At 43.7% G+C, this 250,211-nt stretch overlaps 12 protein-coding genes, 1 non-coding gene and 1 pseudogene across 20 annotated transcripts; 7 read left to right on the top strand and 7 right to left on the bottom strand.

The window, feature by feature from the left end:
* Nucleotides 1-19,103: 19,103 nt before the first annotated feature.
* On the top strand, nt 19,104-21,088 carry LOC106602530 (GTPase IMAP family member 9-like; annotated as a pseudogene).
* Nucleotides 21,089-35,085: 13,997 nt separating this feature from the next.
* LOC106602576 (GTPase IMAP family member 4) lies at nt 35,086-41,092 on the bottom strand. 2 transcript variants are annotated; one of them, XM_014195275.3, is made up of 3 exons: nt 40,937-41,092; nt 37,746-37,805; nt 35,086-36,695 (listed from the first exon to the last, which is right to left on the bottom strand). In XM_014195275.3, exons 2-3 carry the CDS (start codon nt 37,753-37,755, stop codon nt 35,854-35,856), a joined length of 852 nt encoding a protein of 283 aa, XP_014050750.1. In that variant the 5' UTR covers nt 37,756-37,805; nt 40,937-41,092; the 3' UTR covers nt 35,086-35,853. The 2 variants fall into 2 exon arrangements, with proteins under 2 accessions (XP_014050750.1, XP_045572605.1); XM_045716649.2 differs by having other exon boundaries at nt 37,746-37,935; nt 40,937-41,090.
* Nucleotides 41,093-51,006: 9,914 nt separating this feature from the next.
* Nucleotides 51,007-95,314, bottom strand: LOC123742427 (large neutral amino acids transporter small subunit 3). Of its 2 annotated transcripts, none has more exons than XM_045716647.2 (15): nt 95,135-95,314; nt 78,136-78,296; nt 77,503-77,686; nt 77,180-77,235; nt 76,932-77,008; nt 63,411-63,503; nt 63,064-63,197; nt 62,725-62,879; nt 60,806-60,952; nt 60,438-60,473; nt 60,153-60,264; nt 59,432-59,561; nt 55,395-55,468; nt 54,913-55,036; nt 51,007-54,662 (listed from the first exon to the last, which is right to left on the bottom strand). In XM_045716647.2, the coding sequence occupies exons 2-15, from the start codon at nt 78,287-78,289 to the stop codon at nt 54,459-54,461; spliced, it is 1,680 nt and encodes a 559-aa protein (XP_045572603.1). In that variant the 5' UTR covers nt 78,290-78,296; nt 95,135-95,314; the 3' UTR covers nt 51,007-54,458. The 2 variants fall into 2 exon arrangements, with proteins under 2 accessions (XP_045572603.1, XP_045572604.1); XM_045716648.2 differs by having other exon boundaries at nt 78,136-78,291; nt 95,135-95,306.
* Nucleotides 95,315-95,777: 463 nt separating this feature from the next.
* Nucleotides 95,778-112,722, bottom strand: LOC123742426 (sarcoplasmic/endoplasmic reticulum calcium ATPase 2). 2 transcript variants are annotated; one of them, XM_045716646.2, is made up of 23 exons: nt 112,587-112,722; nt 111,396-111,515; nt 111,029-111,046; nt 110,863-110,945; nt 110,469-110,573; nt 110,224-110,362; nt 107,068-107,234; nt 106,112-106,267; nt 105,845-105,986; nt 105,230-105,396; nt 105,009-105,097; nt 104,123-104,225; nt 103,542-103,673; nt 103,289-103,414; nt 102,890-103,111; nt 102,581-102,692; nt 101,849-102,090; nt 101,378-101,598; nt 100,814-101,016; nt 100,476-100,561; nt 100,248-100,381; nt 99,738-99,855; nt 95,778-98,383 (listed from the first exon to the last, which is right to left on the bottom strand). In XM_045716646.2, exons 2-23 carry the CDS (start codon nt 111,511-111,513, stop codon nt 98,075-98,077), a joined length of 3,192 nt encoding a protein of 1,063 aa, XP_045572602.1. In that variant the 5' UTR covers nt 111,514-111,515; nt 112,587-112,722; the 3' UTR covers nt 95,778-98,074. The 2 variants fall into 2 exon arrangements, with proteins under 2 accessions (XP_045572602.1, XP_045572601.1); XM_045716645.2 differs by having other exon boundaries at nt 112,299-112,711.
* Nucleotides 112,723-116,552: 3,830 nt separating this feature from the next.
* Nucleotides 116,553-139,317, top strand: ssrp1b (structure specific recognition protein 1b). 3 transcript variants are annotated; one of them, XM_082974219.1, is made up of 19 exons: nt 116,553-116,818; nt 117,620-117,711; nt 117,953-118,138; nt 118,558-118,663; nt 118,754-118,956; nt 119,836-119,936; nt 122,032-122,161; nt 122,326-122,429; nt 122,877-123,005; nt 123,350-123,467; nt 123,624-123,727; nt 123,949-124,021; nt 124,545-124,677; nt 125,264-125,309; nt 125,534-125,651; nt 125,853-126,020; nt 126,279-126,376; nt 138,519-138,705; nt 138,850-139,317. In XM_082974219.1, the coding sequence occupies exons 2-19, from the start codon at nt 117,658-117,660 to the stop codon at nt 138,907-138,909; spliced, it is 2,118 nt and encodes a 705-aa protein (XP_082830345.1). In that variant the 5' UTR covers nt 116,553-116,818; nt 117,620-117,657; the 3' UTR covers nt 138,910-139,317. The 3 variants fall into 3 exon arrangements, with proteins under 3 accessions (XP_082830345.1, XP_045572600.2, XP_014050752.3); XM_045716644.2 differs by having other exon boundaries at nt 116,809-116,864; nt 125,856-126,020; XM_014195277.3 differs by having other exon boundaries at nt 116,809-116,864.
* Nucleotides 139,318-149,146: 9,829 nt separating this feature from the next.
* LOC106602642 (P2X purinoceptor 3) lies at nt 149,147-157,644 on the top strand. Its single transcript, XM_045716641.2, has 12 exons — nt 149,147-149,607; nt 150,095-150,230; nt 150,796-150,867; nt 151,085-151,154; nt 151,373-151,466; nt 151,680-151,757; nt 152,269-152,410; nt 154,593-154,729; nt 155,814-155,907; nt 156,250-156,315; nt 156,637-156,714; nt 157,134-157,644. The coding sequence occupies exons 1-12, from the start codon at nt 149,486-149,488 to the stop codon at nt 157,254-157,256; spliced, it is 1,212 nt and encodes a 403-aa protein (XP_045572597.2). The 5' UTR covers nt 149,147-149,485; the 3' UTR covers nt 157,257-157,644.
* Nucleotides 157,645-157,725: 81 nt separating this feature from the next.
* leca (Lectin) lies at nt 157,726-169,120 on the bottom strand. Of its 2 annotated transcripts, none has more exons than XM_082973765.1 (6): nt 169,067-169,094; nt 168,452-168,553; nt 167,322-167,473; nt 160,202-160,342; nt 158,363-158,477; nt 157,726-158,114 (listed from the first exon to the last, which is right to left on the bottom strand). In XM_082973765.1, the coding sequence occupies exons 2-6, from the start codon at nt 168,525-168,527 to the stop codon at nt 158,041-158,043; spliced, it is 558 nt and encodes a 185-aa protein (XP_082829891.1). In that variant the 5' UTR covers nt 168,528-168,553; nt 169,067-169,094; the 3' UTR covers nt 157,726-158,040.
* Nucleotides 169,121-177,057: 7,937 nt separating this feature from the next.
* Nucleotides 177,058-185,410, top strand: LOC106591826 (FACT complex subunit SSRP1-like). Its single transcript, XM_082973787.1, is given in 12 exon segments — nt 177,058-177,110; nt 181,039-181,168; nt 181,335-181,438; nt 181,906-182,034; nt 182,379-182,496; nt 182,650-182,753; nt 182,928-183,000; nt 183,524-183,656; nt 184,243-184,288; nt 184,496-184,613; nt 184,816-184,980; nt 185,257-185,410. Coding segments are annotated over 12 exon segments (1,308 nt in total). The 3' UTR covers nt 185,392-185,410.
* Nucleotides 185,411-198,908: 13,498 nt separating this feature from the next.
* LOC106602645 (uncharacterized) lies at nt 198,909-200,327 on the top strand. Its single transcript, XR_014391986.1, has 3 exons — nt 198,909-199,002; nt 199,320-199,397; nt 199,817-200,327. It is a non-coding gene; the product is annotated as an uncharacterized LOC106602645 (transcript).
* Nucleotides 200,328-200,411: 84 nt separating this feature from the next.
* LOC106602581 (lectin) lies at nt 200,412-209,000 on the bottom strand. Its single transcript, XM_014195290.3, has 6 exons — nt 208,882-209,000; nt 208,238-208,339; nt 207,118-207,269; nt 202,945-203,085; nt 201,130-201,244; nt 200,412-200,868 (listed from the first exon to the last, which is right to left on the bottom strand). The coding sequence occupies exons 2-6, from the start codon at nt 208,311-208,313 to the stop codon at nt 200,795-200,797; spliced, it is 558 nt and encodes a 185-aa protein (XP_014050765.1). The 5' UTR covers nt 208,314-208,339; nt 208,882-209,000; the 3' UTR covers nt 200,412-200,794.
* Nucleotides 209,001-216,165: 7,165 nt separating this feature from the next.
* On the bottom strand, nt 216,166-225,280 carry si:dkey-9i23.6 (uncharacterized). The gene is made up of 7 exons (XM_014195280.3): nt 225,079-225,280; nt 222,868-224,337; nt 222,452-222,627; nt 219,530-220,031; nt 219,045-219,135; nt 218,694-218,914; nt 216,166-217,404 (listed from the first exon to the last, which is right to left on the bottom strand). The coding sequence occupies exons 2-7, from the start codon at nt 224,335-224,337 to the stop codon at nt 217,306-217,308; spliced, it is 2,559 nt and encodes an 852-aa protein (XP_014050755.1). The 5' UTR covers nt 225,079-225,280; the 3' UTR covers nt 216,166-217,305.
* A 13,213-nt stretch (nt 225,281-238,493) lies between these two features.
* On the top strand, nt 238,494-239,783 carry tmem187 (transmembrane protein 187). The gene is given in 1 exon segment (NM_001146585.1): nt 238,494-239,783. A coding segment is annotated over 1 exon segment (765 nt). The 5' UTR covers nt 238,494-238,553; the 3' UTR covers nt 239,319-239,783.
* Nucleotides 239,617-241,231, bottom strand: si:dkey-9i23.8 (pinopsin). Its single transcript, XM_082973786.1, has 5 exons — nt 241,213-241,231; nt 241,029-241,167; nt 240,547-240,711; nt 240,154-240,235; nt 239,617-240,048 (listed from the first exon to the last, which is right to left on the bottom strand). Exons 1-5 carry the CDS (start codon nt 241,229-241,231, stop codon nt 239,836-239,838), a joined length of 618 nt encoding a protein of 205 aa, XP_082829912.1. The 3' UTR covers nt 239,617-239,835.
* A 1,755-nt stretch (nt 241,232-242,986) lies between these two features.
* Nucleotides 242,987-249,731, top strand: LOC106602580 (NADH dehydrogenase [ubiquinone] iron-sulfur protein 8, mitochondrial-like). Of its 2 annotated transcripts, none has more exons than XM_014195286.3 (7): nt 242,987-243,060; nt 243,988-244,032; nt 244,408-244,473; nt 244,782-244,871; nt 245,208-245,380; nt 248,829-248,957; nt 249,206-249,731. In XM_014195286.3, exons 2-7 carry the CDS (start codon nt 243,990-243,992, stop codon nt 249,335-249,337), a joined length of 633 nt encoding a protein of 210 aa, XP_014050761.1. In that variant the 5' UTR covers nt 242,987-243,060; nt 243,988-243,989; the 3' UTR covers nt 249,338-249,731. The 2 variants fall into 2 exon arrangements, with proteins under 2 accessions (XP_014050761.1, XP_014050762.1); XM_014195287.3 differs by having other exon boundaries at nt 242,993-243,056.
* Nucleotides 249,732-250,211: the final 480 nt, after the last annotated feature.

The raw sequence follows: 250,211 nt of genomic DNA, 5'->3' as shown, positions 1-250,211 counted from the left end.
TGTAAACCATACCAAAACATATTTGGTCATGTTTGGTAAAGTGTCGCGAGTGGTGACCCGTCACTCGCGATGCCCCAAATACCCTGAGCCCACCTGTTTAGCTAAAAATATATTTACAGTAGCAGTCAAAAGTTTGGACACACCTACTCATTCAAGGATTGTTATTTATTTGTACTATTTTCTACATTGTAGAATAATAGTGAAGACATCAAAACTATGAAATAACACATATGGAATCATGTAGTAACGAAAAAAGTGTTACACAAATCAATATATATTTTTTATTTGTGATTCTTCAAAGTAGCCACCCTTTGCGTTGATGGCTGTTTTGCACACTCTTGGCATTCTTGGATCACTCCAATATGGTATCACAATACCAGATTAATCGGTGAACTAGGTAAGGTCCAAACAGAGAGCAAAGTCATGTAGGACTGAGCTCGGGGCAGTCATAGTTGCTATGTCCATCCTTCCCCTCTCAGGGAAGCGGAGGCAACACCCGCCTCATCGGCGGGGGCAACAAGTTGCTAGACGATACCCAACTGGCCGAGGTGCAAATGTTATTGAGGGGAGCTTCTCGGAGCAGTGCCCATGATGTAGCAACTCCTGTAGTAGAATGTGCCACTACAGCAGAGGTCAGAGGCCGGCTGGCCAGCCGATATTCTGTAGTAATAGTGTCCACAATCCAATGTGATAGTCTTTGTTTCGATAGGCTATGGCCCAGAAACTTTTGTCATCAAACATCTGGCATTATGTGGATTTATGGTGCTTTCAAGACAACTGAGAACTCTTTAAAAAAACAAGGTCGAATCATGACATCAGTGATCTTCAGGTCGGAGTTCCCGACTTGGAATTCCGAATTGGATGACTGTTCAAAACGTATTTTCCCAGTCGGAGCTTGTTTTTTTGCAAGTTCACAGTTCTTTTGAACTCACTGAAGTCTTATATTTCCCAGTTCAGAGTTTTCAGTGGTTTTGAATGCGGCAGAAGTCATGCTGGATTGACAGCATGGCCAATGTATTCAACCTTTTCTGGCCCATGGTGTTGATTGTGAATGTTTATTCTTTTAAACTTGGAAAAGAGACCCTTAAACCCGGACTTGGACCACACACCCTCACCACGAATAGCAGGCTAGTGATTGCTTTGCAATGCTTGCAGTAAGACACTGATTCCTTCCAAACCACTCACTTTTGAATTTGCAATTTCCAACTTTTTGTGTAATGTTTATGTCCAATGGCCAATGAGCACCGATGCGTTTTATCTATAATGTCTCTTCATATGACAAGGATTGAAAAGGATTTGCCAGTAGATTGTTGACTTGATTCATGATGATGACTGCTAGTCTAGCTTGGCCTAGCCATTCAACGTGGGAATGATTCAAGTGCAATGGTCAAGTGCGGCCGTTTCCCATGACCGAATGGCGCTCTCTGGTTGAATTTTATTTTTTAAATTTCAATCATTTAATTTAGATTAAGGTTAACCACATTACAGTGATTTTGAGATACAAAGACGATAATATAATATATATATTTTTGTACAGATATGTAGTATTTGTTTTTCAGGATTTTGCAAATTCTCCTGCAACCCTATTTCCATATCAGGCTACTCCACATGTGGTCGCGACCCTTAGTTTGGGAACCGCTGAGCTAACTACTGGAACTACAGCAGTGGCGGTCAGTGCCGTTTATGATGAGGGAGGATTCTTTCTTTTTATGAGCATGACCTTATTTCTATTACAGCATGTTGGATGACTGTCATTCATATTCCATTCTACAATCATGCAGTAATGTTACAGTGTATAGGCAGTAAGCAGTTACACCGGCGGCCCTCAGTGGCAATAAATTAATAAAACCAAAAGCTTACCTTGACTTGAAGAGTTCCAGCGTTGCGCTGGATAGTCATAGCCAGCTAGCTAAAATAGCATTCCTCTGTTTGAGCAACTAAACTAAATCAGCTGCATTTGCTAGCTAAGTAAGTGAAAATGAAAGTGATAAAAATGATAATCTCTCTCTCTCTAGCTTCTCCTTCGTTTTTTAAGAAATTAATTTGTTTAAAACTGTTCCAACTATTGTCTTTCTTTCTCTTTGAGTCAACTACTCACTACATGTTATGCACTGCAGTGCTAGCTAGCTGTAGCTTATGCTTTCAGCACAAGATTTATTCTCTGATCCTTTGATTGGGTGGACAACATGTCAATTCATGCTGCAAGAGCTCTGATATGTTGGAGGACATCCTCCGGAAGTTGTCATAATTACTGTGTATGTCTATGGAAGGGGGTGAGAACCAAGAGCTTCCTAGGTTTTGTTTTGAAGACAATGTACCAAGAGGAGGACTGCAGCTAGCTGTCCTCCGGCTACACCATGGTGCTACCCTAGAGATTGCTGTTGAGGCTACTGTAGTCCTTCATTGCAAAACAGTGTGTTTTAATCAATTATTTGGTGACAAATGAATATATTTAGTATAGTTTTATGTAACAAGGATAACTTTTTCAATGTTAAAAAAAATATATATATTTATGAAATTCACTGACGAGGATGGTCCTCCCCTTCCTCCTCTATGGAGCCTCCACTGAACTACGTACTACTTTTTTTTGCAAAAATAAAATCAAGTATGGGTGTAGAAGACAATCATTTCCTTTCAGCATTTTTAATTCTATGACTGATCAAAACTATTTATCTCATTGCTCTCTCTTGAAGATATATGGTGAGCAATATGTTGGAACATCAAATCGCAATAAAATCACAGTATCGAATTGCAATACATATAGAACTGGATATCTAAGACTTGTGGTGCAAGACTCAGGAACAGTCACACCCTGATCTGTTTCACCTGTGTTTGTGCTTGTCTCCAACCCCTCCAGGTGTCGCCCATCTTCCCCATTATCCCCTGTGTATTCATACCTGTGTTCTCTGTGTTTGTCAGTTGCCAGTGTTTATGAACCTCTGCCTGCCCTGACCCCGAGCCTGCCTGCGGTCCTGTACCTGCCTGACTCTGACCTGATCACAAAACTCTGCCTGTCCTCGACCTGCCCTTTGCCTGCCCCATGTTTACAATAAATAATCTGAGAACTGTACTATCCGCCTCCAGTGGCTGCACAGAGAAAACAACGCTCGTAAATAACAACCTTTGCTGGCTTAAAGTAATGTTCAAGAGCATCAAGAATAGCTGTCGCGTTACCTTGCTGAGCTGCTTTTAGGTTCAGGTTGTGTTTGTATACGTGTCGGCATTCAGCTCCCATTATAGTCCTCAAAGGGGCAGCTACAGTACTACATCATGATCCTTTTCCGGAAGTCTCGTGGCCAGTGACAATTTTAGCATGTAATTCTTGGTGGGGGGAAAAAAGTGGGATGCATGCCAGAAAAGCCACTACACAACACTAAACAATACATTAATTGCACTATAACAGTTACAAATGGTGCCCACAAACTGTTAGGGCCTACATAAAGCTGTCCCAACAGCAGTCCCAACACCTTACCACTGCTACACCTGGCTATCAGCAGAGACTTGTCTGGCAGAGAAACAGTTCATTCAGCCTCATTTACTGACTTTTAAAGAAACATAGCTTATATGGTTGACTTGCTTAAACAAATGTGGTTTCTAATGACAATTGAGATGTACAAAAAAAAATATGGAATAAGGGGAAGACAAGCAGATAAGAGGCAATCCGTAATTTCGATTAAGACATAGTCAGTATATGTCACGGGTACTTAGGGCAGGAGGAAGGAGTAGAGTCAAATGCAGGAGATATCGTCCAGTAGCTCGAAGTTCATTCACACCCAAACACTAGGTGATCAAAAGGCACTGGGAGTGCACAATACCCAAAAGGGAAACAGGTAATCCACAAAGGGAAAATCACGCACGGGGCGCAGCCCGGCGAGAAAATAAATCCTCCAATATAAAAACGATAGAGAAGACACGGCCACAGCGTAAACCCGCTGACAAACAAACAATCCCGCACAACACACAACCCCAAAGGAACAAACTAAATACCCCCCCACTAATGACTGAAATGACAACAGGTGCGGACCTAGACAGACAAAACACAATGAACACAGAAACACAGATCGGCGGTAGCTAGTAGACCGGCGACGACGACCGCCGAGCGCCGCCCGGCCGAGGAGGGGCATCATTTTCTGTGGATACTGTGACAGTATAACTATTTGTTTAGCACTTTTGAAATGTACAGCGACAGAATTCAGAACACGGGCCGTTCTTACAGTGTTCTCTCTGTACACCAAGTCAGAACTGTAAGATAAATAAAGGGGGCATATAAGCAGACAATGAAAGCTCTTAAAATATTTAAAGATTACATTTCTCTAAAAGGTTATAGGCTACATGTGCACCACCAAGTCAAAACAGTAGGTGAAATTAAGAGGGGTAAATAGACCAAATTAGGCACATGGGCTACTAACATCTTACTTACTACACAACATAGACTGAGTTTTACTTTTTTAGCTACAGTATACATATCTCCCTGGCATATTACATCATTTATGCAGCAGCATACAATACATCTTTGGACTCACCTTGTTGTGCTGTGCTCACTTGAACAGGAAGGTGGCGTGGCGGTCATTCGTGGGAAAATTTGTTCATCAAAGTCTGGAATCTCTGGATTTATGGTGCTTTTAAAACAACTGGGAAGGTTGAATCATGATGACGTCATTGATCTTCAGGTCATAGCTCTAGAAAGAGGCGGATTTACAATTCCGAGTTGGATGACCGTTCAAAGCGTATTTTCCCAGTCGGAGCTAGTTTATTCCCGACTTCCCAGTTGTCTTGAACTCACAACGTCAAGTTTTCGCAGTTCCGAGTTGACGCAACACAAATCATGCTTCATTGACAGCATGGCCAATGTTGAATGTTTATAATTTTAAACTTGGAAAAAAGCCCCTTAAAACCTGTTGGGGCTCGGGGGCAGTATTGAGACATTTTGAAAAAAATATGTGCCCATTTTTAACTGCCTCCTACACCAACTCAGAAGCTAGGATATGCATATTATTAACACATTCGGATAGAAAACACTCTGAATTTTCTAAAACAGTTTGAATGGTGTCTGTAAGTATAACAAAACTCATATTGCAGGCAAAAACCTGTGAAAAATAGATTAAAAAAAAAATGTGAATTTTGTGACTGTACTATTTAGTGTCATTGTTTTATAGATACCATAGTGAGAAAGGATTAATTTCGCAACACCTACGGCTTCCACTAGATGTCAACGATCTTTATAAAGTTGTTTGAAGCGTCTATGATAAACAGAGAGCAAATTAGAATGCAAGGAAGTTGACATGTCATCACTTCATTTTTTTGCGCCTGCGCATAAATCTGAGACGCGTGAGTTTGTCATCATTGTTTATCTAGACATAGGATAGGTTGTGTGAAAATATTACTGATGTTTAACGTTAAAAATGGACCAAAAGATTAATGCTAAACAACGTTTGACATGTTTGGACGAACGTAAATAGATTATTTACTAGGTTTTTTTAGCTTTTCGGCGTGATTTTACACCCCCCCACCACGTTTTGTGGGAGCATAATGAACGCTAAGTACTTGGTGTTATTTGGACATAAATTATGAACTTTGTCAAAAGAAACCACATTTGTTCCGGACCTGGGATTTCTGGCAGTGCCTTCTGATGGAGATAATCAAAGGTAAGGGGATATTTACAATGTTATTATCGATATTAGATGATGCTAACTGTATAGCATAGCTTATTGTTCTTAGCATAGCACCCCGTTTATTGCAAAATGTGATTTCCCAGTAAAGTTATTTTGAGATCTGGTCATTCGGTAGCAATTACGAGATGATAATATATTATTCTTTGAATGACAATATTATAATTTACCAATGTTTTCGAATAGTAATTTTGTTATGTTCACCGGAAGCATTTCAGAGAAGAAAAAAATCTGAATTTCACGCTACTGTAAAATGCTGTTTTTGGATATAAATATGAACTTGATGGAACAAAAAATGCATGTATTGTATAACATAATGTCCTAGGAGTGTCATCTGATGGAGATTGACAAAGGTTAGTGCATAATTCTAGCTGGTTTCTGCTTTTGGTGACGCCTGACCTTGAATTGAAAATGGATGTTTGTACTTTTGTGGCTATGTACTGTCCTAACATAATCTAACTTTATGCTTTTGCCGTAAAGCCTCTTTGAAAATCGAACAATGTGGTTAGATTAAGGAGATGTTTATCTTTTAAATTGTGTAAAATAGTTGATTGTTTGAGAAATTGAAATTATTAGATTTTTGATGTTTTGAATTTCCAGCCTTGTTAGCAATCCCGACTCGGGGTTCATTGCTAACCTGTAGCCCCAACAGGTTATCCCAGATTTGGGACCACACAGCCACTCCACTGAATAGCAGGCTAGTGATTGCTTTGCAATGCTTGTAGTTACCCACTGTCACTGATTCCTTCCAAACCACTCAATGTTGAATTTACGATTTCCAACTTGTTGTGTAATGTTTATGTCCAATGGCCGATGAGAACTGATTTTATCTGTAATTTCTATCTTCATAAAAAAAAGGATTAAAAAGGATTTGCCAGTAGATTGTCGACTTGATTTATGATGATAACTACTAACTAAGATTATGAAAGTATGATGTTGACATGATCAGTCCAATCAAAGCTACTGTACATATAACGTGATTTGACGTCATTTTATCTGTGGCCAATGACCTTGAGCCTTCTTGGATGGGCACTTCTAATGTAACTCTATGGCAGCACCCAAGGGCCTAGAATTTTATAGCTCTACCCTTACACTTGGAGGTGACGTAGTGTCCGTATTTTCCACTGTCTTGCCCCACCACCACAGAAAGCTCTGAGCTGGGCTGAAACACCTGCATTTTGGAGCTGCCTTTCTCAAGAAATCAAAAAAGAGACCATGTTTTTTATGCGGTTTTATTAACTCAATGATATATATTTTTTACATTGTCTGCAAACTGATATGTGATACGTATTAATGACAAAATAACATGCAAAACAGGCAAGCCCCCCCACTCCACAATTGTTTATTATTATTATTATTAAATGTGGGGCTCAAAACAGGTGGGGCTGCCCCAACTGCCTTGAATGACGGGTCGCCACTGCTCATGGCTAGTGCATAGTCCTCCCATTCACCTCTGAACGTATCCCAGTTCGTGCTCAAATCTCCTGAGATTCATAGCGGTGGGAGGGGAAATGTTCGCTGCCATGTCTATCCGATGTTAACAACACTGAAGCTAAATGCTAACTAGCAAACTCACTGTAGCTAAGGTGAATTACAGAGTGTAATGGCTGTGATAGAAGGAAACTGAGGATAGATCAACAACATTGTAAACTGAACAAAAATATATACGCAACATGTAAAGTGTTGGCCCTATGTTTCACCAGCTGAAATAAAAATCCCAGAAATGTTCCATGCCCCCTCAAATTTTGTGCACACATTTTTTTACATCCCTGTTAGTGAGCATTTCTCCTTTGCAAAGATAATCCGTCTATCTGACAGGTGTGACATATCAAGAAGATGATTAAACAGCACGATCATTAAACATGTGCACCTTGTGCTGGGGACAACAAAAGGCCACTTTAAAATGTGCAGTTCTGTCATACAACACAATACCACAGATGTCTCAAGTTTTGAGGGAGTGTGCAATTGACATGCTGACTGAAGGAATGTCCACCAGAGTTGTTGCCAGAGGATTTTATGTTAATTTCTCTACCATAAGCTGCCTCCAACTACGTTTTGGAGAATTTGGCAGTATGTCCAACCGGCCTCACAACCGCGTTAACCATGCCAGCCTAGGACCTCCACATCCGGCTTCTTCAAATGCAGGATCATCTGAGGGGGGGTGGGGTCGGTGCTGAGGAGTATTTCTGTCTGTAATAAAGTCCTCATTCTGATTGGCTGGGCATGACTCCCCAGGCTGTACCACTGCCCAGTCATGTGAAATCCATAGATTAGGGCTTATTGAATTTATTGCAATTGATTTACAGTTTACATACACTTAGGTTGGAGTCATTAAAACTCGTTTTTCAACCACTCCACAAATTTCTTGTAACAAACTACAGTTTTGGCAAGTCGGTTAGGACATCTACTTTGTGCATGACACAAGTCATTTTTCCAACAATTGTTTACAGACAGATTATTTCACTTATAATTCACTGTATCACAATTCCAGTGGGTCAGAAGTTTACATACACCACGTTGACTGTGCCTTTAAACAGCTTGGAAAATTCCTGAAAATTATGTCATGGCTTTAGAAGCTTCTGATGGGCTAATTGACATCATTTGAGTCAATTGGAGGTGTGCCTGTGGATGTATTTCAGGGCCTACCGTCAAACTCAGTGCCTCTTTACTTGACATCATGGGAAAATCAAAAGAAATCAGCCAAGACCTCTGAAAAAATATTGCAGACCTCCACAAGTCTGGTTCATCCTTGGGAGCAATTTCCAAACGCCTGAAGGTACCACGTTCATCTGTACAAACAATAGTACGCAAGTATAAACACCATGGGACCACGCAGCCGCCATACCGCTCAGGAAGGAGACGCATTCTCTCTCCTAGAGATGAACGTACATTGGTGCGAAAAGGGCAAATCAATCCCAGAACAACAGCAAAGGACCTTGTGATGATGCTGGAGGAAACAGGTACAAAAGTATCTATATCCACAGTAAACGAGTCCTATATCGACATAACCTGAAAGGACACTCAGCAAGGAAGAAGCCACTGCTCCAAAACCACCATAAAAATATACGGTTTGCAACTGCACATGGGGACAAAGATCGTACTTTTTGGAGAAATGTCCTCTGGTCTGATGAAACAAACATAGAACTGTTTGGCAATAATGACCATCGTTATGTTTGGAGAAAAAAGGGGGAGGCTTGCAAGCCGAGAACACCATCCCAACCGTGAAGCACGGGGTGGCAGCATCATGTTGTTGGGGTGCTTTGCTGCAGGAGGGACTGGTGCACTTCACAAAGTAGATGGCATCATGAGGACGGAAAATTATGTGGATATATTGAAGCAACATCTTAAGACAACAGTCAGGAAGTTAAAGCTTGGTCCCAAATGGGTCTTCCAAATGGACAATGACCCAAAGCATACTTCCAAAGTTGTGGCAAAATGGCTTAAGGACAACAAAGTCAAGGTATTGGAGTGGCCATCACAAAGCCCTGACCTCAATCCTATAGAAAATTTGTGGGCAGAACTGAAAAAGCGTGTGCGAGCAAGCAGGTCTACAAACCTGATCCAGTTACACCAGCTCTGTCAGAAGGAATGGGCCAAAATTCACCCAACTTATTGTGGGAAGCTTGTGGAAGGCTAAGCGAAACGTTTGACCCATGTTAAACAATTTAAAGGCAATGCTACCAAATACTAATTGAGTGTATGTAAACTTCTGACCCACTGGGAATGTGATGAAAGAAATAAAAGCTGAAATAAATCATTCTCTCTACTATTATTCTGACATTTCACATTCTTAAAATAAAGTGGTGATCCTAACTGACTTAAGACAGCAAATCTTTACTAGGATTAAATGTCAGGAATTGTGAAAAACTGAGTTTAAATGTATTTGGCTAAGGTGTATGTAAACTTCCGACTTCAACTGTAAATGTAGATCGCAAAATCCATTTAAAACTAACATTTTATTTTTCACTGTTTGTAAATGCTGACCAAGAAGGGTTTATTCAACAGAGAAAAGGACCCGAAAATAAATCTCAACTATTTCATAATTGACGCATCTAAGAAAGAAAACTCACCCGTTTTTTTTTTTTATGTAGTTCTAGTATATCATGGATAAATTGAATTTTCAGTTTTTACATCAGAAACAGACTGATAGATTTGCAGATAAACTTGTGGTATAATTACTTTTTCAAAATTAATACTACCATTCTGTTTTTGGTTGTATTGTTTATGACAATGATATTACTAGAATGATTACTCAGATTTTCCCTCCATTTTATTAGTTCCAATAAAGGCTGAAGCTGATTACACACGTTTGTCTGCACTGTTAGATAATAATAAACGCATCATTTAAATAAGTGACACATTTGACTTGACCTGGTCAGGAATAACTCTATCCATAACACATTCCACACAGCACAACATATCTTCAATCATAATACATTGTGGTTGTGTTATGTATTCCTCAAAGATTAAAATGATATTTAATTGAATTAATCAGATCTGATGATTTACAACTAATAGTGCCACTAGTACTACTATAATATGGGAAGAGGCTACAACTAACAAAGACTGAGCAAATGTCAGAGGACACTTAATTCATCTTCGAATACACATTTTGGTCTCTTTAGAATTCTGTATCTACAAATTCTGTATCCTTGTATACAACTTGATAAATAACTTGTATTTCTTCTAGCATGTCAAGAACATAATATATTAGTTTTGGCTAGCATGTAGTATCACCAACCAACTCTGTGGTTAACAAGTAGGCCTACAGTAGCAACACCAGCACATCATCAGTCACATGTAGGATATCTTCATGGCATGTGGTCCTTGGGTGTAGCTACAGAGCTTTGCAATGTGATATGCCACACAGGTGTGTTGGCAGGTATTTGATGTAGCCTATAGATGTACCTAGCACAGTTCTAAGAGAGACACAATTAAACCTCATCCTGAGTCTATCTACCAATGGCTACATCCTGTGGCTGATACTGACCGGAGCCGGAGGGACGATGGCCTCAGAGTTCTTCGCTCTCAACTTAGCTGTATCTGAGATCCTCTACTGCCTGTCTTCATCTTTGTCTACATACACCTCCCTATTCTCCTTCTCCTAGCAGAATTCTTTGATGGTTTTATTAACCCAGGCCGCCCCCTGTTCCAGTGCTGTATATGTTTTGAGCTCTACCTGGCAGTGGTCCACCATGTGTTCTTTTTGAAGTACAGATCCCTGAGACAAAATGTGGGGTTTTCTGTATTGGTTTGGCTGGTTGTGATTTTGTTTTACTATTAAGCTTGCAAAGCACCAAAATGTTTTATATTGTGTCTTTGGGTGAAATTCTGGTCTTCAATTCATGTATGTTATTCTGCTGCCTCAGTTCTCAGGCATCTGAAACAGACTGGACCAGGGGAAGGGGAGAGAGAGAGGGAGGGGACAAATAACATGAAGATGAGGGTGTTAAAGATCATTTTGATTATTCTGGTGTCTATGATGGCGAACTACCCCCTATGGTCTCTGAGGGAGAGTTGATACCCCCAGTTTCACCTGATAGAGGGCCAATTGTAACCTGTTTGTTTATAACTGTTAGGAGATAGCTTGCAACTGTTAGGGGATAGCTTGTAAAGAGGATGGTAGTTGTAGATGTGCTGGCAAAAATATGTATGTGTTTTGATATGGGTTGGAATATTCCAGTAACTTGACCAAAACGATTCTCCATAAATCCTGGTGAGAAGATTTCTGCAATCAGGAGGGAATAACAAGGAAATCCAGAATTTTGCAACACTAGGTTTGATTAATTCCCTCTTATCCTGGAAGATTCTTGCTTGTGCTTCACATTGCATCTTTTTGTTTGTATTTAACAGTGAGATAACACCCAAATGTTTATTTTATGTTGTTTTTTATGGCGACATCTATATGAACACAGTTGCCACTTCATTAAAGCCGTTAAATGCAGTTTATCATTGCGCACTGTGCTTTATTACGGGTGACAGTTTTAGTACTCATCACTGCATTCTCTACCAGAAAGTTGGTTGGACCTCTTTGACATTGCGCAAGTTGATACATTGCTAGGTTCATTTATAAAGCTATTTTACAAAAAGTCCCACTGTATCTAACATCTTTACTAAACTTTAGACATAGGAGTTACCACACCCAGTCTCAGGGATGGTTAACTCTGGAAATTCCTTTGGTCTTTACTGAGTTCGTGAAAGAATCTTATTCATGAAAGAATCTCCCAAATGTTCTTAAATGTGATGTCTTGGTGCCTCTAGTGCAATTCAGAAAGCTCTTTGAGGACCTTATTACTGATAGTTTTTTACCGTGCTGTTAGGGTTGAACTGGCTATTTGTATGCATAACCTTTATAATATTCCGGGGAAGCTATGCTACAATATTAAGTACATAAACTATGGGTGAATCAACTGTTGAAGACAAGAAGAACTACAACCGGCAACAGGAAGTGCGTCACGACGCTGGGATCAGCCTGCACGCCGACGACAGGAGGAGCAAGTTTAAACCACGCTCCTCCTCCCTCGGACAGGCCAGCATTGAGCGGGAACTATCTCTGTTAGAGTATAAAAGAGAGAACAATAGAATGTGACGCCCTCTTCTCTGTTTTGCCCTGCGAGGTAAAACAGCGAGACCATATATATACGAACCACACATATACCACGCACGTGTTTGCATTAATTAAAGTACAGCTAAATCAGAAGTTACTATGTGCTGACTATTTTGTTCTGTTACCAGAAACGAACTGTCGCAACATTAACAGTGGTTTTCTTTCTGTTTGTATTTATATTTTCATATGTGTATAAAACATTTAAATGTAATAGTGAGATGGGATGATAAGACGCCCATTTTTTTCTTTTTAATCCTTCAAATCCAGTAAATGCTTGTGCTGAACTACTCACTGTTACAGCATGCCAGTGGCCATTGAAGGTGAGCATTTTCCCACTGAAGTCAGTTACGACGCAGAACTGCAGTCAGGTCAAGACCCTGTTGAGGACGACGAGCACGCAGATGAGCTTGCTCGTCGTGGCTGGTATCAGACAATCCTGCAGGTGAAGAAGCTGGATGTGGAGGTCCGGCAGTTATGAGGCCAGATGGACGTACTGACAAATTCTCTAAAACAACTTGAGGCTGCTTATGGTAGAGAAATGAACATTCAATTATCTGGCAACAGCTCTGGACATTCCTGCAGTCAGCAATTAAATTGCACAAAACCTGAGACATTGACGGCATTGTGTGACAAAACTGCACATTTTAGAGTGGCCTTTTATTGTCCCCAGCACAAGGTTCACCTGTGTAATAATCATGCTGGATAATCACCTTCTTGATATGCCACCCCTGTCAGGTGTATGGATTATCTTGGCAAAGGAGAAATGCTCACTAACAGGGTGAAAACACTTTAGAGAAATAAACTAGAAATTAGCATTTTGTGAGTACGGAACATTTCTGGGATCTTTTATTTCAGCTCATGAAACATGGGACCAATACTTTACATGTTGTGTTCATATTTTTGTTTAGTATACAACTGTACAAGTAAAATTGGTTTCCATCGCATTTTCAACTTTACTGATGGTTGACACAAATGTTACGTTATATAGCGAATGTTCCCACTCTGGTCATGACATGTGTCCTCTAGCCCACATCATACAGTGCAGGTATAGCCTACATGAGATTATTGATTAGAGGGAAATTATTATTTGTCAAACAGCCAAGAATCGATCATCATGTCACCAGAATAAGACCCTCTATATTTATTGGAAAGGAGCATCAAGCTCATCACAGTTCAATTTCACCACCCTGTGAAGTTCATCATTTATTTAAATTGTAGCCTAAACTGCATGCTTTCCTGAGTCGTAGTGGGAGGACATGTCATTGCGTGACTCCAAGTTTACTTCGATATGATGGTTATTATATTAATATTTGCTCATAAAGCCATTTCTCGCATAATTAATTTTAGACACAGAAAGATCCCACCTTGTCTAGCGTATATTGTTTTGTTGACATTTGGAAAGTTTCTAAATGTTTCCAGCAGCCCTGTCGCGATTTTTTTTATCCAACCTAGTTAATGAGTCCAAGTAGGACCCCTCCAGTTGGCCTGTCCAATTCACTGCTAGGATTGCATCATTCAGGTTTGAAAGGTGATGGTTTGATCTGTCATCTCTATCTCCCAATATCATAGACCACTTCAGCCATTGTCCCATATAATTACATCTAGAATTTATAGGAGCTCTGTGCATTCCCCTCTCTAGGATTATGGTGGAAAATTTCAAGATTATGTTATAATACTTTTATTGCATCAAATGGTTGTTTTATGCAACAGAATAGAGTATCCTGTTAACTAGTGTGTGTTCTACTGAGGATGGGCCTCTGGGAGATAACACTGACAGAGGAGATTTACCATGTCTTTCGGGTGGTAAAACCTAAAGAGCATTCCAGAGCATGAGTTAATGTTTCTGTTCTATACCTTAAACTATCAAAATAAAGAAAGTCGCACACTGCATGTATAATCTCCCAACAATTTAATGGGTATTTACCAACGTTTCAGCATCACTGTGCCTTCCTCAGGGTAATGTCATGAATACTTGAACAAGGTTATGTTGACACACAGTGCAATTAGTGTAATCAATGACAGTGGTGAGGGGTGTGTCGTAATGATTAAGTGAATTAAAATGTATTAGTTAAACTGTTTAAAAAATAGTATATCACATATTAAATATATTATGCTATTGTTATCATATAGAAACATAATGGTATATTGTACATCATATTAGCGTCAACATACATTATTGTTTCATTCATTTTCACATAATTTCGAATTTCATTTTTGTTACATGTAATATTGGTTCAACCTTAATATATAATGAACATCATCAACAGGGGGAACATATTAGGTGTACGCTAATAAGATGTACAAATCATTTTTCAATTTATAAGACTTGTTCATAAAGGAAAATGTGCTCATAAGAAGGGCCTGAGATCAAAGTCAATATTCAGACCACTAGGGGTCAATGTTTTTAGGTAGGATATCCAGTAAGCCTCCCTTTGTAGTAGTAGGATCTCAAAGTTACCTCCTCTCCTTGGTAGAGCAACATGCTCAATGCCTGTGTATTTGAGGGAGGAGATGGGATGGTTAGCTTCAACAAAGTGAGCTGCTACTGGATAGTCAATGTTCTTACACCTGATTGAGCTGTGGTGTTCAGCTATGCGTTGTTTTAATTGTCTTTTTATTTGTCCTACATAGGCTTTTCCACATGAACAGGTGATAAGATAGATTACTCCCTTGGTCTTGCATGAGATGATACCCCTAACAGGGATTTTTCGACCTTGCTTCTACACCTGCATTGCTTGCTATTTGGGGTTTTAGGCTGGTTTTCTGTACAGCACTTTGAGATATCAGCTGATGTAAGAAGGGCTTTATAAATACATTTGATTTGGGCCTGTATGTGGGTGTCTGAAGAAAGACGTTTTTATAGTGTGTCACATCCTGACCAGTAAAGGGGCTGTTTGTTATTGTAGTTTGGTCAGGGCGTGGTAGGGGGTGTTTGTTTAGTGTGGTTCGGGGTTGTTTGGGTTATGTTCTATGTTAGTGTATTTCTATGTTATTTCTAGTTGGTCTATTTCTATGTGGTGTTTATTGGGTTGACCTTCAATTGGAGGCAGCTGCTTCTCGTTGCCTCTGATTGAAGGTCCTATTTATAGGGGTTTTTGTTCTATGGGGGTTGGTGGGTAGTTATTTCCTGGTTTAGTGTTTGTTGCACCTGACGGGACTGTTTGGAGTCGTTTGTTTTGTATACGTGTTTATTTTGTTTTTCCTTCTTGCCGATTGGCAAGTGTGAGAGGCAGCCCCAAGAAATGTTTTGGGGGGGGCACACGGGGAGAGTGGTTAGGTCAGGTAATAGACCTAAGCCAACTCCCCGTGCTTATTATGGGGAGCAACGGATCATGAGAGCACCGGTGTATGCAGAAAGTGCGCACGATCTCACCCATGCGCACGCACAGTCCGGTGCGAGCCATCCCAGCCCCTCGCAAGTGCCGTGCTAGAGTGGGCATCCAGCCAGGTAGGAGTATGCCTGCACAGCACATCTGGCCACCAGTGCACCTCCTAGGCCCAGGCTACCCTACGCCTGCTCTACGCACGGCAGCCATCAGGCCTCTGCACAGCCCAGTTCGCCCTGTGCCAGCACTCCGTTCGTGCAGGGCTAGTGTTACCATCCAGCCAGGACGGGTTGTGCAGGTGGTGCGCTCCAGACCGCCGGTGCCTACTCATGACCCAGTGTATCCAGTTCCCGCTCCTCGCACTAGCCTTGAGGTGCGTGTTTCCAGTCTGGCGCCTCCAAAGCCACCACCAAGCACCAGGCCTCCAGTGCGTCAGCCCAGTCCAGTACGTCCTGTTCCCGCTCCTCGCACTAGCCTTGGGGTGCGTGTCTCCAGTCTGGTACCTCCAGTACCAGCCCCACGCACCAGGCCTCCAGTGCGTCAGCCCAGTCCAGTTCGTCCTGCTCCTGCACCCTCACACTAGCCCTGTGGTGCGTGTCCCTAGTCTGGCGCCTCCAAAGCCAGCCCTACGCATCAGGCCTTCAGTGCGCAGTCCCCGTCCAGAGCTTCCGACGACAGTTCCCCATCCAGAGCTTCCGACGACAGTTCCCTGTCCAGAGCTTCCGGCGACAGTACCCCGTCTAGAGATGGCCCACAGTCCGGAGCCTGCAGAGACGGCCCACAGTCCGGAGCCTGCAGAGACGGCCCACAGTCCGGAGCCAGCAGAGACGGCCCACAGTCCGGAGCCAGCAGAGACGGCCCACAGTCCGGAGCCAGCAGAGACGGCCCACAGTCCGGAGCCGGCGCAGCCAGAGTCGGCGCAGCTAGAGTCGCCCTCCAGTCCGGAGCTCCCCAGAGTCGCCCTCCAGTCCGGAGCTCCCCAGAGTCGCCCTCCAGTCCGGAGCTCCCCAGAGTCGCCCTCCAGTCCGGGGTCTTCAGCGATGCGCCTTAGTCCAGAGACTTCGGGAGGGGTAAATAATAATAAGCAGTTAGCGGGGGTGGACAGGTTAGGTTGGGGAGTAAGGCCGGAGCCTGAGCCACCTCCGTAGTAGGAGGTTGGGGAGGGGGGGGTGTAGCACAAGAACCGTCAGTGACGGTGGCCACCGTCCCTTCCCTCCCTTTAGTTAGGGGATTATTTTTGTGTTGGGGTTTATTTTTGTTTATTTATTTTTTGTTTAAGGTGCAGCCGGGGTCTGCACCTTTGGGGGGGGTAACTGTCACGTCCTGACCAGTAAAGGGGCTGTTTGTTATTGTAGTTTGGTCAGGGTGTGGCAGGGGGTGTTTGTTTAGTGTGGTTCGGGGTTATTGCACCTGACGGGACTGTTTGGAGTCGTTTGTTTTGTATACGTGTTTATTTTGTTTTTCCTTCTTCAAATAAAAAAGAAGATGAGTATACATTTTCCCGCTGCGTTTTGGTCCACTCCTTACGACAATCGTGACATAGTGCTATTGCACTGTGCGCATGAGCCACATTTGTAGTTCCCATTTGGGATGGGTGTTAAGATTGTCTGAGTGGGCTCAGGGGGCATGTCAGATCTCATCAAACTATCTCCAATATTGCGACCACACTTATAGACCACCAGTGGGGGTTCCTTGAAGAGGTGTGCAATTTTTTTGTCTGATTGCAGAATATGCCAGTGCTTTTTCAGAATTGCTTTCATTTTCTCCGAACCCTTGGGGTACTTATGGTTGCGTTGTTTTTCTTCTTTGGTTGAGTTTTTAGTAATTAATCTCTTGGTTTTTGAGATATTTTCCTCTTTGCCACATCAAGAGTTTGATCCTTGTAGCCTCTCATTTAGAATTTACAGTGGGGCAAAAAAGTATTTAGTCAGCCACCAATTGTGCAAGTTCTCCCACTTAAAAAGATGAGAGAGGCCTGTAATTTTCAGTATTTGGTCAATAACAAAAGTTTATCTCAATACTTTGTTATATACCCTTTGTTGGCAATGACACAGGTCAAATGTTTTCTGTAAGTCTTCACAAGGTTTTCACACACTGTTGCTGGTATTTTGGCCCATTCCTCGATGGAGATCTACTCTAAAGCAGTGATGTTTTGGGGCTGTCGCTGGGCAACACGGACTTTCAACTCCCTCCAAAGATTTTCTATGGGGTTGAGATCTGGAGACTGGCTAGGCCACTCCAGGACCTTGAAATGCTTCTTACAAAGCCACTCCTTCGTTGCCCGGGCGGTGTGTTTGGGATCATTGTCATGCTGAAAGACCCAGCCACGTTTCATCTTCAATGCCCTTGCTGATGGAAGGAGGTTTTCACTCAAAATCTCACGATACATGGCCCCATTCATTCTTTCCTTTACACGGATCAATCGTCCTGGTCCCTTTGCAGAAAAACAGCCCCAAAGCATGATGTTTCCACCCCCATGCTTCACAGTAGGTATGGTGTTCTTTGGATGCAACTCAGCATTCTTTGTCCTCCAAACATGACGAGTTGAGTTTTTACCAAAAAGTTATATTTTGGTTTCATCTGACCATATGACATTCTCCCAATCCTCTTCTGGATCATCCAAATGCTCTCTAGCAAACTTCAGACGAGCCTGGACATGTACTGGCTTAAGCAGGGGGACACATCTGGAACTGCAGGATTTGAGTCCCTGGCGGCGTAGTGTGTTACTGATGGTAGGCTTTGTTACTTTGGTCCCAACTCTCTGCAGGTCATTCACTAGGTCCCCCCGTGTGGTTCTGGGATTTTTGCTCACCGTTCTTGTGATCATTTTGACCCCACGGGGTGAGATCATGCGTGGAGCCCCAGATCGAGGGAGATTATCAGTGGTCTTGTATGTCTTCCATTTCCTAATAATTGCTCCCACAGTTGATTTCTTCAAACCAAGCTGCTTACCTATTGCAGATTCAGTCTTCCCAGCCTGGTGCAGGTCTACAATTTTGTTTCTGGTGTCCTTTGACAGCTCTTTGGTCTTGGCCATAGTGGAGTTTGGAGTGTGACTGTTTGAGGTTGTGGACAGGTGTCTTTTATACTGATAACAAGTTCAGTGGGAGAACTTGCACAATTGGTGGCTGACTAAATACTTTTTTGCCCCAATGTATATTAATTTGGGGACAGGTCGAAAAGCATTAAATATTTATGGCAATTTTGCTAGCTAGCTTGCACTTGCTAGATAATTTGTCCTTTTTAGCTAGCTTGCTGTTGCTAACTAATTTGTCCTTGGACATTGAGTTGTTATTTTACCTGAAATGCACATGGTCCTCTACTCCGCCAATTAATCCATACATAAAACGGTAAACCGAATTGTTTCTAGTCATCTCTCCTCCTTCCAGGCTTTTTCTTCTCTTGCCTTTATATTCTCTTCTCTTGCCTTTATACTCTATTCTCTCGATAGATCCATTCTCTCTCATAGGACCTGACGGATTGACTCTACAAGACCCGAACATGGCTAGTGGTGAGTAAACAACCTACACGGTAATAAGACGTATGGGAACTCATGTCTAGTGTTTGTTTTTCGTGTTCTTCAAAATCAACTGCTCATAAAATGATCTCACTGCTGAGCTTTTTAACAATATTTTTTATTCAACCATAACTGTAAAAACCTATTGAACTCTTTATGCCTTGGATGAAGTGAGGGAGTAACTCTTTATAAACTGATTACTTTATTAGTAAACTGGAGCATGGTGTTACAGGCATGCAGTTGCATCCACTGTTGCCCATTAAGTTTCAGTGAGACTCGCTATTGGCTCCTTGATTAGTCGCTAGACGACTTCACAGGACCAATTTTCCCTTGCTGCGGCATAACTGCGGTCCCCGCTGTACTGCCGCACCCCCAGACCACTTCTCCCACTGTCGTTTGTGGCAGAATTGAGTGGGAGAAGTCTTGAAATGCTATCAAAACCATAGAAACTCTCTGTGGCAAAATCCCCCAAAGGCAGCCTGAAAAGTAGCTGAATTTGTAACTAACTATTCGCTTGCCTCTTTTACCAATAAAAGTCGTTGGAGGGGTACGAAAACTCACTAAATATAGCGCCTAAATTGGCAACACTGGTCGCAGCTACATTCAACGGTTGTGTTCGAGAGCATCAAAAGCGTGGTGTATCATAGGTCAATTGTGATCTACTACTAATAATAATTTGTTGTTATTTATGATTCAAGCAAGGTGATCTGTAGACCAGTCAGTCGGCAGTCGCCTGCATTGTCGAACAAGCCCAACGTGTGTGTTGGGTGCGTCCCAATACTCTAACAATGATACCAATATGTACTCAAATTCAGTACTGGACCACCTGGTGGCGTGTGTAATGCTGTGTTAATACCAGCTACCACAATAACGTATTACTGTAGCATAGTCAGTTTTGATAGATTAATTGTTTATGTAATTTTATATTTCATTGCAGAATGCGCAGTATCATTGTAGTTCTGTTAATGTCTTTGTCTCTTTGAGCAAAAATTAGTTTATAATTTCATGTTGTAGTTGCATTCACATGGTTCAATTGATAGACAGCCGTTGCTAATTTGCTCAGAGTTTAGATTCTACAGACCTAACATGCTTGATTCTGATTTCAAGATGAAAAGTAACAAATGTCTGTCAACCAACAGTGCAGCAGAAGAAGGTGCTGAGGATTGTTCTGGTTGGGAAGACTGGTGTTGGGAAGAGTGCAACAGCAGATACCATCCTGGGGAGAAAAGCTTTTGAATCTCATTTTTCCCCTGCTTCTTTGACAATAGTGTGTGACAAGGCTAGAGGGGAGATGGATGGGAGAGAAGTTGCTATTGTTGACACTCCAGGATTGTTTGACACCAAGATAACACAAAGGGAGACCCTGATGAAGACTGTGAAGTGCATCTCCTTCTCTGCTCCTGGGCCCCATGTGTTCCTTGTGGTGATGGCGCTGGGTAGATACACACAGGAGGAGAGAGACACAGTGGAGATGATTCAGAAGTTCTTTGGAAAAGATGCAGGAAAATACATCATGGTCCTCTTCACAAATGCAGACCAGCTTGAAGAAGAACAAACAATTGAAGACTTTTTGCGTGCCTGTCCAGATCTTCAGGATGTCATTGCCAACTGCGGTGGGCGGTATCATGACTTCAACAACAGAGATAAGTAGAATCGCTCCCAGGTCACTGAGCTGGTTGAGAAGATTAACAAGATGGTCACGATGAATGGAGGAAGCCACTACACCTCTGAGATGTTCCAAAAGGCTGAGAGGGCGATTGAAGAGGAGAAGGAGAGGATCCTGAAAGAGCAGGAAGAGGAGACACTCAGAGCGGAGGAGGAACTAAAGGCAAAATATGAAGGAGAGCTCCCAAAGAAAGAACAAGAGATGCTAAGGAAAATCAAGGAAGGAGAAGCCAGAAGAGAAGCCGAAAGGAAAAATGAATACACAAAAAATCCTCCAAAAAGTGGTTGGTGTAGTATCTTATGAGATGGTGTCGTTAGAATAACAATTAATCGTGAGATGGCATTGCATTACGTATGTGACAATGGAACAAAACTATAACTGCAAACTTAATTAACCTGTCTAGGATAGGGGGCAGTATTTTCACGGCCGGATGAAAAACTTACCCGATTTAAACTGGTTACTACTCTTGCCCAGAAACGGGAATATGCAGATTATTAGTAGCTTTGGATAGAAAACACTCCGAAGTTTCTAAACCTGTTTGAATGGTGTCTGTGAGTATAACAGAACTCATATGGCAGGCAAAAACCTGAGAAAATTCCAAGCAGGAAGTGGCCTGTCTGAGAACTGTAGTTCTACTTTTGAATCCCCAGAGAAACTACAAATACTTATGAGTTACGTTGCACTTCCTAAGTCTTCCATTGGCTCTCTAAAGCCTTCAGAACGTGGATTGAGCCGTCTCCTGTCTCTGGGCAGATAATAGGAGCACAGTTTGTCAGAGGACTGCCTGGTGACTAAGAGATTGGAAATGCGCGTTCCCGCGAGCACGGTGTTTTTTCTTTTCCTCTTTGAATGAAAACACGATTGTCCGGTTGGAATATTATCGCTACTTTACGAGAAAAATAGCATAAAATTGTATTTTAAACAGCGTTTGACATGCTTCTAAGTACGGTAAAGGAACATTTGGAATTTGTTTGGTCTCGAAATGCGCCCGTGCTTTACCCTTTGGATAGTGACCTGAACGCACGAACAAAACGGAGGTATTGGACATAACTATGGATTATTTGGAACAAAAACAACATTTGATGTGGAAGTAGCAGTCCTGGGAGTGCATTCTGATGAAGATCAGCAAAGGTAATACAATTTTTCTAATACTAATTCTGAGTTTAGTTTGCCCCGACTTGGCGGGTGTCAAAATGGCTAGCCGTGATGGCTGAGCTATGTACTCAGAATATTGCAAAATGTGCTTTCACCGAAAAGCTATTTTAAAATCTGACATAGCGATTGCATAAAGGAGTTGTGTATCTATAATTCTTAAAATAATTGTTATGTATTTTGTTAACGTTTATAAAGAGTATTTTTGTAAATTCACAGGAAGTTTGTGGTGGAAAATACATTTTCTGAACATCACGCAAATATGTAAAATGCTGTTTTTGGATATAAATATGAACTTGATTGAACAAAACATACATGTATTGTATAACATAATGTCCTAGGAGTGTCATCTGATGAAGATCGTCAACAGTTAGTGCATAATTTAGCTGTGTTTTCGGTTTCTGTGACATATTTCCCTGCTTGAAAAATGGCTGTGTGATTATTTTTGTCTATGTACTCTCCTAACATAATCTAATGTTTTGCTTTCGCTGTAAAGCCTTTTTGAAATCGGACAATGTGGTTAGATTAACGAGAGTCTTATCTTTAAAATGGTGTAAAATAGTTGATTGTTTGAGAAAATTGAATTGTGGTATTTTAGTATTTTTTGTATTTCGCGCCATGTCTTCCCATTGGCTGTTAGCTAGGTGTCCCGCTGGCGGAACGGGGTTCCGCTAGCGGAACATCTAGATGTAACAGGTTAAATTCACGGCAATATTAGAACTATCCATTTTAATGCAGTCATTTATTATTAGGATAGAGCTTGATTTGCCCTTTGAGTGAAGCCCAGCTTGGGCGCCACGTAAACTCATGTCCTTTGTTTACAGTTGTACCATTGAGTGACCTGTTTTTTAAATGCTGACTCTGGTAACTTAAAATGTCTGAAGTGTAACAGATGAAACATGGACACATTTGAATGCGACTGCATGTACCCAGAATTCTGTATTAAAGCTATTGCTTCAACTGCACCTCAGTCTTTCACACGTTTGTGTTTATAGAGTAATTGTAGTAGTGCGTTCACCTATACAATCCCTATTAGATCAGTGATTACTACAAGGAAGGAATGCATTTTATTGTTTAGAAGGAAGAACCCAGGTCTACTTGTAGAGTTTAACTCCAACCCAAAATTAGCACTAACTTCCCATCACTAGAGGGCCATAACCTGGACTAGACGGAGTACAAACATAATTCACTTTTTCGTAACAGGTTAGGAGAATTTATGCAGAAGATTAGGAGAATTAACATGATGGGTTAGGAGACATAGGTTTAGGTTAGCTAAAATGCTCTCCTAACCTGCTATGAAAAGTCACTTCTGGTCGTAGCTGTACTGCTTCTAGTCACAACCATCAAAGATTGGCATCCTGTGGTTAATTTTCTTTACTATTAAATGAGGAGAGAAACTTATCACACAAGTCAGAGTTATACTTAAACTAAATCTTTAATCACTTATAAGGGAGCAGGTCAATAAAACGCATACATATAAAGTGAATCGATTGAGTGCACTACGGTAATGATGGCTGGTCATGGATGGTTGACAATTCACGCTCCGATGATTCGTTGAGACAAAGGTCTTTTATAGCCAAGATACACCCCTTTCAACCTACATGACGAACAACAGATATATAGAATGAGTCACACGGTTATGATTTGTATGAAAGATACTTATAATACATAGCAGACAGTATCTGCCGTGTCAACAGTTTTCATTGTATAGACCAGTGTCTGTCAATCCGACTCCAAACTGGAACCATCTCTCCCTGGTACGGTATAGGATAGAGCTAAATGTCTTCAACTTATCAAGTAAGACCCTGACATCCGCTCACCTCAGTGTTCTCAATAAGGGACTAACATTTGTACCCACTGCATACATTAATGACTTTGATGTCCAGATAGATCTATTCAAGTTTTTTTGTTCTTTGATAAGAGTGATACTTACATGACTCCACTTGAAGTGTCATCCTCAGTGAGATGTATACATAGGTCTACCACGCTAATCAATAGACTTACCTGTCCTACCGTGAGTCAAGGAGGAGATGGAGCCATTAAACCAGCTGAGGTACCTGAGAACTCTGAGAGAACTACATTTAGAGCAAAAAGTTCATTTGTACCTCCCCCCAAACGCAATGCCTCCATAGAAACCTTCTGTAGGATTGTTGAAAATGATGTAGGTGACTTACTGAAAGACAAACAAACACAAATCCTATGATAACCTGAGTAGAGACGAGAGAGTGGCTCTTAAGGACTTAAAGTCAGATCCTTCGATTATCATAAAAAAATGTGATGGAGGAGGAATTTGTATACAAAACAAATGTGACTATGTGAATGAATGTCGCCGACAACTATCTAAAGGTGACTTCTATCACAAACTGAATTGTGACCCTACCCTGGAATTCCAGCATAATATTTCATCCACAGTGGAAAGCTGTTTGGAATCAGGACAAATCACTAAACAAGAAGTTGAATTTCTATGTGTGAAATTTCCCACGACACCAACTTTCTATACAGTCGCTAAATTACCCAAACAAGTATCTCCTCCAGGTCGACCCATTGTAGTAGCAATCAACTCTGTGATATTTCTACATTTTTGGATTACCACATTAAACCGATGGTTGAGAATCTCCCATCTTATGTCAAAGACACTAGTCACATGATCTTATTGATTGAGGGCTTAGGAAGGATACCAGAGGGCACCCTGCTGGCCACTTCTGATCTCATTGATAGAGGGCTTAGGAAGGATACCAGAGGGCACCCTGCTGGCCACTTCTGATCTCATTGATAGAGGGCTTAGGAAGGATACCAGAGGGCACCCTGCTGGCCACTTTTGATGTGGAGAGCTTGTACACTAACATCGCACACACTGGAGGCTTGCAGGCGCTGCAACACTTCCTTCAGCAGAGAGACTCTACCCTTGCTCCATCCAATGATTGCATCTTACAACTTTACTGAACTGGTATTATCCCATAACTACTTTGTCTTTGAGTCAGACTTTTTCCTTCAAATTCGGGGTGTAGCCATGGGCTCCCCTTTTCCCCCAACTATGCAAACCTGTATGTGGGACAATTTGAAGAAGCATTCCTTTTTAAAACAGACACACACCCCTTACTTTCTAAAATACTTCTATGGAAGAGATACATAGATGATATATTTTGTGCTCTGGGAAGGAAGTCAGCAGGAACTAAATGAATTCCAAACTCTACTAAATGAGAGCTCTGAATACCTCAAATTCACCATGCAGACAGATGAGAGAAAAATAAACTACCTGGATTTATGGATTATCAAAGAATGATGCATTACACACAGACTTATACACAAAGCCCACAGATCGCAATACCTTGCTATGTGCGGATAGTATGCATCCCCTTCCCCTCAAGAATGGTCTACCATATAGCCAGTTATGCAGGGTTAAACGAATCTGTGGCCACCAGTCAGATTTTGACAGCGATGCTAAAAAAACGACAGATACAGTGGGGCAAAAAAGTATTTAGTCAGCCACCATTTGTGCAAGTTCTCCCACTTAAAAAGATGAGAGAGGCCTGTAATTTTCATCATAGGTACACGTCAACTATGACAGACAAAATTGCAAATTATGGTGCAAAATAAGTATTTGGTCACCTACAAACAAGCAAGATTTATGGCTCTCACAGACCTGTAACTTCTTCTTTAAGAGGCTCCTCTGTCCTCCACTCATTACCTGTATTAATGGCACCTGTTTGAACTTGTTATCAGTATAAAAGACACCTGTCCACAACCTCAAACAGTCACACTCCAAACTCCACTATGGCCAAGACCAAAGAGCTGTCAAAGGACACCAGAAACAAAATTGTAGACCTGCACCAGGCTGGGAAGACTGAATCTGCAATAGGTAAGCAGCTTGGTTTGAAGAAATCAACTGTGGGAGCAATTATTAGGAAATGGAAGACATACAAGACCACTGATAATCTCCCTCGATCTGGGGCTCCACGCAAGATCTCACCCCGTGGGGTCAAAATGATCACAAGAACGGTGAGCAAAAATCCCAGAACCACACGGGGGGACCTAGTGAATGACCTGCAGAGAGCTGGGACCAAAGTAACAAAGCCTACCATCAGTAACACACTACGCCGCCAGGGACTCAAATCCTGCAGTTCCAGATGTGTCCCCCTGCTTAAGCCAGTACATGTCCAGGCTCGTCTGAAGTTTGCTAGAGAGCATTTGGATGATCCAGAAGAGGATTGGGAGAATGTCATATGGTCAGATGAAACCAAAATAGAACTTTTTGGTAAAAACTCAACTCGCCGTGTTTGGAGGACAAAGAATGCTGAGTTGCATCCAAAGAACACCATACCTACTGTTTGAGTTTGAGTTTATTTTATTTTTACAGGGACAGTGCACATTAATCAACGTTTCAGTAAAAGTGCCGGTTTTAGCCAGCCGGCTAATTTTCAACCGCAGTCCCTGGGCAGGTTATTAAAAACAATTACAATATAGACAATCATTGAACAGTGAGCACACGCAGAGTAACATAGGACAAGCAAGACATAGCATACAGACAGAGCAACATAGGACAAGCAAGATGTAGCATACAGACAGAGCAACATAGAACAAAAAGCAACAAGACAAAATCCATAAAAACAACAGTGTTTCCACACCTCACAAGCTACAGACAACAGACAACATGGAAAGCGGAAATACACAGCTAGGGATTATGTTCACAAGTCTGATTGACCTTTAGCCATGTCTTCATGCATTTTGTGAAAGTGTGATATGTGGTGCAGTTATGTGTGTCTGATGGCAGTGTATTCCAGACATGGGAAGCTCTCACAGAGAAAGCAGATTTACTAAAGGTGCTTTTCCTTAAGGGAACTATACAGTCACCTCTCATGGCAGACCTTGTGGATCTGCTGCCATATGTTTGGGTTTTCTGTTTTACAAAAATACTGAGTGGAGGGGGAGCTAGGCCATTTAGGATCTTGAATACAAGACATGCGTCGGTGTATTGCACAAGATTTTCCCAACTCAGGAGCTCATGCTTTCTGAGGATGTAACAGTGATGATGGCTATTGGGCTTTCTATCGAGCACTTTGAGAGCCTGTTTGTAGACAGACTGAATAGGTTGTAATGTTGTATAGCAAGCTTGGGTCCAACTAGTCAAGCAGTATGTTAAGTGGGGGAGTATCATCGATTTGAAATATAGTTTTGCTACCTCTGTGGTCAAACAATTTCGTATAAATCGGAAATTAGCTAGGTTGAATTTGGTTATTTGAATTACCTTTTTCACATGCTTTTTAAAAGAGAGGTTGGAATCAAGTATGATTCCAAGGTACTTAAAATCAGATACCACCTGGAGCTTCTCCCCTGACACATAGACATCTGGCTCAGTAGCATCTGTTGCCCTCTTTGTGAAGAACATGCAAACTGTTTTTTTCACATTGAGATGCAAACACGAGTCACTGAGCCACTTTGTAACCTGGACCATTACAGTAGTGAGTTCTTGTGCAGCTTGTTGTTTGCTCTTTGCATGCACATATATCACTGTATCATCTGCATACATTTGAACTTCAGACCCAGTGCAGACGGAAGGCAGATCCTTAATGTACAGGCTGAACAGGAGGGGCCCCACTATTGACCCTTGGGGCACGCCCACATCATAGCTAAGAGTGGGCGACAGCTCATTGCTCACTCTGACACACTGAGTTCTGCCTTCAAGGTATGATTTCATCCATCTCAAGGCATCGGGGGAAAAGTTGAACTTGGACAATTTTGTGATGAGAATCTCATGGTTAACAGTATCGAAAGCCTTCCTTAGGTCCAGAAACACAGCCCCAACAACGCCCCCTTTGTCCATCTTGGACTTCACATTTTCCAGAAGAAAGCAGTTGGCCGTTTCTGTGGAGTGTTTCGCTCTGAAGCCAAACTGCACGGAGTGTAATGTGAAGGGGCTGTTGTTGAGGTGGGAAATCAGTTGTTCTGCTACACACTTTTCAACAACCTTCGACACTACAGGTAGTATACTAATGGGCCTGTAGTTACTCACATCAGCAGGGTCGCCCGATTTAAAGATGGCCGTTATTATGGCTGACTTCCATACCCTTGGAAACACCCCCAGACCAATAGATGTGTTGGTGACCTTAGTAATGGGGCCAATGAGTGACTCTTTGTAGTTTTTAAGAAAGGTAGAGTCCAGCCCAAACACATCTTTGGATTTAGAGTTCTTTAGTGAGCTAATCACCTTGTTCACCTTTGACTCAGAAACCTCCCTTATGATGAAGACAGGTTGAGCGTCATTCACTAGCACTGAGCCCAATAAACCAGTGGAGGGGTTCTGTGTCAGTACCTTGACAGAGTCAATAAAGTAGGAATTGAAGGCTATTGCTATTTCAACTGTATCCTGTGTTAGATTGTTATTCACCATGATTTCTGTGAAGCATGGGGGTGGAAACATCATGCTTTGGGGCTGTTTTTCTGCAAAGGGACCAGGACGACTGATCCGTGTAAAGGAAAGAATGAATGGGGCCATGTATCGTGAGATTTTGAGTGAAAACCTCCTTCCATCAGCAAGGGCATTGAAGATGAAACGTGGCTGGGTCTTTCAGCATGACAATGATCCCAAACACACCGCCCGGGCAACGAAGGAGTGGCTTCGTAAAAAGCATTTCAAGGTCCTGGAGTGGCCTAGCCAGTCTCCAGATCTCAACCCCATAGAAAATCTTTGGAGGGAGTTGAAAGTCCGTGTTGCCCAGTGACAGCCCCAAAACATCACTGCTCTAGAGGAGATCTGCATGGAGGAATGGGCCAAAATACCAGCAACAGTGTGTGAAAACCTTGTGAAGACTTACAGAAAACGTTTGACCTGTGTCATTGCCAACAAAGGGTATATAACAAAGTATTGAGATAAACTTTTGTTATTGACCAAATACTTATTATCCACCATAATTTGCAAATAAATTCATAAAAAATCCTACAATGTGATTTTCTGGAAAAAAAAATCTAATTTTGTCTGTCATAGTTGAAGTGTACCTGTGATTTTCTGGATTTTTATACCTATGATGAAAATTAGAGGCCTCTCTCATCTTTTTAAGTGGGAGAACTTGCACAATTGGTGGCTGACTAAATACCTTTTTGCCCCACTGTAAATGGTTCAGAGTTTGTTTTGATATTTTAACCTGCGTGTCGTGATCGAATTTGGTGTGGGGGTACAAAATACATTTATGCACGATGGCGCTCGCGCGCAGCCGGTTTGAGTTCTGTGTTAGCCTGCCTAGCTGGAATTCGGAAGAAGGAAAATATTTTATTTCTACAATTTCAAAAGATAACCAAACAAAAACATATTTATTTTTTACGAGACGTGTTTGTGCCATCAATTTCTAACTTAATTGCATTTGTTTTTACGTACACTTGTATGTTGACTTCTCCATTGATGTTGTTTTCGCAGACTTTTCTTAGCGTATGTACAATCGTCGCAAATTGAATTATGGGGAGTTTCAGGCCCCGGTGTGAACATAATTGTACACTCGCAAAGCCGACTTAAAACGAGGGCTGAGGGGCTTACGTTGCAAACTTCCCTTGCTTGGCTAATCACAAGATGAGGAAGGGGATTCTCCCAAGGGCATAAGGCGAGGGAGGGTAAGTGTGTCTTTTAAGTGTTTGAACCGTAAGCCAGTGTCGATCCCAGTACGCAAAACAATTCCTCCCCCTTGCTATTTCCCACGTTCCCTACGTCCAATGCTTTAAATATGGAGGAAGAATAATTACATACAATCTTTTAAAGTATGATTTGCATATGTAAAATATGAGCGGCACCTGTATACTGAGTTTTGTAGTTGCAAAAAATATTTGCAAACATGTAACTTATTTTGAGAACAAATTAAACAACACTTGCAAGCGCATAACGTTATGTGTGAATAAATACAACACTTGCAAACATGTAAGTTGATATGTGGATAAATTCAATAAGATATGCAAGCATGCAACTACATTTGAGAATGAATGCAACTCATTTACTAAACTTGCGACTGGTGAATCTTCTTCTGTGTATCAAAACTACATTTGCTGATGTCGAATCTGTGCGCTCAGAGTTTTGGCAGTAATTTTGTGACTAAAATCTGCAAGCAAGTGACATAGAAAAACAGGAGCTCTGGTGGACAAGGCTTTTTCTTCTGACCAATCAAGTGAGGTGTTGTCATTTTTTAATGTGCTTTCACATTTTACATGGTTCCGGTCTGGAAACACGCTTTCTACTGTGCTAAATATGGATGTACTGTAACGGCGCCTTCAGGGACATATTTCAGAAATGCATTTCATTGCTCAGCTTGCAACGCCATGATACTGGGTTAGATTCCTGGGACCACTCATATGTAAAAAATGTATGCAAGTGTTACTGTAAGTCGCATTGGATAAAAGTGTCAGCTAAATGGCATATAAACTCAGCATAAAAAGAAACGTCCTCTCACTGTCAACTGCGCTTATTTTCAGCAAACTTAACATGTATAATTATTTATATGAACATAACAAGATTCAACAACTGAGACATAAACTGAACAAGTTCCACAGACATGTGACTAACATAAATGGAATAAAGTGTACATGAACAAAAGGGGGGTCAAAAGTAACAGTCAGTATCTGGTCTGACCACCAGCTGCATTAAGTACTGCAGTGCATCTCCTCCTCATGGACTGCACCAGATTTGCCAGTTCTTTCTGTGAGATGTTACCCCACTCTTCCACCAAGGCACCTGCAAGTTCCTGGACTTTTCTGGGGGGAATGGCCCTAGGCCTCACCCTCCGATCCAACAGGTCCCAGACGTGCTCAATGGGATTGAGATCCGGGCTCTTCGCTGGCCATGGTAGAACACTGACATTCCTGTCTTGCAGGAAATCACGCACAGAACGAGCTGTATGGCTGGTGGCATTGTCATGCTGGAGGGTCATATCAGGATGAGCTTGCAGGAAGGGTACCACATGAGGGAGGAGGATGTCTTCCATGTAACGCACAGCTTTGAGATTGCCTGCAATGACAAGCTCAGTCCGATGATGTTGTGACACACCGCCCCAGACCATGACGGACCCTCCACCTCCAAATCGATCCCGCTCCAGAGTACAGGCCTCGTTGTAACGCTCATTCCTTTGACGATAAACGCGAATCCGACAATCACCCCTGGTGAGACAAAATTGCGACTCGTCAGTGAGGGGCAATTTTTGCCAGTCCTGTCTGGTCCAGCGACGGTGTTTGTGCCCATAGGCGACGTTGCCTTACAACAGGCCTACAAGCCCTCAGTCCAGCCTCTCTCAGCCTATTGCGGACGACCGTTCCACAGGTGCATGTTCATTATTAATTGTTTATGGTTCATTGAACAAGGATGGGAAACAGTGTTCAAACCCTTTACAATGAAGATCTGTGAAGTCATTTGGATTTTTATTAATTATCTTTGAAAGACTGGGTCCTGAAAAAGGGCCATTTCTTTTTTTGCTGAGTTTATTATATATTAGATGTTTGCTAATAACCTTTGCGCATAGAGTCACCCTGTGAGAGACTTTGTTACATTAACAATGTCCCTTGCTGCAGCAAAGGTACTTTGAAAAAGGAAAAAATGTTATGCCCCATATGTACTACTGAAGGTCAAATTTTTCAGGGACGTGAATCTACTCTTCAGAGCCCAATTTGAATGGTTGTAGCTCTTACTGCTCATGATAATGTATTTGTTACATCCTTGGTAGTTATTGCCATGTATTGGAGGACACTATTACGTTACACAACAAGACTAAAGTAATTGCTAGGGTCAATTCATGTATGGAATTTGGCAGTTTATTCAATAAATTGACAGAATAAGATTTGGAGGGTGAGGGGCCAGAACACACAGCGAGGCATTAGCCTTCAGGAGAGTTTATGGGCAGAGGTGGAGATAGCAAAGCCTGAATCAAATATTAAAGAGCATCTCTGAAGATAAACAGTTAAATAAAAACCCCCAGTGTTACTGTTTATGACCAACGCCTTATCCCACCTCTCTGAGTGTAAGTCACGTGATTTCATAGAAAATGTGTGTTAAGTCCTGCCTCTCCCATCTCCTCATTGGTTTATAGAAGCAGATACTCAGTACCACCTCCTCATTGGTTCTACCCACGTGGCTGACTGAGACTAACAACGTGTTAGTCACATGATTGCAAAGAAAAGGTATCTACAGTCCCACTCCAGGCAGACTACAAAGTTGGCCTTAGACACAGATCTAGGCTCAGTTTACGCAACACCAATACCTACCTACAAACCATTTGGGGAGGGAACACAACTGATCTTAGGTCAGTTTCTACTGCAAGACTCCTTGTGTCATTGCCACCACGGGACTTCTTATTAACTAAAAGACACTTTACTTTGCCCTGTTGTTGTAGCCTTACGTTACACCCTTATCTTTACAGGTAGAAAAATTAAGTTCCCATTTCTGTCTTAATACAGAAGGTTACTCACTATCCATGTTCAGGTGACATCATCTATATGAACACAGTTGCCACTTCATTAAAGCCGTTAAATGCAGTTTATCATAGCGCACTGTGCTTTATGGCAGGTGACAGTTTTAGTATTCATCATTGCATTCTCTACCAGAAAGTTGGTTGGCCCTCTTTGATGTCACGTAAGTTGATAAATTGCTAGGTTTTCATTTATAAAGCTCTTTTACAAAAAGTCCCACTGGATCTAACATCTTTACCACACCCGGTCTCAGGGATGGCTGACTCTGGAAATTCCTGCAGTCAGCAATTAAATTACACAAAACTTGAGACATCGATGGCGTTGTGTGACAAAACCGCACATTTTAGAGTGGCCTTTTATTGTCCCAAACATAAGGTGCACCTGTGTAATAATCATGCTGGATAATCAACTTCTTGATATGCCACCCCTGTTAGGTGGATGGATTATCTTGGCAAAGGACAAACGCTCACTAACAGGGATGAAACCAACATTTTAGAGAAATAAGCTTTTTGGGAGTATGGAACATTTCTGGGATCTTTTATTTCAGCTCATGAAACAGGGGACCAACACTTTACATGTTGTGTTCATATTTTTGTTCTGTACAAGTAAAACTGGTTTCCATTGCATTTTCAACTTTACTGATGGTTTTGACAAAACAAATGTTACGTTATATAGCGAATGTGCCCACTCTGGTCGTGGCACGTGCACTCTAGCCCACATCATACAGTGCAGGTATAGCCTACATGATGAGATTATTATGGATAAGAACTAAATTATTTTGATTTGTCAAACAGCCAAGCATCGATCATCACATTACCAGAATAAGACCCTCTATATTTATTGGAAAGGAGCATCAAGCTCATCACAATGCACTTTCACCACCCTGTGAAGTTCATCATTTATTTAAATTGTAGGTAGCCTAATAAACTGCATGCTTTCCCAAGTCGTAGTTGGAGGACCATACAACATATCATTGCGTGACTCCGAGTTTACTTCGATATGATGGTTATTATACTAATATTTGCACATAAAGACATTTCCACTGGCATTTCTCACATAATACATTTTGCAGACACAAAAAGATCACACCTTGTCTAGCGTATATTGTTTTGTTGATATTTGGAAAGTTTATCAACATATTTGTTGTTTCCATCAGGCCTGTCCTGACTTTTTATCTAACATGTACTTTACACACATAAAAAGGTTGGATGGAAACCTTGTTAATGAGTCCAAGTATAATTCCCCCAGTTGGCCAGTCCACTGCTAGCGTTGCATCGTTCAGGTTTGATGTAAAAGGTGATGGTTTGACCTCAGCCGTCATCTCTATCTCCCAAAACCATAGACCACGTCAGCCATTATCCCATATAATTACATCTAGAACATATACAGGATCTCTGTGCATTCCCCTCTAGGATGCCAATATTTGATGGTTGTGACTAGAAGTACCGTAATTTCCGGACTATAAGCCGCTACTTTTTTCCCAACTTTGAACCTCGCGGCTTAAACAATGACGCGGCTAATATATGGATTTTTCCCGCTTTCAAATGTTTTGTTACAAGCCGTGTTTCTTTAAAGCCTGTGTAAAGTTAATTTGTTTCAATGTACCGGTAGGCACCTGCGGCTTATAGACATGTGTGGCTTATTTATGTTCAAAATAAATAAAACATTTAAATTCAGTGGGTGCGGCTTATATTCAGGTGCGCTCAATTGTCCGGAAATTACGGTAGTACAGCTACGACCAAAAGTGACTTTTCGTAGCAGGTTAGGAGAGCATTTTAGCTAACCATAGCCCCATTCCAAACCTAAGTCTCCTAACCTGTCCCATTAATTCTCCTAACCTCTACATAAATTCTCCTCACCTGCTACAAAAAAGTCACTTGTGGTTGTTGCTGTACTCCCTCTAGTCCAGGGATGGGCAACTCCAGTCCTCTGGGGCATGAAAAGTATGATATTTTCAACCCAGCTAACACACCTGACTCCAATAATTAACTAAACATTATCTTCAGTTTAGAATGCAATTAGTTGAGTCAGCTGTGTTTGCTAGGGATGGGGAAAAAGTGTGACACCACTCTGGCCAGCGAGGACTGAAGTTGCCCATCCCTGCTCTAATCAAAACCATCTTTGATCTCTGCCAAAAAGGCCTGCATTACCAGTCTGGTGACGGCCTAATGACCCACACCTGTTAGCCTCATTTCCTGATCTTAAAGTGGTACTCCAGTCTCCTTTTCACCTGATTTACTTAAAAGGCACACCTCAATAGGTGGTTGAGGCATGTCATGACATTGCACAAGTGGGGGGGGGCTTTCCTATTTTGTTCCTCAAGTAAGGGTGGAGGCCGACGACATCACGGATTCCCATCAGACCAACTCCTTGAAGTTGTGTCTAATAAAAACTTTGTGTTAGTACTTTACTGTATTTATACTTGGGATATCGATTATCACCAATAAAATATAAAAAAATCACTGGAGGACGTTTTTAATTCAGCAGTACGCCCCGGGTAAACCAAGTTATGGCCCTCTAGTGATGGGAAGTTAGTGCTAATTTTGGGTTGGAGTTAAACTCTACAAGTAGACCTGGGTTCTTCCTTCTAAACAATAAAATGCATTCCTTCCTTGTAGTAATCACTGATCTAATAGGGATTGTATCGGTGAACGCAGTAGTACAATTATTCTATAAACACAAACGTGTCGTGTGAAAGACTTCAGTCTGAGGTGGAGTTGAAGCAATAGCTTTAATACCGAATTCTAGGTACATGCAGTCACATTCAAATATGCCAGATGCAGGAGTAAGTCAGCCTCTGTGATTGCCAACAAGGGTTTTGCCACCAAGTACTAAGTCATGTGTGCAGAGGGGACAAATACTTATTTCCCTCATTAAAATGCAAATCAATGTATAACATTTTTGACATGCGTTTTTCTGGATTTTTTTGTTGTTATTCTGTGTCTCACTGTTCAAATAAACCTACCATTAAAATTATAGACTGATCATTTCTTTGTCAGTGGGCAAACCATACAAAATCAGCAGGGGATCAAATACTTTTTTCCCTCACTGTATATAAAATACACCTCCTCAAAGTATGCATGTATCATTACACTCATGATTATTCAGGTTCTTTCTCTCTGTTATTACGTCTGTGTGTTATCTGTTACACAGGATGATGGAAAACAATGATATACTTCAGATATTTTAAGTTAGGTTAGCAGATTCCGTTAGGTTCAGCATTTAAAGCAGGTCACTCAATGGTATGATTGTAATGAAATTATATGAGTTCACTTGGCATCCGGGCCGTCACCTGTCATCAAGGGCAAATCAAGTCCTATCCTAATATTATTTTCCATGCCACTTTATCATTAATGAAAAGTCATATGATTTGCAGTATAGTATTGTGGTGCTCTTTCCCTATTCTTCAGTACTTCATGTCTTGTTCCATTGTCACATGCCTAATGCCATGCCACAGTTATTTGTTTTTTTCTGATGACACCACCTCAGAGGATACTACATGAAGAGCTCAAATAGCGCCAATAATTGTTTGTGAAGTCGTTTTGTCCTTCAGCTAAACATCTGGCTGACGCAAAGGTGGCTGCACCTAGGATGGCTTGGTGTTTCTTTAGGAACTCTCCTTCATATTTTGCCTTTAGTTTCTCCTCCTCCCTGTGCACCTCCTCTTCCTTCTCTTTCAAGATCCTCTTCGTCTCTTCTTCAATCGCCCTCTCAGCCTTTTGGAACATCTCAGTGGTGTAGTGGCTTCCTCCATTCATCGTGACCATCTTGTTAATCTTCTCAAGCAGCTCAGTGACCTGGGAGCGGTTCTTTTTATCTCTGTTGTTGAAGTCATGATACCGCCCACCGCAGTTGGCAATGACATCCTGAAGATCTGGACAGGCACGCAAAAAGTCTTCAATTGTTTGTTCTTCGTCAAGCTGGTCTGCATTTGTGAAGAGGACCATGATGTATTTTGCTGCATCTTTTCCAAAGAATTTCTGAATCATGTCCACTGCGTCTTTCTCTTCCTTTGTGAATCTAACCAACGCAACTACTACAAGGAACACATGGGGCCCAGGAGCAGAGAAGGAGATGCACTTCGCAATCTTCATCAGGGTCTCCTCTTGTGATAAGTTAGTGTCAAACAAGCCTGGAGTGTCAACAATAGCAACTTCTCTCCCATCCACCTCCCCTCTAGCCTTGTCACACTCTTTTGTCAGAGAAACAGGGGAACGGTAAGACTCAAAAACTTTTTTCCCCAGGATGGTGTTTGCTGTTGCACTCTTCCCAACTCCAGTCTTCCCAACCAGAACAATCCTCAGCACCTCATTTTGGTTTTTCTGCACTGTTGGATGACAGAGAGACATTGTTGTTACTTTTCTTCTTGACATCAGAGTCAAACATGTTTGGTCTGTAGAACCTAAACTGTGCACAAATTAGCAATGGCTTTCTATCAATTGAACTGTGTAAATGCAACTGCAACACGAAATGACAATAATCCTGTGCATTCTGCAATGAAATATAAAATATCACAAACAATGAATCTATCAAAACTGACTAAGCGTTATTGTTGAATGCGGTATTAACACGTCATTACACATACGCACCACCAGGTGGTGCAGTACTGAATATGAGTTAGTGGTGCTGTTTGTGTCACCCGCACCCGGCCGCAGATATCAATTCTGCCTTCTAACGAGAGTGGGAGAAGCTGTCTGTACAACAGAATTCACAGCAACGGCGCGGGAGAGGGGGTGAAAACGCTACATCGTGGACCGCATCTGTGTCGTGGCATCGACAAAGCGTAATCTACAGTAGCGACAAATTTACATTTAAATTTAAGTCATTTAGCAGACGCTCTTATCCAGAGCGACTTACAAATTGGTGCATTCACCTTATGATATCCAGTGGAACAACCACTTTACAATAGTGCATCTAAATCTTCTAAGGGGGGGGGGGGGGGGGGGGGGTTAGAAGGATTACTTTATCCTATCCTAGGTATTCCTTAAAGAGGTGGGGTTTCAGGTGTCTCCGGAAGGTGGTGATTGACTCCGCTGTCCTGGCGTCGTGTGGGAGCTTGTTCCACCATTGGCAAATCAAGGCCCTAACAGAGATTCTCACTAAAAAAATAGTTGGCAACACTGGCTGCTACTGCATGTCTGTTACACCATGCTCCGGTTGAGTAATAAAGCAATCAGTTTATAAAGAGTTACTCCCTCACTTCTTCCAAGGCATATAGAGTTCCATGGGATATTACAGTTATGGTTGAATCAAAAAGATTGTTAAAAAGCAAAGCAATGACAGCATTTCATGCGTAGTTGATTTTTGAAGAACATGAAAAACAAATACTAGACATGAGTTTCCATATGTCGTATTACCATGTAGGTAGGTTACTCACCACCAGCCATATTTGGGTGTTGTAGAGTCGATCCGTCAGGTCCTGTGATAGAGAATGGATCTGTCCAGATAACAGAACAACTGCTCTTATAGTATCACTCATGCGGTCCGCCCCATAGACACACCCACAGTATTCTCATGGCAACTGCTCATTTTAGAAAGATGTTTCCACAACGGTGGCGGTCCAAACACTTAAAAGACACACCCAATTACTAAAAAATCAAAAGGTACTCGAGGATATTAGAAATTAAACAACACACTTCTTAAAGATACTACTCTCATTGAAAACATAAAATTGTTAGCTAAAGATATTTTTTGCAAGAAAGACGGGTCAGGGAAGTAGATGGGAATTTTTCAAATATAAAGTCAGAGTGATAGCCATTAAACGTCCCAAAGAGCTGACGCAATTAAAGAACCTCAGAGAAAAAAAGATGATGAGCAAGCTTGACAGTTATCTGAAGAAAGATAATCTATCTAAAGAAGAGGAGTCTGTATTCAAGTCTTTACAACTAGAATTAGAACAGCTTTACACGGATCTGGCAAAGGGTGCCTTTGTAGGTCAAGAGCAAAATGGATTGAAGCGGGGGAAAGAAACACTAGTTACTTTTTTGCACTTGAAAATAGAAACTACAAAAGATAATCTATAACTGCACTCAAAATTAATGATGTTTTATGCAAAGATCCCATTACAATATCATCATTTGTCAATTCCTTTTATGAAAACCTTTACAGCTCTCAATTTCAGGAAGATGGTTGTGAAAGCTACATTTGCCACATTCAGAATTATGTCCCTGTAATTGAGGATGATTTCCACTCAGTTTGCGATTCACCTGTGTCAATTGAAGAAATTAGAGAGGCTCTGAATTCAATGAAAAAAGGGAAATCACCTGGCCCTGATGGACTGTCAGTTGAATTCTATAGACAGTTTTGGGAGTTACTTGAAGACCTGATTTTTATAATGTTTCAAGATTGCATTAAACTTGGGGAAATGGTCTCCACTATGAAACAGGGCCTTATTTCATTGATTCCGAAGCCCGATAAAGACCCTTCTCTCATTGACAATTGGAGACCAATTACTTTATTAAATATTGATTACAAATTGATTGCTCTGGTTTATGCCTAAAGATTAAAGAAAGAAATAGATACCATTATAAATGAGACTCAAACAGGATTTATGAAGGGCCATCACATAAACTCTAACATTCGTTTAATCTTGGACCTTATAGATTATTCAGATGCAATTGACTCAGATGCGGTTGTCTTTTTTTATTTTTACTTCTGTAAAGCCTTTGACAGAATTGAACATGAATTTCTCTTTAGGTCTCTGTAACCTTCTGCATCACTTTCAAAGAGCTACCTCTATTTTGAAGGCAAACCGCAAATTCCACTATTGTGCCTAATACTTATTGTGGCTAGCTTCACAACACATAACCTGGTCCGGTCGAGCCACACTAGCCAGATGAAGCAAGCTGGCTTCTTATAACGTTAGCTTTGGGCAACAGGGTTACGTTGCTGGCTAGCTAGTTCAATTTCAATAGGCGAACAACTAGTGGCTACCTAGCTAATACTTCCTCACAAGGATTCCTAAAAATAATGAAAATGACTGCAGTTTCTACTGGTCATTGTTTTCAGGCTGGTTGTATTGGTGCTAGCTAGGTACCAAGCTAAAGCTAGCTACCCCAGAAGTTGCGGTCGAACAAATAATGCCTTATTACACTTGTATGCTGACTTCTCCATTGATGTTGTTTTTAAGTTTTTGCTGACTTTTCTTAGCGGATGTACAATCGTCGCAAATTGAATTATGGGGGGATTCAGGCCCCGGAGTGAACATAATTGTACACTCGCAAACTCTACTAAAACGAGGGCTGAGGAAACTTCCCTTGCTTGGCTAATCATTTGAACCGAAGGGGATTCCCCCAAGGGCATAAGGCAAGGGTGTGTCTTTTAAGTGTTTGGATCGCTATCAACGTCTCCCCTTAAGTTTGTAGTCAGACTAACTGCAGTTGGCTCCAAAATCTTTCGATTTTGAGCTCCTCAAGGGCTTGCTGTCCTTGTGACCATACTGCTCTGCATATGAATGGTGTGTTGGAGAAATAATGACTTTTGAGTTGTCTTAGGTACAGCTATCTTTTCTATTTATTCATGTTTATAATTATTTATACCCAACAAGCGGCACCATATATGGTAAATATATTGACTACTACAATCATAATAAAAATTATACTTCAGGCCACCGCAACAAACACCTACCAATCGCTGAAGTTAGAGACATATCTCCCTCACTAACTTTAAGCATCAGCTATCTGAGCAGCTTACCGATCGCTGCAGCTGTACACAGCCCATTTGTAAATAGCCCGTCCAACTACCTACCTCATCCATCATATTGTTTTTGACTTTTTTTGCACACCAGTATTTCTACTTGCACATCCTCATCTGCACATCTATCACTCGTGTTAATTTGCTAAATTGTAATTACTTCGCTACTATGGCCTATTTATTGCCTTACCTCCTTACTCCATTTGCACACACTGTATATAGATCTTTCTATTGTGTTATTGACTATGTTTGTTTATCCCACGTGTAACTGTGTTGTTTTTTGTCACACTGCTTTGCTTTATCTTGGCCATGTCGCAGTTGTAAATGAGAAGTTGTTCTCGACTGGCCTACCTGGTTAAATAAAGGTGAAATAAATAAAATAAAAAGCACTAAAATCATCTTTAGACTCATGAAACATAGTGAAGCTGGATGTGGGAATAAAATAAATGTTTTAAATAATGTTAAGAAATCCTAGAGGTGGTTAACCCAGATGTTTAAAATAAATGATGTGGCTCGACAATGTAGCCTATCACGCACCACCAGACACTTCCTCCCCAAGTGCACAGTTAAGGAAGGTGGCTACCCAAAACAAGTGCAAACTGATTTACAAGAAATCACATGATACAAAATAAAATTGTTCTCCAATTTCACCAGTGCACAGGAAACATGAACGTATCATTGTAAACGTACATTTGTTATAAATATATTGATTTGATCTAAATCCAGTTCTAATACTCACAACATAAACATGTATTAACATTTTTTTTAAATCTAAAGTTAGAAAACCAATGCATGTAGGCTGGCAAACAGTGAGGCTTACATTTAGAGTGTTGGAATAGACTACGAAAATACATATGAAGATCAGTACAAGCCTACCAGAACTATTTCTGAATCCAACTGGACTTTTGGTATTTTGTAGAAAATTCAATGTATATTCAATAAATAAGTTGCCTTGTCATCGTTCCTGTTCTTTCAACACAATGTAGCTGGTTTACATTCATTTCTGGGGTTGGGGCTGGGTAAGATGATCTGTGTAGTGACAACTTCTGCCTAAAGAGAGTAGTGCCTCCATGTGGATGGACTGGGAACTTCAGCTACAAACCATAAGACTGCTTGATCTTTGTTTTGTGAATCGCTTTGGTGCGCTTTTTCACAAGTAGCCTATGTGGTACATTTTCACAATGCTTAATACAAATCTCAAAACAGATCATCAAAAAGGCAGTTTCAAACTCTAAGCACAGTTTTAATTAATTAAGGCTGCTTTTACACAGGCAGGCCAATTCTGACATTTTATTCCACTAATTGGTCTTTTGACCAATCACACCAAATATTTTCACATCAGATCTTTTTCAGAGATGATATGATTGGTGAAACGACCAATTAGTGAACAAAATATCGTAATTGGGCTGCCTGTGTAAACGCAGCTAATGTACAACTCAATCATAAAGTAACTTTTCACCTAACTTAATCATTGTTTCATCTAGAAATACATGTTTCGCATTGCAATACATAAACTATTTTTCAAAATGAAATGCTCACATTACTTCCTCTTCTCATTTGTTAAAATACATTTCACTATTACTTAATCCGGCTGCTCCTAATTGATAATAACTTAACTGTTTGGTAACTGGTTTGGGTACTACAGATTTTGAGAACTACATAATGAAAATGTATGCTTGTAAAGTATAAACATATAAAGTATGATACAGTGCCTTCAGAAAGTATTCACACCCCTTGATTTATTTCACATTTTGTTGTGTTACAGCCTGAATTCAAAATGGTTTAAATATAATTTTCTCCTAACATATTCCACATGGCACAGCATATTTTCTTCAATCAAAACAAACTTTATCTACCTGTCAGGTATATGTCTGTCAAGGACAGCATCAGTTTACAGACGGGAGGAACACAGGTGTGTGGGTGAGGGTGAGTTAGGAAGTGAGTGAGTTAGGGAGTGAGGGTGTGTTGTCTGCAGTTTGTCTTCAGCTTGTCAACCTGACATCGCCTCTATACCTTCCAGACGAAAGGATATTTACTTTTTTCAAGTTTGTTAATTTTTTTTTATCTGTCTTTGGCTCTGATTTAAGAAACATGAACAAGTTGTAGAACTGGATAATCCATTAGATGTGTTGAATATGATATTGAGTGAGTTAATTAGATAACATCCCAGCTAGCACATAACGTTCTGAGATCCATATGTTTCTTAGAGCTTGGTGAGAGCATGGTTTCCCTGCTGTTATTATGCATCCAACCTTCCCATGACATTTCCTACAGGTTTCCTCATGGTTCTACTTAAAGTAATGTTCTCAAATTGTTCAGAGCACGTTATGAAACAACGTTCTTCTCTGGGAATTTCAGTACTTCAGCATAACGTTTTCTACAGGTTTCCTCGTGGTTCTTTTTAAAGTCATGTTCTCAGAACATTAAGAATATTTCCATAAAAAAAATAAACATTAGTAATGTTCAAAGAACGTTCTAAAATAAATATATATATATATATATATATATATATATATATATATATATATATATTCTGTTCTCAGCATCAACAAACTACTCTCTGTCTTCTATCTTGTTTAGTATGTTCATGTGTGTTGGTATGTTTGAATAGCTTTGTATGAGTAAAAAACATCCTGTTGGGATAGTGGACGAATTCCATGGATAGAGAGCAGAATAGTAGTTTCAGGCCCTGGTGTGAACATAATTGTACACTCGCAAAACCGACTTAAAACGAGGGCTGAGGGGCTTACGTTGCCAACTTCTCTTGCTTGGCTAATCACAAGATGGCGACGGGGATTCTCCCAAGGGCATAAGGCGAGGGAGGGTAAGTGGACGAGGGTAAGTGTGTCTTTTAAGTGTTTGAACCGAAAGCCAGTGTCGATCCCAGTACGCAAAACAATTCCTCTCCCTTGCTATTTTCCACGTTCCCTACATCCAATGCTTTAAATATGGAGGTAAAATAATTACATACAAGCTTTTAAAGTATGATTTGCACATGTAAAATATGAGTTGCACCTGTATACTGAGTTTTGTAGTTGCAAAAAATATTTGCAAACATGTAACTTATTTTGAGAACAAATTAAACAACACTTGCAAGTGCATAACGTTATGTGTAAATAAATACAACACTTGCAAACATGTAAGTTGGTATGTGGATAAATTCAATAAGATTTGCAAGCATGCAACTACATTTGAGAATGAATGCAACTCATTTACTAAACTTGCGACTGGTGACTCTTCTGTGTATCAAAACTACATTTGCTGATGTCGAATCTGTGTGCTCAAGAGTTTTGGCACAAATTTTGGGACTAACCAGTGTCAAAAGTTTTAAAGTTATATAAAAAAAATAAATCTGCAAGTAAGTGGCACAGAAAAACAGGAGCTCTGGTGGACAAGGCTTTTTCTTCCGACCAATCAAGTGAGGTGTTGTCATTTTTGAATGCGCTTTCAGATTTTACATGGTTCCGGTCTGGAAGCACGCTTTCTACTGTGCTAAATACTGTAACAGTGCCTTCAGGGACATATTTCAGAAATGCATTTCATTGCTCAGCTTGCAACGCCATGATACTGGGTTAGATTCCTGGGACCACCCATATGTAAAAAAAAATGTTTGCAAGCGTTACTGTAAGTCGCTTTGGATAAAAGTGTCAGCTAAATGGCATAAACTCAGCCAAAAAATAAACGTCCTCTCACTGTACCATCTGTAAGCTGTTAGTGTCTTAACGACCGTTCCACAGGTGCATGTTCATTAATTATTTATGGTTCATTGAACAAGCATGGGAAACAGTGTTTAAACCCTTTACAATGAAGATCTGTGAAGTCATTTGGATTTTTACGAATTATCTTTGAAAGACTGGGTCCTGAAAAAGGGCAGTTTCTTTTTTTGATGAGTTTATTATATATTAGATGCTTGCTAATAACCTTTGCGCTTAGTCACCCTGTGAGAGACTTTGTTACATTAACAATGTCCCTTGCTGCAGCAAAGGTACTTTGAAAAAGGAAAAAATGTTATGCCCCCATATGTACAGTCATGGCCAAAAGTTGAGAATGACACATATTCATTTACACAAAGTCTGCTGCCTCAATTTGTATGAGGGCAATTTGCATATACTCCCGAATGTTATGAAGAGTGATCAGATGATTTGAAAATAATTGCAAAATCCCTCTTTGCCATGCAAATGAACTGAATCCCAAAAAAACATTTCCACTGCATTTCTGCAGAAGGCTTCAGGACGCCCAAGAAAGTCCAGCAAGCGTCAGGACCGTCTCCTAAAGTTGATTCAGCTGCGGGATCGGGGCACCACCAGTACAGAGCTTGCTCAGGAATGACAGCAGGCAGGTGTGAGTGCATCTGCACGCACAGTGAGGTGAAGACTTTTGGAGGGTGGCCTGGTGTCAAGAAGTGCTGCAAAGAAGCCACTTCTCTCCAGGAAAAACTTCACGGACAGACTGATATTCTGCAAAAGGTACAGGGATTGGACTGCTGAGGACTGGGGTTAAGTCATTTTCTCCCTTTCCGATTGTTTGGGGCATCCGGAAAAAAGCTTGTCCGGAGAAGACAAGGTGAGCGCTGCCATCAGTCCTGTGTCATGCCAACAGTAAAGCATCCTGAGACCATTCATGTGTGGGGTTGCTTCTCAGCCAAGGGAGTGGGCTCACTCACAATTTTGCCTAAGAACACAGCCATGAATAAAGAATGGTATCAACACATCCTACGAGAGCAACTTCTCCCAACCATCCAGGAACAGTTTGGTGATGAACAATGCCTTTTCCAGCATGATGGAGCACCTTGCCATAAGGCAAAAGTGATAACTAAGTGGCTCGGGGAACAAAACACCAATATTTTGGGTCCATGGCCAGGAAACTCCCCAGATCTTAATCCCATTGAGAACTTGTGGTCGATCCTCAAGAGGCGGGTGGACAAACAAAACCCCACAAATTCTGACAAACTCCAAGCATTGATTATGCAAGAATGGGCTGCCATCAGTCAGGACGTGGCCCAGAAGTTAATTGACAGCATGCCAGGGCGGATTGCAGAGGTCTTGAAAAAGAAGGGTCAACACTGCAAATATTCACTCTTTGCATCAATTTCATGTAATTGTCAATAAAAGCGTTTGACACTTATGAAATGCTTGTAATTATACTTCAGTATTCCATAGTAACATCTGACAATAATATCTAGACACTGAAGCAGCAAACTTTGTGGAAATTAATATTTGTGTCATTCTCAACTTTTGGCCACGACTGTACTACTGAAGGTCAAATTTTTCAGGGACGTGAATCTACTCTTCAGAGTCCAATTTGAATGGTTGTAGCTCTTACTGCTCATGATAATGTATTTGTTACATCCTTGGTAGTTATTGCCATGTATTGGAGGACACTATTACATTACACAACAAGACTAAATGTCACGGTTGTCGAAAGGATCGGACCAAAGTGCAGCGTGGTTGTAGTTCCACATTTTATTAAATCCGTGAAACTTTGCAATACACAAATAACAAAACGTGACACAGAGCGAAACAAACACTACTCAAAATATAACAACCCACAAAACCCAGGAAGAAAAACCCCTACTTAAATATGATCTCTAATTACAGACAACAAGGACCAGCTGCTTCCAATTGGAGATCAACCCCCAAAAAACCCAACATAGAAATAGAAAAACTAGAACTTAACATAGAAATACAAAACATAGAAAAACACCCCCTGTCACGCCCTGACCTACTCTACCATAGAAAATAACCTCTTACTATGGTCAGGACGTGACACTAAAGTAATTGCTAGGGTCAATTCATGTATGGAATTTGGCAGTTTATTTAATAAATAGACAGAATAAGATTTGGAGGGTGAGGGGCCAGAACACACAGCGAGGCATTAGCCTTCAGGAGAGTTTATGAGCAGAGGTGGAGATAGCAAAGCCTGTATCAAATATTAAAGAGCATCTCTGAGTGTAAGTCACGTGATTTCATAGAAAATGTGTGTTAAGTCCTGCCTCTCCCATCTCCTCATTGGTTTATAGAAGCAGATACTCACGTACCATCTCCTCATTGGTTCTACCCACGTGGGTGACTGAAAGACTAACGGCGTCTTAGTCGCATGATTGCAAAAAAAAGGTATCTACAGTTTGCGTCCCACTCCAGGCAGACTACAATTTGCCCTTAGACACAGATCTAGGCTCAGTTTACGCAATGCCAATACCTACCTAAAAACCATTTGGGGAGGAAACACAACTCATCTTAGGTCAGTTTCTACTGCAAGACTCCTTGTGTCCTTGCGACCACGGGACTTCTTATTAACTAAAAGACACTTGACTTCACCCTGTTGTTGTAGCCTTATGTTACACCCCTAATTTTTCTTCCTGTAAAAGGTAAGTTCCCATTTCTGTCTTAATACAGAAGGTTACTCACCATCCATGTTCAGGCGACATCATCTATATGAACACAGTTGCCACTTCATTAAAGCCATTAAATGCAGTTTATCATAACTTACTGCACTTTATTGCAGGTGATAGTTTTAGTATTCATCACTGCATTCTCTACTAGAAAGTTGGTTGGCCCTCTTTGATGTCACATAAGTTGATAAATTGCTAGGTTTTCATTTAAAAAAGCTATTTTACAAAAAAGTCCAACTGTATCTAACATCTGTACTAAACTTTAGACATACGAGTTACCACACCCAGTCTCAGGGATGGTTAACTCTGGAAATTCCTTTACTGACTTCGTGAAAGAATCTTATTCATGAAAGAATCTCCCAAATGTTCTTAAATTTGATGTTTTGGTGCCTCTAGGGCAATTTAGAAAGCTCTTTGAGGACCTTATTACTGATAGTTTCTCTACCATGTTTTTCTTTCTTTCGGTTTGTACTTATATTTAGATGTGTATAAAACATTTAAATGTAATAGTGAGATGGAATGATAAGACGGCCATTTTTTTATTTTTAATCCTTCAAATCCAGTAAATGCTTGTGCTTAACTACTCACTGTTACAGCATGCCAGTGGCCATTGAAGGTGAGCATTTGCCCACTGAAGTCAGTTACGACGCAGAACTGCAGTCAGGTCAAGACCCTGTTGAGGACGACGAGCACGCAGATGAGCTTCCCTGAGACAGTTTCTGACAGTTTCATCAGCTGTCCGGTTGGTTGGTATCAGACAATCCCACAGGTGAAGAAGCTGGATGTGGAGGTCCTGGGCTGGCGTGGTTACACCTGGTCTGCGGTTATGAGGCCAGATGGATGTACTGACAAATTCTCTAAAACAACTTTAGGCTGCTTATGGTAGAGAAATTAACATTCAATTCTCTGGCAATAGCTCTGGACATTCCTGCAGTCAGCAATTTAATTGCACAAAACTTGAGACATTGATGGCATTGTGTGACAAAGTAGAGTGGCCTTTTATTGTCCCCAGCACAATAATCATGCTGGATAATCAGCTTCTTGATATGCCACCCCTGTCAGGTGGATGGATTATCTTGGCAAAGGAGAAATGCTTACTAACAGGGGTGAAAACACTTTAGAGAAATAAACTAAGAATAAGCTTTTTGTGAGTATGGAACATTTCTGGGATCTTTTACTTCAGCTCATGAAACATGGGAACAATACTGCATTCATATTTTTGTTCAGTTACTCACCATCCATGTTCAGGTTCTGTAGAGTCAGTATGTCAAGTCCCCAGCTTTAGGTTTTATGTTTTATTTATTTGCACACCTGTTAATTGAAATGCATTCCAGGTGACTACCTGGAAGCTGGTTGAGAGAATGCCAAGAGTGTGCAAAGCTGTCATCAAGGCAAAGGGTGGTTATTTGAAGAATCTATAAAATATATTTTGATTTGTTTAACACTTTTGGTTAATAGATGATTCCATTTGTGTTATTTCATAGTTTTGATATCTTCACTATTATTCTACTGTAATGGCTGTTGAAGGGAGTAGACCAAGGCGCAGCGTGGTTAGTGCTCATCATGTATTTATTTTGATCTGAACACTGAAACAAAGAAACCAATAACGACAGCCAAACAGTTCTGTCAGGTAAGATATACAAAACAGAAATTAACCACCCACAAAACCCAAAGGAAAACAGGCTACCTAAGTATGGCTCCCAATCAGCGACAACGATGTACAGCTGTCCCTGATTGACAGCCATACCAGGCCAAAACAAAGAAATACAAAACATAGAAAAAAGGACATAGAATGCCCACCCTAGTCACACCCTGGCCTAACCAAAATAGAGAATAAAACCCTCTATGGCCAGGGCGTGACATCTACAATGTAGAAAATAGTCAAAATAAAGGAAAACCCTTGAATGAGTAGGTGTTCTAAAACTTTTGACCGGTAGTGTACATGACAATAAAATTTGATTTGATGTCACCATTGCATCCAGGCGACCAGGACTGGCCCTCGTTATCGGATATATTTTGCACACACACAATTATTTACTGTACTTTTCAACAAATCTTTTTCAAATGGACATTCAATGTATCTTAAATAATACACACATATACATACATATACATAATATATATATAAAAATAAGTGGCAACAGGGAGTAGGTATGCCACTGGCTATGACTGGCAGCTGTAGTGTTGCCGGTCTAGAGAAGGGCGGTTGGGTTGTGTGAGGAAAACGGCATATCAGCGGGAGTAGCACGGCTGCTTGGGTATGATGCTACAAGCTTGACACACCTGTATTTAAGAGGTTTCTCCCATTCTTCTCCGCAGATCCTCTCAAGCTCTGTCAGGTTGGATGGGGAGCGTCGCTGCACAGCTAATTTCAGGTGACTCTAGAGATGTTCGATCGGGTTCAAGTCCGGACTGGCCGTGCCACTCAAGGACATTCAAAGACTTGTCCCATTGCCACTCCTGCATTGTCTTGACTGTTTGCTTAGGGTCATTGCCCTGAGCGCTCTGGAGGTTTTCATCCAGGATCTCACTGTACTTTGCTCTGTTCATCTTTCCGTCGATCCTGACTAGTCTCTCAGTCCCTGCCGCTGAAAAACATCCCCACAGCATGCTGCCACCACCAGGCTTCACCGTAAAGATGGTGCCAGGTTTCCTCCAGATGTGACACTTGGCATTCAGGCCAAAGAGTTCAATCTTGGTTTCATCAGACCAGAGAATCTTGTTTCTCATGGTCTGAGGTGTCTTTAGGTGCCTTTTACTGAGGAGTAGTTTCCGTCTGGCCACTCTATCATAAAGGCCAGAATGGTGGAGTGCTGCAGAGATGGTTGTCCTTCTGGAAGATTCTCCCATCTCCAAAGAGGAACTCTGGAGCTCCGTCAGAGTGACCATCAGGTTCTTGGTCACCTCCCTGATCAAGACCCTTCACCCCGATTGCTCAGTTTGGCTGGGCTGCCAGCTCTAAGAAGAGTCTTGGTGGTTCCAAACTTCTTCCATTTAAGAATGATGGAGGCCACTGTGTTCTTGGGGACCTTTCAATGCCTCAGAAATGTTTTGGTATGCTTCCCCAGATCTGTGCCTCGACACAATACTGTCTCGGAGCTCTACGGACAATTCCTTCGACCTCATGGCTTGGTTTTGCTCTGACATTCACTGTCAACTGTGGGACCTCGTACACAGGTGTGTGCCTTTCCAAATCATGTGCAATCAATTGAATATACCACAGGTGGACTCCAATCAATTTGTAGAAACATCTCAATGATGTGAAATGGAAACAGAATGCACCTGCGCTAAATTTCAAGTCTCATAGCAAAGGGTCTGAATACTAATGTAAATAAGGTATCTGTTTTTGTCATTATGGGGTATTGCGTGTAGATTGACGAATAAAACAATTCATTTAATCCATTTTAGAATAAGGCTGTAATATAACACAATGTGGAAAAACTTAAAGGGTCTGAATACTTCCCGAATGCACTATATATTACATTTTAGATGCTTGCTAATGACCTTTGCGCTTGGAGTCACCCTGTGAGAGAGTTTGTTATGTTAACAATGTCCCATGCTGCAGCAAAAGTACTACTGAAGGTCCCATTTGAAAAAAAAATTCAGGGACGTGAATCTACTATTCCAAGCCCAATTTTAATTGTTGTAGCTCTTACTTCTCATGATAATGTAAATGTTACATTCTTGGTCGTTGTTGCCATGTGTTAGTGGGCACTTTATTACGTTACACAACAAGACAAAGGTCCTTCTTAGCCACAATTCACGCATGGAATTTGGCAGTTTATTCAATAAACTGAGGGAATAAGATTTGGAGTGGAGGGTGATGCGCCAGAATCCACAGGGAGGCCTCAACCTACAGGAGGGTTTATGGGCAGAGGTGGAGATAGCAAAGCCTGTATCAAATATTAAAGAACATATTTGAAGATAGTAAACAATGTTACTGTTATGACTAACGTTGTACCCCATCTCTATGACCGTCACGTGATTTCACAGAAAATGTGTCTTTGCATTTCAACTCTCTGGACCCTAAACTGACAACGTTGGACTCTCACTAAATAAAAGATAAAAAAAGAATGAATCTTGTCTACAAGTCGACTCTTTATGCGGTAGCAATTGAGACTGGGAACGAGGTTGAGAAAGAATGGGCTGATTTACAACCCCTGATCTAATGCGTCCTTCTCTTTCAGTGTAAGTCACGATTGCAAAGAAAAGGTATCTGCAGTTTGCGTCCCACTCCAGGTAGACTACAAGTTGCCCTTCGACACAGATCTAGGATCGGGTCAATTTCTACTGCAAGACTCCTTACGTCCTTGCCACTTCTTACTAACTAAAAGACACTTCACCTTGCCCTGTTGATGTAGGCTTCGGTTACACCCTTATCTTTACAGGTAGAAAAATACACTTTACAGGTAGAAAAATACAGTTTGAGCAGGTTACTCACCAGCCATGTTTGGACTCTGTAGAGTCGGTCTGTAATCCCTCAGCCAAGGAATGACCTAATGACACACACCTGGGTCGTGTTCACTATAAAACCAATAAAATACAGGCTCGCATGTTGAAATCTGTTCATTTATTACTTCACAAAGAGAAGCACCCCAAAAACATCAGTGAAATCACTTAAAGAGATTCTCCGGTACTTGTGTATACTTTTTAGCCAGTAGTTCTGAAAGTAATGCTCACGAGCCAAAAGTGGTCCCCAGAAATTGCGTACTACGTCACATATGTGCAGATATGTGCACCACGTCATTGCTCGCTCTCTCGCTAACTGTCACTCAAATGGCGAGGGGCTAAAAGCTCATTGGCTGAACCTCGAATTGCTAGGGGGCTTTCCCACGTGGGTGAAAAAGTATGGAAAATGGCGCCACACAGCTTCCAGAAAACAGTCGTTTTCAAACTTTGGATTTAGGCGCTAATTGAGGTAAGACAGTAATTATGCATGTATGAACTACACATTGACACATCCAACCCAAAGCGGGAGGTTGAAAAAAATACTTCTTTGTCGTCAAAGTTCCGGAGCATGTCTTTAAATATTACATTTTCTATTCATAGCCTATTTATAATACATTGTTTTGGATCCTCTTACATTCTCTTCACCACATTGCCCGCATAATATGATCTTATTATTACAAATGTTATAAGATCAGTGATAATAATGGATGTTCTCACACACAGCGGTGGAAATATGTGAAAGTTGCTGTATTCTTAAAGCATCTCAGAGTAGCAGTACTGATCTAGGATCAGGTCCCCCCCTGTCCATGTTATCTAATTCATTATGATCTAAACGGCAAAACTGATCCTAGATCACCACTCCTACTCTGAGAGGCATAGTTGGAGAGCAACTGTGATGTGGATGAACCAACAGTTCTTTTTCGGATGCGCAAATCAAATAAATAGCAAAGCAACTCTCAAGTCTTAAAAAGATGAGAAAACATCCAACAAGCATATGCAGCAAAACTATGGCTTTACATTCTCATAGTGCATTTCAGGCACTATAGGTACTACACATACCGCTACATTGTTCTTTGTGGGAATGGGCACAAAAGTAGTCCGAGTGCCAGTCTGTTCGTGCTATCATGTCAACTTCTTTTCACTTATTGTCATCCCATGTTTGGCTTGACAATGAGCAATGGAGTTGGCAAGAGAACAAACAGATCTGGGACCAGGCTAGCACAAAAAAAGACTTGATTCCCAGGCACTTACAATAAAGCACACACATTTCATTTATGAATAATTCAACTCATTATTACATTACAGTATTATCTTTTAGATTCAAGCGCTACTACATCATACACACTATGTCTCCATCACAAATGGCACCCCATACCCTATATAGTGCATTACTTTTGACCATAGCCCCCATAGGGCTCTGGTCAAAAGTAGTGCACTATATAAGGAATAGGGTGCCATTTGGGATGTTCTGTACCCTACATAAATAGCCTAGCAGCCACAATGTACCTGCTAAATGAAGCCCTGCTCCAATGGGGTGGTTCTACTGTCGTTGTCATGGGGACAGTGATATTGGGGTTCAGGTGCATCCATCTTACTTCATACAGTACTGTTATATTTGACCTTATACAGTACTGTTAACTGTAAATACTGTTATATTTGACCTTATACAGTACTGTTAACTGTAAATACTGTTTTATTTGACCTCATACAGTACTGTTAACTGTAAATACTGTTTTATTTGACCTCATACAGTACTGTTAACTGTAAATACTGTTTTATTTGACCTCACAGTATTGTTGACTGTAAATAATGTTTTTAAACACTGAAGACTGTTGGTTGATCAGATTCAACCAGCTTTTGGAGTTGATTTGAGCAACACATCTGTATATGATTTTTCTCTCATACGGTACTGTTAACTGTAAATACTGTATAAAATTTCAAGATGGTTGGTTGGTTGGTTGGTTGGTTCTCCAGATTGAATCAGCTTTCGACAAGTGCTCTTTCTTTCCCACGTTTAAACAAATAAATACTTTTTTGTAAAACTAATCTACAGCTCTCCGTAAAAGCTCACGTGTAATAGCTGACCTTAAAGGTTTCAGAAATAGGTACCGATTTGGCATTTCTATATAACTACACAGACATTTCACGTTCCAATTTCATGAAATGCAACAAATCCAATAACATGATTCTCTAAAAACAAAATTCCATCAATATTGTTACAAACTAGGCTGTGCCTGCACAACACCTCACACACCGTACCACTGTCCTGAACCTAGCTATGATTGGCTGAAATGACAATGGATGATGATGTCATCTCAAAACCTAGGTTGAGTCCCACATGGCACCCGATTTCCTATGTAGTATACTGCCTTTGAACAGGGCCCATATGGTTCTGGTCAAAAGTAGTGCACTATATAGGAAATAGGGTTACATTTGGGACTCAATCCCACATTTCGGGTGGACACATTGTGATGCACGGAGATATTCAAATACTAACTCTGGGATGAACACAGGGACATAGCGGTAGTGACCCAGGGTGTGTCCAAACTTTTACCCTATGGGCCCTGGTTAAAAGTAGTGCACTATATAGGGTGCCACTTCAGACACAGCCGTAGACTTGACCAAGTGGGCATAGTACTTAGTGGACTTGGACATGGACATAAAGACTGGGGCACGGAGAATGATTGCAGGTGGATTTACAATGACAGGTCTGACATGGACATAAAGAAGGGGGCACGGGGAAAGATTGCAGGTGGACTTACAATGACAGGTCTGACATGGACATAAAGAAGGGGACACGGGGAAAGATTGCAGGTGCAGATTGATAGTCAAAATAATAGGGATGTGCAGGCCCCATGGGCTGGTGGTCTAGGCACATGGATTTGGAAACTTAGGTTCCCTTTCACCACCATTCCCACTTTGTCTCCTCCTAATCTGTATTCTCCGCTGGATGTACAGACAAAATAAAGATAAGTATAGATACAGGGAGGGAACCGGGAAAGACAAACAAACACTGATAAAATATTACTACCAGACTGGCTGCTAGGCCTAAATAAAAGAAGTGACTGTAGTGTGGTGGGGGAGGTAGTTCAATGTTACACCAGCCAATCTGATGGCGAAAGAGATCCAGTTTCTGTCTACTACAGAACACTGAGAGCTGTGCTTCCGGTTGGTTGAAGGGTGACCTGAAATGGTACTAATAACCTTCATGGAATTTATGGTCATTGTAAATATTATTGCTTAGTTATTGAATTGCCGAACCTCGATTTCCATGTTTTTAATTAAAATAAATAAGAGTTAAATGTATATTTTAGGATTTCTTTGGCATGTCCTACTTAAAACACTAATGAGTATATTGAGTGTATATTTTGATGTCAAATTAAAAAGGGCTTAAGGGTGACATGGACCCAAGTCCAAACTCCAATGCACAACATCGTCATCACTGTCCTTGTTGAAAATGACAACCATCAATGTCATCATCATGACGATGGTCTATAATGATATTTTACAATTAACGACTATGATATTTGACTGTTAGTGCGGTCGAGATTCTTAGGCTTAATTGCTGAGATGTCCATTAGTATGGTTTTTGGTATGGCCATTTTCTGATTGCCGTAAGGTTTCTCTCTCTCTTTCTGATTGGTTAGCGGCCTCCCTCTCACGCTTCTCCACCTTCTCTCGCATCAGGTTTCTACGGTGATAGATCAGGTATCCGGGCAACAGGAATCCAGCCAATGAGGCAATGAGCAGGCTCAGGTTGATCTGTTGATTGGAGGATAGAGTTAAGTCAGAGAAAGAACATGTTTGAGACATACTTTTCTAATAAATCTTATTGCCTCAATTTTCTGTTTCTGTCCATTCACATGAATCAGTTTTAATTAATTTGCCTTACAATCTCAGTAGTACAGTGGCAAAGTACTAGTGTCATCATGTGGGTGTGTGCCATGTGTGTCTGCATGTATGTGATCTGTGTGTGTGTATGCTCTCCGTGCGTGTTTGTGTGTGGCCTCACCCAGTAGGGGTCTCCTCCCAGGTGTCCCACCATGATGACGAAGAGAGGCTGCTGGAGGAGAGCGAACAACGCGCTGATCATCGACTGCATCCCCGTCAATGTCCCAAAGTGATTGGACGGATATCTGGAAGGGGCGGAATGTAATGGTTACCTCTCCAATCAAAACTGACTGTGCCATACCTCACCAAAACAGACACCTTAACTGTAGCACCAATGTTTTGTTAAGATAATGCATCTTTTAAAGTTGTATTTTTTTGTGTTTGTGCCAATTTGTGACATTTGTGAATTGTATCCAATAATTTAGCTTGTAACTGCTATTGATATGTAACACTGTTTTCCAAATTGTGTAACAAACAATTCTCAAAACTCTTGACACACACACACACACCTACGAATCTTACTGAGACGATCATAGCGTGGGTGTAATATGCTGGAAAGCAAAAGTCCAACAATGTGTTTAGTTGACGTCGTAATGTACTTACACAGCAGCATAGAGTCCTCCAGCACAGGAGTGGACGAAACCTCTGACCATGGTGTGGACGATGAAGGAAATTATCTGGGAGGGAGGGAAAAAGAAAGAGAGAGAGATAGATCAAGTGGGGTAGTAGGAAAATAAAGTGGGGTCGTAGGAAAATAAAAGGATAGGGGGATGGAGAGGGAGAGAATTAGTTTATTTTATTTGGCCATTTAAAAACACAATAAAACCACACGTGGATACTGCTGCATTTCAAAATCATCAAGGATAACACAAACAAGTTCCATTGTGGTCCTCTTGAAAATGCATGAAACTAAATATATCCACAAAAAAAGACATAATCGCATCAATCGAAATCAAATAGACCAATAACATTCATTAATACTATTATACTTTCTCTTAGCCTGTTCTGTCTTAAAGCATTCATATTTTCTTAAGGTTTGCCTTAAAACTCCAAAGTGTAGGGATGGGTTTTATTTGGTTACAGCAAACCAAAGATACACAATCTAAGAACCTGTAGCAGTGTTAATTTCGTCAACAGAAATAGTGACTAAAATAAATCATAAAAACACCTATTTTTCAGTGACACTATAACTGACTAAATAGACCCAGAAAAAACTACAAGTAAAGAAAAATTATTTTTCATTTCAGTTGACTAAAACGAGACAAGATGAAATTATCTTTGACTAAAATCTGACTTCTAAGTGGACTGGACAATAGTTTTTGGAGAGATTGAGAGCTTTTCAGTGATAACGACAATTAATATTAGCAGTACAGATGTGCAGCGTGGTTCTGATAAGCAGTGTGGACACATCACACCCAGCAAACACAGCCTCCACTCAGGCTCCGCCTCCGATTATACACCACCATTCAAAAGTTTGGTGTCACTTAGAAATGTCATTGTTTTTGAAAGAAAAGCACATTTTTTTTGTCCATTAAAATAACATCAAATTGATCAGAAATACAGTGTAGACATTGTTAATGTTGTAACTTGCTATTGTAGCTGGAAACGGCTGATTTCTTTTATGGAACATCTACATAGGCGTACAGAGGCCCATTATCAGCAACCATCACTCCTGTGTTCCAATGGCACGTTGTGTTAGCTAATCCAAGTTTATAATTTTAAAAGGCTAATTGATCATTAGAAAACCCTTTTGCAATTATATTAGCACAGCTGAATACTGTTGTCCTGATTAAAGAAGCAATTAAGCTGACCTTATTTAGACCAGTTGTGTATTTGGAGCATCAGCATTTTTGGGTTTGATTACAGGCTCAAAATGGCCAGAAACAAAGAACATTCTTCTGAAACTCGTCAGTCTATTCTTGTTCTGAGAAATGAAGGCTATTCCGTGCGAGAAATTGCCACGATACTAAAGATCTCGTACAATGCTGTGTAGTACTCCCTTCACAGAACAGTGCAAACTGGCTCTAACCAGAATAGAAAGAGGACAAGTACATTAGTGTGTCTAGTTTCATTAAATAGTACCCGCAAAACACCAGTCTCAACATCAACAGTGAAGAGGTGACTCCAGGATGCTGGCCTTCCAGAAAGAGTTGCAAAGAAAAAGCCATATCTCAGACTGGCCAATAAAAATAAAAGATTAAGATGGGCAAAAGAACAGACACTGGACAGAGAAACTCTGTCTAGAAGGCCAGCATCGCAGAGTCGCCTCTTCACTGTTGATGTTGAGACGGGTACTATTTAATGAAGCTGCCACTTGAGGACTTGTGAGGCGTCCGACGCATGTGGCAATGCTTGCAAACTATTACAGACTACAAAGGGAAGCACAGCCGAGAGCTGACCAGTGACACAAGCCTGGCGGACGAGCTAAATTACTTCTATGCTCGCTTCGAGGCAAGTAACACTGAAACATGCATGACAGCATCAGCTGTTCCGGACAACTGTGTGATCACGCTCTCCGCAGCTGATGTGAGTAAGACCTTTAAACAGGTCAACATTCACAAGGCCGCATGGCCAGACGGATTACCAGGACGTGTACTCCGAGCATGCGCTGACCAACTGGCAAGTGTCTTCACTGACATTTTCAACATGTCCCTGATTGAGTCTGTAATACCAACGTGTTTCAAGCAGACCACCATAGTCCCTGTGCCCAAGAACACTAAGGAAACCCGCCTAAATGACTACCGACCCGTAGCACTCACGTCTGTAGGCATGAAGTGCTTCGAAAGGCTGGTCATGGCTCACATCAACACCATTATCCCAGAAACCCTAGACCCACTCCAATTTGCATACCGCCCTAACAGATCCACAGATGATGCAATCTCTATTGCACTCCACACTGCCCTTTCCCACCTGGACAAAAGGAGCCCCTATGTGAGAATGCTATTCATTAACTTCAACTCAGCATTCAACACCATAGTGCCCTCAAAGCTCATCACAAAGCTAAGAACCCTGGGACTAAACACCTCCCTCTGCAACTGGATCCTGGACTTCCTGATGGGCCTCTCCCAGGTGGTAAGGGTAGGAAACAACACATCCGCCACGCTGATCCTCAACACAGGGGCCCCTCAGGGGTGAGGCTCAGTCCCCTCCTGTACTCCCTGTTCACCCAAGACTGCGTGGCCAGGCACTCCAACACCATCATTAAGTTTTCCGGATGACACAACAGTGGTAGGCATGATCACAGACGAGACAGCCTATAGGGAGGAAGTCAGAGACCTGGCCATGTGGTGCCAGGACAACAACCTCTCCCTCAATGTGATCAAGACAAAGGATATGATTGTGGACTACAAGAAAAGGAGGACCGAGCATGCCCCCATGCTCATTGACAGGGCTGTAGTAGAGCAGGTTGAGAGCTTCAAGTTCCTTGGTGTCCACATCACCAACAAACTAACATGGTCCAAGCACACCAAGACAGTCGTGAAGAGGGCACGACAAAACCTCAGGAGACTGAAAAAAATTGGCATGGGTCCTCAGATCCTCAAAAGATTCTACAGCTGCACCATCGAGAACATCCTGACTGGTTGCATCACTGCTCGACCTCTGACCGCAAGCCATCCAGGACCTCTATACCAGGCGGTGTCAGAGGAAGGCCCTAAAAATGGTCTAAGACTCCAACCACCCCAGTCATAGACTGTTCTCTCTGCTACCGCATGGCAAGCGATACCGGAGTGCCAAGTCTAGGTCCAAGAGGCTTCTAAACAGCTTCTACCCCCAAGCCATAAAACTCGTCAACATCTAATCAAATGGCTACCCAGAGTATTTCCACCTCAATTCGGACTCAAGGTTTAGTGACTCAACTACATCACTGGGCGAAACCGTCATTAGCTCCTGTTCTAAAGTCATTAGCCCCCGTTCAGTGGTGGAAAAAGTACCCAATTGGCATACTTGAGTAAAAGTAAAGATACTTGAGTCACTTTCTATTAAGGTAAAAATGAAAGTCACCCAGTAAAATACTACTTGGGTAAAAGTATTTGTATTTGTTTTTAAATATACTTAAATATCAAAAGTAAATGTAATTGCTAAAATGTACTTAAATATCAAAAGTAAAAGTATGAATAATTTCAAATTCCTTATATACGCAAACAAGACAGTACCATTTTCTTATTTGCGGCCAAGAGTGTGCAAAGCTGTCATCAAGGCAAAGGGTGGCTATTTGAAGATTTTCTCAAATATAAAACATATTTTAATTTGTTTAACACTTTTTTGGTTACTACATGATTCCATATGTGTTATTTCATAGCTTTGATGTCTTCACTATTATTCTACAATGTAGAAAATAGTACAAAAAATATATGAATGAGTAGGTGTTATAGTGGAGAAGGTGGAAAGTTTTTTAGTTCCTGGGCGTACACCTCACGGACAAACTGAAATGGTCCACCCACACAGACAGCATGGTGAAGAAGGCACAACAGCGCCTCTTCAACCTCAGGAGGCTGAAGAAATTTGGTTTGTCATCTAAAACACTCAAACTTTTACAGATGCACAATCGAGAGCATCCTGTCGGGCTGTATCACCGTCTGGTGTCCTGCCGAACGCACCCCAGGTAAGGTAGGGGTTGGGTCATGTGGCTATCTTCTTACCTGTACAGGCAGGTTGTCTAGCATCTGGATGACTCCGAAGATGACCAGTAGAACGTTGGTGATGATGAAAGCGCGGATGGCATTGGTCAGTTTCTGGATCTTCCTGTCTCTCTTCGGGGGTTCAAGTTGGCTGGAGAGAAGAGGTCAGGGATAAATAAAATAAAAAATCATCGGGAAAATACCAAGGGTTGTGTTTATTAGGGAACGCCACAGAAAACTGTTTTTTTTTTTTTTAATTGCAACGGAAAGTTACAATTTTACAACGTTTTCTTTAGTTAATGTCTAATGAACACAACCCTGCTCTCTCTCAGCATGTCATGCTTGGTCTCTTCTGAATTATTTCTCCCTTAAAGAAAGCTGAGTGACCAATATTAGTCAAACGCTGTCCATCTCTCCATACGGATGAACAGCTTATGTCACCAGCTTAGTGGTGATTTTGTATTAATGCATCCAGGCACCAATAGGCACATACAAGGACGTGCAGTTTACTAAGGGGGGCAGGAATGACTAGGTGAATGTGTTTAAAATACCTTGGGCCCAGAGATTTTCTTAGTGGGCTGTAAGTGTAAACACTGTCCAATCAGCATGATGGATGAGATGAGTGGTTTATAACCGAAGTTCCTATGTTCTCTCTCTTTCTCTCTCTCTCTCGGTTCTGGTCTCTCTCTGTTTCGCTCTCACTCCCTCTCTGTCACACACACGTGCACGCACACACGCACACCTCTGGTCTACGTCGCACTCCTTCATCCTCCAGTCCATGATGTAGCCAATCAGAGGACAGGTGAGGAGGCAGAGCAGCTGCAGGGAGCCAAACACTGACGAGTAGAAACCCACTGAGGAGAGGAGACACACGGTCAGAAAACACACACGCGTACGTACGTGCGCACATACACAGTACAAAACACACAGGCCCTCTCGCTCTCTCTCACAAACCTGAACGCACGCACACATTTACAAACACACACACACACACACACGGTTCCAATGGAATGTCTCGTTCTCTCACCTTGTTGCTCTGCCTCCATCAATAGATCCTTAGAGGCTGAAATCAGAAAACACACAGAAAGTCATGGAAGTCCCAAATTCCCACCCACTAACATCATAACAAATCACAGATGCCATTCCCCTAAAACTGACCATTCGGTGCCACAGATATTCAAGTCATATGTTATTTACAGCAGATTTCGCGTCTCAATATACTTTACAAAAAATAAAGATTAAGATATGTGGCAGGCTGACCGCTGCGCTCACATTTTGTTTCGCGTCACTTAATATGGGAAACAAAATGTGAGCCATTACGAAGTCAGTCTTGTTTCACAAGGCTAATGTGACAGTGCCCACAACTTAAAACCGTTGCAAGTGATTGGTCCTTACGGTGTGGGTCTCCGTGGGTAACCAGGAACTCCAGCATCCTGTTCATGGCACCCATAAAGAAGATGATGCGCAGCTGGGTCATCGCCATGGTGATGAGACTCCACAGGAAGATGGGCGAGCAGACTGAACTACGGAACGGAGGGCCACCTGTCAGGGGAAAGAAGGGGCGGGGGTAAGAATTAAACATGAGATAATGATACTTGGGTAAGTTATTTTGTCAATTTGTTAACACATTTTTATAAAAAAGTTGAACAGATATTAGATTTTATAGTAGGGTTGAGCTCAATATCGTCCATTGATTATGGTTGGTGAGTGAAGCCCTGGAAGACCAGCTCTGACCAGTTCCATTTAACTGTATCCGGTTCTAAGCAGTTATGTCTAGTTCTGACTGGTTCTTTAACCTGTTAGGGCTAGGGGGCAGTATTGACACGGCTGGATAAAAAACGTACCCGATTTAATCTGGTTACTACTCCTGCCCAGTAACTAGAATATGCATATAATTATTGGCTTTGGATAGAAAACACTCCAAAGTTTCTAAAACTGTTTGAATGGTGTCTGTGAGTATAACAGAACTCAAATGGCAGGTCAAAACCTGAGAAGATTCTGTACAGGAAGTACCCTGTCTGACCATTTCTTGACCTTCTTTGCCATCTCTATCCATTACAAAGAATCTCTGCTGTTACGTGACACTTCCTACGGCTGCCATAGGCTCTCAGAAGGCGGCAAAAAGCTGAATCGTGGCTTTGCAGGCTCTGGCTGAAAAAAAGTAGCGCGTTTGGGTAGTGGCTGGTTACAGTACTGTGAGACTCAGGCTCGTGCCCGCGTCGACTGAAAGCTTTGTTTTCTTTCCTCTGTTTACCTAAAAGGAGATTCCCGGTCAGAATATTATCGCTTTTTTACGAGAAAAATGGCATAAAAATGGATTTTAAACAGCGGTTGACATGCTTCGAAGTACGGTAATGGAATATTTAGATTTTTTTTGTCACGAATTGCGCCATGCGCTCGACCCTGATTTACCATTTTGGATAGTGTCTGGAACGCACGAACAAAACGCCGCTATTTGGATATAACGATGGATTATTTTGGACCAAACCAACATTTGTTATTGAAGTAGCAGTCCTGGGAGTGCATTCTGACGAAGACAACAAAGGTAATCAAACTTTTGTAATAGTAAATCTGATTTTGGTGAAGGCTAAACTTGCTGGGTGTCTAAATAGCTAGCCCGTGATGGCTGGGCTATGTACTTAGAATATTGCAAAATGTGCTTTCACCAAAAAGCTATTTTAAAATCGGACATATCGAGTGCATAGAGGAGTTCTGCATCTATAATTCTTAAAGTAATTGTTATGCTTTTTGTGAACGTTTATCGTGAGTAATTTAGTAAATTGTTAGTAAATTCCCCGGAAGTTTGCGGGGGGTATGCTAGTTCTGAACGTCACATGCTAATGTAAAAGCTGTTTTTTGATATAAATATGAACTTGATTGAACAAAACATGCATGTACTGTATAACATAATGTCCTAGGGTTGTCATCTGATGAAGATCATCAAAGGTTAGTGCTGCATTTAGCTGTGGTTTGGGTTTATGTGACATTATATGCTAGCTTGAAAAATGGGTGTCTGATTATTTCTGGCTGGGTACTCTGCTGACATAATCTAATGTTTTGCTTTCGTTGTAAAGCCTTTTTGAAATCGGACAGTGTGGTTAGATTAACGAGAGTCATGTCTTTAAAATGCTGTAAAATAGTCATATGTTTGAGAAATTGAAGTAATAGTATTTCTAAGGTATTTGAAAATCGCGCCACGGGATTCAACTGGCTGTTGCGTAGGTGGGACGAATTCGTCCCGCCTAGCCCAGAGAGTTTTAACTAGCTCTATCTGGTTCTAACCATTTTTGTTGTGATCCTATGCTATTCCTCACCCTGTGTCTGTTCTCCAGGTGGGAGCTGCTCTGACGAGGGATCTGGCCCCTGCTGCTTCGGACCCATCTTCTCTCCCACCGTGGTCACATGACTGTAGAATCTGTCCCCCGTCACCTTGTCATCCATCACCATGCCACTCAGCTTCACCTCCTTGCTGAGGGAGCAAGGAGAGAGAAGGGGAAGGAAGTGAAGTGAAGTGAGTGAGTAATTGGAGCAATGGAGAAAGAAAAACTCCCCCCTCTGTAATTCAATGATTTGGGTTACCGTAACAGTCTATAACATTAGAGTTATGTCATGTAATGTTGTGTTATGATAGTAACGTTGTCATGGATACTGACGTGTAGCTGATCTCCTCAGGTGCGGGGAAAGCCTCCATCGGCCAATTAAGGAAGCAGTTGAGGAAGACGAGACCGGCTAGCCCCGACCACACCCACATGATCACCCTGAAGGACACACCTAGATCATAGATCAACTGGAGAGAAGAAACAGAGGGAGGGAGTGAGAGAGAGAAGTATGGGAAAGAGGTTAGCAAATTCAACTATAATATATCACAATATCAAATAAAGCCATAAAGTAATGCCTTTCTGTGAATCCTCCATCAATCAATCAACATTTGTCACAAGGTGCTTACTGTAACAAACACTGACCTAAACTCCCAGAGGGAACTGAGGAGTAACTGTCCTACCTTGACTCCAGGGAACGTGACGGCTGAAGAGGCGTAGGAGCCGATCATTAGAGACAAGATGGTGGAGCGCACGTTCCCAAACATGTTGGGTAACTAGGAGACAGAGAGAAGGAGAGAGAGAGGGGGAGACAGAGGGAGCGAAAGGGGTGACAGCAAGAGACAGAGAGAGGGAGAGAGAGAGAAGAGGGAGAGAAAGATAAGAGAGGGAGAGAGAGAAAGAGAGAAGGGAAGCAGAGATAAGAGGTAGAGAGAGAGAGGAGAGAGAAAGAGAGAGGGAGAGATAAGAGAGAGAGAGAAACAGAAAGATCACGGGTGAGCACAGTGACTGTTGAGTCCGTGTACAGTGCCTTCAGAAAGTATTCATAACCCTTGACTTATTCCACATTTTGTTGTGTTACAGCCTGAATTCAAAATGGATTAAATATATGTTTTTCTCCTCACCCATCTACACACACTACCCCATAATGACAAAGTGAAAACATGTTTTTAGAACTTTTTGCAAATTGAAAATGAAACACAGAAATATCAAATGTACATATCTATTCACACCCCTGAGTCAATACTTTGTTGAAGCACCTTTGGCAGTGATTACAGCTGTGAGGCTATTTGGGTAAGTCTCTAAGAGCTTTGCACAACTGGATTGTACAATATTTTCCCATTATTCTTTTTTTTGTAATTATTCCAGCTCTGTCAAGTTGATTGTTCAAATTTTATTGGTCACATACACATGGTTAGCAGATGTTAATATGAGTGCAGCGAAATGCTTGTGCTTCTAGTTCCGACCGTGCAGTAATATCAAACAAGTGATCTAACAATTTCACAACAACTACCTTATACACACAAGTGTAAAGGAATGAATAAGAATATGTACATATAAATATATGGGTGAGCGATGGCCGAACGGCATAGGCAAGATGCAGTAGATGGTATAGAGTACAGTATATACATATGAGATGAGTAATGTAGGGTATGTAAACATTATATAAAGTGGCATTGTTTAAAGTGACTAGGTCCCACCTGTACTGACCTCACCTTCTGGATGATAGCGGGGTGAACAGGCAGTGGCTCAGGTGGTTGTTGTCCTTGATTATCTTTTTGGCCTTCCTGTGACATCGGGTAGTGTATGTGTCCTGGAGGGCAGGTAGTTTGCCCCCGGTGATGCGTTGTGCAGACCTCACTACCCTCTGGAGAGCCTTACGGTTGTGGGCGGAGCAGTTGCCGTACCAGGCGGTGATACAGCCCGACAGGATGCTCTTGATTGTGCATCTGTAAAAGTTTGTGAGTGTTTTTGGTGACAAGCCAAATTTCTTCAGCCTCCTGAGGTTGAAGAGGCGCTGCTGAGTCTTCTTCACCACGCTGTCTGTGTGGGTGGACCATTTCAATTTGTCCGTGATGTGTACGCCAAGGAACTTTCTCCACTACTGTCCCGTCGATGTGGATAGGGGGCTGCTCCCTCTGCTGTTTCCTGAAGTCCACGATCATCTCTTTTGATTTGTTGACATTGAGTGTGAGGTTATTTTTCTGACACCACACTCCCCCCTGTAGGCCATCTCGTCGTTGTTGGTAATCAAGCCTACCACTGTAGTGTTGTCTGCAAACTTGATGATTGAGTTGGAGGCGTGCATGGCCACGCAGTCATGGGTGAACAGGGAGTACAGGAGAGGGCTGAGAACGCACCCTTGTGGGGCCCCAGTGTTGAGGATCAGCGGGGTGGAGATGTTGTTTCCTACCCTCACCACCTGGGGGCGGCACGTCAGAAAGTCCAGGACCCAGTTGCACAGGGCGGGGTCGAGACCCAGGGTCTCGAGTTTAATGACGAGTTTGGAGGGTACTATGGTGTTAAATGCTGAGCTGTAGTTAATGAACAACATTCTTACATAGGTATTCCTCTTGTCCAGATAGGTTAGGGCAGTCTGCAGTGTGATTGCGATTGCGTCGTCTGTTTACCTATTGGGGCGGTAAGCACATTGGAGTGGGTCTAGGGTGTCAGGTAGGGTGGAGGTGATATTATCCTTGACTAGTCTCTCAAAGCACTTCATGATGACGGAAGTGAGTGCTACGGGGCGATAGTCATTTAGCTGAGTTACCTTAGCTTTCTTGGGAACAGGAACAATGGTGGCCCTCTTGAAGCATGTGGGAACAGCAGACTGGGATAAGGATTGATTGTTTATGTCCGTAAACCCACCAACCAGCTGGCCTGAGCATGCTCTGAGTACGCGGCTAGGGATGCCGTCTGGGCCGACAGCCTTGCAAGGGTTAACACGTTTAAATGTTTTACTCACGTTGGCTGCGGTGAAGGAGAGCCTGCAGGTTTTGGTAGCGGGCCGTGTCGGTGGCACTGTGTTGTCCTCAAAGCGAGCAAAGAAGTTGTTTACTTTGACTGGGAGCAAGACATCGGGGTTTTACTCACGTTGGCTGCGGTGAAGGAGAGCCCGCAGGTTTTGGTAGCGGGCCGTGTCGGTGGCACTGTGTTGTCCTCAAAGCGAGCAAAGAAGTTGTTTAGTTTGACTGGGAGCAAGACATCGGGGTCCGCGACGGGGCTGGTTTTCTTTTTGTAGTCCGTGATTGACTGTAGTCCGTGATTGACTGTAGACCCTGCCACATACCTCTCGTGTCTGAGCCGTTGAATTGCGACTCTACTTTGACTTTATACTGACACTTAGCTTGTTTGATTGCCTTGTTGAGCATAGCCAGACAGCCATTTTCATATCTTTCCATAGATTTCCATGCTGATTTCAGTCAAAACTGTAACTAGGCCACTCAGGAACATTCAACGTTGTCTTGGTAAGCAACTCCAGCGTAGATGTGGCCTTGTGTTTTAGGTTATTGTCCTGCTGAAAGGTGAATTAATCTCCCAGTGTCTGTTGGAAAGCAGACTGAACCAGGTTTTCCTTTAAGATTTTGCATGTGCTTATAGCTGTATTTTGTATCTTTTTATGCAACAACAAAAAACTCCCTAGTCCTTGTCGATGACAAGCATACCCATAACATGATGCAGCCACCACCATGCTTGAAAATATGAAGAGTGGTACTCAGTGATGTGTTGGATTTTCGCCAAACATAACACTTTGTATTCAGGACAAAAAGTTCCTTTCTTTTTTTGCATGTTTACTTAATTTCCTTGTTGCAAACAGGATGCATGTTTTGGTATATTTGTACTCTGTTCATGCTTCCTTCTTTTCACTCTGTAATTTAGGTTAGTGTTGTGGAGTAACTACAATGTTGTTGATCCATCCTCAGTTTTCTCCTGTCACAACCATTAAACTCCGTAACTGTTTTAAATCTCCATTGGCCTCATGGTGAAATCCCTGAGCAGTTTCCTTCCTCTCCGGCAACTGTTAGGATGCACACCTGTATCGTTGTAGAGACTGGGTGTATTGATACATCATCCAAAGTGTAATTAATAACTTCACCATGCTCAAAGGGATATTCAGTGTCTGCTTTTTTATTTTATTTTTACAATTCTACCAATCGGTGCCATTCTTTGCGAGGCTTTGAAAAACCTCCCTGGTATTTGTGGTTGAATCTGTGCTTGAAATTCACTACTCGATTTAGGGACCTTGCAGATAATTGTATGTGCGAGGTACAGAGATGGGGTAGTCATTCAAAAATCATATTAATCACTATAATTGAACATGTAATTTATGTGATTTGTTAAGCACATTTTTACTCCTGAACTTATTTAGGTTTGCCATAACAATGGGGTTGAATACTTATTGACTCAAGACATTTCAGCTTTACATTTTTTTATAAAATAAAAATACAAATTCTACAAACAAAATTCCACTTTGACATTATGGGGTATTGTGTGTAGATCAGTGACACAAAATCTAAAATGTAATCCATTTTAAATTCAGGCTCTAAATTCAGGCTCTAATAAACTTTGATTTGATTTAACACAACTAAATGTGAGAAAAGTAAAGGAGTGTGAATACTTCCCGAAGACACTGGAAGTGCTCAAGATGCAATTCTATGAAAGTAACACCAGGTGGTGATATGAGCTGTTCATCTTTATGGAGAGGGTCCTGACACGCAGCATTGCAACACGTGTTAGGTCAGTTACTCTGCTGATTTAGGAGACACATGCTAGCCTGAGGCAGGGGGAATAGCCTTGCTTTGTATTCACAGCCTCTGACTCTGCATATAATAATCACAGTGCTGATTTTAGATGTTTTGGTTGCTGGCACTTTTGCAAAACTAACGGTTTAACTTGGAAAAAGGTAGAAAATATGTACATTTGGGGTTATGAATAAACAAATACCATACAAGTCGTCTTGTAGATGCCTTGTTATTTTCCTCACTCATTCCCTCCCTCCTCTTTTCTCTGTTGGAGGACTTTGTGCAAGTACTGAGTGTCTGCGTGCCAAAAATGCATTTGTTGCTGTGAATGTGTGTGTGTGTGTGTGTGTGTGTGTGTGTGTGTGTGTGTGTGTGTGTGTGTGTGTGTGTGTGAGAAACTGTGCAGGTGGCACAGTAGAAGCTGCTGAAGTAATGCCCAACACACAGACACGCACAACAGCTGTAAATATTTCCCCCTACGTCGTGCCAACAACTCTGTGCCAGTGCCAGCCTATGCGGATAAAAAGGACACACAGATAATAACATACATCACATCAGGCTATGTCAGCACCACTCTCCCATTGGAAAACTTCCTGTTTATAACAGCGGGCTTTCCTGGTAGCCTCGCAAGCTGCCTGATCTCGCGAGCTCACATGAACGTTTGCTGCACGGAACGGTAATTAGTCAGGCTACTTTGCTGGTATAAACGCAAGTTAAATATAGTGACAACACATACTGCATTAGCTCACTGAGCTTAAATACATACCAGAATTGTGATGAGATTTCTCTATGAAGGCTTAAATCAAATCTTTGTGATTGTACTTTTTATACAATGTAAAAAAAAAAAGCTAGACTCAGAGCTACAACACTGTTTGCACTTCTCTATATAGATATGTATTACGATTTGAAGTAGCACCCTATTTGCTATATAGTGCACTACTTTTGACTACTATGTAAGGAATAGGGTGCCATTTCAGATGCAAACTGTGTCAACTCACACTGTGCCAAGCTGAGCTTAGAGATTTATCAAACAGCATTGTGTTAACCTCTATTTAAAGATGTGCATAACAACCGGAATCTATAAAGACAGCATCTATGTAAACAAGTTATATGAATCCTTTATATCAACAATAACTCTGTATATCTTTCCCCTCTGTCATTCCTCACTATCTGTTCAATAAAAATCAGAAAATAGAAAAAGGGTGGGAGTTACCACTCCTTTAAAAAAAAGATTCTTCAGATGCTTGGGCAGTTATCTCTAACAATTAAATGCAACATTGTATAAAAAAAAACAGGAAGAAGCCAAACACACACACACACACACACACACACCACACTTTGACACCCTACTTCAAGATATTTCCTGTTTCCACAACAGTCTCTCTCCCTGTTTTCCATCCTTATCACTCCCTCTCCCCCCTCCCAATTTAATCCTGCTGATAGTGACATACTAGCCTGTACTACAGTTTTCTGGACCAAGTGACCCGACCAGGAAAAACCCTGTGCCCTACACTCACTATATAGAACCCATTGGGTTCTGATTAAAGAACCCTACAAAAGGGTTCTATATAGAACCTTAAGGGCTGCTATATGAAGTTATAGAACCATTTTTGGTACTATACAGAAACCTTTTTCTAAGAGTGTAGTTTTAGCCAATAACTAGGGCCTGCAGTTTTCCCTGGTCAGGTCTTGGCAGAGGTACAGATAAAGTCGCCCCATGACCATGACCATTCTCTCTCCAGGTCCTGTAGGTCAGTGTATGGGTCAGGGCAGAGCTCCAGCTCGTTCTTAATGACCTATCTGAGGTATTCAGGAGCCTCAGCTACGTGCCCCCACACACACTGCCATGGACTAACAGACAGAGACAGGCAGACAGAACCAAAAGGTTGACATTATTAAGATGGATGAAACGAAAGAGTCAATGCCTAGGAGGGAAACGTGTGAGACGTTTGCCATGTCATGCAGGGCTCTACAGTGAGAGGGGTAGAGAGACAGAGAGAGGGGTAGAGAGACAGAGAGACAGAGAGAGAAAGGTAGAGAGACTGAGAAAGGTAGAAAGACAGAGAGAGGGTCTGAAGATGGGTGAACTCGAGAAAAAGCAGGGAGCCTTAAAAACAGAATCGGAACAACATTCTACAACAACAACAAAAAGAGGAATGGGATATGTCTCGATTGCCCTGGAGAATGTAAGGTCATATAGCTCAGGTACCTCATATTGACTGACTGACGGATGGACGTGTGATTTAGGTCAATGGAACGAAAGGGCCTTGACCACCTGGAACTACTGCCACAGACCAGGGGGTTTACAGTGTGTGTATATATATAGAGACAGAGGAAAAGAGAGATATATAGAGAAAGAGAGAGAGGGGTAGAGGGGTAGAGGGAGATAGAGAGAGGGCGGAGAGAAAGAGAGGGGGAGAGAGGGAGAGACGCGTGTCCTTGTGTGTTTTGGGAAGGGGTGCGGGGCAGGGACGAGGCGTGTCGTCAGCTCGGTGATCTGATTGGCCGACAGACGTGTGCCAGAATTTAGAGCCAGGAGCAGAACAGCATGTGCTGTGGAGACCCTGAACGGCCAACACACACACCCACTATTAATCACATTTATACGCAAAGAAAAACAAAAATACACACATACTATACAGAAAAAAAGTATTAATCCTCCCAAAACACCAACTGACAACCATATACAGTAATATAGTGTATAATAGCAATAGCTAAAGTATGCCTTATACAGTGCATTCGGAAAGTATTCAGACCCCTTCACTTTTTCCAAATTTTGTTACGTTACAGCCTTATTCTGAAATTGATTAAATTACTTTTTTTGCTTATCAATCTACACACAATACACCATAATAACGAAGCAAAAACAGGTTTTTAAATGTATTAAAAATAAAAGACAGAAATACCTTATTTACATAAGTATTCAGACACTTTGCTATGAGACTCGAAATTGAGCTCAGTTGTATCCCGTTTCCATTGATCATCCTTGAGATGTTTCTACATTGGGTGGTTTTTGGTGATGAACAATGCCTTTTCCAGCATGATGGAGCACCTTGCCATAAGGCAAAAGTGATAACTAAGTGGCTCGGGGAACAAAACATCGATATTTTGGGTCCATGGCCAGGAAACTCCCCAGACCTTAATCCCATTGAGAACTTGTGGTCAATCCTCAAGAGGCGGGTGGACAAACAAAAACCCACAAATTCTGACAAACTCCAAGCATTGATTATGCAAGAATGGGCTGCCATCAGTCAGGACGTGGCCCAGAAGTTAATTGACAGCATGCCAGGGCGGATTGCAGAGGTCTTGAAAAAGAACGGTCAACACTGCAAATATTGACTCTTTGCATCAACTTCATGTAATTGTCAATAAAAGCCTTTGACACTTATGAAATGCTTGTAATTATACTTCAGTATTCCATAGTAACATCTGACAAAAATATCTAAAGACACTGAAGCAGCAAACTTTGTGGAAATTAATATTTGTGTCATTCTCAAAACTTTTGGCCACGACTATACACTGAGTATACCAAACATTAGGAACATCTTCCTAATATTGAGTTGAAAGTGTTCCACGGGGATGCTGGCCCATGTTGACTCCAATGCTTCCCACAGTTGTGTCAAGTTGGCTGAATGTCCTTTGGGTGGTTGGCCATTCTTGATGCTCACAGGAAACGGTTGAGCGTAAAAATCCCAGCAGTGTTGCAGTTCTTGACACAAACCGGTGTGCCTGGCACCTACTACCATACACGGTTCAAAGGCACTTTATTTTGTGTTACCCATTCACCGTCGGAATGGCACACACACAATCCATGTCTCAATTGTCTCAAGGCTTACAAATCATTCTTTAACCTGTCTCCTCCCCTTCATCTACACTGACTGAAGTGGGTTTAACAAGTGACATCAATAAGGGATCATAGCTTTCACCTGGATTCACCTGGTCAGTCTATGTCATGGACACAGCAGGTGTTCGGTAATGTTTTGTACACTCAGTGTATAGTTAGTTATATCCATTGAATCTATTTATATGGTTATAATAACCAACATAGACTGGTCAGAATCAGATCACCTTTATTCACCAAGTACATTTACACATACTCAGGATTGTACTTGGTGATATGGTGTTGCTAGTGATAGACAACATTTAGAGAGAATACAGACGGCGGAGTTTAAACAAAGTTTACATACATTATATACAACTAGGTAGAGTGAGCATAGAGCTATAAGAGAATGAGCAGATATACAAATATACAGTGGGTATGCAATTGACATACAGTGGGTATGCGGTTGACAGTGGGTATGCGGTTGACATACAGTGGGTATGCGGTTGACATACAGTGGGTATGCGGTTGATATACAGTGGGTATGCGGTTGACATACAGTGGGTATACGGTCGACATACAGTGGGTATACGGTTAACATACAGTTGACATACAGTGGGTATGTGGTTGACGTACAGTGGGTATGCGGTTGATATACGGCTGACATACAGTATGCGGTTGGCATACAATGGGTATACGGTTGACATACAGTGGGTATGCGGTTGATATACAGTGGGTATGCGGTTGATATACTGTGGGTATGCGGTTGACATACTGTGGGTATGCGGTTGACATACAGTGGGTATGCGGTTGATATACATTTACATTACATTACATTTACATTTAAGTCATTTAGCAGACGCTCTTATCCAGAGCGACTTACAAATTGGTGCATTCACCTTATGATATCCAGTGGAACAACCACTTTACAATAGTGCGTCTAAATCTTTTAAGGGGGGGGGGGGTTAGAAGGATTACTTTATCCTATCCTAGGTATTCCTTAAAGAGGTGGGGTTTCAGGTGTCTCCGGAAGGTGGTGATTGACTCCGCTGTCCTGGCGTCGTGAGGGAGCTTGTTCCACCATTGGGGTGCCAGAGCAGCGAACAGTTTTGACTGGGCTGAGCGGGAACTGTGCTTCCTCAGAGGTAGGGGGGCCAGCAGGCCAGAGGTGGATGAACGCAGTGCCCTTGTTTGGGTGTAGGGCCTGATCAGAGCCTGAAGGTATGGAGGTGCCGTTCCCTTCACAGCTCCGTAGGCAATCACCATGGTCTTGTAGCGGATGCGAGCTTCAACTGGAAGCCAGTGGAGAGAGCGGAGGAGCTGGGTGACGTGAGAGAACTTGGGAAGGTTGAACACCAGACGGGCTGCGGCGTTCTGGATGAGTTGTAGGGGTTTAATGGCACAGGCAGGGAGCCCAGCCAACAGCGAGTTGCAGTAATCCAGACGGGAGATGACAAGTGCCTGGATTAGGACCTGCGCCGCTTCCTGTGTGAGGCAGGGTCGTACTCTGCGAATGTTGTAGAGCATGAACCTACAGGATCGGGTCACCGCCTTGATGTTAGTGGAGAACGACAGGGTGTTGTCCAGGATCACGCCAAGGTTCTTAGCACTCTGGGAGGAGGACACAAGGGAGTTGTCAACCGTGATGGCGAGATCATGGAACGGGCAGTCCTTCCCCGGGAGGAAGAACAGCTCCGTCTTGCCGAGGTTCAGCTTGAGCTGGTGATCCGTCATCCACACTGATATGTCTGACAGACATGCAGAGATGCGATTCGCCGCCTGGTTATCAGAAGGGGGAAAGGAGAAGATTAATTGTGTGTCGTCTGCATAGCAATGATAGGAGAGACCATGTGAGGATATGACAGAGCCAAGTGACTTGGTGTATAGCGAGAATAGGAGAGGGCCTAGAACAGAGCCCTGGGGGACACCAGTGGTGAGAGCGCATGGTGCGGAGACAGATTCTCGCCACGCCACCTGGTAGGAGCGACCTGTCAGGTAGGACGCAATCCAAGCGTGGGCCGCGCCGGAGATGCCCAACTCGGAGAGGGTGGAGAGGAGAATCTGATGGTTCACAGTATCAAAGGCAGCAGATAGGTCTAGAAGGATGAGAGCAGAGGAGAGAGAGTTAGCTTTAGCAGTGCGGAGAGCCTCCGTGACACAGAGAAGAGCAGTCTCAGTTGAATGCCCAGTCTTGAAACCTGACTGATTAGGATCAAGAAGGTCATTCTGAGAGAGATAGCAGGAGAGCTGGCCAAGGACGGCACGTTCAAGAGTTTTGGAGAGAAAAGAAAGAAGGGATACTGGTCTGTAGTTGTTGACATCGGAGGGATCGAGTGTAGGTTTTTTCAGAAGGGGTGCAACTCTCGCTCTCTTGAAGACGGAAGGGACGTAGCCAGCGGTCAAGGATGAGTTGATGAGCGAGGTGAGGAAGGGGAGAAGGTCTCCGGAAATGGTCTGGAGAAGAGAGGAGGGGATAGGGTCAAGTGGGCAGGTTGTTGGGCGGCCGGCCGTCACAAGACGCGAGATTTCATCTGGAGAGAGAGGGGAGAAAGAGGTCAAAGCACAGGGTAGGGCAGTGTGAGCAGGACCAGCGGTGTCGTTTGACTTAGCAAACGAGGATCGGATATCGTCAACCTTCTTTTCAAAATGGTTGACGAAGTCATCCGCAGAGAGGGAGGAGGGGGGGGGGGGGGGGGGAGGAGGATTCAGGAGGGAGGAGAAGGTAGCAAAGAGCTTCCTAGGGTTAGAGGCAGATGCTTGGAATTTAGAGTGGTAGAAAGTGGCTTTAGCAGCAGAGACAGAAGAGAAGAATGTAGAGAGGAGGGAGTGAAAGGATGCCAGGTCCGCAGGGAGGCGAGTTTTCCTCCATTTCCGCTCGGCTGCCCGGAGCCCTGTTCTGTGAGCTCGTAGTGAGTCGTCGAGCCATGGAGCTGGAGGGGAGGACCGAGCCGGCCTGGAGGATAGGGGACAGAGAAAATCAAAGGATGCAGAAAGGGAGGAGAGGAGGGTTGAGGAGGCAGAATCAGGAGATAGGTTGGAGAAGGTTTGAGCAGAGGGAAGAGATGATAGGATGGAAGAGGAGAGAGTAGCGGGAGAGAGAGAGCGAAGGTTGGGACGGCGCAATAGCATCCGAGTAGGGGCAGAGTGAGAAGTGTTGGATGAGAGCAAGAGGGAAAAGGATACAAGGTAGTGGTCGGAGATTTGGAGGGGAGTTGCAATGAGATTAGTGGAAGAACAGTATCTAGTAAAGATGAGGTCAAGCGTATTGCCTGCCTTGTGAGTAGGGGGGGAAGGTGAGAGGGTGAGGTCAAAAGAGAAGAGGAGTGGAAAGAAGGAGGCAGAGAGGAATGAGTCAAAGGTAGACGTGGGGAGGTTAAAGTCACCCAGAACTGTGAGAGGTGAGCCATCCTCAGGAAAGGAACTTATCAAGGCGTCAAGCTCATTGATGAACTCTCCAAGGGAACCTGGAGGGCGATAAATGATAAGGATGTTAAGCTTGAAAGGGCTGGTAACTGTGACAGCATGGAATTCAAATGAGGAGATAGACAGATGGGTCAGGGGAGAAAGAGAGAATGTCCACTTGGGAGAGATGAGGATTCCAGTGCCACCACCCCGCTGGCTCGATGCTCTAGGGGTATGCGAGAACACGTGGGCAGACGAAGAGAGAGCAGTAGGAGTAGCAGTGTTATCTGTGGTAATCCATGTTTCCGTCAGCGCCAGGAAGTCTAGGGACTGGAGGGTAGCATAGGCTGAGATGAACTCAGCCTTGTTGGCTGCAGACCGGCAGTTCCAGAGGCTGCCGGAGACCTGGAACTCCACGTGGGTCGTGCGTGCTGGGACCACCAGGTTAGAGTGGCAGCGGCCACGCGGTGTGGAGCTATATATATATACTGTGGGTATGCGGTTGACATACAGTGGGTATACAGTTGACATACAGTGGGTATGCGGTTGACATACGGTTGACATACAGTGGGTATGCGGTTGATATACGGTTGACATACAGTGGGTATACGGTTGACATACAGTGGGTATACGGTTAACATACAGTTGACATACAGTGGGTATGCGGTTGATATACGGCTGACATACAGTGGGTATGCGGTTGGCATACAATGGGTATACGGTTGACATACAGTGGGTATGCGGTTGATATACAGTGGGTATGCGGTTGATATACGGTTGACATACTGTGGGTATGCGGTTGATATACGGTTGACATACTGTGGGTATGCGGTTGATATACGGTTGACATACTGTGGGTATGCGGTTGATATACGGTTGACATACAGTGGGTATACGGTTGACATACAGTGGGTATGCGGTTGACATACGGTTGACATACAGTGGGTATGCAGTTGACATACAGTGGGTATGCGGTTGATATACTGTGGGTATGCGGTTGACATACGGTTGACATATAGTGGGTATGCGGTTGACATACTGTGGGTATGCAGTTGACATACGGTTGACATACAGTGGGTATGCGGTTGATATACTGTGGGTATGCGGTTGATATACGGTTGACATACGGTTGACATACTGTGGGTATGCGGTTGACATACGGTTGACATACAGTGGGTATGCGGTTGATATACTGTGGGTATGCGGTTGACATACGGTTGACATACGGTTGACATACTGTGGGTATGCGGTTGATATACAGTTGATATACAGTTGACATACTGTGGGTATATGGTTAACATACAGTTGACATACAGTGGGTATACGTTGACATACTGTGGGTATGCGGTTGACATACGGTTGACATATAGTGGGTATGCAGTTGACATACTGTGGGTATGCGGTTGACATACAGTGGGTATGCGGTTGATATACGGTTGACATACGGTTGATATACGGTTGACATACGGTTGACATACTGTGGGTATGCGGTTGATATACAGTTGATATACAGTTGACATACTGTGGGTATATGGTTAACATACAGTTGACATACAGTGGGTATGCGGTTGATATACTGTGGGTATGCGGTTGACATGCAGTTGACATACTGTGGGTATGCGGTTGACATACGGTTGATATACGGTTGACATACGGTTGATATACGGTTGACATACTGTGGGTATGCGGTTGATATACAGTTGACATACTGTGGGTATACGGTTGATATACAGTTGACATACTGTGGGTATACGGTTGACATACAGTGGGTATGCGGTTGACATACAGTGGGAATACGGTTTATATACAGTGGATGTACACATTTACAGTATCAGTATGAATTTATCTACATGCAGAGTGATGCAAATGCAGCACAGTGCAGTTATTTTGTGTACAGTTCAGAGATGGCAGCATGGAGTGCAGTCCTTTAGTCTCTATGGGCCACAGCACGGGGTAAGAAACCTTTCAGGTGCCGGGAGGTTTTGGTCATGAGTGGTGGGAGGAGCTATAGGAGGAGGGGCTCATTGTAATGGCTGGAAATGGGACAAATGGAACGGAGTCAAATGTGTGTTTGATACAGTTACATGAATTCCATTCCAGCCATTACAATGAGCCTGTCTTCCTATAGCTCCTCCCACCAGCCGCTGGTGTGTTCTGGGAACTTGGTAGCTTCGGATATTGTCGTTGTTGTGTCTATGTAGAGGAGAAGGATGATGGGTGTGTGTGTGTGCGTGTCTTACCGTGAGGGAGGTGAAGGTGAGGCAGATTCCTCCAAAGCCGTTGAAGGAGACCGCGATGAAAATGAGGGCCGAGAGTACTGGAGGAGGAAAGGGAGGAGGAGCAGAAGGAGGAAAGAGGAGACAAGAGGACAGAGTGAGTGAGATCTATGTGTGCAGTGTAATGTAATAAGCAGAAGTTGTGTTTAATGTCATTTCCTGTACATTTAGTGTTCATTTACATGTGATTTACAGTGGCTTAGGATTCTTACCTTCAGGGTTATAGGCAGCTCCAGCTATCATGGCACAAGAGAAAGCAAAACACGCACTGCAAGAGAGAGAGTTGATGATGACGCTGACTGGTGAAGACAATGATGATGACGATGGTTGTGAAGATAATGATTATGGTCACGAAGATGATGAACATGATAATTGTTTAAATAATACTAATTATGACAATGCTCAATGATAATTGCGATGATGATGATGATTGTAATAATAATGACGATGATGAAGATGACAATCACAGTGTAGATGATGATGATGATTTACTATTATTATCATGATGATGACGATGATGTTTCCCGTCTTTTACCTGCCGAGGAGGCGGAGTGGGCGGGGCCCGTACTTGTCCATCAGGATACCTAGCGGCAGAGTGGCTGCACTCAGCAGGAAGGAGCCAATGGTAAAGCCCAGATTCAACATCTCTTCCTGGTCCACGCAGCTATGCCAGATACCACTGTCCCACGAACTGATGTTACTGAACACTGTCTCATTGTCTGGGGGGGGGGGGGTGGAGAGAGATGGAAGAGAGAGGGGGGAGAAGGAGAAGGGTAAGGAGGTGGAGAGAGAGAGGGGAGTTGAGAACTATACAAGACACAGGAAACCACATGTGCTATAGACATATATTATCTATGGACGTATACAGGGGTGAATCGCAAGTTCCACTGGAGTTGAATTGTCACTTAGTCAAGCATTGATATCAGTGGAAGTTAGGATTCACCCCACAGTATCTATGCACAGGTTTATGTATACCTGGGGTCAATTCCATTTCAATTCCAGACAATTCAGGAAGTACACTGACATTCTCTTAAATGCTTTTCAATGAGGAACATTTTGAATTGGCATTTGGTCTTCTTTCTGAATTGACTGGAATTGAAATGGAATGGAACCCAACCCTGAAGTATACCATATCCCTGTGTGAGTGTTACCATGGACGGGGACGTACTTATGCAGAGGTGTGAGTAGAAGCCCTCGTTCTTGAGCATGATGAGTAGCGATCCCCAGCCCAGCAGCACAGCAGAGAACAGCAGGTTCTCTATGACCGCAGTCACCGCCATCCACCAGCGCCTACGATAGGCCTGGGCCAGAGAAGGAGCCATAGCTGCTCTGGGGGGAAAGAGAGAGAGCGAGAGAGCAAGAGGGAGAGAGCGAGAGAGAGCGAGAGAGCAAGAGCAAGGGAGAGCGAGAGAGAGCGAGAGAGAGAGAGAGAGAGAGCGAGAGCAAGAGGGAGAGAGCGAGAGAGAGCGAGAGGGAGAGAGAGAGAGAGAGAGAGAGAGAGGGAGAGCGAGAGAGAGCAAGAGGGAGGGAGAGAGAGAGAGAGAGAGAGAAGGTGGTAAAAAGAAAAAGACAAGAGGAAGATAGAGGAGAGAGTTTAACATTTAACAATCCTTTCTTACAGAATTACCGCACACACTGTCCGTACAGAACTTCAATGTTGCATCAACAACTTCAAAGGTCTACAAAAACTAAAAATACATATCAAAGCAAGAAAGGATGTTTTTTTTTTAAGTATGCAGCTACTTTCCTCCTCACTTTCATCTGAGCTCAGAGAGCAACAAAAAGAGAGGAACAGCAATACAAATTCTCTGTGGGATACTACAACTGAGAGTGAGGTTAACCATATGACTGACTCATCATCACCACCATCATGGCAACAACATAACTCTGGTTTCCGGAAAGACGCTGTGCTGAATGGTTTCTCTGCCAGTTCTGTTATAATCCCTGAATATGTTGACATTGACTTTCTATAAAGCATACAGCTAAGCAAGAGGAGTATCCTATAAACTCAGGGTTCGGCGGATTACATGAAAAATAAGATTGTGGCCAGTAAAAGAGCTTAAGGTCATTTGAATGATAAATACTTCAATCGACAGATGTAACAGATCCAAGAGAAATCGAATTATTTTATTAGTTGGATGACCAATTGTGCAAATACTCTGAATGTAGACTATTCTAAGTTTGCAAAAACACATAGATCTGTCTGTGAAGTAGTGCTTGAGCGATTAACCGAAATGTTCAATTATTTGAATGCCATTGTTGTTTTGTTTTTGTTTTGGGAGCTCAATACGCACATTGCCAGTTCCTCTAGAGATAAATCAGATCAAGCCCGAATTAGGGAGTTTTAGTTTCCAACAGGCAAATATTCTACATCGTTTAGCGCAGAAAACCTGGTAATTAACTACAATGACCATAGTCCATTGTGCGCCTACTTTACCGATCTGTGTTTCTTTTACGCCTGCTATGTTAGAATGCGTGATCGAGAGCAGTTGCTTTGTGAGGAACTCTACCTGAAAATACATTATCTAAGTGATTGATAATTGTTATTCAGCAGTCATAGAAGTATGCCTTATTTACCTTGAAGAACTACAAAATTGTGATTTTGTCAGACAGCATAGGCAGCAGCTAGAGATGAGATGACTTGGAATGAAACAATAAAGTCATCAAATAAACGTTTTATTATATACACAACAACTGAAATATTTTATTCAAATAATGTAACTAGATGATGGTTAATAAGTGATAAGCAGTAATGGGCAGTCTAACATCATGTGACTTTTATTCATTGTTTTATTCTGTGTTGTTACAGCATTCAACCCACATAATGCATTATGCATTTAATGTTGAAAAAAAATAATCTAAACCAAAATCAAAAACCGTGATTATTTTTTGAACAATCGAACTGACCCCAAAAAGCACTAAATCGCTCAGCACTGCTGCAAAGACAGAACGGTAGATTTGAGAGTACTCATTTCCACTGTAACTAGAGGTTTAGCCGAGTAAGCAGCTGATTTGTGCTTGGGAAGTGAACAGGATGTGGCTGTGTTGACTCATTTCAAAATCCAATTCAAATGTGGGATGATTCAGTTCTCAGTAAATCTGATGTTTTTTGGTTTAATAATTTTTTCCTGTGGAAAGCAACCAGGGAGAGCAAATGTTGCAGGTTTGGATTAGATTAAAAGATTAGAATAAAATGGAAAGGCTTCCATTCCCACTGAAAGGTGACTTCAAAGCTGTGTGGCGCAGCACAGCTTTCAAAAACTTGCCATCTCAGTGTGTTTGAGGCAATCACTTGAAGCCCACATCTTGATATTAGATGAAGTAATCCAAAATGTAATCCGCTGTTTTAAGAATGTAACTAATCAGATTACTTGTGTTTACATATTTTTGGGGTTGATTACAGTTACTTCAGTTTTGTAATCTGATTACGTAATCCTGGTTACATGTAATCTGTTAGTACTAGAGGTTGACCGATTATTCGGAATGGCCGAATAATTAGGGCCGATTTCAAGTTCTCATAATCTGTGATCGGCATTTTTGGACACCGATTGTGGCCGATTTTAAAACTTTTTTTTAAATGTTACCTTTATTTAACTAGGCAAGTCAGTTAAGAACACATTCTTATTTTCAATAACGGCCTAGGAACGGTGGGTTAACTGCCTTGTTCAGGGGCAGAACAACAGATTTTTACCTTGTCAGCTCGGGGATTCGATCTTGCAACCTTCCGGTTACTAGTCCAATGCTCTAACCACCTGCCTTCCATTGCACTCTACGAGGAGCAGGCTGACTACCTGTTACGTGAGTGCAGCAAGAAGCCAAGGTAAGTTGCTAGCTAGCATTAAACTTATCTTATAAAAAACAATCAACCTTAACATAATCACTAGTTAACTACACATGGTTGATGATATTACTAGTTTATCTAGCGTGTCCTGCGTTGCATATAATCGATGCGGTGCCTGTAAATTTCTCATCGAATCACAGCCTACTTCTCCAAACAGGTGATGATTTAACAAGCGCATTCGCGAAAAAAGCACTGTCGTTGCACCAATGTGTACCTAACCATAAACGTCAATGCCTTTCTTTAAAATCAATACACAAGTATATATTTTTAAACCTGCATATTTAGTTAATATTGCCTGCTAACATGACTTTCTTTTAACTACGGAAATTGTGTCACTTCTCTTATGTTCTGTGCAAGCAGTCAGGGTATATGCAGCAGCTTGGGCTGCCTGGCTCGTTGCAAACTGTGTGAAGACCATTTATTCCTAACAAAGACCGTAATTCATTTGCCAGAATTGTACATAATTATGACATAACATTGAAGGTTGTACAATGTAACAGCAATATTTAGACTTTTGGATGTCACCAGTTAGATAAAATACGGAACGTTTCCGTATTTCACTGAAATAATAAATGTGTCACGCCCTGACCTGAGAGAGAGGGTTTGTTTCTCTATGTCGTTAGGTCAGGGTGTGGGGTGGGCATTCTATGTTTTTGTATTTCTTTGTTTTGGGCCGAGTATGGTTCCTAATCAGAGGCAGCTGTCTATCGTTGCCTTTTCCCACCTGTGTTTTGTGGGATCTTGTGTTTGTGTAGCTGCCTGTGAGCAGCCCAGAACTTCACACTTTGTTTTTGTGAGTTTCATATTTATTAAACATGTGGAACTCTAAGTACGCTGCGCCTTGGTCTACTCCTATAGACGATTGTGACAAAATGTTTTGTTTTCGAAATGATAGTTTCCGGATTTGACCATATTAATGACCTAAGGCTCGTATTTCTGTGTGTTATGTTATAATTAAGTCTATGATTTGATATTTGATAGAGCAGTCTGACTGAGCGGCGGTAGGCAGCAGCAGGCTCGTAAGCATTCATTCAAACAGCACTTTTGTGCATTTGCCAGCAGTTCTTCGTTGTGCTTCAAGCATTGAGCTGTTCATGACTTCAAGCCTATCAACTCCCAAGATTAGGCTGGTGTAACCGATGTGAAATGGCTAGCTAGTTAGTGGGGTGTGCGCTAATAGCGTTTCAATCGGTAACGGCACTCGCTCTGAGACCTTAAAGTAGTTGTTCCCCTTGCTCTGCGAGGGCTGCGGCATTTGTGGAGCAATGGATAACGATGCTTCGAGGGTGGCTGTTTTCGATGTGTTCCTGGTTCGAGCCCAGGTAGGGGCGAGGAGAGGGACGGAAGCTATACTGTTTCACTGGCAATACCAAAGTGCCTATAAGAACATCCAATAGTCAAAGGTATATGAAATACAAATGGTATAGAGATAAATAGTCCTATAATAACTACAACCTTAAACTTCTTACCTGGGAATATTGAAGACTCATGTTAAAAGGAACCACCAGCTTTCATATGTTCTCATGTTCTGAGCAAGGAACTTAAACGTTAGCTTTTTTGCATGGCAAATATTAGAATTTTACTTCTCCAACACTTTGTTTTTGCATTACTTAAACCAAATTGAATATGTTTCATTATTTATTTGAGGCTAAATTGATTTTATTGATGTATTAAGTTAAAATAAAAGTGTTCATTCAGTATTGTTGTAATTGTCATTATAAATATGATTTATTTTTAAATCTGCCGATTAATCGGTATCGTCCTTTTTTGGTCCTCCAATAATCGGTGTTGAAAAATCATAATCGGTCGACCTCTAGTTAGTACCTAATTCTGACCGTTCACTAACTGCTTGGGAAAAAAACGGACAGTTTCCCTGTTAGTGTAGGTGGATCTACCTGCCATGAGGGAGAGAGGAATAAGGGATTGGTGTAAAGAAGAATTAGAGGACAAAAGAGCTGAATGGTGAGTAGAGTAGTGACCCCTGAATTGACCTTATTGCTGTGTGTCTGACCTCACGCTGTGGACCTATCAGGTATCAGACAGCTGGGACTGACACGAACACACACCCTGTTATTTGCATGTGCCTATGGCACACACAGCTTGAGCTAGTGAGCAAGGGTTTAGACTCGTAAAATGTGCCTTGTAAAAAATAAAAATAAATGTTTAAAAAAAATGTATTTGTAGTGAGGAGATTTTCCTCCTGGGTATAACTCACAAATATGCATGTTTACCTGTGGCCAACAGGCATGAAGTCTGTATGCATTAGAAAGTGGTTGTCAGATGTACAGTACCAGTCAAAAGTTTGGACACACCTACTCATTCAAGGTTCTCTTTATTTTTACTATTTTCTACATTGTAGAATAATAGTGAATACATCAAAACTATGAAATAACACATATCGAATCATGTAGTAACCAAAAAAGTGTTAAACAAATCAAAATATATTTTATATTTGAGATTCTACAAAGTAGCCACCCTTTGCCTTAATGACAGTTGCATTGTGACAAGGTAGGGGTGGTATACAGAAAATAGCCCTATTTGGTAAAATACCAAGTCCATATTATGGCAAGAACAGCTCAAATAAGCAAAGAGAATTTTCAGGACTTTAAGACATGGTGGTCAGTCAATCCGGAACATTTTAGAACTTTGAAAGTTTCTTCAAGTGCAGTCGCAAAAACCATCAAGCGCTGTCTCTCATGAGGACCGCCACAGGAAAGGAAAACCCAGAGTTACCTCTGCTGCAGAGGATGAGTTCATTAGTTACCAGCCTCAGAAATTGCAGGCCAAATAAATGCTTCACAGATTTCAAGTAACAGACATCTCAACATCAACTGTTCAGAGGAGACTGCATGAATCAGGCCTTGATGGTTGAATTGCTGCAAACAAACCACTACTAAAGGACATCAAAAAGAAGAGACTTGCTTGGGCCAAGAAACACGAGCAATGGACATTGGACCGGTGGAAATCTGTCCTTTGGTCTGATGAGTCCAAATTTGAGGTTCCAACTGCCATGTCTTTGTGAGATGCCGAGTCAGTGAACAGAAGATCTCCGCATGTGTGGTTCCCACTGTGAAGCATGGATAAGGAGGTGTGATGGTGTAGGGGTGCTTTGCTGGTGACACTGTCAGTAATTTATTTAGAATTCAAGGCACACTTAACCAGCATGGCTACCACTGCAGCGATATGCCATCCCATCTGGTTTGAGCTTAGTGGGACTATCATTTGTTTTCAACAAGAAAATGACCCAACACACCTCCAGGCTGTGTAACGGCTATTTGAACAAGGAGAGTAATGGAGTACAGCATCAGATGACCTGGCCACCATAATCAACTGACCTCAGCCCAATTGAGATGGTTTGGGATGAGTTGGACCACAGAGTAAGGAAAAGCAGCCAACAATTGCTTAGCATATGTTGGAAAAGCATTCCAGGTAAATCTGGTTGAGAGAATGCCAAGAGTATGCAAAGCTGTCATCAAGGCAAAGGGTGGCTACTTTGAAGAATCTAAAATATAAATTATATTTTGATTTGTTTAACACTTTTTTGGTTACTAAATGATTCCATGTGTGTTATTTCATAGTTTTGATGTCTTCACTATTATTCTACAATGTATAAAATAGTAAAAATAAAGAGAAACCCTTGAATGAGTAGGTATGTCCAAACTTTTGACTGGTACTGTAAGTGTGAATACGTGCCAGTCTATCTGTGACTGTGTGTGTAGGTAAAGCAGGTTTGACTGAGGGTCTATTACCTCTCTTGAACACGTGCCTGCAGCCAGACTGGGACTCCTGCCTGCTGGGGACAAAAATAGCTGCAGTGGTCACAGACCTAGTGACACTTAACTACACTAGTACACTACATGGGAACACATCTATGTTGCACAGAATACCTGGTTATTACAATGGCTGGAGAAATGTTTAAAGGGAACTCTTTTTCAACATCAAATTGGTCATCTCTAGCACCACCCCAACATATGAAAACGGCGGGTTTCTATGTTTGTAGATACGTTTTTTTCTGATGACATCATCGGGTGTGAATCATGTGATTTTAACCAACTATTAGGTTACTTACTACCACATCTACATGACATAAGGATCTTGTACCTGGAACGTGCTCATACTGAACCCAAACATTGGGGTGTGTTAGACTTTGACCTCTAACCCCTGACCTCTCTGCTCCTTATGTCACATAAATGTATGATGGAGTATCGAAGATGACCTTTCTGAACCCTCCAATTTAATTTAGGCGAGTATTAAGCAGACGGCTCGGTTCCACGAGGGGGCAAAAGAGGGCTTAGCCCACCAAAAGAGGGCTTAGCCCACCAAAAGAGGGCTTAGCCCACAGGGGGCGGTGTTGCAATCTACTGCAGAGATAGCCTGCAGAGTTCTGTCCTACTATCCAGGTCTGTACCCAAACAATTTGAACTTCTACTTTTAAAAAATCCATCTCTCTAAAAACAAGTCTCTCACCGTTGCCGCCTGCTATAGCCCACCCTCGGCCCCCAGCTGTGCTCTGGACACCATATGTGAACTGATTGCTCCCCATCTATCTTCAGAGCTCGTGCTACTAGGTGACCTAAACTGGGACATGCTTAACACCCCAGCCATCCTACAATCCAAGCTTGACGCCCTCAATCTCACACAAATTATTAATGAACCCACCAGGTACCACCCCAAAGCCGTAAACACTGGCACACTCATAGATATCATCCTAACCAATTTGCCCTCTAAATACACCTCTGCTGTTTTCAACCAAGATCTCAGCGATCACTGCCTCATTGCCTGCATCTGTAATGGGTCTACGGTCAAACGACCTCCACTCATCACTGTCAAACGCTCCCTGAAACATTTCAGTGAGCAGGCCTTTCTAATCGACCTGGCCCTGGTATCCTGGAAGGATATTGACCTCATCCCGTCAGTAGAGGATGCCTGGTTATTTTTTTTAAATGCCTTCCTCACCATCTTAAATAAGCATGCCCCTTTCAAGAAATTTAGAACCAGGAACAGATATAGCCCTTGGTTCTCCCCAGACCTGACTGCCCTTAACCAACACAAAAACATCCTATGGCGTTCTGCATTAGCATCAAACAGCCCCTGTGATATGCAACTTTTCAGGGAAGTTAGAAACCAATATACACAAGCAGTTAGAAAAGCTAAGGCTAGCTTTTTCAAGCAGAAATTTGCTTCCTGCAACACATTCAAAGGTTGTGGGACATTGTAAAGTCCATGGAAAATAACAACAGCTCCTCCCAACTGCCCACTGCACTGAGGATAGGAAACTCTGTCACCATCGATAAACCCACTATAATTGAGAATTTCAATAAGCATTTTTCTACGGCTGGCTATGCTTTCCACCTGGCTACCCCTACTGCAGTCAACAGCACTGCACCCCCCACAGCTACTCGCCCAAGCCTTCCCCATTTCTCCTTCTCCCAAATCCATTCAGCTAATGTTCTGAAAGAGCTGCAAAATCTGGACCCCTACAAATCAGCCGGGCTAGACAATCTGGACCCTTTCTTTCTAAAATTATCTGCCGAAATTATTGCAACCCCTATTACTAGCCTGTTCAACCTCTCTTTCGTGTCGTCTGAGATTCCCATAGATTGGAAAGCAGCTGCTGTCATCTCCCTCTTCAAAGGAGGGGACACTCTTGACCCAAATTGCTATAGACCTATATCCATCCTACCCTGCCTTTCTAAGGTCTTTGAAAGCCAAGTCAACAAACAGATTACCGACCATTTCGAATCCCACCGCACCTTCTCCGCTATGCAATCTGGTTTCAGAGCTGGTCATGGGTGCACCTCAGCCTCGCTCAAGGTCCTAAACGATATCGTAACCGCCATCAATAAGAAACAATACTGTGCTGCTGTTTTCATTGACCTGGCCAAGGCTTTCGACTCTGTCAATCACCACATCCTCATCGGCCGACTCAATAGCCTTGGTTTCTCTAATGATTGCATCGCCTGGTTCACCAACTACTTCTCTGATAGAGTTCAGTGTGTCAAATCGGAGGGCCTGTTGTCCGGACCTCTGGCAGTCTCTATGGGGGTGCCACAGGGTTCAATTCTTGGGCCAACTCTTTTCTCTGTATAGATCAATGATGTTGCTCTTGCTGCTGGTGAGTCTCTGATCCACCTCTACGCAGACGACACCATTCTGTATACTTCTGGCCCTTCTTTGGACACTTAACAACCCTCCAGACGAGCTTCAATGCCATACAACTCTCCTTCTGTGGCCTCCAACTGCTCCTAAATACAAGTAAAACTAAATGCATGCTCTTCAACCGATCGCTGCCTGCACCTGCCCGCCTGTCCTGCATCACTACTCTGGACGGTTCTGACTTAGAATATGTGGACAACTACAAATACCTAGGTGTCTGTAAACTCTCCTTCCAGACTCACATCAAACATCTCCAATCCAAAGTTAAATCAAGAATTGGCTTCCTATTTCGCAACAAAGCATCCTTCACTCATGCTGCCAAACATACCCTCGTAAAACTGACCATCCTACCGATCCTCGACTTTGGCGATGTCATTTACAAAATAGCCTCCAATACCCTACTCAACAAACTGGATGCAGTCTATCACAGTGCCATCCGTTTTGTCACCAAAGCCCCATATACTACCCACCACTGCGACCTGTACGCTCTCGTTGGCTGGCCCTCGCTTCATACTCGTCGCCAAACCCACCACCAGGTCATCTACAAGACCGTGCTAGGTAAAGTCCACCCTTATCTCCGCTCACTGGTCACCATAGCAGCACCCACCTGTAGCACGCGCTCCAGCAGGTATATCTCTCTGGTCACCCCCAAAGCCAATTCCTCCTTTGGCCGTCTCTCTTTCCAGTTCTCTGCTGCCAATGACTGGAACGAACTACAAAAATCTCTGAAACTGGAAACACTTATCTCCCTCACTAGCTTTAAGCACCAGCTGTCAGAGCAGCTCACAGATCACTGCACATGTACATAGCCCATCCAACTACCTCTTTCCCTACTGTATTTATTTATTTTATTTTGCTCCTTTGTACCCCATTATCTCTATTTCTACTTTGCACTTTCTTCTACTACAAATCTACCATTCCAGTGTTTTACTTGCTATATTGTATTTACTTTGCCACCATGGACTTTTTTGCCTTTACCTCCCTTATCTCACCTCATTTGCTCACATTGTACATACTTATTTTTCTACTGTATATTTGTTTTACTCCATGTGTAACTCTGTGTTGTTGTATGTTGTCGAACTGCTTTGCTTTATCTTGGCCAGGTCGCAATTGTAAATGAGAACTTGTTCTCAACTTGCCTACCTGGTTAACCTGTTATGGCTAGGGGGCAGTATTTTCACAGCCGGATAAAAAACGTACCCGATTTAATCTGATTATTACTCCTGCCCAGAAACTAGAATATGCATATAATTATTAGCTTTGGATAGAAAACATTCCAAAGTTTCTAAAACTGTTTGAATGGTGTCTGTGAGTATAACAGAACTCATTTGGCAGGCTAAAACCTGAGAAGATTCCATGCAGGAAGTGGCCCTGTCTGACAATTTCTTGCCCTTCTTGATTATCTCTATCCATTACAGAGGATTTCTGCTGTTACGTGACACTTCCTACGGCTCCCATGGGCTCTCAGAAGGCGGCAAAAAGCTGAATCGTGGCTTTGCAGGCTCTGGTTGAAAAAAAAGTAGCGCGTTTGGGTAGTGGCTGGTTACAGTACTGTGAGACTCAGGCTCGTGCCCGCGTCGACAGAATGCTTTGTTTTCTTTCGTCTGTTTACCTAAACGCAGATTCCCGGTCGGAATATTATCGCTTTTTTACGAGAAAAATGGCATAAAAATTGATTTTAAACAGCGGTTGACATGCTTCGAAGTACGGTAATGGAATATTTAGAAATCTTTTGTCACGAATTGCGCCATGCTCGTGACCCTTATTTACACTTCGGATAGTGTCTTGAACGCACGAACAAAACGCCGCTATTTGGATATAACGATGGATTATTTTGGACCAAACCAACATTTGTTATTGAAGTAGCAGTCCTGGGAGTGCATTCTGACAAAGACAACAAAGGTAATCAAACTTTTGTAATAGTAAATCGGAGTTTGGTCAGGGCTAAACTTGGTCGGTGTCTAAATGGCTAGCCGTGATGGCTGGGCTATCTACTGAGAATATTGCAAAATGTGCTTTCACCGAAAAGCTATTTTAAAATCGGACATATCGAGTGCATAGAGGAGTTCTGTATCTATAATTCTTAAAATAATTGTTATGTTTTTTGTGAACGTTTATCGTGAGTAATTTAGTAAATTCACCGGAGGTTTGCGGGGGGTATGCTAGTTCTGAACGTCACATGCTAATGTAAAAAAGCTGTTTTTTGATATAAATATTAACTTGATTGAACAAAACATGCATGCATTGTATAACATAATGTCCTAGGGTTGTCATCTGATGAAGATCATCAAAGGTTAGTGCTGCATTTAGCTGTGGTTTTGTTTTTTGTGACATTATATGCTAGCTTGAAAAATGGGTGTCTGATTATTTCTGGCTGGGTACTCTGCTGACATAATCTAATGTTTTGCTTTCGCTGTAAAGCCTTTTTGAAATCGGACAGTGTGGTTAGATTAACGAGAGTCTTGTCTTTAAAATGCTGTAAAATAGTCATATGTTTGAAAAATGGAAGTTTTCGGATTTTAGAGGAGTTTGTATTTCGCGCCACGCCCATCATTGGATATTGGAGCAGGTGTTCCGCTAGCGGAACATCTAGATGTAAGAGGTTAAATAAAGGTGAAATAAATAAATAAATAAATTCTAAGCCAAACTGCTTGCTTTTCAGTATTTTAGTTTGCACGCATAAATAACTAGGCTACTACTTTCAGCATTTAGTTGGCCTTATTTTGGTAAGACAGCAGTGTGTACGGCTGCATTCACATAGATAGTGTTATACACCTATTACAAACAGCCTATCTTGTAGCCTATATTCATTACCAAAATGACCCTGCTTTAGTGCTGCTACAGCGCAGCGGAGATCGGCTACTTTTAAAAGCACTCAATCAATGATGGTCTTGGCGTCTCGGCATTTGAACTTTATGTTTAGTGAATTCAATATAATTCCAATGCGAGAACCCACCAAAATTGTGCCCCCTCACTGATTTCAACTACCCCCTTAGTCATTTTATCCTGGCGCCGGGTCTGAAGTGATGACCCCCTCTGAAGAATCCCCCTCCCCTGTTCATTTTGGTTGAACTCTCTCCCCTTACTATCGCTGCATCTCTTTCATGTCTGTCTCATTCTTTGCACTCCGATGCCCCCCCCCCGCAGAACAAATAAAGTTGTATCTCAACCTTGAAAGGGCCAGACAGAGGATGGGCCCCAATGGCACCCAACTCCCTTTATAGTGCACTATAGGAATAGGGTGCCCATTTGGGACACATCCAGAGAGACAGCCCCTGTCACACAAGTCCTGTCCACAATGACTGACTGACTGGCTGGTTAGTTGTGTTATGCTCGCTATGATGACAATCACCAACGGGATGTCACTTCCAACCATCGTTCACATGGGGACAGCAGGCAGCCTTGCGGTTTAGCGCGTTGGGCCACTAACCGAAACGTCGCTGGTTCGTATCCCCGAGCCAGCTAGGTGAAAAATCTGTCGATGTGCCCTTGCGCAAGGTACTTAACTCTAGTTGCTCTGGATAGGAGTGTCAGCTAAATGACAAAACTGGGAGATGTGGCTTGATGGTCATAATTTCAACAGGGCTTGAAATGGGAGCAAGTACAATTTATATTAGGTTCTGCTGTAAAATGGCGCCGGAGCAGAAGGCAGACAGACGTTATACATGCCTCCAAACATTTTATTTTTTTGTACATTATCTGCGTTGTTTAACTAGTTTTTTTAAATATTTTTGTACATAATGTTGCTGCTACCGTCTCTTATGACCGAAAATAAATTCTAGACATCAGGACTGCGATTACTCATGACGGACTAGCCGAATCCTTTTACGACTCTGACGAGCCCGAGGCGGAGGATATACGGCTCCCTCGGGAACAGGCCCCGACCCCAGTGATCTGCGTGAAGAGGAGGCAGAGAAAGAGAGGCCGGAGGGCGGGCTGCCTTCTGAGGAGTAGGAGGCGATCGAATAAGCCCCCACTCCCCGCAATTCTGCTCACAAACATGCAATCTTTGGACAATAAAATGGACGAGTTATTGGGAAGATTAAACTACCAACAGGACATTAATAACTGTAACATCTTATACTTCACGGAGTCGTGGCTGAACGACGACAATATCAACATACAGCTGGCTGGCAGGATAGAACAGCGGCGTCTGGTAAGACAAGGGGTGGCGATCAATGTATTTTTGTAAACAACAGCTGGTGCACGATATCTGAGGACGTCTCGAGCCATTGCTCGCCTAAGGTAGAGTTTCTCATGATAAGCTGCAGACCACATTACCTACTGAGAGAGTTCTCATCTATATTCTTTGTAGTTGTTTACATACCACCACAGTCAGAGGCTGGCACTAAGATAGCGTTGAATGAGTTGTATTCCGCCATAAGCAAACAAGAAAAACACTCACCCAGAGGAGGCGCTCCTAGTAGCCGGGGACTTTAATGCAGGGAAACTTAAATCTGTTTTACCTCATTTCTATCAACATGTTAAATGTGCAACCAGAGGGAAAAGAACTCCGGACCACCTATACTCCACATACAGACATGCATACAAAGCCCTCCCACCATTTGGCAAATCTGGCCATAATTCTATCTTCCTGCTTACAAGCAAAACTTAAAGCAGGAAGCACCAGTGACTAGATCAATAAAAAAGTGGTCAGACGAAGCAGATGCTAAGCTACAGGACTGTTTTGCTAGCACAGACTGGAATATGTTCTGGGGTTCCTCCAATGGCATTGAGGAGTACACCACATCTGTCATTGGCTTCATTAATAAGTGCATCGATGACGCGTCCCCACAGTGACCGTACGTACATACCCCAACTAGAAACTATGGATTACAGGCAGCATCCACACTGAGCTAAAGGCTAGAGCTGCCGCTTTCAAGGAGCGGGACTCTAACCCGGAAGCTTATAAGAAATCCCGCAATGCCCTCCAACGAACCATCAAACAGGCAAAGCATCAATACAGGACTAAGATCGAATTGTACTACACCGGCTCTGATGCTCGTCGGATGTGGCAAGGCCTGCAAACCATTACAGACTACAAAGGGAAACACGGCCGAGAGCTGCCCAGTGACACGAGCCTAGCGGACGAGCTAAACTACTTCTATGCTCGCTTCGAGGCAAGTAACACTGAAACATGCATGAGAGCACCAGCTGTACCGGAAGACTGTGTGATCACGCTCTCCGCAGCTGATGTGGGTAAGACCTTTAGACAGGTCAACATTCACAAGGCACAGGGCCAGACGGATTAACAGGACGTGTACTGCGAGCATGCGCTGACCAACTAGCAAGTGTCTTCACTGACATTTTCAACCTCTCCCTGTCCGAGTCTGTAATACCAACACGTTTTAAGCAGACCACCATAGTGCCTGTATGCAAGAACACTAAGGTAACCTGCCTAAATGACTACCGACCTGTAGCACTCACGTCTGTAGCCATGAAGTGCTTGGAAAGGCTTGTCATGGCTCACATCAACACCATCATCCCAGAAACCCGGGACCCACTCCAATTTGCATACCGCCCCAACAGATCCACAGATAATGCAGTCTCTATTGCACTCCACACTGCCCTTTCCCACCTGGACAAAAGGAACACCTATGTGAGAATGCTATTCATTGACTACAGCTCAGCGTTCAACACCATAGTGCCCTCAAAGCTCATCAATAAGCTAAAGACCCTGGGACTAAACACCTCCCTCTGCAACTGGATCCTGGATTTCCTGACGGGCCGCCCCCAGGTGGTAAGGGTAGGTAACAAAACATCCACCACGCTGATCCTCAACACAGGCCCCCCCCAGGGGTGCGTGCTCAGCCCCCTCCTGTACTCCCTGTTCACTCATGACTGCACGGCCAGGCACGACTCCAACACCATCATTAAATCTGCCGATGACACAACAGCCTGATCACCGACAACAACGAGACAGCCTATAGGGAGGAGGTCAGAGACCTGGCCGTGTGATGCCAGGACAACAACCTCTCCCTCAACGTGTCCAAGACAAAAGAGATGATTGTGGACTACAGGAAAGAGAGGACCGAGCACACCCCCATTCTCATCTGCCAGGCTGCAGTGGAGCAGGTTGAGAGCTTTAAGTTCCTTGGTGTCCACATCACCAACAAACTAACATGGTTCTCAGATCCTCAAAAGTGCTACAGCTGCACCATCGAGAGTATCCTGACTGGTTGCATCACTGCCTGGTATGGCAACTGCTCAGCCTCCGACCTCAAGGCACTACAGAGGGTAGTGCGAACGGCCCAGTACATCACTGAGGCCAAGCTTCCTGCCATCCAGGACCTCTATACCAGGCGGTGTCAGAGGAAGGCCCTAAAAATTGTCAGACTCCAGCCACCCTATTCATAGACTCTTCTCTCTGCTACCACACGGCAAGCGGTACCGGAGCGCCAAGTCTAGGTCCAAGAGGCTTCTAAACAGCTTCTACTCCCAAGCCATAAGACTCCTGAACATCTAGTCAAATGGCTACCCAGACTATTCACATTGCCCCCCTCCCCACCACTGCCACTCTCTGTTGTCATTTGTGCATAGTCACTTCAATTAACTCTACCTACATGTACATATTACCTGTTTTTTTTAAACTGCACTGTTGGTTAGGGGCTCGTAGGTAAGCATTTCACTGTAAGGGATACTACACCTGTTGTATTTGGCGCATGTGACTAATAAAATTTGATTTGAAATTCTTTAAGCCAATATACTATAATAATTGCTGGAACTCAAGACACAGAAAATGTGAGGAGCCTGTACATAGTACCGGTGTGTACTGGCCAGATTCAGGCACTGATCATAAGTCATTTTTTGTTTAGTGTGCCGGTAGAACCAAAGGAAAAAAAGGGGGAAATAGTTTGTCAAAGAAGTATCTTTCTCTTTCACAGGAAGATGGCGGCGACAGAAATGGCAGTTCTGCTTCTAGCTCCTACTCAACTTCAGTATTTTTGTTGGTTGTGTGTCCTCCACCCAGTACCCTGCCCTAAACTTAGTCACTGTCACTAACTGGCTACCACCCAGTTACTCAACGGGGTGGTTGAGACTGCTGATCTATGTACATAGACATGGATCCATTGGTCACTTTAGTTATGTTTACATACTGTAGTCAATGCCATCCTATTCACCTATTGCTGTATATATACTATTTTATCCTACGTATTCTACAGATATGTACAGTATGTGGATAGAATATTTACTATGTCTATACATCCCATATATATTACACATACACTCCTAATATTTATATAATTTCTGAATTCCATTCTTTTACTTTTATATCTGTGTGTTTTGTTGTGAATTGTTAGATATTACTGCACTGCTGGAGCTAGAAACACAAGCATTTCGCTACACCCGCAATAACATCTGCTAAATATGTGTATGCGACCAATAAAATTAGATTTACAAGAACGTTGGAAAGCATCATTCTAAGAAAATCAGCAACTTTTGGAGGACAGTGGAAGTTGTAATCAAAATGTAATCATAAACAAGCACTTTTATCAACTTCCACTACCCTCTAAGAGTTTCTGAATTTCCTATTCCTGATTTAGGCACCAGCTAAGGCAGAGTAAATACACTGAGTAAATACACAGTATATAAAACCTGGGGTGGTAAAACTGCCACACCTCTCTCGATCCCTCCCTCTGTTTCAGCTGTTTCCACTCGTGCGGCCTATCCGTGGGTGGTGGACGCGCGTGACCCCTCCTCGTGCTCCCCTGTGTGCGCACTGACAGCTGCGTCCAGGTGTCACCGGTGGTGCCACCTTTTACGTGCACAGCGCATAGATTACGCATGGATTGCCCAGTGCGGTTTCTAAGTATACAAAGTTGATTATAAACCAACTACTGGTCACCCTCCATTATACTATTTTTATGGCCAAATGACACCTGAAACGTGGGGAGGGCATTTTATATATATATAATTTTAGCGCCAAACACAATAGTGTCAACATATTAACGTTAGCATTGTACAAACGAATATAAAAATCATCCGTGTCACTCGGTCTACAAAAAAGTTATGCACATTAATATAACAAAAGAAAGATTATGAAAAAGAATGGGGGGAACTAATACAGAAAATAACTATTGTGCCATGTGCGTAAAGTCAAATTCCTCTTACCAGACACACAAAAGATCAGCAACATTTCTGAACATGCACAACAATGGAAATTACTTACTTCAGACGCTAATCCCTGAAAGAATTGATATCTATGGTAAATGGTTTATTTCCCTTCTTTAGTGAAAAAAAAAGCGGGATATAAACTGTCTGCTGCGAACACGTTACACAGTCAGTCACTGTGGGTCTTGTGAAACTTCACTACATTCACTTAGTTCCTCGTCACAACTTCATTACATTTGTATGGCTTTAAACCCCTCCTCTCTCGCGCTCTCCTTCCTAAAGTCTATATAAATGGACTCCCCACCCACCCACCCGCCGCAGAGAGTTTCCATTTACTTATAAACGCAGCACGCTCAGTTGTCAGTGGTACTTTACAGCTGTCAAATAAAAACCTTGTTCCACTGCGCTACCTTGCGGCGAATATTTAAATACAAATACACAAACAGCATAATACGGAGACGATTTTTTTCTTGATCAGGGCCCAGGCTATAACCAGGACACAGTTGTTCCTGGTGATGTTAGCTGACATCAGGGTTTCCCAAACTCGGTCCTGCCCCGTCCCTCCCGTGGGTGCACGTTTTGGTTTTTGCCCTATCACTACACAGCTGATTCTCATCATCAAGCGTTTCAAAATGGAATAAACATATTTAAATACATGGCTCTGATCCCATCTGTCAAATTAGAAACCACAGAAACATACATTTAAATTAACCATTTTATTGTTGTTTTCATCCCATAAAGCATTTCCCATCTTCCATAAATGAAATAGCAGTAGTGTGACACAGCAATGGTACGATTTACAATAAACTAAATACATTCCCACCTTAATTTAGCCTCAAAATATTTTTGTTCAAATAACTCCACTGAATGTTCATTTCTTTGAAGTCGTTAAATTTTGTATAATTATTTTGCTTATTGGATTCAGATGAAGACAGTACTCTGTCAGAACGACATTAGAGAAACGGAAAGATGTAAAGAAAAGACCTCTCAGCATCTCTCCCTCATCTCTCTTTCTTTCATAAAGCCACCCTGTCAGACGGCCCCTCTTCTAATCCCCCCTTTTCCACTCTAATTCTTACACCTATTAATGATTTTAATAACTCCCCCACCCTTTACTACATTCAGAAAATAAAATGGTACCCCCTAATTCTTTACAGGCACAGTAGGGGTACTACAAACGCCACAAGGACAATTAAATCAGAATTACCGTCATAGTCATATCAATAATAATAACAAAAAACAATGTTGCATGTCTTGGGGGGGGTTTAGAAAGTTAGCAAATTCGGTCTGTTGTAAATAAAAGACAAATAATTAGTGTTCCCAACCATAACAAACCCACTACTACAGAGGAAGTGGTATTGGTGTCCACATGAGCAGACTACACAACTTTGTACCTTTAGTTTATGGTGTGATGTCACAGTGGCTGTTAGACTATCAAAACACACAGCCAACTAGTAGAACGGTAGAGCAGCCTAGCTAAAATATGATGCAATTTCTCAGCCTGACAACAATGAGTCGTCACGATTACACAATTCAATGTCAGAGATGCTGGAGCCCTCCGGAGAGGCAAGTCTACTGCTTCTAGGCCTACGTGAGGATTGTGACGTCGTAACTTTAAAGATGCAGGTCCAAGCTGAAATCATGTGTAGGACATCGGAAGGAATCCGGTCACGCAAAAAGATGCCAAACCTGCACCTAACCTGGACAGTTCTAGTATAGACCAACAGTCAGCGTGTTTGAGGAGGATGAGTTTGAGCAAGGCACAGCGCAGAATCGCTAATCTTGATCACATAATGAGTAGTTACTTAGAAAGCAAGGTAATTTGGTGATCAGTGATTCTGAGCAGTCCAACTGCAATGCACCAGTAGTCAATCTCAAACATGCATGATAAGGAGACAAAGGGTATGATGTCATAAAGAGTAGCCCACCTTTATCAGAACCATACATGGAGGCAACATCCATTCTGTAGCAAAGAAGTTAGGCATAGAGAAATATCCAACAGAAAGAAAAGAAAACACATAATTCAGTGTCGTGATGTATTAATAAATATGAATAGTGCAGTGAAAACAAACGCAAAATCTTTTCAAAATTCAGCTCTGCCAGCCTATAATCCTAAGAAATACACATTAAAGAAGTATTCTGCTGTCCTCTTCCCTAGACAGTTTGATGACATCTAAATTAAATCAAATATTAATTGATTGATTTCTGAAACTGGCTAGAGTGTCGGTGTGGCCAGTCTGACTGACGCTGGAAGATTCTTCAGCTCTCCCTTTCTCTCTCCCTCTTCATCCAGTCATCCCTCCATTCCCTAGACTGAAGAAGCTTCTTTCTCCCTCACCTTCCCACCTGTCCCCTTACAGGTAGAGAAACTAATAAAGTACCCAATGTTATAAATCATCTATAGACAGTACTTTCCCTTTCAAAATTGAATAAATATGCAGGAGAGTTAAAGACACAAGCAACAGCCATAGTCAACCAAATCCGCTAACCAGCTTTCCGGGAGATTTTTTTTCAATTTAACTCATTCTGAGTGGCTAGAAAGCTTGTTTGAATCAACTACAAAGTTGCGTTTCTTTTCTGGTTTGTCTCACATTGTAAAAAATGATGTTGTCAAGGGGCTACGTGAACCTAAACGTGCATTCTTTCTGCACAAGAGGAGTGGTATTTTCAAGACTTATTCAGGTAACTCGCTAAACCAGGCTTGATTGAATAGGACCTTGAGTTCTGGAAAATCCCTCACTTACGGTCAGGGCCCATATTCAAAATGTCAGAGTGCTGAACTAGGATGTATCAGTGCTCTCCTCTTCACTATCCCTCTCACCGTCTCAGATTGTTCAACTTTCATCCCTCCATCCCTGGCTTTATCCCACTAAAAATGTATTTTTTGATTTTTCTTTCCCTGCACTCCATCTTCCCCTCAACTTGCTCCCCTATTTATGTTATAGTTCCTTCGCTTTCATTCATAACCCAACTCCCTCCCTCCCCCTTCCCCCCCCCTTCACTCATAGAACATGTTAGTAATATCAGAGTCCAGGCTGTAGATCCAGACCAAAAGGGGGAACGACATTAACACGAACGACCAGGACACGCCCTTGAACACCCTGCTCACAGCGGCAGTCATGCCCCCTGACCCTTGACCCCTCCGCCGGCGCTCCCGCTCCTCCTCCTGGCGCTCCACGTCGGTGCCCGGCTCGATCCAGTTCCGGGCCAGGAACTTGAGGGCCTCGTCCATGAAGATGACTGGAAGGGACATCTTGAGGACCACAACCCACTGTGGCCACGACAGGGGGCGGATCTGGAACACCACCTGGATGGGAGAAAAGGGGAGAGAGAGAGAGGGTAGGGGGATGGTTAGACAATGAGATAGAGAGCACAATATAATGTAACACACACTTCCCTGTGCAGCAGTGGTAATTTTGGCACTTTTTTAGATTTTGTCGAGTCTTAGTCATTTTGACTAAAATATCAGTTTTGGTCCCATTTTTGTCATTTGAATAATGATTTAGTTTGTCAAAATAATGAAGACAATAGGCCATTTTGGTAAACTAAATGTCCTTTCATTTTAGTCACATCACATTTGTATCGCCACAACCTATAGTAAACATAAATCATTGATTTCCATGTGCACAAACATACATAACCTTGTCCTACCAATATCTTTTTCTGCATGAGATCCTATTCTTCCAAAAAGCAAAAATAACAATCGATTCTTAAGTCCCTTGTGCTTGAGTCCGATTCACGAGTCCCTATGGCTGAAGTCCGAGTCCGCTATATCTGACTGGGTAACACGTAGTGGGATGTGGCGGAAAATAGTCAAGTAGTTTTAGAACGGCCCGCGATATGCTTTATGAATGTAAAACGCGGCCTGCCTATGCACGACGGAAAAAAAAAAAAAACGTAGCGGCGGAATTATGGGTCATGTCTTTTGAACGGTAGCCTAAGGGATAGAAAAATCAAGCCATTCTCTGTGGAAAAGAGGGAGACTTGGCTACATTGGTTGCAGAACCTGTATATGAAATTCAGTGGGAAAAGTGGGAGGGTTGAGCGAGACCACAAAAAAATATATATACTTTTCTGTAGCCTACTCAAGGGAGAGAAAAACACAGCTGTTGTTTTACTATTAAAGTCAATGCTGTTATTGTTTTTAATTTCGTAAAAGGAGCTTGTGTTTCTTAAATCAGGCAAAGGCTAACTAACTAGAAGGATTGTGGTGACTGGTTAGCTACGGGGAAGCAAGAGTCGACAGCGCGATGTGTATAATCGGAGGGGGAGCCGGAGCAGATCCCGTCTGCCCACACTCATCGCTTGCTCCCCGCAGCTCACCAGCTGATGTAGGCTGTGTGGGGCATCCTTCCCACTGCTGAACAGAACTCCGCTGCGTATCTGTGCTGCTAATATTAATTGTGCACATCACTGAAAAGCTCTCAAATCTCTCCCAAAATTATTGTCCGGTCCATTTAGTAGTCAGATTTTAGTCACTGCGATAATTGTCTCGTTTTAGTCAACTGAAATGAAAAATCATTTCATTTAGTTTGTTTTTTTCGGAGTGTATTTAGGCAGCTATAGTCTCGTCAATTGCCACTGAAAAATAGGTGTTTGACTAATATTGTATTGTTGTTGACAAAATTATGCCAGATGCATGCACAAACACACACACTTACAGGCAGGGGGTCAACATAGAGGATGAGGAAGTGGAGCGCCATGGAGAGACAGATAGCTCCCACCAGCCAGGGGTTGGACCACGGAGGCATCTTCAGCAGGGACTGGTTTTCTGACAGACTGAGGACGAGGACCAGAACAAGCTCAAAAGATGCCAATAAAATATTGATACTAAACGCAACAGAACTCTGAAATATCAATACAAAGTCAGTAAAACATCCATACTTCTACTAAATAATCTCTAATATAAATCTGTACACTACTGAATAATCATGCATATCATGATCATAAAGAAAGTGTTTAATTTGAAAAGAGCAACAAGTGGACAACATGCCATAGAACTGAACGAAATGTACAGTCGATATTCATATGTAGAATGTACTGTGACTAACAAATAGAAATGTCATCGTGCGAGAACTAAACCAGTTCTGTGTCGCGTCATAGACAGTGATCTTTATGAATGACGCCAAGTGCCGCAAGGGATTACAGGAGTTGTAGTTTTAGTAGCGTACCTGTTGAGGGCGTTGCACATCTCGATGGTAACGAGCACGGACAGGGCCATGGTCATGGGGTAGGGCGACTCGAACACCGAGCACTGCACCCCCGCAAACTCCCCGTGGCCTTCACCGCACTGGAGATAGTGGGACTGAGAGGAGAGAGAAAGAGCGAGATGGGGAGGGAGTGAGAGGTTAGACACGGTAAAGTAAGAGAAGTGAGAGAAGAGAGGGATGTGTTCTTACCAGTTGGTAGAAGGAGAGTTTGGGTCCATCGTGTGCTGCCATGAACCACCAGGCTGCAGCTCCTACTGTAGCTGCTCCTACGTAGCCTGAGAGAAAGGTCAAAGGTTAGATGTGTATATTCTAGAATCCCAGCTGATATTGTGATGTAAATCAATCAATCGTCCACAAAAGTTATTTGTACAGTGCTTTTTACAAATAGATTTGTCAAAGTGCTTATGAGGCTACATCTGCAAAGTATACAAGTTCAAAATACAATAACTCTTGTCTGTTCATGATCTATAACCTCACGATACGGTATCTGCCATAGATATAGAAACAGATAAACCAGAGATACTCACATCCGACGATGAGGTATCTGCAGAAGAGCCATCTGGAGATGAGTGGCTCCTTGGGGGAGCGTGGGGGGCGGGACATGATATCCAGGTCAGGGGGGTTGAAGCCCAGGGCGGTGGCCGGGAAGCCGTCTGTCACCAGGTTGACCCACAGCAACTGGACCGGGATCAGGGCCTCGGGCATGCCCAGAGCAGCCGTCATGAAAATACTGGAGGGGAAGGAAGGAGGGGGAGAGGGGTTGGGATGGTGAGAGAAATCCTCTCTCACTGTCCCAGACTACTATTATCCCAAAAGTTAATCCCTCCTTTGTAAATTGTCCTTCTCTCTATTGTCACCTGACCTAAAGCGTACTCCTCTCCTAAATGTGCATCTCCGTTCTGTTAGCCTTCCCCTTTATTTAAAACATTAACCCACCACGCTCTCTTCCTCCCCCATTTCCATCCTCCAACCCATTCCTCCAGTACCACTCCATCCCCCTCTCCTATGAAGTTTCCTATAAACCGTTTCATTTTGTTATAGATGGATCTCCCCTTCCTCTCCTCCAGTCCCTCTCGTCCCCCTATCCTCACCAGACAACCTCTCCTATGTTGGAAGAGATGAGGTATCGTATGAACTGTTTCATGTTGTTGTAGATGGCTCGGCCCTCTTCTACAGCCGCTACGATGGTAGAGAAGTTATCATCAGCTAAGATCATCTCTGAGGCAGACTTGGCCACAGCTGTGCCTGAACCCATGGCGATCCCGATCTCGGCCTTCTTCAGGGCTGGCGCATCATTCACTCCATCACCAGTCTGGGGAGAGAGGGAGCAAGAACAGGCAGTGTGTCAAAACCGGGAAGAAACGCAAAAAAAGGTCCCACACAATGCAAACATGCCTTCTCAATGCAGAGGAAGAATGTTACCGATGACAACAGTTCCGTCACTCGATTGAACAGGTCTTTTATTATTATAAAAAATTTTCAAAAAAATTAAGTGTCACAGAGTAGAGCTCTAGACAGGGACACTCACTCATACAGCCCCCCCCTCACACACACCACCTCACCATAGCTGTGATGTCATCGAGGCTCTGTAGGTACTCCACGATGCGGCTCTTGTGTGTGGGTTCCACACGGGCGAAGCAGCGTCCGGTACGACAGGCCTGCCTCTGGAGGTGGGGGGGCAGCTCGTCAAACTCCCTCCCCGTCAGGCCCCCTGAGAACGGGTCGTCCCTGCCCGCCTCCTCCTCCTCCTCCGTGATGATGCCCACGCGACGACAGATGGACATGGCTGTGCCCTTGTTGTCACCTGGGGGGGGGGGGGGGGGGGGGGTGAAGTAAGAGGTTAGATGGAGAGATGATACCCAGCAGGCAAAGCGGTTTGAAATCGCGTTATTAGGGCCGATACCAGTAATCGGGATACTCGTTAGTATCGTGGCAAGTAAACAAAACACAAAGTGGATTTAACTTCTTGAGGTAAAAAGCCCTAATGTCACATTTATTTAATTTTCCAAGCTAAAGCACACGATATTGGACATACAGCAGCTTTTTAAAGGACAAAAAGAGTTTGGTCTGCATCGCGTTTTCATTTTTGCCATTGGAAAGAAATATTGATATACTGGTATCGTCCCAGCCTTTCACGTTATAATATCATTTTAAGGTAGATGAGTGTGAGGCTAGAAATTCTGTTCAGTTGACTTTATTGAATCCCCTTGGATAATGTGTCTTGGGTCTCCCCATCCAAGGAGCATGTATCACAACACAACAAACAGAGGGACTGAGGGCAAGGCATGTCTTACCTGTGATCATGATGACACGGATGCCAGCCTGTCGACACATGCGGACCGCACCAAGTACTTCTTTCCTGGGGGGGTCCAGCATCCCCACGCAGCCCACAAAGGTCAGGTCCGACTGGGGGGGGGTGGGACATTGTTGTTTATTTAACACTAATCAAATAAAACTGTATTTGAAGTGCCTTTAAAAACCGCAACACTTTACAGTCAAAAGCTATAAAATAAGTACAAGAGATTAATAAAATTGCATAATAACACAAAGGATACATAAAAAAAATTACAAAAAAAAAAAAAAGATTTCATTTTATCACTCACCTCGTAGTCAGCGAAGGTGGCCGAGTTCTCCAGGTTGAGAGAGCGTATCTCGGGAGGCGAGTCCCGGGTCGCCATGGCGAGGCATCGGAGGGTGTCCCGCCCCGTGGCCCACTCCCTGACGGTCCCCTGGAGCTGCTCCCGCCCCGCCGGCGTCATGGGCACCCGCGCGCCCCCGTTCACCCGGATCCAACGGCAGCGCTCCAGCACGCTCTCCGGAGCTCCCTGGGAGAGAGACGACAAGTTCATACAAAGTGAGGAAATGGAGGACAGAGAGTAGGAGAAAGAGCTCAGAAGAAAGAAGCGCGTAAGGAATAGAAACGACAAGAAAGAGCAGAGAGAGAAAGAGGGGGGGGATAGAGAAGTGGATAAGTAGGAGTAAGACACAGAGACACAGCTGACCTTGACAAACATCTTGGCCCCGGAGGCAGAGCGGCTGAGTTTGTTGGGAGAACAGAACACTGACATGGACTTCCTGTCACGGGAGAACTCCAACGTCAACTCCTTCCTCATCAACTGTTTAATCACCTGATGGAGAGAAGGATAGAGGGAGAGAGAGATGTATCATTCAATCACTCTGCCAGGAAGTAAATTAGGTCAGCACATCTCAATGGTACACACACACAGGTTTTTTTTATATTACAGACACACACACCGAGCAGCAGGCAGTAGCTCTCTCGACGGCGGACAGTCCTCTGAGGTCTGTGTCGAACACGTTCATCTTCTCCACCAGACAGCACAGGGCCGTCTCCGTGGCCTCGCCTACCTTCTCATACACACCCTTAGACTGGGACACACACCCCCACAGGTTAAGGGTCAACAACAATGACATTATTTGAATGTATTATTTCAAACAGATGCTACTGGACTGGAACAAAAGTAGCTCTCCTGGACCAGAATTAAGAAGTGTCCGTCCATGTAGTGGTGTGTCATGCAGTGCTTATGGTTGGGGCGGCAGGCAGCCTAGTGGTTAGAGCGTTGGGCCATTAACCGAAAGGTTGCTGGATCGAATCCCCGAGCTGACAAGTTAAAAATCTGTCACTCTTCCCCTGAACTAGGCAGTTAACCCACTGTTCCCCGGTAGACCGTCATTGTAAATAAGAATTTGTTCTTAACTGACTTGCCTAGTTAAATAAAAGGTTAAAATGAAGTGTGTTATCGTGTGTAGTGCAGTGGCTACAGTAAGATCCATTTAAATTGATGTGTTATGGTGTGCAAAGTAGGAGCTGTTCTCACCTCGTTGTAGTCCAGAGAGGAGTCGTTACACAGAGCACAGATAGAGGCCATCTCCACCAGGCCCTCATACTGACTACACTTCACCACCGTCTCATCCTTATACCTGGGGGAGAGAGAAGGACAAGGGAGAAAATTAGGGAAGAGACAGAAGGGTGGAGATGGAAGATAAGAGAGAAAGGGAAATAAGTAAGGGATCGTAGAAAGCCAGAAGAGGGGGAGAATGAGACCAGAGAAAGAAAGTAGCGGAGGAAGGGAACCAAATATTAAACCGATAACATTTCTCAGCATCTTAAAGGTCCAGTGCAGTCAAAAACGTGATTTGTCTGTGTTATATATACATATATACACACACACTGAGGTTGTAATAAAAAAACGGAATTTATGAAGAATGATCATGTCTGTTTAAAAAGACCGCCTGAAATTTCAGCCTGTTTTGGTGGGATGGAGTTTTGGCCTGCCTGGTGACGTCACCAGGCGGTAAATTAGTTAATACACCAATAAGAAAGAGTTCCAAACCCCTCTGCCAATAACAGCTAGTTTTCATTTTCCCCCTCCCCACTCAGACAGTCATAGCAAAATTGGGGATGAGTGATTCGTCATGACATTTTGTGCTTTCAAGACAACTGGGAACTGCCCAAAAAATGAGGTCAAATCATGATGTCCCTGATCTTCAGGTCGGAATGTTGGAGCTCTAGAAAGAAGCCAGAGTTTCTGACATGGAATTTCATTTCGGATGACCATTCAAAGCTATTTTTCCCCAGTCGGAGCTTGTTTTGTTCCTGAGTTCCCAGTTGTCTTGAACAGACTGAAGTCGGATATTTCCAAGTTCCCAGTTGTTTTGAACGTGGCAATCATCAGTTAAGGGTTAAAGGGTAAAGACACTCACACTTCCCCTTCCGGGGCGTAAGTAGATCCGGTCACCGAAAACTCACTCAGGGCGCAACGCTCCCCTGACACACTGTCCACAACAAATATCTACACACACACACACACAGGGTTAGAAAATACACTCTCAATGTCACAATCAGTAAGGTTAGGTCAGTATCAGGCTGAGTCTGTCAATCAACATGCCAAACCATTTCACTTTCAAGTCAGCTCCTCTCTCACCCGGTGGACAGACATCTGGTTGGTGGTGAGGGTGCCAGTCTTATCGGAGCAGATGACAGAGGTGCAGCCCAAGGTCTCCACAGAGGGCAGACTGCGGACGATGGCGTTCTTCCGGGCCATGCGTCTGGTCCCCAGAGCCAGGCAGGTGGTGATCACAGCGGGTAGGCCTGCAGGGGGGGCCAAGATTGAATAGGGTGAAGGGACGGTTAAATATATGGTTCCATGATGGTTCTTCCGAGTCATGTAACAAAAGTACACTGGCTGATCAATCTACTGTATTTACCGAGTTACAGTCTAAATGGACACAGAGAGGAGCTGCGTTTTATTTAACTAGGCAAGTCAGTTAAGAACAAATTCTTATTTACAATGACGGCCTACCGGGGAACAGTGGGGTAACTGCCTTGTTCAGGGGCAGAACGGCAGATTTTAACTTGCCAGCTCAGGGATTTGATCCAGCAACCTTTCGGTTACTGGCCCAACGCTCTAACCACTAGGCTACCTGCCGCCCCAAAAGAGAATTCATTTTGGTTTCAGAATAGAATGGAATCATGCTCTACTTTGTGTGTTACGGAGAGACAAAGAAATGAGAGAGAGGTGGTTGGTCCCACCACGTACCCTCAGGGATGGCAGCTACAGCCAGTGCCACAGCGATCTTGAAGTAGTAGACGGCCCCTCTGAGCCAGCTGCCACCATGGACCGGGTCATTGAAATGGCCAACGTTGATACCCCACACTGCCACGCAGATCACTGTGATCACCTAGAGGGAGGGAGCCTGTTATCACAACACTGCCACTCACAATACAGCTGACAGATGAAATAAAAAGAATGAGGGAAAGAAAGAGCGAGAGACGAGAAAAGGGAAGAGAAGGAAAGTCCTTGTACCTTGGACAGCTGTTCCCCAAACTGGTCCAGTTTTTGCTGCAGCGGTGTTCTCTCTGGGTCTGTAGCAGCCATCTCATCACGAATCTTCCCGATCTCAGTCTGCACCCCAGTAGCTACCACCACACCTATAGCCCTGCCCGCCGCAATGTTGGTGCCCTGGAAGAACAATGATATAAAGCCCTGTGTTGGTTGACGAAGCCCCGTGTTGGTACTTTCTACATGAGTTTGATCTGTAAAGCAGCATACACTGGCATTGTGCTCACAGCTCATTTCCAGATCAAAGTCACGGCAATAACATCCAAAAAAGGATTCAGGGGAAAATAAATGTATGTATGTATAACACAGTCAGCACAAGACCAGAAAGACATCTTTTTCAACCAGAAATACATACTGTACTTCCAAAGTTTTGTCAATGACGTTTAAAACATTGGGCAGATGTATTACAAATCATGAATTGCGTTTGACTATGTAGGTGGCGTGGGGATCAACGGCATGCATCCCACACATACGGTATCTCTTAGTGATATACAGAACAGTCTCAGTTCCAGTATATGGGTGTAGCTCTAGTACCAATACAGATGATCCCTGTTGGATTGCTCCACTATCAGTATATTAACCTGGAAGACAGTGGCCTCGTTGCTCGTTCACCTGACTCTTTAGAACTGTTAAGTAGATTATATCACACAGTATATTATGTGTGTGTCCTGTGCAAACAATGCGAGTGATGTTTTATTCAACAAACAGTTGAGTCACACCTTCGACACTCACATCAAAGCGTCACAGTGCGCACACACACACACGGTCGTGTGTTCTGGTTCCTCTCTCACACCATATCTCCCATTAGATCAATAAATCACACACATTCTCAAACAAACGTGCTGGTCTATTTCTAATCAGATAATGACCCCCTAAAAACACACACAACCACCCACCCACCCTCCACCACACACACTTACAGAGAACAGCATGTTTTTCTTGTCCTGGTTGACGGCTCGCGGGTCAGGCACTGGGTCTGTGTGTTTGATCACGGACACCGACTCCCCCGTCAGGATGGACTGGTCCACTCGCAGCGTGGTGGAGCGGATGGAGGTCAGCCGGATGTCTGCTGGGACTTTATCACCCACTGGGGAAAAACGGGGCGGAGGTGATGGTTTTTCAAGTCAAGTTCAAGTCTTACATAGCTGAGGATAAACACGACATGGCCAGAAGTATGTGGACACCTCTTCAAATTAGTGGATTTGGCCATTTCAGCTACACCCATTGCTGACAGGTGTATAAAATCCAGCACACCGACATGCAATCTCTATAGACAAACATTGGCAGTGGAATGACCCGTACTGAAGTGCTCAGTGACTTTCAAAGTGGCACAGTCATAGGATGCCACATTTCCAACAAATCAGTTTGTCAAATTTCTGCTCTGCTAGAGCTGCCCCGGGCCACTGTAAGTGCTGTTATTGTGAAGTGGAAACGTCTAGGAGCAAAAACAGCTCAGCCGCGAAGTGGTAGGCTACACAAACTCACAGAACGTAGCCTCCCGAGTGGCGCAGCGGTCTAAGGCACTGCGTCGCTGTGCTTGAGGCGTCACTACAGCCCCAGGTTGGATCCCAGGCTGTGTCACAGCCGGCCGTGAACAGGAGACCCATGAGGCGGCCCACAATTGGCCCAGCGTCATCCGGGTTAGGGGAAGTTTTGGCCAGCCGGGATATCCTTGTCCCACCACGCTCTAGCGACTCCTTGTGGCGGGCCCGGGAGCCTGCAAGCTGACTTCAGTCGCCAGATGTATGGCGTTTCCTCTGACACATTGGTGCAGCTGGTTTACAGGTTAAACGAGCAGTGTGTCAAGAAGCAGTACGGCTTGGCAGGGTCATGTTTCGGAGGACGCATGGCTCTTGAGCTTCGGCTCTCCTGAGTCCGTTGGAGAGTTGCAGTGATGGGACAAGACTAACTACCAATTGGATATCACAAAATTAGGGAGAAAAATAAAAACAACTCGGGTGGAACGGGTGGAGGTGGTTATAGCAGCAAAAGGGGGACCAACTCCATATTAATGCCAATGATTTTGGAATGAGATGTTCGACGAGCAGATGTACACATACTTTTGGTCATGTCGTGTATTTGTTGTTGAAAAAAAATAAAACATGGGTTTTAATAAAAATTCTACAAAAAACAAGCAAACTTATTAGAACGAGTCACTGTCCTGTTTTTATGGTGATAACGTCTGTGGCGCGCATGCAATGCAACTTCTGGAAAAGTGTGAATGCACTCTAAGATGTTTTATATACATATTGGAACCATAAGGACATTCTCCCTTTATATTGGACCTTTGTCCAGCTACTATATTTAGACATAGCCTACTTAAAAACAAGTTGTTTCACTTTGTTTAGAATTATTCAGTCTCTTTTTAGGCCTTATCAATAATGAATGTAATCTTTCTTATTGACAACCTTTAGCATGTCCAAGCTCAGCCATAATGCAACTTACAGTAGGCCTAGCCCCTATTTCAGTGTGAATTCTATGTATACATTTTCACATTGAAGACATGCAATTACTTAGAACAATGTGGACTGCAAACAGGTTCAAGTTAACATACTGTATTTAGCAAAGATGGGATAGGTCTACATTTTGTTATTTTGTTTCTGTAAGCTGTTTAACAAACTATAATGGACTAACATTGGAATTGGAGTTGATTCCAAGGCAATACATAAAAGACCGTAAATACACAACTTGAAGCAACCACATATTTAGCCATGGAGCACGTGTCTGACTGGCTAGTGAGGGGCCAAGCCTCGACACACCCAAAATGTGTTTATTCATCAAAACCCAGGCCTTTCGCACCCATGCCAGCAACTGCGCTAATTATGGTTGTGAAAATAGCAAAAATATTTCTGACACCGCTAGCGCTTAGATTGACCATTGTGTTAAATTTGTTCAAATACAACCCATAAAACCGTAGAACAATGAAACTATCATCTTATTTCCACATAAAAGCTTTTTTATGAGCTGTCAATCAAACAAATTCATTGGTAAACATTTCAAACCCTGCAAGATCACTGGCTCAGAGGGACAGACAGGCAGTGATGTGATGATTGATGAGATAAAGCGCGTTACTTTTTTTTACAATCCTTCATGGATAGATCCCAAACAGCACCCTATTCCCCAACTCTGGTCAATAATAGCGCACTATAAAAGGGAATAGGGTGCCATTTGGGACACATCCCCCAATGTAAACTGTGATTGGTGTCACAAAGTTCCCATGCTCTTTAAGCCACACAGTGAATCTCTGAGTCACACACAAATAAAAAACACACTCAACCCCCATTTCCTCTGTTACTTCTTTGAAGCTCTAAGAATAGAAACGGATCGCCTTGAGGATTCGACAATTGGGGCGGTTTTAACCCTTCGAGCTGCGTTGTCGCTAAGTCACACAGAAATTTGAAACTGACCCGCAAACTGCTTTTCAGTCAGATATGTGTAAAAAGTTTCTTTGAGAAAATATTTGACCCCGTCTGGCGACATTCCCAGAGCTTAGCAAGATGCAGTGATATTGGGTATTGTAGGCCTCTTCGAATATCACATCAACTGACAGCAACTTGATTAAAACTTAATTTCCCATAAAACCCTTCATTGATTTCCATGATGCTGCGAGGGGGAAAAAACCGAACCCATACAGATTAAAATATTTCCAAGGCTAACTAAACATCTTATTTTTGGAAGTTTAAACAACTAACTCAGTCAATAATATAACACTTTGTGTATGGGATTTGCTAAATGGGATTTGTAGTTTGTTTCCCCCTACATGCCTGCCACCGTCGCTGTGTCTCCACTCCCCAGGTACAATGTATAGAACACAAGGGACCTTTGAGGAGTTACAGAATTTGTAGAGTTTTCCCCTACCTGCTATAGTACCTCGATAACATAGGTGTGTTTTTTGGGAGTTTCTGTTCTTCTTTCCATTATTGAAGGTCTTCTAATATAAAGAACACTTGGGCCACACTAGAAGATGGTGGGATTTTTCTGCCTACCTGCTATAGTACCTCAACAATGTTACCAGTCATAGTGTAGAACACAGTGGTCCCTCGATGGACTCTGGGATTTGTAGTTGTTCTGCCTACCTGCCACCTCCACTATGTCCCCAGGTACGAGGTCCTTAGCACGGACCCTCTGGACACTCTTCCTGTCCTGTCGGTACACCTTCCCCATCTCAGGCTCATACTCCTTCAACGCCTCAATCGCATTCTCAGCATTACGCTCCTGGAAACACACACGTGAATGAACACACATCGTCGCACACATTAATAAACTTGTTTATACATGAACACACACACACTAATGCAACATGTCAAAACACTGACTTTACCTGCCACACCCCAACAATAGCGTTGGCGATGAGGATGAGGAGGATGACGAAGGGTTCCACAAAGGCTGTGATGGTCCCCTCCCCTTCCTCGAACCAGGCAAGAGTCTGTGAGAAAGAGAGAGAGAGAGAAAGAGAAAGAGAAAGAGAGAGAGAGAGAGAGGTTAAAGAGGAACTTGTTTTCAAGAGCCAAGAGAGTATGTGACAGGGATGGTAATATTGTGAGGATATAAAGAGTGAATAGGAATGCTCAGAGCAAAAATATAGAAATAGCTATAAATATATCTGATGGCTTTGGGTAGGCTGAGACTTAGCTATTTATTGTAAAGTTACAGTATTTACAATAGTGTTTGTTTAGGTTGTCTTTCTGCGTGTGTTAGTGTGTGTGTGTCCTTACGAAGGAGATGCAAGCAGCCAGCAGAAGAATCCGAACCAACAGATCCTCAAACTGTTCCAGGATCAGTTCCCATAGCGACTTCCCTGGAAACACAGACATGGAAACAATGTAAATGCAGGGGAGAGAGAAAGAGAGAGCGAACAGAGAGAGATAATGAACATCTTACCTTCTTCTGCCGGTAACTCTGCATCATGGAGTTCAGAAATTGAGAGAGAGAGAGAGAGTTATAAACATGGTAATAACATTGCTATTTTCAGTCATCACTGTCAATATCATCATCACATTACTAAACATAGGCCTAACTTGGGTGTCATTACTTTATAATAATCATTGAAACAATTGAATACTTGTGAGTAAGAGTCTGGCGGTTTTTTATTTAAGGGTGAAATAGGGGTCAAGGGTTAGGTTTGCGTCCCAAATGGCACCTATTCCCTACATAGTTCACTATTTTTGACCAGAGTCCTATAGGCCGTGGTCAAAAGTAGTGCACTACATAGGCAACCGTGTCATTTAGGTCACGCACTAGGACATACCGTTTGGGCCCCATCTCTCCTTGCTTTTCCTCAGCTGTTCGCAGCTCAGGCCTGTCGACTCATTCACACAGAAATACCCCAACACCTCCTCGACTGTCTTAGTATGGGCATTGTCCATCCCTGAAAGAGAGCGGGATGGTGAAAGGGAGGGGCAGGAAGATGGAGGGGGAGAGATGACATTGGGGAGAAAAAGTGAGAAAGTGAAGGGGTATGCACAACATCAGTAGGCTTACATAACATTGAAACTTAACTAGTGAAAATAAAATGAAGAAAAAAATTATTGTGTACTCTCCATTCTACTCATACTCTCACTGCACTGAATGAAACATTCCCACAATATGGGGACCGCCTTGATTCTGTAAATACGATAGTGTTGAGTCTGAGACCGAAATAACGCCTGGGGACATGACAAAAGGAGCCTAGAGAATCAGGTGAGCAATTGCACCTGTTGCATGTAAATTACGTTGATTTACAGCACCTGTTCGCTAGGGGATTCAACGAGACATGATGCAATAAACTTAGCAACCACATAATATACTATAAACGTGAATCCTGCGTTGCATTGTGCTAAATGCATTTATCGATGGTTCGAAGATACAATGTCAGAATCTCAGAATGTTCTTGAAAGAATCCTCTTCGCAGCATCCAACGCAGGTCAACTGCTCACATTATATTACAAATAAAATAAAAGCAAAGTTTGTTGATATACAAAGATAAAGTCTTGTTGACGAGCTTTTAAATATCTGCATTGAAGGTTAATGTTCCCTTCTAGGCCGATCCGCTGCGACGCCTTCAATACGCTAACATTTGCTAACTAGCTAAATGGCATTCTCAGAAACGGTAACTAGCTAATAATCCTGTTTGTACAGGACGTTTGCGCTCTAATAATGAAGGGAGACTTACCAGTACAATAAATATCCTGGTATTCCGTTGACTAACAACTAATTCCGAAACGTTAAGTAAATAACACAATGTCAAAACAAATAGGATTAGAAAACTACAAAAAGAAAACGTTAATTCCTACGACGAATTGAGAAATCGATCTATACTAACTGCTCGGCTATTTCTCTCCCACTGGATCACTAGCTAGCTAACGTTACGTCCTGAAAAATTATAAGAAAGGCATTGTCATAGAATAAGTCATTTTTTCTTGAAGTACAACTAAGGCTTGTTGGAGGCGTATTCCTCTACCTTTGTATTTGATTACAGCACCGATGTCGTGCGCTTTAATCCACCCGCTATGTCTTAGCTATCTAAATAGCCGTCGCTTTATTTAATGCAAGGCCACAGAATTATACAGTAGTGCTTCAGTCGCAGAAATCGTAGGAGCAGAAGTTAGGCCAATTAGAGACGTGGGATTTAGACAAATGGCTGTACAGCGAATCACATTGCAGTAACTTCTATAAACCCGCCTACCGGTGATTTGCTGCAGGAGGGTGGAACCCCAACCTTGCCCTTGGCTCAGCGCTTGACCAATGAACGTGCTGTGCGACAGTCGTTTTTCAGATGATTGACTTTTTTACAACTCAATGGGTTCGGCAGGACACTCGATTCCCGTTACCCCCTGACCAATATTAATGTCCATCAGGCAAAATAGGCGGGACGTGTATTTAAAGGTAAAGCGGATAGCTTCCTCCCCCCAACGCCCATCTGTCAACAGAATACGTTTTACCGCTGAGTGACGTACAATATCGGCCTCTTACTAGAGTTCCGACTTTCCGAACTGAAGATGACTGACATCCGACCTGAAGATGAGTGACATCATGATTTGAGTTCCCAGTTGATTTGAACGGGGCATGTCTGGTCGCATATGTGCTTAAGGTACATATGTGGTCAGATATTATTTCCCCCAGCACCCCATCTCCTCCTTCCCTTGCTCATTCTTTCTCTCTCACACACACATCTATCTGCTCCGTTAGACGTCACGTTAACAGCAGTAGGCTATTGCTCGTCTGATGCAACACATTATCCTACGTCATGTATTCTAGGCTATTACTCAAATCACATTTTATTTGTCACATGTTTTGTAAACAACAGCTATAGACTAACACTTACGGCCCTTCCCAACAATGCAGAGACATTTTTTTAAATAATAGAAAAATACACAATGAGAAACGATGACTTGGCTACATAGCTACATATACACTCAGTATACAAAACAGAAACCGCAGGTGAAAGCTGTGATCCCTTATTGATGTCACTTGTTAAATCCACTTCATCAGTGTAGATGAAGGGAAAGATACAGGTTAAAGAAGGATTTTTAAGCTTTGAGACAATTGAGACATGGATTGTGTATGTGTGCCATTCAGAGTTGCTGGGTTTTTCATGCTCAACAGTTTCCTGTGTTTATCAAGAATGGTCCACCACCCAAAGGACATCCAGCCCACTTGACACAACTGTGGGAAGCATTGGAGTTAACATGGGCCAGCATCCCTGTAAAATGCTCTCGACACCTTGTAGTGTCCATGCCCCGATCGAGGCTGTTCTGAGGGCAAAGGGTTACTGTGTAATAGAATGTGTCACTGTCTACACAACATTAGCAGGTAATAGCAACATCTGACTGTCTCTCTCTCTCTCTCTCTCTCTCTCTCTCTCTCTCTCTTCCTCACTCTGGTACATATACAATTTCAATTGTTTAGTTTGAAATAGGTTACCTATACAAATATTTATGTAAATGTCTCAAAAGTGTACCAAATGTGTGACAGAGGCAGTGGTGTGTGTGTGTGTGTGTGTGTGTGTGTGAGATATTTTGGTAGAAAAGGGTATTTTAATAAAAACGTGTAGTGTGATGGTTAGCAGTCGAACCTGAACTGAACAAAAGCAAAACCACATGAACTTTGGACATTCTACTTTTATCTTCTCTGTCTCGCATCTTTTTATTTCTCACAATGGATAGTCACTTCACAGGCTGAAAGACAAAACAGTACTAGACAATATTTTAACAACAAAATATGACAAATGTATCATTTCTCATTACTGTTATGCACAATATTACGTATGATACTGTATGGCTGGAATACATTTGTAATGGTCCAGAATCAAGTGTGTGTGTTTATGAGAGTTTTTTGTGTGTTTTTGACTGTGTGTGTGTGGTGTGTGTGTACACTCTTAGGGAAAAAAAAGGTGCTATCTAGAACCTAAAAGGGTTCTTCGGCTGTGTCACGCCCTGACCTGAGAGAGACAGTTTATTTCTCTATGTTGTTAGGTCAGGGTGTGGGGTGGGCATTCTATGGTTTATATTTCTATGTTTTGGCCAGGTATGGTTTCCAATCAGAGGCAGCTGCCTATCATTGTTTCTGATTGGGAACCATACTTAGGCAGCCCTTTTCCCTCCTTCAGTTGTAGGATCTTATTTTTGTACTGCTTTGTAAAGCCTGCAAGACGTGACGGTCGTTTTCCATTGTTTATTATTTTGTTTAAGTGTTCAGAGTTTAAATAAATATCAAGATGAACACATACCACGCTGCACCTTGGTCTACTCCTTTTGATGATCGTCACAGGCTGTTCCCATAGGATAACCCCTTGAAGAACCCTTTTTGGTTCCAGGTAAAAACCCTTTCCACAGAGGGTTCTATATGGAGCCCAAAATACTTCTACCTAGAACCCAAAAGGATTATCATATGGGGTCAGCCAAATAACCTTTTTGGAACCATTTTCTAAGAATGTACATGCATTTGTGTGTGTGCATCTGCTTGTGTGTTGTGTGTGTACTATTCTGATCATAGTACCAGTGTGTGTAGTCTGTCTGCACTAAACAGCATATATCTGATCTCCTGAGGGGGGTTTAACCCATGCTGTGCATGGCTCTCTCCCACCGCTGCAAACGACTGATACCTGAGAGAGAGAGAGAGAGAGAGAGAGAGAGTGTGTGTGAGTACAGTGGGATTAGGAATGCTACTGTAGATCATATAGCACTATGAGATACAGAAAGGAAAACAATTGGATTAAAACAATTCACAAAGCAATACGAAACAGGAGGAAACACTAAAACATTACAATATAAAGGGACAGTGCAACGCTCCACCGTGCTGCATATTGTTATTATGAACAACAGTATTAAAAATGTGTTGTCAGATAGTTAACACCGGTTGCTGCAGGGTACCTGTGCAGTCTCCACAACGCCAGTCCTGGTCAAACTGTCTCAGCTCCTGCAGCTCTTTCTCTCTGGCTGTGAAGGGGCGCGGCTCAGCGTCTGATTTGGACTCGGAAGCAGGGTTAGTTTTTATATTTTTAAGCAGGGTTAGAGTGACACCACCATGACCAATCACATACAGCTGGGGCAATAATAGTGGTATATTGACAAGTTGAGTTGGATCACTAATTACCTCTCCGAAGACAAATACAACTATTCTAGCATTCTACAAACAGATTGAAATTCGTAATTTACTTTACCTTTATTTAACTAGGCAAGTCAGTTAAGAACAAATTCATATTTTCAATAACTGCCTTGTTCAGAATGACACGTTTCTACCTTGTCAGCTCGGGGATTCGATCTTGCAACCTTTCAGTTACTAGTCCCGCTCTAACCACTAGGCTATCTGCCGTAATGCTAACCTTAGCTGCATAACAGACAATTTAGGCGATATTTCGCCACCAATGTTCTTGACTGACTTGCCTAGTTAAATAAAGGTAAAATAATTTACGAATTTCAATCTGTTTGTAAAATGAATAGAATGCTAGAATAGTTGTATTTGTCTTCGGAGAGGAAATTAGTGATTCAGTGATCAACTGAACTTGTTAGCATTTGGTATGTATTGCTATCATATGACCAATTCTGCGCGTTTTCATAGGTTTCTTGCGCTTGTGCAATTCACTGTGTGTAAAAACGTTTTATCACGCCTCTGATATAGTTTTATAACATACTTGTTTGCAATTCTGTTCAATGTCTTTCCACTAGCGGTTCTGGGGGGGCAGTGCCCCTGTGACAACAATTTTGGACCCCCTAAATGTGGATTATGAAATAATTTTTACAAAACAAATTTTTGCTATCTTTCTTTTTTTACATCCGTTATTAGACAGTGGCAACGCGGAACACTAATTTAACCCACACATTTTCTAGAGGGACGGCTTTAGGCGGAACACAACAGTATCGTACCACATGCAAAACGATATGTCAACAATAACGTCTAATGTAACTGGCCCCTCTAACAGTACAACTGGCCCCAGCTTGGCCCCCCCAGTTGAAATGGTCTAGAACCGCCACTGTGTCTTTCCCCTTCTGTTTTGGTCTGATGATCAATGTGTAACGATATTGTACGTCACTCATATAGTAAAGAAAACATTCGAAACGCAAAACAGCCAGACCAAGAGAAGAAAAAAACGTCAAACGTAACACATACAAACCGTGATTACGTCACTTTCGACGCAAAGACTTGACTTTCCCCCCACGCACAACATTGCAAGTTGACAGCTGCAACACAACGGTTAGTAATGTAAACATGACGTTATTCCACAGATCAACTATAATCGGTAAACAATAACATAATAATAGCACCATTATAGCAAGCTGTACTATATTGCATAATAGTTTTTAAATGTCATAAGGGTTATTTACATGTCTCAATTTGCTTGACAGCTGACAGCAACACATAACAAGCAAGTTTGGTTGGTTGTTATAATTTTCACTGCAAGGCCTACTGTATTAAGTTGTTGAGACATGCAGTTCACACAGGCTTCCATATAAATCAGTTAGATGTATTTAATTCAAGATTGTCATAAGGGTTATTTACATGTCTCAATTTGCTTGACAGCTGACAGCAACACATAACAAGCAAGTTTGGTTGGTTGTTATAATTTTCACTGCAAGGCCTACTGTATTAAGTTGTTGAGACATGTAGTTCACACAGGCTTCCATATAAATCATTTAGATGTATTTAATTCAAGATTTAGGCCACTTCCTGCACATAAATTGTAAATCATTGAAACAAGATATATTTTTTACAAGTTTATATAAAGAGATAGAAAGATATATCTTTCTATGAGTTTGTAGTTAGTTTATACTATAGATAGTACAGTACGGTAGATACAGTAATAATATTATAATAATTATATATGCCGTTTAGCAGATTCTTTTTTTCAAGGCAAATTACAGTTATGTGCATACACTTTATTTATGAGTGATCCCGGTAATCGTACCCACCGTCCTGGCATTGCAAGCCCCATGCTTTATCAATTGAGCTATAGGACTAGTATAATGAAGGCAGACTCTCTGTGTGTGGTATTAGAGAGACAGTGGCACCCGAGGACCAGAGGAATAGCTGCCATGGGCGACACACTGGAGTTCAGTGACATTTACCAGGAGGTCAAAGGGTCATGGGTGAGTGTGTGTGTGTGTGTGTGTGCGTGCTTGTGCATGTGTGTGTGTGAGCGAAAGAGAGAGAGAGGACTCGAGGAGAGGCTGTCTGTGTGTGTTTCTGCACAGCAACACATATCTGACAATGCAGTCAACAGTTAAAAACTATTGCAAACTATTCTAAATGTGAGTGTGTGTCTATGTTTACTTCAGGTGTTGCTATACTGTATATGTATGTCAACACTATTTACTGTGTCTTCCCCAGAATGATGGCCGTCTGCGGTTCGGTAGACAGAGTGTGGTGTATAAGAGCAGTAAGACAGGGAAGGTGGACAGCATCCCAGCTGCGGAACTGTCTCAGGCCCAGTGGAGACGTGTGTGTCTGGGACAGGGCATCAAGCTGACCACCAGCACCGGGCACATCTACAAATATGACGGCTTCAGAGACACGGTGACGAGAGGGATGGGAGGAAGAGAGAGGGATGAGGGGAGAGATGAGGGTAGAGGAGAGGTGAGGAGAGGAAAGGGGTGGAGGAGAGGAAAATAGGAGGGAGGGAGGTGAAGGAGGGTCGGAGAGGAGAGGGAGGGAGATATCGTTGAGGGGAGACAGAGAGATGGAGGGAAGGATGAAGGGGAGGGAGGGAGGTATGGATGATGGAAGAGAGAAAGAAGGAGAAAGGGGAGGAAACAGATGGAGAGGTGGAAAGAGGGAAGAATGGGAATAAAAGAGAGTAAAGAGTGAGTTTGGAGTAGGAACGAGATCAGAGAGGAGTGTAGAATAGAATCATTTGAAACAGAAAAGTCAGCATGGAAAATAAACATTGTCTTCTCTCTCTCTCCACCCTTCTCCTCTCTACCCTCTCTCTCCAGGACTTTGAGAAGATCTCTGAGTACTTCAAAGCCCACTACAAAGTGGAGCTGTCAGAGAAGGAATTATGTGTGAAGGGTTGGAACTGGGGCACCACCAAATTCTCTGGTAAGGACAACACTACCACATATTCAAGTTTTCAGAGGACATTTTGGTTGTAACATTTTTGCTCCAACACAGTCTAGTTTCTGTCCCCAGGCCCTCTCCTGTCATTCGAGGTGAGCGACAGCCCAGCATTTGAGATCCCCCTGGCCAGCGTGTCCCAGTGCGCCACGGGGAAGAACGAGGTGACACTGGAGTTCCACCAGAACGATGAGGCAGAGGTGTCGCTGATGGAGGTCCGCTTCTATGTCCCGCCCGGGGACACTGCCACCACGGAAGAGGGGCCAGAACCCGTGGAGGTGGGGGGCTGTGTGTGAGCATGTGTCTGGTATAGACTTGAAGAAAGGAAAAACCCACACTCACTGAAATATTCTTCAAGTTTGAATAAAAAGATTTCGCAGCAGAGGTCAGAACAAACGTGATGGCAGCATTCATAAACGTCTGCTATAGTCTTCCATATTAGTCCCGTATTCAGATTCAGATTCAGAAAATGTTAATGTCCTCAAGAGGCAATTCATTTTGCAGCAGTTAAAGTACAACAGACAAGAACAGATTAAAATGTAAAACATAACAACAGAACGAAGCATCTGATATTGACAGAATATTTACATTAAGTCGTCAGGATAATGCATAGCCTCTCATAGCCACCAGTTTTCGTGATCTCTAATTGGTAGTTGCGATCTTGTCTCATCGCTGCAACTCCGCAACAAACTCGGGAGAGGTGAAGGTCGAGAGACAAGCGTCCTCCGAAACATGATCTGCCAAGCCACACTGCTTTTTGTACACAATGCTCGCTTAACCCGGAAGCCAGCCGCACCAATGTGTCGGAGGAAACATTGTCCAACTGACGACCGAAGTCAGCTTGTATTATAGATGTTTTGGGCTTTTCAGTCCTGCAGAGCAAACTCTTCCCCACAAAAAACTTCAGTGTCAGGACTCAGTGACTAGGCATCTCTGTCTGAATAATGAGACACTCAAACGGCTTGGATTAGCAGTGAAACTGAACTGACACCAACTGTCAAGTTCAACTTTATTGGGATAAAAGTTCTACATGTTAAAACTGAAATACATAAGTATCTACAGGAGATTTGAACAAAAGTCTCTGCCAATGCCTCAAATGAATAAATGAAATGTTGATGATATTGTATGGAAAGTAACATGTTTTTTCCTCCACTCAGGTCTTTAGAGACAGTGTGCTGTCCAAGGCAGATGTGATCCAGGCTACAGGAGATGCTGTGTGTATCTTCAAAGAGCTGCAGTGTCTCACGCCCAGGGGCAGGTACATATGCACACACCTTTACACACATATACACACACACACACCTTTACACACACACACACACCTTTACACACACACACGTGTTTACACACGCCTTTACACACATATACACACACACACCTTTACATACACACCTTTACACACATATGCATACACACCTTTACACACATATACACAAATACCTTTGCACACATTTACACATATACAAACACACCTTTACAAACATATACACACACACACACCTTTACACACATATACACACACACCTTTACAAACATATACAGTTGAAGTCGGAAGTTTACATACACCTTAGCCAAATACATTTAAACTCAGTTTTTCACAATTCCTGACATTTAATCCTAGTAAAAATTCCCTGTCATAGGTCAGTTAGGATCACCACTTTATTTTAAGAATATGAAAGAAAGAATAATAGTAGAGAGAATGATTTATTTCAGCTTTTATTTCTTTCATCACATTCCCAGTGGGTCAGAAGTTTACATACACTCTGTTAGTATTTGGTAGCACTGCCTTTAAATTGTTTAACTTGGGTCAAATGTTTAGGGTAGCCTTCCACAACCTTCCCACAATAAGTTGGGTGAATTTTGGCCCATTCCTCCTGACAGAGCTGGTGTAACTGAGTCAGGTTTGTAGGCCTCCTTGCTCGCACATGCTTTTTCAGTTCTGCCCACAAATTTTCTAAAGGATTGAGGTCAGGGCTTTGTGATGGCCACTCCAATACCTTGACTTTGTTGTCCTTAAGCCCACGTTTCCTCCAGCAGCTTCACAAGGTCCTTTGCTGTTGTTCTGGGATTGATTTGCACTTTTCGCACGAAAGTACGTTCATCTCTAGGAGACAGAACGCGTCTCCTTCCTGAGCGGTATGACGGCTGCGTGGTCCCATGGTGTTTATACTTGCGTACTATTGTTTGTACAGATGAACGTGGTACCTTCAGGTGTTTGGAAATTGCGGAGGTCTACAATTTTTTTCCTGAGGTCTTGGCAGATTTCTTTTGATTTTCCCATGATGTCAAGCAAAGAGGCACAGAGTTTGAAGATAGGCCTTGAAATACATCCACAGGTACACCTCCAATTGACTCAAATGATGTCAATTAGCCTTTCAGAAGCTTCTAAAGCCATGACATCATTTTCTGGAATTTTCCAAGATGTTTAAAGGCACAGTCAACTTAGTGTATGTAAACTTCTGACCCACTGGAATTGTGATACAGTGAATTATAAGTGAAATAATCTGTCTGTAAACAATTGTTGGAAAAATGACTTGTGTCATGCACAAAGTAGATGTCCTAACCGACTTGCCAAAACTATAGTTTGTTAACAAGAAATTTGTGGAGTGGTTGAAAACGAGTTTTAATGACTCCAACCTAAATGTATGTTAACTTCCGACTTCAACTGTACATACACACCTTTACACACATATACACACACACATGCCTTCGTGCACACATACTGTATGCAGGGTCAGGTAGGCACACACAATCCTTATCCATGCCAAACTACACCTTCAGCTGGGGGTGAAGGTATCAAGATGTATCCCTTTCATTTGTGACTTTATTAAACAGCTGAACATGTAACTGGGGATAAGTAGAAGCTGACGGTCAGATCAGAAAGTGCTGGAAGGCAGATATGATTCTCTGCCATAGGGTTGGCTGTGTAGACACCTATGCCAAACTCCGCCACCCCTTTTCTATTCCTAATCTACCTTTTGCCCAGACAAGCGTTCAGACAAGCGTCCAGACAAGCATCCTACCTACATGTACAAAATAACTCGACCAACCTGTACCCCTGCACATTGACTCTGTACTGGTATCCCCTGTATATAGCCTTGTTATTTTTATTGTGTTACTTTTTATTTTAATATTTCTATTTTTACATTAGTTTATTTAGTAAATATTTTTACACATTTCTTGAACTGCTTTGTTGGTTAAGGGCTTGTAAGTAAGCATTTCACGGTAAGGTTTTATTTGGTGCATGTGACAAATAACATTTGTTTTGAAATATAAACCTCTTGCACTGTCACACCCCCCCCCCCCCCGTCCGTCTCTCTCTCTCTCCCACACTGACTCTTTCTCTCTCTCAGGTATGATATCCGTATCTACCCCAGCTTCCTCCACCTCCATGGAAAGACGTTTGACTACAAGATCCCCTACTCCACTGTGCTGCGTCTCTTCCTGCTACCACACAAGGACCAGAGGCAGATGTTCTTCATGGTGAGTACTACTGGTGTTTGAATAGTCATCACACGTAAAGACCTCAAGATTGCATACCATTTGTATACAAATGTCTGTCTGTCTCCCTCTCACCTTCCCTCTCTCTCTCACTTTCTCTCTCTATCTGTCTCTCCCTCATTCCGTCCCTTCCTCTCTCTCTGTAGATCAGTCTAGACCCGCCCATTAAACAGGGGCAGACACGTTACCACTTCCTCATCCTGCTCTTCTCCAAGGAGGAGGACCTCAGCCTCTCCCTCAACATGACAGAGTGAGAGAGAGAGAATGAGAGGGAGACTGTGAGGGGAGGGAATGAGAGACATTGGAGTATGAGAGAGGAAGAGAGAGAGATGTTATACCGGTCTCCCCTGTATATAGCCCCATTACCGTTATTTTATTGGGTTACTTTTTTTATGCCTTTTTTTTTTAAACTTGAGTTTATTTAGTAAATATTTTCTTAAAACTGCATTGTTGGTTAAGGGCTTGTAAGTAAGCGTTTCACGGTAAGGTCTACACCTGCTGTATCCGGCACATGTGACAAGTAAAATTGGATTTCATTTGTAAGTGTATGAGAAGGAATGGAAAATGTTAGAAGATATTGATCAGATTAGATAATTAGGTGTATATTTCATGCTTTTTGTTTCATTTATTTCTATTGTTTGTCTTCCTCTCTCCTCAAACCTCCTCTCTCTCTCCTCTCTCCTCTCTCTCTCTCTAGGGAGGAGGTGGAGAAGCGTTATGGGGGAAAGCTCAGTAAGAACATGTCAGGTTCTCTCTATGAGATGGTCGGCAGGGTGATGAAGGCTCTGGTCAACAGGAAGATCACCGTGCCAGGAAACTTCCTGGGGTAAACACTCACACGCACACGTTTACATGCATACGCACACACACACAGAAACTTCCAGGAGTAAACACACATTCATACACACCCCTCTAAGACAAGACTAAACAACATGAATGTCAGCCGCGCGCAGTAGTCGTCAAACTGTGCCAAATCCACATGTAAAATCAGCTGGAAATGAACAGCACATGACGTACGTAAGTGACATAAGTTCTGTGGTCAGAGCCGATAGCACAGCCACCTGCTGCATACAGCCGACGTTCATATCGGTCTGTCTCGTCTCCATCACACTCTCATTACACTCTAAAATAGAACTTTCTCTTAAAACTCTCTACCTCTCTCCCCTCCAGTCACTCGGGGACCCAGTGTATAACGTGTTCCTACAAAGCATCGTCAGGCCTGCTCTACCCTCTGGAGAGGGGTTTCGTCTACATACATAAGCCCCCCGTACACCTGCGCTTCGAGGAGGTGCTGTATGCCTTTTAGTTTTCCTTATGGGACATTCAAGTATCCCTTTTTTTGGGCGTTCTTTCATTCCTTCATGCGTAGGCCTACATTGGACGATAAAGTAATCTTCTACTTCTTCTACTCCTCCTCCTTCTTCTTCTTCATCCATCCATCCAGGTGTCGTGTGTGAACTTCGCCAGAGGCACCACCACCACGCGCTCCTTCGACTTTGAGATAGAAACCAAGCAGGGCACCCAGTTCACCTTCAGCAGCATCGAGAGGTGACGGATACACACACACACACACACACACACACACACACACACACACACACACACACACACACACACACACACACACACACACACACACACACCGCTAAACTCAAACACTCACACACATACACTTATGCATGCACACACCTTTGTCATGTCTCTCACCTTTCACTTCATCCTCTCTCTCTGTCTTTATCTCTCTCTTGCTCGTTCTATCTCTCCGTCAGAGAGGAGTATGGGAAGCTTTTTGACTTTGTGACTGCCAAGAAGCTCAGCATCAAGAACAGAGGATTCAAAGAGGTAAACATCTCACCTGTTCACCTGTAAACTACACTATTTCACTCTTTCATTAGATGTGCTTTCATCCCTTCATCCGCTGACCTGTCCTCTCTGTTTCTCTGTGTTGTGGTCCGGTAGAAAAAGGTTGGTCCTGTACGGAGGTGGTGGTTTGGTTTTAAACTGCATGGTGTGTGATTTGGGAGAATGGTATGATCAGGATTAGGGGTATTAATTGCATTGCCTGTCTCTTATGGAATTGGGGTGGGAGGGAGGAGTCTAAATCTGTGTATGTTATTACTGATGATAAAGCAAATTAACACCTGACTTGGTAAGTGAGTCAACATTTTACATGTTGTTCACTGTGTATATGTATATTTCCCAGAGTTAGTTAGCATCTTTACATGGGTAGTCTGCGTTTTACAATTAATGATATTGCTGTCTATTACTACAGTACTACTATATATTTACTATGACACTACTGTGTATTTACTATGATACTACTGTGTATTTACTATACTACTACGGTGTGTTTTCATCCTGTCAGGGTATAAAGGGTAAAGATGACATGTTGGAGGACTCAGACGAGGACCAGCATGATGCCTACCTGGAGAGGATGAAAGAGGAGGGCAAGATCAGAGAGGAGGCTAATGACAGTGATGACTCCGATGGAGAGAGCGGTGAGTGACAGGAGGCTTGGCCAATCAGAGGGCGAGAGCAGTGAGTGATAGGAGGCTGGGCCAATCAGAGGATGAGAACCGTGAGTGACAGGTATAGCTGAGCGATTATTTAGGTTGGTTCAGTTTCAGTTTGATTATTAAAAATCATGGTTTTTGATTTTGGTTTAGATTAATTTTTTTAAACATTAAATGCATAATGCATAATGCATTATGGTTTTTTTTTAAATACCTCGCCAAGCAACTGCTCTCTACCCCTCTTGATAACACATTATTCTGTCTCTCGTGTCTGCCCTGACCGGACAAGTAGGCACGCAATGGATCATGGTCATTGTAGTTAATTACCATGTTTACTGCACTAAACAGTGTAGAATATTGGCCTGTTGGAAATTACAACTCCTTACTATATCACACAGTTCGGGCTTGACCTGATTTATCTCTAGAGTAACTGCACCTTGGGATCACAGAAAAAAAACGGAAAGAAATGGAACTCAAATAATTGAACCGATGTCAGTCAATTAGTTCAGAGGGTGAGAGCGGTGAGTGACAGGAGGCAGAGCCAATCACAGTTATTTCTCTTGTCTTCCAGATGAGTCTTTTAACCCTGGAGAGGAGGAAGATGACATAGCGGAAGAGTGCGTATTCGTTTTCAATCCATCACTCCCTTATCTTTACCGCTTTTTATCAGTCAATTTCTTTCACATTCCCTTCTCTCTTCTCATCCTGCCTCCCTCTCGCTCACTTGCCTCCTTTCTTTCACTCTCCCACTTTCTCTTGCTCTCCCCCCTCACACTCTCTCTCTCTCTCTCCCCCTCCCCTCCCCTCCCCGTCTCTCTCTTTCTTTTTCCTTCTCTCTCAGGTATGACAGTAAGGCATCAGCCAGTGACAGCAGTGCAGAGGAGGGAGACAGTGACAGAGAGAAGAAGAAGAGACCAGCCAAGAAGGCCAAAGTAGTGAAGGAGAGGAAACCACGCAAGGTAAAGGAGGGGGGGAGGAGAGAGAGGGAGGAGAGGTAAAACTAAGTACTTCATCTGAAATGAACCCTCCCTTCCTTTCTATCTCTCAACCTCTCTCCTCTTTCCTCTCTTTCTCTACCTTCACCTCTGTTTTTCTCCCTCTTCCCTTCCTCTCTCCCTCCCCCTTTTCTCCCCTCTACCTCCTTTACTCTCTCTCCCTAGAAGAAGCCAAAGGACAGTGGCGCCCCCAAGAGGCCGATGAGCGCTTATTTCCTGTGGCTGAACGCGAGCCGCGAGAGCATCAAAGCAGAGCACCCTGGGATATCCATCACAGAGATCTCCAAGAGGGCCGGGGAGATGTGGAGGGAACTGGGGAAGGAGCAAAAAGTGGTGTGAGAGAGGGAGGGGAAGAGGGAGGGAGAGAGAGAGAGATACCAGTACTGCAATTGTCCTCCTCTCATCCTTCCCTCTTGTCTTTCTTTTGCTCTCCCTTTCATTAGTGTGTGAAAATGTAGTTCATTGTAAAATGCATCTTGTTGAATTATTGACTATCTCTGTCTTTCTTTTTCTCCGCCCCATTCCCATCTCTCTCTCTCTTTGTCTCTCACTTTCTCTCTCCCTCTACCCTTTTCTCTCTCTGTCTGTCAGGAGTGGGATGGGAAAGCGGAGGAGGCGAAGAAGGACTATGAGGTAGCGATGAGGGAGTACAGAGAGAGTGGAGGAGGATCCTCTGCCCCCTCCAAAAAGTACAGTATCATGTCCCAGTTAAACACCTACAGTTGAAGTCGGAAGTTTACATACACCTTAGCCAAATACATTTAAACTCAGTTTTTCACAATTCCTGACATTTAATCCTAGTAAAGATTTCCTGTCTTAGGTCAGTTAGGATCACCACATTATTTTAAGAATGTGAAATGTCAGAATAATAGTAGAGAGTGATTTATTTCAGCTTTTACTTCTTTCATCACATTCCCAGTGGGTCAGAAGTTTACATACACTCAGTTAGTATTTGGTAGCACTGCCTTTAAATTGTTTAACTTGGATCAAATGTTTAGGGTAGCCTTCCACAACCTTCCCACAATAAGTTGGGTGAATTTTGGCCCATTCCTCCTGACAGAGCTGGTGTAACTGAGTCAGGTTTGTAGGCCTCCTTGCTCACACATGCTTTTTCAGTTCTGCCCACAAATTGTCTATAGGATTGAGGTCAGGGCTTTGTGATGGCCACTCCAATATCTTGACTTTGTTGTCCTTAAGCCATTTTGCCGCAACTTCGGAAGTATGCTTGGAGTCAGATCCATTTGCGACTAAGCTTTAACTTCCTGACTGATGTCTTGAGATGTTGCTTCAATATATCCACATAATTTTCCTTCCTCATTATGCCATCTATTTTGTGAAGTGCACCAGTCCCTCCTGCAGCAAAGCACCCCCACAACATGATGCTGCCACCCCCGTGCCTCACGGTTGGGATGGTGTTCTTCGGCTTGCAAGACTCTCCCTTTTTCCTCCAAACATAATGAAGACCATTATGGCCAAACAGTTACATTTTTGTTTCATCAGACCAGAGGACATTTCTCCAAAAGGTACCATCTTTGTCCCCATGTGCAGTTGCAAACCGTGGTCTGGCTTTTTTATGGCGGTTTTGGTGCAGTGGCTTCTTCCTTGCTGAGCGGCCTTTCAGGTTACGTCGATATAGGACTCGTTTCACTGTGGATATAGATACTTTTGTACCTGTTTCCTCCAGCATCTTCACAAGGTCCTTTGCTGTTGTTCTGGGATTGATTTGCACTTTTCGTACACCAAAGTACATTCATCTCTAGGAGACAGAACGCGTCTCCTTCCTGAGCAGCATGACGGCTGCGTGGTCCCATGGTATTTATACTTGCGTACTATTGTTTGTACAGATGAACATGGTACCTTTAGGCGTTTGGAAATTGCTCCCAAGGATGAATCAGACTTGTGGAGGTCAAAAAAGAAATTCTAAGGTCTTGGCTGATTTCTTCATATTTTCCAATGATGTCAAGCAAAGAGGCACTGAGTTTGAAGGTAGGCCTTGAAATACATCCACAGGTACACCTCCAATTGACTCAAATTATGTCAATTAGCCTATCAGAAGCTTCTAAAGCCATGACATAATTTTCTGGAATTTTCCAAGCTGTTTAAAGGCACAGTCAACTTAGTGTAACGGCTGTCTGTGGAAGTAGAACAAGGTGCAGCGGAGTTAGTGTTCATCTTGAGTTTTAATATACGAACGAACACGATACAACAAAACAAGAAAACCGACAGCCAAACAGTACTGTCAGGTGCAAGACACTAAACAGAAACAATCCCCCACAAAACCCAAAGGAAAAACAGGCTCCTTATGTGTGACTTCCAATCAGCAGCAACGAACTACAGCTGTGCCTGATTGGGAGCCACACACGGCCCAAAACAAAGAAATACAAAAACATAGAAAAATGAACATAGAACGCCCACCCAATGTAACACCCTGGCCTAACCAAAATAAAGAACAAAAACCCCTCTCTATGGCCAGGGCGTTACACTTAGTGTATGTACATTTCTGACCCACTGGAATAGTGATACAGTGAGTTATAAGTGAAATAATCTGTCTATAAACAATTATTTGAAAAATGACTTGTGTTTTGCACAAAGTAGATGTCCTAACTGACTTGCCAAAACTATAGTTTGTTAACAAGAAATTTGTGGAGTGGTTGAAAAACAAGTTTTAATGACTCCAACCTAAGTGTATGTTAACTTCTGACTGTAGATACTACACTCTTACAGAAAAAGGTTCTGGATAGAACCAAAAAGGGTTCTATGCTTGCTTCATACAGTGCATTCGGAAAGTATTCAGACCCCCTTCACTTTTTCCACAATTTGTTACGTTGTAGGCAAAAAAAAAGGCAGCCAGCTTGGAGTTTACCAAAAGGCACCGAAATGTCCCTCAGACCATGAGAAACAAGACTCTCTGGTCTGACGAAACCAAGATTGAACTCTTTCGCCTGAATGCCAAGCGTCATGTCTGGAGGAAACCTGGCACCATCCCTACGGTGAAGCATGGTGGTGGCAGCATCATGCTGTGGGGATGTTTTTCAGCGGCAGGGACTGGGAGACTAGTCAGGATCGAGGGAAAGATGAACGGAGCAAAGTACAGAGAGATCCTTGATGAAAACCTGCTCCAGTGCTCAGAACCTCAGACTGGGGCGAAGGTTCACCTTCCAACAGGACAACGACCTTAAGCACACAGCCAAGACAACACAGGAGTTGCTTCAGGACAAGTCTCTGAATGTACTTGTACCCGATCAAACATCTCTGGAGAGACCTGAAAATAGCTGTGCAACAACACTCCCCATCCAACCTGACAGAGCTTGAGAGGATCTGCAGAGAAGAATGGGAGAAACTCCTCAAATACAGGTGTGCCACGCTTGTAGCGTCATACCCAAGAAGACTCGAGGCTGTAATCGCTGTCAAAGGTGCTTCAACAAAGTACTGAGTAAAGGGTCTGAATACCTATGTAAATGTAATATTTCCATTTTTTATTTTTTATTCATTTGCAACATTTTCTAAAAACCTGTTTTTGCTTTGTCATTATGGGGTGTTGTGTGTAGATTGATGTGGGGGGAAAAAACAATTGAATCTATTTTAGAATAAGGCTATAACGTAACAAAATGTGGAAAAAGTGAATGCGTCTAAATACTTTCCGAATGCACTGTACATGGCTTCTACATCTACACCGAAACCTGAACTATAGACTTCGGTTTAAAAGCTGACAGTGTTTTTATATACTTTTTATTTTATTTTGAATCCTGCAGCTCTGTTGGGCTAAATTGCTGTGAGCGCCACTATCTATCCCGGGATCCTGCCAGATTCCGTATAGGGGGAGAGACGAGAAAGCCTAGCTAGCCTCGCTGGCTCGGCGGGCTCAAATGGAGGCCGCTATCTAACGCAGGAACTGTGTTTACTTTGCTTTGTTCCGGGACAATGTGGACCGCGCTGACTTTCAATGTAGCAACTGCTTGCTTGCGGAGGACTACAGGAGCGAAGTAGCTACTCTTAGCAAGCAAGTAGCAAACCTACTTAAGCTACTGGGGAACCCACGCCCACCTACTTTTTATTTTTCTTCCACCCCAGTAGCCGGACGCCGCTCTGGTCTGGTGGTAGTTTCGCCGCCATATCGCGGCTCTCCACAGCCGACTGGCCGGTGCTTGGCAGGGTTCCATCCCCGAAGGGATCTCCCCCTTTCCTAGAGAACGTAACTGTTCTCGACCCAACCAACCAGTCATGGAGTTACGTCACTCGCCTTGGAAGTCGAAGAAGGCGCCCTCTGGCAACGGGGGTCTCCATGGAGATGTTGAGCCCGGAACTGACACACACCAAAAACAGATTTGTCGCCCAGGATCCAGAGGTTCCGGCACCTTCTTCCTGGGTGGCTTCCCAATCAAGATCCTATCTGGAGGCAGCTGCGTCTTCGTCCTCTGTTCTGTCTCCCTCTCCGGTGGCTTCTACCTCGGGTTCAGATCCTCTGAGCTCCCAGACCGTGAGGCTGCCTGAGAGACCGGCCCATTCAACATCACCAGCTGTCATCATAGGCAACTCTATGGTGAGAAACATTTCGGTCCCCAAGGCAAAAACCCTGTGCTACCCAGGAGCACGAGTACAGAACATAACACCATGCCGGGAGCTGACACTGTCGTAGTCCATGTGGGGTCAAACCACATCAGGAGGGCTAGCTTGGAACATTTGAAAATGGATTTAAAATAACTGATTTTAGCATTAAAATAATTTCATGTCCAGTACCATCGTTGAGCCGCGGGTGTTAAAGATTCAGCAGACTGCTGGCATTACACATCATGCTAAAAGACTACTGTAGCTCTGCTGGAGTCACTTTTATTGATAACTTCGTCACCTTCTGGAAACAGAAGATACTCTACAGGAATGACGGAGTCCATCCAAATCATCTTGGCTCCTGGACTCTGTCCACGCATTTCAAGGCTGCGTTGAAACAATGACTGGTAAATGATCCAAGACCAGCTCAGTTAATCCCTACCCTTTTGACAATGAGTCGTCATAATGCTGCATCAAATGTACATGATTTTAGGGGCATTGTAAAAAACACAATGTAGGTAATTTAATTGATGTACCCCTAATTTCACCGAATACATCTGTTTATCCTACAGCTATTGTAAGCAGTAATCATGAGCCTATAAACCAGAGTTACACTGTTAGCACTGAGGCGGTGTGCAATAGTAGGAAGGCCACTTTATGCAGCTCACCCTGCACTATCAGCTCCAATGTAAATAACATGAGTAAGTCTACCTCTGATAAGCTTCCCAGTAAAGCATTAAAAACAATCAAGCAACCCATAAAAGTGCTAAAAATAGCCCATATTAACATACAGTGAGGGAAAAAAGTATTTGACCCCTGCTGATTTTGTATGTTTGCCCACTGACAAAGAAATGATCAGTCTATAATTTTTACGGTAGGTTTATTTGAACAGTGAGAGACAGAATAACAACAAAAAAATCCAGAAAAACGCATGTCAAAAATTGTATAAATTGATTTGCATTTTAATGAGGGAAATAAGTATTTGACCCCTCTGCAAAACATTACTTAGTACTTGGTGGCAAAACCCTTGTTGGCAATCACAGAGGTCAGACGTTTCTTGTAGTTGGCCACCAGGTTTGCACACATCTCAGGAAGGATTTTGTCCCACGCCTCTTTGCAGATCTTCTCCAAGTCATTAAGGTTTCGAGGCTGACGTTTGGCAACTCGAACCTTCAGCTCCCTCCACAGATTTCCTATAGGATTAAGGTCTGGAGACTGGCTAGGCCACTCCAGGACCTTAATGTGCTTCTTCTTGAGCCACTCCTTTGTTGCCTTGGCCGTGTGTTTTGGGTCATTGTCACGCTGGAATAGCCATCCACGACCCATTTTCAATGCCCTGGTTCTCAACCAAGATTTAACGGTACATGGCCCCGTCCATCGTCCCTTTTGATGCGGTGAAGTTGTCCTGTCCCCTTAGCAGAAAAACACCCCCAAAGCATAATGTTTCCACCTCCATGTTTGACGGTGGGGATGGTGTTCTTGGGTCATAGGCAGCATTCCTCCTCCTCCAAACACGGCGAGTTGAGTTGATGCCAAAGAGCTCCATTTTGGTCTCATCTGACCACAACACTTTCACCCAGTTGTCCTCTGAATCATTCAGATGTTCATTGGCAAACTTCAGACGGGCATGTAAATGTGCTTTCTTGAGCAGGGGGACTTTGCGGGCGCTGCAGGATTTCAGTCCTTCATGGCGTAGTGTGTTACCAACTGTTTTCTTGGTGACTATGGTCCCAGCTGCCTTGAGATCATTGACAAGATCCTCTCGTGTAGTTCTGGGCTGATTCCTCACCGTTCTCATGATCATTGCAACTCCACGAGGTGAGATCTTGCATGGAGCCCCAGGCCGAGGCAGATTGACAGTTCTTTTGTGTTTCTTCCATTTGCGAATAACCGCACCAACTATTGTCACCTTCTCACCAAGCTGCTTGGCGATGGTCTTGTAGCCCATTCCAGCCTTGTGTAGGTCTACAATCTTGTCCCTGACATCCTTGGAGAGCTCTTTGGTCTTGGCCATGGTGGAGAGTTTGGAATCTGATTGATTGATTGCTTCTGTGGACAGGTGTCTTTTATACAGGTAACAAACTGAGATTAGGAGCACTCCCTTTAAGAGTGTGCTCCTAATCTCAGCTCGTTACCTGTATAAAAGACACCTGGGAGCCAGAAATCTTTCTGATTGAGAGGGGGTCAAATACTTATTTCCCTCATTAAAATGCAAATCAATTTATAACATTTTTGACATGGATTTTTTTGTTGTTATTCTGTCTCTCACTGTTCAAATAAACCTACCATTAAAATTATAGACTGATCATTTTCTTGTCAGTGGACAAACGTACAAATTCAGCAGGGGATCAAATACTTTTTTCCCTCACTGTATGTAGCCTAAGAAACAAGATCCATGAAGTCAATAACTTGCTTGTAACAGATGACATTCCTATTCTGACTATCTCTGGAACTCACTTTGATAATACCTTTGATGATACACTGGTAGCAATACATGGTTATAACATCTACAACATCTACAGAAAAGACAGAAATGCCAACGGAGGCAATGTTGTGGTCTATATTCAGAACCACATTCCTGTAAAGCTTAGAGACGATCTAATGTTAAATACTGTTGAAGGAATATGGCTCCAGGTTCATCTGTCTCACCTAAAGCCCATTCTTGTGGGAAGCTGCTATAGACCACCAAGTGCTAACAGTCAGTATCTGGATAATATCTGTGAAATGCTTGATGTATGTGATATCAACAGAGAAGTATATTTTCTGGGTGATTTAAATATTGACTGGCTATCATCAAGCTGCCCACTCAGGAAAAAACATCAAACTGTAACCAGTGCCTGCAACCTGGATCAGGTTGTCAGTCAATCTGCCAGGGCAGTTACAAACAGCAGAGGAATTAAATCATCAACATTTATTGATCACATCTTTACTAATGCTGCAGATATTTGCTTTAAAGCAGTATCCAAATCCATAGGATGTAGTGATCACAATATAATAGCCATATCTAGGAAAACCAAAGTTCCAAAGGCTGGGCCTAATATAGTGTATAAGAGGTCATACATGACATTTTTTAGTGATTCATATGTTGATGATGTAAAGAATATTTACTGGTCTGTGGTGTGTAATGAGGAGCAACCAGACGCTGCACTTGACGCATTTATGAAAATACTTATTCCAGTTACTAATAAGCTCACAACCATTAAGAAAATGACTGTAAAAACTGTTAAATCCCCTTAGATTGATGAGGAATTGAAAAATTATATGGTTGATAGGGATGAGACAAAAGGTATGGCAATTAAGTCTGGCAGCCCAACTGATTGGCAAATGTACTGCAAATTAAGAAATCACGTGACTAAACTAAAGAAAAATAAACTACACTATGAAACAAAGAGAAATTATATAAAGAATGATAGTAAAAAGCTTTGGGGCACCTTATGTGAGATTTTGGGGGAAAAAGCTAACTCGGCTCCTTCATTCATTGAATCAGATGGCTCATTCATCACAAAGCCCACTGATATTGCAATGACATGGGGATGACATGCCAGCAACAAAGGCAGACACTACACATCCAAGTATATCGGACCAAATTATGAAAGACAAGAATTGTACTGTTGAATTCCATAAAGTCAGTGTGGAAGAGGTGAAAAAAATATTGTTGTCTATCAACAATGATAAGCCACCAGGGTCTGACAATCTGGATGGAAAATTACTGAGGATAATAGCAGACGATATTGCCATTCCTATTTGCCACATCTTCAATTTAAGCCTACTAGAGAGCATGTGCCCTCAGGCCTGGAGGGAAGCTAAAGTCATTCCTCTACCCAATAACAGTAAAGCCCCCTTTACTGGCTCAAATAGCCGACCAATCAGCCTGTTACCAACCCTTAGTAAACTTCTGGGAAAAAAAGTGTTTGACCACATACAATGCTATTTCACAGTAAACAAATTGACCTCAGAATTTCAGAATGCTTATAGGGAAGGACAATCAACAAGCATAACACTTACACAAATGACTGATGATTGGCTGAGAGAAATTGATGATAAAATGATTGTGGGGGCTGTCTTGTTAGACTTCAGTGCAGCTTTTGACATTATCAATCATAGTCTGCTGCTGGAAAAACATATGTGTTATGTCTGAACACCCCCTGCTATAATGTGGATAATGAGTTACTTGTCTAACAGAACACAGAGGATGTTCTTTAATGGAAGCCTCTCAAATATAATCCAGTTAGAATCAGGAATTCCCCAGGGTAGCTGTTTAGGCCCCTTGCTTTTTTCAATTTTTACTAACGACATGCCACTGACTTTGAGTAAAGCCAGAGTGTCTATGTATGACTCAACGCTATACATGTCAGCTACTACAGCGACTGAAATGACTGAAACACTCAACAATAGAGCTGCAGTTAGTTTCAGAGTGGGTGTCAAGGAATAAGTTAGCCCTAAATATTTCTAAAACTAAAAGCATTGTATTTGGAACAAAACACTCACTAAACTCTAAACCTCAACCAAATCTTGTAATAAATAATGTGGCAATTGAGCAAGTTGAGATGACTAAACTGCTTGGAGTAACCCTAGATTGTAAACTGTCATGGTCAAAAGATATTGATGCAGTAGTACCTAAGATGGGGAGAAGTCTGTCTATAATAAAGTGATGTTCTGCCTTCTTAACAACACTATCAACAAGGAAGGTCCTACAGGCCCTAGTTTTGTCGCACCTTGACTACTGTTCAGTCGTGTGGTCAGGTGCCACAAAAAAGGACTTAGGAAAATTGGCTCAGATTAGGAAAATTGGCTCAATTGGCTCAGAACAGGGCCACACGGCTAGCCCTTGGATGTACACAGAGAGCTAATATTAATAAAATGCATGTCAACCTCTCCTGGCTGAAAGTGGAGGAGAGATTGACTTCATCACTATTTTTAGGTATTGACATGTTGAATGCACCAACCATGTTGAAGTTGGTCTGTCTAAACTACTGGCACACAGCTCGGACACCCATGCATACCCCACAAGACATGCCACAAGAGGTCTCTTCACAGTCCCCAAGTCCAGAACAGACTATGGGAGGCACACAGTACTACATAGAGCCATGACTACATGGAACTCTATTCCATATCAAGTAACTGACGCAAGCAGTAAAATTTAATTTTAAAAATCAGATTAAAAAAAAAACTTATGGAACAGCGGGGACTGTGAAGCAACACAATCATTGGCATAGACACATGCATACACACACACACACACTGTAAAATACGCACTATACATACACATGGATTTAGTACTGTAGATATGTGGTAGTGGTTGAGTAGGGGCCTGAGAGCACACAGTGTGTTGTGAAATCTGTGAATGTATTGTAATGTTTTTAAAATTGTATAAACTGCCTTAATTTTGCTGGACCCCAGGAAGCCAAAGCAGCAGCTAATGCGGATCCATAATAAATACAAATACATTGTCACGCCCTGACCTGGGAGAGACGTATTTCTCTGTTTGGTTAGGTCAGGGTGTGATATGGGGTGGGCATTCTATGTCATTGTATTTCTTTGTTTGGCTGAGTATGGTTTCCAATCAGAGGCAGCTGTCTATCGTTGTCTCTGATTGGGAATCATACTTAGGCAGCCCTTTTTTCCTCCTTCAGTGTGGGATCTTGTTTTTGTACAGCTCAGTATAGCCTGCAGAACGTTTCTTTCGTTTTCCGTTGTTTGTTGTTTTGATTTAGTGTTCTGAGTTATAATAAATATTGAACACGCCGCACCTTGGTCTCCTCTCTACGACGTTTGTCACATACATCTGCATTGCTTGCTGTTTGAGGTTTTAAGCTGGGTTTCTGTATAGCGCTTTGTAACATTGTCTGATGTAAAAAGGGCTTTATAAATACATTTGATTGATTGATTGATTGATTGATTGATTGATTGATTGATTGATTGATTGATTGATTGATTAAGATTCAATATAGAACCGAAGTTGGTTCCATATAGAATCCTGTAGGAAACCCGAGAAGAAGCCCTTGGGTTCTGATAGAAGAACCCTACAAAGGGTTTTATATAGAACCTTTACGGGTGCCATATTCATGGGTTGCATATTTCATCACAATATTGTTTTGAACGTTCATTTTGGACTGATGCCCGACTGAGCATTCAGTGCATTACAGTGGCTTGGAAATACAATGACATTCAAAAGGAGACAATAATAAGTAGGAAAACCTTTTGTCATCATTTCGATGTCACCAGATTGACTTTAGATGCAGCTAGCTAGCTGGCTAAGATTGAGGAGAGGCCACCGGATTTTAGCTCGCTAATGTTAGCATTGCTAGCTATTTTTGACAAACTTTGCTAGCTAATGACAACATTGCAATGTGTCTAAAGTAAATTTGATGACATGATAATGCTAGCAAAGTTGTTTCCTACTAAATATTTGACTACTTTAGCAATGTCATTGTATTTCCAGGCACTGTAATGCAATTTAGACCTAACAGTAGTTAGCCTCTGTCCAGAATGACTGGGTTTATCACCACTTTAGGGCACCGAGTGATGGAGGTGCAACCTATGAATATGAAGCAAGCACTAGAACCCTTTTTGGTTCTATCCAGAACCTTTTTTTCTAAGAGTGTAGATACAATTTATGCACTACTTGTATATAATTTGCAGTATATATAATGTTGGGTGGTTTCCCAGACCCAGATTAAGCATACTAGAAAGACTAGAAATCCTTTCTAATTGAGATTCTCCATTGAGCATGCTTTTTAATCCAGGACTAGGTTTCTGTCATGCCTGCTCCCGCTTCCCCTCTCTGGCGCTCGAGGGCTCCCGTCATTACGTACACCTGTCACCATCATTACACACATCAGCGCTCATTGGACTCACCTGGACTCCTTTACTTTGTTGATTGCCCCTCTATATCTGTCTGCTCCTTAGTTTGTTCCCCGTGTCAGCATTATTGTCGTTTTGTTTTCCCCTGTCCAGACGCTGTCCATATTCTGTTCCTGTCCGTGTTTCATTAAATGTTCATTCCCTGTACTTGCTTCTCGTCTCCAGCGTCGGTCCTTACAGAATGCTGACACCACTTGTCACGTCCTGACCAGCAGAGGGAGTAGTGGTGTAGTATTTTGGTCAGGACGTGGCAGAAGAAGTCTGTATGTGTTGTCTAGTATGTCTGTTTCTGTGTTAGTCTTGTGACTCCTGATCAGGAACAGCTGGGGATCGTTGTTCCTGATTGGGAGTCATATATTTAGGAGTATGTTTGTCACTTGGGTTTGTGGGTGGTTGTGCTAACACTGCTAGTCTTTTTGTTTGTACGTAGCCTGTTAGCCTGTAGTTAGTAGTGATTGTTTTTCCTGTGGATGCTTTGCTCGTATATATTAAAAAGATGAGTATCCACATTCCGTCTGCAGTTTGGTCCATTCAACACGGCAACACCCGTTACACCACTATTTGAATCATCAGGGAGTTTGCGTTTTTTTGTTTTTGGTGGTGACGTCGGGTCTGGGTGCCGCCGCCTGTGGAACCGGGGGTGCCTCAGCTGGCTCATCGGGCTTCCACGCCTTAGCTGGCTCGAGAGGTTTTCTTGCCTCGTTTTGGTCAGCAGGCTCCCATCCCACGACATGCCTCAGCTGGCTCGTTGGGCTCTTACACCTCAGCCGGCTCATCAGGCTCCCATCCCACGTCATGCCTCAGTCGGTCCATCAGGCTCCCACGCCTCAGCGGGATCGTCAGGATTTCACACCTCAGCCGGCTCGTCGGGCTTCCACGCCTCAGCCGGCTCGTCGGGCTTTCACGCCTCAGCCGGCTAGTCCAGCACCATGCCTCGGCAGGCCCGTCAGGCTTGCCCAAGTGGGATGCCAGGTGGCACCCCTAGAGGGGGGGTACTGTCACGCCTGCTCCCGCTTCCCCTCTCTGGAGCTCGAGGGTGCCAGGCTGCCCTTCATTATGCACACCTGTCACCATCATTACGCACATCAGCGCTTCATTAGATTTACCTGGACTCCTTTACTTTGTTTATTGCCCCTCTATATCTGTCTGCTCCTCAGTTTGTTCCCCGTGTCAGCATTATTGTCGTTTTGTTTTCCCCTGTCCAGACACTATCCATTTTCTTTTCCTGTCCATGTTTCATTAAATGTTCACTCCCTGTACTTGCTTCTCGTCTTCAGCGTCGGTCCTTACAGTATCATTGATTATCATGTAAGAGTTTTGCTAAACATAACAGCAAAAGGTGCATCATATTTGAAGTATTTTTGAATGTTTGCTTATTTATCATGTCTTTAATCTATCACTTCCTCTTTTTCATGTGTTCAGGGAAAGGAAAAAGAAGGGAGGGAAGAGGGATGAGAAGAATAAGAAGGGGACATCTGGTGGAGGGAGGGAGCGAGAGAGGGAGAGGGAGAGGACGACAGGAAACGACAGCTTTAAGAGCAGGGAGTTTATCTCCAGCGAAGAGAGCTCCTCAGAGTCAGACAGAGGCAAGGGTAAACGCAAACGCAAGGTGAGGACATATGCACACACACACAATGCACTTCACATATAAAACATTTTGCTACAAGTATGGCATTTCAGACAATTGTTTTGTTTAATCATGTTCACGCCTCTTCTTTTACTCTCTCTCGCTCTCTCTCTCTCTCTCTCTCAGGGTTCAGATGAGGAGGAGGTGGCCTCGACCCCACCCAGTTCTGACTCAGGATCAGACTGAGGCGCGCCTGAGAGGAGAGAGAGAGGGAAGGACATGGAGAGGGTAAAGTGTGGAGGGGGGTTGTGAACTCTCTACCGCCCTCCGTTCCTGTCTCTCATACGCTCGTTCTATTCTATTTTAAAGCACAGGAATCAAGTATGAAGATAATTCATACCAATGTATTCAAAGAATATTCTGTCCAGGAATTGTAAAACTATCCCCCTCATCTCAGGAAGCGAAAAATTGTATTTAATGATTTTAGCCCAGTGCAAAAATCCCATAACCTGACCAGTGTCATGACTACATTTCCCAGCTACACATGCATGACACTGTCTGTTGGTTTAGGCTGTGAACAACTCAGGTAAAAACCCTTGCCTGCTGTGAAATGTAGTTTTCCAGAATATTACTGAATTAAATATTATAAGTAAATGCTCTTTTCCATGTCTTGAGTGTTTTGGGGCTGACTGGTGTAAATGCTGTCTTTCATATAACGTTACACATGTTCACAAACACACACACACATAAACAACCATTTGCTATTAGCGAAGCACAATAAACATTCTATGGTTATTCCACGTGGTTTAGAAGAATGTGTGGTGTTGGACTGAGTTAGAGGAAGGAGGAGGGCTGTGGTTTCAATATACCATGGTGTGGTCAACTATGAGCAGTGAGAATGACGGGGAGGACCGGAGAGAAGGATGGATGGATGGATGGATGGATGGATGGATGGATGGATGAGGCCTGTCTTTTAAGTGTCTGTGCGTAATCTGATACTGATGACAAGCGTTCTAAAGGAACACAATCTCCTGCTCTCTCTCTCTCTCTCTCCAGCCATACTATCAATTCTCTCCCCTCTCCTTCTCAGCCAACCACAACATCTATTTCCTTGTTCTTTCTCTCTCTCTCACACTCCCTTTTGTTCTCCTTCTCTCTCAGTTTCTCTGCACACCCCTCTCTCCAACCACATCTTCTGTATATGACAGCTACATTGTTTATCTACCACAACACTTAACCTCTTCTCTCTACATACTAGCCCTGCATTGATATACCTTTTAACAGTAGATATATTTTTTATTGTCACATACACCGGATAGGTGCAGTGAAATGTGTTGTTTTACAGGGTCAGCCGTAGTACAGCGCCCCTGGAGCAAATTAGTGTTGTGCCTTGCACATCGACAGATTTTTCACCTTATCAGCACGGGTATTCGAACCAACCTTTCAGTTACTGGTCCAACGTTCTAACCGCTAGGCTACCTGCCACCCTTTCCATCATGTCCTTCGTCTTTTTTGTTGTTTCTCTCTCCCCTTATAATCGTCTGTTCTCCATCCCCTTCTCCTCCATCTTCTGTCTGTCCTCTCCATCCCTCTATCTCTCTTCTTCCTCTCAGACCACTTACTAGGTAATCTAATTGAAGGTGTGGATGAGTTTTATTTATCATCTGTTAAGTCAATTTCCTTTCTCTCTCCATCTCTTTCTCTCAGTCTCTCCCCAGCTGTCTTTCTTTTTCTCCCCCTCTCTCTCGTTCTCCAATTTCTAAGGAGATCTAATAAGTTGGAAAGAACTTCCTAGTATCTGTGATCTCTAACGGCGCCACAATCATCATTATGACAAATATAACTCTCTGGGCACATCCCAAATGGTGCCCTATTCCTTATATAGTGCACTACTTTTGACCAGGGCCTATAGAGTGTAATTTGGGACTTAGCATCTGTCTCTCTCTTAGCCCAGAGAGTTATGGTGTACTGTATACTTAACAGGGTCATGCCATAAAAACGTACAATCCGTCGTACATTGCTTGTAATTTGGACTAGGACACTGCCGGCACCCCCTGTGACACTATCTCTGACCGCTTTAACACCCAAAGAGGCCCATTCAATTCCTTAACATTTTAGTCATTTAGCAGATGCTCTTATCCAAAGAGACTTACAGGAGCAATTAGGGTTAAGTGCTTTGCTCAAAGGCACATCGACAGATTGTTCACCTAGTCTGCTCAAGGTTTTGAACCAGTGACCTTTCAGTTACTGGCCCAACGCTCTTAATGACTGGGCCACCTCAACCTGAGGAAATGTAAAGGAAAACCACCCAAAAACAATATTTTGGCATTTGTTTCATTAGTCCATTGTTGATATAGTGCCAAAATGTTTTACATGTCAGCAATCAAGTTTTCAAGATATATAACTTTCAAAACATAGAAATACAGTGCATTCGGAAAGTATTCAGACCCCTTGACTTTTTCCACTTTTTGTTACGTTACAGCCTTATTTTAAAATTGATTAAATATTTTAAAAATCCTCATCAATCTTCACACAATACCCCATAATGACAAGGTGAAAACAGGTTTTTAGATATCTTTGCAAATGTTTTCAAAATAAAAAGCATAAATACATTATTTACATAAGTATTCAGAACCTTTGCTATGAGACTCAAAATTCCATTGATCATCCTTGAGATGTTTCTACAACTTGATTGGAGTCCACCTGTGGTAAATTCAATTGATTGGACATGATTTGGAAAGGCATAAAACTGTCTATATAAGGTCACACAGTTGACAGTGCATGTCAGACCAAAAACCAAGCCATGAGGTCGAAGGAATTGTCTGCAGAGCTCCGAGACAGGATTGTGTCGAGGCACAGATCTGGGGAAGGGTACCAATCAATCAATCAAATGTATTTTAAAGCCCTTCTTACATCAGCTGATGTCACAAAGTGCTGTACAGAAACCCGGCCTAAAACCCCAAACAGCAAGCAATGCAGGTGTAGAAGCATGGTGGCTAGGAAAAACTCCCTAGAAAGGCCAGAACCTAGGAAGAAACCTAGAGAGGATCCAAGCTATGAGGGGTGGCCAGTCCTCTTCTGGCTGTGCCGGGTGGAGATTATAACAGAACATGGCCAAGATGTTCAAATGTTCATAGATGACCAGCAGGGTCAAATAATAATAATCACAGTGGTTGTAGAGGGTGCAACAGGTCAGCACCTCAGGAGTAAATGCCAGTTGGCTTTTCATAGCTGATCATTCAGAGTATCTCTACTGCTCTTGCTGTCTCTAGAGAGTTGAAAACAGCAGGTCTGGGACAAGGTAGCACGTCCGGTGAACAGGTCAGGGTTCCACAGCCACAGGCAGAACAGTTGAAACTGGAGCAGCAGCACGACCACGTGGACTGGGGACAGCAAGGTAGTCCTGAGGCATGGTCCTAGGGCTCAGGTCCTCCGAGAGAAAGAAAGAAAGAAAGAAAGAAAAAGAAAGAAAGAAAGAAAGAAAGAAAGAAAGAAAGAAAGAAAGAAAGAAAGAAAGAAAGAAAGAAAGAATTAGAAAGAGCATACTTGAATTCACACAGGACACAGGATAAGACAGGAGAAATACTCCAGATATAACAGACGGACCCTAGCCCCCCGACACATAAGCTATTGCAGCATAAATACTGGAGGCTGAGACAGGAGGGGTCAGGAGACACTGTGGCCCCATCCGACGATAACCCTAGACAGGGCCAAACAGGCAGGATATAACCCACCCACTTTGCCACAGCACAGCCCCCACACCACTAGAGGGATATCTTCAACCACCAACTTACTATCCTGATACAAGGCTGAGTATAGCCCATGAAGATCTCCCACACAGCACAACCCCGAGGGGGGACGTCAACCCGGACAGGAAGATCACATCAGTGACTCAACCCACTCAAGTGACGCACCCATCCTAGGGATGGCATGGAAGAGCAACAGTAAGCCAGTGACTCAGCCTCTGTAATAGAGTTTGAGGCAGAGAATCCCAGTGGAGAGAGGGGAGCCGGCCAGGCGGAGAGAGGGGAACCGGCCAGGCAGAGACAGCAAGGGATGTTCGTTGCTCCAGTGCCTTTCCGTTCACCTTCACACTCCTGGGCCAGACTACACTCAATCATAGGAACTACTGAAGATCTGAGTCTTCAATAAAGACATACAAATTGAGACCGAGTCTGCGTCTCTCCCATAAAATGCTCTATAGGAGAAAGCCCTACCTCCAGCTGTTTGCTTAGAAATTCTAGGGACAGTAAGGAGGCCTGCGCCTTGTGACCATAGCGTACGTGTAGGTATGTATGGCAGGACCAAATCAGAAAGATAGGTAGGAGCAAGCCAATATATTGCTTTGTCGGTTAGCAGTAAAACCTTGAAATCAGGAAGCCAGTGTAAAGAGGCTAGCACTGGGGTAATATGATCACATTTTGGGGTTCTAGTCAAGATTCTAGCAGCCGGGTTTAGCACTAACTGAAGTTTATTTAGTGCTTTATCTGGGTAGCCAGAAAGTAGAGCATTGCAGTAGTCTAACCTAGAAGTGACAAAAGCATGGATACATTTTTCTGCATCATTTTTGCAGAAAGTTTCTGATTTTTGCAATGTTACGAAGATGGAAAAAAGCTGTCCTTGAAACCGTCTAGATATGATCGTCAAAAGAGAGATCAGGGTCCAGAGTAACGCCAAGGTCCTTCACAGTTTTATTTGAGATGACTGTACAACCTTCAAGATTAATTGTCAGATTCAACAGAAGATCTCTTTGTTTCTTGGGACTCATCTCTTTTGTCCGAGTATAAAAGTAGAAAATGTACTGCCATCCACTTCCTTATGTCTGAAACACAGGCTTCCAAGGAGGGCAAATTTGGAGCTTCACCATGTTTCATCGAAATGTACGGCTGTGTGCTTTTGATGATCCTTGGTTGGGGTCTGAGTGGGTTATTTGTTGCGATTGCAAACGTAATAAAATGGTGGTCCGATAGTCCAGGATTATGAGGAAAAACATTAAGATCCACAACATTTATTCCACGGGACAAAACTAGGTCCAGAGTATGACTGTGGCAGTGAGTAGGTCCAGAGACATGTTGGACAAAACCCACTGAGTCGGTGATGGCTCCGAAAGCCTTTTGGAGTGGGTCTGTGGACTTTCCATTTGAATATTAAAGTCACCAAAAATGTGAATATTATCTGCCATGACTATAAGGTCCGATAGGAATTCAGGAAACTCAGTGAGGAACGCTGTATATGGCCAGGAGGCCTGTAAACAGTAGCTATAAAAAGTAATTGAGTAAGCTGCATAGATTTCATGACTAGAAGCTCAAAAGACAAAAACAACGTTTTGCGGGATGCGCGGGGGAGATGATCACTAGTGTAATCAAGAGGTGAGGCCTCATTTAACACAATAAATTCATCAAGCTTAAGCCATGTTTCAGTCAGGCCAATCACATCAAGATTATGTTCAGTGATTCGTTAATTGACTATAACTGCCTTGGAAGTGAGGGATCTAACATTAAGTAGCCCTATTTTGAGATGTGAGATATCACAATCTCTTTCAATAATGACAGGAATGGAGGAGGTCTTCATTCCAGTGAGATTGCTAAGGCGAACAACACCATGTTTAGTTTTGCCCAGCCTAGATCGAGGAACAGACACAGTCTCAATGGGGATAGCTGAGCTGACTACACTGACTGTGCTAGTGGCAGACTCCACTAAGCTGGCAGGCTGGCTAACAGCCTGCTGTCTGGCCTGCACCTTATCTCATTGTGGATCTAGGGGAGATAGAGCCCTGTCTATGTTTGTAGATAAGATGAGAGTGTAACCGATGTGAAATGGCTAGCTAGTTAGCGGGGTGGGCGTTAATAGCATTTCAGTTGGTGGCGTCACTCGCTCTGAGACCTTGAAGTAGTTGTTCCCCTTGCTCTGCAAGGGCCGAGGCTTTTGTGGAGCGATGGGTAACGATGCTTCGAGGGTGGCTGTTGTCGATGTCTGCAAAGGGTCCCTGGTTCAAGCCCAGGTAGGGGCGAGGAGAGGGACGGAAGCTAAACTGTTACAAGAGCACCCCTCCAGCTAGGATGGAGTCCGTCACTCCTCAGCAGGCCAGTATTTGTCCTGTTTTTGGGTGAGGGCCAATTATCTACAAATTCTATCTTTTGGGAGGGGCAGAAAACAGTTTTCATCCAGCGATTGAGTTGTGAGACTCTGCTGTAGAGCTCATCACTCCCCCTAACTGGGAGGGGGCCAGAGACAATTGCTCAATGCCGACCCATTTTTTCAGCTGATTTACACGCTGAAGCTAAGTTGTGCTTGGTGACCTCCTAACATCATTGGTGCTGACGTGGATAACAATATCCCTATACCAAAGATGTTCTCATCTATCTGTGCTAATACTATCTACACTCGCCAGTTTTAGCCTTAGCCAACACCATCTTCAGATTAGCCTTAACGTCGGTAGCCCTGCCCCCTGGTAAACAGTGTATGATCGCTGGATGATTTGTCTTAAGTCTAAGACTGCGGGTAATGGAGTCGCCAATGACTAGGGTTTTGAATTTGTCAGAGCTAATGGTGGGAAGCTTCGGCATCTCAGACCCCGTAACGGGAGGAGGAGAGACCAGAGAAGGCTCGGCCTCTGACTCTGACCTGTTGCTCAATGGGGAGAACCGGTTAAAAGTTTCTGTCGGCTGAATGAGCGACACCGGTTGAGCATTCCTACAGCATTTCCTTCCAGAAGCCATGAGAAAATTGTCTGGACTGTGTGAGGGGATTTATACTACTATCTGTAGTTATTTGTGGCACAGACAAAGTTTCATCCTTTCCTACACTTCAATTACCCTTGCCTAACGATTGCGTCTGAAGCTGGGATTGCAACACAGCTATCCTCGCGATAGGGCGATCGTTCTCCCGTATATTATGAGTACAGCGACTGCAATTAGAAGGCATAATGTTAATGTTACTACTTAGCTTCGGCTGGTGAAGGTCCTGACGAACCACGTCCAGATAAAGCATCCGGGGTGAAAAAGTTGAATGAAAAAAGTTGAGCGAGGGGAAAAAATAAAAATATACAACTTTAATTAAAAAGTAAAAAACGTAAAGTTGGCAGGTAGCAAAGTAAGTTTAGCAACAAACCGCACAGCAGCATGTAAACAAGTCTACAAGTTGTGACCGAAAATTACATCAAGTGTACTTGGATGTTTGCAAGGGTGTTGGTGGAGCTGGATACCCACAAATGTCTGCAGCATTGAAGGTCCCCATGAACACAGTGGCTTCCACCATTTTTAAATGGAAGAAGTTGGAACAACCAAGACTCTTCCTAGAGCTGGACACCTTGGCCAAACTGAGCAATCGGGGAAGATGGGCCTTGGTCAGGGAGGTGACCAAGAACCCGACGGTCACTCTGAAAGAGCTCCAGAGTTCCTCTGTGGAGATGGGAGAACCTTCCAGAAGGACAACCATCTCTGCAGCACTCAACCAATCAGGCCTTTATGGTAGTGGCCAAACGGAAGCCACTCCTCAGTAAAAGGCACATGACAGCCCGCATGGAGTTTGCCAAAAGGCACCTAAAGGACTCTCAGACCATGAGAAACAAGATTCTCTGGTCTGATGAAACCAAGATTGAACTCTTTGGCCTGAATGCCAATCGTCACGTCTGGAAGAAACATTGCACCATCCGTATGGTGAAGCATGTTGGTGGCAGCATCATGCTGTGGGGATGTTTTTCAGGAGCAGGGACTGGGAAGAAAGAAGGATCGAGAGAAAGACGAATGAAAACCTTTTTGAAAACCTGATCCAGAGTGCTCAGGACCTGAGACTGGGGTGAAGGTTCACCTTCCAACAGGACAACGACCCTAAGCACACAGCCAAGACAACGCAGGGGTGGCTTCGGGACAAGTCTTTGAATATCTTTGAGTGGTCCAACCAGAGTCCGGACTTGAACCCGATCGAATATCTCTGGAAAGACCCTGAAAACAGCTGTGCAGTGATGCTCCCCATCCAACCTGACAGATCTTGAGAGGATTTGCAGAGAAGAATGGGAGAAACTCCGATTCAGAGGAGTCTGCAGTCACATGTGGCGTCCCACAGGTGTCAGTGCTGGGGCTTATCCTGTTTTTAATTGACAGGCTCCCTCTCAGCCAAATCCTCAGAGATTGACGCTGACGATACTTAGCACCTAGCCCACTATTGCCATTTTACCTGCCTTAATTCTACATTTTTGTTGTTTTATTGAATATAAATATATATTTTTTTCCCTTCCGTAGACCTTTGAGACAACTCCGGAATGAAAAGCGCTATTACATTGTATTATTATCGTGTATACAAACACATATCTAAAATCCAGAGATACTGCCTTCATCTCTAGTCTGTCTTTCAGTCTATAGAAAAACACTATATAAATCCAATCAATTATTATTCATTATTTAAGGGCAACTATCAGGGCACAAGGCGAGACCCAGATGCAGACACAGAAGGCAGAGTCTTAGATGTTTATTGATCCAAAAAGGGGTAGGCAAGAGAATGGTCGTGGACAGGCAAAAGGTCAAAACCAGTTCAGAGTCCAGGAGGTACAGAGTGGCAGGCGGGCTTGAGGTCAAGGCAAGCAGAATGGTCAGGCAGGCGGGTACAGAGTCCAGAAACAGGAAAGGGTCAAAACCGGGAGGACTAGCAAAAAGAGAATAGAAAAGGCAGGAGCACAGGAAAAACACACTCGTTGACTTGGACATACAAGACGAACTGGCACAGGAAACACAGGGATAAATACACTGGGGGAAACAAGCGACACCTGGAGGGGGTGGAGACAATCGCAAGGACAGGTGCAACAGATCAGGGTGTGACAGCAACTTTTCAACCTTATTCATTATCTCCAGCACCAAACCAGTGTCTCCATACGTGAAAACAGAGCGTAGTTTAAAAAAAAAAGATAAGATGAAAGGTTCTAGAAAATGCTTCTCTGCGACATCACAGGATAGGATTAAAATTAAGAAAAACTTTGATTTCCAAAACCTGCAACGAGTTTCTAGCCAGAGAGAGGGTGTTTTCTTACTTCCCACGTCACCACAAATGTCATATTGTTTGAAAACCACTAAATAGTTCAACTTTTGATGATGTAGAACTTTTTAACTTTACATTTTTTTACAAAACGTTTTCAGATATGTAGACACTGGTATGATGCTAGAAATAAAGAAAATAAGGCTGAAAAGTGGTGGAGCCGTAGATTAGGTTATATGTTCATCTTTCAATCAGCATGGTAAAATACCAGGGTCTGCATCCCAAATGGCACCCTATTCGCTTCATAGTGCCCTACTTTTGACCAATGGATCCTGGTCAAAAGTAGGGCCTTATATAGGGAATAGGGTGCCATTTTGGATGCAGGCACAGTTGAGACATCGGGTAAAATTGAGTTATATAAAAATGTATCTACTATATAACATACATACAGTAGCATGCAGTAGCTATGGTCATGGACTTCTAGACCTCAGGTCAAGGGTCAAAGACAACAGATGAGGAAATTGACAATCAAGTTTACTGCTCTTTAAATGTTAGTGAGTGCATGTGCGTTTGCATTTGCGTGTGCGTGCGTGCGTTGGGTCTGTCATTGATTGTAAATGGGATTGTATTTTACTTTGTACTGAGGATGCTGACAGACTGACTGGCATCACTCAGGAAATTAATCTCCTCCTCCTTAACTCTCAAGTATTTTTCTCCATCTTTTACTGTGTGTTTAAGTGTGTGTAAGTGTTTAAGTGTATGTGTGTGTGTGTGTGTACTAACTCTCTGGCAAACCTATTCCCCCTCCCTCTCTCTCCCTCCCTCCCTCCCTCCCTCCCTCCCTCCCTCCCTCCCTCCCTCCCTCCCTCCCTCCCTCCCTCCCTCCCTCCCTCCCTCCAGTAAGTGGTTATTACAGATTGAGTTAGTGGATTTAGTCAATAATAATAAAAAATCAAAGTGTCCTTGCTTTGTGGATTGGAGAGGTTGAGTGAGGGGGGGGGGGGGGGCTTGTCTATCCACTTCCTCCTTCTTGGCAAATCAGGATCCAATATTCCCCCTTGTCATTTGTCATCAATGGCCATAAAATTTCATATAGAATGTAGTAATTTGAAAGGATCTCTGTGTAAGTGACCAGCTCAATGCAGATGTCCATACTTAGATATAGATAACTTCCGTAAGATTTAAGTGAAATGTCATTCTTCTGATGTGATTTGGGGTGTAATGGATGTCAAATAGTGTGTGTATGTATGTGTGTGTGTGTGTGTGTGTGTGTGTGTGTGTGGGTGTGTGTAGTTGTGTGTATTAGGGGAAGCAGAAGAGGAGAAAGAAAGATAAAGAGGGGTTGAGAGACATTGGCAAGTGAGTCAATCTGGTAAGTGGAGGAAAGACAAAAAGCAGAGAGAGAAAGAGAGAGGTGGTAAAGAGAGAGATGGAGAGAGGGGGGTAAAGAGAGAGATGGAGAGAGGGTGGTATAGAGAGATGGAGAGAGGGGGGTAAAGAGAGAGATGGAGAAAGGGGGAGGGAGAGAGCTGAGAGAGAGATGGAGAGGGAGAGAGTAAGGATGTTTACCAGTTCACTATTTCAGCAGTGACATTGAAGTCTGTTATTTGGACCTTTTTGAAAGAAGCAAAGACAATGATCAAGTTTCTTTTTTGGAACAAATAACTGTGTTTTAGTATGTAGGGAAACCAACACATCTTGGGGTTTATTTTGAGGTTTTTTTTTTGGGGGGGGGGGGTAGCTAAGTCACACATACTCTCTGAAGAGGCATTCTGTGGATTGTTGGCTGTGACTTTGGGTCACTTACAGACACAAGTTGGATTTATTGGGTGTCCCGGGTTGCCTCAACCTCAGGATGTGGACGTGTATCACGGACTTCTTCACCTACGAGACCACCAAGTCGGTGGTGGTGAAGAGCTGGACCATCGGGATCATCAACCGTGTCGTACAGCTCCTCATCATCATCTACTTCATCGGGTCAGTAGTATCTCTCTATCACTCACATTTTGGATCTCCCAGTGAGAGGAATTGGTTGAAAGACGTCTTTTCAACGTCTTTTCATTGGAGAAACAGGAAAAAGTCTCTGCACAGTTCCAGTCAGATGCACATTTCTCATAAGAAAGACTTTATGTTCAACCTCTTTTCAACTAAACAGATGTCTTTTTAACGTCTTTTCAACGTCTTTTCAACCAAACATCTTTTCAAAGTCTTGTGCTTATGGAGCTGAATCGTATAAACCTCTTGTTTGTTATTTAGGATCTTTTTAGCCCAACAAAGGGCTTGTCTTCAAAGACTCATAGATCATTTATTAGTACTCTATACGTGACAGGAAGAGACAGGAAAATGGGATTGAATGATTTTCCCATTATGTTATCTCAACCCCCCTCTCTTTCCAACCCCCCCCCCCCCCCCCCCCCCCCCTCTTCTCCCTCCTTCTTCCTCTCCTCTCCTGCACCTCTCTCAGGTGGGTGTTTGTGTATGAGAAGGCGTACCAGATCAGAGACACGGCTATAGAGTCGTCTGTCATGACCAAAGTCAAAGGCTTTGGACTGTACAACAACCGAGTCATGGACGTAGCTGAGTACGTCACCCCCTCTCAGGTAACACACGAACACACGCAAACATCTGTACGCGTGCATGCACGCACACACAGACACACACGCACGTGCACACGTAGGTACCCAGGCACGCACACACACACACACAGGACACACACACCGACAGGCGACACACACACACACAAACTATGGTCTGAGATATTTGGATTCCTTATGTTAATGTTGGCAATTGGCATTGATAGACAGCCTAAGGAGCCATGTATAGTTGTTGTATAGCCTCTGTCTCCCCTGCTTGCTCAATCTTTGTTTATATCTGGGTTGTTGTAAGCACTTTGTGGGTAATGGATTTGTTAAATGCCCTGTAAACATCACTTAATACTTAATACTTAAAATGGACACCAAATATTGATACTGAGGTATGTGTGGATTATGACATCAGGTCTGATGTGCTGGTCAATGAAAATGGGAGTGTTTTTTAATTGTTTTATTGTGTGTGTGTGTGTGTGTGTGTGTGTGTGTGTGTGTGTGTGTGTGTGTGTGTGTGTGTGTGTGTGTGTGTGTGTGTGTGTGTGTGTGTGTGTGTGTGTGTGTGTGTGTGGACTGACAGGGGGCCTCTGTGTTCTGCATCATCACCAAACTGATCACCACAGAGAACCAGGTGCAGGGATACTGTCCCGAAGTGAGACCCCTCCCACTTACTCTCCCATTGGCCCTCTGTGGTCCCCCCCCCCACATGCTCTATCTCTGTCTGTCTGTCTGTCTGTCTGTCTGTCTGTCTGTCTGTCTGTCTGTCTGTCTGTCTGTCTGTCTGTCTGTCTGTCTGTCTGTCTGTCTGTCTGTCTGTCTGTCTGTCTGTCTGTCTGTTACTCTAACTCTGTACTATGTGTGATACACAGAGTGAGATGAAATACAAGTGTACGCACGACAACAACTGCACTAAGTTCCTCAACAAGCCTGGGGGAAATGGTGAGGTTCCTCCACTTTTTCTGATCAACTTTTTTTCTCTTCCTTTTCTTATTGTATTTCCTTAAGAAGATAGAAGATGTTACAGAATTTGCCAAACAGATTCTCCCAGAATAATGGTTTGGTCTTTGTCATTTATTGTCCCTATCCGTCCTCCCCTTTTCTGTGTCATATATCCTATCTCTTTCTTCCTCTCTCTTTTCCCTCCCTCTCTTCCCCAGGTCTTCCGACGGGCAGGTGTGTACGTTTCAACGACACCCTTAACACCTGTGAGATCAGAGGCTGGTGCCAGGCAGAGATCGACTACATCAAGACGTGGGTAACTGTGTGTGTGTGTGTGTGTGTGTGTGTGTGTGTGTGTGTGTGTGTGTGTGTGTGTGTGTGTGTGTGTGTGTGGTGTGTGTGTGTGTGTGTGTGTGTGTGTGTGTGTGTGTGTGTGTGTGTGTGTGTGTGTGTGTGTGTGTGTGTGTGTGCGCGCGCGTGCGTGCGTGTTGAAGGAAGATGATTCTCTTTCTGACCTTCCCTCAGGCATCCTATGATGGAGGTGGAGGACTTCACCATCTTCATCAAGAACAGCATTCGTTTCCCCCTCTTCAACTTCACCAAGTGAGGATGATGATGATGTGGATGATAATGATGTTGTTGATGATGATGATAATGATGTTGTTGATGATGTCGATGATGATGATGATAATGATAATAATGTTGATGGCGATGAAGCTAATGATGTTGATGATGGTAAAAATGATGATGATAGTGATGTTGTTGATCATGATAGCGATAATGATGTTGTTGACGATAATGATGTTGATGATGATAATGGTTATAATGATGTTGATGATGATAATAACGATGATGATAAGGATGTGATGTTGATAAATGATGTTTATGATGGTGATGATAATGATATTAATAATGTTGATGGTGATAATGATTTTTATGATGATGGTGATAATGATTTTGATAATGATTTTGATGATAATGATGTTGTTGATGATGATTTTGATGTTGATAAAGATGCTGATGACGATGATGATGACATTGGTGATGACGACAATAACGATAATTTAACTCTAACTGGTCTCCTCTCTGTCGTGTTTGTGTGTGTGTGTCTTAGGGGTAACTTCCTGCCCACCATCACGCCTCAGTACATCAAGGCGTGTAACTTTGACCATGAGAACAACACCTACTGCCCCATCTTCAGGGTGGGGGACGTCATCCGCTATGCACACCAGAACTTCACCATGCTGGCACAGAAGGTACGGTGGTTCACTCCCAGGTATAAAAACTCAGCAACAACAAAAAAACGTCCTCTCACTGTCAACTGCCTTTATTTTCAGCAAACTTAATTAACATGTGTAAATATTTCCAAGGCACTCTTCATATAATTGATTAAAAAGCCTTTATTAGTATGGCATGTTCAATAGAAACAATGTTTTTAAAAATCCGACGCGTTTCGGCTGCATGGCCTTCGTCAGGGAGTACAAAGAAATAATACAATGTTCTCTTTTTAACAGCTTTTCCAATTAGCCCTAATTTGAAGAGGGAGTGGTTATAAAATTGATTGGACACACCTAGTAAGCAATACTATACACACTTTAAAGTGAAATACTGTAGCTATGTTATCGTAAAAATACAACTCCAAGCTTGAAGTATCAGAACACTTAGAAAGGTAGTTCTAACCTTAAATATGGCTGGGAGAAGTGTCAAGAATAAGAAAGCAATATATTCCATAGTACACTAGAACACAGCAAAACATGAACAACAAGAGTCTAAACATTTTATAACCACTCCCTCTTCAAATTAGGGCTAATTGGAAAAGCTGTTAAAAAGAGAACATTGTATTATTTCTTTGTACTCCCTGACGAAGGCCATACAGCCGAAACGCGTCGGATTTTTAAAAACATTGTTTCTATTGAACTAATAAAGGCATTTTAATTAATTATATGAAGAGTGCCTTGGTCCTCCTTTCTTTTTGATGACCAACTCACCCCTTTTACCAAAGAGCACCTTCTGTCTACCAACATTTACTGTTGTGTACCTTAGTAGCGCTTCCCTTCCTCCTCTTTCTTCTATGTGTAAATATTTGTAAGAACATAACAAGACTCAACAACTCAGACATGAACTGAATAAGTTCCACAGACATGTGACTAACAGAAATTGAATAATCTGTCCCTGAACAAAGGGGGGGTCAAAATCTAAAATAACAGTCAATATCTGGTGTGGCCATCAGCTGCATTAAGGACTGCAGTGCATCTCCTCTTCATGGACTACACCAGATTTGCCAGTTCTTGCAGTGAGATGTTACCCCACTCTTCCACCAAGGCACCTGCAAGTTCCCGGACATTTCTGGAGGGAATGGCCCTAGCCCTCGCCCTCCGATCCAACAGGTCCCAGACATGCTCAATGGGATTGAGATCCGGGCTTTTCGCTGGCCATGGCAGAACACTGACATTCCTGTCTTGCAGGAAATCACACACAGAACGAGCAGTATGGCTGGTGGCACAGCGTTGAGATTGCCTGCAAAGACAACAAGCTCAGTCCGATGATGCTGTGACACACCGCCCCAGACCATAACAGACTCTCCACCTCCAAATCGATCCCGCTCCAGAGTACAGGCCTCGGTGTAACGCTCATTCCTTTGACGATAAACGCGAATCCGACCATCACCCCTGGTGAGACAAAACTTCAGGTCTCAGAGCAAGTGACATCACCGATTGAAGTGACACCACCGCTAACTAGCTAGCCATTTCACATCGGTTACACTCACCCCCCTTTTGACCTCCTCCTTTTCCGCAGCAACCAATGATCCGGGTCAACAGCATCAATGTAACAGTTTAGCTTCCGTCCATCTCCTCGCCCCTACCTGGGCTCGAACCAGGGACCCTCTGCACACAGACAACAGTCACCCTCGAAGCATCGTTACCCATCGCGCCACAAAAGCCATGGCCCTTGTAGAGCAAGGGGAACAACTACTTCAGGTCTCAGAGCGAGTGACGTCACCGATTGAAACGCTATTGGCGCGCACCACCGCTAACTAGCTAGCCATTTCACATCGGTTACACTAGTATATTAACTTGTCATATTTCTATCATAGGAGGTTGGTGGCACCTTAATTGGGGAGAACAGGCTGGTGTTAATAACTGTAGCAGAATGAGTGTAATGGTATCAAATACATCAAACACGTTTCCAGGTGTTTGATTCCATTTCAGTTGCTCCGTTCCGGCCATTATTAGCAGCCTCCTGTCATTTCTATCCACAGTTCTTTCTATCCATACTAGTCTTTTATATACTCACATATTATGCTCTCTTTCTCCCTTTTTCTTCCCCTTCGGCTATATTCACTCCTTCCCCTTTAGGCTACATTCATATGCTGTCTTTTTCCCACTCTCACAAAGTAGCAAAGAGATTTTCTAAATGTATGTCAACCACTTCCTACAGGGAGGGGTGATAGGTATAAAGATCGGCTGGATGTGTGACCTAGACAAGTCAGAGGATGAGTGTAACCCCTCCTATTCCTTCACCCGGCTGGACGCCATGTCGGAGAAGAACAGCGTCTCCCCCGGGTACAACTTCAGGTAGCCATGACCTCTGACCTCTAACCTCTGGCCTTTAGAGAGTGAGCCCCATAGAGATGCATAAAGATCTCTCGATGGATATAACCCGTTTTTTGCATGGACACTGCCATTGAGGACTTCCACCATTTTAAAGTAGTCAAATGGGTGGGGATTCCTATGGGTTGGGAGCAATTAGTCAATGATCAGAGCATTGTCTTCTTCTTCAAATTGAGGTGCCTATGGTTAGTAAATGGCTTTAAGCTAGATCAGTGATTGTCAACCTTTTTTTGTATAAAAAAAAGAATAATTAGGTGACACACCTAAAATATCCCTATTAATTGATTTAGTGTAAATGACCTCCGTCTTATCTGTGCCAAACTGCAAATAATCTATTTCTGTGACAAACGTTTTTTATAGATATTCACAGTTCCTTATTCATGATGATACATTTTTCTGATACCCCTTTAAGTACTACTTAAGTATTTTTTGGGGTTATCTGTAATCTACTTTACTATTTCTGACTACTTTTACTTTTACTGCACTACACTGTACATTCCTAAAGAAAATTATGTACTTTTTACTCAAAACCAAAAGTACTCATTGCATTTTGAATGCTTAGCAGGACAGGAAAATGGTCTAATTCACACACTTATCAAGAGAACATCCCTGGTCATCCCTACTGCCTCTGATCTGGAGGACTCACGAAACACATGCTTCGTGTGTTGCTTCGTGTGTTATGTCTGAGTGTTGGAGCGTGCCCCTGGGTATCCATCAATTCAAAAAACAAGAAAATGGTGCCGTCTGGTTTGCTTAATATAACTAATTTGAAATGATTTATACTTTTACTTTTGAAACTTGAGTATATTTAAAAGGAAATACTTTTATACTTTTACTCAAGTAGGATTTTACTGGGTGACTTTCACTTTTACTTGAGTCATTTTCTATCAAGGTATCTTTACAGTTACTCAAGTATGACAATTGGGTACATTTTCCACCACTGTGTATCTGTATGGTGAGCCCTTGACCTTGAATAGAGGCGTGTCCCCCTGGTACCACCCATGTGCATTGCTCATGTCCTTACTCTCTGTCCACGTTGTGCTGATAGGTATGCTAAGTACTACAAGATGGACAACGGGACAGATTACCGTACTCTGCTCAAGGCCTATGCCATCAGGTTTGATGTGCTGGTCAATGGTAATGTGAGTGTTTTTAATGCTGTGTGTGTGTTTCTGTGTGATGGGGGATGATTAGAGGGTAGGAGGAAGTGTGTGTTTGTATGTGTATGTACCTGTGTGTGTGAGCACACGTGTGTCTGTGTGAGAACATGTATGTCTGTGGTGTGCATGAATCTAATTGCCTATGTGGGTCCATGACTATTCTACATGTATGTGTTATTTAGATGAGGTGTGTGTGTGTGTGTGTGTGTGTGTGTGTGTGTGTGTGTGTGTGTGTGTGTGTGTGTGTGTGTGTGTGTGTGTGTGGTTGGTTGTGCGTGTGTGTGTGTGTTTACTTCTGTAAAGTACTTGACTTGTTTCTTACAGGCAGGGAAGTTTAACATGATCCCGACTCTGATCAACATGGTAGCTGCCTTTACGTCAGTTGGAGTGGTGAGCCCTTCTTTTTCTTTTCAGTCGCTACTTTCTATCCACAAAGTATCCACACCGTCTGTAGGCTAGTTTTAAATGAAAACACATCTTCTTCCACCTTCAGTCTCTTAACTTTGTAATAATATTATCCACAGTCTCTATAGGCTGGTTTGAAAATGTATTTGTGCCATGTGTGTCTCTGTCTCCCCAACTGAAGTTATTTCCGTGGAGAATAGTTACTCTCTTATTTCCTCCTCTCTTCTATTCTCCCCTCTCCTCATTTCTTCAATTCCATTCCATTCTACAACCTTGTTTTCTTTCTCTGCCTTGGATTGGTCGCAGGGCACCGTGCTTTGTGACATCATACTCTTGAACTTCCTGAAGGGAGCAGAGCAATACAAGGCCAAGAAGTTTGAGGAGGTAAAGTTTGAGGCGAGACACCAACCCTGCTTACTGTGATATAGATATTTCTCTTAATAACCAGTGTCAGCCTTTGCAGGCCTGGGTCCGCGTCTCAGAGTAGGAGTGCTGATCTAGGATCCGTTCCCCCCTGTCCCATGATCGTATTCATCGTGATCTAAAAGGCCAAACTGATTCTAAATCAGTAAGCCTACTCTGAGAAGTTGATACATACGGCCCAGAGGAATAGTTGAAACTAAGGGTCAAATCCTAACTTCCACTTAAATCATGCATTGATATCAACTGGAGACTAACTGAAAATTTGACTTAAGTGGAAAATAGGAGTCGCCTGACTGTGATGTGCTCCTGATGTTCTTCAAGTGTATACAATTCCATAAAGTCATTTTCTCTCTCCCCCCAATCTACCATTACTCCATTAGGTATCAGACACGCAGATCGAGAACTCCTTATCCAGCAATGGGCTGTATCGGAGTAGGGAGTTCATTGGAGTAGAGAAGCAGTCAAACGACTCAGGGGCCTTTTCCATTGGGCAATACGGCTAACGGACAGCCAATGGAATGGAGTGTTTCAGGGGGAAAGGGGTGGGTGTTGGCAATTTGGGAAGTTTGGCTGCAAATGTTGGTTTAGGGTGATATTGCCCATAGACCCTAATCTTGTATCAGTTTAACATTTACCCCACTAAAGGTTATGGTTAGGATTGGGGAAAGGGAAGCTGATCCTAGATCTGTACCTAGGGGAGACTTCACACCGGATAGAGAATGCATGTATATATAGCATTGTGATATTCCTAATATTTCACATGAACCTGTAATTTACCTGTAACATTTTCATAGTGGAGGTTGTATGTGTAATCCTTAACTCTGCATGGACTATTGTATTTGAACTCCTACCTCTACAAAGTATTAAAGTCTACCCACTACTTAAATAAAAGTATGTGACTTCAATTTTGATTCTGGTTTGATTCTGCCAGAAACTCAAATCCTGCTAGGAACAGACAAACAAAAACTCTAGTTGTTTACTTGCTTAACACTCTTTATTTATATATATTTTTTAAATGCATTTTTCAGTTTGCTAAAAGCAGGCACATCTCCATGTGGTTTGGTTTCACCGTGGGAGATCTGTGGGTTGGGATCATTGGGGAAAGGAGCAGGGTGAGTCCAAAATGACACCCTAACAGCGGTGTCATTTCCGTCACAACCCAAAAGAGAAGAGCAGGGGACTGGGTTGGTGTTACACAGACACACAGTCTATACTAACATACCACTGAGAAAGCATGCCCAATACATTGCTGCTTCATACTAAGTATGTGAGCGTGGATATTCGTCCTCAAACTCTGTTCTTGAAGGAGCAGACGTAGCTCTTCTTGGTGAAACACGTGTGGTCGTTCCATTTCCCAATGCCTTGGAGATAGAGAACAAATATACAGACAGACAGACAGAAGTTCAAATGTTAGTTCAAAATACCATCTCTTCGCACCACCATCCAAGAAATGTTTCTTTCAAGTTTTTGTCATTTTAGCTGTTAGCCAGTGCATTCAACTAAGGTAGGTGAAAACAAAAACATAACACAGCCATTGCAAGTAAAAACCATCCATCCATCCCTCTCTCCTTCCATCACTCCTCCCTCCATCCCTCTGTCCATCTCTTACTGCTCCAGTTCATCTCCACACAGTCCTCGCGGCTCGTCCAGCGGGAGATGGGCTCCCCAGGGGTCCATGCATCAAAGTTCCAGCTGGAGCCGTCGGTCCACACAAACTTACCAGACTGAGAGAAGGAGGGAGAGAGAGAAAGGTGGATAGAGGAAGAGAGAGGGGAGTGATAGAAAGACCGGTGGTGATAAAAGAAAATGTACAGTGCATTTGGAAAGTATTCAGACTCCTTCACTTTTTCCATTTTTTGTTACGTTACAGCCTTATTCTAAAATTGATTAGATAAAACATTTTCCTCATCAATCTACATACACTACCCCATAATGACAAAGTGAAAACAGTTTTTTGTACATTTTTGCAAATGTATAAAAAATTAAAAACAGAAATACCTTATTTACATATATATTCAAACCCTTTGCTAGGAGACTCGAAATTTGAGCTCTGGTGCATCCTGTTTACATTGATCATCCTTGAGACGCTTTTACAACTTGATTGGAGTCCACCTGTGGTAAAATCAATTGATTGGATATGATTTGGAAAGGCACACACCTATCTATATAAGTTCCCACATGAGGTCGAAGGAATTGTCCATAGAGCTCCGAGACAGGATTGTGTCGAGGCACAGATCTGGGAAAGGGTACCAAAAAGTGTCTGCAACATTGAAGGTCCTCAAGACCACAGTGGCCTCCATCATTCTTCAATGGAAGAAGTTTGGAACCACCAAGTCTCTTCCTAGAGCTCGCCACCTGGTCAAACTGAGCAATAGGGGGAGAAGGACCTTGGTCAGGGAGGTGACCAAGAACCCGATGGTCACTCTGACAGAGCTCCAGAGTTCCTCTGTGGAGATGCGAGAACCTTCCAGAAGGACAACCATCTCTGCAGCACTCAACCAATCAGGCCTTTATGGTAGAGTGACCAGACGGAAGCAACTCCTCAGTAAAAGGCACATGACAGCCCGCTTGGAGTTTGCCAAAAGGCACCTAAAGGACTCTCAGACCATGAGAAACAAGATTATCTGGTCTGATGAAACCAAGATTGAACTCTTTGACCTGAATGCAAAGCGTCACGTCTGGAGGAAACCAGGCACCACTCATCACCTGGCCAATACCATCCTTACAGTGAAGCATGGTGGTGGCAGCATCATGCTGTGGGGATGTTTTTCAGCAGCAGGGACTGGGGGACTAGTCAGGATCGAGGGAAATATGAACGGAGCAAAGTACAGAGAGATCCTTGATAAAAACCAGTCTCTGAATGTCCTTGAGTGGCCCAGCCAGAGCCCGCACTTGAACCCAATCGAACATCTTTGGAGAGACCTGAAAATAGCTGTGTAGCGACGCTACCCATCCAACCTAACAGAGCCTGAGAGGATCTCCAGAGAAGAATAGGAGAAACTCCCCAAATACAGGTGTGCCAAGCTTGTAGCATCATACCCAAGAAGAATGAGGCTGTAATCGCTGCCAAAGGTGCTTCAACAAAGTGCTGAGTAAAGGGTTTGAATACTTACGTAAATGTTATATTTCCGTTTTTTGCAAAAATGTCTAAAAACCAGTTTTTGTCATTATGGGGTAGTGTGTAGATTGAGGGGGAAAAAACAATTGAATACACTTTTGAATACAGCTGTAACGTAACAAAATGTGTAAAAAGTCAAGTGGTCTGAATACTGTAAATGTAGATATTACGACAGTCCTATGTTCAATGTTAAATGTTGTTCTGCAAAGCTTCTCTCTTTTCCTTTCTACCGAACATGTCACTCTTTCCTCCCACATGAATTTACCTCCCTCCACGCACTATCCGCCCTGTCTTAATCACTCCTTCCATCCATCACTCTTCCTCTCCTACCTGGAAGAGTTCGAAGCCTCCCAGCCAGATGCGAGGGCTTTTGGCGTTGTTCTTCATCACCACGCAAAGCAGGTTGTCGTTGGCTTGACAGTTATGCACCGACACCAGGTGGCCACCGGGGGCAGCAGACCTGCACTGTGTCTGAGAGGGATGAGAGAGAAGAGGAGAAATAGGTTGTGGGAAGAGAAAGAGTGAATTAGTGAGAGAGAAAGAGAGAGTGGGAGGAAGGAGAGAGAGAGCGAGTAAGCAGGTGCTGACGTAGTGATTTGGAGCCCACGGCAGAGGCCAGTCAGAGGCCACTCTTATGCGCATGCACCATTTTCTTTTCATGGGTAATTAACTATAAAAATGCATTACCTTTTAATGTGCCATGAACACAACCAGTCATGATGTTTTATCTGATTGTTAAACAAATCACTTCAAAAAGAAGGTTACCTTCGCACGTTTATCCCAAATAATTCCAGCATCTGAGCTGTGCACCTGCCAAATTTCCTTCAATTCGCAAGTGGCTGAAACTATCTCACCGGAGAAAGCATCCAAGCAAGCGAAACAGCGCCACTGTCTTGCTATAATAGCCCATGTATGACATGTCATACCAGCATCAGATATGGGCTACACAGATGTCTTCTGCCTCGATGACGATAGCAGTATTATTTTACTGAAGAAAAGTTATTGTATCCCCTTTGAGTCAAAAGGCCTCGTCGAGAACCAGGCGTCCCTGGGGATTAAGGCCTAAGAGGGTTTTAAGAATAAGCATCAACCAGTGGGTCTTGTGACAGGTATACAGAGACAACCAGTTCATAGAGGAGTATAGAGTGCAGTGTCCTATAAGGAGCATTGGTGGAAAATCTGATAGCCTCATGGTAAAGAACATCTAGCCGCGAGAGCACCCTTACCTGCCGATCTATAAATTACATCTCTGTAATCTAGCATGGGTAGGATGGTCATCTGAATCAGGGTTAGTTTGGCAGCTGGGGTGAAAGACGAGCGATTATGATAGAGGAAACCAAGTCTAGATTTAACTTTAGCCTGCAGCTTTGATATGTGCTGAGAGATGGACAGTGTACAGTCTAGCCATACTCCCAAGAACCTGTATGAGGTAACTACTTCAAGCTCTAAACCCTCAGAGGTAGTAATCACACCTGTGGGAAGAAGGGCATTCTTCTTACCAAACCACATCACCTTTGTTTTGGAGGTGTTCAGAACAAGGTTAAGGGCAGAAAAAGCTTGTTGGACACAAAGAAAGCTTTGTTGTAGAGAGTTTAACACAAAATCCGTGGAGGGGCCATCTGAGTATAAGACTGTATCATCTGCATATAAATGGATGAGAGAGCTTCCAACTGCCTGAGCTATGTTGTTGATGTAAATTGAGAAGAGTGTGGGGCCTTGGATCGAGCCTTGTGGTACTACTTTGGTGAAGGGCAGTGGCTGAGACAGCAGATGTTCTGACTTTATACACTGCACTCTTTGAGAGAGGTAGTTAGCAAACCAGGCCAAAGACCCCTCAGAGACACCAATACTCCTTAGCCGGCCCACAAGAATGGAATGGTCTACCGTATCAAAAGTCAATAAAAATCGCAGCACAACATTGCTTAGAATCAAGGGCAATGGTGACATCATTGAGGACCTTTAAGGTTGCAGTGACACATCCATAACCTGAGCGGAAACCAGATTAAATACCAGAGAGAATCCTCTAGACATCAAGAAAGCCAGTCAGATGATTATTGACAAGTTTTTCCAACACTTTTGATAAAGAGGGCAAAATAGATATAGGCCTATAACAGGATCAGCTTGATCTACCCCTTTAAATAAAGGATGCACCGTGGCTGCCTCCCAAGCAATGGGAACCTTCCCAGAGAGGAGAGACAGGTTACAAAGGTCAGATGTTGATGATCAAAATATGTTGATGTGTCGATTTTGTGTATAGACTTCTGACAAAACAGAATTACGTTTTTCCTCCAGGTTCTGAAATGTTGCAGACTAGCATATGGAACAGCTCTGCAAAATGTGTCCTTCCCAGTGTGAAAACATAACCCATAGCACCAGCGGGCATGTGGGGGGAGGGGGGCGGACCATTCAAACCGTTTTTGCAATGCAGAATTCTCCAGACCTCCAACAGGGTTGGGTAAGTTACTTTCTAAATGTAGTCAGTTACAGTCTCCACTTTTATTTCTGCCAACCGACTAACTCATGAATGTGGTAAAGTTCTGCCAACAGCTTAGCATGAAATGTAGCCATAACGCTGATGCGGCATTGGCACGCACTACGCTCTTAAACTCTTGATGGTTGCTAGGCAGCGCACGTTACCACCACCGATAAAACAATGAGACAGATATTTCACTGGATGTATAAATGTGAAGCATCCGCTTGGCGTTTCCACTCACTACCAAATACGGTAGTGAGAGGAAGCCCACTGGCGATGGAACAAGATGGATTTTGGCCTACATTCTGCACATCTCATCGATGAAACATTTCATCTCAATACAGTTTTCTGTTCCCAAAACTGGAATATGTTATGAACAGAGTAGACTAAGTTTTGTAGACTTTAGACTTTGGGAAAGGGAAAGCGTTCTCCTGGCATCCGCCAAACCCAGATTTGTCCATCGGACTGCCAGATGGTGAAGTGTGATTCACCGCTCCAGAAAACGTGTTTCCACTGCTCCAGAGTCCAATAGTGGCGAGCTTTACTCCACTCCAGCTGACGCTTGGCTTTCACATGGTGATCTTAGGCTTGTGTGCTGCTTCTCGGCCATGGAAACCCATTTCATGAAGCTCCCAACGAACAGTTATTGTGCTGACGTTGCTTCCAGAGCCAGTTTGGAACTCAGTTTTTACGCGCTATGGTGTGCAGTTGCAAACCATAGTCTGGCTTGGAGCAGTGGCTTCTTCCTTGCTGAGCGGCCTTTCAGGTTATATCGATATAGGACATGTTTTACTGTGGATATAGATACTTTTGTACCGGTTTCCTCCAGCATCTTCCCAAGGTCATTTGCTGTTGTTCTGGGATTGATTTGCACTTTTCGCACCAAAGTACGTTAAACTCTAGGAGACAGAACGCATCTCCTTCCTGAACGGTATGATGGCTGCGTGGTTCCATGGTGTTTATACTTGCGTACTATTGTTTGTACAGATGAATGTGGTACCTTCAGGCATTTGGAAATTGCTCCCAATGATGAAACAGACTTGTAGAGGTCAAGAAAAAGATTTCTGAGGTCTTGGCTGATTTCTTTTGATTTTCCCATGATATCAACCAAAGAGGCACTGAGTTTGGAGGTAGGCCTTGAAATACATCCACAGGTACACCTCCAATTGACTCAAATGACGTCAATTAGCCTATCAGAAGCTTCTAAAGCCATGACATCATTTTCTGGAATTTTCCAAGCTGTTTAAAGGCACAGTCAACTTAGTGTATGTAAACTTCTGACCCACTGGAATTGTGATACAGTGAATTATAAGTGAAATAATCTGTCTGTGAACAATTGTTGGAAAAATTACTTGTGTCATGCACAAAGTAGATGTCCTAACCGACTTGCCAAAACTATAGTTTGTTAACAAGAAATTTGGGGAGTGGTTGAAAAACAAGTTTTAATGACTCCAACCTAAGTGTATGTAAACTTCAGACTTCAACTGTATATTTTATTCTCACCCATCTACACATAATAGCCCATGATGACAAAGTGAAAACATGTTTTTAGAAATGCGTTGCAGTTGTGCGTCCTGATGTACCATGCCTAGTGCTCCCATATGTATTCATTTGTAAATATATTCTGTTAACAGTTTACTAAAGTTTATTGCAACCAACTGGCCACCTACTCGTCTTCTTTCTTTAGAAATGTTTGGAAATGTATTTCAAATTAAAAACAGCAATATCTCATTTACATAAGTATTCGCACCCCTATGTCAATATTTTGTTGAAACACCTTTGGTCTTTTTGGGTAAGTCTCTAAGAGCTTTCCACGCCTGGATTGTGCAACATTTGCCCATTATTCTTTTCAAAACTCTTCAAGATCTATCAAGTTGGTTGTTGATCATTGCTAGACAACCATTTCTAGCTCTTGCCACGCTGTCTTCTTGGTAAAACAACTCCATTGTAGATTTGGCCTTGTGTTTAGGTTATTGTCCTGCTGAAAGGTGAATTCATCTCCCAGTGTGATGGAAAGCAGACTGAACCAGGTTTTCCTCTAGGATTTTGCCTGTGTTTAGTGCCATTCCATTTCTTTTTTTTTTTCCTGAAAAACTCCCCACTCCTTAACGATTACAAGCATACCCATAACATGTTTCATCCACCACTGTGCTTGAAAATATGCTGAGTGGTACACAGTAATGTGTTGTATTGGATATGCCCCAAACATAACACTTTGTATTCAGGACAAAAAGTTAATTGATGTCTGCTTTTTGTATTTTTACACATCTACCAATAGGTTCCCTTCTTTCAGAGACATTGGAAAACCTCCCTGGTCTTTGTGGTTTAATCTGTGTTTGAAATTCACTGCTGGACCTTACAGATAATTGTATGTGTGGGGATGAGGGATGAGGTATTTGTTCAAAAATCATTTTAAACACTATTATTACACACAGAGGATGGACTCTAATTATGTGACTTGTTAAGCAAACGTTAACCCCTGAACTTATTTAGGCTTGCCATAACAAAGGGGTTGTATACTCATTGACTCAAGACATTTCAGCTTTTCATTTTGTATTCATTTCAAACATTTTGAAAATCGTACTTCCACTTTGACATTATGAGGTGTGCAGGCCAGTGACCTCAAAAAAATGTAAATTAATACATTTTAAATTCAGGCTGTAACACAACAAAATATGGAAAAAGTCAAGGGGTGTGAATACTTTCTGAAGACACTGTATTTGTGAACAGCCATCCACAACCACAATCTGTAAGGCTAAATGAGAGAGCAGCAGTGTGATTCACAACAATGTGCTATTTAGATATCAATAATAAGTGATATCCGTATCACTGCTGTCTTTCTTACCTCCAAGCATATATTCAAGTTGGATCATCTTTGGATGCCAACAGCAGTCACACCATTGGAAGACATATTATAGCTTGGACCGTAGCCTATAAAAGCCTATTCCTGCTCTTTTCCCGCAATCCATCAAACGCATTTGGTGTGTCATCATAGTGGTCTCTGACTTGTGGTCAGATTCGTTCAGGCTGCACAAACGTAAACTTTTTTCAATGCTGATTTGAATGTCTTTTTTTTTCTTCTCACAAACATCCTTTCTGAATTTAAGAAGTAATCCTAGAAGTAATCATCTAGTTTTTCAAAAGTATCTGTAATCTGATTACAATATTTTAGCTGGTAACGTAACAGATTACAGTTACAGTTTTTTTGTAATTTGTTACTCCACAACCCTGGAGGTCGTGACAGCGACGTGATTTGGACGTATGACAACGCGAGATTACTACTAAACTAACATATGGAATTGTTTTAAGATGGTCATACCAAGGATCATTTAGATATTTGATTTAGAATTTTAGGACCCCTGTAGGTATAATGTTTGGGTTGTTGTTATAATTTGATGAAACATTGCATTTGGCCTTACTGCTATTAGCCAATAGAAATGCTTTGAATAACACATTCATACATGGAAAAACAGATAGTCAACATTAAATTAAAAGGAAGATCTGAGAGATATAGGACTAAGAAAGCTAAGGAAAAAATGCTAATCATTTTTACCATGTTACCGAGTCCCGTGACACTTGTGGGGGGACGTACAGTAGAGCAACCGAAACACCATTGTGTTCGTGACTGTTTTATGTTTCCATAGAGGGGTCATATACATTTTCTAGGCCAAACCGTTAGGACGCTACAGACGTTTTTGTGAGAAGACCGATTTTCGAGATGTCTCCTGTAGCTTTACCTCAGCCACCTTCCACTGCCGGTGCAGAAGGACGACATCAGCGGATGAGGTGGATTGCGACAAAGGCCATGCAAAAACACAGAAATCTGTAGTTTAGACACATGTTGATGGGGATTTTTTTTTATTTACTTTTTTTTTTATGCCTCAAACAATGCATGGGGGGGGCCTCAGCGGAGAAATATTTATATATTTTTATTTTAATTATGCCCAGGTCATGAGGCTTCTTGATTTTTAACCTTTATTTAACCTTTATTTAACTAGGCAAGTCAGTTAAGAACAAATTCTTATTTACAATGACGGCCTACAAATGATGTGAGGCCTGAGGCAATTGCCTCTTCTGCCTAATGGTAAGTCCGCCAGTGGGAGTAAGATCAATACATTAGAAGACACCTCTAATTAAGACATTGGATTTAACCTTCACTTCACTTTATTGCCATTGTATTGGAATGGACAGGCTGACTGACTCCAGGTAGAGCAATAACATGCTTTGATCATGTTATAACGTCGTTCTCCACTAACATCAAGGCGGTGACCCGATCCTGTAGGTTCATGCTCTACAACATTCGCAGAGTACGACCCTGCCTCACACAGGAAGCAGCGCAGGTCCTAATCCAGGCACTTCTCATCTCCCGTCTGGATTACTGCAACTCGCTTTTGGCTGGGCTCCCTGCCTGTGCCATTAAACCCCTACAACTCATCCAGAATGCCGCAGCCCGTCTGGTGTTCAACCTTCCCAAGTTCTCTCACGTCACCCCGCTCCTCCGCTCTCTCCACTGGCTTCCAGTTGAAGCTCGCATCCGCTACAAGACCATGGTGCTTGCCTACGGAGCCGTGAGGGGAACGGCACCTCCGTACCTTCAGGCTCTGATCAGTCCCTACACCCAAAGGAGGGCACTGCGCTCATCCACCTCTGGCCTGCTGGCCCCCCTACCTCTGAGGAAGCACAGTTCCCGCTCAGCCCAGTCAAAACTGTTCGCTGCTCTGGCACCCCTATGGTGGAACAAGCTCCCTCACGACGCCAGGACAGCGGAGTTAATCACCACCTTCCGGAGACACCTGAAACCCCACCTCTTTAAGGAATACCTAGGATAAGATATTGTATATTGTAAAGTGGTTGTTCCACTGGATATCATAAGGTGAATGCACCAATTTGTAAGTCGCTCTGGATAAGAACGTCTGCTAAATGACTTAAATGTAATGTAAATGTAAATGTTCTCCTGTTACATAGAATGTTGTTTACCTCCGCTTCGGTGAAGTTGAGAGGAGCCTTGTAGTACTTGATGCAGTAGGAGCCCAGCCTGTACCAGTCTTCATAATTCTTCAGGTCACAGGCTTTGGGCATGTCACACTCTGCAGTCTCCTCCTGGAAATACACTTGAGCATCATCGCCACCTAGGGGACAATGATGGAATAACTACTCTCCTGGGGCCTTATATACTTAGAAAACAGCCACAAGCTGAACATTCCTATGACACTCACAGGCCGCTAACAGAACTCTCCCATTCCATAATTCACTAAACTGATCAATGCGCACACCATATAGCCCAGGGGCCTAAGAAATGCCTACCTAAGACCTCTTATTTAACCAGGCAAATCAGTTAAAAACAAATTCTCATTTACAATGACGGCCTAGGAACAGTGTGGTTAACTGCCTTGTTCAGGGGCAGATCAACAGATTTTTACCTTGTCAGCTCAGGCATGCGTTCTAGCAACCTTTCGGTTACTGGCCCAACTCTCTAACCACTAGGCTACCTGCCGCCCCAATATTGTCATTCTACTATTATTGTTTAGTATATATTGCATATTTTAACATTGTATTATATTCAAAGTATTGTGTTAGTTTAGGGTTTTACTATTTGATCATAATCTATCATTGTAAATGGGTGTGCAATTCAGTCTATGACTGCTAATAACCAATAACATCTACTGCAAAAAAAAATACTGCAAGTGACTACATTTGTGTAAAGAATGCATCTCATTTTCATTTGGACATGAAAGAGGAAAGCACATTTTCAGCTTTAAAACAGATTATTTTTTAGAATGTGTGGTCAATAATCATCCTGAAAAATTGAAATAAAACTTTCAGCACTATCATCAAAACCAAGGGTGCAACTTTCACTGGGGATGGGGGGGGACTGCATTTTTGTCCCCCCCAGTTTTATAATTGGAATGTGATACAAAATGAGGCAACGGTTTGCTTTAGGACCATGCGGACGCCTCCGAGCTGTCGGGTAGGCTGTTTGGAGTGTTTATCTGACTGGATTGAAAAAAAAAATAATAATAAAAAATAAAAAGTCATGTCCCCCACTTCTAAAATCAAAATTGTGCCCCTAATCAAAACACATACTGTAATCAATGAAACTCTCTTACCGGTACGTCTGTGGAATGTCAAAGCCATTTTTGTCCCAACTAGTGACATCATCACAATCAGGCTGACAAACTTCATCTTGGCTTCCTCTGATTCTGCGTTTCCTAAAAACAAACAACTCAATCAGTAACAGTTTCCTTTAAATAAATGCATTTACAAATAAATCGATTGTATTAACCTTTATTTCACCAGGTAAATTATCTGAGAGCATAGTCTATAGCACTATGCTATGAATGACATTAAAACAAATCTCTTGTTCTCAAATTGACTGTGGCTGGCGATTTATAAATACCGAGCCCTGACGGATTGTTCATTTGAGTGGTTCCGCGCGCTAACCTCTGGAACAATCGGCAGTCCCATTTGACAACAAAAGACTTGCTTGCCCCGGTCAATTTGACAACAAGAGTTTGTTGCCCAATAAGGATGCACCATTAGAATGCAATTTTGTGTGCTCCAATAAATAAATATTGTGAAACACTATCATTCCACTATTACCGTAGACGTATTAAAGACATTTTCTGAAATTACAATGCAACAATAATACGTATAGCTCCTTTAAAAAAATTAACGCAAAGCAAAAAAAAGTAACATTTGCACAATGTAATCTGAAAAATTACCTTACCAGAGTGTGGACTAGGTTGCTTCTCTCTCTTTCTCCCTCCCGCTCTCTCTCTCTCATTTGGTACTCCCTTCTTTTTATAGCAAATGTAATCTCACCTCCTCCCTGTAATTCTCACCCCGTCCTTACAGATACCATAATGTCTTTATCATTATCATCATTATCAAGTTCTAATAAATTGTTTGATAAACTGATGGATGGATGGATTCATTGATTGATTAATGAATTGTGACATATTTTTTGTATGCAGTTTGCGTACAGTTTGTCATAAATGTTTTGTGTCCTCAAAATACCCTCCCCACCTCTCTACTCCTGCGTCCTAAATGGCACCCTATTCCTGTGGGTTCTGGTCCAAAGTAGAGCCCTATATAGGGACTACAGTGCCATTTGGGACACAGCCTTCCTGTTAACATTCTGTTGTTGTGTGGTGACACCAGCAAGTTTCAAGTTTCATATTTTATTGTCACATGCACAAGTATAGTGAACTGCTTACTTGCTAGCACAATGAACTACAGTTAAATTAAAGCTGTCTCAGAGGCTGGCTACTGAAAGGTGTTGAAAACTCCCCAACACCTCATACTAGTCAGATCTCTCACTTCTTATGACCCTCAATCATTTTACCATACAACACCATATACTTGTGCTTAAATTAATCCATTTATTCAGATCTTACAGACTCTCATTCATAGTTAGAGAAATAATGTATTTGTTATTAAAAGTGTTGGTAAGACACTCAATATAGCAAGAGAATCATTTGATCAAAGATATGTCTGCTTATTTCATTGCTGTGTCCAACTGCAGTGTTATCGCTTACACACCTAAAACAGTAAACACTAAAGAGGTAGTGGCTAGGACTTAGAGGTGGGGTACAGGTAGGGGATAGAGGAAGGGTACAGGTAGAGCATAGACGTGGGGTACAGGTAGGGGTTAGAAGTAAAGTACAGGTAGGGATTAGAGCTAGGGTGCAGGTAGGGAATTGAGGTAGGGGAGGGAGGTAGGGTTGAGGTAGGGGATAGAGGTAGGGTGCAGGTAGGGGATAGAGGTAGGGTGCAGGTAGGGGATAGAGGTAGGGTGCAGGTAGGGGATAGAGGTAGGGTGCAGGTAGGGGGTAGAGGTAGGGTAGAGGTAGGGCCTAGACGTTGGGTGCAGGTAGGGTAGAGGTAGGGTGCAGGTAGGGAATAGAGGTAGGTTGTAGGTAGGGATAGAGGTTGAGTGCAGGTAGGGGAGGGGTAGGGTGCAGGTAGGGGATAGAGGTAGGGTGCAGGTAGGGGATAGAGGTAGGGTGCAGGTAGGGGATAGAGGTAGGGTGCAGGTAGGACCTAGAGGTAGGGTGCAGGTAGGACCTAGAGGTAGGGTGCAGGTAGGGGCTAGAGGTAGGGTAGAGGTAGGGCCTAGACGTAGGGTGCAGGTAGGGGAAGAGGTAGGGTGCAGGTAGGGGATAGAGGTAGGTTGTAGGTAGGGATAGAGGTTGAGTGCAGGTAGGGGAGGGGTAGGGTGCAGGTAGGGAGTAGAGGTAGGGTGCAGGTAGGGGCAGAGGTAGGGGAGGGGTAGGGTGCAGGTAGGGGTTAGAGGTAGGGTACAGGTAGGGATAAGAGAGGTGGGGTGAGATAGGGGAAAGAGGTAGGGTGCAGAGGTGGGGTGCAGGTAGGGGTGAGAGGTGGGGTGCAGGTAGGGATTAGAGGTGGGGTGCAGGTAGAGGATAGAGGTGGGGTGCAGGTAGAGGATAGAGGTAGGGTGCAGGTGGGGATTAGAGGTAGGGGAGGGAGCTGGGGTGCAGGTAGGATGCAGGTAGAGGCGAGAGGTAGGGTGCGGGTAGGGGTGAGGTGGGGTGCAGGTAGGTGATAGAGGTAGGGTGCAGGTAGGTGATAGAGGTAGGGTGCAGGTAGGTGATAGAGGTGGGGTGCAGGTAGGTGATAGAGGTAGGGGGAGGTAGGGGGAGAGGTAGGGGGCATGTAGGGAGTAGAGGTAGGGTGCAGGTAGGGGAAGAGGTAGGGGAGGGGTAGGGTGCAGGTAGGGATTAGAGGTAGGGTACAGGTAGGGATAAGAGAGGTAGGGTGAGATAGGGGAAAGAGGTAGGGTGCAGGTAGGGAGAGAGGTGGGGTGCAGGTAGGGGGAGAGGTGGGGTGCAGGTAGGGGGGGAGGTGGGGTGCAGGTAGGGGGGGAGGTGGGGTGCAGGTAGGTGATAGAGGTAGGGTGCAGGTAGGTGATAGAGGTAGGGTGCAGGTAGGGGTGAGAGGTGGGGTGCAGGTAGGGGTGAGAGGTGGGGTGCAGGTAGGGGTGAGAGGTGGGGTGCAGGTAGGGGTGAGAGGTGGGGTGCAGGTAGGGGTGAGAGGTAGGGTGCAGGTGGGGATTAGAGGTAGGGGAGGGAGCTGGGGTGCAGGTAGGATGCAGGTAGGGGAAAGAGGTAGGGTGCGGGTTGGGGTTACAGGTGGGGAGCAGGTAGGGGAGAGAGGTAGGGGGAATGTAGGGAGTAGAGGTAGGGTGCAGGTAGGGGAAGAGGTAGGGGAGGGGTAGGGTGCAGGTAGGGATTAGAGGTAGGGTACAGGTAGGGATAAGAGAGGTAGGGTGAGATAGGGGAAAGAGGTAGGGTGCAGGTAGGGAGAGAGGTGGGGTGCAGGTAGGGGGAGAGGTGGGGTGCAGGTAGGGGGAGAGGTGGGGTGCAGGTAGGGGGGGAGGTGGGGTGCAGGTAGGTGATAGAGGTAGGGTGCAGGTAGGTGATAGAGGTAGGGTGCAGGTAGGGGTGAGAGGTGGGGTGCAGGTAGGGGTGAGAGGTGGGGTGCAGGTAGGGGTGAGAGGTAGGGTGCAGGTGGGGATTAGAGGTAGGGGAGGGAGCTGGGGTGCAGGTAGGATGCAGGTAGGGGGAAGAGGTAGGGTGCGGGTTGGGGTTACAGGTGGGGAGCAGGTAGGGGAGAGAGGTAGGGGGAGAGGTAGGGTGCAGGTAGGGGGGGAGGTGGGGTGCAGGTAGGGGGGAGGTGGGGTGCAGGTAGGTGATAGAGGTAGGGTACAGGTAGGTGATAGAGGTAGGGTACAGGTAGGTGATAGAGGTAGGGTGCAGGTATGGGATAGAGGTAGGGTAAAGGCAGGGGGAGGTAGGGTGCAGGCAGGGGGAGAGGTAGGGTGCAGGTAGTGGGAGAGGTAGGGGCTAGAAGTATATCTGTAGGGGCTAGAAGTAGGGGGCAGGTAGGGGCAGGTAGGGGCAGGTAGGGGCTAGAGGTAGGGGGTAGAGGTGGGGTGCAGGTAGGGGTTAGAGGTGGGGTGCAGGTAGGGGGTAGAGGTGGGGTGCAGGTAGGGGTTAGAGGTAGGGTGCAGGTAGCGGTTAGAGGTAGGGTGCAGGTAAAGAGGTAGGGTGCATATATATCTGCAGGTATATCTGCGCATAAAGGTGTATTTATTGTCAAATGCACAAGTACAGTGAACTGCTTACTTGCTAGCACAATGAGGTAGGTGATAGAGGTAGGGTGCAGGTAGCGGTTAGAGGTAGGGTGCAGGTAGCGGTTAGAGGTAGGGTGCAGGTAGGACCTAGAGGTAGTGTGCAGGTAGGACCTAGAGGTAGGGTAGAGGTAGGGCCTAGACGTAGGGTGCAGGTAGGGGATAGAGGTAGGTTGCAGGTAGGGGTAGAGGTAGGTTGCAGGTAGGGGTAGAGGTAGGTTGCAGGTAGGGATAGAGGTTGAGTGCAGGTAGGGGAGGGGTAGGGTGCAGGTAGGGCGTAGAGGTAGGGTCAAGGTAGGGGAGGAGGTAGGGGAGGGGTAGGGTACAGGTAGGGGTTAGAGGTAGGGTACAGGCAGGGGATAATAGAGGTAGGGTGAGATAGGGGAAAGAGGTAGGGTGCAGGTAGAGGGTAGAGGTGGGGTGCAGGTAGGGGTGAGGGGTGGGGTGCAGGGAGGGATTAGAGGTGGGGTGCAGGTAGAGGATAGAGGTGGGGTGCAGGTAGTGGTGAGAGGTAGGGTGCAGAGGTAGGGGAGGGAGCTGGGGTGCTGGTAGGAAGCAGGTAGGGACGAGAGGTAGGGTGCGGGTAGGGATTAGAGGTGGGGAGCAGGTAGGGGAGAGAGGTAGGGTGCAGGTAGGGATTAGAGGTAGGGTGCAGGTAGGGAGGGGTAGGGTGCAGGGAGGGGATAGAGGTAGGGTGCAGGTAAAGAGGTAGGGTGCATATATATCTGCAGGTATATCTGCGCATAAAGGTGTATTTATTGTCAAATGCACAAGTACAGTGAACTGCTTACTTGCTAGCACAATGAACTACAGTTAAATTAAAGCTGTCTCAGAGGCTGGCTACTGAAAAGTGTTGAAAACTCCCCAACACCTCATACTAGTCAGATCTCTCACTTCTTATGACCCTCTATCATTTTACCATACAACACCATATACTTGTGCTTAAATTAATCCATTTATTCAGATCTCACAGAATCTCATTCAGACAACACTGATGTTGATATGATGGTTATTATATCAATATCTGCGCATAAAGGCGTTTCCACCGCCATTTCTCGCATTATTAATTTTACAGACACAAAAAGATCCCACCTTACCTAGCGTATTTAGTTTTGTCGACATTTGGAAAGTTTACCGACAAATGTGTTGTTTCCATCAGGCATGTCCTGACATTTTTGTACTTTACTTGCATAACAAGGTTGGATAGAAACCTGGCTAGTGATGCTAATATACATTATTACATTCAGTAATAAGCTACAGTCTATATGAAATTCCACCCTATTACTATAGTATACTAGGGAGTAGAGTGCCATTTCAGACACACTTCAGAGACACATGTTAATGTACAGTGGTTGAAAATGTTGCCAAGGGTTACGGGGTCAAATGAACTCTGACCTCAACAGAGAGGTTGTCCTGTGTCTGTGTTGTCACAGGGTCCTGTTCTTCAGCGGATGGAGGGATGTTGTAGAAAACAGAGGACGGAAAGACATAGGAGAGAGAGGAGCAGGAAGACGAGGAAGAAGGAAGTGATGTGGGAGAGAGGGTTGGAGGAGGAGAGGGTTTGAGGAATTTGATGTCAGGGGCTTTGATTTCAGTGCGTCTTATCTTGAAGGTCTCTGTTTCAGGAAAGAAAGAGAGAACAGCAGACATGTTTTATATTTCAGCGTCTCAGCTTTAGTCCAACTCCTTTCCAGCCGTCTATTTTCACTGATTCTTTCATCTCGTTATTCAGTGATTCAATCTTACTTCTCGTCTTTAGCCCCGGAAGTCTGTGCTTTCTCTTTTTGCTCAGACGAATTTTATGTTTCTGAGCATAACTGTCCAGAACTCCAAGTGACTGAGAAAGAGAGGGTGTGTAGAGAGAGAGAGAGAGAGAGAGAGAAAGAGAGAGAGTGAGAGAGAGACTGAGAATAAGAACAAGAGAGTGAGATTTTGCAGTGAGTGTTTATATACCAGGGCTCTCCAACCCTGCTCCTGCAGAGCTGCTGTCCTGAAGGTGTTCAACCCTAATCTAGAGCACCTGATTTTAATAATTAGCTGGCTGATAAGATGAATCAGGTTAGTTACAACTGGGGTTGGAGCAAAAAACCTACAGGGGGGGTTAGCTCTCCAGGAACAGGGTTGGAGAGCCCTGTTCTATAGACAGAGGCCTTCAACAGCACTTTAAATGACTACAATGCCCACAATCCCACCGTGTGGCTCACCTTAACACAGGAGAAGTCAAGATGGTCCTTTGATTGGTTCCTTATGGGGGATTTACAGTCATGGATGTTCTTAGATATGGATCTGGAGTGGTCCAACTCACTCTCCTCCGCTGCATCATTGTCCAATAGTATCTTCGGTTTGATGACAGCAATGGCATCGTTTCCAGTGTCATTGTTGTTGTCTACTTCCTGTTGTCTGTTGTCCGATTGGTTGTCCACAATCTCATTCGGACTTGTTTGGCTGAAGTTAACATCCTCATATAAAGAATGGCCTATGTTGAACGCCGTTGGAGAGGTGCGACTCTGGTTCAGTCTTTAATTGGTCGCCTTCATCACCACCGTGTTGGCTAGCAGCCTCTGATTGGTAAACGGACGGCGAGGGGGCGGGACTGTCCTTAATGGACAGGAATGGTGACCACTCCTCTCCTGTTAGAATCTCATCCACCAAGCTGATGGGACTGAAGTTGAACTTGAAAGAGCTGAAGGAGCTGTAAAATAGAGGGGAAAAAACATTGAAGTCAATGGTTTCGTCACAAAATAGCACCCTATTCCCAATATAGAGCATTACATTTGAACAGGGCCCTGATCAAACATAGTGCACTATTCACCATATTCCCTATAACACCATATTCCCTACAACGTGCACTACATTTGACCACTACATTTGACCTATTAGTGCACTATATAGGGAATAGGGTGCCATTTGGGAAACAACATATATTTTATGTCGTCATCTGTCATGGGTTGATGAAACCAGTGGTCACATTTCTTTAAACAAATATATTGTGGCAAACCTCTTCAAAGCTAGGAGCGTTTGTCACAAATTAAGTGGGAAACTGTCACCAAAGTCAGCCCAGAATTAAAGTTATTTCGAACATGACAGTACCTGTGTGTTTGTTTCTCTGTCCTGGTCCACCCAGGCCTCAGGTAAGGTCAAGGATAGCAGGGTTGGGTACACAAATCTGGTTCTCGGTAGGTCCAGGTCTATACGCCAACAGGTAAGTCCAAAACAGTCCAGGTCGTACACGGTAAATCCAGCCAATGTAGATTGTCTCTTTCTCTATGGTTCATAGATCCTTTCCGCCCTCTCTCTCTCTCTCTCTCTGGTTTTTCTTGACCCTTTATCTGTGGGTCGGCTCCACCTTCTGAGGGTTCCCCTTGCTTTTGGGAATTGTAGTTTTGGCAGTCGGCCATTTTGTGATCTGTAGTTCTGATCGGGGTGGCCATTTTAGTGATCGGGCAGAGCCCGTTTATTAGTTCTGCCCTCACATATCTGCCATTTATCACTCGACCCCCTTCTTTGCCACACATCTCCCCCCCTAGATCCGACCCCCTAGGTCGGGCTACCGCAGCAAAATATGCGTGCATGAGGGATAACCCATCCACATTTCCCATTTCCTTTCCTGCTCTGTGTTTCAAGTCAAAGTGAAACGGTTGGAGACTCAAAAACCACCGCATCACCCGAGCGTTCTTCTCTTTAGCCCTATGCATCCAGGTGAGTGGTGCATGGTCACTGATGAGGGTGAAGTGGCACCCCAGCAGGTAGTATTTCAGGCTTTCCAGAGCCCACTTTACTGCCAGCGCCTCTTTCTCAACAACTGAGTAGTTGGTTTCCCGTGGTTCCAGCTTCCTGCTTAAAAACAGGATGGGGTGTTCCACCCCTTCTACCTCTTGGGACAGCACTGCTCGCAAGCCGACCTCTGAGGCATCCGTCTGAACCACAAACTCTCTCTCAAAGTCTGGTACCACCAGCACTGGATTACAGCAGAGGGCCTCCTGTAATATCCTAAATGCTTTGGTGGCCCTTTCATCCCACTTGACCATGTTTGGCCCTCTGGCTCTAGTCATGTCGGTGAGTGGGGCGGCCACTGTGGCATAACTTGGGATGAACTTCCGGTAGTACCCGGTCAGCCCTAGGAAGGCTCGAACCTGCTTCTTATTTACTGGTTTCGGCCATTCTCTAATTGCCTCCACCTTCTTACGTTGGGGTTTGATTAATCCTCTTCCCACGGTGTATCCCAGATACTCCGTTTCCTCTAACCCCACGTAACACTTGGCAGGGTTCGCCGTGAGCCCTGCCTTTCTAAGGGCGTCTAACACTGCCTGTACCCAGGGTAAGTGGGATACCCAATCTGGGCTGTAGATCCCCACGTCATCTAAATAAGCTGCGGCGTATGCTTGGTGTGGTTTTAGGACCTTGTCCATGAGCCGTTGAAAGGTGGCTGGGGCCCCGTGTAGGCCGAATGGCATGATGGTGTATTGAAACAAACCGTCAGGGGTTGCAAAGGCTGTCTTTTCTTTGGCCCTGGGGGTCAGAGGAATTTGCCAGAACCCTTTTGTCAGGTCCAGGGTCGTAATGTACCGAGCTTTACCAATTTTCTCCAGTAGTTCGTCTACCCTGGGCATGGGGTAGGCATCAAACTTGGAGATTTCATTTACCTTCCGAAAGTCGTTACAGAACCGCAAAGACCCATCGGGCTTGGAGACCATCACAATTGGGCTAGACCACTCACTATGTGACTCTTCGATCACTCCAGCTGTCAACATTTTCTCTGTCTCTGCTCTAATCGCTGCCTGTCGAGCGTCGGGTACCCGATATGGCCTCATGCTCACTTTTCTCCCTGGTAGGGAAACGATATCATGAGCTGTAACCTCAGTTCGGCCGGGTACCTCTGAAAACACATCTCTGTTTTTCTGGATCAGGGTCTTTACTTCCTGTACTTGTGCTGGGGACAGAGTAGGTGAAATATTTACTTCGGCTGTCTCCTGAGTGTGTGTGGGGTACGTGACCATTAGTGTTTGTCTCTCTCTCCATGCTTTTAACAGGTTTATGTGATAGATCTGTTCCTGGGGCTGTCGACCTGGCTGTCGGATCCGATAATTAACTTCTCCTATTCTCTCCAGTACCTCATATGGTCCTTTCCATGTGGATAGTAGTTTGCACTCTACCGTGGGGATCAGCACTAACACCTTATCTCCCGGTTGTCCGAAGGGGAATGGCTTCTGGGTAGCGAGTGGCATAATCTAGAATGACCAGAATGTATTGGTGCCCTCTGGCGGATTTGGGAAGTGGGCCCACTATATCCATCGCTATCCTCTCAAATGGCGTTTCGATTATGGGGAGTGGCACTAACGGGCTTCTAAACCCTGGTCGGGGAGCTGTTACCTGGCACTCAGGGCACTCTCCACAATGCCGAGCCACTTCAGCCTGAATTCCTGGCCAGTAAAACCTCCTTACAATCCGGTCTCGGGTTTTATCGATACCAAGGTGTCCACCCAGAATGTGCCCATGAGCTAGATCCAGTACTGTCTTCCTGTACCGGGTGGGGACCAACAACTGTTCCACCACATCAACCCCTATTTTTGAGACTCTGTACACCAAACCATTTTTCATGATGAAGTGGGGAAAACTATTAGGTATCATCCCATCATTTATGGGAGTACCATCTACGACCTGCACGTCTGCTCTGGCTTGCTGCAGGGTTGGATCCTGGTGTTGGGCCGTCCCGAAATTAGTCATGGACCCTGCCAGGTCTGCTGGTTCTAGATAGTCGTCCTCTGGATTCAGATCGACCCCAGCCCCACTAGTACTGGGCTGTTCATTATCAACGAGGTTTGCCACTTCATCCTCATCCTCCCCTACTAGTACCTGTGAGGTTGGCCCCTGGGAGACCTCTTTTCTTGGCCTTGGTTGAAGGCCCCATAATTCTTCCTGCTTGGTCAGGGTTGTTGGCTTCTCAAATATGCCGTTCTTTTGGCCTAACTTCGCAAAGTTAGGAAAGTATCTACCCAATATTACATCATATGGCATCTTTGGGACCACGCCGACCTCATAATCCAGCAGACCGTCCTCTGTTTGTATGCTCACTAATGCTGTGAGGTACAGACGGGTATCCCCATGAATGCACGTAACACTGATATCCTGACTTGTATCCAGTTTATGAGTCGGCACTAGGTTTGCAACGACCAGCGTTAGCATACTGCCGGAATCCAGTAGTGCTTCAACCTCTTTCCCTTCAACCTTCACCCTGCACATATGTTTGTTTCTTGATCTTTCAAATACAGTGGTTACCACAGGACATGCATACCATATCTCATCTTCTTTTTCACCGAGGTTACATTGCATTGGTTCTTCTTTAATAGGGCAGTAGGCTGTAATATGTCCCGGTCGATTAGAATTGTAACAGATAATAGGGTTTCGGGGGGGAGACCTCCTCAACCCCCAGTCCCGGTTTCCGGCTTTTTCCTTAGTGTCTCAGCCCGATTCTGATTCTTTCCTCATGGCCCCACGCTGCTCTCCTCCCCCTCCACCTGTTGGGACAGTATTACCCCTAAACTTTTTTTTTCTTTTTTTTTTCTACCTAACCAGCGGTATGGTTAATGCAGTGCACACATATAGTGCATTACATTTGAACAGGGCCCTGATCAAACATAGTGCACTAGTTTTGGCAGTAGTTTTGGCAGTCGGCCATTTTGTGATCTGTAGTTCTGATCGGGGTGGCGATTTTAGTGATCGGGCAGAGCCCGTTTATTAGTTCTGCCATCACATATCTGCCATTTATCACTCGACCCCCTTCTTTGCCACAATATATAATAACACTTTTCACAAGTATGTGGTACATTTTCACCACTCTAGTTAGTAAAAACTCAAAACATATCATCTAAAAGGCAGTTGTTTCAAAACTTTAAGCACATTTCCAATTGACAAAGTACAACACACAAAAATTCCAAAATTACTTTTTCACCACACTTAATCAGTGTTTAATAGTAATAGCCTTTCACAATGCAGTGTTCACATTACTTTTGATATGATTCTGTTCTCATTTGTTAAAATACATTGTTCTGGTACTTAATCCAACTGCTCTTAATTGATTATCACTTCAACATTTGGTAAACCTATATTCTAATTTTGATAACTACAGTATAAAAATGTATGTTTGTAAAGTATAAACATATAAAGTATAATATACACTGAGTGTACAAAACATTAGGAGCACCTTCATAATATTGAGTTGTACCTCCTTTTGTCCTCAGAACAGCATCAATTTGTCGGGGCGTGGACTCTACAAGGTGTAGAAAGTGATCCACAGGGATGCTGGCCCATGTCGACTCCAATGCTTCCCACAGTTGTGTCAAGTTGGCTGGATGTCCTTTGGGTGGTGGACCATTCTTGATACACACGGAAAACTGTTGATCATGAAAATCCCAGCAGCGTTGCAGTTCTTGACACACTCAAACTGGAGCACCTGGCACCTACGACCATAACCCAAGGCACTTAAATCTTTTGTCTTGCCCATTCACCCTCTGAATGGCACACACACACACAATCCATGTCTCATAAAAATCCTTCTTTAACCTGCCTCCCCTTCATCTACACTGATTGAAATGGATCTAACAAGCGACATCAATAAGGGATCATAGCTTTCACCTGCTCAGTCTATGTTATGTAAAGGGATGTATACTGTAATGTACAATTATGATGATGGCTATAATGATTTCACTCTACTGTATTTTAAAAATGTTTATCTGATATTGACAAGAACAAATATGTACTGTATGCAACAAATGCATCACCTACACAGTGAGAATGGATCCAAAATAAAAAAAAAATTTTTGTTCTTCTTGCAGGGGGGGGTTCACACGGGTCCTACAATGCTGCACATCTCATTGAGTTCCTCCTGTCAAGGTGAATGGGTCACCTATGTCGTTGTGTGGGACAATTCACCACATACTTGTGAAAATAGCACCAAAGCGATTGGAAATACAGTGAGGGAAAAAGTATTTGATCCCCTGCTGATTTTGTATGTTTGCCAACTAACAAAGAAATGATCAGTCTATAATTGTAATGGCTGAACATGTAACTGGGGATAAGTAGAAGCTGACGGTCAGATCAGAAAGTGCTGGAAGGGAGATATGATTCTCTGCCATAGGGTTGGCTGTGTAGACACCTATGCCAAACTCCACCACCCCTTTTCTATTCCTAATCTACCTTTTGCCCAGACAAGCGTTCAGACAAGCGTCCTACCTACATGTACAAAATAACTCGACCAACCTGTACCCCTGCACATTGACTCTGTACCGGTAGCCCCTGTATATAGCCTCGTTATTGTTATTTTTATTGTGTTACTTTTTATTTTTCTATTTTACATTAGTTTATTTAGTAAATATTTTCTTAACACATTTCTTGAACTGCATTGTTGGTTAAGGACTTGTTGTATTCGGAGCATGTGACAAATAACATTTGTTTTGAAATATAAACCTCTTGCACTGTCACACCCCCCCCCCCCCCGTCCCGTCTCTCTCTCTCTCTCTCACACTGACTCTTTCTCTCTCTCAGGTATGATATCCGTATCTACTCCAGCTTCCTCCACCTCCATGGAAAGACGTTTGACTACAAGATCCCCTACTCCACTGTGCTGCGTCTCTTCCTGCTACCACACAAGGACCAGAGGCAGATGTTCTTCATGGTGAGTACTACTGGTGTTTGAATAGTCATCACACGTAAAGACCTCAAGATTGCATACCATTTGTATACAAATGTCTGTCTGTCTCCCTCTCACCTTCCCTCTCTCTCTCTCACTTTCTCTCTCTATCTGTCTCTCCCTCATTCCGTCCCTTCCTCTCTCTCTGTAGATCAGTCTAGACCCGCCCATTAAACAGGGGCAGACACGTTACCACTTCCTCATCCTGCTCTTCTCCAAGGACGAGGACCTCAGCCTCTCCCTCAACATGACAGAGTGAGAGAGAGAGAATGAGAGGGAGACTGTGAGGGGAGGGAATGAGAGACATTGGAGTATGAGAGAGGAAGAGAGAGAGATGTTATACCTTTCTCCCCTGTATATAGCCCCATTACCGTTATTTTATTGGGTTACTTTTTTTATGCCTTTTTTTTAAAACTTGAGTTTATTTAGTAAATATTTTCATAACTCTATTTTCTTAAAACTGCATTGTTGGTTAAGGGCTTGTAAGTAAGCGTTTCACGGTAAGGTCTACACCTGCTGTATCCGGCACATGTGAAAAATAAAGTTGGATTTAATTTGTAAGTGTATGAGAAGGAATGGAAAATATTAGAAGATATTGATCAGATTAGATAATTAGGTGTATATTTCATGCTTTTTGTTTCATTTATTTCTATTGTTTGTCTTCCTCTCTCCTCACACCTCCTCTCTCCTCTCTCTCTCCTCTCTCCTCTCTCTCTCTCTAGGGAGGAGGTGGAGAAGCGTTATGGGGGAAAGCTCAGTAAGAACATGTCAGGTTCTCTCTATGAGATGGACGGCAGGGTGATGAAGGCTCTGGTCAACAGGAAGATCACCGTGCCAGGAAACTTCCTGGGGTAAACACTCACACGCACACGTTTACATGCATACGCACACACACACAGAAACTTCCAGGAGTAAACACACATTCATACACACCCCTCTAAGACAAGACTAAACAACATGAATGTCAGCCGCGCGCAGTAGTCGACAAACTGTGCCAAATCCACATGTAAAATCAGCTGGAAATGAACGGCACATGACGTACGTAAGTGACATAAGTTCTGTGGTCAGAGCCGATAGGACAGCCACCTGCTGCATACAGCCGACGTTCATATCGGTCTGTCTCGTCTGCATCACACTCTCATTACACTCTAAAATAGAACTTTCTCTTAAAACTCTCTACCTCTCTCCCCTCCAGTCACTCGGGGACCCAGGGTATAACGTGTTCCTACAAAGCATCGTCAGGCCTGCTCTACCCTCTGGAGAGGGGTTTCGTCTACATACATAAGCCCCCCGTACACCTGCGCTTCGAGGAGGTGCTGTATGCCTTTTAGTTTTTCTTATGGGACATTCAAGTATCCCTTTTTTTGGGTGTTCTTTCATTCCTTCATGCGTAGGCCTACATTGGACGATAAAGTAATCTTCTACTTCTTCTACTCCTCCTCCTTCTTCTTCATCCATCCATCCAGGTGTCGTGTGTGAACTTCGCCAGAGGCACCACCACCACGCGCTCCTTCGACTTTGAGATCGAAACCAAGCAGGGCACCCAGTTCACCTTCAGCAGCATCGAGAGGTGACGGATACACACACACACACACACACACACACACACACACACACGCTAAACTCACACTTAAACACTCACACACACTTATGCATGCACACACCTTTGTCATGTCTCTCACCTTTCACTTCATGCTCTTTCTCTGTCTTTATCTCTCTCGTGCTCGTTCTATCTCTCTGTCAGAGAGGAGTATGGGAAGCTTTTTGACTTTGTGACCGCCAAGAAGCTCAGCATCAAGAACAGAGGATTCAAAGAGGTAAACATCTCACCTGTTCACCTGTAAACTACACTATTTCACTCTTTCATTAGATGTGCTTTCATCCCTTCATCCGCTGACCTGTCCTCTCTGTTTCTCTGTGTTGTGGTCTGGTAGAAAAAGGTTGGTCCTGTACGGAGGTGGTGGTTTGGTTTTAAACTGCATGGTGTGTGATTTGGGAGAATGGTATGATCAGGATTGGGGGTATTAATTGCATTGCCTGTCTCTTATGGAATTGGGGTGGGAGGGAGGAGTCTAAATCTGTGTATGTTATTACTGATGATAAAGCAAATTAACACCTGACTTGGTAAGTGAGTCAACATTTTACATGTTGTTCACTGTGTATATGTATATTTCCCAGAGTTAGTTAGCATCTTTACATGGGTTGTCTGCGTTTTACAATTAATGATATTGCTGTGTATTACTACAGTACTACTATATATTTACTATGACACTACTGTGTATTTACTATGATACTACTGTGTATTTACTATACTACTACGGTGTGTTTTTGTCCTGTCAGGGTATAAAGGGTAAAGATGACATGTTGGAGGACTCAGACGAGGACCAGCACGATGCCTACCTGGAGAGGATGAAAGAGGAGGGCAAGATCAGAGAGGAGGCCAATGACAGCGATGACTCCGATGGAGAGAGCGGTGAGTGACAGGAGGCTTGGCCAATCAGAGGGCGAGAGCAGTGAGTGATAGGAGGCTGGGCCAATCAGAGGATGAGAACCGTGAGTGACAGGTATAGCTGAGCGATTATTTAGGTTGGTTCAGTTTCAGTTTGATTATTAAAAATCATGGTTTTTGATTTTGGTTTAGATTAATTTTTTTAAACATTAAATGCATAATGCATAATGCATTATGTTTTTTTTTTTAAATACCTCGCCAAGCAACTGCTCTCTACCCCTCTTGATAACACATTATTCTGTCTCTCATGTCGGCCCTGACCGGACAAGTAGGCGCGCAATGGATCATGGTCATTGTAGTTAATTACCATGTTTACTGCACTAAACAGTGTAGAATATTGGCCTGTTGGAAATTACAACTCCTTACTATATCACACAGTTCGGGCTTGACCTGATTTATCTCTAGAGTAACTGCACCTTGGGATCACAGAAAAAAACGGAAAGAAATGGAACTCAAATAATTGAACCGATGTCAGTCAATTAGTTCAGAGGGTTAGAGCGGTGAGTGACAGGAGGCAGGGCCAATCACAGTTCTTTCTCTTGTCTTCCAGATGAGTCTCTTAACCCTGGAGAGGAGGAAGATGACATAGCGGAAGAGTGCGTATTAGTTTTCAATCCATCACTCCCTTATCTTTACTGTTTTTTATCAGTCAATTTCTTTCACATTCCCTTCTCTCTTCTCATCCTGCCTCCCTCTCGCTCACTTGCCTTCATTTCTTTCACTCTCCCACTTTCTCTTGCTCTCCCCCATCACACTCTCTCTCCCCCTCCCCGTCTCTCTCTTTCTTTTTCCTTCTCTCTCAGGTATGACAGTAAGGCATCAGCCAGTGACAGCAGTGCAGAGGAGGGAGACAGTGACAGAGAGAAGAAGAAGAGGCCAGCCAAGAAGGCCAAAGTAGTGAAGGAGAGGAAACCACGCAAGGTAAAGGAGGGGGGGAGGAGAGAGAGGGAGGAGAGGTAAAACTAAGTACTTCATCTGAAATGAACCCTCCCTTCCTTTCTATCTCTCAACCTCTCTCCTCTTTCCTCTCTTTCTCTACCTTCACCTCTGTTTTTCTCCCTCTTCCCTTCCTCTCTCCCTCCCCCTTTTCTCCCCTCTCCCTCCTTTACTCTCTCCCCAGAAGAAGCCGAAGGACAGTGGCGCCCCCAAGAGGCCGATGAGCGCTTATTTCCTGTGGCTGAACGCGAGCCGCGAGAGCATCAAAGCAGAGCACCCTGGGATATCCATCACAGAGATCTCCAAGAGGGCCGGGGAGATGTGGAGGGAACTGGGGAAGGAGCACAAAGTGGTGTGAGAGAGGGAGGGAGGGGAAGAGGGAGGGAGAGAGAGAGAGATACCAGTACTGCAATTGTCCTCCTCTCATCCTTCCCTCTTGTCTTTCTTTTGCTCTCCCTTTCATTAGTGTGTGAAAATGTAGTTCATTGTAAAATCCATCTTGTTGAATTATTGACTATCTCTGTCTTTCTTTTTCTCCGCCCCATTCCCATCTCTCTCTCTCTCTCTCTCTCTCTCTCTCTTTGTCTCTCCCTTTCTCTCTCCCTCTACCCTTTTTTCTCTCTGTCAGGAGTGGGATGGGAAAGCGGAGGAGGCGAAGAAGGACTATTAGGTAGCGATGAGGGAGTACAGAGAGAGTGGAGGAGGATCCTCTGCCCCCTCCAAAAAGTACAGTATCATGTCCCAGTTAAACACCTACAGTTGAAGTCGGAAGTTTACATACACCTTAGCCAAATACATTTAAATTCCGTTTTTCACAATTCCTGACATTTAATCCTAGTAAAGATGTCCTGTCTTAGGTCAGTTAGGATCACCACTTTATTTTAAGAATGTGAAATGTCAGAATAATAGTAGAGAGTGATTTATTTCAGCTTTTACTTCTTTCATCACATTCCCAGTGGGTCAGAAGTTTACATACACTCAGTTAATATTTGGTAGCACTGCCTTTAAATTGTTTAACTTGGATCAAATGTTTAGGGTAGCCTTCCACAACCTTCCCACAATAAGTTGGGTGAATTTTGGCCCATTGCTCCTGACAGAGCTGGTGTAACTGAGTCAGGTTTGTAGGCCTCCTTGCTCGCACATGCTTTTTCAGTTCTGCCCACAAATTGTCTATAGGATTGAGGTCAGGGCTTTGTGATGGCCACTCCAATATCTTGACTTTGTTGTCCTTAAGCCATTTTGCCACAACTTCGGAAGTATGCTTGGGGTCAGACCCATTTGCGACTAAGATTTAACTTCCTGACTGATGTCTTGAGATGTTACTTCAATATATCCACATCATTTTCCTTCCTCATTTGCCATCTATTTTGTGAAGTGCAACAGTCCCTCCTGCAGCAAAGCACCCCCACAACATGATGCTGCCACCCCCGTGCTTCACGGTTGGGATGGTGTTCTTCAGCTTGCAAGACTCTCCCTTTTTCCTCCAAACATAATGAAGACCATTATGGCCAAACAGTTATATTTTTGTTTCATCAGACCAGAGGACATTTCTCCAAAAGGTACGATCTTTGTCCCCATGTGCAGTTGCAAACCGTGGTCTGGCTTTTTTATGGCGGTTTTGGAGCAGTGGCTTCTTCCTTGCTGAGCGGCCTTTTAGGTTACGTCGATATAGGACTCGATTCACTGTGGATATAGATAGTTTTGTACCTGTTTCCTCCAGCATCTTCACAAGGTCCTTTGCTGTTGTTCTGGGATTGATTTGCACTTTTCGTACACCAAAGTACATTCATCTCTAGGAGACAGAACGCGTCTCCTTCCTGAGCGGTATGACGGCTGCGTGGTCACATGGTATTTATACTTGCGCACTATTGTTTGTACAGATGAACATGGTACCTTTAGGCGTTTGGAAATTGCTCCCAAGGATGAACCAGACTTGTGGAGGTCAAAAAAGAAATTCTGAGGTCTTTGCTGATTTCTTCATATTTTCCAATGATGTCAAGCAAAGAGGCACTGAGTTTGAAGGTAGGCCTTGAAATACATCCACAGGTACACCTCCAATTGACTCAAATTATGTCAATTAGCCTATCAGAAGCTTCTAAAGCCATGACATAATTTTCTGGAATTTTCCAAGCTGTTTAAAGGCACAGTCAACTTAGTGTATGTACATTTCTGACCCATTGGAGTTGTGATACAGTGAGTTATAAGTGAAATAATCTTTCTATAAACAATTATTTGAAAAATTACTTGTGTTTTGCACAAAGTAGATGTCCTAACTGACTTGCTAAAACTATAGTTTGTTAACAAGAAATTTGTGGAGTGGTTGAAAAACGAGTTTTAATGACTCCAACCTAAGTGTATGTTAACTTCTGACTGTACATACTACACAGTCTTACAGAAAAAGGTTCTGGATAGAACCAAAAAGGGTTCTATGCTTGCTTCATACAGTGCATTCGGAAAGTATTCAGACACCCTTCACTTTTTCCACAATTTGTTACGTTGTAGGCAAAAAAAAAGGCAGCCAGCTTGGAGTTTACCAAAAGGCACCGAAATGACCCTCAGACCATGAGAAACAAGATTCTCTGGTCTGACGAAACTAAGATTGAACTCTTTCGCCTGAATGCCAAGCGTCATGTCTGGAGGTAACCTGGCACCATCCCTACGGTGAAGCATGGTGGTGGCAGCATCATGCTGTGGGGATGTTTTTCAGCTCCAGGGACTGGGAGACTAGTCAGGATCGAGGGAAAGATGAACGGAGCAAAGTACAGAGAGATCCTTGATGAAAACCTGCTCCAGTGCTCAGAACCTCAGACTGGGGCGAAGGTTCACCTTCCAACAGGACAACGACCTTAAGCACACAGCCAAGACAACACAGGAGTTGCTTCAGGACAAGTCTCTGAATGTCCTTGTACCCGATCAAACATCTCTGGAAGGACCTGAAAATAGCTGTGCAACGACACTCCCCATCCAACCTGACAGAGCTTGAGAGGATCTGCAGAGAAGAATGGGAGAAACTCCTCAAATACAGGTGTGCCACGCTTGTAGCGTCATACCCAAGAAGACTCGAGGCTGTAATCGCTGTCAAAGGTGCTTCAACAAAGTACTGAGTAAAGGGTCTGAATACTTATGTAAATGTAATATTTCCATTATATTTTTTTTATACATTTGCAACATTTTCTAAAAACCTGTTTTTGCTTTGTCATTATGGAGTGTTGTGTTTAGAATAAGGCTATAACGTAACAAAATGTGGAAAAAGCGAATGGGTCTAAATACTTTCCGAATGCACTGTACATGGCTTCTACGTCTACACCGAAACCTGAACTATAGACTTCGGTTTAAAAGCTGACAGTGTTTTCATATACTTTTATTTTATTTTGAATCCTGCGGCTCTGTTGGGCTAAATTGCTGTGAGTACCACTATTTATCCCGGGATCCTGCCAGATTCCGTATAGGGGGAGAGACGAGAAAGCCCAGCTAGCCTTACTGGCTCGGCGGGCTCAAATGGAGGCCGATATCTAACGCAGGAACTGTTTTTACTTTGCTTTGTTCCGGGACAATGTGGACCGCGCTGACTTTCAATGTAGCAACTGCTTGCTTGCGGAGGACTACAGGAGCGAAGTAGCTACTCTTAGCAAGCATTTAGCAAACCTACATAAGCTACTGGGGAACCCACGCCCACCTACTTTTTATTTTTCTTCCACCCCAGTAGCCGGACGCCGCTCTGGTCTGGTGGTAGTTTCGCCGCCATATCGCGGCTCTCCACAGCCGACTGGCCGGTGCTTGGCAGGGTTCCATCCCCGAAGGGATCTCCCCCTTTCCTAGAGAACATAACTGTTCTCGACCCAACCAACTAGTCATGGAGTTACGTCACTCGCCTTGGAAGTCGAAGAAGGCGTCCTCTGGCAACGGGGGTCTCCATGGAGATGTTGAGCCCGGAACTGACACACACCAAAAACAGATTTGTCGCCCTGGATCCAGAGGTTCCGGCACCTTCTTCCTGGGTGGCTTCCCAATCAAGATCCTATCTGGAGGTAGCTGCGTCTTCGTCCTCTGTTCTGTCTCCCTCTCCGGTGGCTTCTACCTTGGGTTCAGATCCTCGGAGCTCCCAGACCGTGAGGCTGCCTGAGAGACCGGCCCATTCAACATCACCAGCTGTCATCATAGGCAACTCTATGGTGAGAAACATTTTGGTCCCCAAGGCAAAAACCCTGTGCTACCCAGGAGCACGAGTACAGACCATAACACCATGCCGGGAGCTGACACTGTCGTAGTCCATGTGGGGTCAAACCACATCAGGAGGGCTAGCCTGGAACATTTGAAAATGGATTTTAAAGAACTGATTTTAGCATTAAAATAATTTCAGGTCCAGTACCATCATTGAGCCGCGGGTGTGAAAGATTCAGCAGACTGCTGGCATTACACATCATGCTAAAATACTACTGTAGCTCTGCTGGAGTCACTTTTATTGATAACTTTGTCACCTTCTGGAAACAGAAGATACTCTACAGGAATGACGGAGTCCATCCAAATCATCTTGGCTCCTGGACTCTGTCCACGCATTTCAAGGCTGCGTTGAAACAATGACTGGTAAATGATCCAAGACCAGCTCAGTTAATCCCTACCCTTGTGACAATGAGTCGTCATAATGCTGCATCAAATGTACATGATTTTAGGGGCATTGTAAAAATGATGTACCCCTAATTTCACCGAATACATCTGTTTATCCTACAGCTATTGTAAGCAGTAATCATAAGCCTATAAACCAGAGTTACACTGTTAGCACTGAGGCGGTGTGCAATAGTAGGAAGACCACTTTATGCAGCTCACCCTACACTATCAGCTCCAATGTAAATAACGTGAGTAAGTCTACCTCTGATAATCTTCCCAGTAAAACATTAAAAACAATCAAGCAACCCATAAAAGTGCTAAAAAAAGCCCATATTAACATACAGTGAGGGAAAAAAGTATTTGATCCCCTGCTGATTTTGTACGTTTGCCCACTGACAAAGAAATGATCAGTCTATAATTTTAATAGTAGGTTTATTTGAACAGTGAGAGATAGAATAACAACAAAAAAATCCAGAAAAACGCATGAAAAACGCATGTCAAAAATGTTAGAAAATGATTTGCATTTTAATGAGGGAAATAAGTATTTGACCCCTCTGCAAAACATGACTTAGTACTTGGTGGCAAAACCCTTGTTGGCAATCACAGAGATCAGACGTTTCTTGTAGTTGGCCACCAGGTTTGCACACATCTCAGGAAGGATTTTGTCCCACTCCTCTTTGCAGATCTTCTCCAAGTCATTAAGGTTTCGAGGCTGACGTTTGGCAACTCGAACCTTCAGCTCCCTCCACAGATTTCCTATGGGATTAAGGTCTGGAGACTGGCTAGGCGACTCCAGGACCTTAATGTGCTTCTTCTTAAGCCACTCCTTTGTTGCCTTGGCCGTGTGTTTTGGGTCATTGTCACGCTGGAATAGCCATCAACGACCCATTTTCAATGCCCTGGCTGAGGGAAGGAGGTTCTCACCCAAGATTTGACGGTACATGGCCCTGTCCATCGTCCCTTTTGATGCGGTGAAGTTGTCCTGTCGCCTTAGCAGAAAAACACCCCCAAAGCTTAATGTTTCCACCTCCATGTTTGACGGTGGGGATGGTGTTTTTGGGTCATAGGCCGCATTCCTCCTCCTCCAAACACGCCGAGTTGAGTTGATGCCAAAGAGCTCCATTTTGGTCTCATCTGACCACAACACTTTCACCCAGTTGTCCTTTGAATCATTCAGATGTTCATTGGCAAACTTCAGACGGGCATGTATATGTGCTTTCTTGAGCAGGGGGACCTTGCGGGCGCTGCAGGATTTCAGTCCTTCACGTCGTAGTGTGTTACCACTTTTTTTTGGTGACTATGGTCCCAGCTGCCTTGAGATCATTGACAAGATCCTCCCGTGTAGTTCTGGGCTGATTCCTCACCGTTCTCATGATCATTGCAACTCCACGAGGTGAGATCTTGCATGGAGCCCCAGGCCGAGGCAGATTGACAGTTCTTTTGTGTTTCTTCCATTTGCGAATAATCACACCAACTATTGTCACTTTCTCACCAAGCAGCTTGGCGATGGTCTTGTAGCCCATTTCAGTCTTGTGTAGGTCTTCAATCTTGTCCCTGAAATCCTTGGTGAGCTCTTTGGTCTTGGCCATGGTGGAGAGTTTGGAATCTGATTGATTGATTGCTTCTGTGGACAGGTGTCTTTTATACAGGTAACAAGCTGAGATTAGGAGCACTCCCTTTAAGAGTGTGCTCCTAATCTCAGCTCGTTACCTGTATAAAAGACACCTGGGAGCCAGAGATCTTTCTGATTGAGAGGGGGTCAAATACTTATTTCCCTCATTAAAATGCAAATCAATTTATAACATTTTTGACATGCGTTTTTCTGGATTTTTTTGTTGTTATTCTGTCTCTCACTGTTCAAATAAACCTACCATTAAAATTATAGACTGATCATTTCTTTGTCAGTGGGCAAACGTACAAAATCAGCAGGGGATCAAATACTTTTTTCCCTCACTGTATGTAGCCTAAGAAACAAGGTCCATGAAGTCAATAACTTGCTTGTAACAGATGACATTCCTATTCTGACTATCTCTGGAACTCACTTAGATAATACCTTTGATGATACACTGGTAGCAATACATGGTTATAACATCTACAACATCTACAGAAAAGACAGAAATGCCAACAGAGGCAGTGTTGTGGTCTATATTCAGAACCACATTCCTGTAAAGCTTTGAGACAATCTAATGTTAAATACTGTTGAAGGAATATGGCTCCAGGTTCCTCTGTCTCACCTAAAGCCCATTCTTGTGGGAAGCTGCTATAGACCACCAAGTGCTAACAGTCAGTATCTGGATAATATCTGTGAAATGCTTGATGTATGTGATATCAACAGAGAAGTATATTTTCTAGGTGATTTAAATATTGACTGGCTATCATCAAGCTGCCCACTCAGGAAAAAACATCAAACTGTAACCAGTGCCTGCAACCTGGATCAGGTTGTCAGTCAATCTGCCAGGGCAGTTACAAACAGCACAGGAATTAAATCATCAACATGTATTGATCACATCTTTACTAATGCTGCAGATATTTGCTTTAAAGCAGTATCCAAATCCATAGGATGTAGTGATCACAATATAATAGCCATATCTAGGAAAACCAAAGTTCCAAAGGCTGGGCCTAATATAGTGTATAAGAGGTCATACATGACATTTTGTAGTGATTCATTTGTTGATGATGTAAAGAATATTTACTGGTCTGTGGTGTGTAATGAGGAGCAACCAGACGCTGCACTTGACGGATTTATGAAAATACTTATTCCAGTTACTAATAAGCACGCACCCATTAAGAAAATGACAGTAAAAACTGTTAAATCCCCTTAGATTGATGAGGAATTGAAAAATTATATGGTTTTGAGGGATGAGACAAAAGGTATGGCAATTAAGTCTGGCAGCCCAACTGATTGGCAAATGTACTGCAAATTAAGAAATCATGTGACTAAACTAAAGAAAACTCGGCTCCTTCATTCATTGAATCAGATGGCTCATTCATCACAAATCCCACTGATATTGCAAACTACTTTAATTACTTTTTCATTGGCAAGATAAGCAAACTTAGGGATGACATGCCAGCAACAAAGGCAGACACTACACATCCAAGTATATCGGACCAAATTATGAAAGACAAGAATTGTACTGTTGAATTCCATAAAGTCAGTGTGGAAGAGGTGAAAAAAATGATAAGCCACCAGGGTCTGACAATCTGGATGGAAAATTACTGAGGATAATAGCAGACGATATTGCCATTCCTATTTGCCACATCTTCAATTTAAGCCTACTAGAGAGCATGTGCCCTCAGGCCTGGAGGGAAGCAAAAGTCATTCAGCTACCCAATAAGAGTAAAGCCCCCTTTACTGGCTCAAATAGCCGACCAATCAGCCTGTTACCAACCCTTAGTAAACTTCTGGGGGAAAAAAGTGTTTGACCAGATACAATGCTATTTCACAGTAAACAAATTGACCTCAGAATTTCAGAATGCTTATAGGGAAGGGCAATCAACAAGCATAACACTTACACAAATGACTGATGATTGGCTGAGAGAAATTGATGATACAATGATTGTGGGGGCTGTCTTATTAGACTTCAGTGCAGCTTTTGACATTATCGATCATAGTCTGCTGCTGGAAAAACGTATGTGTTATGTCTGAACACCCCCTGCTATAATGTGGATAATGAGTTACTTGTCTAACAGAACACAGAGGATGTTCTTTAATGGAAGCCTCTCAAATATAATCCAGTTAGAATCAGGAATCCCCCAGGGTAGCTGTTTAGGCCCCTTGCTTAGTTTAGGCCCCTTAGTTTCAGAGTGGGTGGCAAGGAATAAGTTAGCCCGAAATATTTCTAAAACTAAAAGCATTGTATTTGGAACAAAACACTCACTAAACCCTAAACCTCAACCAAATCTTGTAATAAATTAGGTGGAAATTGAGCAAGTTGAGATGACTAAACTGCTTGGAGTAACCCTAGATTGTAAACTGTCATGGTCAAAAGATATTGATGCAGTAGTACCTAATATGGGGAGAAGTCTGTCTATAATAAAGTGATGTTCTGCCTTCTTAACAACACTATCAACAAGGAAGGTCCTACAGGCCCTAGTTTTGTCGCACCTTGACTACTGTTCAGTCATGTGGTCAGGTGCCACAAAAAAGGACTTAGGAAAATTGCAATTGGCTCAGAACAGGGCCGCATGGCTAGCCCTTGGATGTACACAGAGAGCTAATATTAATAAAATCCATGTCAATCTCTCCTGGCTGAAAGTGGAGGAGAGATTGACTTCATCACTACTTTTAGGTATTGACATGTTGAATGCACCAACCATGTTGAAGTTGGTCTGTCTAAACTACTGGCACACAGCTCGGACACCCATGCATACCCCACAAGACATGCCACAAGAGGTCTCTTCACAGTCCCCAAGTCCAGAACAGACTATGGGAGGCACACAGTACTATATAGAGCCATGACTACATGGAACTCTATTCCTTATCAAGTAACTGACGCAAGCAGTACAATTTTATTTAAAAATCAGATAAAAAAAACACCTTATGGAACAGCGGGGACTGTGAAGCAACACAATCATTGGCATAGACACATGCATACACACACACACACACACGGTAAAATACGCACTATACATACACATGGATTTAGTACTGTAGATATGTGGTAGTGGTTGAGTAGGGGCCTGAGAGCACACAGTGTGTTGTGAAATCTGTGAATGTATTGTAATGTTTTTAAAATTGTATAAACTGCCTTAATTTTGCTGGACCCCAGGAAGCCAAAGCAGCAGCTAATGCGGATCCATAATAAATACAAATACATTGTCACACCCTGACCTGAGAGAGCCGTTTTTCTCTGTTTGGTTAGGTCAGGGTGTGATATGGGGTGGGCATTCTATGTCATTGTATTTCTTTGTTTTGGCTGAGTATGGTTTCCAATCAGAGAAAGCTGTCTATCGTTGTCTCTGATTGGGAATCATACTTAGGCAGCCCTTTTTTCCTCCTTCAGTGAGGGATCTTGTTTTTGTACAGCTCAGTATAACCTGCAGAACGTGACATTCGTTTTCCGTTGTTTGTTGTTTTGGTTTTCGTGTTCTGAGTTATAATAAATATTGAACACGCCGCACCTTGGTCTCCTCTCTACGACGTTTGTCACATACATCTGCATTGCTTGCTGTTTGGGGTTTTAAGCTGGGTTTCTGTATAGCGCTTTGTAACATTGTCTGATGTAAAAAGGGCTTTATAAATCCATTTGATTGGTTGATTGATTGATTGATTGATTGATTAAGATTCAATATAGAACCGAAGTTGGTTCCATATAGAATCCTGTAGGAAACCCGAGGGTTCTATATGGAACCAATTTTGGTTCAGTGAGAAGAAGCCCTTGGGTTCTGATCGAAGAACCCTACAAAGGGTTTTATATAGAACCTTTACGGGTGCCATATTCATGGCTTGGATATTTCATCACAATATTGTTTTGAACGTTCATTTTGGACTGATGCCCGACTGTGCTTTCAGTGCATTACAGTGTCTTGGAAATACAATGACATTCAAAAGGAGACAATAATTAGAAGGAAAACCTTTTGTCATCATTTCGATGTCACCAGATTGACTTTAGATGCAGCTAGCTAGCTGGCTAAGATTGAGGAGAGGCCACCGGATTTTAGCTCGCTAATGTTAGCATTGCTAGCTATTTTTGACAGACTTTGCTAGCTAATGACAACATTGCAATCTGTCTAAAGTAAATTTGATGACATGATAATGCTGGCAAAGTTGTTTCCTACTAAATATTTGACAACTTTAGCAATGTCATTGTATTTCCAGGCACTGTAATGCAATTTAGACCTAACAGTAGTTAGCCTCTGTCCAGAATGACTGGGTTTATCACCACTTTAGGGCACCACCGAGTGACGGAGGTGCAACCTATGAATATGAAGCAAGCACAAGAACCCCTTTTGGGTCTATCCAGAACTTTTTTTTCTAAGAGTGTAGATACAATTGATGCACTACATGTATATCATTTGCAGTATATATAACGTTGGGTGGTTTCCCAGACCCAGATTAAGCATACTGCTAGACTAGAAATCCTTTCTAATTGAGATTCTCCATTGAGCATGCTTTTTAATCCAGGACTAGGTTTTTGTCACGCCTGCTCCCGCTTCCCCTCTCTGGCGCTCGAGGGCTCCCGTCATTACGTACACCTGTCACCATCATTACACACATCAGCGGTCATTGGACTCACCTGGACTCCTTTACTTTGTTGATTGCCCCTCTATATCTGTCTGCTCCTCAGTTTGTTCCCCGTGTCAGCATTATTGTCGTTTTGTTTCCCCTGTCCAGACGCTGTCCATATTCTGTTCCTGTCCGTGTTTCATTAAATGTTCACTCCTTGTGCTTGCTTCTCGTCTCCAGCGTCGGTCCTTACAGATGCTGACACCACTATTTGAATCATCAGGGAGTTTGTGTTTTGGTGGTGACGTCGGGTGTGGGTGCCGCCGCCTGTGGAACCGGGGGTGCCTCAGCTGGCTCGTCGGGCTTCCACGCCTTAGCTGGCTCGAGAGGTTTTCTTGCCTCGTTTGGGTCAGCAGGCTCCCATCCCACGACATGCCTCAGCTGGCTCGTTGGGCTCTTACACCTCAGCCGGCTCATCAGGCTCCCATCCCACGTCATGCCTCAGTCGGTCCGTCAGGCTCCCACGCCTCAGCCGGCTCATCAGGCTCCCACGCCTCAGCGGGATCATCAGGATTTCACACCTCAGCTGGCTCGTCGGGCTTCCACGCCTCAGCCGGCTCGTCGGGCTTTCACGCCTCAGCCGGCTAGTCCAGCACCATGCCTCGGCAGGCCCGTCAGGCTTGCCCAAGTGGGATGCCAGGTGGCACCCCTAGAGGGGGGGTACTGTCACGCCTGCTCCCGCTTCCCCTCTCTGGAGCTCGAGGGTGCCAGGCTGCCCTTCATTATGCACACCTGTCACCATCATTACGCACATCAGCGCTTCATTGGATTTACCTGGACTCCTTTACTTTGTTTATTGCCCCTCAATATCTGTCTGCTCCTCAGTTTGTTCCCCGTGTCAGCATTATTGTCGTTTTGTTTTCCCCTGTCCAGACGCTATCCATTTTCTTTTCCTGTCCATGTTTCATTAAATGTTCACTCCCTGTACTTGCTTTTCGTCTTCAGCGTCGGTCCTTACAGTATCATAGATTATCATGTAAGAGTTTTGCTAAACATAACAGCAAAAGGTGCATCATATTTGAAGTATTTTTGTCTGAATGTTTGCTTATTTATCATGTCTTTAATCTATCACTTCCTCTTTTTCATGTGTTCAGGGAGAGGAAAAAGAAGGGAGGGAAGAGGGATGAGAAGAATAAGAATGGGACGTCTGGTGGAGGGAGGGAGCGAGAGAGGGAGAGGGAGAGGACGACAGGAAACGACAGTTTTAAGAGCAGGGAGTTTATCTCCAGCGAAGAGAGCTCCTCAGAGTCAGACAGAGGCAAGGGTAAACGCAAACGCAAGGTGAGGACATATGCACACACACACAATGTACTTCACATACAAAAAACATTTTGCTACAAGTATGGCATTTCAGACAATTGTTTTGTTTAATCATGTTCACGCCTATTATTTTACCCTCTCTCTCTCTCTCTCTCTCTCTCTCTGGGCAAAGTGTGGAGAGGGGTTGTGAACTCTCTACCGCCCTCCATTCCTCTCTCTCATACGCTCGTTCTATTCTATTTTAAAGCACAGGAATCAAGTATGAAGATAATTCATACCGATGTATTCAAAGAATATTCTGTCCAGGAATTGTAAAACTATCCCCCTCATCTCAGGAAGCGAAAAATTGTATTTAATGATTTTAGCCCAGTGCAAAAATCCCATAACCTGACCAGTGTCATGACTACATTTCCCAGCTACACATGCATGACACTGTCTGTTGGTTTAGGCTGTGAACAACTCAGGTAAAAACCCTTGCCTGCTGTGAAATGTAGTTTTCCAGAATATTACTGAATTAAATATTATAAGTAAATGCTCTTTTCCATGTCTTGAGTGTTTTGGTGCTGACTGGTGTAAATGCTGTCTTTCATATAACGTTACACATGTTCACAAACACACACACACATAAACAACCATTTGCTATTAGCGAAGCACAATAAACATTCTATGGTTATTCCACGTGGTTTAGAAGGATGTGTGGTGTTGGACTGAGTTAGAGGAAGGAGGAGGGCTGTGGTTTCAATATACCATGGTGTGGTCAACTATGAGCAGTGAGAATGACGGGGAGGATGGAGGAGGCCTGTCTTTTAAGTGTCAGTGTGTAATCTGATACTGATAACAAGCGTTCTAAAGGAACACAATCTCCTGCTCTCTCTCTCTCTCTCTCTCCAGCCAACTATCAATTCTCTCTCCCCTCTCCTTCTCAGCCAACCACAACATCTATTTTCTTGTTCTGTCTCTCTCTCTCACACTCCCTTTTGTTCTCCTTCTCTCTCAGTTTCTCTGCACACCCCTCTCTCCAACCACATCCTCTGTATATGACAGCTACATTGTTTATCTACCACAACACTTAACCTCTTCTCTCTACATACTAGCCCTGCATTGATATACCTTTTAACAGAAGATATATTTTTTATTGTCACATACACCGGATAGGTGCAGTGAAATGTGTTGTTTTACAGGGTCAGCCGTAGTACAGCGCACCTGGAGCAAATTAGTGTTGTGCCTTGCACATCAGCATGGGTATTCGAACCAACCTTTCAGTTACTGGTCCAACGTTCTAACCGCTAGGCTACCTGCCACCCTTTCCATCATGTCCTTCGTCTTTTTTGTTGTTTCTCTCTCCCCTTATCATCGTCTGTTCTCCATCCCCTTCTTCTCCATCTTCTGTCTGTCCTCTCCATCCCTCTATCTTCTTTATATGTTTTATATCTGTCTGTCCTCTCCATCCCTCTATCTCTTCTTCCTCTCAGACCACTTACTAGGTAATCTAATTGAAGGTGTTGAGTATATTTAAAACCAAATACTTTTATACTTTTACTCAAGTAGGATTTTACTGGGTGACTTTCACTTTTACTTGAGTCATTTTCTATCAAGGTATCTTTACAGTTACTCAAGTATGACAATGGGGTACTTTTTCCACCACTGTCTATCTGTATGGTGAGCCCTTGACCTTGAATAGAGGCGTGTCCCCCTGGTACAACCCATGTGCATTGCTCATGTCCTTACTCTCTGTCCACGTTGTGCTGATAGGTATGCTAAGTACTACAAGATGGACAACGGGACAGATTACCGTACTCTACTCAAGGCCTATGCCATCAGGTTTGATGTGCTGGTCAATGGTAATGTGAGTGTTTTTAATGCTGTGTGTGTGTGTTTCTGTGTGATGGGGGATGATTAGAGGGTAGGAGGAAGTGTGTGTTTGTATGTGTATGTACCTGTGTGCGTGAGCACACGTGTGTCTGTGTGAGAACATGTATGTCTGTGGTGTGCATGAATCTAATTGCCTATGTGGGTCCATGACTATTCTACATGTATGTGTTATTTAGATGAGGTGTGTGTGTGTGTGTGTGTGTGTGTGTGTGTGTGTGTGTGTGTGTGTGTGTGTGTGTGTGTGTGTGTGTGTGTGTGTGTGTGTGTGTGTGATGTGGTTGGTTGGTTGGTTGTGCGTGTGTGTGTGTGTTTACTTCTGTAAAGTACTTGACTTGTTTCTTACAGGCAGGGAAGTTTAACATGATCCCGACTCTGATCAACATGGTAGCTGCCTTTACGTCAGTTGGAGTGGTGAGCCCTTCTTTTCAGTCGCTACTTTCTATCCACAAAGTATCCACACCGTCTGTAGGCTAGTTTTAAATGAAAACACATCTTCTTCCACCTTCAGTCTCTTAACTTTGTAATAATATTATCCACACAGTCTCTATAGGCTGGTTTGAAAATGTCTTTGTGCCATGTGTGTCTCTGTCTCCCCAACTGAAGTTATTTCCGTGGAGAATAGTTACTCTCTTATTTCCTCCTCTCTTCTATTCTCCCCTCTCCTCATTTCTTCAATTCCATTCCATTCTACAACCTTGTTTTCTTTCTCTGCCTTGGATTGGTCGCAGGGCACCGTGCTTTGTGACATCATACTCTTGAACTTCCTGAAGGGAGCAGAGCAATACAAGGCCAAGAAGTTTGAGGAGGTAAAGTTTGAGGCGAGACACCAACCCTGCTTACTGTGATATAGATATTTCTCTTAATAACCAGTGTCAGCCTTTGCAGGCCTGGGTCCGCATCTCAGAGTAGGAGTGCTGATCTAGGATCAGTTCACCCCTGTCCCATGATCTTATTCATCGTGATCTAAAAGGCCAAACTGATTCTAAATCAGTAAGCCTACTCTGAGAAGTTGATACATACGGCCCAGAGGAATAGTTGAAACTAAGGGTCAAATCCTAACTTCCATTTAAATCATGCATTGATATCAACTGGAGACTAACTGAAAATTTGACTTAAGTGGAAAATAGGAGTCGCCTGACTGTGATGTGCTCCTGATGTTCTTCAAGTGTATACAATTCCATAAAGTCATTTTCTCTCTCCCCCCAATCTACCATTACTCCATTAGGTATCAGACACGCAGATCGAGAACTCCTTATCCAGCAATGGGCTGTATCGGAGTAGGGAGTTCATTGGAGTAGAGAAGCAGTCAAACGACTCAGGGGCCTTTTCCATTGGGCAATACGGCTAACGGACAGCCAATGGAATGGAGTGTTTGAGGGGGAAAGGGGTGGGTGGTGGCAATTTGGGAAGTTTGGCTGCAAATGTTGGTTTAGGGTGATATTGCCCATAGACCCTAATCTTGTATCAGTTTAACATTTTCCCCACTAAAGGTTATGGTTAGGATTGGGGAAAGGGAAGCTGATCCTAGATCTGTACCTAGGGGAGACTTCACACCGGATAGAGAATGCATGTATATATAGCATTGTGATATTCCTAATATTTCACATGAACCTGTAATTTACCTGTAACATTTTCATAGTGGAGGTTGTATGTGTAATCCTTAACTCTGCATGGACTATTGTATTTGAACTCCTACCTCTACAAAGTATTAAAGTCTACCCACTACTTAAATAAAAGTATGTGACTTCAATTTTGATTCTGGTTCGATTCTGCCAGAAACTCAAATCCTGCTAGGAACAGACAAACAAAAACTCTAGCTGTTTACTTGCTTAACACTCTTTATTTATATATATTTTTTAAATGCATTTTTCAGTTTGCTAAAAGCAGGCACATCTCCATGTGGTTTGGTTTCACCGTGGGAGATCTGTGGGTTGGGATCGTTGGGGAAAGGAGCAGGGTGAGTCCAAAATGACACCCTATCCGTTATAGTGCACTACTTTGACCAGGGGGCCCATGGGGCTCTGGTCAAAAGTAGTGCACTCTATAGGGAACAGCGGTGTCATTTCCGTCACAACCCAAGAGAGAGGAGCAGGGGACTGGGTTGGTGTTAGACAGACACACAGTCTATACTAACATACCACTGAGAAAGCACACCCAATACATTGCTGCTTCATACTAAGTATGTGAGCGTGGATATTCGTCCTCAAACTCTGTTCTTGAAGGAGCACACGTAGCTCTTCTTGGTGAAACACGTGTGGTCGTTCCATTTCCCAATTTCTAGGAGATAGAGAACAAATATACAGAGAGACAGACAGACAGACAAACAGAAGTTCAAATGTGAGTTCAAAATACCATCTCTTCCCACCACCTTCCAAGAAATGTTTCTTTCACGTTTTTGTCATTTTAGCTGTTAGCCAGTGCATTCAACTAAGGTCGGTGAAAACAAAAACATATCACAGCCATTGCAAGTAAAAACCATCCATCCATCCCTCTCGCCTTCCCATCACTCCTCCCTCCATCCCTCTGTCCATCTCTTACTGCTCCAGTTCATCTCCACACAGTCCTCGCGGCTCGACCAGCGGGAGATGGGCTCCCCAGGGGTCCACGCATCAAAGTTCCAGCTGGAGCCGTCGGTCCACACAAACTTACCAGACTGAGAGAAGGAGGGAGAGAGAGAAAGGTGGATAGAGGAAGAGAGAGGGGAGTGATAGAAAGACCGGTGGTGATAAAAAAAAAAATGTACAGTGCATTTGGAAAGTATTCAGACTCCTTCACTTTTTCCATTTTTTGTTACGTTACAGCCTTATTCTAAAATTGATTAAATAAAACATGTTCCTCATCAATCTACATACACTAACCCATAATGACAAAGCGAAAACAGTTTTTTGTAAATTTTTGCAAACGTATTAAAAATAAAAAACAGAAATACCTTATTTACATAAATATTCAGACCCATTGCTAGGAGACTCGAAATTTGAGCTCTGGTGCATCCTGTTTACATTGATCATCCTTGAGATGCTTTTACAACTTGATTGGAGTCCACCTGTGGTAAAATCAATTGATTGGACATGATTTGGAAAGGCACACACCTATCTATATAAGTTCCCACATGAGGTCGAAGGAATTGTCCATAGAGCTCCGAGACAGGATTGTGTCGAGGCACAGATCTGGGAAAGGGTACCAAAAAGTATTTGCAACATTGAAGGTCCTCAAGACCACAGTGGCCTCCATCATTCTTCAATGGAAGAAGTTTGGAACCACCAAGTCTCTTCCTAGAGCTGGCCACCTGGTCAAACTGAGCAATAGGGGGAGAAGGGCCTTGGTCAGGGACGTGACCAAGAACCCGATGGTCACTCTGACAGAGCTCCAGAGTTCCTCTGTGGAGATGGGAGAACCTTCCAGAAGGACAACCATCTCTGCAGCACTCAACCAATCAGGCCTTTATGGTAGAGTGACCAGACGGAAGCAACTCCTCAGTAAAAGGCACATGACAGCTCGCTTGGAGTTTGCCAAAAGCCCCCTGAGGACTCTCAGACCATGAGAAACAAGATTATCTGGTCTGATGAAACCAAGATTGAACTCTTTGACCTGAATGCAAAGCGTCACACCTGGCCAATACCATCCTTACGGTGAAGCATGGTGGTGGCAGCATCATGCTGTGGGGATGTTTTTCAGCAGCAGGGACTGGGGGACTAGTTAGGATCGAGGGAAATATGAACGGAGCAAAGTTCAGAGAGATCCTTGATAAAAACCAGTCTCTGAATGTCCTTGAGTGGCCGAGCCAGAGCCCGCACTTGAACCCGATCGAACATCTTTGGAGAGACCTGAAAATAGCTGTGTAGCGACGCTACCCATCCAACCTGACAGAGCCTGAGAGGATCTCCAGAGAAGAATGGTAGAAACTCCCCAAATACAGGTGTGCCAAGCTTGTAGCGTCATACCCAAGAAGACTTGAGGCTGTAATCACTGCCAACGATGCTTCAACAAAGTGCTGAGTAAAGGGTTTGAATTCTTACGTAAATGTGATATTTCCGTTTTTTGCAAAAATGTCTAAAAACCTGTTTTTGTCATTATGGGGTAGTGTGTAGATTGATGAGGGGAAAAAAACAATTTAATCCACTTTTGAATACAGCTGTAACGTAACAAAATGTGTAAAAAGTCAAGTGGTCTGAATACTGTAAATGTAGATATTACGACAGTCATTGTTCAATGTTAAATGTTGTTCTGCAAAGCTTCTCTCTTTCCCCTTCTACCGAACATGTCACTCTTTCCTCCCACATGAATTTACCTCCCTCCACCCACTATCCGCCCTGTCTTAATCACTCCTTCCATCCATCACTCTTCCTCTCCTACCTGGAAGAGTTCGAAGCCTCCCAGCCAGATGCGAGGGCTTCTGGCGTTGTTCTTCATCACCACGCAAAGCAGGTTGTCGTTGGCTTGACTGTTATGCACCGACACCAGGTGGCCACCGGGGGCAGCAGACCTGCACTGTGTCTGAGAGGGATGAGAGAGAAGAGGAGAAATAGGTGGTGGGAGGAGAAAGAGTGAATTAGTGAGAGAGAAAGAGAGATTGGGAGGAAGGAGAGAGAGAGCGAGTAAGCAGGTGCTGACGTAGTGATTTGGAGCCCAAGGCCACTTTGGAGCCAGTCAGAGGCCACTCTTATGCGCATGCACCATTTTCTTTTCATGGGTAATTAACTATAAAAATGCATTACCTTTTAATGTGCCAAGAACACAACCAGTCATGATGTTTTATCTGATTGTTAAACAAATCACTTCAAAAAGATGGTTGCCTTCGCACGTTTATCCCAAATAATTCCAGCATCTGAGCTGTGCACCTGCCAAATTTCCTTCAATTCGCAAGTGGCTGAAACTATCTCACTGAAGAAAGCATCCAAGCAAGCGAAACAAGCGGACTCTAATTATGTGACTTGTTAAGCCACCCCTTCCCGTTCTTATCCCGGTAATGGGATTGCTTGACAAGATACATGGCGCGAAATTCAAAACAGCAAAAATCTAATAATTTCAATTTCTCAAACAATCACCTATTTTACACCATTTGAATGATAAACATCTCCTTAATCCAACCACATTATCCGATTTCAAAGAGGCTTTACGGCGAAAGCAAAAAGTTAGATTATGTTAGGAGAGTACATAGACAAAAAATTACACACAGCCATTTAATGCAAGGACAGGCGTCACCAAAAGCAGAAAAACAGCTAAAATTATGGACTTACCTTTGACAATCTTCATCAGATGACACTCCTAGGACATTATGTTAGACAATACATGCCTTTTCTGTTCTATCGAGTTCATATATATATCCAAAAACAGCATTTTACATCGGCGCGTGACGTTCAGAAAATGTATCTCCCCCATAACTGTCGGTGAATTTACAAAAATACTCATTATAAACGTGACAAAAAATGTCTAAATATTCCATTACCGTACTTCGAAGCATGTCAACCGCTGTTTAAAATCAATTTTTATGCTATTTTTCTCGTAAAAAAGCGATAATTTTCCTACCGGGAGTCGTTGTTTTCATTCAAAGAGAGAGAAAGTAAACATGGTGTCGGCTCGTGCACGCGCCTCCAGTCTCATTGTCCTCAGATCGACCATTATCCAAATGCGCTAATGTTTTTCAGCCATGGCCTGCAAAGCCACCATTCATCTTTCTGGCGCCTTCTGAGAGCCTATGGGAGCGTTAGAAAATGTCACGTTATGCCAGAGATCCCTTGTTTTGGTTAAAGATGATCAAGAAGGCCATGAAATGGTCAGAGAGAGCGCTTCCTGTTTGGAATCTTCTCAGGTTTTGGCCTGCCAAATGAGTTCTGTTATACTCACAGACACCATTCAAACAGTTTTAGAAACTTTAGGGTGTTTTCTATCCAAATCAAACAATTATATGCATATTCTGGTTACTGGGCAGGAGTAGTAACCAGATTAAATCGGTACGTTTTTTATCCGGCCGTGCAAATACTGCCCCCTATCCCCAACAGGTTAATAATCTTCATCAGAAGGCACTTCCAGGCATCCCAGGTCCACAATAAATGTTGTTTTGTTCGATAAAGTTCATAATTTATGTCCAAATAACTCAGTAAGCTACTCAAAATGTAGGACGCGCGTGGAAAATGTGACGACGAAAAGTAAAAAGAATTATCTATTTACATTCCTTCAAACATGTCAAACGTTGTATAGCATCAATCTTTAGGGCCATTTTAAAGTGAAACTTCAGTAATATTTCAACTGGACCATTCCTGTGTCTTGAAAAACGTTTTGGAACAGAGCTTCCTCTCTCGTGAATGTGCGCCAATGAAGTGATGTCCTTCCCTGGGTGACCAACTTCCCAGCCTTCTCATTCCGTCTCTGTTCATCATAGACGCCTCAAACAAGTTTCTAAAGACTGTTGACATCTAGTGGAAGCCTTAGGAAGTGCAAAATGAATCCTTAGTCACTGTGTGTTCCATTGGCAATGACTTGAAAAAACTACAGGCACAAGATTTTCATTTCCTGCTTGTATTTTTCTCAGGTTTTTGCCTGCCATATGAGTTCTGTTATACTTACAGACACCATTCAAACAGTTTTAGAAACGTCAGAATGTTTTCTATCCAAATCTTCTAATATGCATATTCTAGTTTCTGGGCCAGAGTAGTAACCTGTTCAAATTGGGTATGTTTTTCATCCGGCCGTGAAAATACTGCCCCCTAGCCCCAACAGGTTTTAACTCCTGAACTTATTTAGGCTTGCCATAACAAAGGGGTTGTATACTTATTGACTCAAGACATTTCAGCTTTTCATTTTGTATTCATTTCAAACATTTTGAAAATCGTACTTCCACTTTGACATTATGAGGTGTGCAGGCCAGTGACCTCAAAAAAATGTAAATTAATACATTTTAAATTCAGGCTGTAACACAACAAAATATGGAAAAAGTCAAGGGGTGTGAATACTTTCTGAAGACACTGTATTTGTGAACAGCCATCCACAACAACCACAATCTGTAAGGCTAAATGAGAGAGCAGCAGTGTGATTCACAACAATGTGCTATTTAGATATCAATAATAAGTGATATCCGTATCACTGCTGTCTTTCTTACCACCGAGCATTTATTCAAGTTGGATCATCTTTGGATGCAAACAGCAGTCACACCATTGGAAGACATACTATAGCTTGGACAGTAGTATATAAAAGCCTATTCCTGCTCTTTTCCCGCAATCCATCAAACGCATTTGGTGTGTCATCATCGTGGTGTATGACTTGTGGTCAGACTCGCTCAGGTAGAACAAACGTAAACTTTTTTCAATGCTGATTTGAATGTAAAAAAAAAAAATTCTCACAAACATCCTTTCTGAATTTAAGAAGCAACCCTAGAAGTAATCATCTAGTTTTTCAAAAGTATCTGTAATCTGATTACAACATTTTAGCTGGTAACGTAACAGATTACAGTTACTGTTTTTTTTTGTAATTTGTTACTCCACAACCCTGGAGGTCGTGACAGCGACGTGATTTGGACGTATGACAACACGAGATCACTACTAAACTAACATATGGAATTGTTTTAAGATGGTCATATCAAGGATCATTTAGATATTTGATTTAGAATTTTAGGACCCCTGTAGGTATAATTTTTGGATTGTTGTTATAATTTGATGAAACATTGCATTTGGCCTTACTGCTATTAGCCAATAGAAATGCTTTGAATAACACATTCATACATGGAAAAACAGATAGTCAACATTAAATTAAAAGGATGATCTGAGAGATATAGGACTAAGAAAGCTAAGGAAGAAATGCTAATCATTTTTACCATGTTACCGAGTCCCGTGACACTTGTGGGGGGACGTACAGTAGAGCAACCGAAACACCATCGTGTTCGTGACTGTTTTATGTTTCCATAGAGGGGTCATATACATTTTCTAGGCCAAACCGTTAGGACGCTACAGACGTTTTTGTGAGAAGACCGATTTTCGAGATTGTCTCCTGTAGCTTTACCTCAGCCACCTTCCACCGCCGGTGCAGAAGGACGACATCAGCGGTTGAGGTGGATTGAGACAAAGGCCATGCAAAAACACAGAAATCTCTAGTTTAGACACATTTTGATGGGGATTTTTTTTATTTACTTTTTTTTTTATGCCTCAAACAATGCATGGGGGGGGCCTCAGCGGATAAATATTTATATATTTTTATTTTAATTATGCCCAGGTCATGAGGCTTCTTGATTTTTAACCTTTATTTAACCTTTATTTAACTAGGCAAGTCAGTTAAGAACAAATTCTTATTTACAATGGCGGCCTACAAATGATGTGAGGCATGAGGCAATTGCCTCTTCTGCCTAATGGTAAGTCCGCCAGTGGGAGTAAGATGAATACATTAGAAGACACCTCTAATTAAGACATTGGATTTAAACTTCACTTCACTGTATTGCCATTGTATTGGAATGGACAGGCTGACTGACTCCAGGTAGAGCAATAACATGCTTTGATCATGTTATAATGTCCTTCTCCTGTTATATAGAATGTTGTTTACCTCCGCTTCGGTGAAGTTGAGAGGAGCCTTGAAGTACTTGATGCAGTAGGAGCCCAGCCTGTACCAGTCTTCATAATTCTTCAGGTCACAGGCTTTGGGCATGTCACACGCTGCAGTCTCCTCCTGGAAATACACTCGAGCATCATCGCCACCTAGGGAACAATGAGGGAATAACTACTCTCCTGGGGCCTTATATACTTAGAAAACAGCCACAAGCTGAACATTCCTATGACACTCACAGGCCGCTAACAGAACTCTCCCATTCCATAATTCACTAAACTGATCAATGCGCACACCATATAGCCCAGGGGCCTAAGAAATGCCTACCTAAGACCTCTTATTTAACCAGGCAAATCAGTTAAAAACAAATTCTCATTTACAATGACGGCCTAGGAACAGTGTGGTTAACTGCCTTGTTCAGGGGCAGATCAACAGATTTTGACCTTGTCAGCTCAGGCATGCGTTCTAGCAACCTTTCGGTTACTGGCCCAACTCTCTAACCACTAGGCTACCTGCCGCCCCAATATTGTCATTCTACTATTATTGTTTAGTATATATTGCATATTTTAACATTGTATTACATTAAAAGTATTGTGTTAGTTTAGGGTTTTACTATTTGATCATAATCTATCATTGTACATGGGTGTGCAATTCAGTCTATGACTGCTAATAACCAACATCTACTGCAAAACAAATACTGTAAGTGACTACATTTGTGTAAAGAATGCATCTCATTTTCATTTGGACATGAAAGAGGAAAGCACATTTTCAGCTTTAAAACAGATTATTTTTTAGAATGTGTGGTTAATAATCATCCTGAAAAATTGAAATAAAACTTTCAGCACTATCATCAAAACCAAGGGTGCAACTTTCACTGGGGATGGGGGGGACTGCATTTTTGTCCCCCCCAGTTTTATAATTGGAATGTGATACAAAATGAGGCAACGGTTTGCTTTAGGACCATGCGGACGAGCTGTCGGGTAGGCTGTTTGGAGTGTTTATCTGACTGGATTGAAAAAAATTATAATAATAAAAAATAAAAAGTAATGTCTCCCCACTTCTAAAATCAAAATTGTGCCCCTGATCAAAACACATACTGTAATCAATGCAACTCTCTTACCGGTACTTCTGTGGAATGTCAAAGCCATTTTTGTCCCAAGTAGTGACATCATCACAATCAGGCTGACAAACTTCATCTTGGCTTCCTCTGATTCTGCGTTTCCTAAAAACAAACAACTCAATCAGTAACAGTTTCCTTTATATAAATGCATTTACAAATAAATCGATTGTATTAACCTTTATTTCACCAGGTAAATTATCTGAGAGCATAGTCTATAGCACTATGCTATGAATGACATTAAAACAAATCTCTTGTTCTCAAATTGACTGTGGCTGGCGATTTATAAATACCGAGCCCTGACGGATAGTTCATTTGAGTGGCTCCGCGCGCTAACCGATTGTAAGTGCCACAGCCTCTGGAACAATCGGCAGTCCCATTTGACAACAAAAGACTTGCTTGCCCCGGTCAATTTGACAACAAGAGTTTGTTGCCCAATAAGAAGGATGCACCATTAGAATGCAATTTTGTGTGCCCCAATAAATAAATATTGTGAAACACTATCATTCCACTATTACCGTAGACGTATTAAAGACATTTTCTGAAATTACAATGCAACAATAATACGTATAGCTCCTTTAAAAAAATGAACGCAAAGCAAAAAAAAAAGGAACATTTGCACAATGTAATCTGAAAAATTACCTTACCAGAGTGTGGACTAGGTTGCTTCTCTCTCTTTCTCTCTCCCTCTCTCTCTCTCTCATTTGGTACTCCCTTCTTTTTATAGCAAATGTAATCTCACTTCCTCCCTGTAATTCTCACCCCGTCCTTACAGATACCATAATGTCTTTATCATTATCATCATTATCAAGTTCTAATAAATTGTTTGATAAACTGATGGATGGATGGATTCATTGATTGATTAATGAATTGTGACATATTTTTTGTATGCAGTTTGCGTACAGTTTGTCATAAATGTTTTGTGTCCTCAAAATACCCTCCCCACCTCTCTACTCCTGCGTCCTAAATGGCACCCTATTCCTGTGGGTTCTGGTCCAAAGTAGAGCCCTATATAGGGACTACAGTGCCATTTGGGACGCAGCCTTCCTGTTGACATTCTGTTGTGGTGTGGTGACACCAGCAAGTTTCAAGTTTCATGTTTTATTGTCACATGCACAAGTATAGTGAACTGCTTACTTGCTAGCACAATGAACTTGTAACGCCCTGGCCATAGAGAGGGGTTTTTTGTTCTTTATTTTGGTTAGGCCAGGGTGTTACATTGGGTGGGCGTTCTATGTTCTGTTTCTATGTGTTTGTATTTCTTTGTTTTGGGCCGTGTGTGGCTCCCAGATCAGGCACAGCTGAAGTTCGCAGCTGTTGATTGGGAGTCACACATAAGTGCATGTTTTTCCGTTGGGGTTTTGTGGGTAATTGTTTCTGTTCATGTTACTGTGTTTAACGTGACAGGACTGTTTTGGTTGTCTGTTTATTGTTTTGTATTGTATAGTGTCCGTTTTCTCAATTAAATATAACGAACACTAACTCCGCTGCGTTTTGGTCCGCTCTCTCTAAAGGCAACCGTTACAGAATTACCCACCAAACCAGGACCAAGCAGCGGAGGAGGAAGGAGCAACAGGAGAACAGCTTGATAGACTCGTGGACATGGGAACAGATACTGGACGGAGAGGGACCATGGACTCAGGCTGGGGATTATCGCCTCCCGCAGTGGGAGATTGAAGCGGCGAGAGCGGAGAGGCGATATTATGAGGAGAGAGAGCGCAACGAGCACGAGAGGCAGCCCCAATAATTTTTTTGGGGGGGGCACACGGGACAGTCGGCGGAGCCGAGGTCGGAACCAGAGCCAGTCGGGCTGACATTGGAGGTGAGCGAGGGGTACGAGGCAGAGACTGTGACGGAGTTAATGGGGAAATTAAAGGAGAGAGAGATGAGAGAGCTGCTAGTTTGGTGCATAAGGCACGGCATTCGCCCTACGGAGCGTGTCGTGGAAATGATGTCACCTGAGGCAGCTCTCCATACTCGTCCTGAGGTGCGTGCTGGTTGTCTGGTGAAGACTGTGCCTGCGCCCAGAAACAGGCCTCCTGCATGTCTTCCCAGCCCTGCACGTCCTGTGCCTACGCCCAGAACCAGGTCTCCTGCATGTCTTCCCATCCTGGTCAAGCCCGTGCCTCCTCCACGGACCAGTCCTCCAGTGGGTCTCCCTATCCTGGTCAAGCCCGTGCCTCCTCCACGGACCAGTCCTCCAGTGGGTCTCCCCATCCTGGTCAAGGCCTTGCCTCCTCCACGGACCAGTCCTCCAGTGGGTCTCCTCATCCTGGTCAAGCCCGTGCCTCCTCCTCGGACCAGTCCTCCAGTGGGTCTCCCCATCCTGGTTCATCCTGTGCCTCCTCCAAGGACCAGTCCTCAGGTGGATCCCTCCACCCTGGTCTCTCCTGTGCCGCCTCCTCAGAGCAGGCCTCCAGCGGGTCTCCCCAGCCTGGTGAGTCCAGGGCCTGCGCCCAGAGCCAGGCCTCCCTCATGTCTCCCCAGCCTGGTGAATCCTGGTCCGGATCTGCCAGAGTGGCCCGCCTGTCCGGATCTGCCAGGGTGCCTCGCCTGTTCGGATCTGCCGGAGAGGCCAGCCTGTCCGGAGCTGCCGGATTGTCCCGCCTGCCCGGAGCTGCCGGATTGTCCCGCATGCCCGGATCTGCCGGATTGTCCCGCCTGCCCGGATCTGCCGGATTGTCCCGCCTGCCCGGATCTGCCGGATTGTCCCGCCTGCCCGGATCTGCCGGATTGTCCAACCTGCCCGGATCAGCCGGAGTGGCCCGTCTGCCCGGGTCAGCCGGATTGTCCCGCCTGCCCGGATCTGCCGGATTGTCCCGCCTGCCCGGATCAGCCGGAGTGGCCCGTCTGCCCGGATCAGCCGGAGTGGCCCGCCTGCCCGGGTCAGCCAGAGTGGCCCGCCTGCCCGGATCAGCCAGAGTGGCCCGCCTGCCCGGATCAGCCAGAGTGGCCCGCCTGCCCGGATCAGCCAGAGTGGCCCGCCTGCCCGGATCAGCCAGAGTGGCCCGTCTGCCCGGATCAGCCAGAGTGGCCCGTCTGCCAGGCGCAGCCAGGGTCGTCCGCCAGCCGGGCGCAGCCATCGCCGCCCGCCAGCCGGGCCCAACAAGGGTCGTCCGCCAGCCGGGTGCAACAAGGGTCGCCCGCCAGCCGGGCGAAGCCAGGGTCGTCCACCAGACCTTCGGCGCGTCCAGGTGCGCCACCTAAGAGGGCGACGCCAAGGGTGGGGCAGAGGCTACGTCCCGCACCTGAGCCACCGCCGTAAGAGGGCCCACCCAGACCCTCCCCTTCAGTGTCAGGTTTTGCGGCCGGAGTCCGCACCTTGGGGGGGGTACTGTAATGCCCTGGCCATAGAGAGGGGTTTTTTGTTCTTTATTTTGGTTAGGCCAGGGTGTTACATTGGGTGGGCGTTCTATGTTCTGTTTCTATGTGTTTGTATTTCTTTGTTTTGGGCCGTGTGTGGCTCCCAGATCAGGCACAGCTGAAGTTCGTTGCTGTTGATTTGGAGCCACACATAAGTGCATGTTTTTCAGTTGGGGTTTTGTGGGTAATTGTTTCTGTTCGTGTTACTGTGTTTAACGTGACAGGACTGTTTTGGTTGTCTGTTTATTGTTTTGTATTGTATAGTGTCCGTTTTCTCAATTAAATATGACGAACACTAACTCCGCTGCGTTTTGGTCCGCTCTCTCTAAAGGCAACCGTTACAGAATTACCCACCAAACCAGGACCAAGCAGCGGAGGAGGAAGGAGCAACAGGAGAACAGCTTGATGGACTCGTGGACATGGGAACAGATACTGGACGGAGAGGGACCATGGACTCAGGCTGGGGATTATCGCCTCCCGCAGTGGGAGATTGAAGCGGCGAGAGCGGAGAGGCGATATTATGAGGAGAGAGAGCGCAACGAGCACGAGAGGCAGCCCCAATAATTTTTTTGGGGGGGGCACACGGGACAGTTGGCGGAGCCGAGGTCGGAACCAGAGCCAGTCGGGCTGACATTGGAGGTGAGCGAGGGGTACGAGGCAGAGACTGTGACGGAGTTAATGGGGAAATTAAAGGAGAGAGAGATGAGAGAGCTGCTAGTTTGGTGCATAAGGCACGGCATTCGCCCTACGGAGCGTGTCGTGGAAATGATGTCACCTGAGGCAGCTCTCCATACTCGTCCTGAGGTGCGTGCTGGTTGTCTGGTGAAGACTGTGCCTGCGCCCAGAAACAGGCCTCCTGCATGTCTTCCCAGCCCTGCACGTCCTGTGCCTACGCCCAGAACCAGGTCTCCTGCATGTCTTCCCATCCTGGTCAAGCCCGTGCCTCCTCCACGGACCAGTCCTCCAGTGGGTCTCCCCATCCTGGTCAAGCCCGTGCCTCCTCCACGGACCAGTCCTCCAGTGGGTCTCCCTATCCTGGTCAAGCCCGTGCCTCCTCCACGGACCAGTCCTCCAGTGGGTCTCCCCATCCTGGTCAAGGCCTTGCCTCCTCCACGGACCAGTCCTCCAGTGGGTCTCCTCATCCTGGTCAAGCCCGTGCCTCCTCCTCGGACCAGTCCTCCAGTGAGTCTCCCCATCCTGGTTCATCCTGTGCCTCCTCCAAGGACCAGTCCTCAGGTGGATCCCTCCACCCTGGTCTCTCCTGTGCCGCCTCCTCAGAGCAGGCCTCCAGCGGGTCTCCCCAGCCTGGTGAGTCCAGGGCCTGCGCCCAGAGCCAGGCCTCCCTCATGTCTCCCCAGCCTGGTGAATCCTGGTCCGGATCTGCCAGAGCTGCCCGCCTGTCCGGATCTGCCAGGGTGCCTCGCCTGTTCGGATCTGCCAGAGAGGCCAGCCTGTCCGGAGCTGCCGGATTGTCCCGCCTGCCCGGAGCTGCCGGATTGTCCCGCATGCCTGGATCTGCCGGATTGTCCCGCCTGCCCGGATCTGCCGGATTGTCCAACCTGCCCGGATCAGCCGGAGTGGGCCGTCTGCCCGGGTCAGCCGGATTGTCCCGCCTGCCCGGATCTGCCGGATTGTCCCGCCTGCCCGGATCAGCCGGAGTGGCCCGCCTGCCTGGGTCAGCCGGATTGTCCCGCCTGCCCGGATCAGCCGGAGTGGCCCGCCTGCCCGGATCAGCCAGAGTGGCCCGCCTGCCCGGATCAGCCAGAGTGGCCCGCCTGCCGGGCGCAGCCAGGGTCGTCCGCCAGCCGGGCGCAGCCATCGCCGCCCGCCAGCCGGGCCCAACAAGGGTCGTCCGCCAGCCAGGTGCAACAAGGGTCGCCCGCCAGCCGGGCGAAGCCAGGGTCGTCCACCAGACCTTCGGCGCGTCCAGGTGCGCCACCTAAGAGGGCGACGCCAAGGGTGGGGCAGAGGCTACGTCCCGCACCTGAGCCACCGCCGTAAGAGGGCCCACCCAGACCCTCCCCTTCAGTGTCAGGTTTTGCGGCCGGAGTCCGGACCTTGGGGGGGGGGGTACTGTAACGCCCTGGCCATAGAGAGGGGTTTTTTGTTCTTTATTTTGGTTAGGCCAGGGTGTTACATTCCGTGGGCGTTCTATGTTCTGTTTCTATGTGTTTGTATTTCTTTGTTTTGGGCCATGTGTGGCTCCCAGATCAGGCACAGCTGAAGTTCGTTGCTGTTGATTTGGAGCCACACATAAGTGCATGTTTTTCCGTTGGGGTTTTGTGGGTATTTGTTTCTGTTCGTGTTACTGTGTTTAACGTGACAGGACTGTTTTGGTTGTCTGTTTATTGTTTTGTATTGTATAGTGTCCGTTTTCTCAATTAAATATGACGAACACTAACTCCGCTGCGTTTTGGTCCGCTCTCTCTAAAGGCAACCGTTACAGAATTACCCACCAAACCAGGACCAAGCAGCGGAGGAGGAAGGAGCAACAGGAGAACAGCTTGATGGACTCGTAGACATGGGAACAGATACTGGACGGAGAGTGACCATGGACTCAGGCTGGGGATTATCGCCTCCCGCAGTGGGAGATTGAAGCGGCGAGAGCGGAGAGGCGATATTATGAGGAGAGAGAGAGCAACGAGCTCGAGAGGCAGCCCCAATAAATGTTTTTGGGGGGGGCACACGGGACAGTCGGCGGAGCCGAGGTCGGAACCAGAGCCAGTCGGGCTGACATTGGAGGTAAGCGAGGGGTACGAGGCAGAGACTGTGACGGAGTTAATGGGGAAATTAAAGGAGAGAGAGATGAGAGAGCTGCTAGTTTGGTGCATAAGGCACGGCATTCGCCCTACGGAGCGTGTCGTCGAAATGATGTCACCTGAGGCAGCTCTCCATACTCGTCCTGAGGTGCGTGCTGGTTGTCTGGTGAAGACTGTGCCTGCGCCCAGAAACAGGCCTCCTGCATGTCTTCCCAGCCCTGCACGTCCTGTGCCTACGCCCAGAACCAGGTCTCCTGCATGTCTTCCCATCCTGGTCAAGCCCGTGCCTCCTCCACGGACCAGTCCTCCAGTGGGTCTCCCCATCCTGGTCAAGGCCTTGCCTCCTCCACGGACCAGTCCTCCAGTGGGTCTCCTCATCCTGGTCAAGCCCGTGCCTCCTCCTCGGACCAGTCCTCCAGTGGGTCTCCCCATCCTGGTTCATCCTGTGCCTCCTCCAAGGACCAGTCCTCAGGTGGATCCCTCCACCCTGGTCTCTCCTGTGCCGCCTCCTCAGAGCAGGCCTCCAGCGGGTCTCCCCAGCCTGGTGAGTCCAGGGCCTGCGCCCAGAGCCAGGCTTCCCTCATGTCTCCCCAGCCTGGTGAATCCTGGTCCGGATCTGCCAGAGTGGCCCGCCTGCCCGGATCTGCCGGATTGTCCCGCCTGCCCGGATCAGCCGGAGTGGCCCGTCTGCCCGGGTCAGCCGGATTGTCCCGCCTGCCCGGATCTGCCGGATTGTCCCGCCTGCCCGGATCTGCCGGATTGTCCCGCCTGCCCGGATCTGCCGGATTGTCCCGCCTGCCCGGATCTGCCGGATTGTCCCGCCTGCCCGGATCAGCCGGAGTGGCCCGTCTGCCCAGATCAGCCGGAGTGGCCCGTCTGCCCGGGTCAGCCGGATTGTCCCGCCTGCCCGGATCAGCCAGAGTGGCCCGCCTGCCCGGATCAGCCAGAGTGGCCCGCCTGCCCGGATCAGCCAGAGTGGCCCGCCTGCCCGGATCAGCCAGAGTGGCCCGCCTGCCGGGCGCAGCCAGGGTCGTCCGCCAGCCGGGCGCAGCCATCGCCGCCCGCCAGCCGGGCCCAACAAGGGTCGTCCGCCAGCCAGGTGCAACAAGGGTCGCCCGCCAGCCGGGCGAAGCCAGGGTCGTCCACCAGACCTTCGGCGCGTCCAGGTGCGCCACCTAAGAGGGCGACGCCAAGGGTGGGGCAGAGGCTACGTCCCGCACCTGAGCCACCGCCGTAAGAGGGCCCACCCAGACCCTCCCCTTCAGTGTCAGGTTTTGCGGCCGGAGTCCGCACCTTGGGGGGGGGGTACTGTAACGCCCTGGCCATAGAGAGGGGTTTTTTGTTCTTTATTTTGGTTAGGCCAGGGTGTTACATTGGGTGGGCGTTCTATGTTCTATTTCTATGTGTTTGTATTTCTTTGTTTTGGGCCGTGTGTGGCTCCCAGATCAGGCACAGCTGAAGTTCGTTGCTGTTGATTTGGAGCCACACATAAGTGCATGTTTTTCCGTTGGGGTTTTGTGGGTAATTGTTTCTGTTCGTGTTACTGTGTTTAACGTGACAGGACTGTTTTGGTTGTCTGTTTATTGTTTTGTATTATATAGTGTCCGTTTTCTCAGTTAAATATGACGAACACTAACTCCGCTGTGTTTTGGTCCGCTCTCTCTAAAGGCAACCGTTACAGAACTACAGTTAAAATAAAGCTGTCTCAGAGGCTGGCTACTGAAAAGTGTTGAAAACTCCCCAACACCTCATACTAGTCAGATCTCTCACGTCTTATGACCCTCAATCATTTTACCATACAACACCATATACTTGTGCTTAAATTAATCAATTTATTCAGATCTTACAGAATCTCATTCATAGTTAGAGAAATAATGTATTTGTTATTAAAAGTGTTGGTAAGACACTCAATATAGCAAGAGAATCATTTGATCAAAGATATGTCTGCTTATTTCATTGCTGTCTGCAACTGCAGTGTTATCACTTACACACCTAAAACAATAAACACTAAAGAGGTAGTGGCTAGGACTTAGAGGTAGGGTACAGGTAGGGGATAGAAGTAAAGTACAGGTAGGGGTTAGAGCTAGGGTGCAGGTAGAGGGTAGAGGTAGGGTACAGGTAGGGGGTGGAGGTAGGGTGCAGGTAGGGGGTAGAGGTAGGGTGCAGGTAGAGGTAAGAGTTGGGGAGCAGGTAGGGGATAGAGGTAAGGTGGAGGTAGGGGATAGAGGTAGGGTGCAGGTAGGGGGGAGAGGTAGGGTGCAGGTAGGACCTAGAGGTAGGGTGCAGGTAGGAGATAGAGGTAGGGTGCAGGTAGGACCTAGAGGTAGGGTGCAGGTAGAGGCTAGAGGTAGGGTGCAGGTAGGGCCTAGACGTAGGGTGCAGGTAGGGGAAGGAGGTAGGGTGCAGGTAGGGGATAGAGGTAGGGTGCAGGTATGGGGGAGGGGTAGGGTGCAGGTAGGACCTAGAGGTAGGGTGCAGGTAGGAGATAGAGGTAGGGTGAGGGTAGGACCTAGAGGTAGGGTGCAGGTAGAGGCTAGAGGTAGGGTGCAGGTAGGGCCTAGACGTAGGGTGCAGGTAGGGGATAGAGGTAGGGTACAGGTAGGGGGGAGAGGTATTGTACAGGTAGGGGATAGAGTTAGGGTACATGTAGGGGGTAGAGGTAGGGTAGAGGTAGGGGGGAGAGGTAGGGTACAGGTAGGGAATAAAGGTAGGGTGCAGGTAGGGGCGAGAGGTAGGGTACAGGTAGGGGATAGAGTTAGGGTACATGTAGGGGGTAGAGGTAGGGTAGAGGTAGGGGGGAGAGGTAGGGTACAGGTAGGGAATAAAGGTAGGGTGCAGGTAGGGGCGAGAGGTAGGGTACAGGTAGGGGTTATAGAGGTAGGGAGCAAGTAGGGGATAGTAGAAGGAGCTATGGGTTACTATTTGATCACCAAGACCTAGTTCTCTTCACTATTTAATCTTCCTCTTGGTTTTGTCTCTCAGGACTGTCATGAACTTGGACAGAGGCAGCTTGGGACTTGAATCTGGCTTTCTGCTGCTTTCAGTGGTCTGAAAGAGAGAGAGAGGAGAGAGAGAGCGAACCATTTTGAAATCTTTGGAGGATTGAAGTGGTCTCTGCCAATAGCTAGGTTTCCATCCAATTGGTGACAGATTTTCATCTGTTCAAAAATTCAAAAATCTGCATAAAACAATTTGAGCATTTTCCCACCAGAGATGTTTCCTTTAAATTGACTTGTTGTGGATAAAAAGCTGCGCGTGATGACATAGTTCACATAAAAATAACTTGTGGTTAAATTCCCATGGACCGAACAAAAAAATACTAGTTAAATGGGTTTTCATTTTCAACTCCACTGACGGTTTTGTCAAAACATTTCTTGCATTAGGCTGTATAGCGAATGTGCCCACTCTGGTTTTGGCACGTGCTCTCTAGCCAACAGTTAGACACAGATACAATGCTGCTTTAGCATACATGATGAGATTATTATGGACAAAAAGATCGAGATTATTTTGATTTGTCAAACCAGGATCAAGCTCATCACTGTGCACTTTCCCCACCCTGTAAAGTTCATCCTTTATTTCATCTGTAGCCTAATAAACTGTATGTTTCATAGTAGGAGGACCACACAACATATCACTTGAATCCAAGTTTACTTCGATATGATGGTTATTATATCAATATCTGCGCATAAAGGCGTATTTATTGTCACATGTACAAGTTCAGTGAACTGCTTACTTGCTAGCACAATGAACTACAGTTAAATTAAAGCTGTCTCAGAGGCTGGTTACTGAAAAGTGTTGAAAACTCCCCAACACCTCATACTAGTCAGATCTCTCACTTCTTATGACCCTCTATCATTTTACCATACAACACCATATACTTGTGCTTAAATTAATCCATTTATTCAGATCTTACAGAATCTCATTCAGACAACACTGATGTTGATATGATGGTTATTATATCAATATCTGCGCATAAAGGTGTTTCCACCGCCATTTCTCGCATTATTAATTTTACAGACACAAAAAGATCCCACCTTACCTAGCGTATTTAGTTTTGTCGACATTTGGAAAGTGTACCGACAAATGTGTTGTTTCCATCAGGCATGTCCTGACATTTTTGTACTTTACTTGCATAACAAGGTTGGATGGAAACCTGGCTAGTGATGCTAATATACATTATTACATTCAGCAATAAGCTACAGTCTGAATGAAATTCCACCCTATTCCTATAGTACACTAGGGAGTAGAGTGCCATTTCAGACACACTTCAGAGACACATGTTAATGTACAGTGTTTGAAAATGTTGCCAAGGGTTACGGGGTCAAATGAACTCTGACCTCAACAGAGAGGTTGTCCTGTGTCGGTGTTGTCACAGGGTCCTGTTCTTCAGCGGACGGAGGGATGTTGTAGAAAACAGAGGACGGAAAGACATAGGAGAGAGAGGAGCAGGAAGAGGAGGAAGAAGGAAGGGATGTGGGAGAGAGGGTTGGAGGAGGAGAGGGTTTGAGGAATTTGATGTCAGGGGCTTTGATTTCAGTGCGTCTTATCTTGAAGGTCTCTGTTTCAGGAAAGAAAGAGAGAACAGCAGACATGTTTTATATTTCAGCGTCTCAGCTTTAGTCCAACTCCTTTCCAGACGTCTATTTTCACTGATTCTTTCATCTCGTTATTCAGTGATTCAATCTTACTTCTCGTCTTTAGCCCCGGAAGTCTGTGCTTTCTCTTTTTGCTCAGACGAATTTTATGTTTCTGAGCAGAACTGTCCAGAACTCCAAGTGACTGAGAAAGAGAGGGTGTGTGAGAGAGAGAGAGAGGGAGAGAGAGAGAGAGAGAGAGAGAGAGAGAGAGAAAGCGAGAGAGTGAGAGAGAGACAGTGAGAATAAGAACAAGAGAGTGAGATTTTGCAGTGAGTGTTTATATACCAGGGCTCTCCAACCCTGCTCCTGCAGAGCTACTGTCCTGTAGGTGTTCAACCCTAATCTAGAGCACCTGATTTTAATAATTAGCTGGTTGATAAGATGAATCAGGTTAGTTACAACTGGGGTTGGAGCAAAAAGCCTACAGGGGGGGTTAGCTCTCCAGGAACAGGGTTGGAGAGCCCTGTTCTATAGACAGAGGCCTACAACAGCACTTTAAATGACTACAATGCCCACAATCCCACCGTGTGGCTCACCTTAACACAGGAGAAGTCAAGATGGTCCTTTGATTGGTTCCTTATGGGGGATTTACAGTCATGGATGTCCTTAGATATGGGTCTGGAGTGGTCCAACTCACTCTCCTCCGCTGCATCATTGTCCAATAGTATCTTCGGTTTGATGACAGCAATGGCATCATTTCCAGTGTCATTGTTGTTGTCTACTTCCTGTTGTCTGTTGTCCGATTGGTTGTCCACAATCTCATTCGGACTTGTTTGGCTGAAGTGAACATCCTCATATAAAGAATGGCCTATGTCCTCGTGGTTATGTTGAACGTCGTTGCGGAGGCGCGACTCTGGTTCAGTCTTTAATTGGTCGCCTTCATCACCACCGTGTTGGCTAGCAGCTTCTGATTGGTAAACGGACGGCGAGGGGGCGGGACTGTCCTTAATGGACAGGAATGGTGACCACTCCTCTCCTGTTAGAATCTCATCCACCAAGCTGATGGGACTGAAGTTGAACTTGAAAGAGCTGAAGGAGCTGTAAAATAGAGGGGAAAAAACATTGAAGTCAATGGTTTCGTCACAAAATAGCACCCTATTCCCAATATAGTGCATTACATTTGAACAGGGCCCTGATCAAACATAGTGCACTATACACCATATTCCCTATAAAGTGCACTACATTTGACCACTACATTTGACCTATTAGTGCACTATATAGGGAATAGGGTGCCATTTGGGAAAGAACATATATTTTACGTCATCTGTCATGGGTTGATGAAACCAGTGGTCACATTTCTTTAAACAAATATATATAATAACACTTTTCACAAGTATGTGGTACATTTTCACAACTCTAGTTAGTAAAAAAAACTCTAAACATATCATCTAAAAGGCACTTAATCCAACTGCTCTTAATTGATCATCACTTCAACATTTGGTAAACCTATATTCTAATTTTGATAACTACAGTATAAAAATGTATGTTTGTAAAGTATAAACATATAAAGTATAATATACACTGAGTGTACAAAACATTAGGAGCGCCTACATAATATTGAGTTGTACCTCCTTTTGCCCTCAGAACAGCATCAATTTGTCGGGGCATGGACTCTACAAGGTGTCGAAAGCGATCCACAGGGATGCTGGCCCATGTCGACTCCAATGCTTCCCACAGTTGTGTCAAGTTGGCTGGATGTCCTTTGGGTGGTGGACCATTCTTGATACACACGGAAAACTGTTGATCATGAAAATCCCAGCAGCGTTGCAGTTCTTGACACACTCAAACTGGAGCACCTGGCACCTACGACCATAACCCAAGGCACTTAAATCTTTTGTCTTGCCCATTCACCCTCTGAATGGCACACACACACACAATCCATGTCTCATAAAAATCCTTCTTTAACCTGCCTCCCCTTCATCTACACTGATTGAAATGGATCTAACAAGCGACATCAATAAGGGATCATAGCTTTCACCTGCTCAGTCTATGTTATGTAAAGGGATGTATACTGTAATGTACAATTATGATGATGGCTATAATGATTTCACTCTACAGTAATTTTTTTTTGTTTTTATATGATATTGACAAGAACAAAGATGTACTGTATGCAACAAATGCATCACCTACACAGTAAGAATGGATCCAAAATAATGTTGTTTTTTTTGTTCTTCTTGCAGGGGGGGGGGTTCACACTGGTCCTACAATGCTGCACATCTCATTGAGTTCCTCCTGTCAAGGTGAATGGGTCACCTATGTTGTTGTGTGGGACAATTCACCACATACTTGTGAAAATAGCACCAAAGCGATTGGAAATACAGTGAGGGAAAAAAGTATTTGATCCCCTGCTGATTTTGTATGTTTGCCCACTGACAAAGAAATGATCAGTCTATAATTGTAATGGCTGAACATGTAACTGGGGATAAGTAGAAGCTGACGGTCAGGTCAGAAAGTGCTGGAAGGGAGATATGATTCTCTGCCATAGGGTTGGCTGTGTAGACACCTATGCCAAACTCCGCCACCCCTTTTCTATTCCTAATCTACCTTTTGCCCAGACAAGCGTTCAGACAAGCGTCCAGACAAGCGTTCAGACAAGCATCCTACCTACATGTACAAAATAACTCGACCAACCTGTACCCCTGCACATTGACTCTGTACCGGTATCCCCTGTATATAGCCTCGTTATTGTTATTTTTATTGTGTTACTTTTTATTTTTCTATTTTACATTAGTTTATTTAGTAAATATTTTCTTAACACATTTCTTGAACTGCCTTGTTGGTTAAGGGCTTGTAAGTAAACATTTCACGGTAAGGTTGTATTCGGTGCATGTGACAAATAACATTTGATTTGAAATATAAACCTCTTGCACTGTCACCCCCCCCCCTCTCTCTCTCTCACACTGACTCTTTCTCTCTCTCAGGTATGATATCCGTATCTAGCCCAGCTTCCTCCACCTCCATGGAAAGTCGTTTGACTACAAGATTTTAATGAGGGAAATAAGTATTCATTTCTTTGTCAGTGGGCAAACGTACAAAATCAGCAGGGGATCAAATACTTTTTCCCTCACTCTAAAAACGAGATTGCAAAAATGCTACTTAACTGGACTAACAGCCCGGAGCACAGAATGTGGTGACTGTGTGTGGTGACTTTAAAGCACTCAGGAAGTCATGACTATGAGGAAGTAGTGTCTGAGTTACTGTAACTTCATCAACATAACACACACACACAGAGACCAAGGAATGTGTGTGCTCTGCTATGCAAGCACAGTATCTATCTTAAGTAGACTCAAGGATAAAGAGAGGGTGTGGTGGATGCAAAATCCCCAAGACTCCCGAAGACTCACTTTCCATCACCACTGAAAATGTCTTTCTCTCTCTCTCTCTCTCTCTCTCTCTCTCTCTCTCTCTCTCTCTCTCCTCCTCCTCCTCCTCTTACTCCCTCTCATTCTGTCTCTCACCTCTGAAAACATGCACGCTGTCCCACAGGCTTCCTCTCCGTCTCAGCTTGGCTGGGCGGCTCCATCATTGGTGGAGCAGCCTCACTACTCCTCTTCTCCTCTTCGTCCTCCTCTTCCTCTATGACGGACATTTTAGTATGCAACCTGACTGAATGTCGATCTTGACGGAGGTTCACCTGTCAAAAAGAGACCACAGCAAAAAATCACACCGTGGTCACCCTAAAAAAAGAGGCCGACTTCGTTCTTAATCAATGTTAGATAGTCCGACTGGATGTCGATCTTGATTTGAGGTTCACCTGTTATAAGAGGACAATTATGCAATATTTGATTTATCATTTAATGTCAGATAGTTCATTGTGGTAAAAGAAAGAAAACAAATGAAATTTTGTCGCATTAAATGAGCAAGAAAGACTTACCAATGGCATTTCGCTCTCTACCTCTTTTTCTCCGTCGTCCTCCTGAATCTCTCCATTCCCTCTCTTCTCCTCTCGACTCTGCTTCCATCTGCTCATCATCTTCTTGGCAAATTTCTTCACCTTTCCTCCTTTCATTGTCTTAATATTCGGGTGTTTCGACCCAAGCACACCCCCACCACCCCACGTTGCAGCGTCCTGAACCACAACTTCATGTGTGCCTTCTAAATTCCTCCCCCCTTCCAACAAACCTCCCTGCTCCGTGTTACACCGAAACTCAGCAGGGGTTCTGGAGCTCTCGCTCCCATCTGGGATGTGTTCGCTAGGCTCTGGTGGTTCTCTGACTCCCTCTGTCTCTGGAGGTATAGACTGGAGGTCAGGGGGGATGTCTCTCGTTTCAGACCCAGAAGAGGCACTTCCATCTGGGCTGTCCTGGGCTCTCCTCTCAGGTCCCTGGGGCAGAGATCTGTTTCTGTGTGGAGGTTTGGGTATAAGCGGCTTGGGTGCGATCGATTCCAACGGTTTGGGTACCCCCATTACCCCTATCCCCACCGGCTCAGAGGCTTTAGGGGGGCGCCCTATATCTTTCCCCCTCAGCTGGGAAGGGTCTTGTGTTGCCACGGACACAGTCGTCTCCAACTGCTGCACGCCCCCACCCCTCTGTGCTGTAGAGTCCAGAGTAGGATCCAGAATGGGCTGTGAGAATCGGCGTTCTGACTTGGGGATGACAGCTGAGTACATAGACAGCCTATCCCCTGAGGATGACAGCATATCCTCCTCCTGGCCTCCAGGCCCTCTCCCATGCCCTGTAGGCCTCAGCTCACAGCCTGGGCCCTCGCCTACCACTCTCCCCCACACATTGGCACTCTGACTAGGGTCGAGGGCTGGTGGAGGGGGCGGCGGCGGTGGCCCTGTAGGGTGTAGCGGTGGTTTAGCCCTCCTCTTGGGGGGAACGGGGGGAGGCGGGGGTCTGGTGTCCGGGCCAGGGGGACAGGGTAGCAACTGCCTTCTCTCCCATCTGGGAATCACAGCAGGGGGTTTGCTGGTTTCCTCTTCCTCCTCGTCGACCAGTTTTGTTGATCCTGCATCCAAAAATAGAATGCCAGAGTTCCCCTCTTCTCTCTCCTCTGAATCCCTGTCTGATGATTCCAGATCGCTGTCCCTCTCAGTCAGAACTTCCAATTGTGGATCATTATCATCATGATCACCATTATCATCATCATCATCCTCAATCACTGAAACAAGCTTCCCTTTGAATATGAGCTCTGCGTTATTGTGGTCCTGAGGGGTCACATAGAATCTCCTGTCTGTTTCCACTGAGGTTCTGGGGTGTTGGGGTGTGTTAGGGTGTGTGTTACGGTGCGTATTAGGGTGTATGTTAGGAGGTTGATCCATGTTTTCTGCAGTGCTCAGTCTGCGCAGCATGGACTGGATCAGAGATATACTTCCAGAGTGACTGTTCGCCTCAGACATCTAGAGAGAGAAATACAGAGAGCTTTTTAATATGTGTCCCAAATGGCACTTTATTCCCTTTATAGTGCACTACTATTAACTAGGGCCCATTCCAGATATAGTGCCCATAGGGCTCTGGTCAAAAAGTAGTGCACTACATAAGGAATAAGGTGCCATTTTGGAGGCATACAGAGTGTTGTTTCATAACCACATCCCTACAGTAATAATACACTCAGTGTCTGTCTGTCTGTCTGTCTGTCTGTCTGTCTGTCTGTCTGTCTGTCTGTCTGTCTGTCTGTCTCTCTCTCGACCTGTCTGTCAGCCTGTGTCTGACCAGTGTGTGTCAAAGTCAGCACAGGTCATTGATGGCATAATTTTACAGAAATATTGACTTAGTTTTATCAACTGAAGCTATTCACAGTTTGGATTCACTCATAATGTCCTATATGCCCCTACAGAAGCTGTACAACAACCTGTTGATGTTCCTACATCCTCTCTCTCAGTGTAATGTTCATGCATTTCAATCACTGCTTCTTCACAGTTCTTTAGAGATGTATTAGACTTAGGGTTGCAAAATGTCGGTAAATTCCCCCAAATTCCCAGGTTCTCTAGAAATTCTAGTTGGAATATTCCTGGAATCAGGAGAAAATAAGCATGGAATCCGGAGACCTCCAACCAGGGTTTCTGGAAAACTCCGGAACTTTGGGAAAGTTAACAGAATTTTACACCCCTAATTAGACTTAGTCAGTATATTTCTCTTACCGCTGTTCTATTCTCTTCCTCCGTGTTTTCTTCCCTTCATCCTCTTCTCCTCGAGACCTCTTTGCATTGAAAGCTTTCCTCAGCTGCTTTTCTTCAGTCCCTCTCTCTCTCGCTCTCTCTCTCGCTCTCTCTCTTTCCCACATGTGTTCCTAACAGACACAACTCCAACATGTCCGGCCTCTCTCTTCCCTCCTGCCTTCTCCCTCTGCGTGCTCGTGCATGTGTGTGTGTGTGCGCGTGTGTGTGTGTGTAATAATGTCCTCATTGAAACTGCAAAAACCAGTCCTCCCCCATTCCGTGCACAGTGTCAGTGACTCAAAGTTTAACATGGCGTGGCATGCTATATTAAACACAAGGTTTCCAAAACACTAGATGATGCACCTTTTTCCTTGAAAATGTTGAGATGCTTTTGGCTTTTGAGACTAAACTGTGTAAGGTAGATTTGGCATCAGATGTTAAGTATTTTTGATGGATGCACCATGAATACAAGTGCATATTTGTGGATAACATTGAAGAGAAAGGACAACTCTTGTTTGCAAGTGTCTTCGCTGTATACCGTACGTAAGCTATTTTTGGCAGAGTACCAAGTATGAGGTAAGCTGAAAGGTATGTGTGATACTCATGCTTCAGCTTCAAACTACAGACACACAGACAGGTACACAGGTGTGCACAGGAGTGCACGCATGCACACGCACACACACACACCCTGACTACTTGCCTACTCCTCTGACAGAGTAGGCCAAACAGGGCTGGCTTTAGCCTATAAATTCCTACAGCCAGAAAGGGAGCGGAGTTTACCGTTCAATATGTGACTACAGCTGTCCTCTCCACTCAGGGGACAGGTATAAGTCCTAGGTAAGCCATCTAGACATTACTCCATTTGAAAGACAAAAGCAATAAGGAATTTCTCTCATCTCAAATGCGGCCTGCCATGTTCATGCTAACCACAGCCTGTGGCTGTGCAGCCTAGGCTGCAAGCAGTTTTATTTTATAAATACCTTTTTTATTTATTTTATTGTACCTTTATTTAACCAGGTAGGCCAGTTGAGAACAAGTTCTCATTTACAACTACGACCTGGCCAAGATAAAGCAAAGCAGTGCGACAAAAATAACAACACAGAGTTACACATAAACAAACGTACAGTCAATAACACAAAATAAAAGAAAAATAGAAAAATCTATGTACAGCGTGTGCAAATGTAGAAGAGTAGGGAGGTAGGCAATAAATAGGCCCGAGAGGCGGAAATAAATACAATTTAGCATTAATACTGGAATACCTTAAATTTGTTTGATCTTAATTTGATTTGATTTATTTGCCAATTTAAAAACACAATACAACCACAAATGTGGACATAATGCATTTAACATCATTGAGGATGACACAAAAAGTGATATACCTAATAATTGACAGTCTAAGTAGATTAATTATAAACTCAGCAAAAAAAGAAACGTCCTCTCACTGTCAACTTCGTTTATTTTCAGCAAACTTAACATGTGTAAATATTTGTATGAACATAACAAGATTCAATAACTGAGACATAAACTGAACAAGTTCCACAGACATGTGACTAACAGAAATTGAATAATGTGTCCCTGAACAAAGGGGGGTCAAAATCAAAAGTAACAGTCAGTATCTGGTGTGGCCACCAGCTGCATTAAGTACTGCAGTGCATCTCCTCCTCATGTACTTCACCAGATTTGCCAGTTTTTGCTGTGAGATGTTACCCCACTCTTCCACCAAGGCACCTGCAAGTTCCCAGACATTTCTGGGGGGAATGGCCCTAGCCCTCACCCTCCGATCCAACAGGTCCCAGACGTGCTCAATGGGATTGAGATCCGGGCTTTTCGCTGGCCACGGCAGAACACTGACATTCCTGTCTAGCAGGAAATCAACCGCAGAATGAGCAGTATGGCTGGTGGCATTGTCATGCTGGAGGGTCATGTCAGGATGAGCGTGCAGGAAGGGTACCACATGAGGGAGGAGGATGTCTTCCCTGTAACGCACAGCGTTGAGATTGCCTGCAATGACAACAAGCTCAGTCCGATGATGCTATGACACACCGCCCCAGACCATGACGGACCCTCAACCTCCAAATCGATCCTGCTCCAGAGTACAGGCCTCAGTGTAACGCTCATTCCTTCGACGATAAACGAGAATACGACCATCACCCCTGGAATCCGACCATCACCCCAGAGACAAAACTGTGACTTGTCAGCAAAGAGCACTTTTTGCTAGTCCTGCCTGGTCCAGCGACGGTGGGTTTGTGCCCAGAGGTGACGTTGTTGCCGGTGATGTCTGGTGAGGACCTGCCTTTACAACAGGCCTACAAGCCCTCAGTCCAGCCTCTCTCAGCCTATTGCGGACAGTCTGAGCACTGATGGAGGGATTGTGCGTTCCTGGTGTAACACAGGCAGTTGTTGCCATCCTGTACCTGTCCCGCGGGTGTGATGTTCGGATGTACCGATCCTATGCAGGTGTTGTTACACGTGCTCTGCCACTATGATCAGCTGTCCGTCCTGTCTCCCTGTAGCGCTGTCTTAGGCGTCTCACAGTACGGACATTGCAATTTATTGCCCTGGCCACATCTGCAGTCCTCATGCCTCCTTGCGGCATGCCTAAGGCATGTTGTCATGGATGAATCAGAATTATTTGGGTAACATAGATAATGAAGATGTTTTATTAGTATAATATGCTTATTTGAGGTACTTGTCATTAGAAAGTGTCCATTGGACTCTGGTGTCTTTTCAGTTGCACGTCTACCTTAGCTGGGGCTCAGACACTTGGGGCCCAGAGAGGGAAGAGGTCAGATTTGTCGTCATGGGAATGTGTCTTTACCTATTTCTTAAACCATGTGAAGGGATGCGTGATTAATGGGGAACCAATGACTTGTCTCCACAATGTCTGTGAGCAAGTCACTCCCTCCTTTTCTTTATTGTGGGGAGGATTATGGCAGTAAATGGACCCTTGTATGTCCTCTCTTAGATCTCACACTTATCCTGTGATAATATATGGCCTAGAGGCTCACTCTCCCCAGTGAGCCTGTCCAGGAGTAGGGTCAAGAGGGGTTTGCTTGAGATGGGAGTATCTAGAGTTGACAATTGATATATGCCATTGGATGAAATTGTGTTTTTGTTCAATACCGTACCAGGGAGGGACAGTTCTAAGGGGACCAGATACTGGTCTATATAATGAACCCTGTTGACATAGCAGTTACTGTCTGATGTGTTTTATTGATATCTGTCATACAAAACAACCTTTGTGAACTGTTACTAAGTATCTGTGGTTTGTCAATGTACGTTGAAGGGGGTGTATCGTTGCTATAAAAGATCCCTGTAGCCATTCTGTAATCACCTTGTTCAATGGTTCATTCGAGAGAGTGCATTATTGGGGGTCAAGAACTTTTGCAAAAGTATCTTAATTAAGTATTAAAGATGTAGTTTTAACTCGGACTGGTGTGTTTGTAACTCCTCATTTGGTAATGAGGAAATTAGCCACCACAATGTTCACGCAGATGAGCAGGGACCCTGGGCATCTTATTTTGGTGTTTTTCAGAGTCAGTAGAAAGGCCTCTTTAGTGTCCTAAGTTTTCATAACTGTGACCTTAATTGCCCACTGTCTGTAAGCTGTTAGTGTCTTAATGACCGTTCCACAGGTGCATGTTCATTAATTGTTTATGGATCATTGAACAAGCATGGGAAACAGTGTTTAAACCCTTTACAATGAAGATCTGTGACGTTATTTGTATTTTTACTAATTATCTTTGAAAGACAGGGTCCTGAAAAAGGGACATTTCTTTTTTTGCTGAGTTTATATTGAATATACCCCAAAATAGCCTACATGTTTGCCATTGATTTAATACACAATCTTTTTGAGGCAATACAAACGGTTCCTTTCTATCAATAAATGCCACTCCCTAAACCGCCTCACCCACTTGAACAAGTGTTGATCACTATTTATAGTAGGTGGCGGACCGCTTAAACACCGCAGAAGAAGCTGAAAAGCTATCAACAGGAGCCTCCATCGAGTTTTCAAACTTGTCTTTAATACTTGATAGCAGCCAGTAGCTCTGAGGCAGTGAGGAAAGTAGAGGATGGAGAGCTAAGGTTGAAGGAGCCTAAGAGGATCCCTGTGAGTAGTAGGCCAGTACAGAGTGACCCCAAAAGTTTGTGCTTTAGTAAGGTTGGCTTCTTGGTGTTTATTGCTATGGTCATTAATTGTACCGCACAGATGGAAAGGAAATCCCAGAAGATTGAAAAGATTGAATTGGTAGTAGCAGCAGCAGAGATGTTTTTGTGTCAAGAGATTTTATTGCAGAACTACAGGGGGTTTTGAGAAAAGGGGTTCCAGCTTCCCAGGCTGACGGCCTCGTGACGAATCTGTTAGGGCCAAAGTAGTGGGATGGGGTTGTGGGTTTGTTTGGGATAAAGGTATAGATCTAGGTGCAATTTATATTTTCCCCATTTCCATTTTCCCTTTATTGTGAACAAAATGTGCAATGCACTTTCTGAACTGTGAAAGGCAGCAATATACAACTAAGTGTCTAGTCTGCCAGAAAACCACACGAAGAAGAAGAAGTAGCCAGTAGCTTTTAGATAGAAAACGCCACAGGCTTTTGGAGGTAAAGAACAGTTGAATTGTCTGTATTTATCACCACCCAACGTTTTGAAACACAGAACAACAATACTCTAGCTGCACACATTCAATATACAGAGCCTTCAGAAAGTATTCGTGCCCCTTGACTTATTCCACATTTTGTTATGTTACAGCCTGAATTCAAAATTGATTAAATCTAATTTTTTTCTCTCATCCATCTACACACAATACCGCATAATGACAAAACATGTTTTCAGAAATGTTTGCAAATGTATTGAAAATGAGATACAGAAATATCTCGTTTACATAAGTATTCACACCCTTGAGTCAATACTTTGTAGAAGCACTTTTGGCTTCTGGAGTCTTTTGGAGTCTTTCTAGGTATGTCTCTAAGAGCTTTCCACACCTGGATTGTACAATATTTGCCCATTATTGTTTTCAAAATTCAGCCACTCAGGAACATTCACTGTCTTCTTGGTAAGCAACTCTGTGTAGATTTGCCCTTGTGTTTAGGTTAGTGTCCTACTGAAAGGTGATTTCCTCCCCCAGTGTCTGGTGGAAAGCAGACTGAACCGGGTTTTCCTGTACTTAGCTCCACTCCGTTTCTTTTTTATCCTGAAAAACTTCCCAGGCCTTAACGTTCGCATTATACACCCACCCTTCCACCCAGACCAACCACACTACTTTAGTTTTTGCCTTAAGTAGCTATATGTCTTATGTAACCATACCAAACGTAACAAATCATACTAATTTGAGTGTCCCGGATTTACCTTTACTATGTTACGTCTAGTCTGTGAGACCAGGCTGTGCAAATAGGATGAATGTTCTGAAATATTTGTATTCTGTACAGGCTTCCTTCTTTTCACTCCGTCGAGTAACTACAATGTTGTTTATCCATCCTCAGTGTTCTCCTATCACAGCCATTAAACTCTGTAACTGTTTTAAAGTCACCATTGGCCTCATGGTGAAATCTTTGAGCAGTTTCCTTCCTCTCTGGCAACTCAAATCAAATCTTATTGGTCACATACACATGTTTAGCGGATGTTATTGCGGGTGTAGCGAAATGCTTGTGTTTCTAGCTCCGACAGTGGCGTTGTTGCACCTTCTTCACCGCACTGTCTGTGTGGGTGGACCATTTCAGTTCGACAGTGATGTGTATGTCAAGGAGCTTTCCACCTTCCCCAGTCCAGAGTTAGGAAGGACACCTATATCTTTGTAGTGACTGGGTGTATTGACACACAATTCAAAGTGTAATGAAAAACGTCACCATGATCAAAGGAAGGCTGTAACGCAACAAAATGTGGAAAAAGCCAAGAGGTGTGAATATTTTCTGAAGGGACTGTAAATAGATGGAGCACCAATTCGCTAGCCTGGATTTTGGATCATGCATGGAGAGAGTGGGTCGTTTGTTGAAGTCAATAGACTTAATTTGAAATGTTCAAATATGTAACCAAAGCGTTTGAACATTTTTTGTTCTCATCTGTTCATGCACCAGATTGGAATGCAAAGTTTGTTTGCTCAAGTAAGTAACGTTACGGCTTTCTTCATTTGTGTGTAGTTTTACTTGTGTAACGCATTAACATAAAAAACGACAATAACGCAAGCAAGATAGCTAGCCTAGCTAGTTAACGTTACTTGGTTAGCATGCTAATGTTAGCTACTTAGCTAGCTTGAAACATGAACTTAGCAGTTTCTAGCTAGCTAAATTATGGGGAAAATCCTATTAAGTACGCTAGTTGGCTATCCGATTGTGTCCTTGCTAGCCGAGTTACGTAGCTAGCCATCTTGCTAGCTAACAACATTGACTAACGTTATATGCACATTCAGAGGAGAAAAAAGCCCCTTGGTTGATGTTGCAACTCTGGGTATTCATTTCAATGTGGCGTTATTGTTTCAAACAGGGCCAGGAGGGAGACACTACAACTGGCCAACGGTGCCAAGTTTGGGCCGCAGACATGAAGGTAAGAACATAACTGTTACCAACTTAAATATTTTTATAGACTGTCACAATAAATGTATATATAAAAATATATAGGGGGTGGGGGAGGGAAATATATTAACATAGTAAGTCATTTCTAATACTTCTCTTGCAATTTGTAGCTTAGGTTTCTGGCTGTAATACCAAGGGCCTGAAGTCGAAAGTGTGGCAGATGCTACCTTGCCATGGATGAGGGTCCAGACTCAGGTCACCCGTTACCTGAAAGGGGCCTCCGATTGTGAAGGCAGGATGTGGCGGCACACAGGAGAGAGGAATCTGCTGTAGTGAGAGTCAACATCAAGTTTTTGACCACCTGTTTCAAAGCCAGCCTCTACCCCCAAGCCACAATACTGTTCCAACAGTTGAACCCTGGGCTGACTTTTGCATCATACCACACACTTACCATTTATTTTAATATTCTGTACACACTGAAATTACTTTGTAGTGTACATTATCATAGTATATTACCCTCAAACACAAATGTCCCACTACACCTACACTGATTTCCCACTAATGCGGATTTATAAGCCTAACCCACTTCTAGGACAAAGAACAAAACTGTTACTGTCATTCACCAATGTAAAAAACATTTCTGGGGTTAACTGAAATTGACAACAACAAAAAAATGTATACAAATATACTTCATCAAAATTAATTCAAGTAGTTTCAGTGATTTGTTCATTTAATTTTACCCCAACATTTTTGAATAAATCCAATTTAATATGTTGTTCAAACGTATCTTTATTAGGATAACCAAAAATAGACTAAATGTAGTGATTTAATTTACTCAATTGTAATCATATTTCTCTAAACGTAATTTAAGTTCTTGCAACAACTTGCCAAGTGGCTCCATTTTTTGAGGATTGTGGGTAATTCAAAAATGTTTTACTTTATGATTATTTACATTTGAGTCACTTAGCAGACACTGTTATCCAGAGCAGCTTACAGTTAGTGCATTTATCTCAGTCATAGTAAGTACATTTTCTTCAATAAAGTAGTTATCAGCAGTCAAGTGTGAGTGTTAATTCAATAAAAGGCTCGGGGTGGGTGCTGTGGGACTATTTAAGATACTCCTTGAAGACGTAGGGTCTCAGATGTTTTTCGGAAGATGGGCAGGGACTCTGCTGTCCTAGCGTCAGGGGGAAGCTTGTTCCGCCATTGGGGTGCCAGGACAGAGAAGAGCTTTGACTGGACTGAGTGGGCGCTGCCCTCCCGTAGAGGTGGGAGGGCCAAGAGACCAGAGGTGTCAGAACGGAGTGCTCGGGTTGGGGTGTAGGGTTGAGCATAGCCTGGAGGTAGGGAGGGACAGTTCCCCTTGCTGCTCTGTAGGCAGGCACCATGGTCTTGTAGTGGATGCGAGCTTCGACTGGAAGCCAGTGGAGTATGCGGAGGAGTGGGGCGACATGGGAGAACTTGGGATGGTTGAACACCAATCGGGCTGCTGCGTTCTGCATCAGTTGCAGGGTTTTAATGGCACAAGTGGGGAGCCCAGCCAACAGCAAGTAGAGAGATATGGCTGGATTAGGACCTGACCCCGCTTCCTGTGTGAGGTAAGGTCACACTCTATGGATGTTGTAGAGCGTGAACCTGCAGGAGCGAGTCACTGCTTTGTTTGCAGAGAACGACAGAGTGTTGTCCAGGATCAAGCCAAAGTCCTTTGCACTCTGGGAGGGGGACACAGTGGAGATGTCAACCATGATGGAGAAGTCTTGGAGCGGGCAGGCCTTCCCTGGGAGGAAGAGCTGCTCCGTCTTGTTGAGGTTGAGCTTGAGGTAGTGGGCCGACATCCAAGCTGTGATGTCCGCCAGGCACGCAGAGATGCGTGTCAGCACCTGGGTGTCAGAAGGGGGTAAAGAGAAAAGTAATTGAGTGTTGTCCACATAGCAATGATAGGTCGAGACCATGTGAGGATATGACGGAGCCGAGTGACTTGGTCTACAGAGAGAAGAGGAGAGGGCCTAGAACCGAGCCCTGGGGGACACCAGTAGTGAGAGCAGGAGAGGAGGGTCCAATGTTTTACCGTGTCAAAGGCAGCAGATAGATCTAAGAGGATGAGAACAGAGGAGAGATAGTCAACTTTGGCAGTTTGGAGAGCCTCCATGACGCAGAGGAGAACGATCTCAGGTGAGTGACCCATCTTGAAGCCTGACTGGTTAGGGTCAAGAAAATCGTTCTGAGAGAGAAAATGAGAGAGTTGGTCATAGACAGCATGCTCCAGTGCTTTGGAAAGAAAAGAAAGAAGGGATACCAGTCTATAGTTTTTGAAGTCAGAGGGGTTGAGTGTTGGTTTCTTGATGAGGGGAGCGACTCTGGCCAAGTCAGTGGTCAGGGATTAGTTGATGAGGGAAGTGAGGAATAGAATAAGGTCTCCAGAGATGGTCTGGAGAAGGGAGGAGATGGAGTCGAGCGGGTAGGTAGTCGGGCAACCGGACATGACCCATAGCAGGATTTCATCTGGAATACATGTTTGAAGAAAGAAAGTATTTTTCTATATCAGTATTAAGCAGCTTGTTATGCCATGCGGTGTAATGGATCATGATGAATGGATATCAAAACTGTCAGGTAAATTGTCGTTTAATGATGAGATGGATACATTAGTGTAAAATTGAGTGTAAAAGGTAACTTTGTATTTAATACACTACTTTGAAAGTAAAAATATAAAAATGTTACTGCAGTTTCTGATAGTTTTTCATCATTGTTGCGATCATAAATGTTATAAAATACAAATATTCTAAGGTATTTTGAGGCAACACAGGGGAAGCAATGACCCAAAATGTCAATACAGGTGAATGCATTTTCACCATTGACCTATAGGGGGTGATGAAATTGACCTTTATCAAGTTTTGTTCAGCGTGAAAAATTATACAAGTGTGCCAATTTCCACGCTTCTATACTAAATCGAACAATATGGTATTTCTTTGGGGAGCTTATCTACTGTACTATAACATCATTGTCCTCTCATAGTATGTTCTAGTTCCTTTTGCATCCCTTTGATATGTTAAGTAGAAATTGTGCACCCATATTGATTTTTTAAAACCTGTTATATTCAATGCAGTGCCCTTTAATATAGACTACATGGAGAATTCAATAAATCAGATTTCTAATATGAATAATGACTTGCTAAACTGCCAAAATTCAGAATTTTGACATGTCCCTCTTTGCACCCTCTGTGACATCCAGGAAGATTTTAACCCACTTAACCTCAAAATGTCTCCAAGTTGTCACCATCAATGTAAGTCCTAGTTATGCTGTTTCTTTGACAAAGTCATTTCTGAAGATTATTATTGATTCATGTGATTAATTTGAAGATAAAAAAAGAATAATAATAAACCTGTCCCTCATTTTAAGGTCATCCCTGTTACTAAAATCTTGTTTGAATATAATGAAACTATTCCTTTAAAAAAAAATTAAAAAAATACATTTTGAAAGAAAAACATTTAACATCTAACAGTCAAATCATAGTGTAAAAGCAGGTGAGCTGGTTCTATTCTTTTTTTGGTCATTTTCTGGTGTTTTATGGTGAAAAACTGAGTGGATCAATCATAACACGTTAACCCTGTTACCCATAGACAGACAGGCTAGAAATGTTTTAACAATTTTTTTTTTTTTTTTGTGGAGCTTGCATTCAATTGCCCTTCCTCTTGCATACAACAAGCTTCCATTCCCTCTGTTACAAGGGGATTTATGGCTGATGGACGATTAAATCGTCAACCCTGTTACTTTATTTGGCACTTAGTCATTTTTTTATTATCCTCTTGAAATGGGAAAACATGCTTTTTTATTTAATTGAACATGTGCTCTTTATGACAGAATGTTAAAATTAGGTGAAATGTAAAGTATTTTTTCCACCAAGTTACATATCTCAAAAAACACCGAATTGTTGGTGAAGTTGAGCAGAGCCTTTTAGTACTTGATACAGTTGGTGCCCAGCCTGTACGAGTCGTCAAACTTCTTCAGGTCACAGGCTTTGGGCATGCCACACGCATGCAGTCTCCTCCTGGAGATTCACTGGGACAGCAGCACCACCTAGGGGACAATGATGGAATAACTACACTGTTTCACCAGGTAAATTGACTGAGAATAAAGTATATTCTATGACATTACAAAAGAAAAAAAATGAACATTTTCACAATGACATACTAAAGAAAATCTTACTAAAGAAAATCTTACCAAAGTGGACCAGGTTGCTTCTCCCTCTCATCCTCTCTTCTCCTTTTTTGTCTTTACATTTTATGTATTAAAAAGTGTCATCTCACCTCCTCCCTGTGCTTCTCACACTTACAGATACCGTAACCGTCTTACATCTGCATTACATTTGGAACACAGTTATACACGTCGATCCAGAGCATCCCAAACATTCTCAATGGGTGACATGTCTGGTGAGTATGCAGCTCAGGGAAAACTGGGACATTTTTAGCTACCAGGAATTGTGTACAGATCCTTGTGACAAGGGCTGTGCATTATGCAGATAATCATGAAATGCTTTGAAAGGCTGGTCATGGCTCACATCAACACCATCATCCAAGACACCCTGGACGCACTCCAATTCACATATCGCCCCAACAGATCCACAGATGACGCAATCTCTATTGCACTCCACACTGCTCTTTTCCACCTGGACCAAAGGACACCTACTTGACAATGGGGCCCCTCAGGGGTGCGTGCCTCCCAGAGTGCTAAGAGCCTCGGCGTGACCCTGGACAACACCCTGTCGTTCTCCACTAACATCAAGGCGGTGACCCGATCCTGTAGGTTCATGCTCTACAACATTCGCAGAGTACGACCCTGCCTCACACAGGAAGCGGCGCAGGTCCTAATCCAGGCACTTGTCATCTCCCGTCTGGATTACTGCAACTTGTTGTTGGCTGGGCTCCCTGCCTGTGCCATTAAACCCCTACAACTCATCCAGAACGCCGCAGCCCGTCTGGTGTTCAACCTTCCCAAGTTCTCTCACGTCACCCCGCTCCTCCGCTCTCTCCACTGGCTTCCAGTCGAAGCTCGCATCCGCTACAAGACCATGGTGCTTGCCTACGGAGCTGTGAGGGGAACGGCACCTCCGTACCTTCAGGCTCTGATCAGGCCCTACACCCAAACAAGGGCACTGCGTTCATCCACCTCTGGCCTGCTCGCCTCCCTACCTCTGAGGAAGCACAGTTCCCGCTCAGCCCAGTCAAAACTGTTCGCTGCTCTGGCACCCCAATGGTGGAACAAGCTCCCTCACGACGCCAGGACAGCGGAGTCAATCACCACCTTCCGGAGACACCTGAAACCCCACCTCTTTAAGGAATACCTGGGATAGGATAAAGTAATCCTTCTAACCCCCCCTTAAAAGATTTAGATGCACTATTGTAAAGTGGTTGTTCCACTGGATATTATAAGGTGAATGCACCAATTTGTAAGTCGCTCTGGATAAGAGCGTCTGCTAAATGACTTAAATGTAATGTAAATGTGCTTAGTCCCCTCCTGTACTGCTTGTTCACCCACGACTGTGGCAATGCACGACTCCAACCCCAATAAGTTTGCCGACAAGACAACGGTGGTAGGCCTGATCACAGACGACAATGACGCAGCCTATAAGAGAAGAGGTCAGTGACCTGGCAGTGTGGTGCCAGCAGTGGCGACCCGTCATTCAGGGAGGTTTAGAGCACCACCGGTTTGTTGCCTGTTTTACATGTTATTTTGGCATGAATACGTTTCACATATCAGTTTGCAAACAATGTAAAAACACATTTATTAAGTGAATAAAGCCGTATACAAACATGGTGTCTTTCTTGCTTTCTTGAGTAAGGCAGCTCCAAAATGCAGGTGTTTCAGTCTAGCTCAGTGCTTTCTGCGGTGGAGGGGCAGCCAGCGGAAACTAGGAAGCTGAAAATATATGGCATGGGCCCTCAGATCCTAAAAAAGTACAGCTGCACCATCGAAAGCATCATGACTGGCTGTATCAACACTTGGTATGGCAACTGCTTGTCATCCAATGCAAGGCGCTACAGAGTGTAGTGCGTACGGCCCAGTACATCACTGGGGCCAAGCTCCCTTCTATCCAGGACCTCTATACCAGGTGGTGTCAGAGGAAGGCTCCAGCGTTTACGGTGATACAGCCTCTGCAGAAGTCAGGGCATTCATACTTCTTGCGCTTCACGGCGCAGTGCAGAGCTGTTGTGAAGGATGTGAGTTTGTGTTTATACAGGACCTCCCGCCCCCACCTACCGTCAACCATTTATGTCAATGCGGAGCTATACGGAGCCCTCCGTTACAGAATTTGGGAGGCGCACAGTGATGCGGTACGGAGCTCAATTTGGCCTCTGTGTGCCTCCGGAGGCTCCGCAATTGTGTCACACCCTCCATACGGAGTCTACGACCACATTTTCAGATCAAGCAGAAGTTGGCTCCTCCACCCCAACACACACATGCATACTGACGCCACACATTGCTGCTACTGTCCATTATATATATATCCTGTTGCCTAGTCACTTTACCACTATCTATATGTACAGTAAATAGCTACTTCAATCAACAACAAAAATGATACTTTAAGGAAAATGTTTTTATACATTTTCAAATGTTTTACTTTTATGTTTAGATCAAAATATATACAAGTATACATGAAGGTGTCTGTAATAGAATAAACTTGGCAAAAGCAAATGTAGACATTAATAAACGCATATCAAAACTTCCTTCATATTTTTCTTAAACGGTTGGGGAGTGCCAAAATGGAGTCACGGGGTCTTCAAAACAGTGCCCTTTAGTCATCTAGTGTATAAATCATTGGCGCCATCATGTGATTCCAATCCCGGAAAAACAACAGAAAAAGTTTGCGTCGCAACTTGCTCTGTCAAAACATTTCATTTTCCATTCTTTTTAAAACAATTATTGTACGAATGCGATGGACTATATGATATAATAATGAAGTCTGCATTGTTACACGTTTTAGTGCCCTTTTGTGTTTGTATCGTTTTGGCGAACACTGGTCTATTCAACAGCGTTTTAGTCGACATGAGCTATGATCACTACGCCGAGAAGACAGTTGACTACCTACCCTGTTACCTGGCAATGCCATTCAACTCCTTGGTCAATTTGGGATACATTTTCATGGGCATTTACTGGCTACTTCAACGGATGGACGGTAATAGAGACACTAGGGCAGATTACGTCAAAGACATGTTCGCACTCATGGCCATTGCCTACGCACCTGTGCAGTGGGTGCGCCTCGCGACTCTCCTTCGTGCGCCCGCTGTTTTGGACCAGTGGTTCACGCTTCCCATTTTCGCGTGGGTGCTGGTGTGGTGCGATTTTATCGAGCACGGTTGGCGGACACGGTACGCGTTAACGGTCGAGTTGTGCTCCATTCTCAGCTATGGCCTTTCGCTGGTGCACGACCAAGGGTTCGAGGTGGCCCTCGGGTGTCATGTGGCCTTCGCGGTCATCAAAGGTGTAGGGGTAAACCGTAACCATGGAGACTGCCACTCCCGGAGATACCTGGGTCTTGCGGTATTATCCTGCAGTGGTTTCGTGTTGCTGAAACTGTTGGATCACACCCTGGCTCGGTACTGGCCATTCCAACATCTCACTGGACACTTCTGGTCCAAAGTGTGTGACGTTCTGCAGTTCCACTACAGTTTCTGCTTTCTCACGCACTTAACAAGCATAGCACCAAAACGGACTGAATAGGTCTGTCCATGGAGGATCAATGGCAATAGGTCTGAGTCTGTCTGCAATTAATGTGTTCAATTGTCTTCGTGGACTTGAGGGAGCAGAAATTGTGTAGAAGAAACAGCCCACTTCAAGGACAAATGACAAAACTGAGTCGGTCATTCACTGAAGTTATATTCTATATAGTAGGCCAATCACACCTAATTCAGATTTGAAAAGAAATGTAGGTACAGGTAGGCTGGTTTGATAAAATGCAGAGGGGAAAAGGCAGCAAGAACTGAGTCAGCCAATGATTTAAGACTGATGAAGATATATATTTGTTTTTTCTTTGTAATTTTAACCAATGCACGACATCTCGTTTGTTAACATCTAATCTTTTAAGAAATATCAACATCAGTGCAACATATATTTCCAACAAATGTGTAAATATGTCAAAACAATCATTGTCATAATATCTAAAATTGGAGGAATTAAAACTGTTTTATGAGAAATCTTTTAGCCACCCACTTTACATAATTTATTTTGTGGTCAATCTTTACAATTCCAACTTTGTCACGCCTGTCAGCACAGGCTCAGAGAATAATAACTTCCTACTGGTCCAGAACAGAGCAAGTCCCGCCTCCCGGAAGTCCTGATTGGCACAGTAGATGATGGGGTTCAACCCGCAGTCTAGGTAGGACATCACTGATGACAGGGTTCTCAGCCAATCAGGTGCAGGGGATAGGTCCAGTCTACCCAGGAGAATCAGCTGTGGGGAAGTGAGAGGGGTAAAAAATAACCATTGGCTTCAGGGAGGAGAAATGCAAAATTAATCTGAAGAGAGTGTGTGTATAGATGTTTGTGCGTGTGTCACCTCTGACACAGCCAAGGGAGTGTAGCAGAACAGGTAGAAGGCCACAATCAGAGGAGTGACAGAGGAGAGGTCATCTGGGTCACTATGAAGGAGAGGGAAAGAGAGAGCTGTTACTGAGGAAGGTACTAATCTGGGTGCCTCTTCATTCTATGTGAGGTTGCCTTCTCTCTTCATCGCCTTTCCATCATCTGCACTGATCTGTAATTTTCGAGTATATGTGAATGGAACCTCCATTTCTAGCTTGAATAAGATACTTTGGTAAAGCAAGAATGGTGTGCATGCATCAGGAAATTGATGTGCAGTTATTTCACATCGATGTAAACGAGACGAGGGGGAGGAGACCATTTGAGACTATTACGACACACCCAAATGCTCACAAATCACAACACATACCTGTCGCAGTTCCTCTCGCAGCCAGCAGCGGTGAAGAGAGAGTAGAAGAGGATGAGGAGGAAGGGGATGACGATGCAGATGGAGAAAGCACAGAGGATATAGACCAGCATGTCAGAGTAACTGCTCTCCCAGAACACTGCACACAGCATCTCTGCAGGGTCGTACCTGAGAGTTGGAGAGAGACAGAGAGTTCAGAGGCAGGGACGGACCGGACCAAATTCGGCCTGGACATTTCTAACAGACATGCCTATTTTTTTCCTTGAGGGCCTGACACCAGCCCATTTTTTCCTTGGGCCCCAATAAATTGGCCAAATAATTATAATTCTGTGCAAAACCCCAAATTTAGATCGGCTAACTGGGCTAAAGATAGACCAGAGTACATTGATGGAAGAGAAGATAAATGAACAATGACCTAGTCTTCCTCACTGTATGTCTAGTATGACCCAAATAACTACAAGACCCTCACCACAACCCTCCCTCACCTGATCCAGTTGTAGACCACAGGGATGCTCCCAAACACCACCCCTGTCAACCAGGAAGCCAGGCAAGCCAGAGCCACGACAACAGAGGCGCCTCTTCCTGTGGAGGCCACGCCCTTGGCTCGCTGTACGCAGAGAATCGCTGTGGAGAGGGGAGGAATGACTTTTTTTTAAAGTAGTGCACTACATAGGCAATAGAGTGCCATTTGGGACACACAATATATGCAAGTGGATTGAGGATTGTTGAATTGGATGTAAAAGATGCATGTGTGAGGAGAGGAGTGGGTGTTTAGAAGTGAATAGTGAGAATGATGAGAATGGAAAGTGTGTGCGTAGAGAAGTTGGTTAGCGCATTAAGTGGTCATCAAGTCAGTCCCGTAACACTTGTTTCTCCAAGTGAAATGCGGATTCAAAACGCCTACAACCTAGGCCCAGGAGAGTCTCACCTATGCTTCCAATAGAGGAAGTGATGAAGGCGAATTTGAGCAAGCTGACGACCTCGCACCATGGTGACCTCTGACCCTTAGTCAACATAGCCAATAGGGAGCCAGAGATGATGAGCAGGGAGGAGCCAAGGTCGGAGAGGGTCAGACTGACGAAGGGGACCCAGTATCTACAGGGAAACCGACCCCTACACTGAGAAAGAGACGGAGAGAGAGATTATTCTATTTCAAGCTTTTTATAGGCTCTGCTCATTGGCATTGCTCAGTGCCTCTTCATCAGCAGATATAGCTTATTTGTACTGTGACATTTTGTAAAAGAGTGCCACCATCAGACAGGCATATGTAAACTACAACGCACTCACAGAAGTAAGCTACAGTCAGAACACTGGGTTACAAAGAGGATATGCGAGTCCTTGGTTAGATCTCCTAACAGTAGGTCAGGGAGAGAAGTGTGTGTGTGTGTGTGTGGAGTCACACACACACTCAGAGTTAATAACAGTTACCTACCATGATTTTTACCAGTAGTACCAGACAGTTCCCAATGACCCCCAGCACCATCTCCACGCTCAGAACTGCCACCAGCACTGACCTCTCAACCCTTGTCCAGGACTGATCCAACACTACCGATGTGCTGCTGTTGGCCCAATCGTTCACTGAGCGATGGAGAAGAGAAAGAACAGTGATTATAAGTTATAAAGATATAAACGAATGCAGTCAATTACTGTTGGTTAGTCAAATTCTACAATCTTGAAAGCCTCACAATGTGTAGAAAATCATTGCAATTATAGAATAATTAATGTAATTATAATACAGTACCGTACTTACTTTTAAGACGGCTGGTTAGAGTCCACAACCATGAGGAGATAGAGGGAATTATGGATGGGAGAGTGAAGATTACACAAAGTGAGACCGTCATCAAAAACAATCTCCAATTAAAACTATCCTGCTTCATTAGCCACTGGCAAATCCCTTATCAAGCATTGTGTGAGTATGTGTGTGTGTGTGTGTGTGTGTGTGTGTGTCGTTTTCTTATCTTTGTCTTGTCATGTACTATAATGTGTTTGAGTATACAGAGGTCCTTCTGTCTATCTAACTTTGGGAACTGTGGTTGTCCATGTATAGTATCTGTTTATGTACTGTTTATGTACTGTATAGTATCTGTTTATGTACTGTTTATGTACTGTATAGTATCTGTTTATGTACTGTATAGTATCTGTTTATGTACTGTACTTGTGTGTGTATATATATATATATATATATATATATATATATATATATATATATATATATATATGTGTGTGTGTGTTTGTGTGTGTGTGTGTGTAAAATATCACTTCTAAATACTGAATGAAGCACAATCAATTCCAAACAACAACAATACATTTAATAATTTCACGTAGCACTGTATTTTAGGATAGAAAATCATATTTTCAAACTTTTTACCTTACCACCTGCGCCACATCAAACATGGCAACTTTTTGACGTCCAACGCGAGATCTCTGTCATAACGTTCTTTCACTTCCTGCCCACGCAAATTGCACTTCTCAAATCGTCCGCTGTTCTGGTTTAGAAGGCCAAATAGCGACAGGTCGGTGAGTTTTAAGTTATTTTATCAACTACATACTTATTTGCAATGGTTTGAACTATATTTTACAACACATAATATCTTTGTTGATATTTCTACTGCCTTTTGGTACTTGTATGACCGCTGCTTTTACAGCTAAAGCTACATAACGTCAGTCATTGGAAAAGTCCTTGAGGATTTTATGGCTAACCGGTTGTTGCTAGCCGGCTCGCTAATGCTTGTTTGTACCTATCTAACAACATGCATTTGTCATAGCGTAAAGCGTTTTGGTAGTAATACATTTTGCTACAATATACCATGTCACGCAGTAAAAATAGCCTTGAGCAGGGCCTGCGTCACCTGGGTAGACGGTTGGGTTTTTTTTCTGGGAAGACAGTTGTCTTGCTAGAACACTCATGTCCTCAACTAGCAAGCTAACGTATTAACTAACCTATGCAGTTAACAGATATTTATATTAGTGTAGTAGCTTCTTCTCTCTTGTATCGCATGCTGTCGTCACAAGGACCAGCAGAGCGCTGACGTAAGGGTCATAATGATCATCACACATGAACGATTTTAATAACAAGCACACATACTAACCTCTTAGCTATGGAACTTAATTAGCCATCCTACTATGGTTTGTTTGTTGACAAACATAAGTTATTGGATGATAACATAAGGCACATCTTTACATTATGTCATGACAAACAAAGTAAGACCGATACAGGTTTTCTGAATGAGTGCAATGTATTATCTGGCAGCAGATTTCAATAGGACGGTGGCCTTAAAAAAAAAAAATATATATATATATATATATATATATATATATATATATATACACACACATACATATACACACAAATACCCTGTATTGCACTTGCGTGTCACATGATTAATAATTACATGTGTATGTTTTTCTTTCCCAACCTCTTCCTGTGTTGTTGGCGAGTTCCAGACATGTCTGCGGCGTTGCGTGTACTATATTCTGTGTCCCGGCCAGGTAAGACCTCACCGAAGGAAGGGAGGGATGGATGGATATTGATGGTGTGGTGCACTGCTTTAGTGATAGAAAAGTCACACTGGTCATCAACAGTTCAAGAGGAAATTTAGGCTATACTCAGTTATTTGGGGTAAACAGTGGATACAGATACCCAAAACGCATCTCAACTATCAATGAAGATACTGATTGTAGGTCGCTCTGGATAAGAGTCTGCTAAATGCTCTCAATGTAATATTTTAAGACGAGTCAATGCTGTTAGCTGTCATTGAAGTCTACTTGCTAATTGTTGACCTCTTGTGGTGAAAACACTTCCCTGGTAGCTCCGTTCATCCTCTGCCTTTTAGGTCATAATTTGACTCCTCCCACCCCCCACAGGTGCCTTTGCAGCTGGACACAATCTGGTGCGTCCAATCAGTCTGTCAGCCCAGAGAGAGGGTTTCAGTAAGTACTGTCTCTTACCCCGGCTCTCAAGGTGCGTTCGTTTTGCATCACTGGGTGCACCGGGTGGGCGGCATTTGCACATTCCATTAGTCCTAAAGGGAAATCCCCACCCATCCGGGCCCCTGGGAATTCAAAACGAGCACACCCAGTGTCTCTCATATACACCTGACCACTGTGATCCCCACACAGCTGCACTTTGTTTGCCTTTGATTAGTATGAATGTTCAGACACTCACTCAACATTCATCACTGTCTTTCTCTCTACCTCCCTCTTTCTCCCTCCCGCCTTCTCTCTTCCTCTCTCTGTAGAGTATGTGAATGCTCAGGATCTGCCCACAGACATGAAGTCCATAACAGACCGAGCCGCTCAGACTCTGCTGTGGACGGAGCTCTTCAGAGGTCAGTTTCACTCCTGACTCTTCGTGACACCAACCCCCATGTCTGAAATGGTGCTGTATTCCCTATATAGTCCACTACTTTTGACCAGGGCCTGTAGGGTGTCGTTTGAGAGACAGCCACTGAATAACCTGGTCCCAGGTTTTTTTGTTGCTATTTTGCAAACTCCTATGACAAATTTCATAGGAGTTGACAAGAGGGCACCAAAAGATCAGGGACCAGCCTTGCAATTAAAGGCTACATACTGACAAAGTAGTCTTTACCTGAAATCTGTACAGTGCCATTTTGGATGCAGCCAGTGCAGTGTATAACATCACTTCCTAATTCTTGCTTCCCCAGGATTGGGCATGACCATGAGCTACCTGTTCAGAGAGCCGGCCACCATAAACTACCCGTTTGAGAAGGGGCCCCTGTCGCCCCGTTTCCGCGGTGAGCACGCCCTGCGCAGGTACCCATCTGGAGAGGAGCGCTGCATCGCCTGCAAGCTGTGTGAAGCCATCTGCCCTGCCCAGGTACATAGAAACACACCTGTGGCCTGTTGCACCAGTTGGGTGTAAAAACGTGGTCTTAAATGCTAGGTCAGGCGTAGCTACGTCAGACTTTGATCAGAATTCACACCTGTTTGCACCAATCCAAAATAAGACTTGTCGTAGCTTAGTCCAGTGTAAGCAATGCGCGTTCATGAGATTTAATGCTTCATAATGATGGTTGCTAGGCTGCGCCCATTACTAGGCTGTTGCCATCCTCGTGGCAGTTCTAAACTTTGCAAGGCATGTCACTTCCATAGAGAGAACAGTCCACCCCTTTGCATAGCCCACCACTATGCATGAACCTTTTCTTAACCACAACTAGATGGATCCATAAAGAGTTACTGTGGGAATTAATATCTTTTTTTACTTTTTATTTAAATCGGGAGCCCATTGAGACAAGGGTCTCATTTTCAATAGTGCCCTGAGGACAACAAATTCAACACAAACATTCCCCAAAAAAGTGTGTATATACACACCTACGCATTCAAGGGTTTTTCTTTATTTGTACTATTTTCTACATTGTAGAGTAATAGTGAATACATCAAAACTATGAAATAACACATGGATTATTTTATTTTTTACATTGAACCTTTATTTAATAGGCATGTCAGTTATTAAGAAGAAATTCTTATTTTACAATGACGGCCTACCGGGGAACAGTGGGTTAACTGCCTTGTTCAAAGGCAGAACAACAGGTTTTTACCTTGTCAGCTCGGGGATTCGATCCAACAACCTTTCGGTTACTGGCCCAACGCTCTAACCACTAGGCTACCTGCCAGAATCATGTAGTAACCAAAAAATTATGATAAAAAATCTAAATATATTTTAGGTTCTTCAAAGTAGCCACCCTTTGCCTTGATGACAGCTTTGCACACTCTTGGCATTCTTTCAACCAGCTTCACCTGGAATGCTTTTCCAACAGTCTGGAAGTAGTTTCCACATATACTGAGTACTTGTTGGCTGCTTTTCCTTCACTCTGCAGTCCAACTCTTCCCAAACCATCTTAATTGGATTGAGGTTGGGTGATTGTGGAGGCCAGGTAATCTGATGCAGCGCTCTATCACTCTCCTTCTTGGTCAAATAGCCCTTACACAGCCTGGAAGTGTTGGGTCATTGTCCTGTTGGGAAAACAAATGATAGTCCCACTAAACGCAAACCAGACGGGATGGCTTATCGCTGCAGAATGCTGCGGTAGCCATGCTGGGTAAGTGTGCATTGAATTCTAAATAAATCAGACAGTATCACCAGCAAAGCATCATCACACCTCCTCCTCCATGCTTCACAGTGGGTACCACTTATGTGGTCATCATCCGTTCACCTATTCTGCATCTCACAAAGACATGGTGGTTGGAACCAAAAATCTCAAATTGTACTCACCAGACCAAAGGACAGATTTCCACCAATCTAATGTCCATTGCTCTTGTTTCTTGGTCCAAGCAAGTCTCTTCTTATTATTGGTGTCCTTTAGTAGTGGTTTCTTTGCAGCAATTCGGCCATGAAGGCGTGATTCATCCAGTCTCCTCTGAACAGTTGATGTTGAGATGTCTCTTACTTGAACTCTGTGAAACATTTTATTTGGGCTGGTAACTCTAATGAACTTATGCTCTGCAGCAGAGGTAACTCTGGGTCTTCCTTTCCTGTGGCGGTCCTCACGAGAGCCGGTTTCATCATAGCGCTTGATGGTTTTTGTGACTGTACTTGAAGAAACTTTCAAAGTTATTGAACTTTTCTGTATTGACTGACTTTCAGGTCTTAAATGAATGATGGTCTGTCATTTCTCTTATTTGAGCTGTTCTTGCCATAATATGGACTTGGTCTTTTACCAAATAGGACTATCTTCTGTATACCACTTCTACCTTATCACAACACAACTGATTGGCTCAAACACATTAAGAAGGAAATAAATTCCACTAATTAACTTTTAACAAGGCACACCTGTTAATTGAAATGCATTCCAGGTGACTACCTCATGATGCTAGTTGAGAGAATGCCAAGAGTGTGCAAAGCTGTCATCAAGGCAAAGGTTGGCTATTTTGGTTACTACATGAATTCATACGTGTTATTTCATAGTTTTGATGTCTTAGCTATTATTCTACAATGTAGAAAATATTAAAATACAGAAACCCTTGAATGAGTAGGTGTGTCTAAGCTTTTGACTGGTAGTGTGTGTGTGGTTACAATACAAATTCAACTCCACCATTTTTTTTAAATGTATTATTTCTATCAAAACAAATGCAATTCTCATTTAACAAATTCAACATTAGACTCCTAAACTGCCTTAGCGACGCCAGGGAATCAAGATGCAGGGAGTTCTGCAGGTTATTCCAAAAAGTTGGGGGCATTATAACTGAAAGCGGATTTACCTATTTCGGTGGAGAGACCCGAGGAACCTCGAGTGAGCGGGTTTGGTATCTCATGTTTTGATATTTCAACAACAGAGTTAGGTAAGTCAGATGCTTGTGTAGTAGAACTTGATAAACAAAAACGGAATCATGAAGTGATCTACGGTACTTGAATGAGGACCAGCCAACCTTTTGATACAGGGTGCATGTGTATTAAATCCAAATGCGCATATATTTATAGGTGGGAAACCTATCTTTAGTCTAGATGACTCGTCTTGTTTTTTACCACTGATCAGACCATTTTGATAGCATGTTATGTAGCCTATAACAAGTTGATGATTTTGCTGTTTACTCGCGTAGTAGCTTACTCCCGACCAAAAGCCTGTGACTCGTCCGATGTGATTTTGTTTCACCGAATCTCCGTCAGTATATTTGGTAATTTGGTCTCTGGCTGGGAAAATAAGTGGAGGTGGCAGCTCATTTATTAGTTTGCTCATCTATCGCTGATCAGAAACATTTAGCATGCTATAATGTTGCCCAAATCTACAGTGTTATTTTGCTAATGACTCGTCTTTAGGCAACTCCAACAGTCGGTGGAGGCTGTGAAATACGAACGCGAGATTCACATGCTTTTGAAAATGGATGACTGTTCTTTCTATCGGTATCGTGAAGACAGTCTGAATTGAACACCCTACGCCGCCTGCTCTCAGCTAGACAGGTCATAGAAGGCTTGCTCCCAGGTGGTGCAGCGGGTATCATTTTTTTGTGGTCCGGCTTTGAGCGCATTTTACGTCGGACGTATTGTTACGGCCCAACTGGTGCAGCCGGCCCCTGTGGTGTTTACACTCCTGTACTATTCGCATCTGCATATCCCTAACCCTCCCAGTGCATCAAAACACCTGCACTTTGCAACGGAAATCCCTCCATGGTAGCGTCCAAAATTGGTACATGTACATAGACCCCTGCATAGTGCATCCTATAGGTCCTGGTCAAAAGAAGTGGACCGTTTCCTATGTCTGCTATACCACAACACCTTCAGGCTCACTGCCCTAAACATGATTACCCCCCCCCCCCCCCCCATTGCATAGGCCATCACCATCGAGGCAGAGCCCCGATCGGACGGCAGCAGGAGGACGACGCGCTACGACATCGACATGACCAAGTGTATTTACTGTGGCTTCTGCCAGGAGGCCTGTCCTGTTGACGCCATCGTGGAGGTGAGCTGGACCTTCTACCTCTCTACTGTGGTCAGTGTCCCAACTGGCACCCTATTCCCTACTTAGTGCGTTACATTTGACCAAAAGGAAATAGGGTGCTATTTGGCACAAAACCCCTCTACCATAGCTTCCTCTGTAGATGTCTGGCCGTTCAGATTCCTGTGACTGAGTTTGGCGTAAAGGACCTGTAAAACTATTTGGTTTGGTGTCTCCCCTCTCATTCTTCCTCCCCCCTCTCTCTCCCTCAGGGCCCCAACTTTGAGTTTTCCACAGAGACTCATGAGGAGCTGCTATACAACAAAGAGAAACTGCTCAACAACGGAGACAAGTGGGAGGCTGAGATCGCTGCCAACATACAAGCTGATTACCTCTATCGATAGACCGGCTGGCGCGCAGATACACATACACACACCGACTGACCGACTGACCGACTGACCGACTGACCGACTGACTGACTGACTGACTGACTGACTGACTGACTGACTGACTGACCGACTGACCGACTGACCGACTGACCGTACTCTGTTGATAACCATGAAACGCACACAGATGCGGTATGACAGACTGGCACACACATTGTATAGATATCCGTCAGCCTCTTTGACACAGACACGCATCCATCCATACTATACAGTTGATCCAGATCAATGGTTCACACCCAGATGTGTTTCCAGAGATCCAGACAGCACCGTTTATCTATACTGCATAAATATTGAATGTGATTTGGATGAATGGGACAAATAAACAGCAGGAACCCACAGCTCTCCAGAACCAGGTCTGTGTGGACCACTGTATTAATAAGCTCAGTTCACCCACAGACAGAAGCACCCTCAGTCTCCTGTACCGGCAGCCCGCCCACAGATGCCTATCCTGGGGCACATTCAATAGGGATACGTTGTGGAAATTTGCAGAAAGAAATTACATGAATAGAGTTGACATGATTCTTTATTCTACTTGTCAGAGAGGCATGTTTGTTCTACGTACCATATTTCTATCTGAACGTTCCACAATGCTGTGCCCTACTGAACGCACCCCTGATGTCTTTCCTTAACTGTACTGTTTATCTGATTCGAGGTAAGATATTGCCCCTAACCACAGATCTAGGATCAGATTAAAGTAACCTTAACCATTAGGGGCAAGGAAATAAATCTGACCATGTGTTAGTGGTTAGGGACAACTACCTACTTTGTGTTCCAAATGGCATCTTACCTGCTATATGGTACACTACTTTTGACCAGGACCCATAAGACTGGT

Source organism: Salmo salar, chromosome 04, assembly GCF_965601325.2.
Source record: "Salmo salar chromosome 04, fSalSal1, whole genome shotgun sequence".
Lineage (NCBI taxonomy): Eukaryota > Metazoa > Chordata > Actinopteri > Salmoniformes > Salmonidae > Salmo > Salmo salar.
Note: the sequence above shows the minus strand (reverse complement) of the source record. Positions and strands in the feature narration are given on the sequence as shown.

Bases quoted from the DNA above. Each gene is read 5' to 3' on its own strand.
- LOC123742427 (XM_045716647.2), bottom strand. From the start codon at position 78,289: ATGGCTCCTTCTCTGGCCCAGGCCTATCGTAGGCGCTGGTGGATGGCG. The intron at 77,687-78,135 runs GTACGTCCCCGT...CCCCCCCCCCAG, and splicing joins CTACTCACACCTCTGCATAA to ACAATGAGACAGTGTTCAGT. The intron at 63,198-63,410 runs GTAGGACAGTTA...TCTTCTCTCCAG, and splicing joins TCACGTTCCCTGGAGTCAAG to TTGATCTATGATCTAGGTGT.
- LOC123742426 (XM_045716646.2), bottom strand. From the start codon at position 111,513: ATGGACAATGCCCATACTAAGACAGTCGAGGAGGTGTTGGGGTATTTC. The intron at 103,415-103,541 runs GTGTGTGTGTCT...TCTCTCCATCAG, and splicing joins GAGCTACTGCCTGCTGCTCG to GTGATTAAACAGTTGATGAG. The intron at 100,382-100,475 runs GTAAGAACACAT...CTCTCCTCTCAG, and splicing joins AACTCTCCTTCTACCAACTG to TCCCACTATCTCCAGTGCGG.
- ssrp1b (XM_014195277.3), top strand. From the start codon at position 116,834: ATGACGTTATTCCACAGATCAACTATAATCG. The intron at 116,865-117,619 runs GTAAACAATAAC...GTGTGGTATTAG, and splicing joins CCACAGATCAACTATAATCG to AGAGACAGTGGCACCCGAGG. The intron at 125,310-125,533 runs GTGCGTATTCGT...CTTCTCTCTCAG, and splicing joins GAAGATGACATAGCGGAAGA to GTATGACAGTAAGGCATCAG.
- LOC106602642 (XM_045716641.2), top strand. From the start codon at position 149,486: ATGTGGACGTGTATCACGGACTTCTTCACCTACGAGACCACCAAGTCG. The intron at 150,868-151,084 runs GTGAGACCCCTC...TGTGATACACAG, and splicing joins TGCAGGGATACTGTCCCGAA to AGTGAGATGAAATACAAGTG. The intron at 151,467-151,679 runs GTGGGTAACTGT...ACCTTCCCTCAG, and splicing joins GAGATCGACTACATCAAGAC to GCATCCTATGATGGAGGTGG.
- leca (XM_082973765.1), bottom strand. From the start codon at position 168,527: ATGAAGTTTGTCAGCCTGATTGTGATGATGTCACTAGTTGGGACAAAA. The intron at 158,478-160,201 runs GTAGGAGAGGAA...TCCTTCTCTCAG, and splicing joins GAGGCTTCGAACTCTTCCAG to TCTGGTAAGTTTGTGTGGAC. The intron at 158,115-158,362 runs GTAAGAGATGGA...TCTATCTCCAAG, and splicing joins TGTGGAGATGAACTGGAGCA to GCATTGGGAAATGGAACGAC.
- LOC106602581 (XM_014195290.3), bottom strand. From the start codon at position 208,313: ATGAAGTTTGTCAGCCTGATTGTGATGATGTCACTACTTGGGACAAAA. The intron at 203,086-207,117 runs GTAAACAACATT...CATCCCTCTCAG, and splicing joins TCAACTTCACCGAAGCGGAG to ACACAGTGCAGGTCTGCTGC. The intron at 200,869-201,129 runs GTAAGAGATGGA...TCTATCTCCTAG, and splicing joins TGTGGAGATGAACTGGAGCA to AAATTGGGAAATGGAACGAC.
- si:dkey-9i23.6 (XM_014195280.3), bottom strand. From the start codon at position 224,337: ATGTCTGAGGCGAACAGTCACTCTGGAAGTATATCTCTGATCCAGTCC. The intron at 218,915-219,044 runs GTAAGATTGAAT...TTCCTGAAACAG, and splicing joins TCCGGGGCTAAAGACGAGAA to AGACCTTCAAGATAAGACGC. The intron at 217,405-218,693 runs GTCAGAGTTCAT...TCTCTCTTTCAG, and splicing joins AGGACAACCTCTCTGTTGAG to ACCACTGAAAGCAGCAGAAA.
- si:dkey-9i23.8 (XM_082973786.1), bottom strand. The intron at 240,712-241,028 runs GTGAGGGAGGGT...TCCAACTCTCAG, and splicing joins GTGGTCTACAACTGGATCAG to GTACGACCCTGCAGAGATGC. The intron at 240,049-240,153 runs GTGACACACGCA...ACTTCCCCACAG, and splicing joins CTCCCTTGGCTGTGTCAGAG to CTGATTCTCCTGGGTAGACT.
- LOC106602580 (XM_014195286.3), top strand. From the start codon at position 243,990: ATGTCTGCGGCGTTGCGTGTACTATATTCTGTGTCCCGGCCAG. The intron at 244,872-245,207 runs GTCAGTTTCACT...TTGCTTCCCCAG, and splicing joins GTGGACGGAGCTCTTCAGAG to GATTGGGCATGACCATGAGC. The intron at 248,958-249,205 runs GTGAGCTGGACC...TCTCTCCCTCAG, and splicing joins CTGTTGACGCCATCGTGGAG to GGCCCCAACTTTGAGTTTTC.